At 39.9% G+C, this 288,358-nt stretch overlaps 5 protein-coding genes and 2 pseudogenes across 9 annotated transcripts; 4 read left to right on the top strand and 3 right to left on the bottom strand.

Annotated features, from left to right (window-relative positions):
* Window positions 1-3,769: 3,769 nt before the first annotated feature.
* CCN6 (cellular communication network factor 6) lies at window positions 3,770-15,736 on the top strand. The gene is made up of 5 exons (XM_036318297.1): window positions 3,770-3,820; window positions 6,182-6,476; window positions 10,034-10,276; window positions 14,058-14,251; window positions 15,455-15,736. The coding sequence occupies exons 1-5, from the start codon at window positions 3,773-3,775 to the stop codon at window positions 15,734-15,736; spliced, it is 1,062 nt and encodes a 353-aa protein (XP_036174190.1). The 5' UTR covers window positions 3,770-3,772.
* On the bottom strand, window positions 12,205-14,026 carry LOC118660113 (annotated as a pseudogene).
* Window positions 15,737-16,918: 1,182 nt separating the features above from the next.
* TUBE1 (tubulin epsilon 1) lies at window positions 16,919-35,261 on the bottom strand. Its single transcript, XM_036318265.1, has 12 exons — window positions 35,222-35,261; window positions 35,054-35,127; window positions 32,297-32,349; window positions 29,859-29,916; window positions 28,430-28,545; window positions 26,337-26,458; window positions 23,313-23,500; window positions 22,496-22,671; window positions 21,214-21,354; window positions 18,887-19,027; window positions 18,068-18,242; window positions 16,919-17,769 (listed from the first exon to the last, which is right to left on the bottom strand). Exons 1-12 carry the CDS (start codon window positions 35,244-35,246, stop codon window positions 17,611-17,613), a joined length of 1,428 nt encoding a protein of 475 aa, XP_036174158.1. The 5' UTR covers window positions 35,247-35,261; the 3' UTR covers window positions 16,919-17,610.
* Window positions 35,262-35,367: 106 nt separating this feature from the next.
* FAM229B (family with sequence similarity 229 member B) lies at window positions 35,368-45,016 on the top strand. Of its 3 annotated transcripts, none has more exons than XM_036318263.1 (4): window positions 35,368-35,523; window positions 39,650-39,749; window positions 41,868-42,006; window positions 43,614-45,016. In XM_036318263.1, exons 3-4 carry the CDS (start codon window positions 41,882-41,884, stop codon window positions 43,729-43,731), a joined length of 243 nt encoding a protein of 80 aa, XP_036174156.1. In that variant the 5' UTR covers window positions 35,368-35,523; window positions 39,650-39,749; window positions 41,868-41,881; the 3' UTR covers window positions 43,732-45,016. The 3 variants fall into 3 exon arrangements, with proteins under 3 accessions (XP_036174156.1, XP_036174155.1, XP_036174157.1); XM_036318262.1 differs by having other exon boundaries at window positions 35,371-35,523; window positions 39,650-39,806; XM_036318264.1 differs by lacking the exons at window positions 35,368-35,523; window positions 39,650-39,749 and adding an exon at window positions 40,895-41,094.
* An 8,897-nt stretch (window positions 45,017-53,913) lies between these two features.
* Window positions 53,914-189,203, bottom strand: LAMA4 (laminin subunit alpha 4). 3 transcript variants are annotated; one of them, XM_036317078.1, is made up of 39 exons: window positions 189,056-189,203; window positions 188,534-188,863; window positions 152,483-152,584; window positions 144,697-144,821; window positions 138,679-138,759; window positions 133,612-133,826; window positions 130,748-130,843; window positions 126,805-126,956; window positions 124,791-124,901; window positions 118,920-119,031; window positions 115,805-115,972; window positions 113,716-113,909; window positions 108,576-108,692; window positions 104,605-104,753; window positions 100,634-100,775; window positions 99,687-99,783; window positions 94,872-94,988; window positions 92,143-92,322; window positions 90,763-90,902; window positions 87,919-88,092; window positions 86,870-87,015; window positions 86,311-86,473; window positions 85,326-85,459; window positions 84,692-84,863; window positions 82,952-83,083; window positions 81,712-81,854; window positions 79,720-79,858; window positions 79,155-79,292; window positions 76,895-77,028; window positions 75,555-75,719; window positions 74,610-74,763; window positions 66,685-66,872; window positions 65,051-65,240; window positions 64,113-64,268; window positions 62,801-62,960; window positions 60,535-60,665; window positions 59,372-59,465; window positions 58,782-58,901; window positions 53,914-54,345 (listed from the first exon to the last, which is right to left on the bottom strand). In XM_036317078.1, the coding sequence occupies exons 1-39, from the start codon at window positions 189,098-189,100 to the stop codon at window positions 54,200-54,202; spliced, it is 5,652 nt and encodes a 1,883-aa protein (XP_036172971.1). In that variant the 5' UTR covers window positions 189,101-189,203; the 3' UTR covers window positions 53,914-54,199. The 3 variants fall into 3 exon arrangements, with proteins under 3 accessions (XP_036172971.1, XP_036172969.1, XP_036172970.1); XM_036317076.1 differs by lacking the exon at window positions 189,056-189,203 and having other exon boundaries at window positions 130,769-130,843; window positions 188,534-188,971; XM_036317077.1 differs by lacking the exons at window positions 152,483-152,584; window positions 189,056-189,203 and having other exon boundaries at window positions 188,534-188,971.
* Window positions 69,723-72,872, top strand: LOC118660112 (annotated as a pseudogene).
* A 74,919-nt stretch (window positions 189,204-264,122) lies between the features above and the next one.
* Window positions 264,123-264,818, top strand: RFPL4B (ret finger protein like 4B). Its single transcript, XM_036317332.1, has one exon. It carries the CDS (start codon window positions 264,123-264,125, stop codon window positions 264,816-264,818), a length of 696 nt encoding a protein of 231 aa, XP_036173225.1.
* The last annotated feature ends 23,540 nt before the right edge of the window (window positions 264,819-288,358 follow it).

Genomic DNA, 288,358 nt, shown 5'->3' with positions numbered 1-288,358 from the left:
CCTCAGTGCATTTCAGCACCAACAATGTCTGTCTCTTCTCAGGGCTAACAGTAACTCCGCCTCCACAATCAATCAGAGGAAAGGAAGGGAGAGGGGACAGGAAAGGAAAACTCATTGTGTGCTAAGTGCGCAGATAGAAGGTGTGGGTTCTGATCTCTGCCTGCTCCAAGTGCCTGCTCCAACCAGGAGAAGGGGATGTTCTAGCTGGGATGAAGTTCCTCACAGAGTGATTTTGGGAACCTACGGGAAGGGCAGTGGGACATGCTCTTTGCAGATGGAGCTAGTTACCATCAGAGGTGTGCATCTTGCCAGTGGGAAGAGGACTGGACCAGCAGTCTTCCCCAGCTCTTCAGCTGGTTTCATCTCTCTATTCTCTAAGTGATATTTCCTCACAGATGTCGTCTAAATTACCTCCTACCTGTCACGCTCTCTTGCAGTTTCTTGTTGTCTATGATTAGTCTTTATTCAATTTAATTTTGGATACTGGGTGTCCTTGTTTAGTGTCTTCTGGTCCCGTAGATGACATAGCTCCAGAGGGCAGAGATTACGTGTTTTATTGATCAAGTACAATCACTTAACTTCAAGTTTTTAATCTGTTAAATGAGGGAGGTAATACTGCTTTTGCCTACCTCACTGAGCTGTGAAATTAAAAAAAAAGTTACTACATATGAAACTTCCTTAATCATAAAACATGATGTAAATATTAGTTATGTACCGGGAGCCGGTCCATGCTTGCTGTTTCAAGGGACCTGGCATATATGGCATACTGTTCTTAATATGTTTGCTCACCTTCTTGGCACTATGTGTTTTAACCAAGGTCTCTGAGAAAGGTTGTTTCCCCAGGTAGGGATTTTCCCCTGAAGTTAGGGAGGGAATAAAACCTCTTAACTAGTGCCAGGTGGGTAATTAATCACTTTAACTACGAACAATCATGCTTAAGCTACATAATCTTTACTCCCTGGAATGGAGATAAGAAACGCCCTAACCTTTGAAATAGAGATTGATAGGATTGGAATCAACTGGTATAAATACAGATGTAAGAAGACAGAACCGAGAGAGACAGAACCTAGGCACAGAACCTACACAGAACGTTCTCTAGAGACAGAAGAACTTTGCTGGAGAGAACATGGCAAAAGATCCTGGACAGAAACTGGCTTCAGAACCTAGAGACAGAACCTAGTGAGAGAACATGGCAAAAGATCCTGGACTGAACCTGACTACAGAAATTGGGAAGAGAACCTGACTAGAACCTGGTGACTGAACCTGGCTGGAGAACATGGATACAGAACCTGGCTGGAGAGAGAACCTAGCGAGGGAACATGGCTACAGAACCTGGCTGGAGAACCTGGAGAACCTAGCAAGAGAACATGGACACAGAACCTGGCTGGAGATCCTAAGCACAACCTCTCTGGAGATCCAGACCAGAACTTGGCTGGAGATCCTGGCTGGAGATCCTGGCTAGGCTGCTGATCAACTGAACACTGTCTCCGTGTCCTTCCTTCTTCGTCGACTCCGTCTACACCTTTGGGGACCCCTGGACCTGCTGGGGTTGGACTCCAGCAGTTATGCTCAGTATCATGTCTGTTTAAGGGCATATCGCAAGCTGAATACTTGTGAAATGCGCTGCTGGACAGATTAGCATTCTGTTAAATGAGGTAACAGAGGGAAGTACTTAGAGGAGAATGTACATCGTGATAGCTCTTATTGTCAAGTCGAAGATGGCCGTCCTAACCTCTGCAAATATCACATTCGCTTAGTCCACCCATAGTAAGCGTGGAATGGTTTAATAAGAGCACGCCTGTGGCTGGAAATGTCTAAACACATGTGACAGCAAGCAACCCAGTGCCCATCAATTCTGTGCACTGGGGGTTGGGGGGAGGAGGGGGGAGGGGTTGGGTTGAGGTTTTACAAGTTAGTTCTCAACTAAGACGGTCTTTTTCTACCATGAAGCAAAGATGGTGAGTATGACACCTTCCTCTGCCCATGGTAGAGATACTGCAGAGAGAGGGAAGCTGTTTCCAGAACAATGGCTGCTGCTGCCAGAAATTCACAGAGAGCAATTGGGAGGAGTATGAGTCTCCTCAGTTCAAACAGTGCATAGCTGTGTGCAGCAGTACATTCGGAACAGTGAGGGCTGGGCAGGAGGGATGTAGCTGATGAACACACTCGTCTTGGGCTGAGACTCTTCTGCATTTGATGGACCAGCCAGGAAATGAGAAATGATCCATCCCCACAGACTGTGTGGTGCCTGAATCCCAGAGACTAGGAACCTAAAGATCAAATGGTGTTAAACTAGAAAGAAATAGATCAGATTGGACCAAAACAGACACATTTTGCTTCATGAGGCCATTCTTGGGCTTTGCCCTATTTATTGGAGAGGCACAATAAGGAGCTGGCACCATAAAACCACACTGCGTAGTCCTTGTTGTTTGGTATGCATAATTATGGCCTAATTAACTACTTAGGAAGATGCCTAGAGTTTGCATGTTTTGTGGCGTCCTTGGCTCTCCAAGGTCCCCAGATTCCTGGTTGTTGGCAGAGAGCCCAGTTTCCCCCTAGCCCCTCAGCACAGGCCCGAGTGGGGTTTACTTACTGTTTCTATACACCTGTGACTGCCTTGGGCAGAAACAAAGGTGAACAGTGAGTCCAGGAGAGGTCAGGTAACAGGAAAAGACAGTCTGGGTAAAGGTCAAAGGGAATAGAAATAGACCCCGGGACGGGGTGGGAAGGTGGTCTAAAAAACTCCATCCAAAGCAAACAAGGCTTCATCAAAGATGCACACCAAGATACAGGAACAAAGACCAAGGTCACCTAAATGGGATAAACAAAGGTCACCCAAGGCCAGACACAGGAGGGGATGAGGTGGCCACACATCCCAAGGGGATGACAATAGGAGAAGGGGTACAAATCTGTAATAAGTTTTGTTTTTGTTTTTAAAAAATCCTAATTTGTTGAAATAATGATTGCCACTAGCATAATTGTTTTATCTTAGCCCCAAAAGAGTGGGGTTAACTTTACTCTCTGTCCTGGGACTGTGGCCACAGAAGGGGGCTTCTCTGGGGCAGGGACTGTAGGTGCCCCCCCCCCCCCCCCCCCCCCCCACACACGGTGTTCCTGTTCCAGCTACATTTTTCCCAATCATAATCCACCTGGTGTGAGAAATGTGCTGTGATAGAGGTAGTCCAGGGCACTGTGGGGGCAATAGAGGTAGTGGGGAGGGGGATCAGAAGCTGGAGGAGCCAGGGAAGGCCTGGGGAGACCTGTTGCTGATGTGAGGGGAGAACCTTGAGCAGGCTGCGGGTGGAGTGTGGGCATAGACCAGGCAGCACCCAGGCTTGAGAGCCGGTGGAAAATAAGGCAGCACGGGGAGGGCCTGGGGCAGAGCGAACCCAGACCCCAGAGGCTGAGGGTGAGGAAGGTGGATGCATCTAACCTCACCATTTGGCCACAGGCCGACTCTGATCTTTAGGGACAGGTAGATAGATAGAACCTTTACTCAAAGAAAAGTCACCTCCTGGCACGGGGAGGAAAGTGCCCACTCACCCTCATGACACCCCCCACGATGCTGCAGAGGTAAATATGAGAAGAGTCGCGTGAAAGGAAACAGGGCATTAAAACAGATCCCTGAAAGTGAAAGCAGAGCCTGAGAGTATGAGCACGAAGTCTGTGGCCTGGGAGGTGGAGGCGAGCGAGTTCTGCAGAGACAGAGGGGAGCTTTGTGCGCTGGCCCCAGGGCACCGGCCTCCTATCTCTGGCTGTGCGTCCTGGGAACATGCAGGGACTCCTCCTGGCCACCTTTCTCCTGGCAGCCCTGTCACAGGTAAGGTCTCTCTCCTTCCTTCTTCCCTTCAGGAGACTGCAGCAGTTTTTATTTTTTCAGTTTAAAAATCTGGAAAGAAGAAGATGGGGGAGGAAGAGAGGGTGAATTCCTTGTGGAACTACCTCTTGAGAAATAGGGAGCCATTTTCCTCTCCAAATAAAGTGCTGTTTCAGTTTAGTAGCTTCAGCAAAGAAGGGGAAAACATTTGTCCCTTTCAGGTAATGGCATTTAATCCAACTTTCAATATGTTTGAACAGCTTCACGACTTTAGTAATGTATATATTTTTATTGGAGTATAGCACACAGCGTGCCTCGGGGAAGCCGCAGCCCTACCTGGCGGGGGAATGAAGGGCGCTTCTTCTTGTGGGCTCCAGGCTGGGGCTCAACTTTCCGTAGTCGTGTGCAAAATGAGCAGAGAACCACTGGAAAATATGATTTTGACCACCTCAGTGAAGCCTGTTCTGGTTTGAAAGGAGCACTTTGGAAGAAACATTTATATTTTGAAAACATTCTATAACGTTGTCTTTTCCCAACCCATGTGTTTCTCACTTGTCATGAAAGGGATTCAGTCCATGGAGACTTTGGAATTTTTCAAGCAACAGACCAAAGGGAAGTTTAATTTAATACGACCGATTCATTGCCTTGGCATTTTTTAATAAGAATATTAAAACAGGGTGAATTACTTGTGGATTTATTTACATGGTGAATGTTTTTGCTTGCATAGAAGACAGAGCTTTGGATATCTGGGGATTTAGCAAAATATCTTAGATTTGACAATCTTAGATTCTACATAGAAGTGAGATTTTACAGTATTTGCCTTTCTGTGTGTGCCTTATTTCCTTAGATGATGTCCTTCAGGTCCATCCATGATGTTGCAAATGGCAGGATTTCCTTCTCTTCTAAGGCTGAATTACATTGCATTTTATGCAGATAGCACGTCTTCTGTATCTACTCATAAATGAATGGACATTTAGGTTGTTTCCATATCTTGGCTATTGTGAATAATGCTACAGTGAACATGGGAGTACAGAGTACAGCTATCTCTTTGAGATCCTGGTTTTAATATTTTGGATAAATACCCAGAGTGAAATTGCTAGATCACATGGTAGTTCTATTTTTAATTGTTTGAGGATCCTCCATATTGTTTTCCATAATGGCTGTACCAATTTACATTCCCACCAACAGTGTACCAGGGTTTTCTTTTCTCCACATACTCACCAACACCTATTTTATTTATTTATTTATTTATTTACTTACTTACTTACTTACTTACTTACTTACTTACTTTAGTAGTAGTCATCCTAACAGGTGTGAGATGATATCTTGGTGTGATTTTGATTTGCATTTCCCTGATAATTAGTGATGTTGAGCACATTTTCATGTATTGATGGCCATTTGTATGTCTTCTTTGTAGAAATGTCTATTCAAGTGTTTTGCCCATTTTTAATTGGTTTATTATTTTTGCCATTGAGTTGTATGAATTCTTGATATATTTTGGATATTAACCCCTTATAAGATATATAGTTTGCAATATTTTTTCCATATGTAGATTGCCCGTTCTTTCATTTGTTGATCATTTCCTTTGCTGTATATAGCTTTTTAGTTTGATGTAATCCCACTTATTTATTTTTGCCTTTTCTTAAAAAAAAAAAGAACAATTCTTCTGGGTGGAGAAGATAGAGGACAAAAGGGGAAGCAAGCAGAACCTTTACAAGACTATCATAATCAACTAAGTGAAAAATAATGGTGGCTTGGATCACTATGGTAGCAATGGGGTGGGTATATTTTGAAGATATAACCAACATGATATACTGATGGGATTGGAAGTAAAATGTGAGAGAAAAGTCAAGAATGACCTGCCTCTAAGATATTTTGGAAAAAATGAAATCGGCATTTGCTCAAACAGGGATGTGTAGGTAAAGTAGATTGGAAGGGGAAATAGGGAGCTTGCTTAGGTCATGTTAAACTTGCTATACCTACCAAACATCTAAGTGGAGATCTGTTTAGTAGGTAGTGTGAGTCTGAGTTCAGAAGAGAAGTCTGGGTGGGAGGTATAAGATATAGCAAGAGAAGATAGGTCTTAACCACAGGGATAGCAATGTTTAGAAATGAAGAGGATGAGAAGAAACCAGCAAAGGAGACTGAGAAGAAGCCATCAGAGAGAAAGGAGAAGCAAGAAAGTGGGGTGTTGGGAGCTGAGTGAAGAAAGTTTAAGCTGAGAGTGATTGTGTCAAATACTGCTAGTTATTATTATAACTCGGCACACTGTCTCCTACCAGTTTGAGGGAAATCTATTTCTATTAAACCTCTGAAATTAGTTTGAGAAATCATTTCTAACATCACCTTTATTATCAAATGAAGTTCTGCTGCAGGGCACAGGGCACCGGGCCATTAGATGTGACTCCTGAAAGAAGGCCTGGAGAAGCATCAGAAGTTCAGCATCGTAAACAGGTCTGTCACTGGCCCTGTAGATGTCCTCAGAAGCCCAGTTGCCCTCCTGGAGTGAGCTTGGTGAGGGATGGCTGTGGATGCTGTAAAATCTGTGCCAAGCAACCAGGGGACATCTGCAATGAAGCTGCCCTCTGCGATCCACACAAAGGACTGTACTGTGACTACTCAGCAGACAGGCCTAGGTACGAGACCGGAGTGTGTGCATGTAAGTGTCTTCTGGACCTGCTGGGAGAGGTTGAGTCTAGACAGGATATTTTTCCTGCAACTGTTAATTTGGAATAATTAGCGTAGTTTGGCTAACTATAAGGCGGCTTTAATTTTCAGACACTAAGGGGACTGGCTTTGTCATATTAGACACCATGTGAAATGAACAGATGTTTACACACGTTCAGAAACCTGTTATTTTAATTGCGTTTAAAGTGATCTCACAGTTCTTCTCAAAATAATTGCTTTTAATGATTAAAATATAAGAAATTGAGTCTGATCTCTTAAAGTGCCACAAAATAACAGCTTTTGTTAATATTGTCAAAAGCAATCTGAATTCAGCCTTTTCTGTAACTGAAAAGTAATCTTGCTAAAAATGTAAGGATGTATATCTAGTATTCAGACACACTGCTTTAATCTTAGCCTTTCCAACTAACCCTCAAGTTACTGTACTTTTTACTGAAGAGAGAGAGACACTTTCACCCCAAATCACAACCTGAGCCTCAGCTTTATGGGTCTTGGCTCTGGAGTCTGAATGAGACCATCTACACCTACAACATCTTGACAATAATTCAGGATGCAGACTTACTTAGGATTAAGGAATCGGATTTCTAAGGGAAGAGAAAAACCCATGTTATCCGGGCGGTTCAGTCACCCTATAGAAAAGCCCAAGAGGGAAGCAAATGACTCCTGGAAGTTCGGTCATGAGCATGTAATAAGAGTACATCGTTGGAGTCGGGGTGAATGTACAGACCCATGCAGGTCTGAAAGCCTGATACCCCTGTCGGCACTGTCTTATATTGGTTAAGATGTAGGCTCTGGGTTCAAATTCTAGGCTCTGGGTGACCTTGATCATGTTGTTGAACCTCTTTGTGCTTCAGTTACATCCTATGTACCTCCTATATCATAGACTTGCTAGGAAGATCAAATGAAAATAATGGCCATAAAACCCCAAACACCTGGCCCAATATCTGGTACACAGTAGACTCTAAAAAAATGTTAGTTATTATTCATGGAAACTTGACAGAGAAACCATGACCTATCAGTGCTGGGCAACAAACAGTGACCAGCAACTAGGGACACAACAGGGGGTTATAAAAGATACAGGCCCTTCCCTCACAGAGTCAAAGTATATTGTGTCAGACAGATCTTTACACAAATAATTTCAGATACTGTGATGATATTTTAACACAGCCTAGACCCAAGGTTGAAGGCGGGGTGACCTATAACTGGGCTCACGAACTATGGCTTCGTGGCCAAATCATGGCCCTCCCCTGATTTTACACAGAATGTTTTGTTGGAACTCAGCCACACCTACTCAGCTACGTATAGTCTATGGCTGCTTTACAATGGCAGGATCCAGTAGTGGTGGCAGAGGCTGAATGGTCTGTAAAGACTAAGATAGTTACGATTTGGCCCTTTACAGAAAATTTGCTGGTCGACGGTATGGATAAATATTTTTTAAACTTTTTGGTCCAAGGGCCCCTTGATTCTTAGAAATTAATGAGGACCCAAAGAACTTTTGTTTGAGTTATCTCTATTGGTATTTAATAGATGAGAAATTTAAAACCATTTGCTAATTTGTTTTAAAATAACAAAGGCTTTGTAAATTCATAGGAATAATATATGTTATGAAAAAATTTATTTTCTAAAACAAAGGAAAATAGAGTGAGAAGAATGGGATTGGTTTACATTTTTGCAAATCTAGTGTATAGCTTAACAGAAGATAGCTAGATTCTCCCATCTGTTTCTACTTTCAATCTATTGCTATATGATGTTTTAGTTGAAATATATGAAGGGAATCCAGCTTCACACAGATATATATTGGAAAGGGAAGGAATATTTTAATAGACTTTTCAGATAATTGTTAATATTCTTTTTTGATATTATATTAACACTTGAGAAGTGGTAGTTTCTTAAAAATTAGCTGCATCATGGAGTCTAAAACCGTATCATTGAATCACATCAGTGTCAAACTCTGTGACATTAAAATACATTGGTTTATCCAAAACCTACGTGGAATGGGTCCTTTACTCATGCATAATTGGTTATTTGGAAAATAGTTTGGAACAATGGGTTATGTAGAAGTTCCAAATGATACACGTAATTATATAATATTTTTAAAAATCACATTAATTAATCCTAATTCTGTCAGAAAAGTCTATATATTGAGTAGCTATGAAGTTCTCAGATGTGGGTACAAATTTTTCAACATTCTAATTTTTTGCTTAAAAGCTTGAATTCTATCATTGGCAATAAATACTGTCAGTTGTTTTGTTTGAAGTTACAGCCTTATTTTGTTGGTTTCCAAGAAAATGTCAGCCAAATACCCAGTCTGAATAAGCATGGCTTACCTGTGAGTCATTCCTTCAGGTGAAATTCCCACTAAAACACACGGGGAGTTTGGCCTACCGCTCAAACAGCAGTATGGGCGCTTTTCCTAAGATAACTGTTGTGCTTCGGTGCAATACCTACAGAGATGCTCTGTGTACACTTTCCATTTTGTCCCAAGGAATATTAAAAATATTTATTTGATGGTTAAGATTTAATAAAATTTTTACTTTTTACTGTGTCACTAAGGGCATTCTTTTTTTTTTTTTTAAATATATTTTATTGATTTTTTACAGAGAGGAAGGGAGAGAGATAGAGAGTTAGAAACATCAATGAGAGAGAAACATCGATCAGCTGCCTCCTGCACATCTCCCACTGGGGATATGCCCGCAACCCAGGTACATGCCCTTGACCGGAATCGAACCTGGGACTCTTCAGTCCTCAGGCCGACGCTCTATCCACTGAGCCAAACCGGTTTCGGCACTAAGGGCATTCTTAAGTAAAACTAGCTTTTTTGCTATAGTACATGTATATACAAGTGCACAGCAAGGAAAAATACAGTGATTAACCTGTACAGTTTGATTCATGCTATTTTAGATTCCAACAGCAGTTTTAGCCACCATTGCTTTTGCACCATCAGTGCAAATATCAACACAGTGAAAACAGTTTCTGACCTGCAGATTCTCTGAAAGGACCTCAGGCACTGCCCAGGAGTCAGTGGCCACACTTGGAAAACTGCTGACCCAGGGCAGGGATCCTGCTCAGAGGAAGTGAAAGTTTCCTCTAGTTCTCTTAAGACAAAAATCAGTTACCATGCAGTACTGTAGTTAAACAGATTATAATTTTTTCAGCCATTCACATCTTAACTTACTAAGAATATATCCTAGCCTATTGTTGGACAACTGGGGAAACCTCAGTCTCACCAGCCCCCAGCCCATCTCTCAAATTTACAATCTTTATCTCACTGCTGTACTCAAAGTGATTTTTTATTAACCGCACTCTAGACCAGGGCCTGTGCTTGGGTCTGAGTTCTGGAAGTGATCATTGAGGTTGCTAGCCTACAGTGTACTGCTAATGTCTCATTTTTCACCTTCTCCAGATGTTCTGTGAAGGAGGTTCCAGATGGGGCCTAAGAAATCGAGAATGGCACTTTCTCTGTGGCTTATAGGGGAGGGCTAGGCTATCAGTGATGGCTTCTTTGGCGATTCTGCTTTTTTCTCTTTTCAGATCTTGTGGCTGTGGGATGCGAGTTCAACAGGGTACATTATCATAATGGCCAAGTGTTTCAGCCCAACCCCCTGTTTAGCTGCCTCTGTGTGAGTGGGGCCATTGGATGTACCCCTTTGTTCATACCAAAGCTGGCTGACAGTCACTGCTCTGGGGCTAAAGGTGGAAAGAAGTCTGATCAACCAAACTGTGGCCTGGGACCATTACAACAGCAGCTCTCAACAACCTACAAAACAATGCCAGGTGCTCATAAGTAGAACTGGTTTCATGTCTGCTTCTTGTGGTTTACTTCATGGTCCTCCTATGCACCATAGGTGCTCCATAGGCACTTCCTGACTGGTGGTCAGTGTGAGATTTAGTTTGAGTGTGCCGTCTTAGTCTGTTTCAGGAAGGTATACAGTGGGGCCTTGACTTACGAGTTTAATTCGTTCTGAGACCGAGCTCGTTAAGGAGCTCCTTAACTCAAATTACTCTGTCAACTCAATGCAAAAAATCGGCCAAGAGACAGCTGGTATCTCAAAAAACTCGTTAGTCGGGACACTTGTAAGTCAAGGCTCCACTGTAGTCTAAGTATCTGAAAAGAAAACTTGGTAATGTTTTCATTTTTTTTCCAGTAAAATATTTGTTTTTAAGAACCCTACTAGGTCAGGAAAATTCTTACTCTGCTTATTCCCACTCAACCTCTTCTCGGGAGGATTGGCCAAATGTAGTTCATATGTACCCTGGAAAAATTTTTATTTGTATTGTTATACTATGGGCAAGAAGTGTGAACTATCCAGAATCAAAAATTTTCAAAAGTGACTTTTCTATATAATAAAAGCAGAAATGGAAAGCTACTGCTTAAAAATATTTGAGGACATGCATTGAATTTATAAATATTATTTCTAGAAATAGAAAACTGCTGATATAAACTTACCCTAGGTATTCTTAAGTAGGCTGCCCAGGTACGTATATAGTAGGAACATGTAATGAGATTCTTTGTTTCTCATCTTGAACACCTGGCCATTTAGTCAGTATGCTCATAAACTTTGTATTCTGGTCTGCTCTGAGTTAGCATCTTTGTCAGTGCCAGGGTGTTTTGGGGACAGGAATTTAAAAAATGCCAGCATATGAAGCACAGACAGAGAAGGACTTAAAAAGTGCAAAGCTGATGCTTTATTATTCACATCTGTGTTTTCATCCAGAAATCAATGCCTTTTTCTTGAAATTCAGAGCTTAGGGAATGAAAGGAGCCAAGGAAACGCAGAATACTTATGCTGAAAACTCCCAAGTTCACTTGTATCATGTGAAATGACTTTTAGAAATTTAAAAGCTATATGAAAAGACCATCTTCAGGGATTCCAATTATGCCCATTAAACTTGAAAATAATTTAACAGGTTGTAGTGAATTTGCGTTTACCATGCATAGTTATTCAGCTAACAGCATGCCACTACTAATGCTCTAAAAATATAAGCCAAATTATTCTTTTTTCCAGGATGTACAAGAACAGTTGGTTTTCTGCATTGAATCTGCATTCATTTATCTGAGTGAATCAGTATAAGTCCTTAGAATCTCTTTGGTGAGAGAGAACACCTTAGAGAAGCAGTTTGCCACAAATGGAGACTTTTGGATGTAGTTCAAGTTGGTCTCATTTGTAGCGTGAGGGTGGGTTCACTGGGTACCCGGTTGGAGGTTTCAGATGGTCATTCTTAGTGATTGGTGCTTTGATGCAACAGCAAAACAAAACCAAACCCTGAGAAAATGTCTCTGGTAATTGAGTGTTGGACCTAGATATGTTTCAAAGGAAGTATATATTCAATCTAATATCTCTCCTTTGCTTCACTGTGAAACTATACTTATGGGCCCAAACAGGAGTTTGGCTTTTAAAATTAAGCACAGTGACAAATACTCACTTTAAGATATATTTGTGATAGTAATTTATATGCACAGTTAATTCCAAATGGTTAGAATCTAGCTTGCTTGGTCAGTACGAAGCATGCAATGACATAATGCCCCCATGCTTTTCTTACTGCTCTCCAACACTAAACTATGACTTTAAAAATCTCTTCTTGCTTTTTAATGAGTGTCAAGCAAATTCCTGAACTGCAGTTCTTTGCTTAACTTTAAGTGGGGTTATTAGAAATACAACTATCTAACCTACCTTTATTTATTGCAGATGCGTGCCAGGCTTTTAATCTGCTTCCTGCATTGAGGTCTTTAAACTGTTGTCTACCTTCCAGGTATCTGCATATTTCTGCTTCTTCTCCCTCAGTTCTATGTGCAATTGCAAGATCCTATTGTAATAACACTGAAAACAGTATCAAAGTATCATTTTATTCAAAGATAGCACATACTTCAGCGACTGATATTCCCTATCAAGAAGGCATTTTTGGGGGTCTTTTTCAAGTTTTAAATTGACATTTTGAAGTAATGTAGCCAGAATTTTGCAGTGTTCAACTGCAAACTCACATCACAACAACCTTATTCCCAAAACATCCATTTTAGGATGCATATGAACCTTCAGGAAATGCTTTGAGACAATAAGCCAACCTGTAGTTTGCTTAAAATTAACCGAGGGCCAGACTCATTCATGAACAGAACAAGAAGCTCCCAATGGATTTACAAGGAGATTGAAGAATATTATGCCCTCTTTATATTTTCTTTATGGTCTCATTATTTACCCTCTTCCCCTCCTTTTGTTTCTCCTAAGGAGCAGGCAGTGGAGGGAGGGTCCATCTATCTACCCACACACCCACCCATCCATCAATCCATTCATTCTCCATGTCTTCCTATATGTGATTTGAAATGGCTAGGCAATAGAGAGAATACTATGGGCCTGATACTACAGGGAATGAATGAATAAATAGCTTACACATAGCATATGGGTATTTAGATTATTTCAGTATAATGTATTTTCTAAAAGACTAAAGTGGAGGGGAAAAATTCACTGGTTTTACTGATAGTCTAAGTCTCAAATATAACTTTTGTGTTTTAGATTTTAACATAGGAAATTTAACATTAAAAACCACATCATTCTAATAGATATCTTAAAATCCCTAATCCTACTAATGTCTATTGGAAATATCAAGCATGAAGCCAGAACCAGGGAAAAGGCAAGATATCTATCAGAACATAAGCTTTAGTACTCAGAAGATGGGCAGGAAGAAAGAAGCAAATGGGTGTATCTATTGTGTTTTTCAAAGATAAAGAATTTTATTCCTCCCAAGAAATTGGACTATAAGACTTTTTTATTTTTTGTATGATTATTTTTAATGTCCAGAGTTTATAATACAAGGACCAGAGCTTCCTCTCAGACTCAAGTTTATAAATCTCAATTGGCTTGTGAGGCTAGTAGGGATACTTCTTTTTGTCTAATTTGGTTGCTGGGAAGACTTCATTCAAATCCTCAACTGTCAGCTGGTCAAATGGAATTATGTCCTTCATCTTTTCCAGCTCTTTCTCGAATTGCTCAATCCTGGTCTTTGAGAGAGACAAACTCAGCACAACTTTTCACATCTTCTTTTTCTTCAGCATCCACCAGGGCGCTGTACTTATCCTCTGGCACAGGAACCTTCAGGGCATTAAACTTGTCAACATCATCTACTAAGCCGGCCTTTGCTACGTTGGCCTTGTAGTAAGCCCAGTCGATTGCAGGTGGTTTCTCAGGGAGAGTAGCCGACCTGGAGGTGAGGGTCTCATTCCAGGATTTCAGGGTGTTAGCAATGGTTTTCTGGTTTCCCCAAAAGCTACCCAGTCAATGGTTTTTAGAGCAAGTTTTCGCCCAGCCGTCTTGAAATCCTTCACCAACCCCAGCGGCCCACAGTCCACAGAGCAAGTAATGGAAGTGTGGACTGTAAGACTTGATTCAAAAGTAATTTGGGGTGTGGGGAATGATGATTAGACCATAAACTTATGTTATTGAGTTATTTTATATAAAAATAAAGGTTCAGATCTATTAACTATTACTAGCTTAAAATGACTAAAATTATATAACTACATGAGTACATAAACATGCATACACATGCACTTTCTCCTTTATTTTAGCTTATAGGACTCTCCCACTTATTTGGAAAAGAAAATGTCTTATTCAAGCTACAAAGTGGACCCCTTGCTCCAGAACATGTGGGATGGGAATTTCTAACAGGGTAACCAATGAAAATAACAAGTGCCAACTGAGAACAGAGAAAAGACTGTGCTATATTCAGCCTTGTGACAGTAATATACTAAAGACAGTACAGGTAAAGTTTAATTAGACTTAACTTCATTATAATTTAATATTAAAAGAGTATGTGTGCATGTATGTGAGTTTTGAAGGGATGGATGGTGTTTGGTTCTCATAAAAATAAAATCATTTTAGTATGACTATTAAAAGTCAAACTGTCTCAGTGGAAAGCAGATATTACTCTAACTGCACTTTGTGGGGGAAATTTTATATCAAGCAAAGGTAACATTAATCTGTTAGAAACTCTTACAGCCTAATAGTGTGGGTCATGGTCAGCATGAACTACTGCGGTACCTCACCACATATGTTCTTTTTTTAAGAGTAGACTATTTTTAGATTCTAACTTCTTTTTGTAATATTAATTTTATCAAAGCAATGGATAAAAGATTTTGGTTGTTAATTATGAAAACAGGTATTATTGACATCAGAGAAGTTCTGTTCTTAGTTATATATTATCAACATGGAGGGGGAACCATACCATTTCCAAAATGCTCTGTGTTTAGATAGTAGACTTGCAAGATGATGATAAAATACTCTAAGATTGTTTGGTATAACTAGAGTTGGTCCTACTTCTAGAATTATACAGGATGACCATTTTTAGAAATGCACAACACCCTTCTCATCCCCAAGTTATTCCCATTAGAAATTAACAACTTGGCCAGGGCCCTGGTTAGGGCACATGCAGAAGGCAACCAAACAATGTTTCTCTCATATCGATATTTATCTTTCCCTCCCTCTTCCACCCTCTCTAAAAATCAATAGAAAAATATCCTCCAGTGAGGATAAAAAAAAAGTTAACTCAATTTTAAAGAGATTAAGGTATTTATTCACCTATTCATCCTCTGAAAACTGTCTGAGCTGTGTAAGGGAATTTGTTAATTTGTAGGTAAATAAACATTTAATAAGACATGGCTCTTGATAGTAAACAAAATAAATTTTCATTAATTCTGGAACTAGGTAAAAAAGATAGCAAAAATCATTGGGAAGTGGGTCCTATAACACGATGGAGCAAGAACAGGGAGACAGACTGACTTCTGTTGAGAGGGGTTTTAAATGCAGAAAAGAGAGTGCTGAAAGTTACTAAATAGCAACTATTAATGTCCTGGAAATAATTTGTATCTGTGTGTTTATGTTATAAAATGTTCTATGTAGAATCACTTCTCTAAACTATTATAATCAAATTTTAAAAATGACTTCTTAATGTTATGTATATTTTTAGATCCCCAAAGGAAAAACGTGCCAACCTACTTTCCAACTCTTCAAAGCTGAAAAATTTGTCCTCTCTGGATGTTCAAGCACCCAGAGTTATAAACCCACTTTCTGTGGACTATGCATGGATAAGAGATGCTGTGTGCCTAATAAGTCTAAGATGATTACCATTCAATTTGATTGCCCAAATGAAGGGTCATTTAAATGGAAGATGCTGTGGGTCACATCTTGTGTATGTCAGAGAAACTGCAGAGATTCGGGAGATATATTTTCTGAGCTCAAGATTCTCTAAAGCCAAACACATGGGGGAAATCTCAAGGTTAGTCAATCATGTCATTACATCAAAACGTTAGAATGGTTTTAAAAAGGTGGCAAAACGACCTTATTGGTTTAAAATAGTAAGAATGCCTATTCTCATTTGACTGTATTTAAGGCATTAGGAGCTTTTAAAAAGTTTCTCCTACAAAGATATGTAGAATTTGAAAGTCTTAAAATTGAACTTACTTTAAAATGTATCTTATCTGCACTAATAAAAGAGAAACATGCAAATTGGTGTTACTCCGCTATGCCCATCAGCCAATCAGGATGAATATGCAAATTAACCCAAAAAAGGATGGTGGTTAATTTGCATATGCAGGCACAGAGCGAAGACTGAAGGCTCCACCCGAGGGAAGACGGAAGATAGCTGAAGATGACTGAAGACTGAAGAGGCTTGGCTTCTCTGCTGTGGTCAGAACAAAGGCCTGGGTCCCGGGTGCCGGAGGAAAACTGGTGCCAGCAGCCAGGGGAAGGAAGGCCTATTGCATGAATCTCTTCGTGCAATGGGCCTCTAGTAATTATATAATACACAATACTTTGTTCCACCTACATTTTCCATATATAATGGAAAAACTACACAATTTATAAGAAAATATTTCATTCTATAAAATAATCTGGAATACTTTGTTGAAGATGTGTAAAACACATATTAAAAATTTAAAACTTTATCTGCACTTCAACAATGTAGCCTAGGTTCCACTCAGATGGTAAGCAAGGTGAGCAAGATTCTAGATTTTCTTAAATAGGAGTAAAGTTAAACTGTAAACAAATTTATAATTTCCACTGCACTGTCCTGAATATCAGTTTATTAAGATTTCTGGAAAGAGAAAAATGAAATTTCATTGTCTACTGTTGACAATACCAGTTTTTTATACCAAATACTATAAAAACCAAAATTTCCAAGATAAAGACCAAGAACAGTATCCTTACTTTGAAAATGAAAGGAATTTTAAAAATGTAACACTAGAGAAAGCACACAAAAAATTATTTCGACTTGAAAATAATTTATTCCTCAAGATTACTTTCTGAAATGATAAATCCACATATGGCTTTGAAATATAAATTGTAATTAAAGATAAATAAATGTTAAAGATTACAACTGGAAATGATAGTAACTGGAACACTTTCTCTAGGCTATGATAGCCATTTACTATAAAGTTTGAAAGAAGACAAGTTTTGTAATGTTTGTATAGTAACAAGCAAAACAATGATAACAAGCACTGTTAAAAAATATGGACATTTATTATTTCAAAATCATCTAGTTTGATAAAAAAGCATTATATTTAAAAAGAATTTAATACAAATACATGTTAAAATAAATGTAAATTGTGACTCTTTTGAGTGAAAACAAGGTAACCCAAAGAAGAAACCAAAACTCAATAGTTGTCATAAAATCTTTCCCTGAGGTTAGTGGCCGTTACACAGAAATATTTATATTGTGGCTTCAACTCCCTGTACTTATTTTTTAAAAATCAGAAAAATTTAAACAGAATGTGAATACATAAATTATAAATAAATATAAAAATATATCTGTACAAGATTTGTAACTAAGACATGATTCTTATTGTATAAATACCTAACTATGAATATAAATAAAGTAAAATACTAAAGAACTGCATTCTCTCAATTTTAGAAAAAGGGAATTTTCTGAAGACAATGTTTGAAGTTAAGGTACTAGGACTTACTAATTTCACACACTGGTATTATCAACGGTGATTAAACAGAACTACTTTTGCAGACAAAATACTCCCTAATATGAAAAACACAAACTGGGCTCTCTGAATCACAAAAGTTCTGAAAAAGCAAGGTAAGATTACAGGAAAAGGAAAAGCATTTTTGGGTTCTGTTTTACACAGCGACACTCAGTCTGGGTAAGTCTTCCATGGGCATGCTTTTTGTGGCATCCAGTTGGCTGTATTCCTGGATGAGAGCTGATAAAGACGACACCGCTTCTGTAAAACAGCTTTCCTCCATCCCTTCAATTTGCAGGTAGTGATGAAGATGAGCCTGTAATTTAAAAAAACCGAATAATGTTGACTATTTTCAGGAAATGTGATACAATCCTATAATGTAAACATTCTGTATTAAAATGATAGTTCACTCAGATTTACAAGAGAAATGAGAACTATAAACTCACGAGATTTCTCATTTAGATGGTCTGAGTTAGCCTCTGCCCTTCAGTTATAAGCAGTGCAATGAATATAGGAGACAGACTCACCCTGATTTGTAATGGTACAATTCTTAAGAATACATCACAAATAGCCAAAATAAACACACATAGTTACAAATGTGTGCTGATAATTACCTTTTTCTTGTAGAGCCTCATGAATCTCTCTCTCAGTTCCAGGAAGGTAGGCTTTACACATGTGTTATTTGCTAAAGCTAATAATGAATGGGAATGGCCCACAGGAGGTACTGAACACAGGCTGGTTTTCCAGCCTTCTTGATTCCAGGAGACAAACTGTAGAGAAGGTTTCAATCTGAGATACAAAGACTCAAGGTAAGAATTAAGGTACTAAAAATGTCTGTCATATTACAGCAGCTCACATTAGGTAAACATCACTGTTACTGATGGTACCATTAGTTTATAATGTAAGTTATCTATTTTTTACTATTAGCAGTATTGTGGTCCAGTCTGACAGTGAACTAAGAAACATTTAGTAGGAGGACATTAGATTAGTTGTGTGGCGATTCATAAAGCTAGAAACACATTCCTTAACAACAGAAATCTGGGGATGAAAATAAAGAAAAGTATTATAATTTTTTTTTTTTACTTTGTAACTCAACAGAGCAGTTTTCTGAAGAATAGACTGAGAATAAATAGTAAAACATTAACTTAGAAGCAGTGTAGTGGTAATAATAAGTACAGTAACAATAGTTAAATTTTTCGAACACTCTCAGGAAATAAAACCTATCATTTAGTACTTAAAAATAACAACTTTGCACTATTCTTCTTCTTCTTCTTCATTTGAGAAAAATAAGGCTCAGAGAGGCTAAGTAGTTTGCTCAAGGTCATACTTTACTTAAATGGCTAGAGTTCGAAGAGAGACTATCCTAATTAATATGCTACACTGTCACAGCAGTACACATAACAAATTATCTTGAAAAAAATACAAACTCAAACCTTTCAATATTTCTGCGAAGATCTGAAATCTGGACATTTCCTCTAACCATGAGGGCACAGGCGAGGTAGAGACTGTGTTTGGGGTCGGCCTGAATTAGCTGGTGATCTTTACTAAAAGCATCTGAAAACATTTGATCCAACCTAGAACAATAAGAGTCATTGTTTATACAAAATATTACATCTTCCTTCTATGTATAACTATAACATGAAAAGACAGTCATCTGTAGGTAAATAAACTTTACATGCAAATATATTCTAAATCTCTGCTATAATTTTCTCAAAGCAATCTTTTACGGAATATGAGAAGAGAGGAAATGACATAATATCTTTTTTTTTTTAAATAAAAAGTTTTTACAATATATTGGTGATTTCAGGTATCTACAAAATGTTAACTATATCATTAGTGAGCTCTATAAAATGCTGATTTCGGGAACTTGTGTCATTATTACTTATTTCAGTACTAGAGGTCTGGTGTACAAATTCGTTCAGGGGTGGGGTCCGGCTGGCTGGCCCCGATGGGGGCTGATCAGCTGCGGGAGGTTGGCCAGCCAGCCCCATCTCTGATTGGGGTCAGGGGCCGATCTGGGCCCCTATCAGGCTAGTTGGTCCCTGCAGTGTGCATCATAGCAACTGGTTGTTCTGGTCATTTTGCTTTTATATATATAGATGCTTATCTACTTGCATAGTACCAGAACTATCAAAACTAATTAAAAGCCTCAATACTAAGAGAAAATGACTTTGTCTCTTTAAAATTATCATAAATCAGGAATAATCATGAGGAAACTATCAAAGACAATAATAGGCTCCCCTATAAAACATGAAACTCTGTAGTAGTGTTCCTGAAGAGGGAGACTTTTAAGTGAATGAAGTCTTTTAAAAAAAAAAATTTTTTTTATTGAGAGAGGAAGGGAGAGGGAGATAGAGACATCAATGATGAGAGAATCATTGATCAGCTGCCTCCTGCACAACCCACACTAAGAATCGAGCCCACAATCCAGGCATGTGCCCTGACCAGGAATCAAACCGTGAACTCCTGGTTCATAGGTTGATGCTCAACCACTGAGCCACGCTGGCTGGGCGTGAATGAAGTCTTTTAACTTCATTCTTTAATCCTTTAGTTAAAGAGGGGAAGGTTAGGGTGACTGACAAAGTTTATATCTAACAATACAGACTTGTTGGTCCTCAACATGGTCCCACTTAATTCAATACAATTATGATAAGGTTCCTTTGATAGGCCTTGCCAGAGCTATGTGTGCTGATTCTGCAGAAAGCCTGGGAAAAGCAACTGGAATCACACTATGCTGCCTATTCATTCAACAGATATTTACTAAATACCAGGCAAGGCATGGTTCTAAGTGCAAGAAATCCAGTTGTGAACACCAAGAAAAAATTTCCTACTCTAATGGAGCCTACATCATATGCTGATATTCCTACAGCAAGAAGGATAGAGGACTCCCTTAGGAAATGGTGAAATTTGGGGGACTCATGAATCCTCCACTATTATATTCAAAATTTTGGTGTGTATGTGCTTTCTGGCATTTTTATGGAGTCAAGGAAACCCAGGAAAGGTTAAGAATTGCTGAACAACGGTGGTCAAACTCATTTCTTAATTTATCTTTTGTCACAAAATATAAAAACTAGTAAGCAGGTATTTATAATTATTGGATACTTTATTTACATAAGAAACATGAAATTTCAAAAAAACATACACACTCATGTACTTATTATTTTCATTTGATAAAAATGAACTGGGTACAGGACTAACATTTATTATTTAACTAGAGGCCCGATGCACCAAATTCATGCAAGAGTAGGCCTTCCTTCCCCTGGCTGCAGCATCGGCCTCTCTCTGGCACCCGGGACCCGGGCTTCCCTCACAGCGCTGGCTTTGTCTGGAAAGACGTCCGGTCTAATGAGCATATTATGCTTTTATTATTATAGATACACCCAACAGGGATATGATGAAGGTACTCAAACTCTCCGTTTTACAGAGGAGAAAAACTAAAATAAAAGTAGTGGCTCAGTTGCTAGTAGTATGTGAAAGAATTAGAATTCAAACTTAAGTATGTCAAACTTCAATGCTCTTAAATCTTGTATTTTATTATTTTTCATAAGCTTAAAAGTTTAGTTATTAGAATTAACTTCAAATAGTTTAATATTGACATTTTAAAAAGTAATAATTCCTAAATAAAGAAGCATTCATTAAATGGAAAAATGGCCGCCATCAACTAATTTTTATATATTTCTCACAAAGAAATAGTTAATATAAACATTTCTTTTAAAAGATAACTCAAGTTCTCAATTGGAATAAAGTTACTACAGCTTACCTTCGAGGTGGAATGTTAACATCTGCCAGTGTATACAGAGGTGTTAGGCTTGACACAAGATAATGCAGTTGAGGAAAAGGAACTAAATTCATGCTGATTTCATTAAGGTCCATATTAAGGGATCCTTCAAACCTCGCAGAGCTAAAACATTATATTAAAGCATGAGAAAAAAGTTTAATTTTAAAGTTATATATTTTAAGTGTAGCTTGATTTACTTAGCAGGAATGTTCTTAAATCCTCTCAATGCTCTGTTATTCAGTAGAGAACATATACTCTTTTCCCCCTATATTAGTGAAATTCAGTATCATGGATATGATGTATAAAGATAACTAAAATACAACACAACTTCTATAGCAACTCTTATTTCGGGCTTACCTGAGGTATAACTAACACACTATTACAGTTGCTCATTTCATATGTATATAAAAATATCTTACTTAAAACAGACTTTAGATTGAGTTAAACACATTAGTTAATAATTATTTACTTATTCTGTAATCTTTACTAAATTCCTCAGGTGTCTGCTTAATAAGTTTTATACTTTAGAATATAATAATGCTGAAGCAATCTTTTAGATTAAAGTCAAGGAAATATTTTGGATCAGCTAATGAGAAGATATAGATCAGCTGGTTTTAAAGATTAAAACATTCTATAGCCAAAAAAAAAAAGTTTACTTTTGTCTAAACAAGTGTTTCTCAAGTGTGTCTACCACAAAACCTTTTATTATTTTAACACCTGTTAATATTCCATGTAATATACCTAGGGAAATGCTCGTTTGGAGCCATAGAAATTAAAATTCTGGTTCTTCACTCAAAGATTTGAAATCACTAGAAAAAATAAAATCCTATATAATAAACATATAATATGCAAATGATTGTTATGCTGTGAAGCGTAACAACTGACCACGTAACGACCGGATCACAGATCAGCATGAGGGTGGGGCAGTGAGGTACAAGCGGGTGGGGAGAGCTACAGGAGGGGGCAGGGCAGCAAGCTATGAAGGGGGATGGGGGGGCAGAGGGAGCTACAGGAGAGCAGCAGCGAGCTACTGGCTACAAGTGGGCGGCGGAGAGCTACAGGAGGGGGCAGGACAGCAAGCTATGAGGGGGGTGGAGGAGAGAGGGGGTAGGGGGAGCTACTGGAGGGCGGCAGCGAGCTACTGGTGCACTAGTAAAAACATAAGAAGTTTTGACAACTTAGAATAACTAAAAAATGCTATTATAAACACAGCAAAGTTTTGAAGTTTTTAAACTGTCCTTAGGTATACCACCCATAGGATTACCTTGTTAGGTTGAGCAGCAAATTTGCCACAATGTTGTTCATCGCATCAAAGGGCTTTTCCTGCTGCTTTTTAAAAGCCCCAGCACTTGAAGTAACCAGACTCTTTGGCTTTACAGCTGTACCCAGCTTTCCAGAATTCACCACAAGGTCAATTTTGCTAATGATGTCAAATAAGGACTTTTAAGAGAAAAATATTGAGAGAGAAGTTATTAGGAAGAGTGGACATAGATAGCATTCTATCAGGAAAGAAAGAAGAGTAAGAAAACAAATTAAACTTTTCTCTTAGATGGGAAGGCTGAAAAGTAAAGAATGTTTCATCTAAGCATAACACAGGAATGATTATATGCGCAATCCTATCTAATAATAGACAAACATGGTAATTGACCGTACCTTCGCTATGCCTCCCATTGGCTAATCAGCATGATATGCAAATTAACCACCAACAAAGATGGTGGCTAATTTGCATACTGCAGGCAGGGTGGGACAGCGCCATCCCGCCTGTCCTGCCGCCATCTGGGCCTGCTATTTGCCACCCAGGGCGGCGGGCGTCCATGTGCGACCCAACCCGGGGCAGCAGGGCGGGAGAGCGTGGCTCCTCTGTCACCCCAGCTTCCTCATCACAGCTCCCGTGGGGGCCTAAGCCTTTAGTCGGACATCCCCCGAAGGCTCCCTGGCTGCCAGAAGGATGTCTGACAGGTGGACATCCCCAAGGGGTTCTGGACTGCAAATGGGCTGAGGGACCGCCCCCCCCCCCAAGTGCACAAATTTTTGTGCACCAGGCATCTAGTATATACATAAATTAAAATGTCATTTCTTACTTGGTTGTCAATGGGCAACACACAGTCTGCATGCTCATTAAGTTCCTTCATTGCCAAGATGCTATTGTAAGGTGAAGTTATGACATCATCCTCACCAGAAGGATAAATTGAAGTCACAAATCTGTATACTTCTGGGAATTCATCTTCAAGTACCTTTAAAAGAAATGTGCCAAGTCCAGATCCTGTGCCTGAGGATTAAATTTCAAAAAGATAACAAAGAGCATAAATGGTTCAGAATATAATGTAAGGAACTTGGAATTTTATGGTGTTTCTTTTTTGGTGGAAATATATATTAAGAACTTTTAAACTTATTCCTGTGATTATATAGTAACTCATCAAATTTCAGATAAGGAGATTAAGACAACATGGGTAGTGAGGCTTAAAGTTCTGAATTCAATGTCTGGCCCTTACTGTGAGGTTGGGAGGGCTTTCTATATTTCACTCTTTTTCACATTAAAGTTATACCTATATGATGTCAAAGAACTGATTGAAGGACAAAAAAAATTCAACTAAGACAGCATTCAATCCACATTTGATATTAGGCAACTTAAAACAAAAAGCAAAACTATCTTAACATCTTTGGTGGAGTACAGAATAGCTCAGTTGGTTAGAGCGTAGTCCCATCATGCCAAGGTTGCAGGTTCAATCCCTGGTCAGGGCACATACAAGAATCAGCCAACCAATGAATATATAAATAAGAGGAACAACAAACCGAAGTTTCTCTCTCTCTCTCTCTCTCTCTCTCTCTCTCTCTCTCTCTCTCTCTCTCTCTCTCCTTCTCTTTTGCTCTCTCCCTCTCTCTGAAACAAACAAACAAAAAAGGTGATGATGTTAAAAATACTAGATAGAAGTGAGGAAGGTTTTTTTGGTTAATCTTTAAGGAGAAGGACTTTCTAAGCATTATACAAAACCAAAGCTATTATAGAAAAGACAGTTTTGATCCCATGAGAAATAAAAACTTATATACATAGATAAAGAAAACCCATAAACTAATAAAAAGGCAAACTTAAGAAGTAATCTTCAACACATATGATGGAGGACTAAATTTCTTTAATAAAGAGGTCGCACACATCAACAACCAAAAAATTAAGAATAATGGGCTAAGTATATAAATATCTTAAAATAAATCAAATGGAAAAGAGATATGAAGATGCTCAACCTATCTTCTAAATAAAGAAATACAATTTAAAACAATATAATTTTGAACATATTAGATTTATGTCTCATAATACTTGGTGTTGATGATAGTATCGGGAAATAAACTTTTATAAATTGTTGCTAATTATATGGGTTGGTGCAATAATGTAAGAAGGTATTTAGTAAAGAATCAAAATTTTAAATGTACATATTCTTTGGTCTCTTTCTGGGAATATTGCCTACAGCTATAGTGACACAAGTGAACAGAGATGTATGTACCAGGTGTTCATTGGGGATTGTTTGTAATAACTAAACGCCATAAATAACTTAACATCCACTAAGGAGGACTGACTTTAAAAGTTATTACCTATTTACACAATTGGAATCTCTGAGACAGTTGATATTGAAAGACATGTGAGAAAAATATAAAGTAGAAAAATTATAGAATAATACATATTGCATGATCTTGTTTATGTAAAAATACACACACAAACTTTTAAGAGGCATAGAAAATATCTGGAAGAATGACACTGGCAAACTTAATTACCTGTAAAGAGAGACACTAGAGGTTGAATGTGGGATAGGAGACCATCATTTTTAACCTTCAGTATTATTTAAATTATTTTTGTTATTTTCAGTGAATTGTGAATTATAATCTTCTGAGATTTTGGAGGTACCATAATGAACTATAAATCAAACTGTGTTTTATTTTAATTACTTAAACTTGCATGTTAATTATACAATCACAAGGAAAATTTGTTTCTTAATTTAATGATGGTCTTCTATAGGCATGGATTCATAGCAATTATGATTTTAACTTAAAAATCGTAGGTATGTTTAACCTACTGAATAAATAGATATGTTTAACCTGCTGAATATAAAATCTTAATCTCAGATTGGAGAAAAAAACTCGGCAAATTTTTCTTTTAAAATTGGATAATCCTAGTATGAAATTAGCAGATTATGATCTGTTTCTATTTCCTAAATAGGGAAGCAAAATACTTCACTTGCAAGGGGGAAAAGAGCAATGCAAACCACTTATTGTAGGTCAAGGTAATTAATTACCACATGAGAAATGATTTAGAGGAGTTGGCTAAAATTATTTCTTTTATTTATTTCGTATTGAACAAAACAAAGGTGTGAAGGTGGTTAGAGAAAGGATGGATTCTGATGTATATATTTTATCCTCACCCAAGGATATGTTTGATTTTGGAGAGAGTGGAAGGAGAGGAAGAAAGGAAGGAGGGAGAAAGAGAAAGAGAAAGAGGAAGAGGAAGAGCAAGAGCAAGAGAAAGAAAGACATAGAGAGACAGAAAGAAACATCATTGATTGGTTGCCTCCCACATGTGCCCGGACAGGGGATCTAACCTGAAACTTAGGTATATGCCCTGACCAGGAATCAAATCCCCAACCTTTTAGTCTAGGGTGATGCTCCAACCAAGTGAGCCACCGGCTAGAGTGGATTCTGATATTCTTTTGCAAGCAAACCTGTGAACATGCCAGAAATACCTAGCTTTAGTTAGGATAAGGGACTGCACAAGCAAACTCTTAGGAGAAAGTGAGCATTCCCCCAAAGCTCATATATAATAACATGTAACTGGAAATGTAGTAAAAGAATCTAAAGGCAGAAGAAGAAAAAAATTTCAGATTCCATTCTATTGACTCTTTTTTTCCTATTGGCTCTTAAAAGGATTAATTTTTTAAATGGTAATACTTTGATAAATATTAAGATGAAAACCTGTTGCTATGTATATACATTCATAAACACACACTCTCTTAATTGTTCTCTCTTTATCAAGCATAGAACTGAAAACAAGACTTATGTTTGCAAATGACTTCCCAGTTTCATTTTCATATTGTTACAGGTAAAGGAATGAATAACTTTACCTCCTCCCATGGAATGTATTATAAAAAAACACTGCAAACAATCACAGTGCTCTGCTGACTTTCTGAGTTTCTCTAAAATCTGTTCCTGATAAAGACTGCCAAAAACTTTGTGCCCCACAGCCCTGGAAAAAAAAAAGATTAAAAAACATTCCTTACATTTACTATTTCAAGATTTTTATTTCTGATCTAAATGAAAATATTACAGAAAACTTGAAAAAGTATTTTTACCATATTAAGTAACTCCTATTCCTGTTTCATATCAATAAAATAATATGATATCTCAATGACAGTAGGTAGAAAATTTAGTAAATATATATTTATAAATCCTCAGATATCCTGATAAGAGAGCTCATTATCAATGGATATTAAACTATGGTGTTCCTCTCTTAACTTTTGCTTAAGATATAATTACAACAAAACAAGATTTTAAGTAAACTCCAATTGCAGAGAATTTTACATATTAAAAAGCAGAATATAGTCAACTGGAAAGACAACAAATTTAAAGCTATTTTGATTTAAAATATGAGAAAAAAATTGGTCACATCATGCTATTACTAGAAGAAATGGCACACAGTAAAAACTGATATTCATGAGGATCTGTAAACCTTTTTACCCGCCAAAATTTGCAAGTTCACTATTATGAACTAAAAAATAAGCATGATTTCCTGGCAACCGGGAGTCAGGTATAACTCAAAAGTTACAGAATAAGTTATTCAACAATTAGAGAAAAGCCAGTTAGGTAGTCAGGTGGATTCACTTAGTGACTGGTTCTCCCAAAATGACTCTCCCAGAACACAGATTCAAATTCATGCTTTAGTAAAATTATGCATCACTACACATTGTGAACCTGAGGGACTGACTGCACATATTTAAAATAATAAATATTAGATTTGCAAATAGAGAGGAGCTACTTAATTTATTAAAAATCTCAATGTAAATAATTAAATGATCATTGTTAGAGCTTTTTTCCCCTTAAGGGGAAGCAACCATTGTACTTTAACCCCTAGAGTGGCGGGGAGCGCGATCGCGCTCCTCCTGTCTTTCGCCAAAAGTGCAGGGAGCGCTATGGCACTCCTCCTGCAGTGTCACTATTAGATGCTAGTAGTTCACTCTTTATTGACAGATGGCACCTAAGTGCAGATTACTTGTGATGCCGAATGTTTGTAGTTCTAAAATTGACCACTGGCATTTATCTGCCTAATTTTTTACAGGTACTACGATTTTATGAAGTTTACTCAGATTTTGTAGCCCTAAAGCTTCGAAATGGCGTCCAGTTCTAAGTCTGCTTTTACTAGTGATGATGATATTGCTAAATATGTCAATTCTTGCTGTGAAGATGAGGATTTTGTGGAAGATATTGGAAAAGGGTGTCCCTCTATTTTTACATTATATGTTTTGTTCAAATTTTTTTTCTACTAGTATTTTATAATACAATCAGCAAACAATAGATGTCAAAGATGAAAACAAATGTAGTAAAGGTTTCCTTAAGTTTTTGAATATGTAACTTCATTTACTTGCGATTCATAATTTTTTTCCTAAACTGCTGTAAAATCAGCAAAAATGCCTTGGAAATTTTAGCATAGTTCCTAGGATATTGGTTGGCACTCAAAGGGTTAAGGGCCAAACAGAACCTCAGGCTGAACTTCAATACTGGGACACTATTCAAGGGTTAAGGGCCAAACAGAGCCTCAGGCTGAACTTGAATACTGGGACACTAATACTGGCTTGCATCTCTGTATCAATTCTATTGGAGAACTTGATAGAATCAAATACTATAGGTAAGAGAAGAGTTTATAATAACACTTAAAACTTTTGTCACTATTTAGTATTATGCAAGAACCAATTTACAACGAGAAATTTAGTAAATCAATTTTTCATGAATCATGTTTTTCTTTAAAAAGATGAGAAAGAATAATTTCCAAAAAGTATGAAATACCATTCTTTATCAAGGAAAAGATGATGGGGGAAAGGCCTAGAGTTAGGTATGGCACGTTCTATTTTGATTTCATGTCAGCAGGACCTATTAGAATGAAGAAAAGATTGCTCATTTTTTTCTGAAGACATTTCCATTTTAATGGTCAGCATATTCTCACCAATTATTCCCTGAGCCAGAGATATCAGTGATGAGCTGCTTGCTATCAAATACATCTCTCAAAGGTCCCTGTAGAATTTCATTGACGACACCTTCCTCCATGTCAATTAAGACAGCCTGAGAAGGAGAAATAAAATTGAATTAACATATTTTTCTTTAGTTAGTCACTCTGTAAGTGAAAATAACTTATGAGTAAAAGTTGCATTGTTCTTCTAATTTAAGCTTAATCAGATCTCTATTTGAATCTTTATGTAGACTCTGATATAAGAATTAAAAATAATTTCACTCTGCTTGAAAGGTGAAATCCAATAAAAGATGGATTCTAAACTCTTACCCTACTCCAAATTACCAAGTGGAGGGAAAAAAATTTGAATAATCCCCTCAACTGATGTTCTAACTATTGTTTTATTCATGTGCTTATGTAACTGTAAATTTTTTGAGAACAAGGTCTCAGAAATCTAGAAGGTAACCTTACCAGAGAAAATTTTCAATGTAAGGTGCATTAATGCATTTGTTTACTAGGAGCAACCATGCTGCTCGTTGTGAATTGCAGCCTGAAATTGTCAATTCAAGCCATAAATTTACTATTTAGTAAAAGCCAAAGCACTAGGTAGATGTCAAAGATGACAACAGGGTCCCTCCCCAAGTAACTCACAATCTAATTCATTACCACAAACTTTTCTGACATGGGAGATAACCTCTATTACTAAGAACACCAGAATAAAAAACTCATAAACTTAACTATGGAAAGAAACAGAGAAGACTAGAAAGAAATATAGCAAAATATATAGCCAAAGGAAATATAGCAGAGATAGGGTGGCAGTAGGATTATATACCCCCTATCCTTGCTGTCTCATGCTTTACTTCCCATATTTTCCACAGTGAGGAAAAAGAGGGAAAATGTTAAATAAATAAAGCAAAGCTGAAAAAAATATTATGAAATAACCTTAGAGTACACTATAAAGCTATTAACTTTTTGATTCAGTGTCATAGAGGGGTTTTTAAGTGCTTGTGATCATGTCATGTTAAGCACTTACTACATATGCCACTGTTCTAAGTGCTTATATGTACCACCCCATTAAATCCTCACAAACCTACTTTATACACCAGGAAACTGAGGACTGGGAAAGTTACCTAACTTGGCTATGATCACTGAGGTAGTAAGTGGTAGAGCTGAGATTCAAATCTGGATAGCCTGGGTGTAGAATACTGACTCTTAACCACCAAATTATATGCTCTACCATTTTATTGAGGGGAGACAGTCAAGTTTGATATTTATAGAGTACTGAGTCCAGTGGAGTTACAATTTGTGAATTCAATTATTTATGTAGTTAATTAACTATGCTATTGTAAACTGGCAATTAAAATAGTATTACACAGTATATTAGAAATACATGCGATATAAGAATCCAAGTGTATATATATCTTACCCGTGCTTTTAAAGAACAAATTTTCCCCTTGGAAATGCTGCCACCATCACCAACCATTCTGAAAGATAAAAAATAATAAAATAAAAAAATCTTAAGATCTTCCATGGTTATTAGTGCTATCAGGTAATAAAGTTAACTTCCATTTATATAATAAAGCTACTCATAGGCCAGGTGAGACAGACACAAAAGATAACAAAGGAGCCACCATTCCTAATCTACCTCCCATTACACTAAAAAAATGAGGTACTTATTTCCCTGGCTTTCTTTGTAGTTAGTGCTGGCCATGTAATCCAGTTCCGGCTAATGAGATAAAAAGGCCCAGATGCAGTTGGTGCCAATTCTTCTGCCTTCCTACCTTGAACAAGATTATGATGTGATTCATAGATTGGAGGCTGCCATTTCATAGTTATGAAGTAACAAACATAAGACAAAAAGTCAACACACTAAGGATAATGATACGATAGACAGTATCTTGGTGTTAAAGGCACTTCTCCAAACCTAGAACATACAAATTCCTGGTTTATTTTTATCTGAGATAACTGGATACCTTTATTGCTTAAGCCACCATTAATGAAGTTTCCTGTTGTAGCTAAACACTTAACGAATGTACTATTGACTATATACCACTGACTACCTAAGGGTGTTCCTAGAATTTCATGTTGAACATAGTTACCAAAGTAAATAATCTAGGACCAAACATAGTGTACGAGTCAATGTTGTTTACAAGAAGACACAATATATGAAAGGCAGCAGAATTAAGCATAAAATGCTGTAGGTCAAAGGTTGATAAACTAGGATCCTCTGAGCAGCTGTTTGTTTCTTAAATAAAGTTTTATTGGAACATAGCTACACCCTTTTGTTTATGAACTTTATATCTGCAAAACTTAAAATATTTACCATCTGACCCTTTACAGAAAAGGTCTGCCTCAAATTTACCTACCTGCTATAGGTAAATTTCTATCATGCTGTTAAAAAGGTATGATCATTTCCTTAAATAGATAAAGAAGCGTACACAAAGAAGTGATCTTGTTTTCAAAATATTTTTTGTACTAATTTATGGAATCAATTCTACATATGTTGATAGTACATGGAAACAGCAATATGCCAAGCCCCTTCTCCCCTTCATCCCAAACTCGATACAGGGGAAATAAAAATGCTCGCAGGTTAATTATGAAACAGTAGATGACAGTATAGTTATGTGAAGTCACCTTATTCAGAGGGACTAGCTCCCAGGCTGAGTCTCAAATATGTAACATTCAATGAAAGGACTGGCCACCAAGAATAGAGGGGGTGGGAGTTGGAATTTAGTAGAAGCATCTGAAAGGAAGTATTACAACAGCAAATTTGAGTCTCTTAATAGGATTTAGGGGAGAGGATGTTTTAGTTCACAAACAAGAGGGAATCTAGTCCATGATTAGGTATTTCCATATAATGAAGGTAAATGACACCGGCTATCAGGGCAATACACTGAACTACTCTTGGTCGCCATGGTCACTAAACAACCTTCTATTACTTAGCTTTTCAGGTAGATTTCCCACAGAAGAGAATGTGCTTCTGAAGGAAAATGAGTGACTAGTCTTCTTGAGTTATAGTTTCTACTGCCAATTAACTTTGACTTTGACTACATTGACTTTCCACTTTTAGTTTGGTGCATCTGTCTGTAGTATACAGCACTGGACCCAAGTCCACAAGGTTTCTGGGTTTGCAAGCCTGAGGGTCAGACTCTGGAATTCATCATGAAGGAGGTAATTGCCTCAAATACCCAAACAATTAATTCAAATTAGAACTGGTATTTTTACTGAACTAGATTAAAACCGGATATGAAGTATATCTTTTTCAGCTCAAGCCCACCACAGTTTGGCTTTAAGTGTTTTGAAAATGCATGAACTTAATAATTTAACATTAAAAGCTATGAATAAACCTTGAATGTCAAATTACTTTTTCAGATACAAGATGATATGAAGAAATATATCCTTTATTAAATAAACCAAAGAAATTTGACAATTGCCCTTTTCCCTCTCAGCACATTTTACTTGTAGAGCACATATTCCTGACCACAAATAACATTCCAGAAATGTAAACAATATACTTTTCTTTCAAAAGATAAGCCATTACTGGATGCATTAACAAGATACACAAAGAGCAATTTTTAGCAGTCCTTTAAGTGAAACTTGATTTAGAGGTCAAATTTAGAAAAGGTGTACTAAAGGTCCTTTTTGTTGCTTAAGATAGTCTTAAGAGAAAACCCATTGTCCTGCTCTGAAGAGTGACACAAGAATAGTAATGTTATGAGAATAATGAGAAATATGCTTTTAATAAGAAAAACAAACAAAAAAGCCAGACAAGTTCTTTACAGTTATCAGCTTTGAAGGACTCTCTTCCAATCTGTGCAGGAAGAGTAATCATTACTCTATGTGATATGCATCCTCTCATCTTACCTGGTATCCACGTTTCTAAAGAAGCTGCTTATTGCCTCATCATAAATTCCTTTCTAAAAAGAAAGAACATATTGACAGCATTTCATTAAGTTTTGCCTCTTTCCCAAAGGAAGTCCTTGCCATTTAATAACCCCACAATATGGTAACAGCTGGAGCCTGACTATGAGAAGAAAAAGCAAGTTATCACAGGATGCTTAGACCCAGTCTTCCAATCCATAGAAGACAAAATGTCCTGAGATCTAGGAGTTCAGTTCAGGGAAGGGTGGTGAAGTCCCCGAGAACCCTAGAATCAAGAGAGCTTTCTCTGAATTCCAGGTGATCATTTTAAAAGCCAACTGGTTAAATCAGGGAATAAATAATGGCACACATGTTACCTCTTTTACATTTTTTTTTTTTTTGGCACAGATCTCCCTCGAGGGCCCCAACCGCCTCCCAGGACACAGACCTACGTCAGAGGCTCAGTCCTACATAAGGGTCTAGACCATTATGCCAGGGTCCAGAAGTCCATCCCGGGGCCCAGAACTCGACCCCGGAATCCAGTCTTTTATCATAGTATAGACATCCACAGTAGTCCAGACAACAATTCCATGACCCAGAGGTCCAGCCCCTGACACAGAACTCCGCCCGGGACCCAGATCTCCCTCCGGTGCCGAGACTACTCTTCGGGACCCAGACCTACATTCAGGCATCAGACCTCCATCCGGGTCCCAGGCCTTTATGCCATGGCCCAGAAGGCAATCCCGGGGCGCAGACTTCAAACGCAGAATCCGGGCTTGTATCAGGGTGCCAGATCTCCATGCGAAGTCCAGAACACCAGTCCATAACTCAGAGTTCCAGCCCATGAGCCAGACCTCTCCCCAGGGCCCACACTTCCCTCTGGGGCCTGAACCGCCCTCTCAGGACCAACCTAAATCCAGGGCTCAGACCTACATTCGGGTCCCAAAACTTAATGCCAGGCACCGGAAGTTCACTTCGGGGCCCAGACCTCGAATCCAGTATCCAGGCCTTTATCGTAGTCCAGACATCAACAGTAGTTCAGACCACAATTCCATGATGCAGAACTCAGGCGAGATTCCAGACCTCCACCTGGGGCTGGAACCGCCCTTCTGGGACCAGGACCTACATCCAGGGCTCAAACCTACATCTGGGTCTCAGACCTTTATGACAGGGCCCAGAAGGCAATCCCGGGGCCCAGACCTCAAACCCAGAATCCAGGCTTGTATCAGGGAGTCAGATCTCCATCCATAATCCAGACCACCAGTCCATAACCCAGAAGTCCAGCCAATGAGCCAGACCTCCCCCCAGGGCCTAGATCTCCGTCTTGGGCCCGAACCGCCCTCCCAGGACCCAGCCCTACATCCAGGGCTCAGACCTAGATCCGGGTCCCAGACCTCAAACCCAGAATCCAGTCTCGTATCAGCGGGCCACATCTCCATCCTTAGTCCATACCACCAGTCCATAACCCAGAGTTCCAGCCCAAGAGCAGACCTCCCCGCAGGATCCAGACCTCCCTCCGGGGCCTGAACCGCCCTCCCAGGACCCAGACTTAAATCGAGGGCTCATACCTACATCCAGGTCCCAGATCTTCATGGCAGGGCCTAGAGGCCATCAAAGGGCGTAGACCTCAAACCCAGAATCCAGGCTTGTGTCGGGGGGCCAGATTTCCATTTGAAGTCCAGAACACCAGTACAAAACCCAGAGTTCCAGACCTCAAGCCAGACCTTCCCCTAGGACCCACCCACCCCGCCGAGGCCCCAACTGCCCTCCCAGTACCTGGACCTACATCCGGGGCTCAGACCTACATGCAGGTCCCAGACCCTCATGCCAGAGCCCAGAAAGCCATCCCAGGGCCCGTACCTCCAACCCAGTATCCAGTCCTTTACCCTATCCCCGACATCCACAGTAATGCAGACCACCACTCCATGACCCAGAGATCCAGCCCCTGACCCAGACCTCCACCGGGGCTCAGACAGTCCTCCATCCCCAGACCTCTCTCCCAGGACCCAGACCTACATCCGGGGCTCAGACCTATATCAGGGTCCCAGACCTTCATGCCAGGGCCCAGAAGGCATTCCCTGGGCCCAGACTTCAAACCCAAAATCCTGTATCAGTCGGCCAGATTTCCACCCGTAGTCCACACCCCCAGTCCATAACACAGAGGTCCAGCCCACGAGCCAGACCTTCCCCCTGGGCCCAGACCTCCCTCAGGGCCTCAACCACCCTCTCAAGACCTAGAGCTACATCTGGGGCTCAGACCTACATCTGAATCCTAGACCTTCACTCCAGTGCTCGAAAGTCTTCCCGGGTCCGGGACCCTGAACCCAGTATCCAGTCCTTTATCATAGTCCAGACATCCACAGTAGTCGAGACCACCATTCCATGACCCAGCTGTCCAGCCCCTGACCCAGACCTCCACCTGGGGCCCAGACCGCCCTCCAGTGCCCCGACCTTTCTCCCAGGACCCAGACCTACATCAGGGCATCAGACCTACATACTATCTGATTGGTCTTCACCAGAATCCTGATAAAAGATGAGACCCTGATTATTAGGGGAAGGTGTTCAGTTTCGTGTAGTCTATTAGGTGTCTAACGCCAATATACGTTTCCATGCCAATTAGTTCTGCAGTTTGTTCTTCACTGACAGGATCCCATATAACGCATATCGGTCAGATACAAGCCCAATAGAGTAAACCCTGCTTCTCTGTAGGAGGAGCCTCTTTGACAGGCGAGGGGGTTCCGGGGAGGGGGCGGCCGGTACCTGGTTGACCGAGGCGTGCTCCCTCAGCGCCAGGTCCCAAAAGCAGCAGCCGATCTGGTTTCCGCACTGGCCCACTGCGATCGGGGAGAGGAAGGAAGGAGGACAGACATTAGAGGGCCCCGCTGGGCTCCGCGCCGCCAGGGTCCTCACCCTCCCGGGGCAGCTCACCCTGAACGATCACCGACTGGGTCATCCCGCGGAGCGGCCGGTCCCGCGCCCTCAGGCACCCGCTCCCGCTTTCAAATTCCCCGCCCACCGAGGGGCAGGGCGGCCGTAAGTCACGCTGCCTCCGCCAGTCGCTGCCATGGCTGCCGTCGCGACCTTGTTGTCTAGGTTCGGGCTAAGACTTTCCGTCAGAAGGCCGGCAAGTACGCCCGCGTCTCACTGTTACCATAGCGACGGTACCTCCGGACTGCAGATCCTCGCTGCCCTGTCAACATCCGTTCGCGTTGGCAGCGCCCGAGACCCGGGTAACTGGCGGGTGATTAGGCTGGGGAGCGGGATTTTAAACCTTGTGCCCTAAAACTGTCAGCGGGCCCTGTGTAGAGGGTAGTCGTTCAGTCGTAGGGGGTGGCGTCAGATTCCGTTATTTAGCTTCCTCGGTGCTGCATTCGCGTCTCTGTCCAACAAGCCCTTTGTTCTGATAGAAAACGAAGAATGTGGGTGGGCACCAAGAAACCTCAGACCGACAGGCGTGGCAAGATGGAACAGAAGTTCATTCACTTCTTGGCTCTCTGGAGGGTTCAAAAGAAATTAAGACATAGATCCCCAGCTCCGAGAAACTTAGAATCTAATTGAAGATACACACGGAATGCTCAAGTTACTGTGACTTTTAAATACTGTGTAATGCTGACTATAAGTGCATTCAGTGGATGACGATGGAAATGGGTCGATAGAAGTCTGATGAAAGAGATGAAATGGAAACATTTGATGTATATGCAGTGTTGGGTTTATGGTCTAGGTAGAAGTGAAATATATGACAAAAATAATAGGGTGGCCCAGCCTATGTGCTGCAGTGGTTGAACTTCAACTGTTGGATTCCCGATTAGGGCTCATGCCCGGGCTGCAGGTTCCATCCCCATTAGTGTATGAGGCAGCGGAACAATGATTCTCTCTCATCTTTGATGTTTCAATCTCTCCCTTCTCTGAAATCAATAAAAATATATTTAAAAAATAATAGGATGGGAGAGGGGAAATGGAATATACTCTTGAAAGGTTCTGTTAGTATATATGAAGTGGTATAATGTTATTGAAGGCAGACTGAAAATTAAAATATATACTGTAAAACCTAAAGTAATCAAAACTAAACCAAAGCAAAGCAAAACACAAAGATTGCATAACAATAAACTAGTAATGAAGATAAGATAGATTCATAGAGTATACTCAGTTGTTTTAAAAGAACAGAATAAGAAGAAAAACCAAAGAACTGATGACATAAATAGAATACAAATGGCAAGAGAACAGTTTTAAATTCATTCATATTTATCACCTTAAATGTGAATAATCAAAACATTTGATTAATTAAAAGTCAGCGATCATCAAAATAGATAAAAACAGCAAAACTGAACTATATGTTCTGTATTTAAAAAGACACTTTGAATAGAAACCAAATAGGTTAAAAGTAAGTTTGGAAAAGATACATTATACTAACACTAATAAAAAAGTACCTATATATCTTTCAGACAAAACATATTCAGAGCAAAGAATATTACTAGGGATAAAGAAGGATATTTTATAATAAAAGTTTTAATTCATGAAGAGGACATAACACTACTAAATATTTAAAAACCTAATGGCAGAGCTTCAAAATATATAAAGCAAAAATTGGCAGAATAGAAAGGAGAAACAGATAAATTTAGTATTATAAAATAAATAAATTTCAAGATTTGTGGAATGAAGGTAAAGTAGTGCTAGGATGAAAATTTATAAAATTCAATGCTGATGTTAAGAAGGTAGGTCTCAAGTCAATGACCTAAGCTGCCATTTTAAGACATTAGAAAAAGAAAAACAAATTAAGCCCAAATTAAACAGAAAAAAGTAAATACTAAAGATTGGAGTGAAAATCAAATAGAAAACAGAAAATTAATAGAGAAAAATCAGTGAAACCTATGTATGTTTCCTGAGAGATTAAAATTCTTTTGGGGACTTCCTTGCTCATAAAGTCTAAAATCTTTAACTTGGATTTATATCTCAGCATGGTTTAACTTCTGCTTATCTCTCTGACCTATTTCTTAACTTTCTCGATTGTCTTTTCAGATTTCCTTTTGTCCGCTCTACTGGCAGATGACTTTTACATAGGCTATTTCCTTTGTTTTTCCCCTCCCTAAGGGTCTCAATGTCTTTTTTTTTTTTAATATATTTTATTGATTTTTTACAGAGAGGAAGGGAGAGAGATAGAGAGTTAGAAACATCGATGAGAGAGAATCATTGATCAGCTGCCTCCTGCACATCTCCTACTGGGGATATGCCCGCAACCCAGGTACATGCCCTTGACCGGAATCGAACCTGGGACCTCTCAGTCCGCAGGCTGACGCTCTATCCACTGAGCCAAACCGGTTTCGGCGGGTCTCAATGTCTTTTCTTCCCACCCATTTCCATCCAGTTGATGCCTATTTGTCTTTGAGATTTAGGTTTGAAGTCTTAGTCCAGCACATACCCTGCCCTAACCTGTAAACTCCACTAGGACAGGCACTGTGTTTGCTTTTATCAATATTTTATTTTCAACACTAAACACATGCCTGGCTGGTGGATTCTCAACAATTATCTGTTATATGAGTGAATGCTAATAATGGATCTATTTTCTTAGGATATGACCAGTTCAAACACCATTCCTTTTCTGAATCTCATGAATCAATATTCTGAGAATTGAAAGATCATTATTCTTGGTTTATGAGGAGAGTATTTAGAGATTTCACCATCTCCTCCCTCCCCTCCCTCCACCCCCCATCATTTAGACTTCACTTATTCATTTCTTTGTGAAGATCTGCTAGAAAGTCAAGTTCACTTTGTCTTCTAGAAAGTTTTATGATTAAGGCTACTGTTTGGTTTGTTTCATGATATCACTCATGCTAAAAGAAGAAACTTGGTATAACTTGTGCCAAATAAACTAGTAAAGGTAAATTAGAGGAATTAAAAACTATTCCACAGTAGAATATCCCACATAGAGACTTTACTTTGTAGTTTAAAGATATATTGGTCCCAAAAAAGTGAAATCATGCCTCAACAATCTAATTTCAAGAACTATGCAACGAGATGAGAGAATATGCTGATTTAATTTTTGTATCCCAGACATTGTCTTTACTATGTTAGACTTTTTTATTCCTCAAAAACAATTCTATACAAGGAATTAATACTATTTTACAGACAAACTTTTAGTGATTTGCTCAGTCTCAGAGTTAACATGGTCTTAACATTCAAACCTAATTCTGATGCCAAACCCATTATTTTTCCACTGCCGTCTTCACTAAAAAATGTAAACTATTACAAAATTTTCCCATCCTAATGATCAGATGTTTAGGTCCTAATGACCTAACAATGGCCAGCAATTATTTCAATTTGTCTATGACACAGTCAGTTAAATAGTTTCTCTAAGCTAAAATTGTGATCATTTACTCACTGATAGCACCCTAGTAAGAAAAAAAAGGTAGAGGTAAGATTTTTGTCTAACATCAACTTAATTATGTAAAATGCCAATTTCCTATAACATAATCACCTGAAAACAGAGCAGTAGGGACTTAACATAAAATGTAGGTATTGAAAAAGATTTTCATTAAATGCAAAATCGCTTGCTAACATTTTATAGTTCAGTCATCAGCCTATGAAAATTGAAAAAAAAGGTTGAAGAGCAAAGTTCCGTCTTAAGGTTTAAACTTAATTATTATATTCAGCAAGATTACTGTTGATATGGAAATTGGGAGAGGAGAGAAGTCCAGAAGATAAATTTCAGCTTGTTGTTGGAGCTATGAATTGAGACATTTTATTTTTTAGCAGGTAGAAAGCTATGTGAAAGAATCTCTGATGCGATAATTTGTGGGTGTCACTGGGACAGTTGATTATCATTCCTCTGAAAAGATGTCATGAACAGAGGAGAACTTCAGGGTCCAGGGAACAGAATAGAGAGGACAGTACAAGATGTATTCTTCCTTTCTCAACTGTCATTATTGCAATAATTTGGGAATTTCAAGGCTCTTTTAATGATACAGAAAAGTATTAGAGAGAGCTGTAAAGAATCATCCATGGTAAGCTAGAGAGAAATTTGTAAAGGTGTAGTTTGAGGCCATTGAAATGGGATGAGGGTATAGGTATATAGGATTTATAATTTGTGTTATTAGTTAAGGGGAAGTCTGGAAGATAAAGATAGGGAAGAAAATGGGATATAAAGTGACAAGAATATCATGAGATTTTGTGCAGATTGATTAGACTGTCTAAAATAGGTATATATATATTCACAGATTAAAATATTTTATATTATTAGAAAATAAACAAGTCAGTGACAATAAGAATAAACCTTCAAACAAGCTTTAGAGACACTAAATTTTTAGCTAAGTTTCAAGTTGTTGGTGGAGCTATGAAATGTGGTATTTTATTACTGAACAGGTAGGAAACGATGTAAAAGAATCTTCTGATGTCATAATTTCTGGGTGTCACTGGAACATTTGATCATCATTCCTTCGGCAATTCCAGGCTTCTATGGAAGGTCAGTAGAAGCAGTTGATTTATTCACCTCTACAGGAATCAGACTCGGCCTATTTTGGTAAGTCTATGTATCCTTGATCCAGTTAGCTAAAACTTAATATCTACATAAGATAGTTATACTAAACCATAGCTTTTACTAACGTGTCATTGAGCATAAACATTTTTTCCATAGTAATTGACACCCAGTACATAAAAACCATAATGTAATAATCAAATTCCTAGGCTTTATTGATTTAGTTTTTTTATTACCACAATAAACATTTACTTATTAGGTATAAGAAACAGTTGGAAGACATTTTTCATTTTTCCTGTCTTTTGCTGAAGACATGCACATTTGTACAAGATAGAGTTGTTAATTACCCACTGTGTGCCAGGCAGTGGTGACAAAGACAGACATGGAATGGGATAAGGTTACAATGATTAAACAAAAACACAAAATAGGGTACTGATTCGCAACAGAAGGTGATCTCCCCCTCACCCCTTCCTTCTCCACTAGAGGACGTTTGGCAACATCTGGATGTCACAAGTTTTGGGGACAGGTGCTATTGGCAGGCAGTGGGTGGAAGCCTTGGATGCTGCAAAACATCCTACAGTGTCCAGGATAGCCTCTTCCCTTCCCAACAAAGACTATCTGGCCCCAAAGTCCATAGTGTCACAGTTGAGAGATCCTGAATTAGAGTGATAACTTCCAAAGCAGAGGTAAAGAGGGCTATGAAAACTTATATTATGGAAGGCTGTTATGGAAGGCTCCTCTGAGGAAGTGAAATGTAAATTAAGACAATGAATGAGTTGACTCTAACAAATAAAGGGTGGGAGCAGTGGCTTGGGAAAAAGTCCCAGGCAGAGGTAACCGTAGGCAGTAAGGAGCTTATTTTAGATAGCTCTCTCTGTGTATATATGTGTGTTTGTGTGTTTTACATATATATTACACTAGTGGCCCGGTGCACGAAATTTGTGGACTGGAGGGGGGGGCAGCCTGGCTTGTGCCCTGTCACAGTGCAGGAGCCCCGCAATCCATCGCCCCAGAGGTAGGCCCTGCCCACCCATCCGGGGCTCCTCGATGGATTGCCCCAAAGAGGTAGGCTGGAGCCGGGGGGGGGGGGAGTCGTGCCTCCGCACCACGTGGAGCACGGAACCCCCAGGCCTCGCTACACAGAGGCCTCCACCAGGCCCCACCTCCAGGCCGCGCGGAGGCCTCCGGACCCCCAGCGGAGCTGCTCACCTCTGATGGGCCCCAGACCTCCTGGTGATGGATTGTGACAGCGTGATGCAAGTCCCTGATGCTGCAAGTCCCCGCCCACCCGTGCCTGCTGTGCACACAGCCTCCTGCTGACCGGTTGTTATGCGTGAGAATGTCCCGACCACTTGCATATTACCCTTTTATTAGTACGGATTATATATGCATATATATTTAATAATGCTCAGAGCATCTGCTTAATAATAATAGTTAACATTTATTGAGCACTAACTATGTGTTAGGTACCACACTACATGCATTATCTTATTTAATCCTTACTACTACCCTGGAAGTAGATTCTATTATTATTCTCAATTTATCTTTGGGAAGCATACTTGATTAAGTACTAGTACTCTGCCTAAGATCACATAGTCAATCCAACTCTCCCCAGACACTTTCTTAACTAATGCACTGTAAATGTAGAGGCAGGAAACTTGGGAATGAATGATAACTAGGAACAGAAGAGTTGGCTGAAGATCCTATGGTGATATGAAACTCAGCTGTCCTTCAAAGGAAGACAAGGGCTTAGACAGGCAGAGAGATAGTGGGAGATAGGAGTAGGGGCTCAAGCTTGTTGATCACAATAACCATAAATGCAAACGGAATAGTTTTTCACACAGCAGAAATGGACTTCAGTTATGTTAATTGTAGGACACAGTTTACTTTTATTGCCTAGTGGCTCGTCTGCATTTGTTGCAAGACTTAATATTTTATGTAAGGAATTGTTGTATTATATAGTTCTTATACACTTTTATAGATATTTTAAAATGTCATTTTCAGAATACTGGAATATGCCTATAGCAAAATAGTAACATTAAAAATTCCAAACAACTATTGGAAGACAATTCACCCCCCATCCATTATTATATCTTTCTAATCTAGGTTTTCAGTGAATTATGCCTTTTCGGATTGGGACCCAGCCACGGACGTTTCCAGTGGAAGGAGGAGATTCTACTATTGGGCTGGAACCTGGACTGAGCTCCGGTGCTGCTTATAACGGGAAAGAGATATCACCAGCCAGGTAAAGTCTTCTTATCCTGACAACTGAGGAAATGTGTAATGGCTCTCATCAGTACAAGCTTCAGCTGATGTTCAGTATTAGAAGAAAAAAGCCCAGGAACATTGCTGTTATTAAATTAGTATTAACAGAGCTTAGGTTTTCTTAGCATAGAGTCTGTATCTTATACCTCTGTAAGTCTAATGACAGGCCAATTCTTCCACCTCCTGTTCTTCTTTCTTCTTCTTCTCTCCTCCTCCTCTTCCTTATTCTTTTTCTTTTATAAACTTTTAGATTGTTTTTGTTGATAGTTTCAAGAACAGATAACTTTCAATTAAACAAGGAAACCGTTAGTGCTGTTATGTGCAGGGCACTGTTCTTGGCATAAGGCTAAAAATATGAAGACTCAGACCTCATATTCACTGGCACTATGACTTTGGCAGAGGGTGATATAGGGTATGAAGATTGTATAAAACAAAATCATTTTTGCAAAATTGAAGAAAACTATAATAGAATTTGCTCCACTTTTCTGCTTTTAACATAGCAAACCATCAAATACTACATTGTTAGATTTCTCATGGCTTGAAAATCTCTAGAACACACATTTAAGCTTAATAAGGTTGGTACTTTAAAAATCAGAGTTATTCAAGGATGGGATAGGCTACTTTGGGAAGTACTGAGCACTTATCTTTAGAAATGTTTAACGTTGGTTAATTACTGGGAATGTTGGAAAGGAAATTCAAGCACTAGATGTATCTTTATACTAGAGTAGTGGCCCGGTGCACAAAATTCATGCACATTAAAAGGGAATTAATTAGAGGAAATATTTTAATACTGCTGTTTGCCCTTTCTCTATAATAGAAGTGTCAGAGATGAAAGAAAATTAGTAAAATGTATATGAAAATAATACATAAATTTATTGCCTGTGGGGATGCAGTGTCAAGTCCTGCTGGAGCCGTGAGACCCAGAGTCAAGTCTTGGGTGTGGGCATCCGGCTCCCTCCTCCCTCCTGTCAGAGTCTGGGCCAGCGCCTGTGGGGACTCAGTGTCAAGGCCACCTCCAGCATCTGTGGGGATGCAGTGTCAAGCCCCCACTCTCCCGCGCACGCCTGCCACGCATGCAGCCTCCCAGTGATCAGTTGTTACAACGTGAGGGTGTCATAACCACAGGCTTTTTATAATATAGGATGTCCTCTAAGGGCTCTTTTAAATCTGTGATTCTATTAACATTTGAATAGTATATAGAATAATATGTTCAGTTTTATATTTTTCCACAAATATTCTAATTTTTAAGTAGACTCAACTGAAGTGACTTTACGGTACATATACATATGAATTGTCTTGGTCTTATCACTTGGGTTTAACAGCTATGCACCCCTGCCTTTTTTATCATTTAGCAATCATGACATATCTTTAAAAATGAACACTTGGAGGGTCATCTTCGTATTTATGAATTTCTTGTGATTAAATGTATGGCAATCCCTATAACTCCTTTGTAACATTTGTTATAATTACTTTGTGACATTCAAAGACGTCAAAAATATTTAAAACAGTTGAACATGCACTCAAACTGGTGCTCTGAAAAGTTTCCTTTGTGGTGTCTAACTGCATGTCATCTGCCCTTTTACTCAGGCAACTCCGAAGATGCCATGGAAGTCATTGCCTGACAATCACTGATGTTCCCATCAATGTCTATGCAACAATGCGAAAGCTACCTGCACAAAGCAGCAAGGAAATGCATCCTAAATAACATCACTGAGTCTTTTGTGGAGGCTGCCTAGGTCCAGGGTCATGTAGCAGTAGGGTCTTATGATCTGATAAACAAATAAAAGTTGTGGCACCTTTGGATGATGACAAAAGTTGAAATATTTATTTTTAGTAGGAAAAGACAGAAATGTAGTCTGTAAAACATGTGTAGTAATAAGCCATCAGTTATTTTTGATAGATAAGGCAAAATAATATTTCACAATTAGAAAGTACCTTAGAGATTATCTTGCTTAGAGTGGATCCTTAATAATAATTCAGGATGTTTATTTAGTCAGGACGGACCCATTCTAAATGCTTACTGTGTTATAGGCCTGTTTCCTTTGTTTATATTTGAGTTGCTATTTAGCTGAATCTTTTCACTTGCATACCCTAAGCCAGTTTCTGACTTGATATATTTTGATAATGCTCTGCCCAGGAATAATTATATGAGGTGATAAATGGAACTCAGTGGATTGTGTAATTTGGAAGAATACCCAAAATCAAAGAAAGTTAGTTCTTAGTCATGGTTAATCTGCAAAGCATATAAAATGCTTGCATATAGGGGCTCAGGTTATTGATTAAATTTATTATAATAATGTGAAGGCTATGGTTCTAACCCAATTTTTTCTTTTTTCTGGAAAAATGATAGGCTATCATCACACTGTACCTCAAGTCCCAGCCAGTCACCTTGAAATTGTCTACAGTTGGTATTGAGAAACTTCAGACGGATGTTTTTATTTGATTTGACTTGAGGATCAGTTTTGAGGTCTAGGCCAGCTCTCCATGTTTTCTTTTTCTTCTTGCAATAGTCCCAAGAAATTCAGCCTGATTTCCTTTCCTCTGGATGTTTGCCACCATCCATCCCATAAAATTGTCTTCTACAAAAGACTGGCTTTAGCATCAGGTAGTTTCTCTAGTTTCTTGTCTACCGTGCTGCTCCTGAAGATATACACATAAGCCTTTTAAAATGAAAGGTTTGCTGGTTTATAATTGCATGGATGTAGATGCATGTGTACTAGAGGAGGTAAAAAAGAAAAACTGCCAGGGATTTATAAATGGAGAAATTCTGAGAGTTTTATATATTCGATGTATAAAGTAGAAATGTTCACACAGTGCTGGGAGGTATTTGAATTCCAATCAGCCAGAAAGGAAAAACCTTGCTAAATATTTTGGGAATTGAATAGAGAGACGTCAGAAAAGTCACGCCTTAGAAGGAGGTCTAAATGCATACACACTTTAACAAAGCTTAAGAATGAAATTTGAGAGACTCAAGGTGATCCCTAAGTAACTTAATTACCTGCCAAATAAAAATTTATTACTCCTTAAAGGAAGAGAACAAAATTCAGAAAAGAAGTTGCCCAAGGCTAGGGAAAGTATAACAGGACAGGAGAAAGGAGTGATAAAAAAATTCTCAGAGGTCACAAAAGGCTAGGAATAATTTATATTTAATCCATAGTGGAAAAATCTCTTAATACAGGAACATTGTATGGAGTTCTCAGCAAGATATTATTTCAGTGGGGGGTGGCTGTGGGGTTGGGGGATAGGAATAGCTTTAGATTGAAGGCAGCTTTGGACCTGTGCTAACAAACCTTAAGAACAAAACTTGAAAGGATCAAACTATTTCCAAGTAACCAAATTGCATTCAAGGAGGGGAAAAACACACCCTCGAGATGTAAAGAACTATAATAAAATCCAGTACAAAAAAAGGAAAATTCACAATGATGAACATCCAATAAAAAATTACCATTTATGGAAAAAAGAAGGACTATACAATCTTATGTCCAGAGAATCAGTCAATAGAAACAGATTCAGAATGACAGATGATAGCATTAATAGACAAGCTACCACAAATATTCCAATAGTAGATAAAAACATAATTATGATGAAGAGAGGGGTGGAAGGTTCCAAATTGAACTTATTGAGATAAAAAAAAATATAATATCTGAAATGAAAATGAAAACTGGATGGGATTAAAAACAGATTAGATACTGGAGAAGAAAAGATGAATGAACGTGAAGACATAGTTATACAAATTATCCAAAACAAAATACAAAAAAAAGGCCTGAAAAGGAAAGTATAAATTTTGTATTTCAATATGAAGTAGTTTAACATATACAGGGTGTGGCAAAAGTAGGTTTATAGTTGTGAGTATGAGAAACAGTTTGTTCTTGTATATTATTTATTAATTATTGTATTATTTTCCATATGAACAACTGTAAACCTGCTGTTGTCCCACCCAGTAAGTAAGTGGCTTCCAAAAAGGAGGAGGGAGGAAGGTAAAAAATATTTGAAGAAATAATGGCTAATTTTTTTTCATATTTGATGAAAACTATAAACTCACATATCCACGTAGGTTAACCACCCTAAGGAGAAGACACACGGAGAAAATAAAATAAACAAAAACATGTAAATAAATGATGTGAACACCAATGATAAAGAGAAAAATCTTAAAAACCAGATATAGTCAAAGGCATGTACCTTGGTTGTGGGCACATCTCCAGTAGGGGGTGTGCGGGAGGTGGCTGATCAATGCTTCTCTCTCATTGATGTTTCTGACTCTCTATCCCTCTCCCTTCCTCCCTGTAAGAAATCAATAAAATGTATTTAAAAGAAAAACAAAAACAAACCAGATATAGAAAAATGACACATTCATTCAGAGGAAGAAAAATAAGAATAAGAGCACTCTTTTTATCAGAAAACGTGCAAGCAAAAGGGCAACAGAAAGACATCTTTAAAAGTATCAAATATTGTGAAGACAAGACACTTCAGTAAAAAAAAATGCTGGAGTAACTATAATAATAAATAAAAAAGATTTTAGACCAAGGTATACTACCAAGGATGGAGATATTTCATAATGATAAAGGGGTCATAACAATCTTAAATATGCAGAGTTCAAGGTACATGAATAAAAAACAATGAAATTGAAAAGAGAGCTAACTCCATATTTACAGTTGGAGATTTTAACATCTTTCAACAACTAGAAGAAAAATGACAGTACAATAGAATACTGTACATTCTATTCCAAAACACATGGAACATTTACCAAGAATATATCATATGTAGGGAACAATACAAGTCTCAATGAATTGAAAAGCAGGCAAAGTATGCAGAGTATGCAAAGTATGTTTCATAACAAATGAGAAATCAATAACAGAAAAATATCTAGAGAATCTCTCAATGTTGGGATGCCAAATGAGACACTTCCAAATAACCCATGAATAAAAGAAGAAATGACAGAAGAAATTAGACAATATTTTGAAATGAGTGAAAATGCAAATACAACCTATCAAAATGCATGGGGTGCAATTTAGTAGTGCTGAGAAAGCAAACAGTTTCATTAGAAAAGATTAAACATCTCAAGTCGATGATGTAAGCTTTTACTTTAAAAAAGCAGGAATGGTGAACAAACTAAACCCCAAATAAGCAGAAAGAAAGAATGAGGACCAGAAATCAATGAAATAAGACAGATAAATGGCAGAGAAAATCAATGAAACCAAAAGCTGATAATTCACAAAGATCAATAAAATTACAAACCTCTAGGCAGAATTATCAGGAAAAAAAGACACAAATTACTGACATCAGAAATGAGAGTGGGGGCCCTGCTACAGATTATATAGACACTAAAAGGATAAATAAATTTTTTTACAAGATTGAATTATTTAATCTTCTAAAGCTTCTGCCTTGAGTAATTGCTTTCCCACATTCCTTATGTTTCTAGATACCTTTCTTACTATAAGGGACTATTATAAACAGGTCTTAGGGTAACCCAGTGGCATCATCTATAATAATACAAGCATAATATGCTAATTACACCGAACAGCTGAATGACCTTCCAGACATTATTCCGACATCCTTCCGGATTAAGCTGCGGTGGCGGGGGCCAAGGAAGAGGCAGTTAGGGGCGATCAGGAAGGCAGGCAGAGTGGTTAGGGACAATCAGGCAAGCAGGTGAGTGGTTAGGGATGATCAGGCAGGCAGGCAGAGTGGTTAGGGGTGATCAGGCAGGCAGGTAAATGGTTAGGGGTGATGAGGCAAGCATGCAGAGTGGTTTGGGGTGATCAGGCAGGCAGGCAGGTGAGCGGTTAGGAGCTAGCACTTTTGGATTGTGAGAGGGATGTCCGACTGCCAGTTTAGGCCCATTCCCACAGAGATCCCTGTGGGATCTGTCCTAAACCAGCACTCAGACATCCCTGAGGGGTCTCGGATTGAGAGAGGATGCAGGCCAGGCTGAGGGGACCCCCCACCCCTGTGCATAAATTTTCTGCACCAGGCCTCTAGTCTATATATATAAAAGCTCAGTGACTCAATGGCAGAATGACCAGAATGACCAGTCGACCAGTTGCTGTGATGTGCACTTACAACCAGGGGGCAGATACTCAGTGCGCACCCACAGTGAGAGCAGCTGCTCAGAGGGCGGGTCCACAGTCACTTGGCTGACTGGGATGAGCAGCGCTCCCATAGCGGGCCAATCCCCATAGGCCACGCCCCAACTAGTGCATGAATCCGTGCATCAGGCTTCTAGTTTTATAATCTTCCTCCAGATTGACATCGGCTCATTAATCAGCTGTCTTAGGACATGATCATTTGAAAACATGTTCTGTTGAAGTGGCTGATTTAGCTAACTGTAAACTTGCTATGTCTGGCTGGGCTGGTGAGGGACTTGATGCTGAGCAGTCACCATCACTACACTTTAGTCATTTCTTGAGGGAATCAACTGTTGCTTCTGACTGGTAGTGCCATGCTACATTCCTCTGGTGCGTGTGCCTCTCTGACCCATGCTTTGGCAGATCATATCTGGCTTTCATCTCTCAACCTCAGATAGCCTCTGCCCACCAATCCCTGTTCCCTAATAGTGTCGTCTGGGAATGAAGTTTATAAACTTAAGTGGCTTTATCCATGGTAGCCAAACTTCTTTCTTACCTTTTGGGTTCTCAGGACTTCACAGGTTACCAAAGACTTGAGGGAGTGCTTCTGTATTGATGATGGGTTGCACCATTTCCCCCCTCCCCTTCTCCCCACAACCTCAGGAAAATCAGAAATCTCTGGGGCTTGGGGAAACCCAACTGGATAAGTGAATTTTAGTTTTTATTTTCTTCAGACTCCAAGGCACTTTACAAGTGATTGCCTTGGGAGGTGAGGTGAAGGGGTAATTTTAATGAAAACTCTGCTTTCCTGAAATTCACTCAACAAATATTTATTGAGCATATACTTCAATGTCAGGAACCATTCTAGGCTCTTACAACACATCAGTGCATAACATAAAAATTTGTGGAGCTTACATTCTGGAAAGTTTCTCCTGTTGCATTTCTAGTCTCTTTATATAGACCAGGGGTCCTCAAACTTTTTAAACCGTTGGAGGGCCAGACTATAGTTAAAAAAAAAACTATGAACCAATTCCTATGCACACTGCACATATCTTATTTTGAAGTAAAAAAACAAAACGGGAACAAATACAGTATTTGTATTTGCATGTGGCCTGCGGGCTGTAGTTTGAGGACCCCTGATATAGACTGTGTGTGTGTGTGTGCGTGTGTGTGTGTGTGTTGGCATTATGATGTTACATTGCTGGTTGTACTGATATGGCTTCTCTGAGTCAATCCTAATGGAGAAGGGATTGGTTCTAAACCTCAGTTTGGAGAACTTATTTATTGTTTTACTAGGGGTCTGATGCACGAAATTCATGCATGGGGGTAGGTCCCTCAGCCCGACCTGCACCCTCTCCAATCCAGGAGTTTCTGTCTATCTTTGCAGTCATATGAACAAATTGTCTGAGACCCCAACCCAGTTTGGTTTGGTGCTCACAGAATAATAGAGGTCTTTTTTCTTTCTTTGCTCCATTGGTGGAGATTTCCTAGAAGTTGCCGGGTATCTTAATTTTTCCTCGACACTCTGACTTTACTTATGTCTCTCACCTTTGCTTTCCCTCCATCCCCCACCTGCAACAGTAACTTGCTCCAGGCTCACTTTGCTCTAGTGCAGTGATGGCGAACCTTTTGAGCTCGGCGTGTCAGCATTTTGAAAAACCCTAACTTAATTCTGGTGCCGTGTCACATATAGAAATTTTTTGATATTTGCAACCATAGTAAAACAAAGACTTATATTTTTGATATTTATTTTATATATTTAAATGCCATTTAACAAAGAAACCCAAAAAATGAGTTCGTGTGTCATCTCTGACACGCGTGTCATAGGTTCGCCATCACTGCTCTAGTGTCTAGGACAGCCGTTCTCAACCTGTGGGTCGTGACCCCTTTGGCAATCAAACGACCCTTTCACAGGGGTCGCCTAAGACCATCCTGCATATCAGATATTTAAATTACCATTCATAACAGTAGCAACATTACAGTTATGAAGTAGCAACGAAAATAATTTTATGGTTGGGTCACAACATGAGAAACTGTATTTAAAGGGCCAGAAGGTTGAGAACCACTGGTCTAAGATATCTGGCAATGTGTCTGCCACCAGAACTACAATTCCCAGCATTCCCTGTGTTCTCCACACACTGGGCTTCCAGCTTCCAGTCCTGGAGCTGACACCAGAACTACAATTCCCAGAATTCCTGGTGCTTCCGGCCCTCTTGGTGTTTGCTTCAGGTCCAGGGGCTGTAGAAACAAAAAGGACTGGGAACTTCAGCCTCCCCCAGGCTGGGCTGACAGTACCGGATCCTCCAGTGGTGTCCCCGGGACCTCGGCTGCTCGGTGCTGGTGCACGTAGGCCTGGAGTGTCCGAGGGGGTGGGAACGCCCTCTGCGTTGCCATGGAGATGCGGTGGGTGTCCCGCCCCACCCCCGACTGCTCTGCGCCTGCGCATGTGCTCACTGCCCACAGGCCCACCATCTTTGATGGGCTAATTTGCATACTCACTCCTGATTGGATGTGGGCATTGCTGAGGGATGGTCAATTTACATATTTGTCTATTATTAGTATAGATGGTCCCAGCTCTAGGCTGTAGTGACCAATTTATGGAAACAGGAAGGATTACTTGACACCCTATATTACCATGTTACATATAAGGATATGGGGGCCCAGAGAACAAATATATCCCACTATCTTCTGAAATATGTCCCCCTTCCTCACCCCTACAAACTCTGGGCTGAGAACTGAGGTGGCTTGTAGTAGATAAAGGGCAGGCTGCTATATTCTCCTAGGTCTACAGAATGGAAAAAACGCTACGTGTTTTTAAGTGTGTGTCAATACATGCATGTAGTAAGCACCTGAAACCATACTTTGTTTCAGTTTGGCTTTAGCTTTTACTGCTAAGTGCTTTATTCTTTGCATGTTTCCCAATTCAAAAATTCAAGATAAAATATTCAATTTTTGAAATTCCTCTTTTCCTACCACCAGATAATAGGGTGTTGCTTCATTGGGTATCTATAGGATGGTTCCCTCATCCAATCAGCTGTGGCCATGAGAGGAAAAGGTGGGACCCAGCCCAAATGGGGCTACTTCTTCATACTGGGGCTATGGGATGCCTCTTCCATTTTGAAGGGACTCTGAACTGACAGGGACCATGAAAACAAGTGGTCAAAATTACTAGGAGCACCCAACCTATATTTCTCAATATGAAGTTTTGATATCCTATGTTTAAAAGGAAAAAATCCTAGCTTTTTCTTCATAGAAAGAAGTTGGAGAAGATTGAGTCCCAGCTCAGAACTAAATCAAGCTCTTATAAATGGTAAACTCAAGGTTTCAGAAGGTCATTGTGTGGTTGGTAAGAGGTATATGGGTCAGGAGATTCTCATTTGCTAAGCATAAAAACATGAAATACTAACTATGCAAATTCCTTCATAAATTTTGTAGAAGGTAGAAAAAATTTTGTGGTTTTAGTCTGTATATATGTGAGTCTGTGCGCATGCCTGTAGGACCTGCGGGAGGTGCAGCTTGACTAGTTTATTTTGTGCTACTGCTGAGGATGAGGGGTAGAGTGGCCCTCCAGGATGCCTCAGGAAACTTGGAAAAGAAAACGGTCGGTGGTTTTAGAGCCACTCCCTCCTGATTGCATCTAATGAGGGAATATTGTGAGGATTCAGTGTGTTTTAAGCACTGGTGCAATCTATACCAGTTAAGGCCCTAGAATCTTGGATTCAGAGTTTTCAGCCCAAAAGTTATATATGGCCCTCAGAAGGTTTTGTTTGGTCAGCCTGGTATTTTCCTGTTGTGGTCGCTGTTGCTTTTAATTACCCACTGAAAAATCAGGCCATTTCAACCTCTACCCCCACCCAACCCCATTTCACATTTCAAGCTACTTTGGGAAATTCTGGCCCTTCAAGACTTGTGTTCTTTCATGGTGCCAGTCAGCTGAGTTGAGCACGGCTGTGCTTCTAGACCAGCCATGGCAAGTGCCTATTGATTTGTTCAGTCAGATTCCACCAGCTTTGCTCCAATGGTACTTCTCTGGCTGTATAGGCATTTAGGTTTGTGACTCCAGATTTACAGATGAGCTGAGAGTAGGCCTAAAGCACAAAGTCCTCTGGAGACGGCAAGCAAGGGATAATCATGCTGCTCCTCATTCAAATTTTGGCTCTTCAGTCTAGCTGAATGACAGCTGAAAAGTTACCTCACTGTTCTAAGTTTCAGATTCTCATCTGCAAATGCTCCCTTATAGGGTTAGTGGGGTGATGAAATGAAATTAACTTTAGTTTATTATGGAGCCTGGCACTTAATAAGTCCTCTATGAATTGATATTAGCTATTTTTATTGATATCTTCAACATTAGTATTAATGTACCTGAGACAGAAGGGTAGCAGGGAATTTAAGTATACATATATAACATTTCAAGGTAAGAGTTTATTTTATTCCTTTAGCAATTCTTCAAAATATTTTATACCCCCTTGCCCCAGTTATTCCCCACCCCATATCTTTAATCCTGTTGATATGAGGGCCTATTTTTATTTTCAAGTTTGATTACCTTTTCATGTATAATTCTTTTATTTCATTTTCTGTATTTTAATATTCCACCCATTATTCAAGCCTATTTTTTCAGACTTTATTAATATATATACCTAAAATATTATAAAATTTTAGAGATAAGACTAGTTGTGTTACATATATGTGAGGGTAAAAACCTTTTAGTAAAATGACTTTTATAATTTTAAATTGAATTCATTATTTTGTCCTACTGTCTCTACTGTCACCCCCCCTCCCCCCAGTATTCCTATAGAACACCGTAATAATAAGCAAAAAAAGTAGTTTGTTTAATTCCTTTTTTCTTATCTAGAAAAATTAAAGTATAATTTAATGTTTCTAATAATTTGTTAGAAATTTACTTTATTAAAGCTTAATAACTGCTATAAACCTAAAACATCCTATACTAATAAAAGACAAACATGCAAATTGACCATACTTTTGCTATGCCTTAAGCCACGCCCACCAGCCAATCAGAGCGACTATATGCAAATTAACCCAACCAAGATGGTGGCTGGAAGCCATGGAGCTGGAGTGAGCAGGAGGCTTGCTTGCTCCAGTGATGGAGGAAGCCAAGGTTCCCTGCCTGCCGTGGCCCGGCTTTGAGCTCCACTGAAAGCAACAAAGTTTCAATTATAGAAGGTAAACAAACCCCAGATACCAGCTTTCAGCCAGCCGTGGCCACGGAGCTGGAGTGAGCAGGAGTGGGTTGCCCCTGGTGATGGAGGAAGCCAAGCTTTCCGCAGGCCTCCACTAAAGGCAACAAAGTTTCAATTATAGAAGGTAAATAAATCCCAGAATAAAAAAAAAAAGAAAAAAAGGAAAAAAGGAGAGGCTGGGAGCTTACATCTCCAGGGTGCTTGACCAGCCTGAAAACGGCCCTCCGCCCCTCATCCAGACTGGCCAGGCACCCCAGTAGGGACCCCCCACACTAAAGGCGACGTGGCCAGCCTGAAAACAGCCATCAGCCCCTCACCCAGGCTGGCCAAACCTCCATGGGGTAGGGTCCCTGCTGGGGTGGACATCCTCTGAGGGGTCCCACACTGCAAGAGGGCATAGGCCGGGCTGAGGGACCCCCCGAGTGCACAAATTTTTGTGCACGGCCTCTAGTTCTTGTTATATTGATAGACAAATCAGAAGTGCTAAAAGCAAATCTGTCATCTGTTTTTAGATGTTATGTAAATCAGTAAATCTTCCTAGGATAACGAAAAGCATACCAAAAATATTTTGGTGTAGATTGAACATTATCTTCCTCAAAAGAAAGATGAATCTGAGAATCTAGCCACACTTTAAAAATGTGTCCCTTCTATTTTATTAGAAACAGGAACAATAATTTCACCAGCAGGAAGTAATACAATACAAGTAAGTTTAACACTTCTTTGATTGCAGACATTTTAGATCCAAAGTAAGAATCCAAATGAGAAATAATAAACATCCAGTCCCTGATGATCCCTTTAAGTCATGGCTGAAAGCTCCCACAGGAGGAAGGGCTGCTGGTCCTCCGGCTGGCTTGGAGTCCCTCTCAGTGCTCTGAAGAACTTCGTACTTGGGCATCTTTGCTCTGCTGTGTTAGGCTGCTGGACAGGAGTTGATGCTCACGGCGCCGCTGACCAGGGCTGCTTTACTGAAGCTCACTGGGCGCCCATCAATCACAAAGTGACGGATGCAGCCTGTGAAGGGTCTGCTGGGGGCCAAGTGTGGTGTCAGTAGAGACTCTGAAGAAAGAAAGCAATGAAAGGTGGCAATTGAGGCATTCCAAGCCCAGATAGTATTTCACGGTAAAAATTGTTCACATCAGGATGATTTACATGTCAAAAATGAGATACAGTTACTTACTAATATTCTTAGGGACATAATCTGCTTTTGAAGTAATATGAACATGTGGTAACTACAAAATTTTTCCATGTTTTTCACAATAAATTTCTAAGTATGTTTCAGCCGTCTTCCAAAACAGAAATTTGCCAGTTACATGCAAAGCCTCAGCAGTGAATTTTCAGGATCTACCTGTACTTTTTGGAGTTAATTTTACCCGAGCCCCACTTATTTTGTGTGTTTTGCTGAGAAGGGGGAAGAAATTTTAGTTTCCATACTATTTTTGGACTTGGTTAATGTTTCTATTTAATTGGTATCATTATTGTTCACCCTTAAGCCTCCACACTTTTGCCAAGCTCATAAAACATAATGAGAAAATAATGAATTCGAATAAACCAAGTTTTAATTTTTCTGAGCTCAGGGTTTAAGAACTATAAATAGGATAGTGATAACCAGCCTAGTCTTTGTGTGGGCAAAGGTGCCCTGCGGTATGCCAGGAGAACTTTCTTATCTTAATTAGAGATCTAGAAGAAGCCTTATGCTTATTAATTGCACAGACACAATTAAATGTGTTGGGATGATAGAAGCAATATAATTTAAGGCAATTTAAAGAGCTTAGAAATATTATAAAATTAAAATCCATTAAGCCAAAGCTTATTATTATGTACAAAAAGCTATGTGAGCAGGAGCAGATAAAAGATGAAAAATACTTAGAAATAAGTCAGGAAGGAATATAAAACAACACAGCAAATTAAATATCAAGCTGCTAGAATAAGTTTTCTATGCAATGTAGATTAAGGATACACAGAAGCTTTGTACTAAAAATAAATAATGGAAATAGCATTTCATATCTAGCATGATAATTATAAAGTTTTAGATTTGGAAGGGGCCTGAAAGATCAATTCCCCCTTTCTCTAGATTAGTATGACTATATATATATTCTTTATGCCTGCTCAGTGTACATCATCAGAATAAAAATGAGCAAACATGAAAGACTGTAAGTCTTCTGCCCATTTTGGAGACTAGTTTTAGAACACGGATTTTGATTCTGTCCAAGCTTACCACTTTTTAGCTCATGGGGGATGTCATCTAGAGGAAATAATTCATACAGAAATTTATGGTATGCATAATTCACGACACGACTTACTATAGGTAATGACAATAATAAAGTGCTCCAGAACCCTAAGGTAATTGATTAATAAAATCAACACATGATTTTAAGAGTGCACATTCCTCAGGCTGAAAGCCTGGCTATATACAGGATAATTCAGGATTTTCACTAAAGGAATGTAAGGTCAGATCTGTGTGTGTGTGTGTGTGTGTGTGTGTGTGTGTGTGCACTTGTGGACTACAGTAACAAAATTTTTTTACTTCTAACGTTGACTTTTAAATTATCATACAGTAAAGTTGACTTATTTTGGTGTGTACTTCATTGAATTTTAATGAATTAACGTTTTATTAATAGAAATAATGTCACCAGGGTTCCACATGGTATAGAAGAACTGGTTGGGATTCTAAGAGAATTAATTTCATATGGGGGTTTTAGTTTATGCCTAATTTCCTCTAGTTATTCTGTTTCATGCCCCAGTTTCTGATGTGATCTTGGTGGAATTAATCTTGAACAGCTTAAAATGATGTAATGAATGACATCAGCTTAAACTATAATTTTTGTTTGTTCTTACAAACAAAATTGCTTTTGTGTTAGGTTTGCTGGCATGATCCCTAGAAGGAATTAAAAGCTTTGGGCTGGTGGTTAGGCACCCCCTCGCATGCTAGTTCCTGTGTGCTGGCTCATTATCTGAAATTTGCTCTTTTCCATGGCCAAATAGCTCAGTTGGTTAGAGCATTGTCCCGATATGCCAAGGTTGCAGGTTTGATCCCTGGTCAGGGCACATATACGAATCAACCAATGAATGCATAAACAAGTGGAACAACAAATTGATGGCTCTCTTTCTGTGTTTCTCTCTCAAAAATCAATAAAAATTAAATATAATTCACTATTCATTATGTCTCAGGCAGGCTGAATTTGTCTTCAGATGCATCTTGCCCACCCAGTCTGTGGAGCTTACCAACTGCTGTAGTGAGATATGATGGTGATATGTGATGCTGAGATCAGAATCTAAAACTAACAAAAATAAAAGAGACAAATATTTGTTTGTGTGAAATAGTGAGTACTTTGGGTGCAAAGTAAAGAACAAATATAACTTATATGAGGGAGGGCCATCCTTGTTTTGTCCGTTTCCCAGAACCTAGCATGGGGTTTTATAGACTCTCAATAAATGTTTGTTGTGTGTTGAATGAAGTCATGTTCCCTGGCAGCAAGGAATATACTATTTATTTCAACAACATTCTGTGGTAAATCCTGTAACAGCGGTATGCATAGCATGTTCTAGGGAGAAAGGGGGCATGTCTATACAAGTAGAATCTGAGCTGAGTCCTAAAGGTCAGAAAGGAGTTACATTGGGGGAGGAATGGAAGAAGTTATTTCTTGAAAAGGTACTAGGGAAGGAAAAGAAGAAAAACATTTTCCAGAAACTGAGTCCCTGTGCACCTGGGCAAAGGCCTGGAGCAAACAGAGCATCATTGCACATTCAGGGAACTGCAAGTCCTGGAAGGCCTGGGAAGACCCCAGAGGCAGGGTTAAGGAGGGGCCAGATGATCAAGGGCCTTGTGTGCTATGCTCAACTTGATCCTGTAGGCCCTTGGGGAATTTAAAATATTTCAAATGATATTGTAATATTTAGAAATAAAGCAATGTGAAGAAATATAAGAAATGATGTGACACATCCACTTGGTAAGTGCTGTGATGGCCTTTGCCAAGATTCCCTTTCAGAATGGAAGGCAAGAGCAGGAGGAGAAGACTCGGGAATGGCAATAGGAAGGGCTAGGGACAATGAAGGAGAGGACGGGTTGCTTTATGGGTGTCCCAAGTATTTCATCAGCAAGTTACTGCCATTGTCAATGTTGGTGTTTGAAAATTTTACATTTTACAAAGCAGAGGAGAGTTTAGTAATAATGTTGGGAATACCCAAAGTCAGATGCACAATTTTATCTGTGCTTTCTCACTCTATTACTTAAAACATTATCTGCCTTTGTATGGGCCAGTCTAAAATAATTTAGTTAGGAGGCTGGGGAAACTCATGTTGTTTTTCCTTAACGTCCCAACCAAATTCCAGATATAAAAGTTTTGTTATCTTTTTTTCTTATATCCTTCTCTCCAGCTGTATAGTATTTGGTTTTCCCAAGTTATTGAAATGTGTGAAAACAAAAACATTTAATGAAAGGTCATGGTCCCTCCATGCTGTCTCATGGGTTACCAGTCAGAGAAAGACAAGTATCACATGCTCTCACTCATATGTGGAATCTAATGAACAAAATAAACTGATGAACAAACTGGATCCAGAGACTTAGAAGCATGGAACAGACTGATTAATCTCAGAAGGAAAGGTGGGGAACTTGAGGAGTGGGGAGAGATAAACCAAAGAATTTATATGCATATATGTGTAACCCATGGACACAGACAATAGTGTGGCAAAGGTGGGGGGGCAGGTTTGTGGTGGAGGGGTCAATGGGGGGAAAAAAAGGAACATCTGTAATACTTTAAACAGAATATTAAAACAGATAAAACTAAAAAAAAAAAAAAAAAGAACACTAAACCAGCTGGAAAAAAATAGGTCATGGTGCCTGCTTCTGAGGTTTAAAACAAATGTGGGCTGTTCATATGTGTCCTCCTCTCACCATCCTGGATTACACACCATTCTTGGAAGATGACAGCAGCGATGTTACTGATGATGTTTACAGAATTGCAACTGGGAACCTTCTTTAGGACATGCCACTACATAAGAACAACAGAACTCCAGGTCTGCAACTTTTTGTGAAAATTGAGCCTAATCCTGGACAAGGAGAACACTGTATTCTCTTCTTTCCTACTAAGTAATGGAAGCAATTATCAGTGAACTTTTAGTCCAAGGTTCTCAGATCCTAGAGCAGTATTAGAAAACGAGTTTTCTTTGTGCTAGGGATAGTGTTTCACTGTGTGTCTGTGAGGAGGCTTTGTAAAGGGAAAAGAAAAGGATAAACAGATATGGCAGAGGGAGAGTAATATCTACTGGTTAGAGTGTTGGAGTATAGTTTTTTCGGTGTTACTTCGTTTAATCCTTGTATGAGGAGTCACAGGTGTCAGTATACTTTTTCCCATGAAAGGACATTGTATATACAATCCTTAGAGTTATTAGATGAATTGTGAAAACACTTGGCTCAATTCTCAATACTATAACGGTAATGATGAGAACTTACTGTTTTTCGGATTTGGAACTTGTCATTTTTAAACAATTCTTACCTGGAACACCTCCAACAAACACAGGCTCCCTGTGATCAACTGGTGTTGGATTCAGGGGTCCAACCACATGGTTCACTTCAGAGTCTACATCCAACTGAACCACATTTGAATCTCTAATAACTGAAATACAAGGCAAAGTCTGGTCAAAGATGGCACTGAAGTGATTCATTTTCACATAAACTTATTTATCACAGCAACAGGTTTTATTCAGAATAAACCCCACACTTACTTTTATATCATTGAAAACATCAATGTCTAACCAAGCAATCATTGTGACATTTTCCTTTGCTTCTCTTTTCATATAGATATTTAAGAATACTTAAGATACTGCCACAAATTTTTCCCATAAGTTATGCATTATTTAAATAACTCCATAGGACTATTTTGGCCGCATTCATATTTTCAAATAACATGTGGATTCAATATAAATTTTAGTACAATAACATTTGACTCTCTTCTCAGCTACTTCTAGACTCTCATTGATCATCTATCCCATCATATGGGTTATAGTCTAAGTTCTGCCAGCAGCATCCCGCAGGTGGGTGTGTGGACTCACTTTATAAGGAAACCCAGGACACAGCTCTCCTCACCTGTAATTCTGTGCCATCTGCCATCACAGAGACTCTGCTTAGGAGTTACTGAGGTGGAAAAGTCTCTGATGCCATTGTTGACTTTCACTATGACCTGCAAAAGGCCAGGTACATTATATATCTTAATTAATTTCTCTTCATCATGATAAAACGAAATTTCTTAACTCACAGGGAAGCATTGGTTAACAAACATCTATACATGCTTTGCAATTTGAACACAAGGGGTCACTCTGCAATAGGCTATGAAGTAGTTTAAACTGAATGCTCTGAGAAGAGAGAAGAAAATAAGGGCAGGAGAGACGAGGAAGAGAAGGAATAGGATAACAGAATGAAGTCCTTTACTTTTTAAAGGTGTTCGACAGAGCACCTGTGGCATTGGGGAAGAGCATGGCCTGTGGAGCCAAACTGCCGGGCTCATATCCCCGTGCTCCCACTTGCTCCTCCAGCTTTCTCATTTGTAAAGCAAGGAAGATAATAATGCCAACCTCACAGAACTACTGGGGATTAAATGAGTTAGTCCACATGGAGCATTTAGAATAGTGCTTCGCACACAGGAAGCGCCATAGGAGGATTCATTTTATTATTATTACATGGTTTAATAGAAGGTATCAGAACTCAAAATCAGTTATGTCATGTTAGGGACACCAATAAGATATGTTGCTTTTTCTTATATTTGAATGATCTCATGGAAGTTCTTTAGTACTATTTTAGAATGAAAGTTGTATTTATAACAATTTTTAAAATTTCTAGCTTTGAACATAATATATGTATGTATATACATCTAGTATACATAGATTCTAGATAGTAGTTTTAATGGTTGTTGGTTTTGATAGTTGGGTATGTTTGCTGCTTCCATTTGTTGTAAAAAGAAAGGTCCAATTATTTTGTTAAAACCCTTTAATTATGTGGTTATTGTTGATGTTTTTTTAAAAACCTATGTCACATTTTCATGGCTCTTTGTTCTAATCAAATCAATTCCCAGTATATACCTAAATTTGAATCTCAATATTGCCTGTATCTAAATTTCACGTTATAGCTTCCCTGTTTTTTTCCCCTCCCAGTTAGGAAAGATTGATGAAATCCTTCTGTAAAATATATCTTCTTTAGATCTAGAAGCCAAGGTCACAGGAGACAGCCCGTTAACACAATTTTCAACACACTACCTGACCGTTTTTCATGTGAACATTTAGGTACTCCCCGTTGACACTGTGGCCGTGAACAAGGGTTCCGGAACTGCTTCTGGGACGGACTTCAAAGGCAATCTCAAACTTCAATCCAATGTTGAAAGATTCATCTGTGGAGAGAAATACTAGTAGGCCTCAAGAACAGCAACCTAAATTTTGTAAATATGGTGTCGCTTTGTAAAAATATATTTTTGTATGTATATTTGAAAGTATGATGCCTTTTTTAGTAGAAAAGTAGAAAGTGGATTTTTTTTTTTTTTAAAATGTCAAACACACTGTGGAAAGCTCTGTGGGGAACTGAGATAGTAGCACATCACTCTTGTGGAGTATGGGGCGGGGACAGCATGTTGAAAATACTCTATGGCTGTGGGAGCTCAGGGGAGGAGGGCCATTTAATATGTCCCAAGTGAGAAAGGAGGAAGGTACACGAGGTCCAGAGGCTGGAGTGTCTGGAGAGCACTGTGGAGGCCCTTGTGGCTGGATTGTCCTCTTAAGGCAACGGTTCTCAACCTGTGAGTCGCGAACAATGAAAATACATCCTGCATATCAGATATTTACATTATGATTCATAACAGTAGCAAAATTACAGTTATAAAGTAGCAACGAAAATAATTTTATGGTTGGGGGTCACCACAACATGAGGAACTGTATGAAAGGGTCGCGGCATCAGGAAGGTTGAGAACCACTGTGGGGGAGGAGGAGGCATGGTGGAAGGGCTCTAGTGTGCAACTATGGAAGTCAGACTTTACTTTGAATTCATTGAACGATAAAGCTGCCTTGATGAGATCTGTCTTATAAAACAATTTTTAAACAAATAAAGATAGCTTCCACCAGTGCTGCTGAGCATTTTATAGGAAAGAAGAAGTGAGATCAGCAAATGCAGGTAGGAGTTGCTATTGCAGTGATGAAAGAAAATGAATTCTTCTTGAGAATAGCCTTTTTCACTCCAAGAGACCCATTGCAAACTGGGGCATCTTCGTAATGTTCGCTCAATGTGTCTCCTTATAAATCACTTTTTAGTTTTTCCTGCTATTAATAGTTAATGTTTATGGGGAACATAAATTGTGCTAGTTACTATGCATTTTAAGCTGTCCATGTTTCTGAGTTCTTATCACTGAAAAATAATGAAGGGCTGAGAAATGTGAGTGTAGGTGCTTTAGTAGGGAAAAAGGAAAAGAAAGTAATATCATGAGCTAGACAAAGAGAGGAAATATTCCCTCTAGTTACTCTATTGGACATTGTGGTGGTTTAAGAAGGTCTACTTGGCTGCATTGGAATGTCTTTATTCAGGAGGAGCACAAAGTACCTAAGGGCCTTGAGAGCAGGGAATATGTGGAACATTTTATACCTTTTTCCTATCCTCTTTCCCAACACATACGCTGGTGCTCACACCTAATGGTTGTGCTAAGGAATGTTTGTTGGAATGTACTGGATGGTGATTGTGTGTAGTCAGTAAGCTTCTATTTATTTTTAGAACTTTTATGTTCCTTCACCTGGCAGAGGGACAGTCAGATTGGAAGCATACAATAAAAACTGTTGAATGAGAGAGAATGTAATAGCCAAGGAGAATACAAATCCTATATAATAAAAGCCTAATATGCAAATCGACTGGTGGAATGACTGGTTGCTATGACGTGCACTGACCACCAGGGGCAGATGCTCAATGCAGGAGCTGCCCCCAGCCTGCAGGCCCCAGGCCAGCCAAGACAGGTGCCAGTGGGGGTCCCCTGATTGCCCTGCTGGTTGCCCTACAGATCTCTGATCACTGGCCAGGCCTAGGGACCCTACCCATGCAAAAATTTCATGCACCGGGCCTCTAGTTCAGAAATAAAATTTCTGAAGGTTAGCACTGTCTGCCGCTGTTATAGCACAAGGGGAGGAAGTGGAACTTCCTTTAGTAGGGACAATGGGTCATGCTATGAGGGAGGAGAGGAAGACCTAGAGAGCCAGGTGGTCAAGAGCTGACATGGATCAGACCACAGAGCAGCATGGACAATTCCAAAGGAGCCAAGATGGTCTGCATCCAGAGGTTTAGAAACTGTGGAGACGCTCTGGTCAGGGAAAGCAATCAGGGATGGGCCTGGGTTTCTGGTTTGGAAGTGGTCCTTGTGGAAAGAGGCCATTTTCTAGGGCTGAGTGAGTTTGGCATTCTGAAGTTCTAACTAATGGGCCCCAATATCCCTGTTATCCAGTCCTAAGAAAGAAGTTTTTCATGATTCATGTTTTTAGCATAAGTCATTGTTACCCAGAACTGCATATCCTCCTTCTGTTGAAAAGTATGTTCCTGTTTCCATTGGACCTTCAAAACAAGGAGTCACGCTAAATGTCTGAGAAGCAGAGGTGATGGAGGCCCCATTGAGCTGGAGATTGCTGAGACAGCCACTGAAACTGTAGACTGAGTTTATCTAAGGGAAGAAGACATTTCTTAAAATCCATTTTTTCAACACTCACAGATGCACCAAAGGGAATAAAAGTGAAGGAATTTGAGTCTCAAGAGAAACTAAGTAATTCCTGATTTATCTTAGTTATCTGAATGATAAATAGTTTTCCAGGTAGTTGCTTTTTAACTAGTTCTTTCAAGCTGGAATTTTCCTTGATGTTAGCCTACTGTAATTAAGTATGAAAGTGTTTACGTATACCCTGACCAAATAAATTGTAGTTGTGATTTTCAAAGTAAATATTAGAAATATCCTAGTTTGTTTTTCTTCAAGAATGATAGCTGTGTCTAAGAGATCATCTAACACTGATCAGGGCTAGCAACGTTCTTGTTAAATTTACTATGGCTAAATAAACATCAGAAAGCTCAAATTTCTGGCTCCATTGGCTCTCTTTGTGGTTGAATATTTATCATACCACAGGACATGATAACTGCTTTTGAAATCTTTTAAAGAGGTGGTCATAAAATGGGACTACTTGCCTTTTTGTGTTATCCTATATGTAATGAATTTTAGAAATGTATTAACTGTGTTAAAATCAAATCTATATTTATATATGAAAATTTAGTCCTTTAATGCAGTCCCTTTATTATAAAATTGTTTTTTAAAAGTATAATATTTTAAACTTTTAAATTATAAAAATAACATGTTTCTTACTATGCCCTCACTTCTCTCAGGGTAACCATATTTCCTTGCACATTTACAAATTGTGTGTGTGTGTGTGTGTGTGTGTGTGTGTGTGTTAAGAAACAAAAACGGGATCATGGTTTACATAATTGCCTGAAAGGTTTTTTTCACTCAATAATACATAATCAAATGACTTCCTTTTTTTTTTTTTTTTTTAACCTAAAGGTATGGGTACTTGCTGGATAAGTAAGAATCTTCCGAAAACATAAATTTTCATGAGAATTTATACCTCTGAAACTTTTTTCATCTCACCTTTACCTAGAATTAAAAGATCACTTCTGACTTTGTAATGCCAGAGGGTGTACAACATTCACTCATATCCAGTCAAACTACCGTTTCACTCTGGCCAGTTTCCTAATCATAGAAGGAGGGCTGGAGTAAATAATCTTCCAGCTCTAAAGGTCAACGACTCTCCCTAGTCACAACCTGGCTTACCTGGACATTTTTCACAGCTCTCCCAGGAGCGACACCTCCCAAATACATGGGACCTTTGATTTTCCAGGCAGCTCTCGTAGGAGGGAGACTCTCTTCTAAGACTCGAAGACCATCAATTACCAGTCGGCCACTGCTCTTTTCCCGAATAAATATCACCTGGATGGAGAGAAGGTAAATAGCACATCTCCAGTACATCCCTGGATGAGGGGAAAGACCATGTTGCCTCCCCTCCCAACTTTACTATTTCAATACTGTGGGAAATCTGCAGAAATCCTTTGGAAAAAGGGTCCTTCTCCGAAGGTCAGGAGTCTGTCTCTTGCTTTGAGGCTTGATTCAAAGTTACAGGCTTAACTTCTGAATGTAGCATATATTTGGCAGAGTTCTCTATAAAGCTCCTCCAGCTGGCCAGCCTACTTGCTGTCTCCTCAATCTTTTATAACTTGCTTTAAGGCAGCTTACATTGCTTACTCTTCCATTATATACACACTGACTTGCTTCAGTACTCAGGTAGTTCTCCCTGTTATGTCCTATCTCCCTAACAGATACACTCCTCACTTTGCATCGTCCACAGCTTAGTCCAGGAAAGACATTTAGTAATCGTTGTTGAAAATCTAGAATATTAAGGCAGTAGGAAAAACACAAGTGAAAAATCCTTAGACACCAAACTTCAGTTTATGTTGGCCATTGATTCTTTGGTTAAAATAATTGCATTAAAATTGATTGGTCAAAAAATTATACTCAGACTGTATCTCTTTTAAAAGAGTGTGCTTCAGGATTTTTATAAGAAATTAATACAAGTTTTTGAAATTGAACTCTGAGCGTATGGAAAGAAGTTTAAAATAGAAGCTTCTAGAGAAACCAATACTGGGGCATTAGTGCCAGTCCATTTGCCAGTGGTGAATATTTGCTGAGAATAATATTCTCTGCCTTCAACTTACATCATGCCACAATCCATCATTGTATTTCTCTTGGCTCCTAATCTTCAGTTTCTTGTGGCCAACATTAAACATGAAAACCAAGCGGCCGTGGGCTAAGAATAGAGTCATGAAGTCATTTTCTTCCTGATCTGAGACATAGAAAATCATCCCATGGGAGGAGCGAGTTTTCAGACGAATGGAAAACTGAGATCTGGCGAATGAAAAGAAAAAGGTTGCCACGTGTGAAATGAGACCGAGGGTGACCTCTAACTTCCCAAAGTAGTACCCAGTAAGGGAGAAGAAGTAAGTAGCCATTCTCTGTACTCCCAAGCAGCGCTTCTTCTAATGATTCTTTAGCATTATTAATGAAGTATGGATAAGCACTGCTAGTGCAAAAAATGTAAATCCTTCTCCATTTCCTTATACAACACGAATACATTCCACATTTAAGGAAGTGTTGTTTCAACTAAAGATCATGTCATATCTTGCTTTAAAAATGTGGTTGCAATTAGTTTAGCAAAAATCTATGTTAAGGAAGCTTATTCATGTGGACAAAATACTAGTGATTGATTAATATGTATATGGGCATATAAACAATATGATTTGTATACTATCTAAAATACAGATGCAATTTTTCCACAGTAAAAATTAATCAATGAATATCACATATTAAGCACGGCCACCAAAGTGTGTAGAAATTAAAACTTTCTATAACTTTAGCTCCAGGCCATAGATAAATTACTTTTACTAGGCTAACTTCCACATTCTTCCTGAAAAATGCAAAATACTGATTTCGCCTATTAGGCAAATAGCAAATTAGAAGTTATTAGACATTTCTTATTGAATGTACTGCCTGTCTAAGCAAAAGAGCTATATAAGACCTATATAAGAATATTTGGGTGCTAACATTTTATTTTTTAAAATATTTTTGTTGATTTCAGAGAGGAAGGAAGAGGGAGAGAGAGATAGAAACTTCAATGATGAGAGAGAATCATTGATTGGCTGCCTCCTGCATGTTCCTTACTGGGGATTGAGCCTGAAACCTGGGCATTCGCCCTGACCGGGAATGGAACCGTGACCTCTTGGTTGATAGGTCGATACTCAACCACTGAGTCACACTGGCCTGGTTCGGATGCTAACATTTAAAAAGGAATCTTTAATAATACTAAATAGCCTGAAGATTTGTGAAATACCAAAAAGAAATGAGGAGCTTCAGTGATAGCTTGAGGGCCAATAGAGATGATCATCTTTTTCTTATTATCTTCCCTTTTGGTGCCACGTGAATCATATTTTTTGACATCAAAATAAATACTAAATAGTGCATGATTTATACTTTCCAATAAATTACATTCTTTGTGACTTTCTTCCCCAAAGTAAGGTGCATAAAACAGCATTATCCTAGGAATTTGCTGTGTCTTATCAAAAAGAAAAGACAATCAAAGGGAGAAAGATGGGGCAAATTTCAAGGACTCATCTAACCTTGATATCACCTCCCCCCGGCCCCACCCACAACAAATTGCTTTCAGATTGTAAGTGGGAATGCTTCTGAACTGCTGGAAGGTTGATAAGGAAAGACACTGGAAATACACATATGCAAATAAAGATGAAGGCTGGTCAGGGTATTACGTTTCTGGAGGGATAGTATGTTACTTTACTTTTCACCAAAATCTCCTTTCAAGTGTTCAAACTCTTGGCGGCTGTTGGCGGTTCCTCCGTACTGATAGGCGTGCTCTATTGCTCTTGGGCTGTTGGAGAGGTGGCAGTGAGAGTCTCTTGGAGGATTCTTCTCTAGGAATTTCAGGCCAATAGGATCTCTTGAAGGTGCGTCTTTATTTTTCTCTCCCTATAAGAATAGGAAATAAATGATACTAAGGGATAAAAGTGACATACCAATAGCAAAAATTCATTTGTTATTTCCTTATCCAACAACAACAACAATAATAAAACAAAGTGTGTACTATTGTGCATTTCCCATTAATGATATGGTTACTCATGCTTACCACTATAAGCAAGTGACAGCAGGAGATGAAGCAGTAACAGCAACAAGCAACAATACAGTATGTTAACAAATCCAAAATTCTAGTCCATGATAGTAAAGCAGAATTAAACTGAAGCTATAAGGATAATGTTCTATCATTTATTTTTTATTATTTTTAAAAATATGTTTTTATTGATTTCAGAGAGGAAGGGAGATAGAGAGATAGAAACATCAATGATGAGAGAGAATCATCAATCGGCTGCTGGGACGGACTTCAAAGGCAATCTCAAACTTCAATCCAATGTTGAAAGATTCATCTGTGGAGAGAAATACTAGTAGGCCTCAAGAACAGCAACCTAAATTTTGTAACTATGGTGTCGCTTTGTAAAAATATATTTTTGTATGTATATTTGAAAGTATGATGTCTTTTTTAGTAGAAAAGTAGAAAGTGGATTTTTTTTTTTTTTTTTTTTAATGTCAAACACACTGTGGAAAGCTCTGTGGGGAACTGAGATAGTAGCACATCACTCTTGTGGAGTATGGGGCGGGGACAGCATGTTGAAAATACTCTATGGCTGTGGGAGCTCAGGGGAGGAGGGCCATTTAATATGTCCCAAGTGAGAAAGGAGGAAGGTACACGAGGTCCAGAGGCTGGAGTGTCTGGAGAGCACTGTGGAGGCCCTTGTGGCTGGATTGTCCTCCTAAGGGGAGGAGGAGGCCTGGTGGAAGGGCTCTAGTGTGCAAATATGGAAGTCAGATTTTACTTTGAATTCACTGAACGATAAAGCTGCCTTGATGAGATCTGTCTTATAAAACAATTTTTAAACAAATAAAGATAGCTTCCACCAGTGCTGCTGAGCATTTTATAGGAAAGAAGAAGTGAGATGAGCAAATGCAGGCAGGAGCTGCTATTGCAGCGATGAAAGAAAATGAATTCTTCTTGAGAATAGCCTTGTTCACTCCAAGAGACCCATTGCAAACTGGGGCATCTTCGTAATGTTCACTCAATGTGTCTCCTTATAAATCACTTTTTAATTTTTCCTGCTATTAATAGTTAATGTTTATGGGGAACATAAATTGTGCTAGTTGCTATGCATTTTAAACTGTCCATGTTTCTGAGTTCTTATCACTGAAATTTAATGAAGGGCTGAGAAATGTGAGTGTAGGTGCTTTAGTAGGGAAAAAGGAAAAGAAAGTAATATCATGAGCTAGACAACTTTTTTTAGGGATCATGCAGGAGGCAGCCGATTGATTGATCCCTAAAAAAAGTTAGCAATAAAATAACCCTAGAGTATCAATCAATAAAATCCACATATTATATGCAACAATATCACTTTAACACACACATATTATTATTTACACATGCTGTGCAAAACGTTAAAATACCTAGCAACAGCTTCAAAATACTTTTTGGTAATAAGCTATGTAGTAAATGTTTATGGGACAGGAGATAGAACAATTTAAAAAATTACCTGTGCTTTGAAATTGCACTGCTGATTTTAAAATTTAGAGTTGTGAAATTATAGTTATTTAGTCTTACTTTTTGAAGCAAAAGTAAATGCAAATAAATTTGATCATTCAGGCATTGATTCATTCATTCAAGCAAGTGTTTATTGATTACCTAATAGAAGTGAAGGAGAAAGAAATCAATGTTTCTGTAAGCCTTCCATGGGCAGTGGTGTGTGGTGGGGAATAGAAAAGTGAGAAATGGTGCCTGGATTTTAAGAAACTGAAAATCTATTTGAAGAATGGATATATAAATAGCAAATTGGAAGACAGGTTGTTACCAGATAGAAAGAACCTTAGATGAGTTGCTGGAGCTTGGGGTTTTATTTTTTAGGTGGTGAGGAGCCCCATAGGTTTTAAAAGCGGGGAGTGGTGTGATTTGACCCACTTAGGAAGAAAGCTTGCAACAAAGGAAGGGAAGAGAGGAGAGGAAATGTTTGTAGTAGAGAGAACTGGAGAACACAGCAAATCAGGATGAGATCCAGGATTAGATAGGGGGAAAAAATCCTGGTTCCAGATTATTGAATGAACTCACACCTTTAGTTTTCACCCCTCCCTAGTTCCCATTGAAATATCAAAAGAACTATACACATTAAAATATATCCATCATAATTCTGAAATCTAGGAGGGTTTCTAAGAACAAAGCAGTGTAAAAATTTCCAGGAGATATTTCCAGGAGATAGCATAAGATTCATAGTTTGATATTTCAGTCTGGTTCTGGCCCTGGAGAATCTAAGGGTGGTAGTTAGATTAGAGAAAGTGGGGTGGTGCTTGGAGACTCAACCTCCTAAAGAAAAACCCACCTGGTTCCACCGTCCCCTCTTCCCTTCCTCACATAGTAGTCAGGACTCAGAACCTGGTTCTCGGGTACAGAAGCAGGTTTTTCTCTTGGGGGAGGAAATATGTGCAGTTACCAATGTTCTTTTGGCCCAGGCCCTCATCATCCCAGTCATGAGTGGGCAGAATGGGATGGAGTGGGCTTCCTGGAAACTTTCCCTCTAACATATCTTTGAAAACTTCCCCAAACTCCATGCTGTATTCCAACCTCAGTGGAGCAGCATGCCTTACCTTATAATGGGATATATGATCACGTTTGCCTCATCGAAGGGCATATGAAATGTCTCATCGAAGGTGGGGGTGAGAGGTTGGTGGGGGACTGGGAGTTTTCTCCAATTCTGGATATTCCTGATTCTCTCCATTTCTACGGAGATGATCTCACTCTTTCTCAGTCAGTGCATCCACTTAACTATGGGAGGAGCGACAGTGACTTGGATCACAGGGGCTCAGCAAAGTAGGAGGTTACTGGACCAGGACAGTCTCAATTCACCAGCCCTGCCTTTCTCTGCTTCAATGTGGGAATATATGGACGAGGATCTGTTTCTTGTCTGCTGAGAAAATTAGTGAACTCTGATATCTTTATATATGGCAACTAAATACCATAAACCCTCTGTGGATATATGCTCTGAATATTAATTGTAATAAAAAGAGAAGTTATAATTTAATCAATTACTTCATTACCATATAATAGAGACTCAGCTTATTATTTAAAATGGCTATGTGTGTGGGGATTCTCCCTGAACCCCATTAGACTCTGACTTTATCAATGTAATTTATTTTTCTGAGGGTCTATTAGTTGCAATCCAATTGGTGGCACCAATTTCAATTTAGCAAGATTATTTTGTTTCAGACAATAGCCAAACTAGTTAAGGCACTTAAGAAAAAGAGGGCAATGTGTAGTATCTTAAGAACACAATCCAAGGGAAGATAGTAGAGTGGGTCCTACCAGGGGCAAGAATCAGGAATTAGAAAGCTAGGAAGAATCAAGACACTCCTTTTCTGGATGTTTCTGGAATTTCAGGTTTTTTTCTCAGAGTGTCTGTTATCATTCTTCTTTCTCTGCAGGGCAGCTTTCTGCCTTTTTCTCTTCTTTATCTGAGCATGATTAACACAGAACCCTTAGGTTTGCATGTTTTCTAGTCAATGACCAGCCCAGAGGCGTCTCTTTGGGTTCTGAGTTTCCAAGAAGAGAACATGATGGCTCAGCTGAGTTGACATGATGTACCCTGGTCCAATCATCTATATCAAGGTAGATGAAGTCACAAACCTAAAATACTGGGACCCCCAGTAGGGAGGGAATCAGTTTTCAGAGAAGGGAGTAGTTGGCCAGATATCTAGACTGTTTATTACAATGTAGAGAATGTTTATTATCACATTAAACACCAAATGAGGAGATACTTTCCCAATTAAATTTGAAAACATAAATATCACAAAAAAATTTCAGGCTGGAACATAGTGGTAAGATAAGTACTCTTATATACTCATGAGGAAATATAAAATAACTTTTACCTTTCTGGAAAGTAATTTGTTTTGATCCAATAATTCTGCCTCTAGGAATATATCCTAACAAGTTATTCAGTAATATGATTAAAGATTAATGTACTATGATCTTCATCTATAAAAGAGAAGAAACTGGAAACAACTGAGAGTCTATGCATGTTTAAATTAATTATAATAAATGCATAAAATGGAATATTAGTAAGTTATTGTGAAAATAAATTGTTATGAGGCCTAATTGCTATGATTCAGCCTTGATGAAAACTTAAACCTGAGGCCACAAGTTTTTCTTGGTAGCTATTTAAGGAGCTTTTGATAAAAAGGCAAATACAAGGGAAGATTAGCAAACACTGACATTCTAATTATTAAAAAAATATAAGTGAAATCTATAGTGATTTTGTGTCTTATTACAAAACTGAGTTTCTAAGACTTTTTACCATAAAGACTAAGAGGCTATTATAATATTGAAAAGTTTGTGTTAATAGTTCCAATAGCAACTATTGATTGTAACCTTGAGACGATGAATGTTTGTTTAGGAAATTACATTTGATAGACAGCTTCATCCAGAAAACTGTATTCATTTAAAGGGATAAACTGTGTTTGCTTTAGAAGGTTGATCTTCCTCATCAGCCTATGACATTAACCTGTTGTCTACGATCACCTGACAGTGTTCAAGTCCCTGCTAAAAAATTCTCAGGATAAATCTTTTAGTATCAGTATATAAAGGTGACAGTAAGATTTCATCAGAATTTAATAATCTCCTCTGAAAAAATCCTTCAAAGTATCCCCTAGCAAAATCCTTCATAAAAATAAATGAAATAAATGAAATTATTTCTCTGCTTGAATCACTTTATAAAGTCTTCCATGTGAAATTCAGATAGGGATCCCAAAAAACATCCAAGATTTGATTATACTAGTACATGAACAAAATTATTAACATTGATAAAGAAATCATGTGTGAACAAAGGGAAGTTTCATGGGGATTCTAAAAAGTGTTCTATTGTAAGCTGAACTATATGGTCAGTGAAAAACCAAGCTATAATGGGCAGTGAAAAACCATCCGAAGTGAGAAGCTGGCGGGGGTGGGGGGTGGTGGGGGCGGGGGGGTGGGGGGGGATGCTTCCCTCTTCTGATGGTTCAAAAGCCAGCCTTGGAAAGAAATCACTTCTTCCCCTGCAAAGATGCTCAACCTCACTGGCATTCAAGAACATGTAAACCACAATCAGATGCCAACTTTGTCCATTAAATTGACTAAATTATAAAAATGTGACCATATCCAGTGTTAGCAATTGTGAGGAACAACAGATTTTTTCAAATGTCATTTGTGAGACTCTAAGTCAGTACTGCAAATGCACATTCCCTTATTCTAAGCAATTCCACTTTTAGGAACAATCCTGAGACTTTATAGAAATGTAACAGCTCACGGTTACCGAATGTTTACTCCATGCCACTGTGTTAAGAGCATTTCATGCGTCAACTCATTTAATCCTCATAGCAGCTCTATGCTGCAGATTGCTAAATATTTATTGAACACCTATTATGTGCATTGCTCTAGGCTCTTAGGATAAATCAATGAACAAAACAAAGGGGCTTGTATTCTAGCTGAGGAGACAGACAATAAAGGAGCTGCCGCCAGGTCTGCCCATCTGCAATGGATGATCGTGTGGAACTGCTCGGGCTTCTGATCAAGAGGAACCAGCAGGCGTTCAGCACCGAACCCAATAACCTGAAGGCCCGCAACTCCTTTCGCTACAAAGAGTTCGTTCACCGCAAGATGGTGGGCGTGGAGCCGGCGCCCACGGCAAAGGGGTGGTGGTCATCATGAAGCGGAGATCCGGCCAGCGAAAGCCGGCCACCTCCTACCTGCAGACCATCTTCAACAAGAACGCGCGGGCCACCCTGAGCGGCATCCGGCACATGATCCGCAAGAACAGGTACCGCCAGGATCTGCGCAGCCAGAAGCCTGTGATGGTGAAGAGGCAGCGGGCCGCCCCACCAAGAGCTCCTGAGCACCCCTCCCCCTAAAGCAATAAAGGTATCAGCCAGCTCTCCTAAAAACAAACAAACAAACAAAAAACCCCATAATAAATAAAGTATGTAATCAATTAAAATGTGGCAAATGCTATGGGAAAAAGAACTAGAAAAAGGAAGCCAGTAGTACTGTGGAAGGCAGGAGGAAGGCTGTGGTGTGAAGTACGCCTCACTGAGCACGTGAGAGTTGAGTGATTCAGAGGAGCGGTCTGTGCAGACACTGGGGAAAGAGTGGTCTAGGCAGAAGGAAAGCTGCAGTCAAGACCATAAGGCTGGAGTGTCCATAGTCCATTCTAGGAATAGCCAGGAGATCAGTGTGGGGAGAAGAGCTAGCGAGGAAAAGGGGCCTGGGTAATAATAGAAGGCCTCCCATGACGATGTAGGAACGTGGGCTTTTGTTCTGAGTACAGCTGGGGTCCACTTTGAGCAGAGGAGTGACATAATATGCCTTATGTAAGGTGTTCCAAAAAATGTATACACACTTCGAATGATTATAAAAGTCAGTGTTTATTGACATACAGTTCATTTTCAGGCTTTAAAAGAATCCGCAGAAATGAATACTTTTGTCAACGCCTATTTTCAAACGGATGACTGTTCTGGTCCAGGCACTACTGATAACTCAAAGCAATGGAATTGCGAACATTAAGAATCATTTTGTTTGGTATTTGTGCACCCTCAATCCGTCAACTGTTGCCGGTTTTGTGCCGTAAATGTTATCGTTTATGTATCCCCATAAAAAAGTCTAGTGGATTAATTTTCTTTGTTCAAAGCTTAGTCTGGCTTCACCCATTATTTCAAATCAGTTAAACCTGAAAAGGAGTGAAAATTCAGTGAGTTATCACCTTATAAATACAGGGTATCCCAAAAAGTGTATACACACTTTGAATAATTATAAAGGCAGTGCTTGTACTACAACTGTGTTTTCAAATTCCCAGTAGCATTTTAGGACGAATTTCAATTGTTCAAAGCTTAATCTGGCTGAAAAGAAAGAAACATCAATTGAGCTATCAGCTGTGAAAGTGTGTACACATGTTTTGGGGATATGCTGTGTTTATAAGGATCTGGCCCTTGTGTTGAGAAGAAACTCTTGGGAAACCATACAGAAGCAGGGAGGCCTGGTAAGAGGCTATTGCCACAATACAGATGTGAGATGACGGTGGCTTGGACCAGGTGGGAACATTGGAACCTGAGCTTATTGTTAAAATCGGACCAGGAAGGTGTGGGCAGTGGGTGGGAAAGGTTAGACTAAAAGAATGAGAAAGAAGGGTAGCCAGAGGATGCAATGGAAGAACTCAAGGTTCAATGATGGAGCAACTCTGGTTGATGCCACAGATCAATTATCCATGTGAGTGGTGAAGGAACGAGGGGGAAACAAGGTAAGGTCAGAAACTTTAACAATTTCCGTGATTGTGACAAAAGCCTGCCATTGTTACACAAAAGCAAATAAATAGTACTAATAATATGATATATACATATCAATTGTTAAGCATGGAGCAGTTTTAACCATGCTAGTGAAAAGTAGTTGGAAGTATGAGTAAAAGCTGATTCAAACTGTTTCTTTAGGAACAAGAATTGGTGCTACAAAGCCAGTGAGTTGGAATATCTGCTACTACAAGAACCTTATCTTTGTATAGTTGCAAATTAGAGTAAATTCTACAAAACATCAGTGTCTGAAGTTGCATGCGTGGAACACTAGGGCGTTCGGGCACTTGGCACAGCATTAACTTTTACCTTTCTATTCTGACTTGTTTTAGGCTTTGAGGAATTTTTTCCTTTTTTGTGAAGGAGCAACAATGGCGAATTTTCAATGGGACACTCGTAAAGGGAAGTGTGGACCTTTTCAGAATACCGCTGGAAATCTTCGACCTCCACATCTCTGTCCAACCTGTGTTTGTAACAAAGGGGAGAAAAACCTTAAAAATGTTGTTCAGAATTACATAATGAAAACTACGGAAGTCAGAGAAATGAGCAATTAAAACAATTTTTGGGTGTGTGATGATCTTTATCCATCAACCACTATTTTAATCAGAATATTTAAAATGATCATTTAACCAATTAATTAATAACTTCATGCCTGGTACCAACACATTCTGACAGATGAACGTCATTCCCCTCACCGCACTCCGGATGACTGCGGCCGCTTCTGTATTGCTCAATCTGTGTTAAATTCCTCCCTTGCTAGTTCTTGTACTCAGGGAGCCCTCACTGTCTTTGTTAAGGACCTACATTAATGGCTTTGTTTAAAGTCAGGCAGTAAATTAAGAAGACTTTCTTAAACCTGTAACAAGGATTTGGGTATGTTGCTCAATACTCTATCATTAATAAGGTGTATAGAAATAATCACATCTAATATTTACAGCTTGCTGTATGCCAGGTGCTTTATGCCCATTATCTCATTTAATCCTCATAACAAGCATCCCAGGCAGGCACTACTATCTGAATTTGTAGGTGAATAAAAAAAGGCTTACTTTGCCAAAGTCAAATAGAAATTAAAGGGCTAGAAAAGCTAATTACAAACCTAAGTATGTCAGTTGCTCAAGCCTACAAGCTTCTAATGACTACCCTAATGCCTCTGATAAATTTCATAGTTCTGTTTAAATAATGCAAATATTTTCATTATTGACTTGATCTTCTTTATTAACCATATGGGATTATAAAAAAATAAAAATATTATACCTGGTAAAGTAGGCATTACTTATACAGCCGGTAAAATTAGCATACTGGGGACTGATGGGCGAGCCACCGAAGTAAAACTTCTTTTCATCTACTTGTGTGTGTTCCGCTTTCCCTTTGGTAGGATTCTTACTCCCAAGTCTGCTTTTATCTACTATCAGTTCATATCTGCAAGAGAAAAAGCATCTTTACAGCGCACACAGCTAGCATTCTACCTTGAGTGCCACTTTGGGTTGCAGGTGTTCTCGGGAATTGCAATGGGACATCTGCTTAATAAAAGGACAATAGTTTTCCAGACTCTTTATGAGGCCTAGGATGAAATGACTGAATGTTTCCATACACAGAAAAGGCCCTCCAAACCAGGATTAGAATTTAAACTCATAAAAGAAGTTAAGATGACTAATCATCAGCATTGTTTTGTTGTTGTTTGCTTGTTTTTCTTTTTGGTGGGAAAAAAAATCAGTATCAACCTTCCTCCTGGTGATCATTTACATATGCTTGTGGGAGATTATTTTCATTTTAAAGCCCATGGAATGGTTTTGGTCCTAATTAGACATGGAGTCCTGAAAAGACCTATTAATGTTTTCCTTTGATGGAGGGCTCCATGGAAGTGGACATGGAATAGGCGCAGTCTACAACAGAGGTTCATGTCTTATCTCAGAAAGCTTCTTATTGTATCACATATTTTAAAGATAAAATTAGAGATTTTAAAATTGGGCCATAAGTATTCCATTCTCTACCGCCAGATGTACAACTAAATGAAACCAACATTTGCTGAGCTCCTTTATGCATAACACTGCCCTCCACTGAATCAGGCACTTTCCTCAAGGAGATTATAGTCTATGGTTTTTTGTTTGTTTGTTTGTTTTATTTTTGTTGAGAGCATTTCAGATGTCTCCCATTTTCCTCCTTTGCCCACCTCCACGCAGCTCCCACCCTACCCCAGGCATTTACTGCACTATTGTCTGTGTCTGGGGCTATGCATGTCTGTATATAAATTCTTTGGTTAATCTCTTCCCACCCACCCTATCTTCCTTCTGAGATCTGTCAGTCTGTTCCATGCTTCCATGTTCTCGGCCTATTTTTACTGTGTGTGTGTGTGTGTGTGTGTGTGTGTGTGTGTGTGTGTGTTATATTTTTGTTAAGTAATTTCATAGTGACTTATTTTGCATGTCTTGAAAATTAAGAGCAATTTTTTTAAAGGAGGCAAGTAGCTCCTTCCATCATTTTTCTAAACACTAGAAAAGTAATAGAATAGCCAATTATTCATAGTGGTCATTTGGCAGAATCATGCCTGACAAATAAGGCCATCATATGGAAAGAATAAATCTTGAGGACCGTACCTTGTAGGTGAGACAGAGGTAATGATGAAGTGTGACAGCCCGTCATTGTACTGCTTATCTGCTGATTGCACCTTGATTCCCTTTACGTTCATGGTCACAGTGCCATTATCCAATGAAATGGAGAACATGTCTGACTGAAATGCAAGCACAGGTTTTTAAGTAGGGAGCCAGGTATCCAAAAGAACATGTTTTTAACATTTACTTAATGTTATTGCTTGAAGGAACATCCAGTATGAAGGAAGTTTGCTTGTAAAATACTTTCTATGAATAACAATAAAAACAAAATACTTGATTGCTTGTATTGGTGTTGCCTATAAAATTAGACATGTTTCAATGGAAAAATAAGTCTCCTATATACATTTAGAACTATAACCTCTGGTGATTTTGTCATGTTGAGAGTTGCCTACTCCATCATGTCTCCCTTTAATCCCTTTTGAAAGGGCAATATTTGAATCCCTTTGGGATTGTGGTTAGATTACCAGACAAAAGTTAATTTGCTAGGTTGGCCTCTTAAACATTTCACTTTTCATCTATAGATGCAGAAGAGAAATTTTAAATAAAAGCAGGTTAACATCTCTTTTTCTGAATTTGCTTATCATTTGTCTTAAAATATTGGCAAAATGATAATCTTGCTTCTCTTCCCTTATATGGGCACCAAACTCTACAGTTAGCCTAGCACATACTACTTTTTTGGGGACCAAAATGCTATTTAATTAACCATGGTAATCTGAGGCAGGTTATGTAACAGAGGTTCTACAAAGGGCTTTGGGTAAATTCTCACAGATGCTACTGGTTTAAATTCAATTCAATATAAATGTGATAGATACAAAGTAATAAGTATGAAAAGTGAAAGCTGCTATTATGGCCTGGTCCATCAGTGTAGCTCTTGGTCCTTTTCAGAGATAAATCAGTTGAATCTTAGCATCATTAAACCTGTACAGATCTTATTTGATTCTTCTTTTTAAGTATATATTTTTATTGATTTTAGAGAGAGGAAGGAAGAGTAATGGAGAGATAGAAACATTGATGAGAGAGAGAAACATCAACAACTATCTGCTGCCTCCTGCATGCCCCCTACTGGGGATCGGGCCCAAAACCTGGACATGTACCCTGACCAGGAATCTAACCATGACTTTCTGGTTCATGGGTCAACGCTCAACCACTGAGCCACACCAGCCAGGCTTTTTTATTCTTCAAATAAGATGTCTTTAAGCTGAGCTCAAGTGTTCTGCTGCAAATGCATGAAGAGAAAAGTATGTTCTTTTTACTATTTTATAAGTTGAATCACACATATGTTTATTCTTAACATACAGTGGTTCTTAACATTTTTTGTGCTGTGGACTCCTTTGGCAATTTGGTGATACATATGGACCCATTCATAAAATAATGTTTTAATATGCATACAACAAGATGTATAGGAACACAAAGGAAAACCAATTACATTGAAACACAGTTTCAAAATATTAAAACAATAAATCTGATATAGTAATATATGTACTTCTTTATTAAGGCATTAAATAATAAAATCTAGTAGCAGATCTAATAAGTACTATAATTTAGAAGTAGCAATGAGCAAAATTAATATTTTGAGATATCTGTGACAGCTTAAACATGAAATGAAAAATACTTGTCATTTCTATTAATGAAAAAGTTACAGGTACTGCTAATACTATTGTGATTTGTTGCCCACATTTACAATGGGAGAAAATGCTAAATTTTAGTTAGATAAATAAAGATGTAATTTTCCCCCACCCAAATCTACAGACTTCCTAAATTCTTCTCATTAACCCTTGAGGAGTGAGTTTATGAATCCCAGATTAAGAACCCCTGATGTACAATATATATAATCTATATATAAAAGAGCAATATGCAAATTGACCGAGTGGTAGAAAGACCAGAATGACTGCTCGACCAGTTCCTATGAGGTGCACTGACCACCTCTTGGTCCCTTCCCTTGGCCATCAGGCTCCAATCGTCAGATGGCGAACAGGGAACTGGGGGTGGGTGATTGTGGGGGGCGGGGCTGGCTGTGGTAGCCAGGGAAGATGGCCCTGATCACAGGCCAGGTCTAGGGACTGTATCCGTGCACAAATTTTGTGCAGTGGGCCTCTAGTATTTTATAAAGTGTCTGAAATGGGGAATTCTATGTGAGTACACGTAAGTCAAAATTGAAAATCACCGTTAACATGCTTAATAATATTTTTAATAGACAAAACAATTATCACAAAGAAATTTCCTCAGGAAAAAACTAAATACATACCCCTGAAGCATAATAGAATAGTAATCCATTTGGCTGTAATGTTTGGAAATTAAAGCCTCCTTCAAAGCCATCAAAGAAAGATATTTTCTGGGTTGAAGCAATGTAACTCTGTCCATTGAAATATGCTCGGCGAGATATCTGTGTGCCCAAACAGTAAATTTAGTGTTTGTAATAATTATCAAAGCTTAAGTGAATTTCTCACACAACAAAGGTCTAGTTTCTATATTAATAGTGTTTAAAAAAACACAAAGAACCCCTTCTGGTTTATAATGGAATTCAGGCATATTAACCTTCCCCCTGTGGGCCTCTAACAGGTGGGGTTTCTACATCTTCCCTCCCTCTACCCTGAGTAGTAACAGTGCTCTCACAGCCTCTCTGGGCGTTGGAAGCCATACTGATAGAAAACTGAGCCAACTGGACAAGTCATAGAGGCACCCCACGAGCCTTCCTGGCTTAATGATTCCTAGAATTACAAGGAAGCTGAAAAGAGTTGTGCAGCTTTTGAGAGTGATACGTGCTGTTTTTGTTTATTATTATTAAAAACTTTTGATTGATTGGTACTTACAAGAGAGTCTTCTGGGCATCCATAACCAACTCCCAGGGTTTCTGTCTGTTCTAATAAATTGAAGTCTTTCTTTTGGAACTGGAAACCCTTCATGCATCCCCTGAAGTTGATATCTAGGGGGAGGTGTGCTCTTAGAGTCCTGGGGAAGAAAATTAGTCTTCACTAATATAGCCCTGATGATGATGCCACCCTACATATATAGGTAATGCAATTTAATAGTATTTAAAATCATTTATAACTAACATTTAAAGGTAAAAAATGGTCAATTCTTGCCCAGCCGGTGTGTCTTAGTGGTTGAGTGTTGACTTATGAACCAGGAGGTCACAGTTTGATTCTCCTTCAGGACACATGCCTGGTTTGTGGGCTCGATCCCCAGTGCAGGAGGCAGCTGATCAACGATTCTCTCTCATCATTGATGTTTCTATCTCTCTCTCCCTCTCCCTTCTTCTCTAAAATCAATAAAAATATATTTGAAAAAAAAGGTCAATTCTTGGCAATTTCACATGTAAGCTATAAAAGTAAACGAAGAAACATTCATTTCTTATGTCATAACTGGTTAAGTTAGGAAGAAAACCCAGTCTTCAGCCTTCCACTAATCCACATGGGTCATAAACTTATCTTCTTGGCTTTATTTGCAACACACTGTAATCAACTAAGGCCAGTGTCAATGTTAGGCCTTGGGGTCATTAGCAGAGTAAGAAATCCTTTATCTTTAACATCAGGGCTGGCATTTTTCTCAGTGCTGTAGTCCTACTACCTATAACATGCCCAGTGTAGAAGAGTGCCCCACAACATGCTATCAGATAGTGAGTGGATATGAAGTTAGTTTTGCCTTCAGTGTATTTTAGATGAACACTAGCCAAACTGAGGGGTAATAGTTCTCTATATTGTGCTCTGACAAGACCACCCTGGGAGGGTCATACTGATGGACAGATTGAGGTACAAATAGTGAACATAGTGATAACCATGGTGGTTAAAGGTCCAATGTGCCATGGTTGGAGGACTGAAGACGCTATTTATTTAGAAAAGGAAGCTTGGGGAGCCTTTGAAAAATATGAAGCATGGTGATATGGAAGGGGAATGGAACTAGCTGTGATTCAAAATAAGGAAAAGCTTTATAAAAATTGAAGTCATTAAAATTGATTTTTTAAAAAATTCAGAGGTAACTATAGATTTATTCAAAGAGAAATTTGAAAGAAGGGTTTTGTTTTGTTTTTAATATTATATTGTGGCCTTACCTCAGAGCATTCAGAATATCTGGAGAGTGGTCATGGACAATGGTGTTTATAAAAGCTCTCCAGGTTATTTGAATGAGAACCAGGGTTGAGAACCATTGGACTAAAATATGTCTATCAGTCTTAAAGGTCTCTGATGCTATGAATTGATCACAATAAGAGACAGTGACTTTTTTAATATATTAGAATAGCTTCATTATACATAATTTACAAACCCTTAGATAAGCTTAAAAATTTTTAAATTGATTTCAGAGAGGAAGGGAGAGGAAGAGAGATAGAAACATCAATGATGAGAGAGAATCATTCATCGACTGCCTCCTGTACACCCCCTACTGGGGGTCAAGCCTGCAACCCAAACATGTGTCCTTGACTGGAATTGAACCCAGGACCCTTTAGTCTGCAGCCCAATGCTCTAATCCACTGAGCTAAACCAGCTAGGGCAAGCTTAAAATTTTTACCCTCAGATGTTATTTGAGAATTCAAATAAGTTTAAATTAAGACTAAAACAAGAGCATCGGGACATAATTAAAGAAACCTATAGGTCTCATCTAGTAGATATTAAATGAAGGGGGTAATGGGAACTGGCTGCAGGGGGTCCAAAGGTGCATAAACGTGTGAGCATGTGCCTGTGCACGTGCAGAAGTAGCAAGGGGTGGGGGGTGGGGACTTAAATCTTTACTAGATCTATTCCTGGGTGTTGCATACTCAGCCCAATACATTGTTAGGAACAAATAACCACTTAACAAAGAAAACTTACCTGGATTGTAAGATTTCCGGGGGAGCCCCTCCAATGTATATGTCTGTGAAAGGTATTTTCATCTTTTCATTGTCCATGCTCTTGACATGTCGTCTGTTAACTACCAAAATCATTTTCTTATCATTGTGGTAAATGATTGAAATCTGGAAGAAATAATATGTAGTAAATCTTGGTCACTCCTTAACAATCAACTTGTGGAAGATGACAGAATATTTTAATTATTCTGGTTAAAACAATTGAACTTCCATGTTCTTAAGCTTGCTCACAAAATGGGGAATATATTTTCCTTTCTTACTCACAGACTTGAAAGCTCTTACTTATAAATGCAGAAGTTCACAATTCCTGGAGGATTTCCATGTGGAGAAGGAGCTAGCCCAGGAAAATTCTGTCATGAGACCAATTTACTTATGTAACCCCTTTGAGGAGATTTAGGAAACAGGTACTTTCTGGACCCTAGACTGCATGTTACCAGGTGTTATTTTTGGGGAACATAGTAAGAAGCCTTAATAAATCTGTAAAAATGCTACACAGAGAAATAGTTAAAATAATCTTTTTTTTATAAACCATCCTCATGAAAGCTATGGAATTTTAACTGAAAAGATAAATATAGCCTCTTATTCTCTGTATTTTGGTTCAGCTTCAAAGATATTGTGCCTTTTTTACATTCTATTAAATTGTAGATTTAAAGTCACTTTTAATAAAAATAGATGAAGCATTTATCAGTCTGCTGAACATCTATTTCAAGACTAAAGAGCATTCTCTGTGGGTTCTCTTTATGTGGAATCTGTGTTAGTATTTCCTAAGTTCTGGATAAGTGATTTGAAAGGTGATCCTCTATTTACTTATATATATATTCTTTTTATATTTATTGGGGCTCAAAGGATAAGTAAACAAATGGCTGTATATTAGACCTGGCATTTTCTATTGAAGGATTCTATAGGAGTGTCACTGTAATCACGAGTTGAGTATAATTGGAGCCTTTGGGTTAATGAAGCAACTAAAATGAACCTTTCAGTGACTCTTAGTAAGGTCATTATGACCAAAAAAGCCACTTTTTAAAGCAAATGTTATCCTGGAGGTAAGTAGATGAGAACCCTTCAGCCAGTCTTTAAATGTGAATGTTTTTAGTTTAATTACTTTTCTACCTATCGAGGTTGACAATTGGATTAGACCAGTAGATATAAGTTCAAACAAAACCAAATCAAACAGGTAAAACTACCCAAATTGCAAAGATTTGTACCTCATGGTATTTTGCATCATTAATTTGAGCTTTCTTCAAAGTGTCTTCAAGATGCACAGGGCCATTGCTAAATCCAAAGTCATAGAACACATGCAAATAACCATTGCGCATTTCCAGGCTAAAAAACATACTCTGCAGAGAGAAGGATGTATAAGATGTGAGCATCCGCTCTTACAAAAGCGCAGATTTAGCTGAATTTGAGAAATATAACACTGTATTCTTTATTACTGAAGTTGTTTGAAGAGTAAGGCTGTCTCATGAAGTTCTTAAAAATTACAAGTACATCCACTTCGTCAGTTATGTTTCATATTAGCATTCCAAAATGTTAATATTTATATACAATTTAAAGCAACTATCTTCTGTTTTTTTTTTAATTTACCCTATGAATTAATGAAATTTTATGTTTAGCTTATGACCTTTAAAAAATTTAAAAAACAGAGTATTATAGGCCATATGTATTCAACTGCCTTTTCTGTAGGCAAATTTGAAAACTATAAGAAGCCAATACATGTGATTGCATTTCATTTTAGAGGAACATTGGTGATACTGAAAATTAATTCCAAGGTATGTAAAAAAAACCTTAAATAATTATCAACAAATATGGATATTAAAAAAGAAGTCAATTTCTTTATTATTTTGAAGCACTGGATTTATGGTTTTTAAAAAATGTGTTTGGAAATTTTTCTATTGTTAAGTGAACTTGTTGAACACAATGAATGTTTACTTCCTATAAAAACTCTCATGTTTGCACTATTAAAATACTTCTGGAAAGACATTTCTAAATTTCTAAAAAAATTTGTTTTAAAATCTTTCCAATGAAGATTTCCAATGGTCTTAAGCCCCTTTGTTAAAGTGTACAAAATGACATATTTTCTGATCAGCTTGTAAGACTGACATCAAGAAAGCTGGAAATGTACCAGACAAATTTCAAAGACAATTTTTACCAACTGGTGAATGAGATTATAAAATGGTATCATGATATAGTAAACAAAGCCAATAATACACTTCTTACAGTTTTATTTTTATGAGGTATCTTGTCCAATAAAGATAGGTGAAGAAACAACATTATATTGAAATAAACTGGACTTAGGACAAGACTTTTGAATCATTCTATTACAGAGAGTTTAATGAGACTGTCAAAAATACTTAAGCATATTTAATTACATTGTTTTAACACTGATATTAACAATAATTTTTGTATCATTAACAAATAAAAATAATTTTATTTGATTTTGTCTTTATTTTAAAATAACATTTATTTTTATTCAATACTATCTTTATATAAATTGTCTTTTATTCCCAGTTTATGTATTATATCCATATATGGCATATGCAAATCACTAATAAAGAAATGTTTATATGTATATATACACATACATATATAGTAGACATGCAAAGTCTTTTTTTTACTGATTAGGGCATATGATTTAAAAAGTTAGTGTTAAATTTCCATAGACATACAGCTTTTCCTAATTTTTGGCACTGATTTTCTTCAAAATTCCTTCAGTATATTAAAGAGGATATATTTAATATATACTCAAAACTGCAGTGCAGAGAAATGCCTCTTAGGGCTGCTTTACTTATTGCTGCCATCACTTCACTGAAGGAAATAATCCATGTTTGATTTCTAAACTAAAACTTCAGTTTGATGGCATGACACAACCTTGGAAGGTCCCTAGAAATATGCATAGCAGAAAGTAAAGGAAAAAAAGAAAATGTAGCACTTTTGTTTTTACTCACTCCATTGACCATCAGGAGCACAAGTCCATTGTCAGCTGGTGTTCGAACTTCTATGTCAAAACGAGTCACCTGACCAAATTTGCCTCTCCTGGTGATATCCCTCACCACAGCATAACTAGAGCCATCAAAGAAATAGCTGGCAGCCCGACTCTGAGTAAAGGCCAGTTTATCTCTGAAATAAAAACGCAAGGACCATATAAACATTACAATGACACGCTTCTCAAGTGAGGCCCTTTTAACCCATCTCATGACATCTTCCTTGGGCCTTCCAGCATTTAAATGAAGTCGTGATGTCTGCGTGGGTGACATAAAGAGGCATTTATTGGTAAGTTAAATGAATTGTTTTTAACAGATTTCTTCTCTAACCTTTGTGCTAAGACAACAGAAATCTCTAGTTAAATCTCAGTCTCTGGAATCCAAAATCAAAGCTACAAACAAGTTATCTTTTTATAATTGTGCATATTCATCTATGGCAGAGAAAACCTAAAAAGTGTTTTTCAGGCATGACTATTAATTGGTTTCCAAACTGGTTTCCCCCAAGAAAAGATTGGGAACCTGAATATTGACTCACATGTGTCTCCCTGCTGCTCTTTCATGGCTAGCAAAGTCTTCAGCACTCCTAACACTTCCTTACCTGGCACAGGGCACTGACTTGGAGGTATCCATATTGTATATGTGCTTAAAGTTGTACAAGCTGATCACATCATTATTCAAAGTGGCCAATTCCAGGCAGCCAAGGAAGCCAGGCAGGTTTAAACTGGCAGGAAGCTGTGCAACAGACAAAGCAAAGTCAATTGTCCCAGGATCACCTTTCACCTGGGCCACACGGAACAGGCAATGAAACAAACAGCAAGCCCAGGAGATCTGTCCATTGGTATAGATGTCTTTCCAGCCCTGGGTTTGCATCTACTCTATGCCAAATCATTTAGATCCATCATGATTTTTTCATTGTACATATCTTAGCAGAGAGGGTGGGATTTATTGAGCATATACTATGTGCAGTTACACATTGGACAGTGAATTCATGACCCAAGTCGATCCTTACACCAGTTCTGTGAAGTAATTATTTCTGTTCTCATATAAAGGGGAAGTAATTCTGTGGCTCAATAATGTGCCTATAACTAGTAAATAACAGTTCTGGAATTGAATCCTAGATCAACTGTTTTCTTGGTCCTTTCCTTTATTAGCCTTTCATTAGGTCTCACACTACCCCCTAGATCTCTTCCCCCCTTTATATTTTATTTTATGCTTATATTAGTTGAGATAACTAAATTTTTGAACCTATCATCTGTGAGCCTGAAGGCTAGATACAAACTCAGAAAGTACAGCTACTTCTGCAGTAGGTAGGGAATACTATTAATTACTTACTCATGTGTCAGGATGAAATGAACTGATAGGCCAGTGTTAGCTAAAGCTTGAATGCATCTGACACTGTGAAAATGTGGGTAGCAGAGACCAGATTTATAGATCCTGGCTCAGAAATCTATTACCCACTGAGTAAGCTCTTTCTTAAAATATCAAGATTTCTATCCCATGCCCAAATCATTGTAGGTCTTATAGACTTTTGAAAACAATCACTGTAGATTCACAATAAGTCAAAATATAGCTGGAGAGCTTACCTTGAAGTTTGAAGGCACACCACCAACATAAAACACAGTGTCCTCGGGGTCCAGATCCAACAAGGAGTCATCCCCTGCAAACTCCCCCTTTTTAATAAACTTCTCCTCTGCAGTGCTACTGAGACTTGGAACTGTTAAAAACACCTTTCCATGTTTTCCTACCCTGTTGAGATGAACAATTGTTACTCTTTATTAGGCTGATAATTTATAGAAAATACATATTTTTTAATGTCAAAATGTTAATGTTTCCTTGTCACAGAACTGGTAATTTGGTTTTTGTCACTCTCATAAGAAGTTATAGAATGCAGCAATCAATGGGAAGGGCAAAAAGAAGACATTCCATCTCAGAATTAATTCATGGATAGACCAGATAAAAAAATCTAATAATCAGATTGCTTTTAAAAAATGATGTCTATTTTTCTAACCTTTTGTTTTTCAATAAGGTATTTGGAAAGAAGTCTAGGAAGACTGTGAGTGGTCTGTGTGTGTGTGTGTGTGTGTGTGTGTGTGTGTGTGTTATAAAATGTGCACACAGTCCTGTCTCATGCATTCACTTTACCTTTCAATCTTGACGATGCTGAAGTAAGCAGGCCATGAACTGACAGGCTTGGAGTCTAGGGGAATCTCTACATCCTTAGTTCCCAAATTATAGACATACACCAGGTTATCGTTTTTGATTGCAAGACCCATATACTCTTTTTTGGCCTGAAATGTCAATAAGTCACTTAAATAAAATACAAGTGAGTGAACATCATCTTTTGTTTTCATTTCTTTAAAGGACAATAAGCAATTCCAATACTTGGCTGTATCCAGGCATGTCTGTTCTGATTTATAACCAAAGTTCCTGATAGATTGCACAGCATCTCTTCCTCTCCATCCTCCCTGTGGCTGCATAAGTCTGCTGTTCCCCCCACTACCCACATCCCAGCCTTGTCCAAGTGCATCTGGACAAGGAGGCAAGCAACTGTAGGCTTATGGACATTTGATGGCTGCCGAGAGTGTGCTAATCTTGTTTAGTTAAGCAGGGATATAATGCAGCCTGCCAATACCAATTGCTACGCATCTTCAAACATAATAGGCCTCTGTATTCTGAAAGTCTTTGAAATGATCCTTTTAGAGTCCTCAGAGATAGCAGTGTGAGGCTGATATAAAGCAAGCCCAGAGGTATCCCACACAAAAGGAATTACTTGCCTTTAAATCACTACTTTAGTCTTGGCACTAAAATGATCTATACTTTTTGAGTTTTCGGAATGGGAATTTTGTTGTTGGGATAGGGTAGCTTTGTTGTAAGGCAAAGGAAAAGCACCAATTTTTTCTTTTAAGAGTATTCTCTCTTTTTAAGAAGTACAAATTGGTAGTTACAAACTATTCACAAGGGTGTAAAGTTAAGCATAGGGAATATAGTCAATAATATTGTGCTAACTATATATGGTGTCAGGTGGGTACTAGGAATATTGGAGGAAACACTTTGTAAAGTATATGATTATCTAACCACTGTGCTGTACACCTGAAACTAATACAAAATAATATTGAATGTAAATTGTCATTGAAAAATGAGAAAAAAAACCGCAACAAATGAAAAATATAAATAAAACCTCATGCTCTTACGTTTTTGCTTCCGAGATATAGGATAAACTGATCTGCAATCCCAGCCAATTCTGGCTGCTTCACAGGAGGTTTCACGTACAGGCTCAGAGATGTGAAGGTCCTTAAGTCATCTATCCTGGCTTTAGGGTGCACTTCGACTGCAGACTGGCCATCAAACATCATGGAGACTTGGATCTGGAGTTACAAAATCATTCCATTAAAAGTACGCTGCAGAAATGGGCACAGTTCTCAGTGGGTCTCCCTCATTCCTGATGGGGTCCCTGAGCTCTCTTCTCCTCCATGATTCATTTGCTTATGTCCTCACCTCCTCGAACAAAGGATTTAAGGCATATTGTAATATAATAGTTTAAGTTTAAAACACGGTGACGAAGTAAGTCTAAGAACGAGGTTCCATAGGAATTCCACACTGAACTACATACTTGGTTGAGGTGAACTAAGCAGCTTGAAGGGATACTTATACAATTCACAAGACCTGTAAGATTAACAACAATGACTTCATCAGGAGAAGTATAACTAACTAACACTGGGTCCTAGTACAGTTAAGAATTTTTCCCCAGGATCTTTAAAAGAGGAGCATGGGGCGAGGCTGTAAGCAGCACCCTTGACTGCATATGGACAGTTGAGAGGGGCCTAGAGCCAGCTTTGGAGTCTGAAACAGGGTCTTGAAAACTGGCTCTGCCACTTACTAGCCATGTAACTCAAACAATCACTTAACCTTCAGTTTCCTCATCTGTAAAATGAGGACAATAAGTTTGTTGTGAGAATGAGATAAGGCAATAACTATAAAATGCATTCCAGTGCCTGGCTCTATCATTACAATAATCCTAAGAATGAATTCATGAATATGTGTCTTCTAATGATTCGCAGAAAGGCATCACAACAAAGCACAATTCAGTCAATGCATTTCTAAGAGGCCCAGGATGATATGCTAAATGGATTTGAGGTGATTTTCAGAGTATTCAGAAGAAGATAAGACTGTGTATATCCATGCCATTTATGCAAATATTTCTCAATGATTGGATGTATTTACATCAATTAATTAATATCGATTTGGTTAATACTGAAGGTGAGTGAGTTCAAGATTATCTTACCAGGTGCCTACAGTACAGCTGTCCTATGTTGCCAGCTGGTTAAACATTCATGCGTGTTAGTAAACTATCACACTGTGTGGGATTAACATAAAAATTGAGAGCCAGAGAAGGATGTCTTATCTACACAGAAAGACCTCACTTTAAGGAGCCTCATGGGTTCCAAAGTCATTGCCAAGACTCTCTTTAGAAAATGGTTTTAGGTTTTTAAGGCCCCCAAATTCTACTCCATATGAATAAAACTACCAAAAGGACTCAAAGAAAACTTAGCCTTGGAAATGCCATTTCTTGATGATAAACCTTTTTTGAAATGTTCTTCAAGGTATCTAAAAACATAATTTGTGGTGTGAAATCAATTACCATATATCATTTAAAACGTGGGTATATTTAACAATCACTATCTCCCTCTGGTACAAAATAATTGAATTCTAACTCTTTTTTTCTGTAAGTAATTCAGGCCAATAGTCTGTTCAGGCCAATTCTCAATTGAGAAAATAACATAATATAATTTGGCTGTAAAAAATGTTGCTGGTCTATAAATCAATAAAGAAGAAATTAAAAAGAATTTCAGAGGAAAGGTAGGGGAGGGTGGGTGGGCAGGAAGAGATCAACCAAAGAACTTATATGCATACTAGAGGCCTGGTGCACAAAATTCGTGCATGGTAGGGTCCATAGGCCTGGCTGGCAATCAGGGCCGATCTGCGGGGTGACTGGTGGGGCTATTGGGGGCCCCTGCTGGTACCTGCCTTGGCTGGCCTGGCACCGCCAGCTTGCTGGTCCTGCCTCCCCCCCAACCCCCCCACTGCTGGGTCTGGGCCTGCAGGCTGGGGCAGGTCCTGCATTGAGCATCTTCCCCCTGATGGTCAGTGCGCATCATAGCGACTGGTTGTCCCACCGGTTGTTCTGCCTTTCAGTCAATTTGCATGTTAGGCTTTTATTATATAGGATATGAATAACCCATGGCCCCAGACAATAGGGTGGTGAGGTCTGGGGCAGGGGTCAGGGGTTGGAGGGTGGGGGAAGGGGCAGGCTAGAAGAGGTCAGTGTCAGTGTGTGTGTGGGGGGAATAAAGGGACATATGTAATACTTTCAATAATAAAGATTAAAAAAAAAAGAAGGCTAAGAACAAGCCCTGTTTCACCACACCAAAATGTTAATTGTTGTGTCAGGCTATATTCCTACCAACACTAGTGCTAGTTATACCAGTTGCAGTGTTGCTTCTGTATAAGCATCTCAGTATAGGGCCTTTTTTGAGATTATTCAGTTTAGCTGATATGTGATTCCTCAGTTAAGCCTGTGGAAGGGTCAGTAAAAGCTCTGTGTACAACACAATCCTCTGTGTTGTACCAGAAAATTCTCTGAAGAGATAGATGGGCAAGATTATTCCATATAGCAATTGCACTAAAACAACTGTTAAAATGAATAATAATAATAATAATTGTGTCTTTTTTTGCGGTTGGCTTCACTTGATTTCTTTTGTTGTATAAACCATGTTGACTAGGTTAAGTGAGTGGTCTTAAGTCGTGGCTATGCCTTAGAATCCCTGGGGAGCTTTAAGAAAATACAGGTGCTGAACCCTTTCTCTCGAGAGCCTGATGCGTTGCTTTGAGCATGGGACCAGGAAAGGTTTAGTTTTCAAAGCTCTTCATGTGATTCTGATGAACAGAGGGAGCTGAGAACTATGGACCTGGGAGCTGCTCTTCATATTCTCATTGTCTCCCAGTGATCAATAATAATGAGTCTTTTCATGGCTTACCTTGCTGGCAACACTTCTGGTCTGAGCAATGAGCTCTCGGATCCTCTGGATGCTGGCGGAAACGTTGCTTGCAGGCTGCTTCTGCTCAACTGTGCGAAGCTGATCCAGGAGCTGAGGGACAACCTCTGTCAAATTTCTTACTGTAGTTAATAAAAATTAATCACTTGTGTAAATATCTCATTATTGACCTCATTCCAGGAATGAGGTGAAGAAACAAACACATGATTACTTCTGGCAGAACTATAAGAAATTATTTTTAATCCTGCAAAATTAATAGTTAAGCCCAAGGCATAATTAATTCCTCTTTTGTGACATTTACAGCACATATTGATTTATAAATGTATGCAGAACAAGCTAACTTATAAAGCACATGTCTGAAGGGCAGCATCCACAATAAATATGCAGATGTTTTTTCATCACACACCACACACAGGTTGTTCGCATTTATAATACTACTGATATAACAGCTTTAAAAATTCTGGGCAAAAGAAGGTTGTTTCCCAAGATGCTCATTCACAGGTCACACTGCTGCTGCGGCAGTCCCAGCAGAGGCGGAGGCAGACGGAGGAGACAAGGGAGAACTAAGAGAAGTGATTGAGCATTGACCCACGCACCAAGAGGTTGCTGGTTCGATTCCTGGTCAGGACTTGCCCAGGTTGTGGGCTCAGTTGTCGTTGGGGGCCATATAGGAGGCAACCGATAGATGTTTCTCTCTCATTGATATTTCTATATCTCTCTCCTTTCCTATCTCTCTAAAACTCACTAAATACATTTTTAGAAAATATGAGACTGGAAAAAACTTCTCAATAATATGTGATTTTAACATCTATATGTAACTAAGTAAATGAGGTGGGCATCTAAGTATCTCCTTTTCATTGCTATAAATTTGTGCTCAAGTTAGCCAACAAACTGTCTTCTTAGTGAGAAGCTTCTGTTATATTTGGCCATATTCAGTACTTGTTGGTAATAGCCTGATTTTTTGGGATAAGGATAAAGTAATGCTCTTTAGTAAAATCAATGCTGCTTAGTAAATGTTTTTCCTAAAAGCAAGATTGTGAAGATTATTTACTCTAACATGTGATTGACCTTCTTCCTGAAAGAATCAGGCTTACATTAACAAAAACAAATGCTACCATATTTTACATAGAAGATAGTCACGACTCTTAGCCAATCTATTTAGTGTTTATGTGAAGTATATATATTTCATATGTACACACACATATTGATAGACGAACTAAGCAAAAGTTTTTCTCCTTTTGGAAGCTAACTTCTACAGTATTCCAATCTGAAACCCAAAGGAAGAAAACTTCTTAAAGTATGTGTAGAGTTCAATGGCCAGTTCCTCAACTGGATGCAAACTGAGAAATTTCTAAGGGATACCTGCATCTCTGGCAGAGTCCACTGCAGTGTTGTAAGCAAAAGAGTCAAACTTTTGAAGGCTCTGTGACCAGCTGGCGAGGTTGTCAGCCATCGGGGCGGTGGCCTGCTGGACTCCCATCGTCGTCCTGTTTGCCTCCTCGGTGACCAGCTTGGACTGACTCAGGCGCTGCTGAGCGTCACCTTCACACAGAACACAAGGACACTCACTTTGCAGAGAAGCAGGGCATTTGGTGGGAACATTAACATCCATTTATTCACTGGGTGACACAGACCTTATTAAATGTTGAGCTTTTAAGCCAAACGAAGATATTTAAACATATGTTCATTATGATGTAAGTTAGGTGCACAAGACTACTGTAAGCAGTATTAATAAGTGAGCTTGGAAGACTCTAGAGCAGTGATGGCGAACCTATGACACGCGTGTCAGAGGTGACACGCAAACTCATTTTTTTGGTTGATTTTTCTTTGTTAAATGGCATTTAAATATATAAAATAAATATCAAAAATATAAGTCTTTGTTTTACTATGGTTGCAAATATCAAAAAATTTCTATATGTGACACGGCACCAGAGTTAAGTTAGGGTTTTTCAAAATGCTGACACGTCGAGCTCAAAAGGTTCGCCATCACTGCTCTAGAGTCTCATTAAAATCACGTAGTGTATTTAGAACACTTTCTATTGAGAGGTAAATGAAAAAGTAATTAGTATTTGTTCAGGTTAGAGACCTGGTGAGAAAGCCACAGAAAATTCATATGAGAGATAACTCATAATATGTTTGTGTCTTAAATTGATAGTAAATATCACTTTCTTCTATGTGGAACAATTTTTGCCATAAAAATGATGCTCTAATACAGAAGTAAATTGGTAAGGAAAGATATTTTTGAATAAGAAAAGCAAATTTAAAATATATTTTGAAATTCAACTTCATTAAAAATCTACATATATAAAGTAATATGTTTACAGGAAAATGCTCTTTTTCCTAGGTATGAGATTATAAAATATTTTTCTTCCCTTGTTCTTTCTTTTCTTCTCTATTTTCTAAAATGCTCATGTATTATTTCTGCAACAAAAACAATTAAAAATGACTCAGGACAGGTTGTAGCTTCAGTTTTTTAAAAGTGAAGAAACATTTAATTCAACTGTATATGCTCTGAACTCTGGTGGAAGTAGCATTGAATCCTGGGTTTGCTTCTTTTGGAACTGTGCCTTTTGGAGCAAGTTCCATAACCTTGACAAGCCTCGGGGTTCACAGCAGCCTAAAGGTTAGTTAGGGTGAAACTTTCCCACATGAGATAATGTGGGTAAAACACAGCCTAGAGCAGTGATGGCGAACCTATGACACGCGAACTCATTTTTTTGGTTGATTTTTCTTTGTTAAATGGCATTTAAATATATAAAATAAATATCAAAAATATAAATTTTTGTTTTACTATGGTTGCAAATATCAAAAAATTTCTATATGTGACACAGCACCAGAGTTAAGTTGGGGTATTTCAAAATGCTGACACGCCGAGCTCAAAAGTTATGCCATCACTGGCCTAGAGCCTAGCATATGATAGCCCTGATGGTAATGACCACAGGGACTGCCCGTGGATGTCACTCTCCGGCAGGGCTTGGGTGTGCTGGAGCACTGTCGCTGGATGTGATTGTGTAGTAAAGCATCCACTCCCTGTGGTCCTGTTTTAGCTCTCACTGCTGGGGAAGGCACATCTGCTTTCAATCATGTCTTTCTAAAATACCACTGTAGTCTCAGATTAGGCAAGATGAGGGCCCTTGTTTCTCTATTTTGCTCACTGGTCTCCCTGCTTCACTATAAAAATGATGTGGCATGTAACAGAGGGCAGCTGTTTACAGTTGGGGCCAGAGAAACCCAATAACCATATTTGGATGTTCATAACAAAGTAGGTTACTGAACAGTGCGTAAAAGCAGTATGATTTGAGGAAAACAACACACACACACACACACACACCCACACACACACAAAATTGGAGGAAAATTCTCTCAAATTTAATGGTCACCCTTAGATGGTGTAGTTTTCAAGAATTTTCTTTTTGTGTGTGTGTGTGTAATGAACATAGTTTCTTTTGTCATCAGAAAACAATATCCTATATAATAAAAGGCCAGCCACCATAAGCGTAATGACCAGAATGACCAGAGACCAGAACCACCACAGCCCCTCGCTGGGCTGGATCCGCTCCCAAGCAAGCCGTTAGGGGTGATCAGATAGGCAGGCAGAGTGGTTAGGGGCAATCAGGTAGGCAGACGTCTTCTCACAGTGCTGGCCCCGCCCCCTGGCACAGAAAGAGGGAGTCCTAGGCTACCAGCGGCGACTCTGTGGCAGGTGTGGCTGGCCAGCGATCGCCTCGAAGAGGGAGGCCCAGGCCAGTCAAGCCATTGCACCTCATGCCTGTTGCCTGCAGAGGAACAGGCACATATGGCAAGCAGTGGCAGTGGCGGGGGTGGGGCCAGCTGTCTGCAGCTGGGGGAAAGAAAGCCCTGATAGATGCTGATCTCAGGCCAGGGCTAGGGACCCTACTCAAGGGGTCCTGGATTGTGAGAGGGTGCAGGCTGGGCTGAGGGACTCTCCTGAGTGCATGAATTTTCATGCACCGGGCCCCTAGTTTATTTATAAAGAGGTTGATAAGCAAGGAATCACCTACATCTTCCTCAAAGGTTTATCTAATACCAGTGAACAAATAGATGAGGCTTAAGTTCTATTGGATCCTTACCTCTTTCTGTGGCTTGTAGTTGCTTAATGGCATCATTTAATCTGCTTTTAAGGTTACTCTTTCTTGCTACGGCTCCCCCCACACGCCTGCTGGTGTCAGCCACAGCCTCATCATTGCCTGAGGAGAAAAAGCCGAAAAAAGTACCAGTGGGGCCAGAATGCCAGAAGAAAAAACTTCATTTCAACAAGAGAAATTCTGATTGTACCATGGAGTCATCTGCAGCATTGTGAATATGACATGAGAGTGATTTATTGCTGGAGTCCATTCATTGTCTTCACTAGCTGAGTTTAGACAGAGACCCCCAAAAGCTAGTAACCTTTGAAGTCCTAGCAAAGGTCAGAACTGTGCACCACCCAGTTAATCTAGGAACTACCCAGTTAATTTAGGTAATAATAGTTGAAGCATCCCCACCTTAGTTCCCTTAATTCCTTAGATACTTATGTAGATCCTTGTTGATTATTGTTGATCAGATACTCTGCCTATTCCTGGAAATCATCTATTGATGAGCTAATCAGATACTTTGTCTATTCCTGGAAATTGTCTGCTGATCTGTGTGTCATTGTAACATCCTTACCCTAAGGGCAACTCCAGATCAATAAAAGATTGGAGAGGCCTGAGCACAGTGGAAGTCCTTCCCCTTAAGATGGACTTGTTCGCCTGGTCCCCCAGTATTCCAAATTATCTCTTGTCTTTTCATATTCATTTGTGTGCGGCTCTGCTTCCAGTTCCTGAACCCTGACCCACGCGGGACGTGGGAAGGAAACACCCAACAATTTATGGTGATGGCTGGTTATGTAAGAGTAATTCTTTTTTCTGAATTGCTTTAATAAAATTTTAATTGATACACAACATGCATGTTGAAAAGAGCAAACATTATAAATGCACATCTTGATGAATTTTCTTAAACCAAACATAAAATATAACCAGAGTCCAGGTCAAGAAAATAGAATATTATTTTAGCACCCTTACAATTTCCTGGGAATTCTGCGGTTACCCAAAGATGACCACTATTCTGATTCTCTGTCTGTTAGTTGTGTTTGTTTCTAAATTTTATTAAAAGGAAATAATACAGTACTGTATTTTAAAAATATTTCTTGTATCTCTGTTTTAATTTCTATAGAGTTGTAAGTCTTGATACCTACAGTTTGTCTTCCATCTTTGTTTTTATTCTTCAAAATTGTGCTGGCTATTCTTGCCCCCTACCCCATTTCCATATAAATTCTAGAATTATTCTGCATACAGTGCTAATATTAAATCTATAGATAAATTTTTCAGAATTGACATTTTTACAAATTTGAATCTTCCTCTTAATTTACACACTTTTAATTATTCTTCTTTAGATCTAAATTCTCATTTGATCTCCATTGAGAAATTCTTTAATTTCTTTCAGGAGAAATAGTAGTTTTACATGTAGAGATCTTAGCATTTTTCATCAGATTTATTGCTGGGTATTGTATTGCAAATGGTGTTATTTTTAAAAGTTAATTTCTCATTGGTATACACAGAACTAAACTGGATCTTATCCATTGAATTGGTAATGTGGGGCTTCCTTGTCTTGCTTTCAATGTTGGTGGGAAAGCTTTCAATATTTCAATTTTAATTTGATGAATATAATTTTATTATTCTTTATTGAATTATGGAAGCTTAAGTCTATGCCTAGTTTGCTATGAGTTTTTTTAAAAATATGAATGGGTATGGCATTTTGTTAAATAATTTTCCTGCATGTAGTGAGATGATCATATCAATCTTCTATATTCTGTAAGTGTGGTGAGTTACTATTGATGTTTTAAATGTTAAACTATCCTTGAAATCTGCAATAAACTTAACTTGGTCTCGTTATGAGAGAATTTGGCTTATAAATTTTCCTGTTTGATAATATCCTTGTCAGATTTTGGTATTTTGTTTGCTTCATAGAGGAAGTTAGAGAGTATTTCCACTTCTTCTATTTTCTAGAAGAATTTATATATGAGTGGTGTCATTTTTTCTTTAAAGGTTTGGAAGAACCCATTGATTCCTTGAGATTTCTTTTGTGGGGAGGGTTTAATTACTGATTAAATTTATCATACAGCCTGCCAGATTTTCTATTTGTTCTTGTTTCAGTTTTAAGAGTCTTTTTCTTAAAAAACTACTATTGAAAGTGTGCTTGTAGCATAGTCTTAAACTGTGTTATCTGGGACCTAATCCAAAAAAGTCAGGATATAATAACTTGTCATCCGAACTGTGAAGAATCAACTTCCCCAAAATGTGTTCATGCTTTGTTTACTTTTCAAACCACCAAAGAAATAATGCTTCTTGATAAACAGAAAAATACCGTTTTCACGTCCCATTATATACTTCTCTTTATTTCTAATGGGCTTGTAGATATATGCTCTCCCATGGTGCACTTACTCCTTTTTATTGAATAATCTGGTATGCTTGGCTTACGGTTCAGCTATTTTTATCCCCACATGTGTATAATGGGTATACAATGGGTGGTGCTTAGTTGACTCTGTCACCAAGTACAATGTAACCAAAGTACAAGCATTGCTTTCTTATTTCCTCTGGGTAGTGCCTGAGAATTTCCCAGAATTCAAGGAGGGAACTAAACATTTTGTATTGTATTGAACTCTCTCTCCCTCTTTTAACTTTGCTTTTTGAATATTGTGGTATAAAAAATCTTTTTATCTCTTTCTTTTGGGTCCTTTGACTGCAAAAACCACTAGCTGATATACTGAGAAATAATATATTTAGTTCTGTATTTGGAACTCGTAAAAATAGGAGAAAGAAAATCTATTTTGAGCTGGATGTTTATAAGAAGAAATGTTTCATGAAGAGTATGTTCTATTTGGAACTTATTGTCTTACATAAACATTTTTTATTTTACAAATGAATTCAATAGATTTCTTTAAATAGCTGCTTCCTGAGTTTATTAACTATTTGACAATGACGAAAAGGAAGAAAATGAAGATGATTGATCATTGAAAGTCATTTGGATCTAAATTAACAGTAATCTGAAATTACAATGTAACTCAGTAGATGAATATGGCTCAGCTTGGAAATTTAAATGTATATCACAAACGTGTGTATTGTTTAAAGGGAGGCAAGTTCTTAACCACACAGTCTTAACTTTCCTTCAGTGTCTCTTTTACAAATAAATAAATGAAGGGATTTAACTAGCAAGATCATGAAATAGGTGACAAAATCTACAATATATTCAAAGAGACCAATGTAGAGAGACTTATCTGTATATAAAACATTGAATTTTAAAGAGATAGCATTCCTAAAATAGAAAAATTGCTTTCATGAGGTTCAATAACTCAATAATGACAGGAATGAGACAATACCTTGCAAATTATCAAGGAAAATAAAATATTTAAGTCATTGAATCATGAAGACCTGCATATTCTGGTCTTCACAAAACATGAAACAAAAGTAATACATAGACATGGCAACATTTACTTAAAATATTTTACTATTCATCGAATTCCTTACTGTTACTAATGTAACTTTTCTAAAGAGTATGGTCAAGACTGGCATAAAATAATAGCTGTTTAGTGGTAATTAAATAGTTAAATATTCTGCATATGAAAAACAATGCACTTATTTTCCATGTACTTCTTTGTAAAAAAAAAAAAAGGCACAGTAATACTCGAGATTAATTGCTTTGATAAAATTACATAAAGTGTTCAGTTTCAAGCTTGGCCTTTTGTTTTTAGGTGGTAATTAGAAGTTAGCTAGATAATGGATTTCCAACCTCATTAGTCAATGCTCGACTATCCTTAGAAATGAGTTCATTACGTCAGTGATGAATAATGTTTAGCGAAATTCTTATTCAATTCAATTATTTTTAAGATTCAGAATTGATTAAAACGATTCACTTTAATTTTTTCCTCCCTCTCCCACTTTTGGGAGGTATTGCTTCAGCAGATGCAAACACCAGCCTTTGAAAATGCTTCTTTCCCTATGGCCATTAGGCTTGTCCTAAATACAATAACTTTGAAAAACACAAGCTACAAGAAAGCAGAAATAACCAGATGGCTTTGTGGTACCCTATCCTCCTGACCCTCACAGTGGTGACCCAAATGGGTCATCATGGGTAAAATTTTACGGAAACTTCTGAATTGTCCAAGAAAGAATAAACGATGTGCAATATAGTTTTAGTGTTAAGTGTCTTTCGGCATAATCTCGATAAAAATTGATGTTTGTATTAATTAGTCCATTTGATTATCAAGAATTCCCACCACATGTTTTACTATATAAAAGTGGTGTGTGTGTGTGTGTGTGTGTGTGTGTGTGTGTGTGTGTGTGTTTCTGTTTTGCTTTTTTGTTAATCCTCACCCAAGGATATTTTCCCCATTGATTTTTTACAGAGAGTGGAAGGGAGGGGGAAAAGAGAGAGAGGGAGAGAGAGAGAGAGAGAGAGAGAGAGAGAGATAGAGAGAGGGACTGATCTGAGAGACACATCTACCAGTTGTCTCCCACATGCTCCCTGTCTGGGGCCAGCAGAGGAACGTGAGACTCTGGTAGTCTTTAGTGCACAGACCAATGCTCTAACCACTGGACCATGGTGGCTAGGGCAAAAGGTATGTGTGTGTGTGTGTGTGTGTGTGTGTGTGTGTGTGTGTGTGTGTTTTAATCCACAATTTATTTCAAAATATCTAATCTTTGCTTTGTTACACCTTGACTCTGAGCAGAAACTATTAATGTATTATTCAGTTGAAATATCACTTATTCTTTAATCCTAGAATTTTAAAATCTGTCTACCTGCAGAAATATTATATGAAAGGAGGGAAGCAGCTGTAAACCCGAAGGAGGTGGGAAAGTGAAGATACTTACTGGAATCTGCCCTTGTTTGCAGTTGTCTGGCTTGATTGAGGAGGTTCTCGCTTTCATCTTTATGGTAAATGATTTGAGTGTCAATCCCACTCACAGCCTACAAAGGAATTGAGTGGAGAAAGTAAGAATGATGGTAGAAGAGCTATTTGTGATTTAAATGATGCAGTTTATCTGCTAAACACCAAACAAAATCCATGCAGCTTTATTTTCATAGGTCATCTTTCAAGGTCAAAGGTGAACATGAGACAACAATGTCCTCGCATTTTCAAGATAAAGGATTTTTGAGAAAAATTCAGTAAACTAAGAATAGCACCTGGCCAAGGCCTCATCAAAATGCTTGTCCTGTAGAAACCATGAACAAATAATTTTTGATTTGAAAAAAGTCAAAAGATGAAAGGGATTAAAAAGTAAAAACTAATAGGTATAAAAATAGTCGTGGAGATGTAAAAAAGCAAAGGGAATATAGTCAATAATATTGTAATAACCATGTATGGGGCCAGGTGGGTACTAGATTTATAGGGTTGATCACTTCATAAGGTACATATATATAAATGTCTAACACTATGTTGTACACCAAAACTAATATAATAGTGTATGTCAACTGCAATTGGGAAATACTAAATTGGGGGGAAAAAAGAAAAAATATGAATGTCTGCATAAAGCATATTCTCCCTCATCAGGAACTAGTCTTAAATATGTTTTATTCAGGAATTGTGGCTTCAAACAACTGTCCAAAAAACTGGCATTTGCTGTCTGGAGTAGGGCACATCTTGAAGAAATTGCACTATTGAAACATTCGTAACATAAATAAAATGGTCTTTTCTTAGTTCTGCTCTTCCTGCCACTTGTGTTACATTGGAGGACCAAGAGATGACATTAGAAAACAGAAAAGTCATATCTGGGAAAAGGCAACATATAAATGAACTTTAAAATAAGAGAATACTCACATCGTAAATTTGGTCAGTGATGTTCAAAGCCAACTCTGCCGTATCGTTGGCTTCACTAACGTAATTGGCGATGTTTTCATAGACATTGGAAGCGTCCAAAGCCTTCTGAACCAGCCCGTTTGTATCTGAACTGTGTAAATTCCTGTTAATGAACAAACTTGTCATTATTGTTCCATCTCATCTCTTTGGGAAACTGGGCCATTTGTAGGGCTTGATTGGAATGCTTCCAGGACCACAGGCACTTCCCGTTATTCAGTTACCTGGTTTGACAAGGTTTTCCTAAACTCATTTCCTAGAGGCTCATCTCCTTTGCATTCCCCTGCCTTTGGTGACCACAAAACCATCCTATTGTGGCTCCATGGCAGCTACCTGCCTGGCAGCAGCCACAGGAAAAGGAAATGATGAGTTAAAAACAGCCCTCTATCCCTCTTCAAGCAAGAGTTTATGCTTGGCGGTCAGGCAGAGGAATGAACCCTGTCATTCCCATCTACTCCTTACCTATGGCTATTCCCTTTCCATAAAAGAAACCAAGGCTCTCGGAGAGGTGCACAGCCTCAGCCTGGTGTTAGGCATTAGCTGGGTTCACTATTCATTCAAACTTACTTTCCTTTTTTCTTTTCTTTTCTTTTTAAATATAGTTTATTGATTTTTTACAGAGAGGAAGGGAGAGAGATAGAGAGGTAGAAACATCAATGAGAGAGAAACATTGATCAGCTGCCTCCTGCACACTCCCTACTGGGGATGTACCCTCAACCAAGGTACATGCCCTTGACCGGAATCGAACCTGGGACCCTTCAGTCCGCAGGCCAACGCTCTATCCACTGCGCCAAACTGGTTAGGGCTCTTTCCTTTTTTCTTGCATGGCCCTATTTCCCTCACATAACAGACCATATTTTTCCTTGAGAAGGGAAATAACATGCATGGGGCATCTATGGACAGATACTGGGCTAGCCCTGTTCTATAGATTATGTTTTTTTAAATATATATTATGTTTTTAATACTTAGCACATCCATGACCCTAGATATTATTATTCCCTTTTCATAGAAGCAAGTGAGGCTCTGAGAGAGGGTTTGTCTCATTCCTGAGGCCTGGATGCCTCCCTTAAGCACACATCTCCACTCATGCCTCCTCCTCCCCCGCCCTATATACCATGTTCTCTGCCTTTGCCCCTTTCTGGCCTCTGTAAGGTTCATCTAACATTTATTGAGTACCCATCATGCACTGAACAATCCCATAGGTGCTGATAACAGCATATGCCTCAGAGGATTGATGTGAGCTACACAGGGACAAAATGTGTAAAATGATTGGCATCATGCCTGGCGCCCAGTAAACATCAGGACTTATTTTTATACCTAAGGTATTTCCTGAATTGGAATTCCAAGCTAGTCAATAATTCATTTTATTGACACGTACTTCTTCCTCTATAACATAAATGCCCCCCCCCCTCCCCGCTTTCTGCAGCTTATGCTCAGTTATTTGTCTCAATTTTAAATCCACCAGTTCCACCTTTTTCTCTCAGTTCCAAACACTGGTGAGTAGTACCCCTTAACCAGCGGTTCTCTACCTGTGGGTCACGCCCCTTTGGCGGTCGAACGACCCTTTCACAGGGGTCGCCTAAGACCATCCTGCATATCAGATATTTACATTACGATTCATAACAGTAGCAACATTACAGTTTTGAAGTAGCAACGAAAATAATTTTATGGTTGGGTCACAACATGAGGAACTGTATTTAAAGGGCCAGAAGGTTGAGAACCACTGCCTTAATTCATCAGTAACTTCCAGAAGATTCTCTGTCACCCAGTATATGAGATTGCAGATGTCATGTGGCTCATCTCTTCAAATGCCCTGACCTGGTGAACTCAGTCAATTGTTCCTCAGTCTTCTGCATCCAGCGTCAGGTCTTGCATGCTCTCTAAGGCCAGAGTGACTTCCTCTGCATTTCTTTGGCTACATCCTTCTCTTTTGTTCAAGTCATTTTCCTGGCTCCTCCACACCAGGGCTGACTTAGTAGGGAGGACAATGATAACATTTGTTTTTATATGAAGGCACCCATGCCATATAATTTTTAACCTTTTATGGAGGAAGGGGCCCACAGAGGCAAAAGAATCCAGGGCCCATGAAAGTCGGAATGCAGCCCGGCTCTGCAGAGGTAATTCTGATCTTGCCATTTCATCCTCCCCAGAACCCCTTGTTCTTAGAAATAGCTCAGAAAGTAAAACCTGAGTAAGTTTTTTTTAAAAGGATAAAAGGAACATAATTCTATAAATATTTATTAATATTTTAAAATGTTGCTGGCTAGAGTGGTAAGAAGATGTACCTAAGAGCTTGAAACAAAGCCTTTGTTACTTGTTTTCATTACAAGGCACAAAACAGGTACCACATCAAAACAAAACGTGTTTTTGAAATGGGAGCTTCTTGATGAATTATGTTTATCTTTTTTGAGGCATAACATGCAAATCATTGGGTACCCAGACAGATGTTGAGGTATATTCACATTTTGAAGGAAATATGTCTATAAATTTGGATGGTTCCCTGCATATATTTAATCAGAAATATCCTAAACACAAAAGGGTTTCAGGGTGATTGATGTTCCCCATCATGTTTCATGCAAAGCATGTGGTAACTTAGAATCACGCTGGGACACTGCTTGCTGCGGCAGCGTTTAGGGAAGGGTGTGCTGGGTTCCCAGTCAGGAGGATGGCCATTACAATGACCAAAGAATCTGAAGAGTGCACAGGGATGGGCCTCAAAATAACATTCTACTGATGCAGCACATTATCCAAAGCATCTTTTAGCCACGTTCCATTTTATTGGCTTTATCAAAGGCATATTTCCTGGGAGCATGACACAGCTGGATATAACACACCAAGGCTTGACAAGACCTGTCTTCCCCCCCTCCCACATACACCCCCTTTCTTCCCCACTTCTCTCTCTCTCCCTCTCTCTCAATTCTCAGGAGATCTGTAGGATATTGAAATTTTTGGCAGTCAGGAATAAAAAGGTGATTTAAGTTTTAAACAGAAGTTACTATCGGTTCTTATGTTGTTCATGACCTTGACTGATTCTTATTTCTAATGGCCGAATTTGCAGTCCTTTCTCTGTAATTATCTCATTATTTGTCTATTATTTCAAGGCCACGAATTTAATTCCAATCTTTCAGTACATTTCAATGAACATGAATTGAGTGCCCAAAGGGTGCATGACTCTCTTCTAAATGCTACGAGGAAAAAATGACCATTGATTTTTCTCTTAACAGGTGTTGAAATCAAATAGATCCAGTGGGGCAGTGTAGAGTAATGAGAGTATTTACCAGAAGTCAGTTTATTATCAACTTCCAACCAGCTTTACTTAAGAAACATGAGTATGGAAAGCTAATACTGCCAACGAAGTAAACAGGCAATTATGGTAGATTTAGACCTTGTAAAGGGATCTGATTTATTTGATATTTTGCAAGTTATGCCTCTAAGAAAAATGCATTAATAGCCCTAGCCAGTTTGGCTCAGTGGATAGAGCATCGGCTTGCAGACTGAAGGGTCCAGGGTTCGATTCTGGTCAAGGGCACATGCCTAGGTTGTGGGCTCGATCCCCAGTGTGGGCATGTAGGAGGCAGCAATCAATGATTCTCTCTCATCATTGATGTTTCTCTCCCGCCCTCTCCCTTCCTCTCTGATACCAATAAAAATATATTTAAAAATGCATAAATAATTATGAAACAGAAATTCCCTCACACCAAACACAGGTCTGTGATCTGGCAGATTTTTTTAGTTTGAAAACTGTCTCCCCGAAGTGATTACAATAAACAGCGACTGGTTCTCAGATTGCCCATCAATAAACAAATAAAAAAGCAAACCCGACCCTCAAACCAACCTGCTAACACTGAACCCCAATAACTCTGGCACATGGAATTGAATAAAAATAAGTTAACCAGCCCATGTAGATATTTGCATTTCTCAAACCAGGATATTACCTGTTTAGTTCATCGGCCTCTTGTTGAAGATTTTGTGCATGGTCAACAGCTTCTTGGACTAAACCATAACTGAGGTTACTTAAGTTGGATAGCTTTCCCTGTAGTTCATTTTTGGCTCCATCTATTTCAGCATAAATCCCTGATGCATTCTAAAGAAAATATTTTTAAAAAATGAGTTGAATTTAGAAAAACTTAAAACATTTTCCCCAGGAAGTATTAAAAGATAATCTCCATTCTTCATCATTATGAAGTTCAATAAATTTCAGGCCAGGTCTACATGATAAATACAAGTAAATATTTATCTGTTTCTCTTGCGTAGTCAACTCCTTCTTCTCTGCTGATTGCTTCCCTAGCATTCAGACATGCTCTGCCATCTCTGATCTGAAAGCAAACAAAACTAAACTAACCAAAGCTAGCTTCTGTGATGCTGCTCTCTCCTGGTTGGATTCCTATTTCTCTGGCCAGGAAAGAAACCTTAAAAGCTGGTGTTCCTCAGGGTTTGACTCAGCCCTTTTCTTACCGAGAACTCTAACTCCTCTCTGTGAGCCCAGTCTTTTAGTCTTCAAATTCATTCATTCCTGAAGGAATGCTGATCTTTCTGTTAAGCAAATCTGATTATGTTATTTCCCTTCTCAAAATCAGCCATTGCTTTGCAGGTGCAAATCCAATTCCTTAGCATGTCTTCATCAATTGACTCCTCCTCTCACCGAATTTCATTTCTCACCACTCCTCACCCTACTACACCTATGGTCCACACTTGAGTAACTGATTGTTGTTTCAATGCTCCATAATTTTTCTGACCACTGTGTCCTTGCGCATACTATTTTATCTGTCTGGGGAATACTGTTCCCTTCTTTTCTGTCTCATCCACCTGGAAAAATTCTACTCATCCTTCCAAATTCAGCTCAAATGATCACTTCCCTGATGAAGCCATCCATCCCTGACTTCTGCAGGGTGAGTTCAGTATGGCCACATATTTTTTTAAGCCACGTATTTCATTACTGTAATCTTTTCACTTGAATATTACACTCACCAGGTTACACAATCCTGGGAGATAGAAACTATGTTTATTTTTGTATTCCCAGAGTATAGTACACTTCCTGACATATAGGGTTTATTTTTATGAAGACGGTATTAAACCTCTAGCCATTTGGTTGCTCATATGGGGAACGATACATTGAAGAAAATATTTTTAATTGTATAAGCAGAAAATATGCCATGGAAATTCCACCTTTATTCATTAATTCATTCAACAAACATTCATTGTGTGCCTACTATGTGTCCGGCACTCTTTTAGGAGATAGAATAGATATTTGTGGACACATTCTCTGCCTTCAAAGAATTTACAATCGGTGGGAAGATACAGATGATAAAGAAAGGGATCAAATAATTGATCAAGTTAATTTCAGGGAGTAACAGTACTTTGAAAAAAATACAACAGGTCAGATGGGCTAGAGAGTGATTGAAAGTAAGAGGCCCACTTAGATTGAATGGTCACAAGGACACTAGCCATTTGAAAACTTCAGGACAGAGGTGCAAAGGTCCTGAGGTAGGAAAAAATATGGTAGTGGGTAAGAAAATTAGAGAGGAGTTAGAGTGTAACTGAGTGTTGTGAGGGAGGGGAATTGTGGGGCATGACGTGACTTAGGGACTCATGGGCCATGGTAAAATAAGCTTGTTTCTTACTTTAAGTGTCACAAGGGTTTTATGTGGGAGAAATAATGGGATCTGATTATGTTTTTAAAGGATTGTTCTGCAACTGCATAGAGAATAAGTCTTGAGGGTCAAGAGTAGAGCCAAATGGATCAGTAGGAGGCTCTGTGGCAGGTCACACTGGAGATGAGGGGACTTAGACTAAAGAGGAGTAGCAGAGAAGAGGGTAAGCATTCAATCTGGAGACAGGGCCAACAGGTCTTGCTGAAATGGGAGTGAGAAGAAGGGAGAAATCAAGAATGAGTCCAGAATTTTGAACTGATCTATTGGGTTGTGCCATGTATTGAGGTAGGGGAGACTAGGGAAAAAGCAGATTTTATTCAGAATACTTAGATTTGAGATGCCTATTACATATCAAAGTGGTAGATGAAATTGTAATTTTGCTACAAACCATGCTGAGTTCATACTTGAAAATGTCAAGTAAACTTTCAGAGGTAAGAATTTGGACCTCAGGGAAGGCATCAGAGTCAGAGGTATACATTGTGGAATAATACATATAATTAGATTTTAAAGTCATGGGATTCAATGGGAGTAAATGGAGAGAGAATATAAATAGAAAAGAGGCCCCATGACTGAGTGCTGAGCCATTCATTATCCCGAGCAGGGATCAACCTGGCCCCATGCCAGGTATGGCCTGAGGCTGTTTTTTGTATAGCTCCGGGCTAAGAATATTTTTTTACATTTTTAAGGGGTTGTAAAAATGTAACAACAACAACAAAAAACACAAGAAGAGAATAAGGGAGAGCAGTTGCATATAGCCTGCAGAGCCTCAAATATTTGTTTCTGAGAGGGTGTGCAGCAGTGAAGCCAGCAAAGGAGGCTGGGAAGAAATGGCCAATGAGAGGGAGGAGAGCCAGGTAAGTGGGGTATCGGAGGAGCCAGGACAGGGTCTTTAAATAAGGAAGGAAGGTTAGCAGTGCAAGGCTGAGAATGCTGAGGAGAGAGATGCAGCCATGGTTTTGGCTATGTTGAGGTTGCTGGTGACTTGGACAAGCACATCCTTGGCGGAGGGGCAGGGACTCCCATTTGGAGTGGGTTGAGTACAGTACACAGCATGGAGCTGGGGGGTGGGGTGGAAACAGTAACTTTAAATGGCTCAAGATATTTTGCTGTGATGCTGAGAATACTAGTAGTATTGAGGTGGAAATTAGAGGGGATGTAAGCCAGGTCTTTTTTTCTTTTTAATTTTTGGAAGACAAGGGCTATTAAAGCAGGTCTGTATGTTGGCAGTAATAATCAGTGAAGAGTAAGAACTGGGTGAATCAGAAGAGAGATTGCATGCTTTCGGGAGCCATACCCTACTGCCCTGTCTTCAAGGTGAGGAAAGATAGAATAAAGAAAGCAGGTGGAGGAATGAGGCTGTATCCGGAGAAGGGACACTTTAATATTTATTTCAGGAAGGAAGGTAGACATCTGCATACAGATACAGGTGAGCTGGTAGTTTTAGGGAGGAAATATGAGGTGGGTTCTCTTTGTTCTTAATTTTTTAGTGAAGCATGAAGCAAATTCACCAGCCAGACTGATAGAAGAGGAGGTGGGTTTCCCACCAGTCATGTTGGCTGTACTGGATGTTGGGTGTACTTGGGTTTATTGGGGTTTTAGGGTTAGAATTCTCAGGTGAGTACAGTAGTGGCATAGTATGGCAGTTAAGGGTGTTTGCAAAGAATGAGTATATTGATAATTTTAGCTGCTTAAGGAGGGAAGAGAGGATAGGAGAAGAGGATAAATGAAGTAGAGGAGGTCTCCACGTGGCTAGAGAATTGTTGGAGTGGAAATTCTAGAGTAAGATAAGAGATGGTACTTAGGGTGGGAGGTGCTTGAAACTGGGTTTGGGAGAAGGTATTGTTGTTGGTGACCAGAGTATGACCATAAGAGAGATGACAGAGGTGGACTGGAGAAAAAGCTTGTTGAACACGAGTTCAAGGGAGTAGGGATGGAGAGGAAGACAGGGAGCTTGGTGCTGAAAGACTGAGATGGTGATCACACGTGGCACTATTGAGCACTTGAACTATGGCTAACATAATTAAGAAATTAAAGTTTTAATTTAATTTAATTTTAAATCATTTAAATTTAAGTAGCCATATATGGCTAGTGGCCACCATTCAATAAAAGAAACTGAAAGATTTAGTCACCTGATCTTAGTTTTCTAACGCCAGCTAAATTGATAGATTTGAATTGGATTTAATTATTCTGTGGCACTGAGCTGCTGTTCTAATCTGCTATCAGTACAAACCTGAACAGGTCACATGTGTCCTTACCTTTATTATTTCATCAAGTTCTACAAGGGTCAGACGAGGCGTTACCAGAGACTCTGAAGATGTCCTCAGGGAGGCATTCACCCCATCCATGTGTCCTCTCACTTTGTTGTGTTGTTTCTGTAGGAAGGAAGAGTAAAGGACAGAAGAAGAGAAGGCGGCTTTAGAGAAAGCATCAGAGAGTGGTCAATGTCCACTCGTTGTCCTTGCCCCAGACAGATCCGGGTTCCAATCTCAGCCCCACCGCCTAATTGCTGTGCGACTTTGGGGACTTCTACCCTTTGAATGCTTAGTTTCCTCACCATGACACAGATATAACAAAGGAGGCACCTTGGGAGCGATGAAGCTTGTAGATTAATACTTAAAACATCATCATCTCAGAGCTAACACTCACTTCTCCATAAATGTAAAGTGGAACTATGAAGACAGGATTGAATGTAGGCTCTATATTTGCAATAATTGGAAAATGAATTAATTCAGAAAAGTATCATGTGCTAACTTGGGGCACAAATAGCTCATTTGGGTAGGAATAAAGCATATACAGAATAATCTTGATGTCCTTTGTAAAATTTAAAATGGCTCTATTATTAAAGCACAAAATTGTGATTTTGCTTTCTCCCATTCTGAGCTCATTATGTTAGATGCTCAGAATTTTTGAGGAGGGAACCTGCCTAAGTTGCTGATATATATATATATATATATATATATATATATATATATATATATGGTGTATTTTATTGATTTTTTACAGAGAAGAAGGGAGAGGGATAGAGAGTTAGAAACATCGATGAGAGAGAAACATTGGTCAGCTGCCTCCTGCACACCCCCAACTGGGGATGTGCCCGCAACCAAGGTACATGCCCTTGACCGGAATCGAACCTGGGACCCTTCAGTCCGCAGGCCGGTGCTCTATCCACTGAGCCAAACCGGTTAGGCCCTAACTGCTAGGGCACTGATACATTTTTTGATGAATGTTATAATTTCCACCTTCACTGTTGGACAGGGATGTTGTGATTCTGAAGAAATATTATGGAGCTTCAAGTGAATTCAGAGTTTGAAAGCAAACAAGAATGAAACTTTAAGAGAGAAAAGTAAAAAATTAATTTACAATCAGAAAAAAATGAGTTAAAGTTACTTTGAAAATGGTAATTTAAGTTAGGGTTGAAATATATAAGCTATGGTACAATCTAGGATATCCTAGAAATAATTACAGAAGCTCAGATATAGTAGGACATTCATTAAAACTTAAGTTCATCTTAATGTCTTCCTTACTTCCTGAGGTCTTTCCTGATTTAGTGGAAAGAGAGATGGAGTCCATCTTCTCCAAATATGTTGCTACAGGGGAAGATAAAGGTCTAGGGACAGAAAATAATCTCATTTGAACATCCACTTAATGCAAGGACATTAAAAATACCAATTTCCCCTCAATATCCATCAAGCTTAATACAGTGTGACTATCGGGGGTTAATTATTCTTATCTCCATAAGGATCAGTATTTATACAGCTCTGCACAAAAGCAATATTTTAAAGTATATAAGAAAGGGAGATGGAAAACGGTTGGCATTAGCTCTATCAGAGCAGTTTTCTTTTGACAGAGTCTGAGCTAAAACCCCATCTGGAAGCCCTGAGTCTGGGTCACCTGAAGGGAACACTGCTAACACCCCAAGGTCACAGCCAAACTTCAAAGCCGAGTGTTCACAGCACTGCATAGCAAGTTCATTTGCAGTAGTTGGAAAACGATATGCTTCAAGTTAAAGGGTTTCCCCCACTTATCATATATACCATTAGACAGAATGAATAAAATTAGCTTTGAAACAAATAAAGGTATTCCTACAGAAAGAGGGTCAACTTGAACAAAAGAAAGTTTTCAAAATAATTATGAAAATGACATAATTAGCACTATTCTGCATGCTAAGTATCCATTGCACATATACAAAAAAAAAAGTTTCCTGATCCTAAAATAAACTATAGAAACAGTCCTGGGAAGGCAGAGCTTTGGCTTATAAGACTCTCTAAACAGTGCTTTTTAAAGAGCATTTAACCTACTTTTGAAATATAAAATTTTATGTTTATCTGAAAAATATTTTTATCATGCTGCTACCCTTTGGTGTTGGGAGTAGGATAGTGAGGTAAATATGTAATTATTAGATCTGTGGCTGCTGTTAGCAGACATTGAAATGATTTTTTTTGGTTTTGTATAAAGACTGGATTTTGGGGTTATAATAATTAATAAAATTAAAATGCTTTGGTTGAGTGGGGGAGACAGATCCGCTAACAGATGGTCACAATACAGAAGGAAATAAGCATAAGGCACACCATGGGATTGCTGGAGAGGAGCTCCCGCTCATCTGGAAGGTGGAAGGATGGGGTAGCTTCCTGGAGGAGGTAAAACTGGAGGATCACCCAGGTATCAAGGAGAAGAAGTCTGGTTCCAGGCACAAGGGATTATTGTAGCGTGAGACTGTCTGAACTGAACATGTGAAGCAGGGAAGAGGCAAGAGGTATGGCTGAGGAGGCTGGCACGGGCCCATCAGAGAGGCATCTGTATGCCACGTGAAACAGCATAGACTTTCTTATAGGACAGTGTCTTTCACTTGTTTTTGACCATAACCCACAGTAAAAAATGTATTTTATGTCGCAATCCAGTAAACATATATAACTAAAGTAGAAATGTGAAACTATTCCTTAGTCTAGATTATGTACTTGGATATTTTCTATTTTATTTATTACCCCCCCTTTAAAAAATGCTGGTTATAGCATTAAAAACTTATTTTGATTTGCAAAGTTAGTGATTTTTAACCAGTGTGCTGAGGCAGGCACACTGGTGTGCCACAAGAAATTTTGAAAAATACAATATCTGACTTTCAGTCAGGGTCACTATTTTTCTTTTAGATTGTCAAAAAAAAAAAAAAAAAGAAAAAAAAAAGACAACAGCCAACATAACAATAGCTATATGGTGTGAATGAATCAAAATTATACCTATTTTTTTGTCAGATCGGCAAAATATATTTTTTGGTGTCCCTCAGAATTTTAGTAATTATTTTATGTGTGCCATGAGATGTACAAGGTTGAAAATCGCTGCACTAAATGGTTCACAAGCTGTAGTGTCAAAGGCACTCTCGTGAGGAGCAAATGAAGGTTTTTAGAAAGAGCAAAAGGTAATGGTCAGAGATTTAGGTGGAACACTCTAGCAAGATGTGGAAGATGGGTTGGAAGGGAGCAAAAATGGAGGAGAGACAAGAGGAAGCTATTTTGGTTGAGAAATGAAGACCCAAACTAGAGAAGTTATAGAGAAATGGAAAATAGAAAGAGCTAAAAATATTCCAATGGTAAAATTGGCAGGAACCTGTGGTTGACTAGATGTGGGAGGTGAAAAAGAGGAGAAATTCAAGAATAAGGATGAAGCCCAGAAATTCTCTTGAAATCTACTTGAGGAAATTATTATTTTGTGCTATACTTATAAAATTTTGTTGTGTAAGATAATCGTGCATTTACTTAACAAAGAATGCTATCTTGACCATCATCATTCTGAAAACTAGAGGGCTGGTGCAAGGATTCGTGCACAGGTGGGGTCCCTCAGCCTGACCTGCAGGGATTGGGCTGAAATTGGCTCTCTGGTTTATTAAATAACCATGCAACATCCCCTGAGGGGTCCTGGATTTTGAGAGGGCAGTTCTCAGGTGACACACCCCAGAATCGGGCTCCCTCCTCTCTGGTTCTGGGTGCGTCACCTGAGAATTGCAGCTGCCAGGTCACGGCAGTTCAGCAGCTCCTGCATTGAGCGTCTGCCCCCTGGTGGTCAGTGCGTGTCATTGATACCATTGGACGTCAAAGGGTCAGATGGTCACTTAGGCTTTTATATATATATATAGACTAGAGGCCCGTTGCAGGAAGATTCCTGCAAGAATAGGGCTTCCTGTGGCTGGAGCGAAGCAGAGAAGGGAGCAGAACCTGCTGAGGCAGGCTTCGTTCCCGCTCCGCCTCGCGCTGGTTTGTTTCCCCTCCCGCTCCGCCACCCGGCCTGCTTCCTTCCTGCCTTCCGCCTCCGCCGCCTTGGCTCCATTCCTGTCTTCACCGCCTCTACTTTGCTCCCTTCTGTAGTGCTTCGCTTCCACGTTGTGTTCATTCTTCGCTCCCAGCTAGTATATGCAAATTAACCACCATCTTGGTTGGGCTAATTTGCATATAGTCGCTCTGATTGGCTGGTGGGTGTAGCAAAGGTATGGTCAATTAGCGTATTTGTCTTTTATTAGTATAGATTATTGGCTGAGGTATTGCTGCTATTAGAAACTGGTGGTGATAAGTATAACTTACTTTTATTTAGGACATTTTATAGGGACTTACTGGGAGATAGTGATGACTGAAAATCAGGGTAGAGAGCCTAATTTAAGCCGATTTTGCCAACCATAAAAATAAACATAATTGAATCAATGAGTTTGCTCATAGCTGTTTCCTATTTTTCACTCTAATATTTATAAGCATGTCCAAAGATACACATGTCTTCTTATCAGATGATTGCCCTTGATGGTGGTGGCTGTGACTGCATGCATTGCCTGAAGCACACATGTGACCACAGCAATTCTGAGCCCTGAATTTGTGGGCATGCACAAATTCTGGCCCCATAGGGACAACTGCCTTTGCAAGCTATGGACACATCTGGGATTTTCCTCATCTCTTTGTATTTGCATGACCTTGGCCTGAATTAGACACCCTATGTCAGCAGCTTCTGAGTAGCCTGGCTATGAGATTTACTTACCACACCTTTCCAGAATTTACACATATCCTTACATGAAAATAATGTTGAGCTGATTTGGTGTTCTAGTGCTCTCCATATAAGAAACAGTTAGGCATAGAAATAGGGCCATACTTCTCACTTGCAAGAGCAGCACATTCAGACATGTGGACCCAAGCACCAAGAACGAATGCATTCTTATCAATGCAAAAGGCAAAAAATTCTAACGGCCTCCATTTGGTTGTAGGTGTACACATTTACATCAGCAAATTACAGTGGCAAAAATATTCTAAAAATATGAATATTTAAATGTATCAGTATTTTTAAAAATTGTATACCAACTATACATTTGGCATACATTTGTGTTGTTCATGCCTGAAATATATTTCCAGTTAGAGTCGTCCACTGTACCTCGTGGTCCCGCTGCCTGGCTGCTGTGGCTCTATTCATGTCTTCTGCATCCCTGACATAGTTAAGGGCCTGGTGAAGTGATTCTTGAAGGTCTGACAACTTAGCATTGTAGTCTTCCAGCTGTTCCAGGACCACAGGAAACAGAGAGCGGGTATCATTGTACAGCCGCTGCCAACTCTCAGCCTGGCTCAACACTGGAAGAAAAATGACATGGAAACTCAGTCTGGGCTTCTCTTGCCTCTTCCCATTCTGTCCAGCATTTAGCAGAGATAAAAACTTGTCAGGCCATGCCTTCAAAAGCAATAAAGATGGATGGTGTTGATCACAAAATAAGTCCATGCTTCATATTGAAGTAAAAATAATACTATTTTGTAGGATTTGAGAGCCCCTGGATGGCAGTCAGCCAAAAGGAGGGTTTGATTAGCTTTCCTATTGAGATTACATTTTATGTGGAAACCATGCAATTATACTATGTTGATTATTACCCAGATTATTTCTAATTTTACCATATAAAATGGATTTGGATATATTATAGTCTTATTATTAAAATAACGAAAATTATCTTGTGTGTTACTGACAAATGATGTTTACAACCATTCATTTTCTCTGTTCTCTCCAGTTAGCTCCTTTAGGTCAAATCTAAATCATTATTTTGGGTGGGAAGAAGATTAAATGGTAATGGTATATGTGTCTTAGCTTTCTGATCAAAGTTGCATGCATTGACTATGTGTCTTCATTCCATGTTTCCTTCAGGGAATATCAATTTGACTTGTTCAATTTTTTTGTATTTTCTTTCATCACCATGAACAGAAGACAAAAGTTCATGGCTGAGTAAAGAAAGTGGTTGAAAATGCCTTCACTAGTCCCATTTCTCCCAATCTTATTAAATTCCAAAAAAGGCAAAGAACATAGAAGTATCTGACTGTGACATTAGACTTCAGCCTTTCTGACTGCTGGCTTCATCCTGACTCAGACGTGGGGCCTGAGATTCTACTTTGGTTTTACTGTTTCTATGACTTTATATGTCTGCCATGGTACTATGCCTTATATTGAGAATATTCCTCTTTTAGAGTGTTCACATTCATTGTTAGCAGAAATTGATAGTGACAATTGCAAGAAAATGATCTAGGGCAGGTAGGTGTTCCTAATCCTTTTTGTGCTGAAGGGCCCTTTGTAATCTAGTAAAACCTTCAGACCCCTTCTTAAAATGTTTATTAAAATGCATAAAGTAAAATACATACAATTACAAGGGAGACCAATATACTAAAAAACAATTTGGTAATATATGTGCTTCTTTAGTAATGCATTAAGTAACAAGATTTAGAGATGGGACTAATAACCAGTGTAATTTTGAATTATTGATGAGCTTAATGTTTCAAGATACCAGCAATAGCCATAATATGATATGCAAACCTGTTGCTTCTTTTGTTGATTGTGTAGATTAAAATGGACATGAATGCTTTGCAACTCTTCCTATCAAGAGTGGAGCCCAAGTGGCCAACCCATGAAATCATGGTAAATAAATGGTTATTGTTTTAAATGAATATGTTTGGGTGGATTGATAGACAGTAACTGATAACTGATACAGGGACTAACACAGAGGTTCACTAGTACTATTCTGATTTGATGTCTACATGCATCATTAAAGGAAATGTTAAATTCCCATTGAGGTTAAAAGTCACTGAAAGTCATTCATGGACCTCAGAACATGAATGTTGCTGAGCTTGTACTTTACTGGCTTCTCAACTGTAGTTCTGAGAATTGGTTTCCATTAGCCCTCCTTTCCATTTCTCATGTTTTCATCAACTACTAAGTCCCTGTTTTTCTCCTCAGGAGTAAAATTTCTATAGATTCCTTATGGAACCTCAGCTGTTTCTCAAAAGCTTAAGGTTGGGCCTGCATCTAAAAATCGTGGTCATATAGTCAAGTTGTGCTGAATGATTCCCTGAGGACACACACAAGTTCCAAATAGCTGTGAATATTGGGAATTGGCTGTTTTGACCAAATACTGCCCTGTGTCTCTATATCCTCTCCTGGACCCACAAAGAAAGCAGGCATGTGCTGGGCTCCAGGAGCTGAATGGACCTACATTCATGGGCTTCGTCCGCCTCTTCATCCACGAGCTCCCGTTGAGTGAAGAATGGTTGACGGCTTCTAATCTCTTCCAGCATCTTTTGGGCTAACACCAGCTTCTCAGAGATTTCCTCAGAGCTAAGATCTTGCTGCTCCCCGTAGTACAGCATCTTGTTGTTGATCTCTGAAAGGAAGGATATGATGAGAGAAGGCAGTGGGGAGAGATGACTGGGCCTTTTACAGCGATGCCATTGAAAACACGGGGGAGGACGGGCATACTGATGTTCACACTGCAAATACTGATGCCAGCATCTGAGTTCAATGTTGATTCCAGGGAGAAGTGAAACCTGAGGAAATCACTCCTCTTTGCTTCCTATTTGGGGTCTTCAGAATGGGAATGGGATTAACACAATGCCTGCCCTGATTTCATGGAAACCTGTGTCTGGTTTTTGAATCACATTTACATAGTGGTTCAAAAACATTAATATTTAAGGCACACAAGTCTGCAGTCTTTGATCAACCTTTTATATAAAATACATAACTTGGAGAAAATATTCTGAGGTATCTCCTGTCATATGTAGGATACATTGGCGATATTAATCATACTTTAGACAAGGATTTCTCAAGGCTTTAAGTAAAAATTAGAGTATACTGTAGTTGTTCAAGTGAGTCTTTCAGATGGTTCTACAGAATAGATATACCAAAAAGGTTTGTGAATTTCTTCTCATATGAATTTTTTTTTTGCAATTGCTATCTGCCTTCTGTATATGACTGTTGGTATTTTGACTCTGGGTCATTTTCACCCCCTGTCCAGAAGTAGGACGGAGAATTTTAGAACTGGAGGACTGCTGAGGTTCAGAGGGATTAAATGAGTTGCCAAAATATTAGCAGGGCTGAATAGTTCTTTGACTCCCTGTTTCTACTACAGATGATCAGATGAAAATTATATAATTGCCAACTTGTGCTATAGGAGCTCCAGGAGGAAGCATTCTATCTTCCTGGCATAAATGAAACTGTGTGTCTGTGGTCTACTGTGATATGTGGTTTGGCAGACAAACACTGTTGTCACAAGTTATACCAAATAAGGGCTTGTATTTTCTATGGCTAATAGCTTGAAGGTCGCCAGTAGTTATTTTAGAGATGGCTGGGAATAGGAATGACACACTAGTGGTGTTGTGCAGCATTCCTGAATTGTGAAGAAAGGGAGATAAATGAGGAAAGACGTTTTAATACTAGAAATACTACTCAGAAAATTATAGGGACACCAAGATATGCTAAAAAAACTTATGAAGGGATTTAAACATTCACTTTTCAAGAAAGTCTAAAACACTAACTCCTGAAATAAACTAAACATTGCCCCCCCCCACCCCTTACAACTAGTATTTGCAAGGCTAATTCTTTGGTGTTTTGATAAAAATATTATACATACAATTCTGATCTGTTTTATTTTAGCCACTTTTGGAAGAGATTAGAAAAAGGAAATGTAGACAATAGCATTTTTGCCACTGGTCTTTGGAGACTGTTCATACATTATTATAAAATGGTAAAAACTGATGGAAATTAGTTTCCCATTTACATTCTTTTGTAATTTTTTTTCATTTTTTCTTATGCTTAAAGCAGTGATTTTCAACCTGTGTGCCACGGCACACGGGTGTGCACAAGAATTTTTAAAACATGCAATACCCATCTAGTCAGGGATACGGACCTCTTTGTCCTTAGACTGTCAAATAAAAAGATGGCAATAGCTGTCTGGTGAGAATGAATCAAAATTATACCTTTTTTTGTCAGATTGGCAAAAATATATATTTTTTGGTGTGCCACGGAATTTTAGTAGTCAGTTTATGTGTGCCATTAGATGAAAAAGGTTAAAAATCGCTGGGTGAAAGGGTTTAGAAACTCTCTAAATAAGAGGGCTTAGAAACTTTCCTAATGAAATGCTATAGAATAAAACTTTGAGTTACAGAAGTAAAAGTAACTTATTTTCTCTGAATGGCTTACAGGATGAACGCTGGCTTTATTTGCTACCTAGAGGGACATTTATTCCTTAATTAGATGAGGTCAGCTAATCTAGGCTTAATCTCACTTTTAGAACAAATCAATACTAACTCTAAAATGTTAGAGAAAAAGAGTATTTTATTGGGAGATGCAAAAGCATGCAATAATTAGGATTGGAGTGGGAAGTGTTTCAAATGTATGCCATTTGTTTTATTGTGCATTATAGGCACCAAAGGAAATATAGCAAATGATTAATTTTGGCTCAGTATATCCATTTTCTTGGAATATGCCCCCTATACCTCAGTATAAAGATATGAATCTCCCACTGTGGGTCCCTTTACTGCCATTGTGCCCTGGGGTGCAGTTGGTCTTGTCATCCAGCTCTGAATATATAGGATAATAAAAACTATGGGAACACACACACACTGCTTCCTAGCAGACTGTAACCCAAGGAATTTTTCTTTATTTTAGAACAAAGTTGCCTGTTTTCTGTTGGTAAATGAAGGCTGATTTTCAATGCACCATCAAAATAGGCTTTAAAATGCAACCTGTATTTACCAGAGGCCAGAGCACAAGTAAGTGAACCTTCAAGGGGAAAGGTCAAATTACCACAAGCTTTTGGGCCAAGAAATCTCACACATACACCCTTCCCTGGTTTTTTGTCTGGATTGGGGACCAGAGCATGTTGCCTGCCTGATTCTTGGGAAAGCGTGTCAGAGACAGCTCAGGGCCATTTGGGTTAGTAGACAGTTTACTGCCCCTTTAAAAGCAGTGTTTTTGCTGCCAGTCATTAAGAAAAACGTGAATCCTGTTCAACTGCTGCATTTTAGAGACACCATGGCATGTGATTTCCTCTGCCGAAAAGATATTTTGGCATTCCCCTTCTGTAAAAGGCCTGGAAAGTAGGTGACTCTGCACATTTATTCTTGAAAACTTACAGATTGTAAGGAAGGATGAGTGCTCAGAAATCCCAGGTAACAAACTTGAAATGCAGACCTCACATAAGTGCAAACCTATAGCACTCTAACAGTTCTTGGCATGATCGTGAGCACTAACGGTAGCTATTAGTTTTTATTGTTGTTAATATCACGAATGATGCCTTGACATGGAGCTGAACCAGGAGAGGATATATTTACCTTGGATTGTATCCCTCATGTCGTGGGCTTGCTCTACGAGCTGAGTTGCGTGGTTAATGGTATCCATACTTTCCTTCTCAGCCAGTTGGCTCTTTCTTGAAGCTTGACTTTCCTATAAATAATCCGTGTAAACACCAGATTAAATTTAGGAGAAGGAGATGTTGTATATGTATATGTATTTGTGGGGGTGGGTGGGAATAATGTATTTCAAAACCGGAAATTTCCTTGACATGGGAAAGTTCTATAACATATAAAATGGTCCCAGAAACCATGCATGAAGGCTGCTGTGATGACCAGCTTTAGGATTACAAAATGCTACAGAATGCTGCAAAATCAGATGGCATTCCTCTGCCATCAGTCACAGCTCAACCCAAACCAGCTGGCTTTCATAGCTAATTTGCCCTTTGAATTTTTACTGTATCTCAAGATGACAGACCAGGAAATTTCCCAAGTGTGCTGAGCAGTTTGACATTGTACACTCAAGAGCTTTAAGCTTCAAAGGGAAAATTGTCAAGAAAGCAGGCAGATCTTGAAATGCTCCACGCATCCCGTGGCTCCTGGGTGGTCCAATCACTGGTGAAACTGAATCACCGCAGAGATTCAAAGGCTTAGGCTCACTGGGCTAAATGCTGTTTTCAGTGCTGCACTCCAGATTCCCATCAACAGCAATGGCACTTGAGCACAAATAACTGTTCAGGCAGATTGGCTCAGAGCGAATGGCGCTCTTCTCCGGGAAGCTGACTCCATTTCTCAACTCGGGAGCTTCTGTTTCGGAGTTCCCACGAAGCATTTGTTAAAATGAAATCCCAACCCAAATGTGGCTTCTGAAGAAAGGATGTGTGGGGGTGCATGTGTATGTGCATGTTTCTCTGTGTGTGCAAGGACAGAAGCTGATCTAAGACATGGTTCAAGGCCAGGACACTTGTCTGCGTGCAAGGCATGGGGGCCGGGTACTTCCTTTTGGCATTAGAAAGACTGACTCATGGGTCCTATTTAAGAGGAGGAGAACTTCAGTCTGACACTCGGTTGGATGCCCACTTGCTACATCTGGTGTGGTGTGGGTTTGTTTTGGCTCAGCTCTGTCACAAAGGGCTACAGCGCCTGAATGGACTGCAGGGTGACCCGCCACACAGACCACTGGTAACCATTGCACAGTTGCCCCGGACAGAAAAGTGGCCATTTCAGACTTCTCTCCTCTCACCTGGTTTTAGCCAGTGGATTATGCCATGATTATACCTGGAATGTTTTTATACTTCCAGGCCTAACCCAAGCAAGTGGCCCTTGGTCAGGGAAGACAATGCAGAAATCATATCATAGCTCTGGCTGGTGTGCTAAGTGGTTAGAGTGTTGGCCTGTGCACCAAATGGTACCTGGGTTGCAGGTTTGGTGTGCATGCAAGAGGCAACCAATGGATGTGTCTCTCACATCAATGTTTCTCTCTATCTCCCTCCCTTCTACTCTCTAAAAATCCTCTGGTGAAGATTAACAAAACAAAAAAGAAAGAAAGAAAGCATATCATAGCAGGCATAAACTCTAGAGGCTTTTTTTTCAGGCAAGTCTGAAATTGCCTCCACACAAAGCGCCCTGTGCAGCAGTAATGCAGCCATCAGTCCCTTCCCTAAATAGCGATCTCTCTGAAGGACACTATATTCTGAGCCAATGCATTCCTTCATCCTTCCTATCTTCCTCTTGGCTTATTCTAAGGCTTTCCAGTGACACAAAATTTGTGGTCATTTTAAAATTAAATGATGCAAGGCATAAGATTAATATTATTCTTGATGTCACCTCTCTCCACTTTTTAAATATATGAATACAATAGTTTAAAACTTTAAAACATTTAACAAGTTGACTTTTGATCTAGTTTAAATTGAATTATATTTGAACAGCACAACATCATATTTTTGGCTTTGATTTCAACCTTCAAGGGAAAACGCTATTGTTATTAATGTGTTCATTTCACTTATTATGGAAACTTTGAATTGAAGCAATGGAAGACAGCTGGAGGATGTCCTCTCTCTAAGAAAACCTTTTCTTCCTGACAAACACCAGAGGGCGCTTATTTATGTTTAGCAAAAGACTCCTTGGCAGAGGAACCACCATTACTTAAAAATAAATAAATAAATAAATAAAATATTTTAAGAAATAAATAAATAAATTGCAAAATTACTGGCTATAATATATAGTAGTGCCTATGTGAATGTTATATTTTTTTCTGTGACTTTGCTTATGGAAGAAAACTAATGATATAGACACATGATAAAACAGGTGCACCTTGCTCTAAGAAAAGCTGAGATTAAAAAATTATCTCACAACCATAAATCAGTTAATGATTTAACCTGCAAATGAAGTAAGTGTATAAAGAGTAATGTACCTAGAATACTAATTTAAAAAAATCAATCAGATTGAGGGTGATAATCAGATCTGCCTAGGGTAATCATATATTTTATTGTTTAAATGGGGACACTTTTGAGAGTGAGAGGAGGATTTTTTTAACAATCACTCTGGGAAATAAGCATAAACAGGAACAGACAGCCTCGAACAAAACAACAGCAGGAATATCGGCATGCCTTTCGGAATCTGTAGTGACATCTGCTTCTGTGGGTCTGCCTACCTCCTATACATTAAGACTTCCAAATGCCTGTCCAGCCTTATGCCGTCCCTGAGCAGCAGACTCGGATCTCTAATTGCCCTCTGGGCATCCATAGATACTTCATCCTTAATATGTCCAGGGTAATCCATTCCGTACTTTTAGTCTTAGTCATCCATTTCTCCAAGCCAGAGCTTTCCTCCTTGTTTATCCTCATATTTAATTGATCACTGAATTTGTTTTGATTCCACTTGTCTTTCTGGCCCCCTTCCAATTCCCCACTTCCACAGTCTCAGATGATCCCTATTCACTGTAATGCTTTTCAAATGAAGACAATGTAGCAATCAACCACTCTTAATTTTGGCTCAGTATATCCATTTTCTCCTGGGGCCGTCTCCTAATTTGTGTCCCTATCTTCAGATCTTTACTCACCAATCTATCACCCTTATTGAGGAGGAATGCTTCTGAAATTCCAAGTCTGATCAGCCCATTGTTTTAAGTAAACGCTTCAGTGTCTTCCAAAGTCCACAGGGTGAAATTCATAGGTTCTTAGCTTGGTGGACAAGGTTCTTCATGATCTGGCCTCTGAGAACTTCTTTAGCATTATCTCCAGCTCATTGATTTACAGTTAATCTTCCAGAAGGCCAAGGCCAATATCCTTCTAGTCCCAGGAATACAGTGTGCTTTACATCTTTCTGCTTTGTGGTAAATTTCCTTTGCTTGGAAGTATTTGATAAACTCCTAGTCATTCTTCAATGCACAGGCCTATGCTCATCTTCTCTGAGAAGTCTCCCTACGGTGCCCCTGCTGAAACAGTTATTTCTTCCTTAGAATTATCTCTTTAGGCTGTATCATGTGTCGATTATCAAATGTTGTTACATAAATATTTTTACATGCCTGTTTTCCCTACTAGACCATTAGCTCTTTGAGAACAGGGGTCTTATTGTATTCATTTCAGTATCTATAGCACCTAGTGCAATTAACATTATATACCAGGTGTTAAGTAATGCTTTTGGAAGTGAAACATATTTTTATTTTTTGTCCTGCCCTTTTTTCAGGATCAGAAATGAGGCTCGGGTGCTTTTGATGTGTGGACATGACCTATTTTCCTTCCATTCCTAAAGATCTCTTTTCATCAAATGCATGGGTATCCCTTAGGAGGTCCCCAGAAGTGGGGGTGGGAAAGGGATATAGCATTTCCCCAAAGGGGGCTAGAGGACTTGGATGTGAATGTTGGGGCAAAACCAATAACTTCAGGTTAATGTAAATTCTGAGATTTGGGTCACATGAGGTTCATGTGACAGGTAATTTGCATACAGAGGTATTTTCAAGTTCAAAGGGCAACATTAGTGTGACTTTTATAACTGTGGGAACCTACCGTGAAATCTTTTGCTCTGAAGCCAAACATTACTTTCTTGACAGAAATCTTTCTAAGACAGTTTTTCTTAAATCCTTCTTAGAATAAACTATGGATTTTTCTAGACTAAGGGCTTAAGGATGCTTGAGAAGTCCTTATGACAAATGCCGAGCAATTGATTTTGAAATGTTTAGCAGGTTCTTGTACCATCAGGACTGTTGTAGTCAGAAGGACATTAGTTTCAATGAGAATAAACGGAAACCGCTGGGTGAATGTTCCAGTAGCTTTTTCATCAACCTCCTGCTTTGGTGGTGTTCTTATTGTCTTGGAGCCTTCTCTACTGGGCTGTTATTTTCAAACTTGCATTATTTTTCTCTATAAAAGCCTGCATTTGAAGTATATCCAAAGTAGAAAAGCTACACAACAAAATGGTCTGTAACTCTGTCTGAGCTGTGGGAGGAACGAATCTTGGTGAAAACACATCCTCAAGAATTGAGACACTTTTGGCAAGTTCCAACCATGATACAAGAATGAAATCACAATGAGCTTTTCGCAAAGATTTCTTTCTGGGTACTTCCTTTGAAACTTAAGAGATCTCACTGCTTTTCAAATGCTGGTAGTTGGATTAATATGTGGCATTATATGGGAAACAAGGACAATTTTCATGTGCATTTCAAAGTGGTTGAATCTTCCAAGGGTCCAAGTAATTAACATTTTTAGAAGCTTAATCTCTTAACACTTTAAGAGCTCCAAGGTCAAAAGAGATTATCAAAGTTATTTTAACCTTTATTTTTGTAGAAAGTGAGAATTGTTTTTTGAAAAGCACTTCCACAGTTTATTTCAAATACCACTGTAGGAAAGCAGAAATTCCAGAGTGCTCTGGACAGCACTGGGGGAGCATAACAAGGAAAAAAATGTGTTAAACATTTTAAATGTTGAATATGGCGCCTTGTGGCTTAGTTGTATTTTTTTTATTACTACAGAGGCAGGATATTTTTCCATTAGGCTGCTGGGGAGTGTATTTAATAGTCTCTCACACTGACTCTGCTCAAATTTCAATGCTTTTGTGGTTAATTTCTGAGAGCTTTTATGTCATATTTCCCTTAATATTGTTCTTAGTCTCATTGACTTTTTCATTTATTTAGTTGTCTTTACTGGGTATTTGAAATTTTATCTTGTCATATCTATTATATCTTTTTATTGTAATTCCTCATGCTGTATTTAAATGTATTGTCATTTTCTTTCAATTTCAAATAAATATTTAGTTCTGTTTTCTTGTGAATTTGAGATTTAAATTCAAGTCTTTAATCTGTCTGGGATTTTATTTTAGTACTAGAGGCCCGAAGCACTTAATTAGTGCAAGAGTAGGCCTTCCTTCCCCCGGATGCCAGCAGCCCTGGCTTTGTCCAGAAGGTCGTCGAGAAGGATGTCCAGTCTAATTAGCATATTACGCTTTTATTATTATAGATATGGTGTAAGGTGAGGGTTGAAAGTGATTTTTTCCCTGCCAAAGTGCAAAATTACTTTCTCAGCATCATTGCTCTTCTTTCTGTTTATTATTTAATGCATCCTTTAGCAGACATTTAAATTTTATATTCTACATAGTAAAGCTTATTTCTGGATGCTCTATAGCTCTTAGTCATAAAATGCTAACGCAAACAGCTGAACAACTATTCTAATTGAAATATATCAACCATATTAACCAACAGCAAATATTAAAATAGTTCCTCATAAAACACAGTTTTTCAAGGAAACCAGTCAAAATGGGAAGAAACAGTAGAGACCGAGTCTACTCTTGATTTATTTTAAGGTACTTGAGTCACTACATATTTTCTGAGCTGTGTTGAGCCTCAGTTGTTTGTGACTTGCTAGGCTCACACCAGCTAAGTCCTTTCTCTGAAGGTAGTTCCAGAAACTGAATACATACCCTTTCAGCTAATTCGTCCAGGTCAGACAGAAGGCTTTTCATTGTATTCTCAGCATTGTTGATTTGTATCTTTCTTAGGATATACTGGTTTTCTCTTTCTGACAATTTTGTCTGTGGAAAAAAATGTTTTGAAAATAATCAGTAGACGTGCACACCAGGTTTGTAAAAATAAACACAAAACTCTTCCCATGTTAAAGGACTTAGAGCAGAATGTGAGTCTCTGTTCCCCAAATGGTGGTGGGTCTGCAGGCTGGTGTAGAGGTTGGGGACTGCATGAGGGTTCTCAGGGCCCTAAGGAATAAAATTCTTCCAGTCTGCTCACCAGGCAGACCCTGGGCTGTGCTGTGCTGGCCGTGGGGAAAGGGTACCTTTTCCTAGTTTGTACAAATGCACAATATAGACTGGTGGTGGCCTTGGGTGTCTAACCTTTAAAATGCCAATTTTGGAAGGCTTTGGAAGAAATGATCAACTCACACAAATTAAAGTAAATGGAGCTTAGTCCAAATGTGGTTTTACTCCGATTACTTTGGAGTAGGCTCACCGAGCTTGGCACTGCCTTTCTGTCAGCTGTAATTATATCTATCTTGAAGTTGTGTTGTTGGGGAAAGCGGATTCAAGTGGCATCAAGAGGCCTGAATCTGGGTGACTCCCCTGAGAATTACTGCCCTCATGTGTCCAAACAGATGAGTTTGGACAAGAAGGATTTCTAGGTTTGGAACAGAATGCTCACTAAGATTCCATCCAGCTCTACAATTTTGTCATTTTTTTGTTTTGTTTTGCATTTTGCATAATATGGACAGTTGCTGTGCATGTCATCTGCGCCTCCACAAAGTAATGAACACTTACTATGCTAGGTACATATCAATTCACTGAATTCTTTCAACAATCCATGAGATGGTTCAATAATTTTCCTCAATTCCAGATGAGAAAACTGAAGAATAAAGAGGTTAAATAACTTACCCAAGGTTACCTAGCTAGTGTCAGGACCAGCATTTGAATGCAAACAATCTAAATTCAAAGTCTATGCTGTTAACTATTATACTAAATTGACTAACATAGTTAAAAAAAAATTATGCTGGTATTAATTCTATTGTCCTTTCAGCTAATTATCATTGTTTTTCTTTTTTATATATATTTTATTGATTTTTTACAGAGAGGAAGGGAGAGAGATAGAGAGTTAGAAACATCGATGAGGGAGAAACATCGATCAGCCGACTCCTGCACACCTCCTACTGGGGATGTGCCCGCAACCCAGGTACATGCCCTTGACCGGAATCGAACCCGGGACCTTTCAGTTCGCAGGCCGACGCTCTATCCACTGAGCCAAACCGGTTTCGGCTAATTATCATTGTTTTCAAAAATATGTTGGTTGTGATAGAAGCCCATGATTTAGAGGGGGGAAATAAAACCACTTCTTAAAGCTTAGATATACAAGCACAGTTCATCTATTTCCTGCCTTTAACTCGTTTATTAGAGATTAACCACAGGATCTATGAGGAGAAACAGAGCATGTGAGTCTGTTGTGTGTCTGAGTGTGGGTGTGAGTGTGGGAAAATGAGGGGGAATATGACAGTGAGAAGGTAAGGTAAGGGTAGGAGATAGAGATAGAGATAAAAATTGAGATAGAGAAACAGAGACACACAGAGAGAAACGTTTCTAGAGAAACTTCTCAAAAACATTGCACATTGAGGGTAAGGTAACAATAAGTCTGTGGTAATCACTTGAATGACCAATGTACAGCTTCACCAAGGAAATAAGTGTTTCGCATCCCTCGATAGTTTTGTACATAGATACCAGTTTTTTAGTCATTTCATTTTCAGTATTAACCTCTTTTATAGATGGCAGCTCTTGGTTGAGCTGAAGATAATGCTTATAATTAACTTGTCATAATTTCCTAGGGCTAACCTTCTGTAATGTTGCCATGAGACTCAGCTACCAAAACTGATAGGGGTTACTAGGAGTGACTCAGTGAAACCAGAATGAAAATGCGCAGAAGGCAAACATTTCTGCATACTTTGAGGAGGTAGATGGTGGAGTTCATTTCATTCACGTGTCTATGGGCGGCGGCACCGGAGGACACGCTCAACACACCGGATTTGCTTTCTTCAATGGAGAGCGCGGCTAAGCGTAGGTCATCAGTTAGATCCCAGATGCACTTATCACAGCCTAGAAGTAGAATGGGCAGGTCATTTCTTCAAAATGAAAAGCCAGCTGGGAAGCATGCTGCCTTCAGGAGATCACTATATGAACTTCCTTAGCTAATTCTATTTCCATTTTTGTTTCATGAGGTGCTGTTCTGGGCCACAGAACTAGTCCTCATACTCAAAGTCGGTAGAGTCCAAGATGAGCCCAACTACATCGAGCACTATCCCCACTTAACACATAACAAAAAGAAACAACACATGCAGCAGGGAAAGTAGGTTAACATGAACACTGAGTGCGGCACTGAGACAGAAAGAAAGCATGAAAGGGACAGCCCTCTGGGATGACTCTCTTATGTCAGGCTTTGGGCTTTTGCTTGGTGTCCACTGGTGAAGGCGGCTATTTGATAGGCACTCCCCCTTTCCTGTCATCTTTTCCCGTCTCAATTCAGGTTCTAGCACTTCTTACTCCTTGGCCTCACCCCGAGGGTGACTACCTGAGCACCTCCCCTTGGCCTGACCTCCTGTCTGGTGCAGTAGTTGCAGTTTCTCATTGCTTCTCACGTTTCACATTTGAGTTCTTCTGACCACGGTCATCACCCACCAGGATCCCGGTGCCCTCCTGGGGCCACTCACAAGTACACCCTTGGAAACTTTCCTGTTCTCTATCTCTCTCTCAGATTGCACTTTCTTCTGGAGACCTGGTAAATGGAGACTGACGTGTTAATAGTTGTTAGTATGTTAATTAAGTTTAACATGGTCTTACTCATATTGACTCTCAGAGGAACATCAGGCTGGAGGGGGAAATGCTTAGGGCCAGGGAGGTATCATGATGTCCTTAAAGTGACCTTGCTTAGGGGACCACCCAGGTTATCAGTGTGTAAACTTCACCCTGCTTGTGCCTCGCATTCTGTGCCATCTTCTAAAATGTGATTCATCGGTAATATTAATCTCTTGTGTCCGGAGGACTCAGAAGTCAAGATATTTTTGTTTGGGGGAGGGAATACCTAATGTTAAAAAATATATAGTCTTTAAATCACTCTACTTAAAGATGAATATTAGTTACTTTTTAAAATTAAATGTATTGGGGGTGATATTGGTTTATAGGGTCATATAGGTTTTAGGTGTACGTTTCTGTGATGCATGATCTGTGTGTAGCATTGTGTGTCCACCACCAAAGTCAAGTAATCTTTTGTCACCGTATATGTGGCCCCCTTTACACTTTACTACACCCTCTCCCTTCCCCTTTAGTAAACCACCATGTTGTTGTCTGTGCCTATGAGTGTCAGTTTTATATCCCACATGAGTGAAATCATATGGTTCTTAGCTGTTTATGACTGACTTATTTTGCTTAGCATAATATTCTCAAGACCCATCCATGTTGCCACAAATGGCAATATTTCATCTTTTCTTATGGCTGAGTAGTATTCCATTGTATTCCGTGTCTTCTTTATCCAATCCTCTATCCCTCTATTGAAGGACACTTTGGTTGTCTCTATGTCTTGGTCACTGTGAATAATGCTGCAATGAGTATAGGGTGCATATATCTTTGGGAATAAATGTTTTTTTGAGTGGGTTTTTATTTTGGGGGGTAGATATCTAGAAGAGATTTCTGGGTCATGTGGTAACTCTATTTTTAATTTTTGAGGAACTGCCACACTGTTTCCTGTTGTGGCTGTAACAGTTTACATTCCTGCCAGCAATGAATGAGAATTCCTTTTACTCTGCAACCTCCCCAACACTTGTTACTGTATCACCTGCCTTGTTGATAACAGCCATTCTAACAGGTGTAAGGTGGTATCTCATTATACTTTCGATTTGCATTTCCCTAATAGTTAGTGGAGTTGCAGGTGTTTTTCATACATCTGTTGGCTGTTTGCATGTCTTCTTGGGAAAGGTGTCTTTCTGGCCCTCTGCCCATTTTTTTAATTGGATTGTTTGCTTGTTTGATGTTGAGTTGTATGAGTTCTTTATATATTTTGGTTATTAACCCCTTGTCGGAGCTGCTGTTTGCAAATATCATTTCCCATTCGGTTGGTTATCTTTTTATTTTGTTGTAGTTTTCTTTTGCTGTGCAGAAGCTTTTTAGTTTGATAGAGTCCCATTCATTTATTTTTGCCTCTAATTCTCTTGATTTTGGGGTTAAATTCGTAAAATGTTCTTTATGACCAAGGTCCATAAGTTTAGTACCTATGTTTTCTTCTATGTACTTTATTGTTCCAAGCCTTTGATCCATTTTTATTTAATTTTTATACAAGGGAACAAGCTATAATCTAGTTTCATTCTTTTGCAGGTGGCTTTCCAATTCTCCCAGCACCACTTATTGAGGATAATGGTTCTTTCTTTTCTCCATTGTGCGTTTTTGGCCTCTTTGTCAAAATTTATTTGCCCATGTACCTGTGGTTTTATTTCTGGGCTTTCAATTCTATTCCATTGGTCTGTGTGTCTGTTCTTCTGCCAGTACCATGCTGTTTTGAGTATCTTAGCTCTGCAGTATAATTTAAAGTCAGGTAGTAAGATACCTCTCTAACTTTTTTCTTTGGCTGTTCAGGGTATTTTGTGATTTCATACAACTCTGATGACTTTTTGTTCTATTTATTTAAAAAATGACATTGGGATTTGGGTGGTGATTGCATTAAATCTGTATATTGCTTTGGGTAATACAGCCATTTTAACTATGTTGCTTCTTCCATTCCATGAAGAAGAACACGGAATATCTTTCCATTTCATTGTGCCTTATGCAATCCCTTTTAATAATGCTTTGTAGTTTTCAGTATATAGGTCCTTCACCTCCTTTGTTAAGTTTACTCCTAGGTATGTTATTCCTTTGGTTGCAATTGCAAAAGGTGTTTTCTTTTCATTTCTTTATCTGAAGTTTCATTGTTAGTATATAGGAAAGCAATGGCTTTTTGTACATTGATTTTGTATCCTGTAGCTTCACTGTATTCACTTACTGTTTCTAATAGTTTTGTTTTTTTTGGTGGAATTTTTAGATTTTTCTATATACAGAATCATGTCATCTGCAAAAGACACTTTCATTTCTTCCTTCCTAATTTGGATGTCTTTTATTTATTTCTCTTGCCTGATTGCTCTGGCTAGGACTTCCAAAACTATGTTAAATAAGAGTGGTGAGAGTGGGCATCCTGTCTTGTTCCTGATTTTCACCATTCATATGATATCGGCTGGGGGTTTATCATAGATGGTGCTTGAAAAGTCATTAAGACTAGTTCTGGAAATTTGTTTTGAATGTTTCAGCAGGTCCTTGCACCATCAGAATTGATCACTATTTGATTGATAAGAATGACGGAAACATCCAGGAAAGAAAGATTGCAGGTCTTTTTCATAAGGCCTGAATATTTTATTTCTGGTGCCACTTTAGATTTGGAGTGATCTGGGAAAAACCACTGAAATCTCTTGGTATCTCAGTTTTCTCAGAGTTGTAAAGCATTGTCTGTATATATCATATTATCTAGTGACCTGTAGAGAAAAGGGAGAAAAGGAGCTAAAATAAACCCAGTCTTTGGGAATTATGTTTCTGAATTTGCCTTTATCCACTAGGTAAGATGCTAAACTTAAAGACTTGATAAGTTTTGTAGAGGTGTTTAAATGTAAATCACCTATTTGCAAATTAGAATCAAGTGGACAACTGAATCATTTTTTGTTTAGGGTACATTTGTTTGAGGCACAGACAGGGTTAAAGCCAGGGGTGAAACTCAGGTAGTTTCTAGAGAGGGGTATTGCATAACTTTCCTTAATCCTCCACCTGCAGCACATTAGAGAAAGTGGGGTTAGTCAATCATGTACTGTTATTTTTACTTATGGTTGGGCAGTCCGTGCCTGTAGGGGGTTCAAAACTTTTTTCCAAGCATTTTCCGGTTACACTGTCACATGGGCCTCCTCCACAATTGCACACTGTGGGAAACAAAAACAAGAGATTAGGATTCATTTCTTAGTGCTTAAAGTATGGCAATGTTCTCATGGTTTCTAGAAATACTGGCTATCAGTATATAATCATTCAATGGGCATTAATTATATTCTCTGATACCGAGATTGTGCCCCTCACCCAATTAAGCCTCAGACTAGTGAAATTTTCAAAGGAGACCCTTGGGCAAAAACAAGTTTAAATATTCTAGGACTCCTCTCACAATTTTTTTTTTTTTGGGGGGGGAGGGGGGATCCTGACATGACTATTACAGCTGCTTCAGTCCAGAAAAATCCTGGTAAATTTCACAAGATACAAGATAATCATGGAGCCCATTATTCAACTGGACTCCGAAAGCCAGCCTTTCATTGCAGCCTGATTCTCCAGTTTAATCCAGCTTCGGGGTTGATCATTGCCAGGTGTGAAGGAGGAGTAGTCCAGCGAGGAGAGAGTGAGGAGGCCCAAGAGCAAATCTTGGCTTCCACAGTGCTTGACCCTTGGCAAAGCTGACTCCAAACCTCCCAGTGATAGTTCTCAGTGGGATGGCGAGGAATAATGTCGTGGAAAAAATTAGGAACATATTTACATAAGTTCAGAAATCCTGAGGACCCTCTATTCATCTACTGAGGATTTTCAAGATAGTCATTTGGAAAAAAGCAAAAACAAAAGCCCCAATTCAGAGTTTCAGAGTAGAAATTAATTTGTGATATTTAAAAAGGAATTCCTGAGCTATCAACAATAAGCTGAAGCAGAATTGTGAATTTTCTCCATCTCTTAACTGTCTTTAGAGAAAAATCATAAAAAATTTAGCTGTAAGGGGAAATGCATTTATTACATTTCAGCTGTTTAATGTTCCACAAAATGTAGATTTATTAAGCCATTCAGCAAGATCATGCTTTATTGCTTTTCGCATTAGCTTCTTTTCTAAGAGTGATCTGCTTCTATGTAGTTTAAACATAAGTTTAGTAAATGTTTTGAGAATCAGAATATTCATCAATGTCTAAGGCTTTGATTTTGTCAGCAGTTTTTTAAAATTCTTGCCCCAGAATATATATATATATGTATTTGTGCACTCGGGGGGCGGGTGGGGGGAGTCCCTCAGCCCGGCCTGTGCCCATTTGCAGTCCAGGACCCCTTGGGGGATGTCCACCTCTCGACTTAGGCCCACTCCCCAGGGGATCAGGCCTAAGCTTGCAGTCAGACATCTTTCTGGCAGCCAGGGAACCCTTGGGGGATGTCTGACTAAAGGCTTAGGCCCCCAAGGGAGCTGTGATGAGGAAGCTGGGGTGACAGAGGAGCCACGCTGTCCCGCCCTGCTGCCCCGCCCTGCTGCCCTGGGTCAGGTCGCACATGGGACACCCGAACGTTGGCCAGGCGGGCTGGCGGATCACTGCTGCCCCACCCGGCTGCCCTGGGTCAGGTTGCACATGGGATGCTCGCCGCCCTGGGTCACAGATAGCAGGCCCGGATGGCGGCAGGGCAGGTGGGATGGCTCTGTCCTGCCCCACTGCCCCGGGTGGCAAATAGCAGGCCCGGATGGCAATGGGGCAGGCAGGATGGTGCTGTCCTGCCCTGTCTGCAGTATGCAAATTAGCCGCTATCTTTGTTGGAGGCTAATTTGCATATCGTGCTGATTAGCCAATGGGAGGCATAGTGAAGGTATGGTCAATTACCATGTTTGTTTAATATTAGATAGGATATGAAAGAGGAAGAGAGAGAGAAACATCAATTGGTTGCTTCCTGTACATGTCCCAACCAGGGAATGAACCCACAACATTGGTATATGACCTGACAAGGAATTGAACGCAAACACTTCTGGTGTGGGACGATGCTCTAATCAACTGAGCCACCCAGCCAGAGATGCCAGCGCTCTTTCAGATGCCTGCTTTTCTTCTTTAGTCTGTCTAGACACAGAACACTCTTCCCTGTGTCCTTTTCGGTGTTATGCCTTTGTGCACTTTGCTTTCTTGTAGACATGTTTACTTTTATTGTGATTTCTGAAGATCACATGTGTTTTCTTCTCAATATTAACCTTTACACTTAGAATCTTTTTAAGTGGGACTTTGTTTTAGTGAGGGGATTTCCAATAGGAGCATGCCACAAGAGTACAATACCTCTTCCTCACCCATTCTTCCCCTCAAAGTCACAAACAAATAAGAAATATTCAGTCTCAGCCTTATTCCTAGAGGAAGGCAATTGAACTTTACCTATTAAGAGCTTTATTCTATGTGGCAAATGGATTATAGAAATTATCAATGAAATGTATACATTTCAGTCTAACTGAAGTCAATTCTTATACTCTACCTGAGATAGTTGCTCTGACAATTTGAGCAAATTGGGTGATGAGTAAACTCTACCATTGATTTGCTCACTTATTGCACTGAAATGTCAGTTTTACCAAACATAATTGAAAAATGGGACTTAGCTTCCAGAATAAGAAAAGTGATGTGAACCATGCAGGTTTTCATTCAGAATTCTGGCCAATCATAGGCTGTCCATGGAAGTCTGCTTTTCTTCTTTGATCAAAATGGGAAGGGTATAAGCTGGCAAGGCAAGAGCTCATTTGTGTCAGTGTCTCTTGGTTTATGAGCTAGGTTACATTAGTAGCCTTGATAATATCCACCAGGGGTGAGTATGGGATGCACATTCCTGAGAATGTGCATTGCTCTGGAAAAGTGACAAGGGGGCACTTAAGACATTTTCCCAAGATAGATACATCTAAATCCGGGTGGCCGTCTAAGGATTTACAGTACTGTACCTGCACAGTTCTTGGCTATCCTGGCATCCCCATAGTAGCCTGGGGCACAGCGTTCACACTTGAATCCAGTGGTATTACGTAAGCAATTCCTACACTGGCCAGTGATCTCATCACAATCTTCAAAAATCAGGTTAGGATCAGAATTCCCACTGCAGTCACATTTCTTACAGGTATTTCCAACAAGCAAGGGGTTTCCATAGTAACCAGGAGCACATCTGAAGGGGAATCACATGTTAAAAATTTAACAGCCATAGTTTTTCTTCCTTTTAATCTTCTTTCCCACCTAGAATAAAAGCGTAGCTAATGTTTGTGGTTTGCTTTTCCAGAATTCATTCACATCTCCCATCTTCCTAATAGAACTAGACTTTGTTTTTAAGGAACCACCCCGCCCCAGTGTGTTACAGCCCATTCAGCATGGCCAGCCCTCCAGATGTAGGAGTGTCTGGGTATGACCAATGTGTAGGAGTTTTTGGTCATTCCAACAACTGGCGTGCACAGCTGGCATATGATGGGTGGTGCTAGATACGCTAAATGAGACCCACTACTAGTGCACAGCTAAGAATGATCTTGGCCAAAGAGTTAATAATACCTTTGTTAAGAAACACTGATATAAATCACTGTCCACCTTGCTGTAGTGAATTGTTCAGATTAACCTAAATCTGAGCCACTCAATGCCTGGCACTAGCCTGTCCAAAATGGATTGGCTCAGAGGTGATTCAATTGGAGTGTAGCCCAGGGCTCTTGTTTGAGGGTTATAGGGAGGCATTCTTTTAATCTGTGGGAGAATGAACAGTCAGGTGCTGCTCTTAGTTCTGAAGCCATCTTGTGACCGAGGAAAGGCAATGTGGAGACAAGGCAGAGGGCAGAGCTGAGGGTATCACAGAGAAACAGAGCTGGAGCCTAAGTAGCCATTATTCTGGACATTTTAGATCTCTGGGTCTACAGAGGCCAGGCACCTAACCACTGCATTTGTTGTGGGGGCACAGCTGGTGCCTTTGGTCATGCTGGCTGGGCCCCTCATGAGACAGCCTAGCCTCGTTGGAGAGTGGTGACTGAAATCCATCCAACCTTTGCTGGCCTGGCCAAACTGTGCACTCTAGGTGGGGCTGCCTCTGCTCAGAGGAACAAATGCTTTTCTCTATTTTTCAAAGGCCCTGCTGTGAGTGGTGGGACTGCAGGTCCCATCTAAGGTTCAGCTGCTACTTGGCTCCTGTCAACTGTTGCCAAATTGTAGCCGTGAGGGAATGCAGGACCTGTATTGCTAAATTTTCCTATTTTTAAACAAAGAAGTTAAAATTTGGATTTTATGTTGGCTGCGGACTGCAGGCTGGAATGGGGAGACCAGGGTGGGGTGTGGAGAGCCTGGGCTAGGGCATTGGCCTTGGGAATGGAAAGGAAGGGAGGACTTTCCAAGGAAATAAGTAAGGCTTCGTCTGTAGTAATACGATACTACATTTTAAAAGCTTCCATTTAAAGGAATAAAATTATGACTCAGAACATTTGAAAAATTGAGAAATGAAAAATAAAAATCATACCTGCAATCCCAAGGCCCTAATGAAATAATTGTTCAACATTTTGCATATGATCTTCCAGCCTTTATTCCCACATCTCAGTTTTTTTGGTGTAGTTGTAATGATAGTGTATGTTCAGTCTTTACACCCTTGACTTGCCTTGTGTCTCATAGCTTCACCTGGGTGAGTTTACTTAGTTACCACAGACAGCTGGGAGGTAGGCCACACAGGCTGGCATTCTGAGGTTGAGAGGCTACTTGGTTTTCCAGCCTCACATGGCTAGGAAGTCAGTGCAAGACCCAGACCTTCTGACCCTCATGTTCTTTCCTTCACTCCACCCTGGACCACACTGCTGCTACTATAAATGAATGAGTGAATTCATCCAACAGAGGGACAATTCATGTCTATTTTATGCAACGCACAGAAAGACAGGAAGAGGAAAAATACACAGCCCATTCTGAAAGAACAGGAAACAAATGAAACACAATCATACATAATATCTAAATTCTAGAAATTGAGGTCTATATAAAGATAAGAATGAATTAAAGTGTCACACAATCTACAAAGAGATATCCCCAAGAGAAAATGTTTAATGAATTTTGGTACTCATATTCATTCATGTCTTTGCACCTCTAATTTACTGGGCCTCTGGTCCCCAAGACAGCATAAATCATTCCTCTACGGAATACAGGGCTGGATTGAATTTCTAACCTTTGCTGCAGTTCACTAAACAGAATATTAGATTCATTGAAATGGAACTCAGATCTACCCCCTTAATGTGCAGCTGGGAATCCTGAGGTCCAGGAGTGAAGGGACTTGCCCAAACTCGCATAAGTCAGATGCCAGTTACTAGTACTTTCATTTCTCTGTTTAGTTTCACTGTATTTGATCTTCATGGGTTATCCCCTGGTATTCCATAAGAGAAAAAAACACATTCTCTATTCCGTAAGTCAGAATCTCCATCACAGTGGAAACCTATTTTCAGTTACTTTGAGTTTCAAGAACATCTTTTGGTGATAGGTTTGGCGGCAACTCTGAAGTCACAGTCCAACCTTCAACACTACAGATTTTTATAGGCTCCTCTCAGGATGGTCATGAGGCTGAGAGATGAGGATGTAAAGCTATGAGACACAGGAGACAATCAATGAAGGACACTATTTATTTCAAAGCCATAATTTCTGTTAAGGAAACTGAGAGTCGGGGAAATGAGCCACCATGTCCCAGACACACATTATGCCAGTGGTGGAAACTGGACAATGACCACAGTGACTCCTACTGTCACCAGTTAGTTTTTATTGCGCCTGTATTAAGTACCTGGTGTCATACTAAAAACTTGGCAGCATCACCTCACAACAGTCTCATAAAGTGGGTATTTTCATTTTCTCCATTCTGGAGATGTGGAAATAACTTAGAGGTCAAAAATAACTTGCCCAGGAGGATCACAAAGGGCTAGAGTTGAGATTCAAACTCAGCCAGGCTCTCTACTTCCATTTTCCAAACTAGTGCTCTCTCCTCCATTCTATCAATCCAGGTCCATCATAAGCACCCCATCTGATCCAGCCTTACGGGGTAATGGCAGGTCCTAGGAGCCTCTGCTGTGGGCCACGGGATTTATCGTCCACAATCCCACACCTCAGGTGGACATGCTATTCTGTGCCAGGACCCCCACTGCTGCAGACAGAACCTTTAGCTGCACCCTGTGCGATTTTGCAGAAATGAGCTTTTAGGGCTGAGATTACTTCACTTCTGGGAGGCCTTGCATTAGGTTAGCAGGGATCTATTTAAGGCCATTAGTTCCCCTCACAGGAGCCATGGAACACCCATTATCTGGGAATACAGCTCAATCCTTATCAGACTAAATTGAGTTTAACCTCAAACACTGGTGAGAAAAAAACTCCATCCCTGGATGATTAACAATCCTCTCAGACCCTCACTGAGGAAAAAAAAAAAAAAAGAATAAATCAAGTGCCTCATATTCCTGGGTCCCTCAGTAAGGAAATAATAGAATGAGTGTGTTGCCAACATTAATCAACCAAAGGTAATCTGATCATCTCTGAAAGCTGAAACTCACATGGCCCTCAGCTTTTACTTTCCCTCTTCCTTTATAGCAAAAAAAGGGAAAAATCTGCCCTAGCCAGTTTGGCTCAGTGGATAGAGCGTCGGCCTGTGGATCAAAGGGTCCTGGTTTCGATTCTGGTCAAGGGCACATACTTTGGTTACAGGCTCCTCTCTGGGCCCGGCTTTGGTCAGGGCTCGTGCAGGAGGCAACCAATTGATGTGTGTTGTGTGTTTCTCTCACATCGATATTTCTCTCTGTCTTTCCCTCTCTTTTCCATTCTCCCTAAAAATCAATGAAAAAATATCCTCGGGTGAGGATTTTTTTAAAAAGGGAAAAATCCCATGACCCTTTAGAGAAAGAATTATCCACATTTTGCATATTTAATAATCATAATAACAATGACCTCCAAGTATAGATATTTCCTCTGTACCATAGACATTGTGGCTTTTTAAAAAGAGTTGCAGAACTACATTTTGAAAGATGGAGGGTGTTTTCTTTGGAAGAGAGTTGGCTTATCATTTAAGGTTTATGTTTTGACCCCAAGGCTAAGTCACAGCCAGGATGCTTGGGAGTGTGATGTGAGGAGGTGAGTACACTGCAGATGTTGGACTAGATGTTGGACTGGTCCCTCCTGCCCTTCCCTCTCTGTCTTTATGACAGCACCTAACATTTTGCTGCCTAAACACAATGATGAGGCCATTGTTAATGCATTTCTGTTGAAAATTACAAGGCCTCTGTGTGAGATTTTTTTTTTTGGTGAAACCATTTTATCATAGAAATCTGTGATCAGTTGACAGGTGGGGAGACTGGGAAATGTCTTGCCAAGAAATCATTGAGTGGAAAGCCTCGCATCTTTAGTCCTCAAGGCCTTTCTTGATTGAGCAGAGATCAGAGCAACTCAAAAAAAAGGAAGTTAGGTGTAGGTACCAAACGGGGATTCAGAAAATGCAAACTCTCATGAATTTTTTTTTCCCCAGGGGAGAAAATGGTATAAAGACTGAGTTAAATAATAGATTCGTGCTTTTTTCAGTGTATTTCAATGGATTGCTTTCATAGAGGATTTAATTTTGACTTTCAATTTTATTTCAGTGCATTGCAATGTATTTTAAACTTATTGCTCTAATAGAGGATATGATTTATTTTTTTATTTAACAAGGCAGCCTCACTCTCCATTAATTATATTACTGGTTCTCAATGATAGAGAGAGAGAGGGGGGAGTGTTATCAAAACCATCCAGAGAATCTTTTTAAAAGACACATACTCATTTTTTTTCTTTCCATGTCCATTTATCCTGATGTGGCTCTGGCCTGGGCCCCTAGAGAGCATATTGTTATATCTGTGTCTGGGGCATGGGGTTATGAAATGCTATCTCCTACTCCTTCCTCTCAATCATCCACTTCAGCATCTATTGAAGGGGAGTAAGGCAGAGATGATGAATACAAGCAACAGAAAGCTTCCTTTGACCCACACATAAAATGGTACATTTTATTAGCTTACCTTTCACAGTTAGGTCCGGCGTAGTTTTCTTTACAAATACACCGAACAGCCCCATTTTTTCTATAGCAGGATTCTGCAAAACTAGAATTGTAAGGGGATATTAGAAGTCAACTCCATAAATCACTGAAGAGACCTTCTTCAAATGGGTATGGTCATTTGCTTTATTTAAAGTAAATCCTCTTCCTTTTGGAAAAGTTTAGAACAAGAAGGCTCAGACAGAAAATGCCACTCCATTTGTGAAGCCATTTTCCAGGTTCACCTTACTTATTTTTCCATAGAGGCACTTCATTATGTTTACTTGAAGCAGTGGGCATTTCAGAAAACCATATATTATATATAAAGTCTAAAACACATATTTCAAAGGCAGATAAAATAAGCAAATTTTGCCTGCAATTTTAGCTTTATGTGAGAATTTTCTCTTATTCCCATCACTTTCTGTGTATGAATTTGAAAGTTCCCCTTTTTTATTCCCTAGATCTCTTCCACTCTTCACAATTATGAGCCAATTCTAAACTATCCTATATAATAAAAGGCTAATATGCAAATTGTCCCCTCAGGAGTTTGACCAACCAGGAGTTCAACTCCTCGCTATGATGTGCAATGAACACCAGGGGGTGGCACAGAATGAAGGAAAGTCCCACAGGCAGCCAGCAGCTGGGGGTGGGGGTGGGGGGTGGTGGTGAGGTGGTGGGAGAGGGTGGGGGAAGGAAGTCCCTGATTGGCCCTGATCACTGTCCAGGCCTAGGGACCCTACCCGAATTTTGTGTACCGGGCCTCTAGTACTCTCTAATCTTCACAGAACCTTAATTTCTTTTATGTGCATCTTGAAGAATGGAAATAAAGGATGGAGGGACTGGCTTAGTTGATCAAAGTCACAAAGCAATCACTCAAGCAATAGGACCCACGGTAAAAGGATTCTAGTTCATTGAACCCCTCTCTTAATTCTTCATCTTCATTTTTTATAAGATAATAAAATTTAGGTCAGAAAAGTAATAAGAATATTAGTTCAGCAGAATAAATAACCAAATTAATTATTAAGGCAGGGGAAGTGAAATATTACTCTGCACATGTTTGGATAATTCTACACTGACACATGAATCCACCCATATGAGGTGGGTATAAAAAGTTTTACAGACTCTTAAATTAGTTTTGGCCTAGGTACTGTACAATCGATGGAGTGTGATCTGCTGTTCTCACATTACTGCATGTGTAAGCAATTTTACCCTAATGGGCTTTCAGAAGAAAGAAAATGGATGTGTTTGCTTTGTTTAAAGATATTTATAAAATCAAGTAAGAAAACAATATGTGCTTCTCAGTGAAAGGAAATACCCACAATTTACTTCCTTTAACAGTTTGATTAAAAACATTCCATGAAATTACATTTCTTTGGCCTTTACTCTCATTTTGCTTGTTCTTATTCCTTAGCTGTCTTAAAGAAACACTGTCAGTGAAGAGTCCAGGACATTCATGTTTCTTTGAAGATGTTTCTCCCGGCAGCCTGCATACTGCTTGAAGAGCTGAAACATCTGCCAGTGTCTGGAGTCATCTGCCTTGAGCTAATGTCCTGCTGCTTCAAACAGATGACATTTTCTTTAATTGGAGCCATTACCATAGCTAATAGTAGACATGGTGGATGTCTGGCCAACCCCAAAATAAATAAATGAATTCTGTGCAAATGGTCCTTGGGAATAGCTGCGTGACCGTTGATCTCTGTGGTGGGAGACTCAGAGGCAATGCCAGCCGCTGAGGGTTCCTTTTTTGTTTTTCATCAGCATTAAATGTTTGTGTTTTATTCAGAGGAAAGTCTGTCTTGGCTGGGAAAATGAAAACACTGTGCCTTTCTCAGCCCGCACTAGCAGCCATGGCGCCCTTTCTAAGAGGAAAGGAGCCTTTTGCTCTTGGAAAACCCTCAAGGGAACTTAAAGAAAAATAGACTCAGCACTGTGTGTTGCTAAACTCCCTCAGACTTTATTTCCTTGCTTTCTGATGTGGCTATTGTAACTAGAAATCCAAATCGTGGGTCAAATAGCAGATCTCTGAGAGTGTGATTTAGATTCCACACTTGTGCCTTTCTGAACTCAAATCGAAGTCCTGGCAGTTTCATTTTTATAGAAAATAGAAATATGAATTTTAAAACAACTGAAAGAGGCGATGGTGTATTTGATTTTTGATAATGTATTTGATTAGTGTTTGAAATCAGTTAACTGAGTCAATAATAAGGTCAGATCAAAGGCTGGAACTTCATAGCGTCCAAGCAAATTTGTCCTGTTTTATGATCACTGACTACCTCCTCAACCCCATTTTTGTCCCAGAGCCCTCCCCCCACCCCCCACAAGGGATTTGGGAAGTAGAACTATTGCCACTACAAAGAGAGCAGGTCTCTCACACCCTTCCCAATCCCTCAACATTCCCACATATGGTCTTTACTTATTGGGGGTGTATTTTTGCGTTTATATTCATGTTGAGCAGGTTTTTAACCTCAGATCTGTATTATGGAGGCTTCAGTTTTCATGTCTGTGAATATGCTCCTAACTGCAGAGCACATTTCCTAAGACCTTCACTCTTTGGAACTGGGATCCACTCTCACACACAGAGGTCCTTGATGCCTATGGGAACTTTTTCTCTTTCAAGGCAAGAAGGTTATTACCCAATTGGCAAGTTTCTGCTTCAATTATTTAAGAGTTAACAGCCCGGCCAGAGTGGCTCAGTGATTGAGCGTTGACCTATGAACCAGGAGGTCATGGTTTGATTCCTGGTCGGGGCACATGCCGGGTTGTGGGCTCAATCCCCAGTAGGGGGCATGAGAGAAGCAGTTGATCAATGATTCTCTCATCATTGATGTTTCTATCTCTCTCTCCCTCTCTCTTCCTCTCTGAAATTAGTAAAAAATATATTTAAAAAAATAAATGATAAATAAAAGAATTAATGGCCTTCATAATAGCTGAAATAACTGCAACTGAAATACTGGATAATCTGGCCTAAAAGGGAAAAAAGTTGCTTTAGGAGCTTCATAATACTGCAGTATTTTGACTTATCTTAGTAAAGGCATGACTTTTTGATTGTTTTATTCACTACTGTGACCAGCAACTGGTGATTGGCACATAAGCACTCAATAAATGTTTCTTGATTGCATGTAGACAAAATTTCTCAGTCAATAGAAATGAGTTCCAAAAGTCTTTTATCTCAAGACATTAATGTCAGGTAATTTAGATTAAAAAGTCTTGTTATAGGAAAGGAATAAAAAATGCATAAGCTAGACAATACAATTAGCATTTGGGATTGCCTTTTTAATTCTCCTGTTAGTTTCTAAAAGCTTATAAACCTGTTTAGGACAGTTAGTGCTTTATAACATATTTGTTTACATGGGCAAATGAGTGACACCTGTTATTAGGAGGTTGGAGGTAAATATATTTATCAAAATAACTATATCACATAAGAGAGTGACATGCTAAACATGTCATTAGATATGGTTGAGACTAATGTTTAAGAGCAGAATATTAATGAACAGTAAAACAATATACCTAGATGAGGCGACATAAATCAGGATACACTTGAGTGGAAATAGCAGAACATTTAATGTTGGAGTTTTCTACTCTCACTCTCAGTACCATTCATTTTGTGCAGGTTATTAATACCATCGGACATGAAAGATTACAAAGGAAGGGCTGAGGCAGTTTAATGATTTCTAAAGAAAGATGGGGCTATAAAACATCTGACTTCTTCCCAGACTGTCAGACCTTCAGAGGATTTGAACAAATCACAAGCTATTAGGGGAAATGTTAATCAATATTGGTATCCAATTAAGGACAAAACATTAGGGAGACATTTGGTTGTTATCTCCTCTTTTTTTCTCTTTTTAAGTGTGTGTGTGTGTGTGTGTGTGTGTGTATGTGTGTGTATGTGTGGCAGTTATTGAGGCCTTTTAAGTTATTTTATATGTATTGTTTAACTTAATTTTTATAACAGCTGTCAACTAATTATTATATCCAAAACTTTAGAACAGTTCCTGACATAGAGTAAGTAGAATATAAGTGTTAAGAAAATATATAAAGCATGTGTTTACTAAAGCCAACATCCAACATACTCCTTTCCATGTGTAAGGCACCAACCCAAATGGTTCACACATATTATCATAGTCTAACTCTCTGAGGCAGATTCTGAGAGCAACTTTGATTTACTAAAAAAATCTGAGATCCAGAGTGGCTAAAGCAGTGATGGCGAACCTTTTGAGCTCGGCGTGTCAGCATTTTGAAAAACCCTAACTTAACTCTGGTGCCATGTCATATATAGAAATTTTTTGATATTTGCAACCATAGTAAAACAAAGACTTATATTTTTGATATTTATTTTATATATTTAAATGCCATTTAACAAAGAAAAATCAACCAAAAAAATGAGTTCAGAGGTGACACGCGTGTCATAGGTTCGCCATCACTGGGCTAAAGGAATCAATAAATGGAACTAAGATCTGAATCTAGTCTCTTTGATCCCAATCCCATGGAAAATGAGACCTTGTCTGAGATCATACAGCTATTATGTGCCAGAGCACAGATATTGACCTAGTTTCATTACTCTACCTGAAGTAATATATATAATTGGATTTTGTACAGGGTTCCTAGTACAGTGTTCCTAAAATCCTTGGAATTTCAAGACTGTCTTTTGTCCTTCATAATGAGTTCCTTTCAACCATATCAGAGTTTATGATGATGAAGTGATTCTGGTGATCTCCTACATAGCTTCTGGATAGAGGCTAGTCTGCCAGAGGAACCAACTACACAATTAGAGGATTGGAACTTTCAACCTCATCCCTCCCCCAACCTCAGGGGAGGGGAGAGGTGCTGAAGATTGAGTTTAATCACCAGTCATTTAATCAATCATGACTATGTAATGGAACTTCAATAAAGCTCTTCAACAGCAAGGGTTGGGAGCTTCTGGGCTGGTGAGCACACTGATTTGCTGAAAAGATGCTGCCCCTGGAGAGTAAGCACACAGAAGCTTGGTCCTTCTTATTTCCTCATCCATACCCTGCCCTATGCATATTTTTCATTGGCCTGTCCCTGAGTTATTTTCTTTATAATAAAACTCATTTTTCTGAGTTCTGTGAGTCATTCTAGAGAATTACCAAACCTAAGTGGGGTTGAGGGATCCCTACATTTGTAGCTAGATGGAAAAAATGTGAAAAGCCTGGGGACCCCATTTCAGCTGCTTCTGAAGTGGAATGAACCCTTAAACTCTGGGATCTGCACTAACTCTGGGTAATTAGTGTGAGAACTGATTGATTGTAGGACACCAAGTTGGTATCAGAGAATTAAAGAATTGGTTGATATTTGGAGAACCAAATACCAGTACACCATTTTAATTCTACAGTCTATCATTTTTAAGCCAATAAAATGGCTAGCCATGACTCGACTATTGAATTTACTAGTATGCATATTAGCTACCTGGAAAGAAATTCACTATTTCCATTAAGATGTATATCTATGCTCTTTAACTTCTCACTCAGGCCAAAACACAACCAGAGGTGAAATTAGTTTTGGATATCTTCTATGAGGTGATTAGCCTAAAGCATGCATTCTGTTTGTGTTCTAATTCTGATCAAAAATCCTTCTTGGCTACAATTTATAGGGAAATATCTGCTCTATCAGAGTTTAAAGAAAATATTGGATTATAATGAATCTATTGGCATTATCAGTTGTGATCTCTCTAGGTCAAGGGTAAGCCAAGAATAGCTGAGATTACCCTTGCTTATAAAACTTGGGAGACTTCATTAACTTTATGGTGCACCCCAATATTTTGGGAATGAAGTCATCACATACTAGTATACTGCAAGCACTTAAGCTTCCCTGAAAGTATATTTAGGCTAGATATCTTTCCTGTATCTTTTTCAATCTCATCTCAGCATGAGGTACTCAGTTTTGACAATGGGAAAACCTTAGAACTCTGGATAGAATTAAAAAAAATGGGGGTGGGGTGGGGAGAGATAAGCAGTAGAAGGGATCATCTTCCTTTAGGACTTACTTGGCCAAGTATGGTAGTGGACAGGGACATGGCTGACAGAACCGGGGCGGTCCCCTGATGGAATCTCCAATATAACCATCTAAGCATTTCTCACAGTGCTCTCCTGTTGTGTTCCGTTGGCAGTGCTATAAGACAAAAGATAGAAAAATTGACAAGGACACAAAAGAAATTTTACAGACAGCGAATCTGGGAACCAAGTGATACTTCCAGTAAAGAGGATGTCAGGCTTGACAGAGATGGTGTGCGTCAGTACTCATTATCACAAAGGATACACGTTGCCCCCAGTCAGTGCTAGAAAGTGTGCACAATGATGCAGGATTTAGACCTGGACTTCTGTGTGAGCACTAGCAGCCTGGGAGTCTCTTTATAGTTGTGTGTTTTTCAATTCAGAATGCTAATCAGAATGTCAAATTCTGGATGTTGTAGAAGCATCAGCTTACTGACTTGGAATGAATATGAAATGGAAAAAAAAAAAAAATCTTCCTTGTGCTCACCCATGACACAGGGAACAATTTAAGGATTTATGGCAAGCATGTCAAACTCGTGGCCCGCGGGCCGCGTGTGGCCCACAATGAATATTTTTGTGGTCCAGCCAATATAACGATATGTAAGAAACATTTTAATAAAAATTTTGTAACTTAATTTTTACAACATCCTGTTATGCATAATCATTAATAATGAACTACAACATTCACTAATGACTGATTACTATACTCGTGTTGTATTCATTTCCCTTATGTGCCTTATGCGCAGGCGCACCATTTATCTCCACTAGTACTAGCAGCAGATATTTTAGCAGCTGGTTGCCACATCATTAGCCTTTTAATGACTTATTTGGTCTGCACAACAGGAAATATTTTGCTTCTGGAGAACAAGAAAACTAGGTTTATTTGTGTTATGCTTATTAATTTGTGCAGTTATTCAGTGTCTAGTAAGTTAATGTTCAAGAAAAAATATTAATTTTTATTAAAATGTTCTATTATGTTATGTTAACGATTACTCATTTATTTCAGCCCTTTGTATTCCACATGTCTCTATCAAAATAAACCTACGTTTCTATGAAAATTGAAGCTTTTGGTTTCTTTGCGGCCCACATAAACTTAAACTTTGTTTATTTGGCCCACGTTAGACTTTGAGTTTGACATGCTTGATTTATGGGCTTGGAAGAACAAAATGTGTCATTCTGAAGTATAAATGTAATGGAAATTAGATAAAGAATATTCTGTTAATGGACTGGTATCTTGTATGGTGACATACAAGAAATAGTAAGCTGGTTTATTTGTATGATTTATCCATTTGTTGTGAGGGTAATTAGAAAGAAGCACAAAACAGGCTGATTTTTCTGCCTAGATGCCTATTCATCATTTGAGATCTTTATCTGGTCTCCAAACTTCCAGGAATTCCTCCCTGATGCTCCTATCTTGCCACTGCACACATTATACTGTTATCATCTGCTCCCAGCTTGTGTCTTTAACCAGTGCACTGCCATCAACTTGAATGGAATAGGTACTCAAAGCTCTTTGTCCAGCTGATGGGTTGATTTCTGACTAGTACTCTGTAAGTGATGCTAGTTCACTGGTGGTTTTCTCCAACTGGACTAGCCTGGATTGCACAAGGCAATGCCATTAGCATCCTATTTAATAAAAGGTTAATATGCAAATGGTTGTCATGCCCTCACATGACCAACCAATCAGCAGGAGGCTGGGTGCGCAGCAGGCACATGCGGGGACAGGGCAGGGCTGCGTGTGTGGCAAGGCGTGTGTGGGTGGGGGGGCTGCATGAGTGACTGGCCACCAGGAGATGCATGGAGCACCTCTTGGTCCCCCCCCTCCCCGGCTCCTGCGGGTAGTGGCGGCCACTTGTGCCCACCTCCCATGAGTGCCAGCAGCTCACTACGGCCTCCTGCAGGTGCCTGTGGCTCCCGCCAGCTCCTGTGGAAGCAGCGGGCAGCCTACTGTGTGCGATTTCATGCTCTGGGCCATTAGTTAAGATATGTTTATCTTTACATTCACCAAAGTGTTTAAAGATTCAATAGGGTTAGAATCAGAATGCCGTTGAAGAGACACCCTCCTGTTTGAGCAATTCTCTTAGTAAGACCTATGCACAGAGCTTCAATAGAATTAGTTTTTTTTCCAAACGGTGCTCTGTGAGGAAGCCTGGGGAAGACAAAATGGAGCAATATTAGGCTGAACTCTGAGGTCTTTAATCTTTATATGCTATGTTGAAGTTCAAAATAAAATAATGGTGAGGCCCTGCTATAAACATTTTACATAGATTAATTTGATTTTCACAATAATTCTAAGGAAAGTTACATTTCCTCCCCCCTTTTACATATGAAGAGATGACAGCACAGAGAAGTTAAGGACATTGCCCAATGTCAGGCAGATGGCTAGGCTATTCATTCCCACAATATACTGCTTCTCCAGTGTGTTGGAGAAAAGGCTTCTTTCCAGAAGAGTCACAAAATCATTGCATCAGAAGTTGTCAGACTATTTTATGAATAGTTTGAGCTTCAAAGAAAGTACAGCACACTAATTAAAAAAGAAGAAGAGGGATACTATTGTGGCAACAAGCTATCCTAGTTGAACACCCTTTGCATACTTAATTGGTCATCTTTGGCTCCTGATTAGAATTATGTTAGAATGGAATTTAGGGGAGAGTTCAGAGTGCCCGATAGATCAGTGAAAATTCTGAAAAATAAAGTCTGATGTGCAGACAACAGGATGTTAACATAGTTCCCTCACTGTGTCTTGTGCTAAGTCAGTTGTCAGGAAAAAAAAAATGAAAAAGAATTGGCATAGGGCGAATTAGTCAATCGATGTCTGGAGCAAATAAAGGAAATTAACACTCACCCAAAGCCAGCTAAAAACTAGTGGCAATCTCTCATCCCATGGAAAACCAATGAGCCTTGTCCAACCACCAGGAATCTAAGCCATAAGCAATCTGGCAGGGCTACTTGTAGACTGGGGTCAAATTTGTCTGAGTCCTTGTTGGACAGATAATGCCCATCTGTGCAGGCCATTCTTTGTGCCTGGAATGCCTATTAAGTTGCAAAAAATGAGCTAATTCCCAATTCTGTCCCCTTATGGCTCAACAGATGCTTTGGATTCCTTGTCAGGGATCTAATTCTGCCAGAGCAGCCACAGGAGCAATAACCAAATCTCTCCAGCCTCTAAATGCGCAGAGTGCAAACACTGACTTTCCTCATCTGTCTCCTTTTAAAGGGTTTATAATGAAATTTCCTAAAGGGCACTGATGCGCAGTCTGGGAGATGGGCAGAGAGAATGCTGGAAGGGACTGGCTCTTCCATTTTTTAGCTGGTTGATTTTGAACAAGTCACTTGCCCTTTCTGGGTCTCTATTCTCAGGCTCTAGACGAGAAGGCCTATAAGATTTCCTCTAGCTCTGAAAATTGTTTAATCAGATATTGCAAATATCCCTTTACCTTCAATGCTCTGCCACTTAAAAAATCAGAAAACAAAAATGACAGCAATCAGTTGTTAGAAGGGAAGAGTTATTTTTAAATAAACCTGACCTCACTCAAAAATGTAAAAAGCATTCTGAGTCTTTAAGAAAGCTATTATGTAGACAACCAATTACACATTGGTAATAGGAAGGATATTTGGATAAGAGCTGTGTCTCTTTCAATTGGAAGTGATGTCTCTTACTGATTTGACCACACTACCAGAATAATGTAGGAAGAAAGCCTGAAGGATCAGATTAGCCTTGGTGTGGTTTGTCACATGCTTTGTGCAAGACTATAGTCTATCTAGATCTGTGTTTTTTGAAGTATGCCCAGGGAGGTGAAGACTATTTTCATAATAATACCTATATTTTATTTTCTTTGACACTCTAGTTTTCTCATGTGTGTACGGTGGAGTCCCCCTGAGGCTACAAGACAAGAGATATCACCGCAGATTGATGCAGAAGCAGATATGAGATCTAGCTGCCTCCCATTAAACCGGACATTAAATATACTTTCAATATGTAAATTTACATGCAATGGATTTATTATTGTTGTTTTAAAATAAATTAATAGAAAAATATTATTTAAAATTTTCAGTTTTAAATGTCAGATGCTGAAAATATAGATATAGCCCACATAAAGAAAAGTCATTTGACAAGCTGAATAATTCTTACGAGTGTAAAGGGCTCATGAAACAAAAAAGTTGGAGATATGCTGCTCTGTCTGAATCAGTGATTCTGAAACTTTACTGTGCACATGAATGCCCTGGGCATCTTGTGAAAATGCAGGTTCTAATTAAGAAAGTCTGGACTATGGCCTGGGTGTCTGCATTTCTAACAAGCTTCCAAGTATCGTCAGTGTTTCTGGCCTAGACTGTACTTTGAGAAGCAAGTGTCTGGCTAGTTCTTCAACATTGAACTTGAGCTGAGTCTCTCTAGCATAACAGACATTACCTTTTCCTGAAATAGTAACTCAAGTGTCCCATAAATTATAAAATCAAATGTTTGTGCAATTAAGTTAGTTATTTTATCAATCCATTCATTCACTTAACAAACCTAGATTAAGCTGATATCCTGATAGATAATGAGCTGTGACTGTTACTAAAATGAAAAAACGTTGGTTCCTTCCTTTCATCAGCTCACAGACTTGTGAAGGAAACAGAGATAAACAAGGAATAATATAGTGTTTGTGCTCTGAGGTATGCATTCAGTACATTCCTGCTGTGGGACAAAGAGGAAGGAAAGATTCTAGCTTTTCCTGAGAAAGTTGGAGAAGCTTAGTAGAGGTGGTGACATTTGAATTAGGCCTTGAGGGCTGAGCAAGAACAGGAGAGAGGCAGAGAACTTGGAAGTACAAATTGGGACAGAGTACAAGAGCACAGAGTGAGTTTAGAGGGTAGGGAGAAGCTCAGTGGGGCTGGAATAGAAAACCCTGAAGAATTTTAAAAAGGTGAATGCCTTGGTTGGGTGGTGTTTTTGAAAGGTGTCTCCGTTGCTAGTGAGGAAAACACATCAGGGAAAGAAGAGTCTGGAGCAGGCATTCCTACCACCAGCCATCTCTCTGCCCCATAATTCCTTCCTCAGGCCTCCTTCTGGAGTTTTCCGGGGGAACTGCCATATACACTAGAGTTGCCTGGCTTTTGGGGCCCTGCCTACAAGACTCAGCTGAGAACTCTTCCCAATGTGTTCCAGTTCTGGTAAGATGCAAGGTGGCCTTTTTGAAAGACACCAATACATGTTGGACTGCATTAGTTAAGCCACTTTTCTGCATTTGATAACTTAACATTCCTCTTGTGAAAGAATTTCTAAACTTTTTTGATATGTCCAAAAATGGTAATATAACTTTATCTACTTTATATTTTATTGCCAAAGGTGGTAGTTCCTTAAAAGCAGCCTGTAAAATATAAGGTCACATTGAAAGAATTAGAAACAGTTGAGAGAGGACAAGGAAGAGGCATTATAAGCCTTTAAAATAAAATAAAATAAAATAAAATAAAATAAAATAAAATAAAATAAAATAAAATAAAATAAGGCCTTTTATTTTTAGTTTCTTATGGAAGATGAAAGGCATGGGGTAGGCACTGGAAACTCTGGTGCTTCCAGTGAGCTGCAAGAAAGTGTTCATGTGGAGCTGTTGCTTTGCAGGCTCCCTGAGAACTGAGAAGGAGGTGGGGCTACAGAGCAGGAGCTAAGCCACTGGCTCTGGTCGACCAGATGGCCAGAATTACAAATAAATATGAGTTTGATTCCTATGTGGTACCATAGACAATATATTTGCCAACTAAATGGCAACATATTCTTTCTATATTACAAGCCTCTTCTGCTCCCTCACTTGTGCTTAATTAAACACAAATTACATTTTTTTGTCTTTCAAAATTAAACTTATAAGAATATACTTCTGTTTTAGCTCTGGGGGATGAGATAGTGCTTGATTTTTCCTTTGGATCTCATGTACAGTATGTATGTGTAGTTGTTGTTTTGTTTGTGTTTTTTAACATATATTACTTTAACTGGGGAGAAAAATATTTCCCTCCAGGTAGGGTGGGGTGGAGGAATCACCATTAGGATGAATAGGATGGCTATTCTTTATCTCTTTTTCCCATAGTTCTGTCTTGAAAAAAGTAAATGTAGGAAGATGGGCAACTCCCTTGAGTGTGCATAAAAGTGTTTTACACCATAGCCCATCCCCAATTTTATTAGAACCTCTTATGGCCCAGGTGCTGTGGAGGAATCACAGGATGGCTGTCCCTTCAGAAGCTCATGGCTAGTCAGGGGAAACCCATGAGAGCTCCTATTTTGACAAGTGTCACTGTCAGCAAGAGCGGCTTTGTTGTAGCTCTCCACAGGCACTGGCAGGAGGAACTTATTTCCCTTTAAGCTGTTTGTCTTCCCTCTTATTGACTGCCTGACTAACAATAGCTGATGGACTTTCAAGTCCCTATTGACTTATATTTTAATAAACCAGGTAACAAAGAGCCTTTATTTAGTCAAACTATCAGAGCTGTACATTATTAGTTCAAGTGCATCCATGGGATTTTCTTTTCAAATGTCACTGGGATTAAAATAACAGGAAACCGGAGATGGAAGCATTAGAAAGGGGTAGATGTTGGCAGCTGCATGTGCCTACACTGCTACAGAGGACATCCTGGATGTAATGGTTATTTAAGAAGAGGGGAGAAGGGAATACAGAAATGGCAGGAGTAAGCAAAAATACAGACAACAACTGTTATTGTTTGCCACTTAATTCTCTCTGTCCCTAGAACAATGGCAACTCCTAGGTTTAAAATAAATGAAAACATTCTAACTTGCATTTTAATGTAAATCATGAGTAAAATAACACCTTCATGTACACACCTTGGAGACCACTTATAATCAAAATGACCTGCTTACAAGAACAATTATGTTAATTTTAAGGTAAATACTTAATTAAATGTTCTTATATTTTATGCAAAAATACTCTTGCAGTTCTGGAAAGCCTCTTTTGCCTCATAGGAAACTAAAGAACCTAATTTTCCTTCATATGCAATATAGCTTATGAAGAAAAAAAATATGATCTTAGGTAACAGTAAAATATGATTTTAAAGAAAAATGCCTGCTATGACTCCTACATAAACTATTTCTGGTAAATTTTTCAATTCCCATTTTCACTAAGTTGCCAGTCCATTTTGTGGAAATGGAAAAATATGTAGCAAGTAGTTTTTTGCTAGAAGGCTTCTAAGTCTTCTTCATAAGTCTCTACTATATTTCACTGAGGAACAGTCTATTGGAGAATTCATTTCAGTTAAGAAAAAAAAAGTCTTCTGTGGGTTCGATCACAGATTACAAAGACCACAAGGCCAAAGCTTTCATTTTTATTAGCAATTTGGTTCGAACCTATTTTTTTTTTTTTAATTTTGACCTGTAGACCTGACTACCTTATAAGTTGTAAAATAGTCTGTGAAACAACTGTTTTACTCTCCCAGTTTATGTGGAGCGAAGCCAAACACATGGCAAACTATATTATTACAGAGGCATTTGGATGGGTGGTTTCCTCCTATGTGTGCTCTTTTCAATCGCTTGTTGGCCCACAGCAGGAAGCCAGCTGCAGAGGGTGGTGAGGCACTTACCCCGAGGGGCACGTGCACATTCAGACACAGGCCTCGGTGGCCACTTGCAGTCATAAGCAGCTTATATGGGGTGTTTTACAGGAAAAGGTAAAGGGTAAGAAAAAGAGCTTGATTAGCAGTTTGTTCCTAGATAGCTCCAATGTCCAGGAAAAATATTTTATTCCCACCCAAGATGCAAAGGGCCAATGAAACCTGTGAGAAGTGCCCCCAACCTACCACACAGAGTCCAGAGCCGTTCAGGCATTCGTTGGAATTCCCGTTACAGTCACAGGGCAAGCATTCTCCCGACTGGGCAAGAAAGAACCCAGCGCCACATGTCTGAAACAGACACAACAAAAGTATTTCCATTATTGAAACGATCAATTTTGGTCGTTATTTTCTGAGAAGAATAAGAGGATATGATTATGAAACTATCTATTTCTTTACAAAAAATAATAAAGATTTATACTAGCATTCAGGGATAGGTGATGTATATTCAATTTTCTTTGTTACACATTTTTCCTCTTTTCTTTCACTTTGCTGGAAATTAGGAATAATTTTAATAGTGTCCCATAATTGTAAGGAAGAATAAGAAAACTTCAGGTAACAGTAAAAGAGAAGAAATGTTTTCTTTCAAAACAAAACAAAACAGGAAACAAAGCCATGGCTATTTGGATGAGGAATCGCATCATGCTCCCTATAAAAATGCATGGATTCAGAGATTATTGGCTATGGTATAACAAGTTAGAGCTGTGTCTTTTATAGCTTGGGCTTTTGAAAATTTTTATCTTTTCAGATCCTAAAATTTTAAAGGACAGATCCTATGTGGGCAGTGTTGCTATATTTCATTTATCCTCACAACTCTGTGAGGAACACATTATTTTCCTTCATTTTAGTAATTAGATAACTAGACCCAGAGGTGGGTTGTGGCAATGTTAAACCACCTTCCAATGCACAGAGAATTTTCACCAGTGGTCCAGCTAAGAAACGTGGTGAGATTGTTCCTGGTTCATGCAATTGGTTTATAGATACGTATTTTGTGTTTCTGTCTCAATGATGTATGGTAGAAATGGCCTTATAGACCAGGAAGTCTACTCCCTGCCCACCAGACAGATGTACATCTAAAGAATTTCAGGCAGATAAGAATCTAGGTTGTTATCACAAACTTACAAAGTAGGAGATTTCACATCACCACCTCACCCCCACCACCCCCAACTGACCCATTGCAGTGTGTGCTGTCTAGGCTACCAGGAAATTTTTCATTATATTTGGCGGAAATTCCTCTGACTGCTATGCAAACCCATTTCCTCTTACTTTTTTTTTTCTCTGTAAAGAAGGAAAATATTACTAGACACCATTTACAGTATAAAAACACCACTAGTTTGGATCCTAAAATTAAAATATAATATATTCCATTAAAATATTATATATATTATAATATATAATGGAGAAATTTTAATAGAGGATAATGACATTAGCCCATGAAGAAAAGGCAAAGAAGTACCATTTTACTAAGTGAGAGAAAGTAAGGCTGAGAGAGAACAAATTTATAATGTATCATTGAGAGTTTGTGGATGATAGTAAGCTTTTATCTCAGTTTCCACTAGAGAACCAAAGAGAGGAAAAGGTGCTAAAATTGCACTGGAAGCATTTAATTTAGACCCTCTAATTTCATGTTTTTGACTTTTGTTTCAAAATGTAAAAATACTGGTTTTCATTGTTACCCAGTATATACAGGGTGTCCTCCCCAAAATATACACACTTTGAATAATTATTAATTCCAGTGGGATAAATCTGAAAAGAAACATTAATTAAGTTATCAAAAATGTATGTGAGTACATTTTTGGGGACACGCTATATACTTACATATATAATTTTTCTGATATATATATATATCACGTCTTCATTTTATTTAAAAATATATCTTGGTCATGAGACATAAAGTTGATTTGATGATGTTAACTGTTTTTCTTCTTTCAGTTTGACATGAAGAGCATTTTAATTATAAGATAAATGGATAAAAGAAGTGAGGAGATTCCTATTAGTCATCTTAGTAGCTGCCAAAAGAGTGGCTTTTGAGCTCCCTGACCATGTTACAGACATCTGGGGAGCTTCTGAGTCAGTAATTCTGATGGTAAAGCCAAAGAATCTGTATTTTTTAATAAGATCAATTCTGTATTAAAATATTATTTGAATTAATTCTTCTCCCCAAGCTTTATTGTGACATGATTGACATGTAACATTCTATAAATTTAAGGTGCACAATGTGTTGATTTGATACGTGTACATACTGCAAAATGATTACCATCACAGCATTAGCTACCATCTCTATCAAGTCACGTAATCACCATTTCTTATTTTTTTTTGAGAACATTTAAGATGTATTCTCTTTGCAACTTTCAAGTATTATTAACTATCATCACAGTGCTGAACATTAAATAACCAAAACTTGTTAACCTTATAACTGGAAGTTTGTACACTTTGACCAGCTTCTCTCCATGTCCTTCATTCCTGACCCCAGCCTTTATAAGCGCCATTCTGATCTCTGTTCTATGAGTTCCAATGAGCGGGGCAGAGACTGGAGGTGTATTTGCAGCAGAAAAGCACACCGATGGTGGCAAGGAGCCTGGGAGTGATGCCTGGAAACAGTACATGAGATCTACTTGTACCATCAACTACCGTAAGGACCATCAACTCAAGTTTCAGTAAAGTTGTTTTAAACTGATATTACTTCCAGTTTTTTAGGCATTCCTATAGCACTTTCTTCTGAAGAAGACAAAAGAAAATTCAAGCTTTCCCTGAATAAATGCATCATTTTGAATATGACAGTGGCTAATCCCTTATATCCCCAAGGCTCTGGCTAAATCAAGACCCATTTTCTAAAAATAAAATTGTCACAACATAGAAAAAACAAACAAAAAGAAACCCCAAAAAGTGGTGAATTTTGTATTTTAGAATAACTTTAGTTCACAGAAAATTATAAGGGACCTGTTCTGGGTTTTTTGTTTGTTTGTTTTTATTGTCCCTAGGGGGCATTCTGGAAGAATGTGGGGCACTTCTGGCTTGCTGTAGGAAGGGCATGCTGGGCATGGTGCAGTGTATGAGAGTCCCACACAATAAAGCGTTATCTTTCATTCTATGAGATTTGGGAATGTCCAACACAATATTCCTGTAGGTTAAAAGCCTGTTCCTCTGAACCCACAAGCTAACTTCATTTTTCATGTTAAACACAAAATGTTTTTGCAAGCTTTTAATATGCAGTGCATTTTCCAAGTACACAACTACCATGTAAATCAAGGGAAAATTGTTTGGTTCTGCATCATATCTCAATACATAAGTGCTAGAGCATGACTACAGAAGGCAGAGCCCAGGGAATCGTCAGGAATACAACAGCTACAAATGCATGTGGATGCAGGTGTGTTGAACCAATGATTCCAATGCACCAGTGATTTTAGTGTGAGTGATGTAAGTTTCCCAACATGGGAACTAACTTGATGACATTCTGAATAAAACAAATGTCCCTCAAGGATTCCAGTGTGTGACCAGATTTGGAAGGACTGCTTCCAAGTATCACTCACAGTGCCTGGTACATGTTAATTGCTCAATGAATGCTTGTGATTTGAATGGTTTGGATCAGGACAGGAAATCTGAGACATATGTGTTGTTGGAAACCAATGGTTTTTACTGCTAATCCACCCACTGCTTGCTGTTTGTGCTAGATTTGGTGTTCAATCTTTCTCAACACAGTCCAGACAGCCAATTCATAGACTGGATGTATGCAAGATGAAATCTTTATGTTATGCCAAGTTTAGGAGGAAACTTCACTCTGAGAATCCGTGGTTATCCGTTATTCACTCCCCAGACCCAGGCCTTGTGTGAAGGATGACTTGGCTTCAGTCTCTTCTACTGTAGGCGATGGGAAGGAAAGGGAGGCAGGGATAAGTTTGTGTGAAGCAGTCATTTGGCCTCCTGCCGAGAGGGTGAGGTTGAGGATGGAAACCTGGCCAACTCCTTTCCTGCTAGGTTTTGTACACCTGAAAGGATTATATTTTCTAATTCATCTATTCAGAGGGGAGGCACCATTTTTAAATTCACATAAAGGCACCACACAGGCTAATGGAAACCCTGGTCATAAGGAGCTTCTGATGCCATTACTAGAGCCCATATTCTTGGATGCCTTGGTCCTTGTGAGGGAGAAAGAAACTTTTCTCTAAACATCTAGGTTCTTTTGGTTGGTCTAATAATCAAGCAGATATGAGACAGATTAACAAGAGAAAATAACCAAACTTAATTGCACTATTACATATGGGAGCCCCACATACACAAGAGAGCCAGAGACCCCAAATGAGAGGTTCAGAGACAGAAAGGGAAAATGGAGTGATAATGATATTCTCAGCTAAGGGATGCAGTAAGAGCCTTGGGGCTTAAAAGGGAAGGATGGTCATGTGCAGTAATTGGACATTTGCCCTGCCCTATAGATAGGTCATAAAAGGTTCTTTCTGGTGATAACTCTTTTTAGGGGCAAAGTTCTTAATTTAAATTCTTTAAGGGAAGGGTAAAATTTTGGCATGAGATTGCAGTATCTTGATTATCTTCAGCTCAAAAGAATTTACATGTCAAAGTATCACATTTTGGGAAGGCCTGTTCTGAACCCCTCTAACCTTGTGCTGTAGAACTTTAGAGTATTCCCTGGAGTGGTAAATTATTAAGTGGTTCTGTTAGCAGTGGCAGGAAAGGCACCAAGTGTCAGACCCATAGGTTCAGACTGGACCTGGGTTCGGCAACCTCAGTACTTGAGTTCTGGCTAGGAAAGAATTCAGAGCCAAGACTCAAAACTATAAGAGGACATTTCCATTTATTTGGAAAATCTCAGAGATGGAAGAAGTAATTCACAGAAGAAATGGGCTTCAGAAAAAGTTATAGAGGCAAAGGAAGGGCCCTAGGAGCTTGGGACTGAGGAAGGTAAAGGTATTGTCTGGTGGGGGAGAGGAGCGGGGATAGGGGGAGGGGAAAGGGAAAGTTGCAGGCTTGTTTCTGGAAAGTGTCCTTCCTCTTAAGCAGTGGTTCTCAACCTTGGCTGTACATTAGAATTACCTGGGAATCTTTTTAAAATCCTGATTTCTGCGCCTCATTCCAGAGGATGAGCCAAGGTTGAGAACCACTGATCATAAGGTTTTAAGGGTGGAGATTTTAGGGGAGGTCCCAGGGAAGATCTCATTATAATATTCAGCAGCTTTCCAGGTGTGTCCTTTCAGGGTCTAGGTCTCCACTGATTGATTGGTCAGTTCCAGGGCAGGGGATCATTATATTCAATGCAGCTGATGCTAACATCCGCCTTGGGGTGGCTGGTTTTATTGCTTTTCTGGGCCTGGAGCTGAAATACAACTGAGGCCTAGATGTTATCTCTAGGAAGGAAATGTCAGGGGATCCAAACCACATGACCAATATGCCAGAGGAATAAGGACACGCTGGGGGCAAGGTTCCCCCTTTCAATTGTCCTTCACTAGGCACCCAGGGCTGGTGACCTTCTGTACCTGGCCATCATCCTTGCTCTGCTCACCTACCACAGTTCAAGAAAGTTTGAGTATTCTCAAGGAAGAGCTGTTTATTTTATATAAAAAAGTTATTATATTTTCCCCCCAGAAAGTTCTGTTAATTTTTACTGAATCTCTTATTGAAATTCTATAGGAACAGGTACAAATGACCTTTGTCATAGTATTTAAAAGGCAGATCTTTTCAAGAATAAAAGAAAACACTTTTTTTGTTTTTGTTTTAGTTTTGCTCCTGGTTAACAATCTCTTTGCTAAGTAATTTCAAGACCTGTATTTTTTAGAGGCCTGCAAACAATGAATAGTTTTAGTGTCTATCTGCTTTGTTTTGGAATAGTCTCCAGAATTTACTAAACAAAGAAAATGTTTACATATATTCATGTATGTGAGCAAGAGAAAAAGTCTTACAATCAGTTTTTAGATGCCACAGTCTAAAGCTGGCTGAAATGGATAAAAAATGTAAAATCTCCCCTTTAAGCCCCAGAAAAAAAATCTTAAAAAAAGATACATACTTGAAACATATAAAGTTATTAATATACAAAAACCATTGCATAGGAATATTTACTTTTAAAAAATTATTTCAGCCAAATTGTCATTTGACCAACAAATTACTTTCCACTAAGTCATTTCATAGACCTTTTACAGTTCTCCATTATTGAGCCACTTTATTATTACATCTGATCTTCTGCTCTGACACTAAGATTGGATTAATCCATAATATTTACTTCTGCTTTTGAAGAATAAGAATGAAAATTGCCATTTACTTACTTGGTTATGATTAGTGTAATGTCTGGCATGGAGTAAAAATCAATGTCTGTGTAGCTGACTAGTTTTACATTCATAGATTAGAATTAGATGAAACTTTAGGAGTAAATTTCTGTGATATGTCCTTGTGCCACTTATATTTAAAGAAACTGGGAATAACAATATATGCTGATATCAATGTAGATGGCATTATTTCCAGAGGTCCAATATGCAATCGTGATGTTAATTATTTCATAAGATATGATTATGATGATGTAAGATTGTTTATTTTTAACAAAGAGAATAACATTTATATAGCTGACTGATAATTTTTGTCCTCATTTGAAGAAGTTTCCTTGGGAACACTAGACTTAAGTCAGTAATACTGTCATTGTATTAAACATTTTTGTATTTTCTCAAAATTCTTAAATTGTGCTCTTTTGAGGTATAGTTCAGTATGTATCCTTTAGGTGTAACAAACTTGTAAAGTCAGTTGTAGTAATTAAAAAAAGTGAGTACCAAACTAAGTAATACCAATTTAGATGGAAAACGTTCACAAAAATCTCTTTGTGTTTTCCAAATATTGTCACAGAGGAGCTAACTAACTGGCCACAAGCCACTACTTTTGCATAGACACTAAATTTCTGAGAGCTTCCAAATTTTTGTTAAAAAGCCTGATTGATTAAATAAAATGCTCTAGTAAATTCTCTAGAACTCTAAGGTCCCCAATCACTCATTAAAACAAACTAGCTAATAACTGACAAAGGCAAAAATTGACAGGATTTAGGAGGTCTGAAGTGGTGATCTGAGGGTGTGAGACACATTTTGAGATCTCCAAGTAGGTACTTATGTCCCAGAGAATCACACCCTAATCTTCAGCTTCAACAAACAGCAATGAATTGATTAAAATAAAATTTCATTATAAAGAGCATATTTATAGTCCTAGTGCCTATTCTAATAGGATCTGACCTATAATTGGAACAGATATTTGCATTGTGTCTTCAACCAAGGATCTACAAATATTTTACAAATGTTGACTCATCTCACTTTCTGAATTAGACTTCTAGAATTTTTATTCATAACCTTTTGCTTAATTCACTGAGGCTCAATGGGAAAGCATTAAAAAATAAAACCTCTCCGAATTCATTCAAATGTGTCAAAGTTATTGCTACCTTCAAATTAGCATTTTTCAAATTTAACAGCACACATTCAATGATCTTTCATTTTTGAGCTTAGATTTTTGTGTGTATATGATGAATCCATTTTCTCTTGTTTCCAGGAAACAATGATTTTAGCTCTAGTTTTAGTGAAATCCATTTTTTGCTTTATTAAATGAGTCAGCATAAAATTTAGTCACCTTATTATTAAATATTATGTGCAGTTGGGAGCTAAAACTTTATGCCTTTATTCAGAGTCCATGGGCCCTGCACACTGCTGATGTCCATATGCTTAAACGCTGGGCAGATTTAAGAATCAGGTAGTATTCGGGAATCCTCTAGTAAGGTCCAATAGTTCAATTTAATTTACTACAAATATAAATTCATCCTTTGCTGGAGAGGAGTTACTTCTAAGGACATATGCATTACATGGGTAGGCATCTCACAGGCCATTTATTCTGTGACTATAAAAATAAAAGATAAAGTGTCTGGGATGGAAAGCAGTTCTGAATTAAGCTATTGATAACTTAGGTTCTAAATTTTTTCACGTAGGGCTTAACAAGCCCTGATTGTTCATATACAAAGCTGTTCTCAAAGTGCCAACATAAGTTAAATGTATTATGCAACATGCTCCAGTTAGCAAGAAGTTGGCTTCTTGACTGAATTTACTTGAATATGGAGAGAATTACCCATGTATCCTCCCTTGGGCCTCTTTAAGCTCTTGTTTGCGCAATAGAAATTCCCCACATTTCAATAGGCGAAGTTAAATTTTAGATTTTGACAGTGATTTCACCATAGCTTGATTAGGAAAGTGGTTTCAGCATTCCTCAGAGGTTTATCCAGTTCAAAGGTTTTTCTTCTTAAGATTGGCATAGTAAACTAGGGCATCAGCTACACAGGACCGATGGGGCTAGTTTCTCCTCGTTGGTTCTTGGAGCTTCCTTTGTGCTTATCGCTTGGGATTCCTGTCAGCCACGTGTTTGGCCAGCTCGCAGGACACTCCAGCTCTCAATTTAATCACCAAATGAAATAGAGGCAGTGACTCAGGTCCTGAGGAATCCTGAGGAGTACAGAGCTGTTAAGCCAGGTCCCTTAACTTTGAAAAGTGGAGAGATATTTATCGCGGCATTTATGTTGTATTTATGTGAAAGCTCCTCAGCACTTTTCATGGGCCTCATGCACATCCTCTCAGGCATGAAAACCAGTGCTCCTCTCAAAGATCTCAAATAACTGCTCTCAAACCCTGCGTTGGATCAAATGCTTATTTGGACGATAGCTACCAACAGAGGCAGCCTGTGATGAAGTACTTAGCAGGCTTGCTAATAAATAGCTCTCTTTAGTTGTATAACTAAAAGGGTCGAACAAGAAAGTTTAGAACTTGAGAGGCCCCCAAACCATATAGACTTTTGTTGTAAAATGTTGGATTTGGGATGATTATGTTCAGGAATTCTGATGAAAATATTTAAAACTTTCTCCTTGAAGAGTTACTTAAAACACTTAAATTGCGTGTTTATAGTAGCGATTGCCACTTATATAACATAATGGGGCTTTGGTGGTGCCCTTTTTCCTAAAAAAAATAAAAAAATCTGTTAACGTCTGGCTTTCTGCTTTGGGTCCTCCTCACACTGCCTCATGTCACTGGCTTGTTCTTTTCACCCCTCGCTTTCCAAACTGTGGTTACACAACACAGCCTCTGCCAGACTTTTTTTTTATATCTGAAAACTGACTCAGTTTTATTTAATTTACTAGTGCAAATGCCCTGGACACATTTCCAAGAAAGGAAGAGATGCGGACCGCAAGGGCTAGCTGTCATAACGGGTAGAGAGAAATGATTTCAGGGCTACAGACATTTAATCGATTATGATATGACTCCTATGACTCCTTAACCACTTAGAGCAGGAATCAATGTTGTGAGATGACAGACATCTCTGGCATCTTTGTTTGGGTTTCTATGAATAATAACAGCAAGTATTTATTGACAGGCACCAGGCACTGTGCTAAGAGCTTTTTATAGACATTCCAATTCGATCATGACCATTTAATGGGGGAAGGAAGGGAGGACTGTTCCTTTGTTGTCCCTTTTGATGTTCTCCAAGATAATCTCCTTGTTCTTTTTTTCTCTTTACACATTTTGTGTACACCCTTTGTAACGTCAACCTCTCCACAGTTTCATCCTCCATCTATACTCTCGGGGCTCCCAAATCTCTCTACAAATCTCTGATCTTGCTCTTTTATGCCACACTCTTGTTTCCAGTGCCTGTTAGACAAGCCTGTCTCCAGTTCTATAGGCAACTGGAATTGCCTGCTTCCCACACCGACCTTATTGTATTCTCTCCCCACTCCATTTTCTCCTTCTGTTATAGCTCAGTTAGTGATAAAGATTATAGAACACAAAAGGAAAAAGTAATCAGTTAATACTTTTAAATTACATTAATGTATTTTGCACTAATGTAGTTTTGGGAAATGCTTCCAAAAGAGTGAACCCTGCAAGGATCAGAGAATAGTTTGCACATAGAATGACAAAATTTAAGTACGCAAGTTCTGTGTCTTCCTTTTCACAGTCATGGTGTTATTATTGTTTATTTCAAATCTGTGGTTTTCAAATGGTTGGGTATTTAGTTAGAAATAACCTTACACAATTCTAAACTGTTATAAATTTACTCTCTAAATTCATACCCCTACCTGTGTTGGGGTGGTCTGTAGGACTAGAAGTTCACTGAGCTAATTTCTGTCTAGAATACAATGTTTATTAAAGGTTACATAATCAGGATGTGCTAATGTGAAGCTTCCATATTTGTTATATTACTAATACTCAATGGTAACCACAGTGACTGCTTAGAACTTAGACAACAAAAGATTTTTCAGGGAGGAGAATTTTGTCACTGACATTGTTTAGAATTGCTGGCACGTGGTGGTAATAAAAAGCAGGCTGAGGCTTAGTAAGTTTTATTATTGTTTTTAAATTCTCTATATACAATGTGTTCCTTATTGTCTGCACCTAGGTTAGACTGTTGTCAGTTAACACTCTACCTCTGAGATATTTACCAAGACAATTCTCCTTATCCCAATACCATGGTTTAATTCAGGATAATGATGTATCACTTCTGATTATTATAATTGCTTCCACTCTACTCTCTTGATTACCAGACTTTCTTCCTTCCAGTCTAATCTTTATTACCAAAATTTAAAAAAATTAACATCTGTCATACTACTTTTCTGCTTCAAACCTCCCATTGGCTCTTCATTCATTGATTACATGAGTACATAAAATTCCTTTGCATGACATACAAGTTTCCTCTTTTATAATGCAACCCCAACCTGTCTTTTTAGGGTCAACCTCTACTCCCTCTGCCCTAATTAAACCATCTACCTTCTCCCCCCTGCCCCTATCCAAATATACCATTATCTTTCCCACCTTCACTTTGCACACACTTTCATAAAGACTTACAGTGTTTTTCTCCCCTCCAACACTTATGAATCCTTTCCTTGGTCTCAGACTCATTTGCACATCCTCTATGCTCACATGGCACTTTGCACACCCTTTATTAGAGCACATGGGACATGCTATTACAATTTTTAATTCACACTTGCGCGTCTCTGAAATCACTGTGAACAACTTGGGAACAGGGAGAGTGTTTTATTCATCTTTGTATCGTCATCACTTATCAGAGTGATTAGCAAATAGCAAGCAGATACTGAAAATATTCAAACCATGTAAAAACTTTGGCAATTTGGCAAATATCACAAGTGAAGATCTCTAATAATGAATGAATCTTTTAAATATAATATTGAGAATAAAAGCCAGCTGCAAAATAGAAACAATACAATACTGTATTTACATTGCATTCAAAAACATGTAAAATAATACTATTCCACACATTTTTGTAGGGATACACATATGTAAAGAAAAATTATAAAGAAACAAATAGAAATCTAAGAAATCAGGCCATTTAAGGGTAAAAGAGGGGAATGAAATTAAAAGAAGGGTATATGGGCTTCCATTATATTGGCAATATTTTATTCCTTAAGTTACATGGAGGGGATAAAATGCTTATGAAAGAAGGAAAGAAAAAAACGAAGGGAGAAAATAGAAAAGGAAAACAAAAGATCCCACTTAGGTTGGCTGGATATTGGCTTCCCATGTCTAGACCCAGTGAGGTCTCTAAAACACCATCTCTAGGAAGTGACTAATGTGGTCTTAACAATAGATTCAAATGCTTGTGCATAATTTCCCTAACTTCCTTGTTATTCGCTTATGTATCATTACCATCACACACAGTTAAAAAAAATAAGCAAGGGAACATTCCTTTCTTAATTTGTTCTTCCTTTGTTTTTCATCTTTCAGCAAGCAGCGGTCTCACCCCCTGTGGAAGCCTTCCACATGTCTGCATCTGATGCATTGAGCAGGTATCAGGCTACCTGTGCAGCCTGGAGGACTCTGGGGCACTTATTCTGGTTGAGGCTTACTAATTGAAAGCAGGGGTAAAAGATTCTCAGAGTAGTGCACACTACTCCAATTTTTCCAATGTCTGAGAAGCAAAAATGTTAGAATCCAAATAAGAAGGTTTACAGGCTAGATTTCTGTTGTAAGAGGGGGTTGGGGGTCCAAACTCAGAGAGCCCTGTCTCCTCAGGGATTGAGACAGGTAATGATGGGAGCCCCAAGCATCCCTGGTTAGATTGGCAGAACATGGCAGAGTGACCCACAAGCTCCGGTTAAAGGTTGCCTTCTCCAGCCCTTCTGCAGCTGCAAAGGGGGAACAGGGAAAGATTGTGCAATGATTCAAACCAAATGAGGCTGAACTGTGGAATTTAAGATTTTTGTTCTCATAATTTGCTAAATATTTCGCCATTATTCCCTTACTTGAAAGTAAAATAATTTGTGAACTGAAACAGCTGGTTGCAACAGACGCTTTTGGAAAAAGTTCCCTCACCAGAAAGGAAATGAAAAAAGCCATGGATTTGTCATTGACCTAGTCAATTAGTTAGTCATGGGCCAGCAGGAAGAGAATTCACTATAGAGGGCTCAAATGAAGATAGAGAACAAATGGATGGTTTGCAGAAGTGTGGACAGGTTAAAGCAGCAAGGAACGGAGAGGCTCCTGGGGCCCAAGAAGCAAAGACATTTGTTACACTGATTCAGGGAGAGGCTAGAGCTGGGGAGTAGAGGCCACCAGAGGAGCTGCAGTCTTGAGGGGGTTATAGCTTTTGCCCAAGAGCCAGAGCTGAGGCAGAGAGGGAATAGGGAAGAACTGTCCACCTCTCTCTTCTCCGTGCTGGCTCAACACAGGAGCCTGAGTGCTGCAGTCCATAGAGATTGGCCTCTGGAGACAGAGCAAGGCAGGCAGAACTAGAATCTATGGGGAATGAATGGGGTAGGTGCAGAGTAACCAACACACACCCTCATTCCCGGGGGTGTGGCAGGAGTACTCAAGTAACAGTAGGAGATACAGCTGCCAGCTCTTTATCTGGGGACTATTCAAATGGCCCAGTAGATGTGTGAAATGACATCTGATTGACTTTCTCAGACAGTCCTAGGCTAAGGGCTCTTTCAAATAAGTTGTTTTCACCAAATCTCTGATGGTTCATTAAAAATGTTAATATACCAATTAGGATGGTTTTAAACTTTGAAACAGAAGCAAAATCAGTGTTTGTTGGAAACTGGTTAAAGGTGATACCAGACATTCCTGTGGCTTTGTGGATTGAACTAGAACTGGGCCAAAAGTTTAAGATTATTCACATCCTGCTGCTTTTTAATCACACCTCCCCCGTGGCTCCACTCCTCGCTGTCTTTGTTGGTGGAGAGCAGTGCAGCTCTTTCCTGGTTTTTGCCTCCTTAGAGAACCCTGTTCTTCAGCCTTCCTCAGGCATAAGGCTGACACAGGCAAAACCATAGCCACATCCATTAGCTCCTCCAACATCCTGATCTGAACTTTACATTTCATTTAAATTCAATCAACTCTTGGGTGATAACTGTTCTTTGTTGAAGTGAAAAGGTATTTTTAGCTGTAATTAGTCCAAACATTAATTTGGTGGTGACAACAGAATTTTAAGTGGTTTCAATAGGGGCCATTGTCAAGACAAAACATGAATATATACCATATATGTATAAAATAAGCTTTTTAAAGACATGATTTTGGAATAGCTTGTAAGGGACTGAAAAGAGCTAACAAATAGAATTCTATCCATCTTAGGACTGAAATTGCAGGATCTAAAGATGGATTGCACTTCACATATTTGGACTCTTTTTATCATAATTTATAATAATTTTTAAAAAGGTGACATACTTCCCCTGTTCAGTTGACAGAACATATTTTCAGGGAATCTAAATAGATAACGGTTTGTATCCAAAGGAGGGATCATTTTCAAATAATCAATTTTGGTAGGTCTCTCAATATAAGGTGATAAATTACTTGTTAAATCAAGGAAATTAAGAACATTTCATAGACAGGGGGAAAATTGCCTTTTAAACCTATTCTTTTTCTTATTCTAACAGCTTACAACCCCCCCCCACCTCAATAACACATACCTGTATGTAATTTTTTTAAAAAAATTTGCACCCCAAATTGTCAGAATATGATGAAAACCTACTCTTGGGCATTTTAAGAAATGCACACATGTGTATCTATGTTCAAGTCCCCATTTGCTAACTATGCATCTGGCAGCCACTCAATAAATATTTGTGGAGTAAATGAATCAATCTCTCCTCCAAGTCTGCTTGCCTTTAGGACACCTGCAGCGTCTAGACCTCACTGATTTATCTCCCATGTGCACTTATGGGATGCACTACAATCTACAATCTGCAGTGGCCATAATTCCCTGGACTTTCATCCCGTGGAGACAGCTGGAGCAGTGGGAAATGAGGTCATCTGGATGCCTGTTCCAGCTTTACCACTGGTGCCCTGCCCAGACCATTTAACTCTGGGTCTCCATTTCCCTTTTGGAAAAATAGTAGTGATCACTATATTACCTCCTAGAGTAGTTGTGAGGGTCAACTAATGTGCATTTATTTATTTATTTTAAAATATATTCTTATTGATTTCAGAGAGGAAGGGAGAGGGGGAGGCAGAAGCATCAATGATGAGAGAGAATCATTGATTGGTTGCCCTCTGGGCATATGCCTTTGACCAGAATCGAACTGGAGACTCTTCAGTCTGCAGACCAACGCTCTATCCACTGAGCCAAACTGGCTATGGCTCAACTAATGTGCATTTAAAGTCCAATAAAAGGGCATGGAAGAGCTTCAGTAGCTGTTAGTTTCTTCCCTTCCTTTTGGATGTGTCTGTGCCAGAGTTACTCGTTTTAACTGCAACACTTTCTTTCTTTGTGGCGCACAGCTTCACTATGACCCCTGAGATTACTGGCTAATTGTCTTTCTTCCTCAGAAGACTCACACCAAAAGAACAGAAACAAAATTTGTCTGATTTTTCACTATATCCTCAGTGCCTTGCATAGCAGGTGCTTAATGAATATGTATTGAATGTATCTTGGCATCACAGAATCACAGCATTCTAGAGCTGGCCAGGATCTTAATGGTTACCTCATCTAACCTCTCATTTTAAATATTGGAAAAGTGAGACCGAGAGAAGTAAGAGACTTACCAAAAGTCATCTGCATAGAGCAGGTTAATGCCACCCTTAGGGCTCCTTCCACTATACCACACGTTTTGATGATGGTGAAGAACATAATATTGAGAATTGTAGGGTTGTGCTGTAGCTCATACATGTTCTGGGCTGCAAACAGGCACACTGTCTGCTTCTGTCTTTCCCATCACACCTGGGATAAAGATAAACTCTGCTCATGGTTATCAGATTTATCAAGAATCTAATTAAAACTTTCATTAGTACCATCACCATCATCAAAAGGTCTTACTACACCTTTGGTGGTGTGCAGATCTGCTCTATGCACTGCCTTATCCCCCCAGCATGGGGGTAAGGAAATGGTAGTGGGGTGGGATGAAGAGTGGAGGTGGATTAAGGGAGAGGGAACACTTTTAAGCCTTGCTCAGGTTTCCTCTGTGTGTCTCATTCAAGATAGGCAACATTGCCCCTCAGCCCTCAGTAATTGGTTTGGCATATGGCCATTATTTTTAATTTAAATATAATAATTTATAGCTGGTGTTTCAATTTTTTAACAGTTTCTATGTAGGGCAGATAGAAATGGACTGCAAAGCAAGGAATGTAGATTACTCATTAGAAAAGGTGACCCTTGTTAGGAGCTGGTTGTATGACATGCAGCTGTGTTCCTGACACCTCCTTTGTTCTGCGAGGGATCTGACAATGAGTCTTGGGAAAGGATGCTCCTTTGTGTAATATTCATCAGCATGTGTGCAGGTGTTTCCCTTATGAATCAGAAGCAGATGTCTGGTTAGGCAGAATCTATGACAGCTTGATATATGTCTGATCCCACCTAACGAGAAAACTAAGACCCATAAATGATACTAATAAAATACCATCACTACAATTTTGACTAAGCCATGAAACTAACACTTTCACCCTTCAACACTGAGGGAGGCTAGATCCTACAGAGGGTTGTTGATGAGTTCAAAACAGGATTGTGTGTTGACCCTCCATGCTTCCATGGATGTATTTTATGAGACAAATTTTGAGGCAAATAACAATGAGACTCTACTCCAAGTGTTTTTATTTGTAAAATGCAAGCAGTAGAATTCATTAACAATATTTTGCATCCTTACTATGTGTTAAACACCTAAAAGCCTCAGAAGAATGAATCTTCAGACCAAGATCAGCATATTTGAATGGTAGTCTGTTCAGGGGCTCTGTTGACAGGGCCAATTTCAAATAGTTCATAAATATATCAAACAGCACTGCTTACAGAAAGCAAAGTAATTGAGTTACTATCCTGAACATTTAGCTCCTTAATTTGGGGAACTAATTTTAAAAAAAGCTTCTCCAAGAATTGGTAAGTCTATACTAACAAAATTTTAACTACAATATCATGAACTATTCATAAGCTACTTTATTCTTTTAAGAAAATGAATGATATTCAAGATTGGCACAGAATTTCTATTCTTTCCTTGTTATTTGGAATTATTACCTGTGATTTTTCTCCCTAACTTCCTTCCCCTAAGATTTCATTTTGTGATTCTGATAAAATACTACCTAATTTGCATATTTATTTCATTCAGTTTTACATTTATGAATGGCATAAATAATCTGCACATTTCTTTTTAGTAAAAATTCTGGAGGATAGTTTCAGAATCATTTCACAATCTGATATTATCTGTTTGTAGCTTTAAAATTTCCCTCCAAATACTGTTGTGATTCAGATAGTTATTCTGCTATAGAGTGTTTATAAAAGTGAAGCTAAAGTACACACACTAAAGTGAAAAGAAAATTAGTGCAAAAGAGATGGCAATACCTCAAGTGCTACAAGTCTATTCTATTCACTGCCTTTTTAATGACAATAAAATACTACACATTTATGAAAGGAAATGGATGGGGAAGGCTGAGACTGTTTGATTTAAAGTCATTCTGTTATCTGTCATTCGAGGGGGGAAAGTTGTGCTGATTTTAAAACAATACTCTAGTTACAGATGTTTCCAGACCCCTTCCCCGATCCAAGGAAACAAAATACCATTCAGCAACAAGCCCAGATTTAGAGATGGGGCTTGTTCCAATATAAACATTTCTTAGTTAGACCTTCTCCATGAAAGTGCAGTCAATTTTTCCATATACAGTGGGAAAGACAACACTTTTAGCTTAAAAGGCATTCTCGCCTGCAGAGCCGAGCTCCTGGACTGGATAGCTTAGGACACCATGGTTCTCTGTTGAGGTCAAGCCAAATACTGATTTGCTCATCAGGATTATATGGCAGAATTATATCTTGAGTGTATGCATGCTACAAAGAGAATACTTGGCACTATTTTGGCTTCCAGTATTTGGTTTGGTCACACATTCATTCTATCTCTCTGTTTCATGTACCACTGTTTACCTGAGGCTTGGTTTAGGGTGTGGCACAAAGCAGGCATTCAACAAATAACTGAGGAATGCATAAATTATTTGTTAGAGCACCTATGATACTGAAGGCACTTGGCCAGACAATTTGGGCAATCAGAATATGAATAATGGACACTGTTAGCCTCCAGGAGCTTAGTGGGAGCAATATATATATATATATATATATATATATATATATATATATATATATATATATATATATATATATATATTTATATATCGAGATAGAAAGTTCTAAGGATCATAATATGAGAGGCACAGAGAAATGCGGAGAGAGTGAGCAAGGACAAGTTACTTTTAACATGAGGGGGTGTTGGTGAAGAATGGTTGTGTGGAGGAGGTAGCATGTGTGCAGGATTTTCTGGAAGGAGGAAAGCTGAAGCTGAATGTCTGAAAAGCACAGGGAATTTTTTAGTCACTCCTAAGGTATGTTCTTTCTGTTATTGAATTGCATCCTTCAGTCTTGGTAATTTCTGTCAATAAAGGCATCAGATGGCCTTCCTTTGTGGGATCTTCTTTGGGAAGATTAGTTTAATATCAGCAATTAAACTTGTGTGACATTTTCAGCAACCTTCTGGCTTACAGTATACTCATGAGAAGATACTGCTCTCTTTCTGTACTTTATAGAAAATGCTGAAGGCATGCCCCAACCCCTGAAATAACTGCTAGGTATGCCTAGAAGCCTCCTTTGTTCTTTGTGGTCACCAGCACTTATGAGTGATTGTCACATAGCTTACAAGTTAGGAATTTTGGAATCGATAATAACTTCCAAGTTATAATTTATGCATAGGGATAATGCCATCCAACTATAAAAAGACAGTATTTTTATTCTATCCTCTTTTATTCTGCTATCTAATATATGTTGTCCAAAGCGAGAAGGTCAAAAGAATGGTGGTGGAAATACTTAGTTTTGTGGCTCTCTGAGTAGCTACAAGATTGATATAATTGACTTAGCACCTACAAGAATTAAAGCAAGAACCTGGTGCTTGGTTTTCAATATTCTACTGTCAATAGCCCAGTTACTGAACAACTAAAATAGAGCAAAAAGATGTCCTTATTTAAAACTTTCACTACTATTTTGTTTTGTTTTTTCCCCTTTTTTGGAAATTTGTAGATTTCTTGGGCAATTTGAACTAAGCTCATAAGAAATTCATACTGACTCATGACTTCGAAGAGAAAGCACATTTTCTAGATGAACATGAGCTTATGTTAGTAGATTAAAAAAAGAGAGGCTGTAATAAAAGGAAAATCAAAACAGTTTAGATAATCTGAGATGAAGATATAATGTCTTAAAACTTAAAAAAGGATCCAACACTTTTTTTTAAAGTTTTCAAAATAACTGGATGGAAGAGCAAGGCAGAAAATATGCTCTAAAAAAAATATCAACAAAATGCTTATTTCCAGTGAACATTTTGGTATATTGCAGGTCCAAAAACACAGGTCATGGGAACAATGTACTTCATTTGCCAAAATAATCACAAATACTCTTTGAGAGTAGAAAGAGTCCAGCCCTTTCATAAAACCCAGAGATTTTAAAGCACCTTACAAAGAGTATTCTTCTTCCCTGATAGAGATTATTACTCTGATTTATTAAGCTATTTATATCATCTTATAGACAGTACTAGAGGCCCAGTGCACGAAATTTGTGAATGGGAGGGGGCAGTCCTCTCAGCCCGGCCTGCACCCTCTCACAATCCAGGACCACTGGCTACTAACCACTTGCTTGTCTGCCTGCCTGATCGCCCCTAGCCATTCTGCCTGCCTGCCTGATCACCCCTAACCCCTTTGCCTGCCTGCCTTATTGCTCCTAACCACTTGCCTGCCTGCCTGATTACCCCTAACCGCCTCTGCCTCAGCTCCCAATTCTGCGGTTTCATCCAGAATGGCATCCGGGAGGTTTGGCTGTCTGGTCTAATTAGCATATTATGCTTTTATCATTATAGATTACTCTCACCATACTGAGGATCCTCCTCACATCAGAGACTAGGTTAGAGATCAAGGGATGAGGGTGCCTGCTATTTTGAAAATAAACCATTGAAGGGGCAGCAGGTTAGAGGTGTCCTGCCTTTCAAAGACCTTCCTATTTTGCTGGCCATATGGGGTCTGCCCTAACCCCCTAAAATCCTCCTTATTTCCTCTCCTCTATTAGACTCAGGATACATCTAAGCAGATGTTATTCATGGGACAGTCCCTGTATTTTACCAACTATAGTTTTGCTAGGAATTGGGAGATTTTCTTTGAGAAGCAGGTATTATATTATGTATTTCCTTGTGTTAGAAGAGTCAGGGGACTTGGGCTTCAAAATCAGCAGTGAAAAAGCTCCACAAATAAAATGGAGCTGTTGTAAAGTTGGTTGGGAAGGTTTCATTGGGATTTGACTGCCAGAGTAGGCCACTTTGGTGCCATCACATATTTCATCTTCCTCCTTAATTTTTCAGGTTGCAATTTCTTTGCTACATGATAGAAAAGTTTCTTGAAGTCATAGGGAAACCTGAAAGGTGACTGTGTGTAGAGGGATTAACAGACATGATGTGATTGGGAAATGTTTAAAATTATTTCTTCATATTGTTTTAAAACAAAAACATCATTGTTCATTCTTGAAATAGTGTTTTTTTTTTCTTTCTTCCTTTTAAGATCCAGGATGTGGTGTTTATTTTTACATGACCGACAGAAAACTCTAGCCGGAAATTCTGAAGTCTTATTGCACTTGAAAGCTTTCTAAGTATACGTGCCGAGAGCATAGTTTAAGGGGTCAATAGCCATATGGAACCAAAGCAAAAATCCTTGAAATAAAAGGCATGAATGATGTGATCATGACTTAATTTCAAAATTGGGATAAACATAATGACTAAAAGGCCAAGAAAACTTGGAATATTTTAGTAGTAAAATTAGGACTCAGGCATACTTGGTGACATACTATGAAACAAGAAGGTGAACATGGGTATGCCCTTGTTTGATTCAGGTGTTCCTCATCCCTATTACTTATTCTGCATCCATGCTCTGATGCAGAAAGGCGAGACTGCTGCTCTAAGAGCCAGGAAATGTGGTTCTGGTTCAAGTTCTAAAAACCCGGAGTTAGTGCCTAAACTTCTGGCTCTGGTTTTCTGCTCTTTCAACAGCATCAGTGGCACAATGATTTCTGGGCTCTTCCCATACTAACACTCAAAAAATCTGTAAAACTTCCTTCTGCCTCAGTAAGGTACATGCTATGAGACTTCAGGCAAATGATTTAATAGCTCCAAGTTTCCATAAATTAGATGAATAACCACCTGGTTTGTAAGATGGTTGAAATCAAGGTGGAAATATGTAGACATTTAACTTGTAATGGGAGCTTTATAAGTAGTAACATTCTTTTTCTTTTATTTTAAAGGATTTGCATTTTTAAAATATATATATTTTTATTGATTTCAGAGAGGAAGAGAGAGGGAGAGAGAGGTAGAAACATCAATGATCAGAGAGAATCATTGATTGGCTGCCTCCTGCAAGCCCTCCACTGAGGATCAAGCCAGCAACCCAGGAATGTGCCCTTACTGGGAATTGAACTCTGACCTCCTGGTTCCTAGGTTGATGCTCAACCATTGAGCCATACTGGCAAGGCTCACATTATTTTTCAACCGAGTTAGTAGTTATTGCAAATTCCAATACTTGGCAGTTTGGAATAACATTGGTGCAACATCAATAGCTAATTTTTAAATGCTAAATGCTTCAAGCTATAGGTTGAGACATAAAGGAAGCTTTCCTAATCAATCAAAAGATCAGTTCTCCCTTGGTGTTCTGCACGTACGTCATAAAGCAAATAAAACAAGCTACAGCTTGCCTCATGACACTGAAAAGCTTAGGGTGTTACTTTTTTATTCAAATGAAAAAGTAAAGATAAAATACAGTTTTTAATGTATTTTAAAATACATTTTCCCTCTTTTAATAGACATAGTGGAAGTACTCATAGTGGAAGCATTTTGGCTTTTGGAGGTAAAGGACCATAGAGAGGTGTAATCCTGTGTTGAGGGAGGAAGAGAGAAAGATTAGGAACAATCTTTTTAAGCTCAGGGTGCGGGGAATAAACTGTGGTTTAGCTCAGCCGTGGGCAAACTATGGGCCCGTTTGAAATGAATAAAACTAAAAAAAAAAAAAAAAGACCGTACCCTTTTATGTAATGATGTTTACTTTGAATTTATATTAGTTCACACAAACACTCCATCCATGCTTTTGTTCCGGCCCTCCGGTCCAGTTTAAGAACCCATTGTGACCCTTGAGTCAAAAAGTTTGCCCACCCCTGGTTTAGCTTCTAGGATAAGATGATGATCATGGTGATGGATTAATTGGTTTAGAAAAATAGGAACCAAGTAAATATCCGACTACTCCTTATGAGGTCCAACATATACCAGTTGTCTTGTCTACTCGCTACCACCCTATCCTTTTTCTAAAATTCCTTTGTTGTTTTGATCAGCACTCCCAGGTAATAACTGACAAAAATGGAATTTCCTAATTTCCTAGGAAAGGGCCAAAAATATCCTCAGACAAGGAACAGGAAGCATAAAAATATCTCTCAGGAGAGCACCAATTGTTTAGAGATTGTTAGCTCCTGTTTGGAGCTGCTACAGAGGAGCTCAGAGCAGCAGCAGCTCCAGTTATCAGCACCATGTCCTGGCCCTGAGGCAGTGTCTGTACTGTTGGGAAAGTGCCTTGGAGGTACTGATTTGAATAAGATTTTGGGTAACATTTTGGATATTTCATGATTGGGAGCTCCCAGCATAATGGTTTTCAAAAATATTAGAACACAGAAATCTTCTACCCCACACCCTAGTGAAATCTCATATGGAATTTATCTCTAAAAGAAATTTTGAAAGATGCTCTTATAGAAGAAAGCAGAGCCCTAACTTCTTGGTGATCAGCCTCCCTCACCCCAAGTTATACCTGAGGCATTTCAATAAAACCTTAGCTTGGAAGCCACTGATTTAGTAGGTCTTATATTAAAATTTCTCTGAAGAGATTCCCCATGATGTAATACACTTCTACAAACACCTGGACTTCATCATCTTTGCTCTCCGAATATATGGCAAAGATTTATTCATTTTGATATAAATCTTTGACTCCAGTATCTGTGTTTTCCTTTCCAGACCACGGCCCACCACCCAAATCAAGGCCCTTCTCTCTCTCCTGGACAACTACCAATACATAGCATAGGCTACCCTCATGCGAGGCTCTCTGCTGCCTGTTGCCCAAGCCATCCAACAGCCTGTTTCCAGATTCATGTTGATGAAGCACAATTCTCACTGAATTTCTTTTCTGCTCTGGAATCTTCAATGGCTCCCTCTTGCCCAGTCCCAGTAACTGGGAGTTTATGCCTTTCTAGAAGAAAGCCTTTGTCTTTTGTCTTTACTAATCCAGTCTGCTCAGCTTAAATATTCTTCAATCTAAAGATTCAACTCAAATGACATCTCTCCCCTGAAGTCACCTGTGACCTTCCCATCTGCAACCTTCCCAGCGGTTCTCAACCTGTGGGTCGAGACCCCTTTGGGGGTCAAAAGACCCTTTCACAGGGGTCGCCTAAGACCATCAGAAAACACATATATAATTACATATTGTTTTTGATTAATCACTCTGCTTTAATTATGTTCAATTTGTAACAATGAAAATACATCCTGCATATCAGATATTTACATTACGATTCATAACAGTAGCAAAATTACAGTTATGAAGTGCCAACGAAAATAATTTTATGGTTGGGGGTCACCACAACATGAGGAACTGTATTAAAGGGTCGCAGCGTTAGGAAGGTTGAGAACCACTGTTCTAGACCCTCTAAATGTTGTGTTTTTTTTATATCAATTGAGTTGTATTACACTGTTAGTGCACTTGTTTTATCTCTCTGATCACGTTTATTCATTTTTGTAGAATACATGGCACTTACTTTTAAAAAGGCAGTGGGTACCTTTTTTTAAAAAAACAAGAGAATATATTTATGCTGATCAATCAAGTGTCCCTGGACACCTAAGGAATACAAAGTGACAATACAGGACCCAGCACACTATTTTCCATATTTTAAAATATCTAGTTAGAATTCATTGTGACCTACTGTTTAAAAAATGTACAACTAAAATTAAATGCTAAATTTTGTTTTTACTTTTGACCGAAGTAAATATAGAATCAGAACACTGAACATCTAATTTTACAAGAAGCTCTCTTTTGCAGTTATACATTACTTTGCCTCATTTAAAAAATGAATTATTGCTTAACATACTTCACTTGGTAGGCATGGACTCAGTTTTGCTCCCCACTCCCCTCCCCAGTTCCTACGTGTCTATTTGGAGACAGGGCCTAAAAGGAGAGAATAAAGGTTAAGTGAGATCATAGGATGAGGCCTTATTCTGATAGAACTGGTGTCAGTGTAGAGGTCCTCTTTCCCTCTCTGTATGTGCATAGAAGAAAGGCTCTGTGAGGCCTCAGAGTGAAGATCACTATCTGCAAGTCAGGAGGAGAGCAATCACCAGAAACCAACCCTGAGGGCACCTTGATCTTAAATTTCTAGCCTCCAGAACTGTGAGAATACAAATTCCTGTTGTTAAAGCTTCCTAGTCTGTGGTATGTTATTATGGCAACCCTGGTAAGCTAACACACTACACAAAATATTTCAAAACATGAGGCTAGAGGAATAGAAGAAATAGTAGAGATTCTTGGGCATGAAAATTTGGGGGAACCACTACTGTAATAAATACAGCCCCCCGCCCCCAGATTAACAATGACCTTCATGAGTGACTGCTGCTACCACAGCTAGTCTCCTAGTCCAGAGGGCAGAGTCTACCTGTGTCCCATCTCATGGAATCGTCTGTGCCTCGCACATGCCTCTTAGCTCTTAATCATTATGTGTTGAATCAATAGCTCACTTATTTCAGACCTATTGTTTTATACAGTGCTTGAAAATTTATAAGGAGTTAACAGACTGTTTCTTTAGATCTGATAAATCCTTGCTGTTGCTAAACTCCCTTTCTTTTTATATTGTCTTTTATAGAAAAAAAAAGTTAAAAATAAACTGTTTACTAAACCTTCACTCAGTTTCCCTATGATTGACATTCTCTGTCTAATCATTTCCCCTGAGGTTCTGCTTTTATTACATTTCAAATTCTTTCCTTATCCTTCTATCAAGTTCTTTTTAGTAGTAAGTCCCTATAGTAAACTCAGGATTCCACTGAAATGACTAATGCTTAGCACTGATTTAAATGTTCTTTACAGATTCCTCAACTACTAAGACCATTCTGGCATTCCTGGATGATACGGGGGACTCTTGTTAGCTGAGATAGTCTAAAGCACTCTGAGGTTTAAAAAAAAGAAAAAAAGAGATGCTAGATGCAGCGGTTCTCAACCTGTGGGTCGTGACCCCTTTGGGGGTCAAAAGACCCTTTCACAGGGGTCGCCTAAGACCATCGGAAAACACATATATAATTACATATTGTTTTTGTGATTAACCACTATGCTTTAATTATGTTCAATTTGTAACAATGAAATCGGGGGTCACCACACCATGAGGAACTGTATTAAAGGGTCACGGCATTAGGAAGGTTGAGAACCACGGTGCTAGAGGGTTATTACAGGACAAAGTTTAAGAGCTTGGAGCCAGATTTCCTAAACTATGACCTTGGGTAAGTTATTCAACTGATATATGACTCCATTTCTTTATCTGTAAAATGGTGCTAATAGTAGTGTCTTCCTTATTATATTATGAGAAATAAATGAATTAATAATACACTTATTAATAATACATTTAAAGTAGTTAGGACAATGCCTAGCAAGTGCTAATCAAAGGCGTAGGAATGAAAGCTACAAGGATCTTTGAAATCAGCCAGTTAGCCGCCCTGAATGGGTTCAAGGATAGCTGGTGTCCTTTAAGGCTGTTATGAAATAGCAAGGGGCCCTCCCGGGGCTGAGGCAGCATCAAGGAGACCTGGAATCTGCCAGGAGAATGTCAAGGCCTCCTCTGATGCAGGAGGAGGCACAGACCTCCACTTCAGAGCGCTTTCTTATAGGTCTTAATCTGTCCAGAAAAGTTCCAGCTTGAGGTCTAGCCTGGGCAATTTTCTCGGTGAGGAACTATCTCTGCCATATTTGTTAACGTTATTTTTCTAGTCTAGGACCATAGACCATACTCCTCACACCCTAAAGATACATTAAACTGAATTAGAAAGCCTCCCTTGTTAGCAAGAAAAACATTACAAGCTCACTATTTTCTGAAGAGTCTGAGCAACACCCTATTTCCAAGCAAATTCCACAAATATATTCTTCCCTGCCTCCTCTCCCCTCAAGGACACAGGGTCTCCAGAGGCTGTATTTCTAGACTACGGGTGCTGGGAAGTAGGCAGGAGTAGGAAACCTCCCCTTCATTTCATGTTTTCCTTAAAACCCCTTCTGAATACCTACTATGTGCAGGCCAGTAAGTGACATAACCTTTTCAGCTTCTTCAGATGTCTTAAAGCAGCAGTTTGCATTGAAGCTTTTTAAATTTTTATTCTAAAGTGTAACTTTTCAGACCAGAGGCTAGTACCTGTGAGCCCCTCACTAGTCTCACACAGCCTTGATTTGGTTTTATATTTTAGGCCTCCCTATAATTGCAGTGTATCCAAAAAGCTTTTCTTGGTTACCAATTTCTCCTGAATCTATTAAAATTCAAGCCCCGCTGCATTTTAGAGGCTAACACTTCTCATTCTTTAATGTGCATATGAACAACCTGGGGATCTGGTGAAAATGCAGGTCCTGATTCCTGAGAGGAGGCTGAGTCTGCACCTCTCACACATGCCCTGTGGTGCTGATCCTGCTGTCCTTGGGCCAGGCCACCCTTCGAGTCACTATGATTTAGACTCCCCTTCCCCACCGCCAGGAACAATCAGGGCATTCACATTCCAGGGCAGGTTCCCTCACTTCCTGACAATTCTGACACCCAGAAAAGTCCTTGAAAATATCTGCTTCTGAATGCTGCATTCTGACCAATCGAGAGCAGATTATCGAGTTAGATTTCCTCTTTGTCTTATCATTGACAGCTATCCGTGAATGCTATAATGCAGTGATTTTAATGGATGTATATGATGAACCAATAATCCATCCCCAGCCTTCCCTTCCTTCAGCACTGCATGAAATACATCCTCCTCTCTGGGCCTTCTGTCACATGCTGCTTAACTGTTAGGAGATACACTGACTTGAGTCTCCTCTCAGGAGTTCTCCATGCGCCTTACCTCTTCCATTGCCATGCTTCCTGTTTCTCTGTGGGGAGCTTTATGTTTAGAGTCATCCTGAATGGTCTGGGTAGAGCAGGTGACAGCACCTAGGAACCCAGGTGTGGGAGACTACTGACAAACTTCACTGGACACACTTAGGTGTTTGCCGCTACTGCTGGCTGGGTAGCCTCTTGCTGTGGTATCTTGGGAAGGCTCATGTCTGTGGCTGGGGCAGTGCTCTGGCCTGAAACCTTCCTCAGCCCTGCACCTGGGGTTGTGAGGAAGCCAGAAAAAGGATTCCATAAAAACAGCCCCACCCCACCCGCCCCTCCAGATCAGCCTGCTTCCCTCAGGCTCTGGACTCTGAACTAGGGGTTCTAACTAGGACAACAGCTATGACTCTTGAGTGATTTTGTTCCTTAAGCCAGCCTCCCTTTAATTAGTATAAGTTTTGATCTATTTATTAGACAATTCTAGAACTCTGTTGCTAGGAGCAATAATCTTTTTGTTTTGTTCTTTTTAATCTGTAGAAACTGAGGCCCTGAGAAGTGAAGGGACCTGCTGAGGTGCCTTTAACGGGTGAAGGTGATCTGGTTGTTAGTGGCGTGGCCAAGAGCCAGCATCATTAGTTCCGGACTCACAGTGCAGTGCCTTTCCCACTGCACCCCATCCTGTGAGACTCTCCTACTGATAAATCAACTTAAGGATAAATAGAAACAATAAAAAGTAAAGTGAGTGATAGCATATTAGAATAAACAATTTTTCTCATATATACATACATATATACATATATATACTTTAACAGCTGATAGCTCAATTTTGAAAATGAAATATATTTTAATAAACACTGCCTTTATAATTATTCAAAATGTGTGTACACATTTCACATTTTGGGGGAATATATATATCTATATAAATATAGATAAATATAGATATATATATATATACATACATATATATATATATATATTCAGTTAATCATCTCCAGTTCTAAAGCTAAGGATGAGAACACAAGGCTAGAAGTCAGACAACACTGATCCTGGCACTGCTGCTAAAGAGCTTTGTGTCCTTGGTGAGGAACCCCAACCCCTTCCTGATACTCAGGTTCCTCACCTACAGAATGAGGGGCTGAATCTCAGAACGTCCTTTCTAGGGATAACATTCTATGATTCCTTTGATTTCATGGTCCAATAGGGTTATGCATCCAGCGATAACCACCCACTGGCTCTGCGTGCAAACAGGTCCCCTTTATGCTGACTCTGTCCTGCAGCAGAGGCTTCAGGGTGTGCCTCTTATGAATGGGATTTCAGGGTGTCTACTGACATTGATCATGACAGACAACAATTCCAAGGGAACAAAAAGGAATGAGGCAATAATCATGCACCACAGAGAGACACTGGTCCGTCTCCAGGCATTCAGACGCGTTCAATCTTCAAATAACAGGCATTTAGCACCTCACCTGTGACCTGAGAATTGACAGAATCACCGATTACAGAACCACTCTGATGCTCCCAGGACTCAAGTCACATCAGCAGGAAGGGAGGCTATGCTTAGGGCACTCAGCTTGTCAAATTCTATCTCTGTTGGGCAAGGGGAATCACACACATTGCGGCTGTGAAGCTTGAAGGGCACCATGGAGCCACTCTGCTGTGCAAGAAGAGGCCAGGCCTGATTTTAAGCTCAAGACTCGACTATGTGCTCTGGCTCTTATTGTCATTCTAGGTGGTTCTACAGCCCTAGCATCCGACAATATGGGGCTCACTGGACATTTCTCTTGCCTTCTGCTGGTGTCTATAGTAAGCATTCCTTTGGGCTGACATTTGGCTTTACGGTGCTGCTTAATTCAGTATGCTGTGCTGCAATTCACTTTGTAACTAGACAACAGTATTGCATGTAACAGTCGAGTTTGAGGTGAGTTTTAGTCAGAGCATCTTTGATCTCTGGACTCCCTGATTTCCGTTAAAGTAATCATGCCACTCCATCTAAAGGAGGATATCATTTCAAAGTAAATAGTAATACACAAAATCTGCACTATGCTCAAGGGCCTTTTTAACTGTGGCGTATGTACAGCATGGATTACTGGGCTAGGCTGCAAGAGAACTGTGCTAATGCAACTGTTATTGCTATGGGGTTTCTCCAACTCATCAGTTCCCATGCAGTCATAAATGGAGATGTTTCACTCCGTTTAAGTAAACACTAGCTCACTAGCTTCCACCAGAATATATCACACAAACTAAGAAAGTCCTGGAAGTGAAAAGACGGTCCTATTGCACATGACTCAAAGTACATCTGACCACTCCCCCCTCCTTTTGTTTCTTTATGTCTTTTTTCTTTATGCAGAGGATTTGGGTTTGTAGATGAACATTTTCCCACTACCATTCAGCCTTGGAATGCTGTTTCCCTCAAGTTTCTCATGAAAAAGACTTGATTCAGAGCCGAACTGCTGGCAGCTGAATTTCATTAAAACTTTGATGGGAAACTTAAGTTGGAATTACAAACATCTGTGGTTAAACTTCCCTTTAGTAAAGCATTTCCCAGAATTTAACTTTACCACACTAGGAGCAAAAAGAGAAACAGTTGAAAAAAAAAAAAAAGAAGACTGCTCTTTGGCAAATGCGGGAGTAGGTATATAAATATTCTTGTATGTGGTCACTGCATCTTGATGAACTAGCAGATTTACTTGTTTTAGAAAACAAATAAGTAATTGCAAATGCTAAGTTTTGGAACTTACAGCATGTATTGGTGATCTGATTTTCATGTTTTCTAATTAATCAAATGTCTCAAAATCATGTGTGGCCATCATTATCATTATACTTATATAATTACTTTGAACAAGGAAAATCCATAAAGGGGAGGAGTGTTTTTGGCATTATATACGTCAAGAAACTGGCACAAGTCAGGTTTGAGAACTCAATTGAGAAAGAGGAAAAAAGGTTACAGTCCTTGTCATATCAAAGATACTATTTTTTGCTTACTTGTTTGTTCTTAGATTTTTGGGGATTTAGAAAAACTCATTCATTTATCTTAACTGCTCAGGTAATCCTAAAGCTATGGTCAAAAAACCATTAGGGATACAATAATTATAAAAACTAAACTAACAGTCTCTTTCTTCTCAAATGTTGGATAATCAGCAAATTTGTAAGCAAAAATGGGAAGTAATCAAAGTTACAGAATAAGAAAATTTAGATAAAAATAGACTGATACTACAAATCTTAACTTACAGATAGATCAAAACAAAGTAGAAGAAAGGGGTGAGGTGAGAGGAACAGGAGAGAGAACTAAGGGCGGACTTTGAATTAGGCAGGTTACGTAGATTTTATTTCACAACAATCTTGCAAGGCAAATGTGCTTCTGCTCAGTTTACAATCAAACAAACAGAGTCTCTGAAAGATGAACAAATTTGCCCAAAGTCAAACAGCTAAAAAGTAGTGGAGCTGGGTTCACAGTACATTTGTCTGGCTAGATGCCCACATTGTGCCTTTGATGAAAGGTGAACTTAAGATGTTTTAATTCAGAGACTGCAAATAAACTGCCCTCAGGCTGAATTGGGCCATCAGATGTACTTTCCACAGAGCATTTTTAAGAATTGAATCAACAGTTTCACTTAAGAATCCACATTCTGTCTTCTCTTGAGAAAACAGAAGACCTGGCAACACAGAGAGGTGGCTGCCCCTCTGGCAGAGGACCCCCTTCTCCTGTTGCTTTGGCTCCATCACTCACAGGATGTGTTCCTTTCACTGCCCACTTATTTTTTTTTTAATGTTTAAAATTTTTTTTGTTAATCTTCACTCAAGGATATTTTTCCATTGTTTTTTTAGGGAGAATGGAAGAGGGGAAGACAGAGAAAAACATTGATGTGAGAGAAACAAATCAATTGGTTGCCTCCTACACAAGCCCTGACCAGGGCCTGGGCTGGGAAGCAGCCTGCAACCAAGGTACATGCCCTTGGTTGGAATCGAACCTGGACCCTTTGGTCCTCAGGCTGACGCTCTATCCACTGAGCAAAACTGGCTAGGACTGCCCACTTATATTTTGCTTGGACTCTACGAGACTTTGAGCTTTTTAACTTTCTCTGTACCATATGATCAGCATTTCCACTTCTGGGTATATACCCAAAAGAACTGAAAGCAGGGACTCAAACAAATATATGTGTACACTAATGTTCACAGCAGCACTATTCACAGTAGCCAAAAGGTAGAAACAACCCAGATGTCCACTGACAGGTACATAGATAAACAAAATTTGATCTATACAGACAATTAAATATTATTCAGCCTTATAAGAAGTGAAATTTGGACACATGCTAAAACATGAATGAGCCCTTGAAGACACTATATTAGGTGAAGTAAAGCTCACGAAGACTAAATATTGGCACTAAAGGACAAATATTACAGATTCCACTTATATGAGGTACCTAGATTAGTCAAATTCATGACACAGAGAATAGAATAATGGTTGTCAGGGCCTGAGGGAAGGGGTTAATGAAAAGTTGGAATGCTGTTAATAAGTATTGAGTTTCAGTTTGGGAAGATGAAAAAAGTTTTGAAGATGCATGGTGGTGATGGTTGCATAACAATGTGAATGGACCTAATGCCACTTAAAATGGTTAAAATGCTAAATTTTATGCTATGTAAACTTTATGACAACTAAAAACCTTCTTTTGGTTAAAGCAGAGAACTCTGGAATTATAGCAAAAGCTAGTCTTTATATTCCAGAAATTTTGTAAAAGTTCTATAAGGTAGACCATGTATGTATTGCTGTAGATGTTTTTTTGTTTGTTTGTTTTTAATTCTCTACCTATTAATCTAAATCCTGAGCTTCTAATGTAGACTGTAGCATCATGTAGAGGAAACATATGCTAGAACATGCTTATAAAACCAAAACAAGATACAAGAAAATTCTATAGTTTTAAAAAAAGAAAGAAATCTATCAGGAAAACTCAGTGATATGCTGGGAAAAGAGAATAGAATTTGGAATCCCAAGTCTCTTGCAGGCTAGTCCAATAATCCATGCTGTAGACCATCTCCATCAATTTGCTCATCTGTATAATGGGTATAATTTTCACTATTGAGTACTAAATAAGATAATGCATGTAGGTTCATAGGACCTTGTAGAAGTCTGTAAGTGTTAATTATTTCCTTTTCTATTTGAGTAGTAGTTTAAAAAGCAGTTAATTGACAGGGAAGAGAAGTTATTGCAATTCTTTGGTAATCCTAAAATTTTATGCTCCCTATGCTACTCATCTAGCAAGTGCTACGTAAATGATCTTTGAATGGCATTTTATATATCTTCATTTTAAGAAATTCTCAAAATGTTGGCTAAAATTATGCCTGCAGAGAGTTCTACTTACCTAACTACCTTTTTCTAGATACTCCTGCATAATCAAAATTACCTTATAAACTCCTTTATAGCTGTGTTACTTACCAGGTAGGCTGCCAGGGCAAGTGTTTTATGCCTCAGTTTCCAGGTTTGCAAAATGAGAAAATAACTATATTAGTCCCATTAAGTTGCCATAAGGGTTAAAGGAAATAACTCATAGAAAGTGCTTAGACCAGTGTCTGGCACGTGGTAAATACTCAATGGGTATTAGCTATAAGCCATGCTGTTATTATTACTACTGCTGTGACTATATTCCGGTCCTTCTAAAATAATGTTTTTAGGAATCTTCTTTGATGTTTGGTGAGTAGGTGATTGTACCCTACTGGTCTATCTTAAGAGTAATACTTTTTCTACATTGCTATCATGGCATTAGGTTGTAGCCACTCTTACAGAACGTTGATTCATTCTTCCTTATACAGTGACTATGTATGTATTTTTCTTTCTTAGAATTCTTACTCCTTGAAGGTAGGGATGTGACTGCCTTCTTTCTGTCCCTTCAGGCACCTACTTTTTTGCTCTGTATGCGGTAAGGGTTCAAATCTGCTCATTGGATGAGTATTAAGTGAGTGAAATAATGATTGAATATGGGGGTTTCAAATGACCTAATTGCTCTGCTGAACAGCAGTACAGAATGATGGCCCAGGCCAGTGACTGGAGGTGCTAGTATGATTCTGCATGTCCTTTTTCAAAGTAAGGGACCAAGAGAAGGAAAAGGAAAACAGATAGTGAAAGAGATCTAAACTGTCTTTCAATAAACATTCTGCAATCCTTTAGTGGCCTGGCGCCCACTTACATGCTGGAGAATGGGAACCACCTATCAATAGTGGAAAGAGGCCAGAGGAAAAGTCCCTCAGAACCAGTTTAGTTCATGTGCTTGTTTTTAGTAGGTAGGTTTGTCTAGTGTGGGGAAAATCAGGGGCCAATAGATTTTCTTGGAGGGAAGCCAACAATAATAGCAACACCCAGTCAGTTGCCAGGAAATGAATTCCGGTTTTCCCCTCTCAGGAAAGTTTGCTCATATTGTCAGTTATGTCCCTTATTTTCTCAATTATCTGCCAAAGGCAGTAACAGCCCCATGGCCTCCCCCCGCCTCCCACCTTGCTCTTCCAGCAGAGTCCCCACCCTCTCCTTCTGAGTCTCTGTGTGGCTTCTTTCCAGCTATGCAGTCTGGACCTCTAGCCTAGTGTTCTCGACCTTGCTTAACTCCTGTTTCTTTTTGATAAATCAGAATGTTACTTCTTCCAAGGACACTCTGACATTCTGTCCTTGGGAACTGTTCCCATCTCCACCGCTCCAGTTGCACATCTATATGGTCAAGAAGACTTAGTTTTGCTTGCTATACCTAAGTCTTGCTATTACAAAATAAAGACTTTCTTAAATGTGAAATAACAGAATACTTTTAAAAATCGCCTAGTTTCCCCTTTGCCCACCCCTGCCTCCTAAGAATCACTGATCTCACCATAAACTCATCAATAATGGACTCAATGAACCGCTTGTAAAAAAGCAGAAGGCGAGAACATCCTCCCAATGAGCACAGAGTCACCCTTACCCTTGGGTGCTCTTTGTAAAAAAATTCTTTGCCTCCCAGGGAGAGCTGGGGCTTGTTTTGGAAGGAAAGGGAGGACCTTTCTCCTTGGACAGTCAGTGCTCTCCAACATTTTATCCAATGCTTGTTTCATGCATTTGTTCCCCTAACTCTCACTGTGCACCACACTGTGCTGGAGTCCATGTCACAGGCGGAGGACCAGGGGTGGAGAGGACACAAGCCCTGCTATTGAGGAACTTGGGAGCTTTAGGAAGGCCTTCAGCCAAGTGCCTCCCACTGCTGCATGTTGGCTTTAGTACTTTTCTTCCTTCCCTTGAAGGATAATTGAGGAATAACCATTCATATAAATCCAATTGAAATAAGTGAATTTATTTTTAGAATATCCTTCCAGTCACATTTCCAACCTCTCAGGAACAACATATTAGATGTGTCCATGTTCTCATTCTCTCTCTGTAGATATAAATACAGTCTCCTGAACCAATTCAGTAGGGTGGTTGTACCGTGTTGTTAAATCTCCGGAATGTATTTGGCTTAAAGTCTCCATACTGGCTATAAAGAGCATGGGAAACCTGACGGTGGGGGCATTGGGATCCTGGGGGACTGCATGCAGGCTAACTGGAGGCATTATGTGAAACTATGCAGTGGGAATGTAATGATTCCAGTCCCACCCTTTCTACATCATATATTTTGACCTTCCTGGAATGACTAATCATTTCTGTCTGTTTCCCTAAACCAAAGGCTCTGGTATCCTGAACCTATGAGACCAACAGTATTACAAATTTAACTCACTATAGAGTGTTCTTTCTGGCTGGAAGAATATAGACAGAGATATAGCAATATTAAACAAAACAGCACTGTAAAAAAAATTCTAAGAACTATTCCCAGATAAGTGTTTCTTTTTATCCAATCATCCGTGTATTTTATAATAATAACAACAACACTTAGGATATATAAAGCATTTATACTATATCAGGCACTGCGTTAAGCACTCTATATATTTTATCTGGTTTCATCACGATAACTGAATGTGAAGTAGAAATCAATAACTCCTTTAAGCCTCAGTTTCTTTATCTGCAACTTATGCATCTGTAATTCGCCCAAGGTAAAGAACAGATAAGTTGAAATTTGAACTTGGGATCATTAGACCACAAAGCCTACAAGTAAACACTTTAGTGTGCCACCTTCCTATTATTTTACTGGACAAATGGGTATATAAAAAATTGTTCAGGGTCTTAACAATAAACTTAAGGTTCCCTAAAAATCCAATAATTATTTTGTTATTTTTTGTGGGGAAAAAAGCTACAAAAAGTATGCCTCTCTCTTTAGAATTAGCAGACAAAAATACAGGATGCCCATATAAATCTGAATTTCAAATACCCAATGAATAATTTTTAAGTTTAATTACTTCCCATGCAATATTTGAGACATAACCAAAAATCTATTTGTTGTTTATCTGATATTCAAATTTAATTGAGCAGCTTGTATTTTTTTCTGGCAACTCTATTCTTAAGTTAAGCATTTCAGGGACTTTCCATGCCCAAACAACAGGTGGAGACAATGCCTCTGGGGGTGAAATCCAAGCCTGTAGAGAAGGGATGCCTTCCTAGGACTTCCCAGGAGTCTCTGCTGGGCCCCCTGTCTGAGTGCTAAGGTGACCAGAAGCCCTGCCCCCTTTCTCCCCGAGGTTGCAGTTTGCATCACAATAGGACATCGGTATGCTCTACGCCTACCCACCCTCCCCACTTTCTTGGGCATGGGTAGGGCTCACTCCTGGAGAAGGGTCATCTTCATGCACCCTATTTTATCAGCAATAGTTAACACTACAGTTACACTAACAATTAGTAGACTTAATAGCAATAATCCAGACTTCCACTCTGTTAGGAATGGTGTCAATCCACATAACAGCTTCGGTTCTATAGTTGCTACAAGTATAGCTATAGGGTGTGTGTGTGTGTGTGTGTGTGTGTGTGTGTGTGTGTGTGTGTGTGGTGTTGGGTCGATTGCTCCTTCCTTTCCCATGAACTTAGATGACTTCATTTTCCACCTACTGAGCATCTCCCACACCCTGGACATGCTCTCGGCCGTCTCGCCTCAGGGGCTCCTAAACCACTTAATATGGGTTCATTTTCCTTTACCCAGTTTCTACCCTTTGCTAATGTCTTCAACATAAAAGCTATTGTAATTTAGCACAATAAACAGCAGCTCTGAGTAAACATATCATCCATAGCATATCTTTATCTGCTGGCAGTTCCCTAACCGCTGCTTTAGTGCCCATCACCCTCACCCACCCCTTCACTCTCCAGGGAGGATCTTCTGTTTAGTTCTTGACAAAAGGATTGGTCCTGCCCTTTTGTTCCCACTGTCCTAACCCAACAGAGCAGCAGGAAGCCAGTGCAGGGCACAGGCATCAAGTGCTGTGGCCCGACAGACACGACTCTCCTGGGCACCAAGGGCTGAAAGTCGCAGAGGTGCAGGCAGATTGACTCAGAGGAGGCGCTTTGGCCAGTTTGAACCGTGGCACGTTCCAAAGCCTCAACTCTCAGCTCACAACGCCCCAATCCAACGTACACAGTAAACTCTTCATTTCAAAAGTTTCTGAACTGACCTCATCCAGGTGAAACTGAAGGGGGATGGGGGAGGGGAAAGGAAAGGGGGAGGAGAGGGACAGGAGCGTGGCACGCACAGCCCGCGGGCAGGTGCCCAGGGGGTGACAATGGCAGGGACACTGTACCTCTGCAGCAGGCGGCAGCCTTCCGGGATGGCTGGTCTCAGGCAGGTCCTGTCTGCCAACCGCTGAGCTCCCTTCAAAGTCAAAGGGAAAAGCGTTGTCGTCCCTGGACGCCGCGCGGGAGCAGGCAGCGCCCCAGAGGAGCCACAGACGCAGGACCGAACGCCAGGCTGAGCTCAGAGCCATCCGGCCGCTGGCATCCAGCAAGGCTTTCGGGCTCGGCAGACGTTTGTCCTCGCTGGGACCCTCCGTGGTGCAGAGGTGCCTCCTCACTTCACCTTCCCTGCGCTCGCAGAATCCAGATGTGGGAACCCAAGGCAGCCCAAGCAGCAACTTAGTAAAAAAAAGAAGGAAAAAGGAGAGTGAGAGAGTAAGGGAGTAAGGGAGTCTCTCTCTCTCTCTCTCTCTCTCTCTCTCTCTCTCTCTCTCTCTCTCTCTCTCTCTCTCTCCTCTTCCTCCCTCCCTCTTTCTCCCCTCCCTCCCTCCTTCTCTTTCCTCTCTTTCCCCACGGTTTGCCTCTCTCACTTTCTCTCTTTCTCTCTCTTCCCAGAGGTTCTGGCTGAAGAACATACAGATGGATGGAACTCAAAGCTGAGCATCAAAAGGCAGACTGAACTGGGCGAGCCCGGCCAGCCTGGCCACCTCCTGTCCCTGCGGGGCTGGACTGAGGGCTGCGGGCCTGGCTGCCTTCCCACGCCCAGCCTCACCACTCCCTCTTTACCTTTAACTCCGGGGCCCTCCCACTCCAAGCCGCCTTTCACACACCCGGTTCGGCTCTCCTCCCTCTCAGTCCCGAGCCCCTCCAAGGAACCCAGATGAATATTTAGCTTTTGCCATTGCTTGCTCACATCTCTTAGTTATTTAGCCAAGGTGACTGGCTGTTTCATCTGTATTTAGATAGATCTTGTATGTATCCCTCTCGGCCCCTAGTTTGCAGGAAAGTGGGTGAAAAGGGGATCCTGGGGGCAGGAGCCAGAGGTAGATGATTTCAGATGGCAGAGGGGAAGGGCACCCACTTCCTCCAGCACGGTTTCTCCTTTTTCAGGGATGGGCCACTGCACCCTTTGTGCTAATATCATCCCTAGGGACTGACTGGCTACCCCTCTTCCTCCTGACAGTCCTCGCCCAGAGGCTTGGGAGAAGAATATCTTTCACTGCGGCCCTGGAAAATGACTTCATTACTCAAATGCATGAACTTTTATTTACAAAGAACATCTTGTTTTCATCCTAAAGAGGTGCTTTGTAAGGGACCCAGAACAAGGCTTGCAGTGTGTGAGCCTGTCCAATATACTGCCCACAGCCCCGACCTCTTCCTCTGGGCCTGTAATCTCATGCCTACCACATCTGTCTGTAACCTTTCCAAGACTTTGGGGGAGACATTGGGCTCTAGTTTGGCTGGGGTACCCCTAGGGCTGGATCACTGGCCAGGATAGCTGATATGTATCTCTAGTCACATTGTCCTCATGATAGAGCTTTAAACATTCCCACAAGACCAAAACATAACTTACAAGGATTAGATGAGACAGCCATGAAACGATGCCCAGGTAAGTTTCTAGGTGTTTGAAATCACCCACAATTATGCAATAGAGCATTTTCACAAAACCTAATCATTAGCTCTGTTTTATAGAACAACAGTCATTTTATCTACGGATAAAGGAAACAACAATTTTGTAATAACTGTATGTCTGATACTTTGCATAGGTTACTTGCGAACCTCACAGCATTCCTGCAAAATAGGAAAGTTCTGAGAGGCTAGGACACTTGCCCAGGTCACACAGTTGGGCAAAAGCTGAGCTGAGGTTTGAACCTGGGCTTCACTGATTCCAAACTACCTTTCACATCTATACTGCTTGAAACTCAGAAAATAAAGGCCATGAATTCTGAGGAAGGAGAGATGGCACTCCCATTTTTGAATACCTTCTATGTGGCCCTAAATTTGCATAAATTATCTCATTTCATTTCATCTTCACTATAATCACATGAGATAGGTATTGTTATACACATTTGGTAAGTGGTAAAAGTACTACCAGAATCCAGTAAATCTGATGCTATAGTCACTGGTTGTAAAGAAGAAAATGGTGTGATACAAAAGAGCCAAAACTGGAACAAGCCAAAAGTTTTCATATATTCCAAAACATTTGTAATGTTTTCATTTTAAGATATAAAAATAGTATTGCAATGGACCAGTAAGCCAAAGTATGACCATTTTCTTCCATATAAACTGATTAACCCACTTGATTAAGTGAAAGAACTTAAAAATATGTTTTGGTTATAAGAAACATCCAAACCTGTAGAAAATTTTTGTGAGTTTATTTGAGCCAAATTGATGACAATTTCTGGGAAGCAAAAATCTCAATGGGTTGAGAAAATACTCGGAAGAATGGCAGTTTTGCAGCTTATTTTGTTCACAATAATCAAAGGAAGAGACTTGAGGGTTACATGAAATCCATTGGTGGTTGATGAAGGGGCCCAGAGAAAGCAAGGACGGGAAATCTCTGGGATTGGATAAAGAGTAAAATGGAGAGTCACATACTACTTTTACGGTGGTGGGTACAGGCTAGTTAATAACATTCGTATCACATAGGATTGGCATTTGGAAATAAGATAACAATGAGGGGTTCTGTGGTCTCTGCTCTGGTACAGGGTGTGTCCTGAGAATGTCTGGGGGAGATTACTCTGACATTTCAAAGGTATGCTTGTCTTAGATGCAAAAAGACAATACACAGGCTCACCTAGGTAAGATCGACCTTTGTCAAGGAAGCTACAGGCCTAGGATGTGGCTACCTGCCTTGACAGCTTTCAGTTAGGAATTTTCATTTCAGACCATCCTATGTGGTTATTTTCAGTTTCTGAGTTAGTAGGGCTCACCATGCTGGCCTCCCCTAAGCTTGTCAGCTTTTGCATGTCACCTCTTTTTCATTCACAGTTGGGTCTTTGCAAAACTTATTGGGAGACAAGATGGCTAGAGTCTGAAGAGGGAAAATAATTCTCAATTATCCTGCCCTACTGTCCCTTTAAAACAGCGGTTCTCAACCTGTGAGTCGCAACCCCTTGGGGGGTAGAACGACCCTTTCACAGGGGTTGCCTAAGACCATCAGAAAACACATATATAATTACATATTGTTTTTGTGATTAATCATTATGCTTTAATTATGTTCAATTTGTAACAATGAAAAATACATCCTGCATATCAGATATTTACATTACAATTCATAACAGTATTACAGTTATGAAGTAGCAACAAAAATAATTTTATGGTTGGGGGTCACCACAACATGAGGAACTGTATTAAAGGGTCGTGGCATTAGGAAGGTTGAGAACCACTGTTTTAAAAGCACTGTAAGTAATAATGATGATGATAAATGCTTACATCATATTCTGACGTCAGAGATAGACCTCTTCAGTGTACAACTGCTTCCATTTGTTTTCTGAAGGACTAGGTCCTGTTCTTCATTAACCGTCAATAAATCATACACTTTTTTTTTTTTTTTAATTTGACACAGGGCCTCCTCTCCCTGCTCACGAGGTGGTGCTTGGATTATGTGAGAGGCTTGGACCTATGGACTTTTTATTTATTTTTATTAAATATATGCTTCTAACTCTTCCTTCTCAGATTCTATCATTATTCTTGAGGAAACACAGCATAATCACAGGAGCATGGGTTTTGTATGAAATAATACATTTTAGATTGGCTTAAAGATGTTCTGAGACCTTGACACATAACTTAGTTTCCCCGAATGTCACTTTCCTCATCTGTAAAATGGGGATACTGATACCTCTTCCACTGAGTTAATTATGAATAGTAAATGAAATAATATAAAGTGTTAACATAGGTTGGCATATAGTCAGTGCTCAATATATACTCTTTAACTATACTGTATTTTTAAAGTCTTAAAAAAGAACAGAATAACTATTTTTAAAAAGAAAAAAATAGCCATGTTTATTTATTCTGTGACTTGGGTAACCTCCCATTTGCTGAAAATAGCCTTTTGCATTTCTGGCTGCTACGTGGGCCTTCCCTGTGTTAACCATGAATGAGGCAGTCACGGACCATAGAGTAATAGGGCGGGCAGGTCAGGAGAGAGCACGGCTGACTATTTTACAGCAAAGAGCTGCCCCCAGACCATCAAAGGCCTGAGTGTGGGAGGATTTCATTCTTGCTAAAACTACAACTGGGGAGTGTCTCCAGCGTGGCTGCTTTCTTATCATAACCCTCTCTCTTTCCTGAGATCGAGGCCAGGCGGTCACCAAGTGCTTTCATGTCCATTATCTCCTTTGAGACTCCTACCTACTCCAGGACCCAAGGAGTCTGCTCCGTCATCCCCAATGCATCGTAGAGAGCACCTATGCTCAGAGAGCCTAAGAGGTTAAATGACAAGGACACTAAGGCAGTTTATGCAAAATGAGGGCCCCACATCTTCTGACACCCAGACCAATGCTTTTCCTGCTAGACCAAGCTATTTTTAGTTTTGGCAGCAGCAGATCTGGTGGTTCGAAGGCTTTATCAAAAGAAGGTTCTGGAATTCCCTTCTGAGTTTCCCGGTACAGTTATCAGTAGATAAATATCAAGTTGGCCCATTTCCTTCAGCACTTGGTTGTTGGGCCTGTCCACAGCACCCAGGAATCTAGTGAGGGTGTTGCTAATGCATCCCGTGTGCCCTTCTATAAATAAAAAAGTCATGTCAGTTGCTATTTTGGGTATGTAGGTGCTAATCTTGGACATAATTAGACAGAGGATTGTTGTGTGTTAGTGACAACAATAGATTGGTCAGAGGAGCAAGCAGGAGCGATTCCCTACCATGAGATCTCTAGCTGATAATCAAGTGGCAGGAAAGAAGTAGAAGACAGCGTCTCCTTTTCCGCTCACACTCCTCTCCTCTCTGGCTGAGCTTCTTCTCTCTGAAGGACTCTGGTAGAAGCTCAGGTTCTCTGCGGGGGAGCAGCAGCAAGGGTGCAGGGTGAGGATGGGGACCGCCTGAAGGTTGCTCTTCTGCCATTATTTCCTCAGGCTTTTGTTCAGGATGTGGATAGTATGTAGCTATCCATGTTCCCTCTCCTGACTGTGACACTGTCACAGCCTCCTTTGGTTTTTAGCATGTTCTCCTTGCATCCTTTCCATCCATCCCTCCATCCATGTATTCATTTGTTTAATCAGTTCTTATTGAACTCAATATTGCAGGTTAGATGCTGGGGGTAAATGATGAAAATCACGATGGTAACTCTCGAGGAGGTAAGAGTCTGGTGGGACAGATTGTAAATAGACCCTGCAAAGAATGCAGAGTAATTAACAGGAGTTCAAAGGGGGAGTCCAGACATGCTGCTAATAAAATGCACAGAACAAGCCCGTTACCTGGACTCGGTTAGGGGGAGTCAGGACAAGTTTCAGGAAAAGGGGGGCAAAGGCGGGCGGTCCAGGAAGGAACTGCTTATACAGGGGGACCTGGCGCCACAGGAGGGGTGAGGAAGCCATGTAGTTCCCAAATATTTCCTGAGCCCCCTGTTCACAGTGCATAGTCAACGTCTTCAGGGCCGGGTGACCAACCTGTGTGAGAGGAAAGGGCTTCCCAGCCTCCTCCCGGTCTCAGCGCTGCCTTGCAGCCCAGGCCTCTATGCAACCAAGAGATCCTCCCAAGATGCAAATCTGAATACTGGGGAGCTCTTCGCAGTCATATTCACAGCCTGAACAAAAGCCTGTTAAACCTAATGGGAGGAGAAACAATTTGTTTAAAATTAAAAAATAAATTTATAACTTTATTGTAGTAAGAACAGTTAACACAAGATACGCCTTCTTGACTGGTTTTGAAGTGTGTGGCATTATTATCTACAGGCACGATGTGTATGTACAGCAAAGAACAACTGTGAGGAGGTGTCCTCCTCACCTAGTACCCTTGCTGTTGCTAGTCCATACTCTGAGCTTCAGCCAGAGCCTTTCACAGAGGAGAAGCTTGGCCTGAGGGGAGCAGAGTGAGCAGAAAAGGAGACACTTCTTCCACCTTACCATCCTGCCACTTGAGTGTCAGTTAGAGACCATATGGGGGTGGGGGTGGAGAGAGTTGCTCCTGCTGACTTCTCTGATCAATCTCATCATAAAATTGTTGTTCCTTTTGTTTTTTTAAGTGAAGAAATTTAAGCCCAGGAATGACATGATCATATTTGTATTTAAAGAATTTAAAATGTACTAGATATTATAATTAGAGGAAAGTCAGAAATTCCAGATATTAAAAAAGGGGGAATAATGGTTACCCCACTGTGGGGTATTGACTTTCAGCCCTGAAAATGTTTGGGTGTAAATACCTTCAGACTTCTGTTACATCAATATACATGTGTGCCACCTATTTTTATATATTTTGTATATATAAAATACATTTTATATATGTTTATTTGGTATATTTCATCCATTGTTTTCTTAGAAAAATTAATCAAATGTATATACCATTTTAAACTTCCCCTCTAGGTCACTGTAACTCCATTGTGTTACTGTGAATAGCTCCCAGGATTCAGGTTTGCATGTTGAGAGGACCATCTGTGTGGATGGGGCCTGGACTAGAAGGCCCTGCTGTGAGACCAATACGAGGTAGGAAGCCCTTTCTTCTCACACTGGCTCTGTAAGCCCCAAGCTCAGGGACCGTACCTGTGAAAGGGAGGGGGCTCTGTGGCAAATGGAGCAACATAGACATAAGCATCTGAGTGGGGAAACACATGCATATTCAGGCAAGGGCAAGGGTAGGCTGGCCGAAGCCTTGCACAGAGTTCATTTGGGTGAATAATGGGGGATAGTATGGAACAGGTAGGTAAGGTGCCGATTACTCTATAGTTTACTACTAGAAGAGGGAGAGGAGCACAGGGGAGTTAAGAAGGATTAATTGGACAACCATGTGGAGGGCACACTGAAGTGGAGAGACTGGAGCCTGGGGGACCAGCTGGAGATGGTTACAATAACAGTCTAGGCCTCAGGTGACAAACACAGAATATGAACTGTCACTATGTCCCCCGAACATGACTCCCCATCCCTGGCACAATACAGATGCAACACAGACACCTCAATTTGTAAAACTGATATTTAATTTGACGCTGAAGTGAATTTTAGTTTCAATAGGGGCATCCCCTCCTGTTGCAGGGGAAGGATAGGCCTGGAAAGAAAGCAACATTTGTTCCTTGTGTTTCTCAGCCAACACATACTGTCACACATTTACCAACCACAGCACGTTGGGGTCCTCTGCCAGCAGCACATGTTGCCCAACAGTAAGTCTGATGAGACAACTTCTATCCATTACACATTTTATCCCTCAGTAAAGTTCATGCATTACTGGCCCTGGGTCTACTCTGACTACTTCTAAATAACCCCCTAGTCATTCCCTCTCTTCCTCTGTCTCTCAGTCTTGTTTTCTTTTCTTCTTTATTTTGCCCTCATTTGTTTTCTCAAAAGTCTCACACTAACTTTAATTATATTTATTTCAAGCTAAGTGCATACATATTTTTTTATTTAATAAAAAGGTATTTTTTCCTATTAAACCAGCTCCTAAGGCCTCTTTTTATTTTATTACATTTGAAAATATATTTTTATTTATTTCAGAGAGGAAGAGAAATGGAGAAAGAGATAGAAACATCAGTGATGAGAGAGAATAATTCATAGGCTGCCTCCTGCACACCCCACACTGGGAAGTGAGGCTACAACTCAGGCATGTGCCCTGATCGAGAATTGACCCCTGACCTTCTGGTTCATAGGTCAATGTGCAACCTCTGAGCCACCCTGGCTGGACAGGTCTCTTTTCTTTTAAATTATTAAATAGGAATATGTGTGTATATACATATGTAAAAAGAAACAATTATGGTATTTGGGATTGTAATCCATGTAGTTTCTTAATAATAAATTAACCCATAAACATAGGTTCTCACCTTTAAATAAAGTCAGATTTCTCTATGGGAATTTCTAGATGAATTCACACCCTGACATCACTGGGACCTAGAGATGCTGATGAAGACTAGTGGATTTAAAGAGAGCTCTTGGTAACTACTCCTATTTTCCATGGAGCATTCACACCTCCTCCACACAGCACCTGTGCTGGGGTCTCATTGCTGCAATTGTTATTACTAGTAATTTTCATATTATTGCTGTTGTTATATGACTAATATTTTCTGGAGAAGAAGACAGAGAGGTAAGTTAATAATTATAGAAAGTTAATAGAATTCTGTTATCTTTAGCGTAATCCAGTAAGTATTTTTCACTTTTCTTTCAATCATTTTAATATTCAGAGCTATGACAAGATTGCAGATGCTTTATTACCAATGTAATATTTAATAGCTGTTAACATTTCCCATGGAGGCTGCTACCCAGGCTATCACATGGTTATGGTCTCATTGTCAACGTAAGACAACATCAAGTCCTTTATTAAAGGTTCCATATTAACCATTAGCGCCAGCTAGGTAATCCATGGCCCCAACTACTCTGTCCTTAATTACTTGGCTCTTTCAGTCCAAAGTGATTTTAGTATGAATTATGTCCTTAACTTATTCAGTTCTCTATTTCAATTTCGTTTATAGACTCAGGCATAGTAAAACTTGGTAGGATTAGTACCTAGAAGTGAGTCTAGGCAACTAGACCATGATTTAAGGGACAATGCCCTGTTTGGTATTCTTAGGGACTCAAATTCAGACTCTATAGTTACTAAAGTTTTTTAGTACTCTGGCTTTTTACATTGGTCTTCATGTTTTCAACCTTTTGAATATATAGATGCCGTCACCTACACTTCCCCAAGTAATTCTCCTGACAACTCTGTGGAATGAGTGGCATCATCCAAGTAGAAGCTGAGAGAGAGGGCAGCATTCGTAAGTAGTAGACCATGGCCCGAAGGCTGATCTTCAAGTTCTCGGCCAGGCATTGATTTATTTCCATTACACCTGGCTTGCAAAGTCAGCAGTCTGTGACATTTTTACTTGTACAACCCAAATTAAGACATAGCTGAGTCACAGGATATCAAAAGAGCAGCATTCAAGATTGCTATCAGATTTTGAGAAATAATTCACTTATTATTATTCTTAATTTATTATTTATGAGAAAATAAAAATAGTGATGGCAAAAAGAGGAGCATGTTTGGAAGGAGACATTTAATTCATTAAACAACTGAATAAAAACAAGGGCTTCTTTTCTCGCTTCTTTATTAACTAGGATACCTGAGCATAGACAATTTAAGAACTGGATTTACCATGGCCCAAGCTTGTATTCTAAGAGAAGAGATCTCCAGGGTGAAACTGATTCTGTGCCAAAGACCTTGAAATAAGGATTTCTTCCAGCTGGCTACTGAAGATGGGCCCTATGACATTTCTGTGCTTAATACAGATGTATAACTTTTGGGAAAGGTTTAGTGTGATTTTTAACCTACTATTATGATGAGTGATGACCATCAGCTCCATGGAGGGCCTGGGAAAGAGCACAAGGAAGAGAAAATGACACCTGGTGTTCTTATCCCAGGGCTGCCCCTCACTAGTCACAACCTAGAGGTAGTCTCTTAAGCTCTCTGGCTTTCACACTTTCCTTTTATAAAATGAAACGTGAGACAAGATGAGCCTAGGGTCCCATTCAGCTTCAAGGCTCTCATGTTCTAGGAAAGGAAGAATCCCCAGACACTCTGACTGTGATGGCCATGGCCAAGAACAGATGGATGGCTCAGAGAGCAACACCCAGAGGATTATTCCATGGCCTTCCCTGCTGGGGTAATTAAGCACAGGGTCTGGTAATTTGTGCCTGAAGCTACATTTTAGGTGCCTTAGGAAAATCTGTGGATTTGTCATGTAACAAATCAAATGCAACAAAGGGAAGAGAAATTGAGTTATTATTTTAAACCCTGCCAGATACAGAACCATGGTCCAGAAAGAAAAAAAAATGCCACTAGAGACCGCAAAAGGAAAAGAATTTGGAAATATGTCCCCTGTCCTTGATTCAACTCTTTATTATACAGCCCTTCACTGGCCCTCCCTAGAACAATAGGCCATCAAAACATGTAGTGCTGGAGATGGAAAAAGACCAGGCAAACGCCACGGGACAGTGCAACAGGAAATTGTGACTCTACTGGCAGAAAAGGGTAGTCACTCCCAACCCTTGGGTCACCTGAAGGGCCATTCAAAACATATTCTATTGAGTTATAATGTTCAAAAGTTAAATTTCATTCATTTCCTTGAGCCCCTATTTTTTCTTAGCTGTGAATTATTTTATCCTTGCTCTTTGAGAATGATGATTAATGTATAAATACAATTGGTAAAAAGCAAAAGGGCAAACTATGACAAAATACATGTGACGTTCGTAAGCCCAATGCCAAGTATAGACACAAGCCTGACTGAACTGAGTAGAACAAGGAACATCTGTTTGTGTGCAGGGTGCTGAAGAATATGGGGGAACAGTATTATGAAATTTGAGCTGTGGATTACTTATTTACTCAGATTTTATGTAATCTATTACATAGACTAAGTAGAACTCAGTCTTCATGAAAAATGTTATTATTTAACCCAAAAAAACAGTAATGAATTTGAGACCATGTGGTAGCTTTGAGTAGCACATATGGCCAAAGCAAGACACAGGCAAACTCAACCGTCCTGATCTACATGTGATGCAGACATGTGGATAAACTAAAAAAGGAAAAGAAATTTAAAAATAAGCAAAAGGCCAGAAGCATTAAAACACAAAGCAATCTCAGAGAGATCAGAAGAACATTGTCTGTGCCTTCCGTCTCCCTAGCTCCATCTCCTTTTAATAACTTAAACGGCTGTTGCTGATCCCTTCTTGGACAATACCATATGCTCTGGTCTCCCGACCCCACCCCCATCCTGGCAATTCAACACTGCATCATGGCTGGACATCATGGTAGGACATCAGTCTTGGAGAAGTCAGTTCGAGTTGGGCAGAAGGCACAATATCAGCAGGTTCCCTGGCAGATTTAAGCTTGATTAACCACTGCTTTAATGAAGGTCTGATACTGTAGCTAAACCTGTCCAAGTAGCAGGTCAGGATTCATCCCGACAATTCTGGGAACCTGCAGACATTTTGATTCACTGATGTTATTTCCTGCTTTATTAAGCTAGTATGTACTGCCTTTACAATTGGAGCAACACCTCCCTCTACTTACCTAATCATAACATTAGGTAAAGAAGCATAGCTATGATTCTTTGAATGAAAGTGGACAGACAATAGTGTGGTGAAGGCCTGGGGTGTGTGTGTGAGTGTGGGGTGGAGGGGGTTGGTAGGGAAAAAAGGGGACATCTGTAATACTTTCAAAAATAAATATAAATTAAAAAAAGAAGTGGAGCAACCAAGTGGCCTGCCACTCATTTGAGTCAATCAGTCTAAAGCCAAACTATCAATCATTAGTGCAACAGTCAGTCTCTCATTTTGCTGCCATTTTCCTAAGCTCAGAATTTTTCTCATTAGCTGACAAATTCCAGCCCCTTGTTCTGCTTATTTATTTATTGTTGTGAAACATTTTTTGCCTCTTCAGGACTCATCACCATCTCCCCTCACCAGCTTGCCTTTTTGGCACCTACTTCTCCTTTCTTCTACTCCAGCTCACAGGGTACCTGGCATTAACATGGAATGCCATAGTATAGAGCAGACTCTATATCACAAGTCCTTCCTTATCAGGGTCCTCAGAAATGCCCAGCAATCTATGTGTTCATCTGGTTTGAATCCTTTTTGCATATTTTTAGAAGCTGTTGTACTGGACTGACACTATCACTCACAAACCATGTGTTCTTTGGCAAATCTTTTTGTCAAGTGAGTGGCTGGATTCCCTGGCTCTAAAACTGAGTACATGTTCTGAACCTTCTCCACCTTCCTCAAATGCCAGTCTGTCACCCCTACTCTCACTCTCATGGATGACACAGGCTCCTACTTTATTGAAACAAACAATTGAGTTTCCTAGTTTTTCCGCCTTCATGCAACTTTACCATCATTCACTATTGTCTTTTAGAAAAGAGCAGCTCTTGAACCTTGCTTAGGCTAACGCATTGTACTGCACTCTTCTTCCATTTGCTTTAGAGATTTTATATATTTTATTGACATAATTAAATTAGCAATAAATGAATGCATATAAAAATTTAAGAATACAGAAGTAATTAGAATAAAAGCAGATGTGCTTCTCTTCCTCCATTTCTAATCAATCTTACTCCTCAAAGATAACTACTTTAATTTGTTGAATATTCTTCCAGAATTTTTATATACATACATATACATGTACATATACATATACATATACATATACATATACATATACATATACATAACAAATATATAAATACATAAAACAAACATGAATTTTTCACATTATAAATGTTATTCTGTAACATGTTTTTAAAACTCAACAGCTATTCTATTCAAAAGCTATTTATTGAGCACCTACCTACTGTGGGTCAAGCTCTATGGTTGGGCGTGGGTATACAATGGTGAGACAACAGACATGGTTCTTGCCCCAGTAGAGCTTACAGTGCAGTGGGAAAATATTTTGAGTTTTAATCCATTTCAGTATATACATATTTTGCTTATTGTTTCTAAGAGCTATATGGCATTCTGTGGAAGAGGTCTTCCACAATTCATTTAAGTGTTCCTTTGTTGAAGGACACTTAGGTTCTTTATATTTTTCCATTATCTATAATAATAAAGGTATGATATGCTAATTAGACCAGATGTCCTTTTGGACGTCATTGCTTCCAGACAAAGCTGCAGCGGGTGGGGGCCGGGGCCAAGGCCTTGCAAGAATTTTGTGCATCAGGCCTCTAGTAACTAATATTATAATGGATATTCTCGTATACCTGCGCAAGTTTTTTTGTGGGGCAGAATAGTATTAATGAAATTGCTGGGTTGAAGGATATACACATTTAAAATTTTGATGGATAGTGTTACATTGCTCTCTAAAAACACTATATCAATTTTTCTTCTAACAATAGGAAACAGACTCTTGACCTCAGTCCTCCAGCCTCTTTGACTCTTTATCAACTATCTCCCATTTTACTTGCATCTGTAAGCACTTCCTTTGTCTACAAAATGGCTAGGCCATCTTACATCTTAAAAATGTAAATATTCCTTCTATTTTTCTATTTCTTAAGTTATTAGTCTATCTGCTTCATTCCCTTCATCACTATGTACAAAGTCAGTGCTCATGGTCGTCACTTCCTCTGCACTCTTGCAATTCTTGAGCCTTTGCATAAGTTTTAGGTTTTCACTATAATGTCTTAATGCTTTCTGAAAGGCCCCAAGTCACCTCAAATAACTACATTCAATGAGCTCATCTCAGGTCTACACCTCTGGGCAGCTCTTTTATTTCCTTGTGAAGACTGTCTCCTCTTCTGGCTCCAAAGGAACATAAAAAAGAGGTAGGTCAGATGGCGAACTTTTATAATAAAAACCCTGGTCAACAAACAATTAAAATAACCTGAAAACCCTTTTTGTGAGGACAGATATATGCACATATTAAAATATCTCCATCCAAAAAAAGGTTAACGGACACACAAGAACAAAACTGACATTTAAGGTAGTAGGTTCACAGCTATTCCCAATCTGCACTCTCCAGAAGGCTGGTTTGATGAGCCCAGAAGCTGACTCCATGTCCTCTATTGTGTATCAGAAGCCCAGCAACATCCATTCTGGGTGCGCCTGTCACCCTGACACCCAGGCCACTTCAATGTGTTCCACTCCACTGTGTAGCATGCTGGAGATAAAGAATGGCATGAGCAAGAACAAGTCTAATTAGCACATGCCTTGTAATGTCCACGCCCCCGTCCCCCCACCCGCCAGCCCCGCCAAGGATTGACTGTGCTTTCCTCATTTGTGATCCAATCCAATCCAAGTTTTTAAAAGCATCTTATTTTCGGGATATATTTCTAGATTCATTTTCAGCGTCAGCACGTTATGCAAAGATCTAAGCAACAGATACTTTGCACAGTCCAAGGCAGAGAGCATTACATATCTTTTTACCTCTCTCTACAGCTTATGAGAGATGGCAGCCAGAGCAGTACTCTAGACCTCTGGAGAGAAATGCTCCTGCTAAAATAAAAAGGGAGAGGGCAGTAGGATAGAGAGAATTGTGAAGTCTTGGCCACACTGTGCTGCTCCATCCCTTGGAGAGGCTGCAACAACAAGGCCCTACCACTTACAGAGACAGCCTTGGCCCAGCAGCTGCTCGTCTTGTACAGCACATTTGACTTCCATGATTTGGGACTAAAGTTATATCTTTTCCCTCTCCACCCAGATGAAATCATTTCCTTTCACCATCCTGCAGCTTAGATCTTGTGGAAGAGAGGAGTTAGGGTTATAAAAGAGAAAGGGAGGGAAGGACAGGGAAAAACAGCCAGCTTATACACATGCCAGGAGTTCATTCGAGAGCTTGAAAGAAAGCTCACACTTGCAGAAAGACATGGAACTTAAAGACTTGAACTGGCCACATTGCTGAGTAAACTTTCCCATCTTTGCTGAGCCAGACTTTGGCAAGGTACCTATGCCATTCCCTGAAAGGAATCCTATTAATAAGCTATGTTTTGCTTTTCAGAGATTATTAGGGCTTTATTATATTAAAATCTTGTTAGGAGTTAACAGACAATATTTAGTCATATTAAATCATGGGGTGGAGAAAATACTCCCTAATCCTCATAAACTTGCAAAAATGGAAAATAGCAAGCTTTGCTTTTCCCCACAGCATACACAATTTGAAAAATAGCATGAAGACTGCATCCAAACCCTCTCTCTGCCCTAAAAATGGCATAGCAATCTAACGAATGAGTATATGCACTAGCATATGTTGTCAGCTATCTTAATAGAAGAATGTTTCCATAATATAATGTTATTTCTTCAAATCACATTCAATATTTTTGGTTGTCAGAGTACAGCAAGGGGTAAAAAAACAAGACACTTTTAGGGCAGAGGAGGAAGATTCAAGAACTGTTGAGGGTGAGGGAAGGGAGGGAAGAAGGGAGGGGAAAGGTAGTTTGATATTTGCTGCTCCTCTGACTGTCTTACTTAATTTTTGAGATGGGTGGGGAAGAGAGAAAATGTAGTCGTTTGGGGAAGGCCAATGTCTCAAGGTTGGCAGTGTTATTTTTATTTATTTTCATATTGAATGCTCCATTAATCAAAGGGCCAAAATTGGGTGAACATGGACTAATATCAGGAGACAAAGACCCTCCTACTCTCAGAATGTCCCCAGGAAGTACTAGGGCTGGCCTCTCAGAGAGTTCACTTTCAAAAAGCACAGTCAAGAATGGAATAAATACTGGCTTAAAATATGTGATAAGGACATGGTAGAATCTCAGTATTATATTCAAGCTCTGGCCTCTCCCAACACACACACACACACACACACACACACACACACACACACACACTCTCTCTCTCTCTCTCTCTCTCTCTCTCTCTCTCTCTCTCTCTCTCACACACACACATACATACATACCCTTCCATGGTTCAGTTCTGGTTAAGAGAGAGTTTTGTTTTTCATTTTGTTACATAATGTGGCAAAGATGAGTAGCTTGAGAGGCTGGCCAGTGAGGCCTTTTTGATGTCCCCTTCCATCAGAGTTCTGAGCCCTCAAAGGATTTGCAAATTATGGGAAAAAAGATAATTGGTTGAGAATATAAATTCTTAACCATTCTTACTTCATGTTCAAGGATTAATATTCATTTCACCTCACCTTTACCCACGTCAACATGGTTTAGATTGTAAATCAATCCAGGGCAGCAGCAGTGACCAGATGCCCTAGATTTTCTAAGATAGCCCTGATTTCAGATGTCCTGCTCTGTGAACCTCTGAAATACCCTCAAGGTCATTACAATATCTGCACCATTGCTATGCTGTCTACATGACCTCATGTCCAGAAAGGTGCTCCATGAAAACTTTGTTGTGTGGACCAAAAGGGGCCACCTACTGCACCTGGAAAGCTCAGGGGAGGCCTGCATGGTGGGCCTTACAAACTCAGAGACCTAAAGTAACCACAGGATGGTCTGAAATGAAAACTTTCTAGCTGAAAGTGAGTCAAGGCAAGTAGTGACGTCCTAGGCTGGAATTTCTCTTGACAAAGGTCAATCTTTGCTGTAACTGAGCCTTTCTACTGCCTTTTTGCATCTATGATAACATACCTTTGGAATGTCAGGGTAGTTTCCTTTTTCCAGACCCCTCAAGGCACAATCAGTGCACCGGAGCAGAGACCACAAAACCTCTTATTGTTATTGGTTTTTGTGTTAATTGTTAACTGTCCTATACCCACCAATGTAAGAGAAGCATTCATCTCTTCATTTTCCTTCTTTTCAGTCTCAGAGATTCAGCCCTTCTCCCCATCCTTTGCTTTCTCCTGCCTCTCTAATCTATCAACAATGGCTTCCCTGTAACCCTCCTTACACCTCCTCCTTTGATTATAATATATAAAATAAGGTGCAAAACTCCCATTCATTCTCTGGAGCATTTTTTCAGTACCTTGAGATTTTGTTTTCCAGCAATTGTCATCAGTTTGGCTCAAATAATCCATAAAAATTCTTATAGGTTTGGACGTTTCTTATGTCCACAATGGTGATGGGATTGGCAAGTCCTAATCTGTAGCTGGTCAGTGGTCACATCCAGGTCAGGGTCTCCTGCTGCAGAATTGTTCCCATAAGTGGAAAACATGGTTTTATTTTTCCCAGAGATCCAGAGGAAGGAGAAAAGTCCCTTCTTAGCATCTGAAAAAATTTTTTTTTTAAATTGTAAGCCTGGTCAATTTTGCTTGATAAAGTGAAATTTACCTCAGTGTTGGCAGCGACTGTCAGAACATCTTATTTTCAGGAAATGATCTGTAGCTCATAAATTTTGCCAAAACATGAATAAAGTTAAAATATCCTGAAGTGAACTTAAACTCATATTGGAACAATGAAGCTCCCCAGTGAGATGGGACTTGCCTGTAAAAAAAAAAAATTATACTTTGAAAATGAAATTTTATTTTATTTTCCTCTTTAGTTTTCTTGATACATTTTTTTAGCAATTCATTGGAAGAATTTATCTCCTTTTGGTTCCCATCCAGTGTTGTGGTAATTTTAGCCATTTAAAGCGATTTGATTTGAATCTTATGTTTTAAGCCCCACTATGCCCTCTGAATATACACTCACTGCTGGGAGGGCAGCTTCTCTGAGTCTGCAGGCAGCGGAATGACATCTGCTGGGGATGCTCAGCCGCACAGCCAACATGTATTTGAAAAGTGAAGTGTTGGTGTCATTTAGGGGCAGAGATGAACACTTGGATTAAGAGAGAGTACTTAGTTCCCATAAAAGTTAGGGTTTGAAATAAGTGCCTGAAGCAAATCTCTTGACCCTGACATTGAGGCCAACCATCCCAGGGCAGGGTAAGAAGCTTAAAAAATACTGTTAATAGAGTTTAATGAAGTGAGGACTATTTCCAATGGAATCTTCAAAAACCCTTCAAGCTGCACTTAGTATTTCCTGTTTGTTTTAGAACAGCAACTTAACCCATTCACAGCCATTGATTCTTATGTATTGATCTTTCCTTATTAGAGAAGTAATATAATTACGGCATTTGAATATTCAATGTTAATCTTTATTCCTTTCCCTTCCTGCTCCAGCCATACCAAAGGTCTTAAAAATTTTCTGAACAAGACATGTCATTTTATTATGAGCTTTTAAGCATGCTCTTTTCTTTTAGAAAAACCCTATCCTTTCCTCTGCTTCTCTTTGCCTGGCTAATTCCTACCTACCCTTCAACCCTCAAGCTACAGCTACTGACTCTGTGTAACTGGGTGGAGTGCCAGTCCCGTGAGCTCTCTGAACCTCTGAACTAATTCACCACTGGTCACATCTTTACTTGTCTGCCAGGACCTTCCACCACTGACTGACCAGAAGCTATTCTCTCCAGTGTCTGGTTCATATGAAGTACTTAATATTTGTTTGATGAGTAAATAAATGAAAAATAGAGGAATGGACAAATAACTAACTCACTTTGTAATTTGTGGCAATATAGTATCTTTCAGATATTGTGTATCACTTGGAGTACTTGCTAAAAAACACACATCTCAGGTTCTAACTGCAGAAATTTTGCATAAAATGTAATGACATATGCGACAAGCTACAAATACTTCGTTACCACCAGAACTTAAAACGGGAGACAGAAAATGGAGGTTGATGAGGCTCGAGGGACCGGCAGGGAATAAGATCTAGAGGAGCCTGACAATGAGATGGGGCTTCATCTGCAGTATAGGCTGGGTGGAGCCGGCAAAGTATGATTAGATTTCTGGTGTCCATGTAGTAATTAGATTCCACACTGGTTCTCAACATTGGGTGCATATTAACAAGTAAGTAATGATGCCTGGGTCTACCCGGAGAGATCTGGATTTAATTGGTCTGAGGTATGGTCTGGGCTTTCAGATGGTTTTAAAGCTTCCAAGGTGATTCTACATAAAATCAATACTGAGAGCTACCAAAATGCAAGAGAAAATGTGTCCATATAATTTGGAAATCAATGGACTCTTTTGCAACATCTCTTAAATTGGAATTGTGTATTACGGAAGAGCAAATTAAAAACCACAATGAAATATCACCATACCCCAGCCAGGAGGGCTAAAATAAAAACTAGCAGTAAACCTAAACACTGGAGAGCACACAGAGCAACTGGGTCTCTCCTGCCTAGATGACAGGAATGTATGGCAGTTTCTTATAAACCACGCACCCACCAGGCAACCTAGCATTTGTGCCCCTGGGCACTTAACACAGAGAAATGGGAATGGAAACTGACAAAATCCCATAGACATGAGTGCTCACAGCAGCTTCAATTATAATAGCCCCACATTGGAAACAAACCAAGTGTCCTTTAATGGGAAAATGGTTAAATAGATATTGGTATGTGCATTCTATGGAATGGTACTCAGCAATAAAAAAGAATAAACTCTTGACACAAGCAACAATTTGGATGGATCTCAAGGGCATTATGCTTAGTAAAAAAAGCCAATCTTTTCAGGTCACATACTATCTGATTCTATTTATATAATATTATTGAAATTAAGAAACAATAAAAATGGAGAACAGATTACTAGTTGCCAGAGGACACGAATGAAGTGGGTATGATTACAAAGAAGTAGTCTGAAGGATTTTCTTTGTGATGATTACACACATCTGTACCTATTATTAACTTGTATAGAACTACACACACACACACACACGCACACACACACACTCAAATGAGTGGCAGGTAAAAGTGGTGAAAACTGAATATGATATTGTACTACAACCATATCAGATGGCACTGTGGAAGCTGTGTAAAGGGCTCATGGAATTCCATGTACTATTTTTGCAACTTCCGGTTGGTCTACTATTATTTCAAATTTTTAAAAATTATAGTTTATATTATTATTCATTAGTTGTATTATTTAAAATTTCATGCATTTATATGTTTACTCCTTAGCTAGATTGGAGATTTAAGTATAATAACAGTGTCTCATAATTGTCCTAATGCAGTTAAACTCAATTCACTCCAATAAATATTTCAGGGCCTTCTAGATGCAACATTAATGAGGGTTAATCTTCTCACCCTTAATATTATATTGTCCATCCAACCTAGCACAGTGACATATACACAGTAAGATCTCAAAAAATGCTATCATTTGGCTAGCCTTATAAAGTTTTTATGGTGATGTGTGATAGGTTCCTTATTTATGTAAATGCTGCATTTTATTTACTGTGTTTTCTTCCTCTGAAGGCTACCAAATGACATTCATGGTGTGTGTGTGTGTGTGTGTGTGTGTGTGTGTGTGTGTGTGTGTGTTTTAAATAATCACCAAGCTTAAATTTGTGGGGAGGAGGGCAATTTTCTTAATGCTTTCTACTTGGTTCAACATTCTCAGACAGCAATTACAAGCTAAATATCATTTCAGTAAATGAGAAATTCTTGTTTTCATGTCCTGATTGGCTTTATGACACAAGAAGGTTAATTGGAGGCTTCTGTAGCTTATCTGAGTAATGATGAGCAGCTGCATAGATTGTACTCCCCTGCACCCCCCACATCATTTTGACCCAACAGCACCCATTAAACTGCACTGCAGTCCCTGGTTGCAGTTATTTCTGGGGGAGCATCATAAGAAGCCAGAGGGAAACAAAAAGCCTGAGAGAAAATGCCCAAATTGGCAGTGGTGTCCCTCCTTCCCCCCAACAATTGAAGCTGTAGGATTTGAATCCTGGAGTTCCAATGTACTGTATGTACTTAACTGGATCTTTATCCCACGTAAGTGGTGCCACCCATGGCAAAACTGTGCTTGCCTAATACAGAGACACTAAATGGCAGAATTTTATATCCCCAACATAAGAATAACATTGCTGATTTCAGTAGCAAAGAGAAAAATGCTTTGAAGAGCTTATAAAGAGCTTTACTTGTCATATCATCTCTTTAATAACAACAGCTAATATGATTGAACACTTATTATGGGCATTGCGCTAAGCATTGTACTAAGTGTTTCACATGTATCATCTCAGTTAATCCATTCCATAACGATAGGATAGGGTTGTTATGCTTATGCTAGAGATATTGGCTAGAGCACTTACAAAGCTTGACTAGGGTCACAAAGCTAATAAGCATTCAAGCCTGGACTCTATCCAGGCCCATCCTTCCCCAGAGACTCCACTCATCCGAATAGGTAGGTTTACAGAGAATGCTGTATAGGGAACTCGAGAGGTGGTTGCCTGGTAGAGTAGTTATTAGGCACCAGATGTTTTTCTAGTTTAGTTACCAATTGGCCAGGTCACCAAGTGGAAACCAGTCCTCTCTCTGGTTATCTACATGCATATTTGAGATGGCCTGCTTTTTACTGTGTGGTGTTGTGATGCTGCAGTGTTTGCTAAGAAGATGAAGTTTTCAGGGAAACGCAACTTGCTTAATAGTAAAGGAAGACTGTGCTGGTGATGCTTTAGATGGAAGATGGGTGTGTGACTTTGGTGGCCCTCTTGCTGGCTTCTCCTTATCCAAGGCTCCTCTTCCCCAGTTTTTCATCCCACTGTCTGTTTTTAAAATGGTCCCTTTTACCTCTCTTATGTTTTCAGCAAGAAGTAGAAAAATAGGTTAAGAGGGACATTTGGAGTCAGACAGACATGAGTTCAAGTCCCAGTAGAGGCACTTGCTGACTCTTAGATCCGCATTTGGTCAAATAAATTTCTCTAAGCATCAGTTTCCTCATCTGTAAAATGTGAGTAACAACAACGACACAACCTTTTGGGTTATTGTGAGAGCTAAATGAGATGATTCCTGTAAAGCCCTAGTCCCGGCAATTGAAAGTGCTCAGATGTTAGTCACAGATAATTGTCAACAGAACACTTCAACTCCACTCATTTCTAATCCATTTTACCTGCTCTTCCCATAACTTGGAATTCTGTTTTTCTTCACTACACTCTGAGCTTCCTTAAGCTCAACATATTCTATTTGGCAACCATGAAGACCATGTGTGTGTAGTTCTATGCAATTTCAAACTTATATTGCTCTGTATTCTAGTTGCCAAGCACTGTAACAACCACCACTTTCTTAATTTTTCCTTCTCAATATATTATTTAGCACCTGTGTAAACCTATGCAGCTGTGTTCAGCCACGTATAAATATCCGTTCATGTGCTTCTGTTACATTTATTTATATGATTCTGTGTACAGTCAGTTGTGCTATTAAATTATAAACTCCCCAGGGCCAAGGGCCAGGCTTTCTTCTGCAACTGGTCTGAATGTCTTTCCAAGAAAAGCTTTTGGGAAGACTGAAATTTCAACATATAGTACTGTTTTAATAAGATGTTAATGACAAGTTTCCAAACCTTATGTTCTTATCTAAAGCATATTTCTTTTAAAAAGTCAGCAATAGCCAGTATTCTATAGAAATGTCAACCTGGGGACCTTTAGTTGGTGACTTCTCACATTAAAAAAGTAAAAGAACAAGTCTACAATTGAGGGGAAAAATCCATAATAAAGAAAAAGAAAAAAAGGTTTAGTATTTGTGACCTTCAAGAAAACTTTAGACCATATTTCCTTTGGCCCATGAAGTGATTGATATAGTGGATTAAGAAAATATCATCATGCATGATAGTCATCATAATAATAGCTACACTTTAGAGCACTGAGTAGATGCTAGGTGCCTTGCGAGGAGCTTGGTTTGTCTTGTCTCATTCAGTCTTCCCATTACAACACTCCCATGAGCAGGTGCCATGTTCCTCCTCATTTCACTTACAAGGAAACTAAGGTTAAGAAAGGTTTACCCATTGTTCAGGATGCAGCTGAAAAGTAGTGGAGCCAGGCCATGTTAATCGCTGACCTATGCTGCTTCTTCAACAGAGAAAAAGTTTTCAGATGAGCTATAAAGATAATTGCAATGTTCCTCTTTTCTTCTTCCACAAGACCACCCCCTTCTTGACTGCCCTCCTTTCCCCAAAGGAAAGGAAACTCAATCAGTATATTCACGATTAAGCTTGCTTAGTGTAGATAAATAATGACAACTGCAAGGGTTATGGATGGTTTGCAAGGAAAACTAAGGGGAAAAAAATAAAAAAGAAGTTTCTCCCAGGTTGTTTGCTTCCATATGCTCCTATTCTCCAACAGCCTGGCTCTCCATTCACTGCTAGCTGGTGACATCCTCATGGGAGTCTTGTCCTGTCACAGGGGAGCCATGAGGGAACATGCCTCACTGCCTTTCAAGAGGAAAGACAGGAAATACCTTTTGCTTTCTCTCTCCTTTATCCTTCTCCCTTTTTCCTCCTCCTCAGCTCTGTTCTTGTGGAATAAGTAACAGCTAACTTCACTCAGGCGTTCTGTAACTTGAGCCCTCCCAGAAACTGTCTGAGAATGCTGGCTCTAAACACAGGCACCACACGCAGCTGCTTGGGGCCGGCTCCCTGGCAGCCTCACAACTCCTCCTGGTTCTCAGGCCCCAGCAATTCCAGAGCTAGCCTCTGGCCTGCACGTACAGCATGCTTTAACGGTACAAACATCCAGGCGGCCTCTCCCAACCCCAAGCATTCTGTGAGTCTCTGCGCCTTGAGCTGTAGGGGATCTAAGAACCTCACAGTGGAGTCAGGGCTATGTTGTGGTTGGTTTTTAGAATTCTTACAGTTGTCCTGTTTTACAAGAGTACAGAGAGTTTCCAAGCATAGCAATGTGCTGTATTCTATAATGTGACCATGGAGGGCAGTGGAGGGATATATGAAGATGCTAATAATGTTTAAACTTCAGGCTCCTCAAATGCCTGGCTCCTAACAGGGGTTCTGCTGCATGTATAATTCATAATTGTGTTCTGTGTTCTAGTTTCTTACAAAGGTCTCCCAAATTGTACAATCTTCAGGCCACTTAAAAATCTGGAGCTAGCCCAGGTTTGTGGCTTTTTGAACACTAGTTCTACACCAGGTTTGACTTAAGAAATTCAAACCCTTGAAGGTTAAATATGAAAAAGTGCAGATAACATGAACAGCTACATTTCTTGAGACTTTACATGTATTGGGCACTGTTTTAAGCATCTTTCTTATATTAACTCCTTCAATCCTTACATCAGTGCTAGGCAGCAAGGTCCATTGTCAGCCCATTTTTAGGATGGAGATACTGATGTTACATAATGCCCCAGGGGTCCAACTAGTAAGTGACAAAGATTGGATTTGAGCGTAGGTGCTCCGGAATTCAGAGACTGTGCTGTTGGCCGCTGTACTATGCTAGTTGGTGTGAAGTGAGAGTTCCTATCTTCATGCCGGTTCTTTTGATGTCTTTGTTATCTTCAGTAAGTCCATACATTTCTTTTTCCTTTGTCTACTCATCAAAAGATTCTATCGCTCCGCTTTCCAGAGATGAAAATGGATTTACACATGTTTAATGTAGGAGAGTAATCAAAGAACATGCAAAATGTCCTCTGACAAAATCCAGAGAGGGCAAGTGATTTGTCACTTGGCAACAGAACTTCGGTCGTGACTCAAGACTCTGTCACTCTTCACTGTGAAGGCTCTTCTGCAGAATATATTTACACTGTAATAGGTACAAAGTAGAGTATAATATGTATGGTATAGTATAGTAGTATACTAAGTACAGAGTATAGAGTAGAATTTATGTATGCATTCAAAGTTGGATTTAAACCAGTGTTTTTATTTTAATTAAAATTTTTTAAAATGTTTAATTGTAAATAAATGCATCTGTTCACATGAAAAGAAATACCAGGTTGTAATCCAAAAGGAAATAGTTAACTTCTTGTGACTAACATTGTTTTTTAAAGAGTGACTCAATAAATAAACCATTATATTTCAGTTCAGTGTTATTTATGTTTTTAATACATTCCTCTATGAAATGTAGCATAAATAAAGTTGAAGTTGTTTTGATGAATCTAAAACATTTACTCCCACGTGAGGAATGAAATGTAGATTTTTCTTTTGAGGTTTAGAGGTTTCTCACAGTATTATAGTGGTTAACTGGAGTCCTATCCATACTCAAGGTTCTTACATATCTGAAACTACAGGAAACACAATATATTATTTATTGTTCTTGAACCACTTGGGCTTTATAGATTGACTGAGTTAAGAAAACATATCATGGGTAAAAAGCACAAAGTTTTGTAATTGTGTGTGTGTGTGTGTTTTAAATAATCCCAGAATTTTTAACTCTTGCTCTGATTATGTATAACAATAGTTCCCCCAAACACCATTTTAAAGAAATGACCTTCTTTATTATTTCTTCTCGCATTCTCCATGTGTAAATTGTGAAGGGTCACAAGATTTTCTGTCAGCTCTGCCCTCACTTGACCCACACTAAAAACTTCCATTTTCTTCACATTTCACAATAGTTCCTCACTAGGCCTGTGGGCTATAAAGGTAACTGGCCCAGTCCTATTTCAGTAACCTTCAGTCTTGCCTTTGGGCCTTCAGTCTTGCTATCCTAATAAGGAGAGGAAGAAAGAGACAATACCTCTCATGCAATGTAACTTCTCTTCAAAATACCACACTACGTTTTCGCTTTTCCTCCCCTTCACATTGTTGGAAGGTGAGTTGACATGTCACCTCAACATTCTTGCCTCTTTCAGTCCTTAGACACCTCCCCCTCATTTGTGGCTGTGGCACTGACAGAGTTGACCACTCCATTTTCTGAGCTCTCTACACTTTTTCCTTTCTAGACACCACCCCCATTTGACTTTTTTTTTTTTTTTTTTTAGCTCTTGGAACACTTTTCCCCATGTTTGTCATCTTCACTGATTCAACTGGCTCAGTGGTTGAATTTGAGGGGGGAAAAAGTGTATTATAATTCTAAAAATTAAAAATAAATCCCTAGTCTCATACTAGTATAAATAACTGATTGAATAAACAAAAAATAAATAAAGAAGAAGCAAATCTTTCTTGGAGAAGAATTCCTAAAAATAGATATAGATAACTACTTCCCTCTCCAGGAAATCAGCTTAATTGTCCTCACCTTCAGTGTAGGCTAGCCCTAGTCAAATTGTCATTAGAAGAGAGATGGTCCCTGCAGAGTGGAGAAACTTAGCAGATGGCACTTTAACCACATTAACAAGGTGGACATCACCGGCAATAAGTGATTTTGACATTATGCCCCCATATGGTGCACTGAGCGGGGCATGTCACTTCTGGGGTATTCTTTCTCTGAATTATGAGAAAACATCAGACAAACTGAAATTGAGGGGTGTTCTGAAACATATCTGACCAGTATTCCTCAAAGCGTCAAGGTCATAAAAATTTGAGAGACTAAGAAACTTTCACAGATTAGAGGAGACTGAGCAGATGTAACGACTAAACACAACGTGGTCCCCAGGACTGGATCCTGGAGCAGAAAAAGGACATTGCTGGAAAGACTGGGGAAATCGGAATGAAGTTAGTGGTTTGACTAATGGCAATGTGCCAATGTTAATTTCTGAGTTTTGACAAGCATTCAGGGATGTGTAAAGTGTTAAGATTAGGGGAAGCTGGGTGCAAGGCATATGGGAATCTGTACTATTTTAACAACTTTCCTATAAATCAAATATGATTCCAAAATAAAAGCTAAAAGAGAGGTGAACAAAAGCATGGCTTCCCACTGTCTGTGTAGTGCTTATCAACTTATCTTGAAAAACGCATCTGGAGGTTTATCAGTCTACATGCCTGGGAGATTCTGATGCAATGGCACTATTGTTGAGTCAGGGAAGCTGCCTAATTGTGGCGCAGGAGTGTCTCCTACACTCCAAGTGTTACAAAATCACTTGTTATCAAACAGAGTGCCTATGACATTTCCCTATACAGGCTTCTAAGTCTTTATAATAAACAATTGCTCAGGGACCATAGCCAGTAGCCTAAGGAATATAATTGTTAGGTTAAGTAGCTTTTCACACAAATTGCATGAAACCTGTGCTTTTCATTTATAAATACAGAATATTGTAAGTTTGCCACTTGACAAGCATGAGCCCCAAAGCTTATGAAATATTTATGGATGAGGGAATTCTTTCCACATCTTCATCTTGCATTCCATTTGCTTTGAAGTGAAAATTTATACGTGATACAGTTCAAGCAGGATTTTCATATGGTTGTCCTGTACGTGCAAGCTTCTTGTGAAACTGAAGCACTCTAAAGTTATTTTAATAAACAGACCAAACCCAAACCAAGTTAGTCACATGTGGCAGAAAAATTAAAAAAAAGAAAAATGTACTGCTAAAAAAATATTGGAAAAAGATAGAAATCAGAGAGATTGTGTAAATTAAATCCTAAGTGTATGTACCTGTCTCTGTGAGGATATGTGTGATGACATTTCTCATTGAGGTCCATGAATATGTAGAGATTCATGAAGAGGTGTTAGGGGTTCCCCGGATTCTCTGAAATTGAAAAAAAAAATGTATGTACATTTTCCTGGGAATTCTCAATGAAGACAGTTAGCCAAAAAGAATGAAGGAGCACAGACCATGGGTAATCTTTTGAGAAGCAATAGCATACTTTTATATTAACCACATTACACTTTCCAATCACAGAACTAAAACATTTATGCATTGTGACATGATATCATAACAAGACCTATTGAAAATGTAGAGCTCAATTTTTCCAAAGAGAGTTGAGAAAAGTCTTAGAATGCAAACAACATTCCCAGAAAGGATGACCAAAATAAAAATAGTTTTTAAATCATTAATGTTTACAAAGCCAGGCACAGTTCTAGGATTTTGGAATATACCTATTATTAGTCTATAAAACAGACAAACATTTGTCTCTCACAGAGTTTTCTTTTAAGTAGAGAAGATGGAAAAGAATGAATAAGCAAATTAAATCGGGTGTTAGAGGGTGATATAAATGCTATGAAAAATAGAAAAAAATAGAGCAGGGTTGAAACAGCCAATTAGGAGTGGGGAACAATTGTATATTAAATAAGGTGAGAGGGTAGCCTTAGTGAAGAGGTGAGATTTGATCAGAGATTTGAAGGAGATGGGGGAATTAGCCATGTGGCTCCTAAGACAGAGCATTCTAAGCAGAGGAAAGAGAATAAAGGTCATGTTTGGGGAACAGCAAGGAGACTTCTGGAAGGAATTGAGTAAGTGTTGAGTGGGGAGAAGGATAAGTGTAGGAGAAAAAGAGAGAGGGGTGATGAGGCAGTGGGTGCATTGTAGGCATGATAAGGACTTGGGTTTTCTCTCTGTATGAAATGGGAGTTATCACTGATATTCTATTTTGTTTTATTTTTTACAGATTTTTAAGTATACGCCTTAATGTACTTTTGTCAGAAATTGACAAATCAAGTCAACACAAAATGTGGAAGTCTAGAGGAAATTTGCTAAACCAAATTAACATATTAACCGGCTCAAAAAGTAGAGAATGCATTTGCTTTCCAAGCATGCAGGAAACAGTTACAAATATTGTCCAGATATTAGACTACACATAAAATCTTAATACAGTTAAGAAAGAAATAAGAAACCATCAGAACATATTATCTCACAACAGTACAACAAAAGCTGACATTTACAAGGATAAAGTCATTTTTAAAAATATTTTTCATTTAGAAATTTAAAATAACTCTTTCAAACAAGGATTTAACCAGGATATCTTGGTTGAACAAGGAGATCAAACCAAATCACAAACTAGGCAACAATTAATGACAAGAAACCTATGTGACATAGTCAGTATGCTAACCAGAAGCAATAAATTGAATAAGGATCTCTTATGTTGAAGTTATGGCATTGACTGGGAAGTAGTAGACCCTGAAAATTGGGATAGGAACATGCAGGTGGATCTAATGTAGCTGAAGGAATTAAGCATCTAAATTCTGCTTATTTTGCCAGTAGAAGCAGCTTTTCCTCTCTGACTCAGGAAGCTGGTCTCAGCCTGGAGAGCCTGCAGTGTCCTCCCTTGAGGCAGTTGTGCTGCAGGGGAATGCTGAGGACTGTAGGGCTTTACACAGTTTATGTTTCAAATTAATTGCTCTGCCTGCTGTATTGCAAAATACACTAGACAGCAAAGTGGATACCAGGAGACTATTTAGGAGGCTATTATAGTAATTCAGATGTGAGAGAATAGTGACTATTTAGTCCCATGTTTCTTCTCACTTAGCTGTCAGGTCTGTTTTGTAGCAGTGGGGTTGATGAGTAGTGGTCAGAGTCTTGATATATTTTGAAGGTAAAGTGAGCACGAGCTACTGACTGGTTGTATGGGGCATGTGGGGAAAGAGAAGAGCCAGGAATGACTTCAATGTTTTTGGGTTTAGCAAATAGAAGGATGGAGCTGCCCCCACCACCAAAGGAGATCGAGGAGGCTGCAGGTGGAGCAGGTTGAAGGTCAGAAGTTCAATTTTGGATGTTAGATTTGAGAGATTAGACATCCTAATGAAGATAGAGAGGAGGCAGTTGGCTAAATGAGCCTAGCATTTGTGAGAGAGGTTTGCATGGGAGAGCTACACTTGGGAGTCATCAACATATAAATGAGAGCATCCTGGGACTTAATGAGACCACTAAGGAAGTGAGGGTAGATGGAGAAGGGAAGAGTTCAAGGACTGAGCTTGGGACTCTCCAATTCTAAGTCTTCAGGGAAAATAGAAGAACCAATCAGGGAAACTGGGAAGGAGTGACCAGTGAGGGAGAAAGACAACTGGAAGTGTTACATCCTGGAAACCACATGAAGAGCGAGCAATCAACCCTGTCATATGCTGAGTTGACAGATAAGTAGGACTGACCATTGCATTTGGTAACTTGGAAACTACTGATGACTTTGTCAAAAATTCTCATTGGAGAGGTGACGGCAAAAGTTTGATTGAGTAGATCCAAGATACAATGAGGAAAGGAAGTAGAGACAGACAGAAAATGTGCTGCACAGGAGAGCAAAGAGAGGGAGTTGGTAGGATAAGTGGGGTCAAAACAAGCAATTTTTTTCTATTTAAGATGGGACAAATGATAGCATGTTTGCATCCTGATAGAAATGAGTCAACGGTTAATGAAAAATTAATGGTTGAGGAGATAGAGAAAAGAATTGGTGGACTGACATCCTTGGTTAGGCAGGAAGGTTGGGATCCAGCAAACAGAGAGAAGGGCTGATGCTTAGGAGAATGGCAATTTCATCTGTGGAGGCGGCGAGAAACAAAGAATATAGGTAGATATTTTGGTAGAAACCTGTGGAGATATTCTTCTAATTGCTTCTGTTTTCTTAGTATTAAGGTCAGCAGCTAAAAGCAAGGATAGTCCAAAATTCTATGAAGATATACATATATCAATGAAACTTGTTGAAATTACTTTTGAGCTCCTTCTATTAAGCATTGTTTATTTGCCAGAGTGTCACTCGAATGGAATCAATGGAGGCAGGGGTTCAGTTTGAGAAGTGCCATAATAATGTGCACAAAGAGCAGCTACCATGTGCAGCTCATGTCCAGCTGTTTGATGTATGACTCACACTGATATTCTTCCAGAGCTCGGCATACATGGAGGGAAATTTCAGGGCTTCATTCCCTTGGCGAATGTTCTAAAAGGGGGGTAACCCATGGCAACTGCACAAACTGCTCCCAAATAACTCACCAGTGAATTTAGGAGTGGAAATCCAGGAGAAATAGTATAAACTCATCTTGACTCCAGAGGTCCAGCTCCACCCAAAGTTTAAATGTCTTTCCTCTTCTGCATCCTGTGAGTTTCCTGAAGCAAATAGTCATGCTTAGTCCCATGTTTCTTCTCATTTAGCTGTCAGGTCTGCTTAGTGGTGCAAAGCCACTCGGTTCTCACTGCCTTTGAAATCTGATGTTTTTTTCCCCTGGTGTCCCCTGAGATGCCTTGGAGCAGCTTGCCTTCCTGCCAGCCTTAACTAGGGAAGCAGTGCTGGGCAGGGGGCTGGCTTCCTGACACAGTGGCAGCACGTTCAAACAGAGAAGCATGTTAGGAGATTGACTTTTCATTTAATCATTCATTTGTATATTTGGAGCTTTGGAATTTATGAGAAATCCCATTCATTTAGAGAAAAGAGGAGACTATTAAGAAATAGTAAAAAAGCACAAAATGATAGCACTGTATTTTTATCACTATTATGAATAGTTAACCTACAGAGAAAATCTATTTTGTTAGCATATTATAAGCATGTTCATGTGTGTGTATATGTGGGGGGCTAGGGGGAGAGGTTAGCATGTGCATGTGAGTCTGTGCATGAAAATCTGGGTTGATCCATGACCTTTCACCCACTCCTGTATAATAGGCAATTCTTCATTTTCTGAAGTCACGAACATGGCATCTCAACTCTCTAACAGTCCAGTAGGAGGTATTAACCAACACTTCAGTCTCCCTTCAGGGTTAAGTCTCTTCTCACCCCCTCCCCACTGGAGACCTGTTGTTGATGTCAGGCTTCTGCTCTCTCTCCTCACTCTCCTTCTACTTTGGCTGGCTGAGCACTCCAGGGTGGAAGGGAGAGGGTGGAGGAAGTAGGGGCAGCAGTGTGGGCTACAACACTAGCTCCCAAGAGCCAATTGTTAAATATCCGAAAAATAATCAGCTGGCTGTTAAACTGTTAGTAGTTTAAGATCAGTTATGGTAGGCATATCTACATGACAGACATTGGCAAATACTATATAAATCATAATTTCCCCCCTCTGGATAGCTGTTTTACTAACACACTACTGGGTTAGGGAATGAATGGCCTTTGGTGGCTTTGTGCTCTCTAGACTTTGTCAGGCAGTTCACCTCTCCTGCCCTGACCTGGAGATCCTATCATCAGGTCCCTCTGCCATGATGGGCAGTGCATGTTGTCCTGTGGCAGGACACTCAGAATCTTTATTGAACTTCTGGTTTTAGATGATTACCCCACAGCCCTCCTGTGCTTTGGACGGATCCTTTCTGTATCACCTTAGGACAGCATTCTGATCATGTCAGCTTTCTATTGATGCTTAAAAAAAATTACCAGAAACTTAGTGGCTTAAAATAGCACACATTTATTATCTCAGTGGGGTCCTCTGTTCAGGGTCTCACAAAGTTGTGGTCAACGTGTCCGATGGGCTCGGGATCCTCTTTCAAGCTAATGTGAATGTTGGCAGAATTCAGTTCTGAGTGGTTATAGAATGGTGATCCCTGTTACTTGCTGGCCATCAGCCAGGGGCTATTCTCAGCTCCAAGAAGCTACTTACAGTTCTTTGTCATGTGTCCCTACCATAGGCCCTTTGACAGCAAGGCAGCAAAGAGAGAAGCACAATCTCTCTCTCCAGTTTACAAAGAAGGAGTCATATAATGACAGGAGTCACTATCCCACCTGCCGGGGTCCAACCCCAGCGGGTCCAGGGGTCCCCAAAGGTGTGGACGGAGTCGGCGAAGAAGAAGAACACGGAGACAGTGTTCAGTTGATCAGCAGCCTAGCCAGGATCTCCAGCCAGGATCTCCAGCCAAGTTCTGGTCTGGATCTCCAGAGAAGTTCTGCTTAGGATCTCCTGCCAGGGTCTGTGTCCATGTTCTCTTGCTAGGCTCTCCAGGTTCTCCAGCCAGGTTCTGTAGCCATGTTCCCTCGCTAGGTTCTCCAGCCAGGTTCTGTCCAGGTTCTCCAGCCAGGTTCAGTCACCAGGTTCTAATCAGGTTCTCTTGCCAATTTCTGTAGTCAGGTTCAATCCAGGATCTTTTGCCATGTTCTCTCGCTACATTCTGTCTCTAGGTTCTGAGGCCAGTTTCTGTCCAGGATCTTTTGCCATGTTCTCTCCAGCGAAGTTCTTCTGTCTCTAGAGAACGTTCTGTGGAGGTTCTGTGCCTCCTGGTTCTGTCTTCTTAGTTCTGTGTCTTGCTGTCTTATTACATCTGTATTTATACCAGTTGATTCAATCCTATCAATCTCTATTACAAAGGTTAGGGCGTTTCTTATCTCCATTCCAGGGAGTAAAGATTATGTAGCTTAAGCGTGATTGTTTATAGTTAAAGTGATTAACTACCCTCCTGGCACTTAGTTAAGGAGTTTTATCCCCTCCCTGACTTCAGGGAAAAATCCCTACTTGGGGAAACAACCTTTCTCAGAGAGAAGACCTTGGTTAAAACACATAGTGCCAAGAAGGTTAGCAAACATATTAAGAACAGTATGCCATATATGCCAGGTCCCTTGAAACAACAAGCATGGACCGGCTCCCGGCACCCACCATCTTTACCTAATCAAGGTAGTGACATACTTCACCATATGCTTTCAGCTAAAAGCAAGACACAGGTTCTCCCCACATTCTGAGAGGGATTGTACAGGGTTGTGACTCATTGGCGGTCACCTTAGATTGTATCAACCACACTGCCATAGGTTCTACACCTGATCCTGAGTTTTACAGACTTTTCACCTGTTATCAGAGAGGAGCACAATTTCTTCCCAACCTAGACTCAGCTTTTACTGTGTCTTACTGCCAAAGCAGCCTGCTGGCTTCTCTTCCCCTCAGGATTTCCTGGACAGAAGTTAGAGACATGTTTTTTGGGTCCCACTGCAGGGACCATGTGTGAGTCCCCCTGATGATCACTTTGAAGCCCATTGTCTTTGGACTTCAAGCAAAGGAAGTTGAAACTGACATTGCATCCCTACCCTTTGGGTGGAAAAAACAACAACAAAAAATGGTGGTCTATCATAAATTTCTCCAAAGAATTCTCCTCAAACCTTCTTTTCTCTTCATATTCTGACTTCTTTGTATAAATTTAATCTTGTTGATGGATTCAAGAGTCTGGTAGAAACTTCAACTTCCAAAATAGGAAACTAATAGATTACAGTGTAAACAAAGAATGGCAGCATGTATATATTATTTATAAATGTGTATGGATATTAGAAGAAATAGTTAAAAGAATGAGACATTGTGGATATTGGAAAGCAGGAATAGGTATAGGCAAGGGTGAGGCAATCTGCTGCTATTTTTCTTTATAATATTTGTAGCTCTTTGTTTTTAAAGACTATCTACCTGTAAGATTTGGATTTTAAACAAAATAAGCTCAGAGTCACTACTTTCATTTGGTCTTTGTCCTTGTGTATACTCTTGGAGGACTGAACACAGGAATTTTTACTCTTTAGTTTACTCATCTGCTAAGTGAGCACAACAATGCTTTAAAAATTAAGAAATAAAAACTCTGGTAAAATGAGTTTTAAAATTTCTCAAGAGACCCTCTTGAGAAATAGGCTTAAAAATTTTGTGATGAGCCAATTTGCCATCATCAAACCTACAAAATGTTGAATCAAATAATTTTGTCTAAGCTATTTCTCTCCCAAAGTTTTGGTCCACTTGAGATGATTTGGTCTCAGCTAAAAATGTATTTACTGAACACAAACTACGTTGATGCCTTGTATTTAAAATGGCTTAAAGTTGAATTGTTGATTGCATGTTTGGCATTCCTGGAAGCCAGTGCTCACGTTAGTGGAATACAGTCTGTCTAAAATATTCACTAATCTTCCTCATTAGACTAATCTTCTGCATTCATATTCTACACATATTAATATGTGGACACATGGGAACATATAAATTTTGCAAGATAGAAAATCAAAGCAAATGCCGAAGTGCTGAAAGCAGCATTCATAGCTGGAAGCAACTGGTAAGTGTAGCATGAAACAACCTGTGTCAGTGATCCTGAGGATTAGGCTGAAGTCACAGCAGGGATGGTCCCTGTAATCAGCAGCTAGGATTGTCAATGTTCAGGCTTGAGAGGCCTGGAGCTCAAGGAACTTTCTTCTGAGCTGTACTTTTCAACATTTGAAAAGCAAATTAGAAAGCAGAGGCTGCTCTTCCTATTAAACTTAATTATTTATCTACTAGAGGCCTGGTGCACAAAAATTTGTGCACTGCAGGGGGGTCCTTCAGCTCAGCCTGTGCCCTCTCGCAGTCTGGGAACCCTCGGTGGATAACCATCTGCTGGCTTAGGCCCACTCCCTGGGCCTATTAAGCTGGCAGTCAGACATTCCTCTGGCAGCCTGGGAGCCCTCGGGGATGTCCACTTGCCAGCGGGGAGCAGGCCTAAGCTGCAGTCAGACATCCTTAGTGCCGCTGAGGAGGTGGGAGAGGCTCCCACCACCACCACTGTACTGGCAGCCATCAGCCTGGCTTGTGGCTGAGCAGAGCTCCCCTTGTGGGAGTGCACTGACCACCAGGGGGCAGCTCCTGCATTGAGCATCTGCCCCCTGGTGGTCAGTGTGTGTCATAGTGACCAGTCATTCCTAGTCGTTCTGCTGTTAGGGTCAATTTGCAATTACCCTTTTACTATATAGGATAGAGGCCTGGTGCATGTGTGGGGGCTGGCTGGTTTGTCCTGAAGGGTGTCCCGGATCAGGGTGGGGGTCCTGCTGGGGTGCCTGGCCAGAATGGGTGAGGGGATGAGGGCCGTTTTCAGGCTGGCCACAGCCCCTTCAGGGTGGGGGTCTCCCCTGGGGTGCCTGGTCAGCCTGGGTGAAGGGCTGATGGCTGTTTGCAGGCTGGCCACAGCCCCCAGCCAGCCAAGCTCCCAGTGGAGGCTGGCTGGAAGCAGGTATCTGGGATTTATTTATCTTCTATAATTGAAACTTTGTTGTCTTGAGCAGAGGCCACAGCTGGCCAGGGCAGGCGGGAAGCTTGGCTTCCTCCATCGCCGGGGCAACCAAGCCTCCTGCTTGCTCTAGCTCTGTGGCCTCCAGCCACCATCTTGGTTGGGTTAATTTGCATATAGTTGCTCTGATTGGCTGGTGGGCGTGGCTTAGGGCATAGCAGAGGTGCGGTCAATTTGCATGTTTCTCTTTTATTAGATTAGATTATAAACTGACCCAGACCATTTTGGAAATGCACATCTCTGAAGTTACTTTTGGTGGATAATAGGACATTCCAGAAGTTTGGTGAAGGCTCCTATCTCACCACTCTGATGAGAGTTGATGATAAAAGAAATTCTCAAAGAAAATTCCAAGTCACATGCAGACATTTGCTACTGTTTGATACTCAGTAGGGCCAGGCCAGCTTATTCTACTTTTATAGCTGAGGAAGTCCTGTTACCAGGAAACCACCAGTTGGGCTTGGGCTGTCTGTTGCTGTGTCCAATAATAAAGTCAGGGTTGAATCATATAAGGCATTTATTGAGAAGGCTAGCCAACCAAGAAGACAGGATGCTTACAAGCATTCGAATCCTGTCTTACAGCAAGGTGCAGGGGACAGGATTATAAGGGAAGGGGCGAGGTGCAGCCTTGGAGTTTCACAGATGTCAGCTATTGTCCTTTAGTTATCAGGCGATGAGATGATATTGATGAGATGATATTTTGACTCCTGGTGGGTTAGTCTGAATGTGCTTATCAGTTCTGCTTGCTGGAGTCACAACTGAGTCACCTCCCTAATTGCTTTGCACAGGCCTTGAAAAAGATACTTAAGAAACACTTAACCCCCTATTCACATTAGTATATGTGTTCTAAGATTTAAAATAATATGATTATTTTTCAGATTAATGTTGGTGCTTTATCTGTCAGGTTATAAATCCCCCTATCAGTCCTAGCTCTGTGTCTTTAGGTGAATCGACTACATGTGACATAGGAGGTTTAGTGGAGGCAGACACAATGATTTCCTGGATGCAGGATTCTGTTATCCTGAGAGTTGACATCAAGCAAACAGAAGTCTTTGTGACCTTTTAGCTGCATATAGGACAAGGGGCACAGGCCAGAGAGGTCATGTTAAATTCTTATTCTAGAGTAGGAAGTTTCTTGAAACTATTTAATTTGAGCTCTTCCATATATAATTTAATAATGGGCAGCCCATTTCTAATATGCTTTATACTAATTTCCCAGCCTCTGGGGTGAACAGAGTAAAAGAAACCTGAAGACTTGTGCTGGCCTCTGGAGTGTGGGCCTCCCAACTAACTACTAACTAGCTAGCTTACTAACCATCCCTGCAGTGTGAATTTCTGCTTAGCACAACAGAGGACACCTAAGGCTTTACTCAACACATCCTGTTTATGCTGAATTATTTTAAAGAAAAACAAAGACACCATAACAATGCCTGTTAGTTGGCTTATTTATGTTGCAATTTCTCCTAAATATCAGTGCCCCTGGAGCAGGCAAGCACATATTTGAAAACAAAACACTTGAAGAATAATATTGCATTAATCTCTCACACTGGAGCTTGATGTTTTAGCTGTGGACCGGGGTGGAGTGGGTGGGGGGGTGGGGAGATGGGGGGGTGGGGGGGTTGGGGGCGAGGGGGAGACGTAAATTTTGTTGTTTCACTTCATTCTTCTTCCATTTCTGAGATAAATTTGGCAAATGGACTGTAGGCTCCTGGTCATCACTGAGCTGCCTCCAAACCATTGGAAGCTCTTCATCTTTTCTCAGTGGCATTAGCAGAAAATTGATGTCTTATATGTCGCATTAGTTCAAACATAATGCCACCTCTCAAGTAAGAGGCATATTCTTTTTCATGGCTTTGTACTCGCAGGTTAGCTCTGAAGAAAGAAATCTGTCTCCTATTTTCTGCATTTAAAAAATCTCTTTCAATAAGATAATTGATTTCTTGGTTCTTTGAATTAAACAGGACTAAGCTATTTATACAAAGAAAATTGAATTTTCATTGTTCTAAGATATAAGAAAGATAGCAACTTTGACTGTTTCTGCTATAATTTAAAATGTTATAAATCTATGAGTTATTCTTTGGTTCAAAATATCTCATCTGGGTAGCACCAGCCCTCTGCTGAGCCTTTGTCTCCTTTCTCCTGGTGCCAAAGATTCTTAGTTCCTGCAGGCAGGAACGTAAGCACTCCGGTTGCCTTAGGACATTTATTTTTTCATTCATCCATTAAATATTTACTGATCACCACTTGTCGAGGGGAAGAGAATACATATAAAAATAAGGGAAATGCATCATTTAACCACAGTGAGATCCTTAATGATGGCTCTTTAACAGTAATGCTTGAATATTTCTCTGGAGCTCCTTCCCCTACAAAATTGATTATCTGTAAATGGCATACTAATTCCACTTCAAAAAGCCATGGGTTAAGCTACAAACATAGGGGTTGAATTAACCTTAGCCCCCCTCTCTCCCTTTTTTTTTCTCCTTTTTAAAAAAATCTAGACGGGACTGACAGCTCAATTAAGCGAAGCAAGCAAGAATTTCCCAGCTGGTGCCAACCTGAAATAAGTTACATCAAGAAAGGGAAAGCAGAATTCCTCTCTGGAAAGCACTGATGATTGGCCCTGCACAACATGGACCAGTGCAATGACAGGGATGGACAAGGCATCGAGTACTTGGCCAAACCACCATATCTCTCCTCCGTGCTTTTTGAAAACATGGATAGAAAATATTTCTGGCTCACAGAGAAATTATATTGAGCAAGAAAGTACAGCCCCTGCACAGAGCTCCGTACAGAGCAAGTGCTCATAAATACTTGCTTGCTGAAGTAATATTTGACTTATATTGCCTCAAAACCACCTTCATCTGACCTGGTAGTATTTATGAACCAGATTCTGGACACCGCAGTGCACTGGCTTTCTCAGAGTAGTGTCTCCACACAGGCAAACCTTCTAATCCTCAGTAAAATAAAAAATTGCATAAATATTCAGTAACTTGATTTAAGTATGTAAACGCTCAGTGTCCTCCCTACCTCTAAACATGTCTGCAAATGATCCTGGTTTGTTTCTCGGAGATGAACCAAATGCTGTAGCTAGTGGTAGAACATTCTCTCTCCCTTTGCTTGGATAGATCTGGCCTAACTGCAAAATAAATGTTTAGTTAAGATGATCTCCAACTTGGCCTTTCTGGAGGTGTCCATGGCTATAGGTTGGAATGTCTTGATGTTGATGGAACAGTGTTCCCCAGGAAAGTTCGTCCTCATTTATTAGCTGCTCAAAGTGTTAATGCCCTTTCATGCTTTCTCAGTGTTCAACAAGTCAACATCTATGGGGGTGTGGTAGGCAGTAGCACATGAGCAGAGCAGGGATAATGGGCCAGGTTCAGCAGGTCACCAGGGAAGAAAGCCCTGGGTGCCTAGCAATGGGCAAAACTGGGGAAAAAGGACCTTGTTCCCAGGGTAACCTTTCATCCCCCAGCAGATTGCTGTTTTTGCAGTTCTTACTGCCTCCTGACCTTCCCTCCCCTGGCATGTTGTCAGTCATTTTGAGTTAGGCCTCCTTAGAGGAAGAATGAACAAGGGGGTGGAGAATAGCTCTTAGGCATTAAGCCACCAGGACAATGAGGTTCTGATCTGCATTTAATACATCTAGGCCTCAGTTATGTTTTAGCTCTAGGCCCAGAAAAGCAGCAAAACCAGACACGGGACCACAGGCTGACATCAGAACCAGCTACATTGACTAATGACCCCCTGCCCTGGCGCTAACCAGTTAGTGGAGATCATGAGCCTGAAAGGACACACTCAGAAAGCTGATGAATATTCTATTGAGATCCTCCCCTAGGATCTCCCCTAAAATCCCTCCCTTTAAAAGCCCTCAGATGGAGGACACAGCATAGCTTTCTGTACAGAGCACACCTATGCCTTTCCACACGCACTTCCCCCAGGTATACTTTCCTTGTTTCTCTCTTTGTCCTAAGCTCCAAGAGCCCATCTTTGCCTCTATAACATGTTCCCTGAGCCCATTTCTTCTGAAGTTCACTTCTACCTCTGTGACTTTCTAAATAAACTTTCTCTTATCCTTGGAGTCTTGGCTCTGAATTCTTTCTTAGCCAGAACTCAAGTACTGAGATTGCTGAATCAAGGTCTGGTCTGACTCCACTGGTCTAATACCTGGTCCTATTTCACCGTCAACATGGGGTAATAGATACAATGGATAATGGGGAGCGGATTTTACTTTTTCTCTTAAACCAACACAACACAGTAATGTGCTTGTAACTGATGAGTAAATTAGCTTAACATTCAGTACTATGGCTAGTTGTATCAGTTTGTAGTATTCACTGGGAAAAACCGATGGCTGTGCTTACAAAATATGGCTGTTTCCTCTAATTTTTCTGAAGTCAGGTAGTTCAAAGCTTTCAAGTTATGGACAGGTAAATAGATTTATCAAGAACCAATGAAAGGAGCGTGGTGTTGGTATTTCAATTCATGTCTTTTTTGATAATGGGCAAACATCTTCCCTGTTCTGAGAAGTAATTTCTTGAATTTGTAGCAGTACAACATCAAGTCTAAGTGGGATTTTCCCTATTGTCCCAGAATCATCAGTAAAACCCAAAGCTGAGAATGCACCCAAGATTTTAAAGTTTAAGAAATGCACATACTGGGACCTGCTATCTTCTTACAGAGCTCACTGAGAAGGACTATCCCAGCAGACATGGCAATACCACCCCACCATTCCTCACCCCTAATATAAGAAAACTGACAAGAAAAGTCTTTTGAGGGAGTGAAGTGCTCATTTCTGCTTCTAATCTTCTGTGTGTGTGTGTGTGTGTGTGTATGAGCACATGCTCACAGATGTGCATGCACATGCACTTGCATGTTGGGGAAGAGTCCATTGGTTGGAGAGGTCACCAGGTTTCTCATTCTCTGCATTGACATGTACCCTTTTTCAAGAGATACTGAGGTGGCTCCTATATGTATGTGTTGCAGGTCTAGGAACTGGCCAAGGAAGTTAGCGTTTGGAGGCAATGGTCTCTAGAGGAATACTACAGTGAGGGACAAAAGAATGTGACACAACAATGCCATCCAGGGCCAGCCAGAGATGAGGCCCCATTTTGCAAGGCACTGCTAGGGTCTAGAGTTGTGACTTAGAGTGACTGTGTTGGTGAGAGGAAAGCATGTGGAACCACAGCCATGCAGGGCATGGTGACTAAGGGGGGGCAGGGTATGCAACCTCACTCTGTCCTGCCCCAACTCTAGATGCCATATTACAGGGATGAGGAGGAAGGGGCAAGGCATCTGCAAAAGACCATGCCCCTGGCTGGGAAAAGGGAGAAGAAAGTGAATTGGATATAACATTAAATCTTAAATAAAGCGACTGAAGTGGAGTAGGGCTAAGATGTTGTTGTTGGGGGAGGGGGTCTTATTCTATCTTATTGGGTACAGTTATTGGAAGAAAAGAAAATGGTTTCATATTCATAGCCTAATGAGTCCAGACTCTTCAGTATTCTCCTAAAATAGTCCACTGTTTTTTTCTTGCTGTCTGGTGTCCTCATTAAATATTGTCTCTCTCATAATCCAATACTGTTCAGAACATATTGAATATTTGTATCTCAGCTTTACAAAACTTTGAGATTTGAGTCAGATCCTACCTCTTCTCAGAAGTCTTATGTAACAATCCCAGGCCCATTTTCTACCCTACCTTTTCCCCAATTTCCCGCCATCATTTTGGCATTTTCTGGAATCCAATCTTGTTTTTCTTTCTAATTGACAACACCCTAGTTCAGGACCTCCTGAAATCTTATCTCTGAAGTTGCCACATACTGCCTAAGGAGACCTGGCTGAGCACCTGATGCATTTGGCCTTGCACTCTGAAACAGGGCAGCAGGAGCCTGGAGAAATATGTTTTTCTAAATTGCACAAAACTCTGTTAGCTCACCAGGTGTGCACCTACGAGGTCATGAATGCTCAAAGGGAGTATCATTTTCTCAGTTGCATCAAAGAGACCCTGCATTTTGCAACCATTCCTCTCCCCAACCTAGTTTCTTCTAATTTCAATTATCCTGTTCATGGCCAATAGATCAACTTTTTTTTTTAACTCGAGAAAACCTTTTTTTGGTACATAGAAGTCACCATAAAGGGCACCGCCAGATATTGTTGTCAAAGGGCCAAGAAGAGACTCAGCCTGGGTGTGCAGTGAAATGAAAAGCTTCCTAGCACCATCATTCTCAAACTTTAATGTGTACACCAATCAATAGCAAATCTCATTAAAATGCACATTCTGATTCAGAAGGTCTGGGCGGGACATGAGATTCTGCATTTCTAACAAGTGCTTAGGGGATGCTGGCGATGCTAGTCTGAGGATCATACTTTAAATAGTGAGCAAGTCTTGTAAGTAGATGGACAGAGACTCAAATTCAGGTCTGCCTGATTCAAGACCTCTTTTTAACCACTAGAGAGTATTCCTTCTAGAAGGGATGGACAGATTAGGATGGACTTAAGGAAGGAATTCCATTCAGAAAGTAATAATTTCAGGCTTGGTGATGAATTGGCTTTGATCTCCTCAGTCAGGTTGATGAGGAGGTCACTTGTTAGTAGAAATGGAGCCTGGGGGAGTGAGAATGAAAGGCTTATGGAGAATTTGGAGGGTTTGGAGCAGCTATGGTGGGCCATGTGCTAAGGAATCAGCAAGAGGAACAACATGGCTATCTGCAGAAGGGAGGGGCCAAGTCAAGTTGGGTAGATTCTAATGTGGCTTCTGAACTCCACCTTAGAATCATCTATGCATCTTTTACAACTTTTAATGCTCAGGGAATAAGCAAAACCAATTAAATATCAATCTGTTGGGTTGGGATATAGGTGTCAATATATTTTAAAGCTACCCAGATAATTCTAAAGTACAGATAATTTTGCCAACCACTACTGTACATTATTTGCTTCTAACGTTTAAAGGGCAAAGTCTTTAATTATTTATAAAGAGTCTAAAAATCATTAAATAATGGTTTTGGGGCTTGGAATAGTTCAGGGTTTGGCAAAACTTTTTTTGCATAGAGCCAGGTAGTAAATAAAATATTTTAGGCTATGTAGGTTAAGAGACAAAATTGAGGATGTCATATAGGCATTTATATAACAAAAGAGAAAATAAATATGTATAATATTTCTATTAATGAAATTTAAATATTTATAGATACTGAACTTTGAATTTCATATGATTTCTATGTTGCAAAGTAGTATTAAAAATGTGAAAATTATTCTTAGCTTGGGTCATACAAAAATAGGCAGGGAGCTGGATTTGGCCCCAGAGTTGAAGGAGTAAAATTTGCTGACTCCTGATGTGATTAATGACATACCTTGTAGAAGCCAATGAATCCATAAAAAAGTGTGCATTTAAATAAAATACATTGGTATTCAAAAGAGTGCCCTACAGCCTTCCCCAGTCTCTTTAAAATCAATGGGAGGGGAGGAAACCAAGATGGCGGCATAGGTAAACACCGGAAATTGCTGCCTCCCACAACAAATTCAAAAATACAACTAAAAGACAAAACAGACATCATCCAGAACCACAGGAAGGCTGGCTGAGTGGAAATTCTACAACTGGAAGGAAAGAGAAAAGCACACTGAGACTCAGAGGAGGTGTGGAAGTAAAGTGCAGAAGTACGGAGGTGCAGGCGGAAAGGGCTGGCAACTGAGGACGTGGTTGTCTTTTTCAATTGGGAGGGAGACACAAGCTCCCGACTGCTCTGAACTCCAGTTCTGGGTGAGTCTCTGGGGACATACGGGGAGAAACTGGACTGTCTGGCATCGGTTGCAACTCGAGGGTGGCTTCCTCTCAGAGGTGCTTGCAGCGATTACAGAGACACTGAGACCTGGGGCCTTTTAGAGTAGGGCTGAGGATCAGCCATAGCTGTTTGCTCCGCCCTGTTGATTCCCTGAGACCCCGCCCCACCCAAGCTATGCACAGAGGCTTTTGCATATGAATGGCCTGTCCCTTTGCAATCTAAAATTACCTAACAAACTGCAGCTGGGTCAGAGAGACCCAGAACTTCCAAAAGAAGGCCCAAGGCCCCATAGCAGCTTGCATTGCTTCACAGTTGGGCCTCATCTGGGCACCTCCAAACCCCAAACAAAAAAGAGGAGTCTGCAGATCTCCCCATAGGTACTGCTGGGTAGCCTCAGGCACAGGCTAAATTAACACTTCCTTAGAGATCCAAGAGCCAGTGTACCCAGTGGTCAGAGTGGGACCATCCAAATTACAACTCCTCAGATCCATAAGGGACACACTCAGGGGGAAGACTCAGTGAGCACCAAAACCACACTGAAGAAAGTCGTGCCTCTAAGGGTGTCTCCAGCACAGAAGTTCTCTCACTGTAGACACAGCTGATTCTAACAGCCAATTGGCCTGGAGATAAATTCCTCCCAGTGATACCTACAACAATCAAGGCTTAACTACAACAAGGTTGTGCACAAAGCCCACAAAGGAGTGCACCAAGAGTGTCCACCTCAGGTAATTGCAGAGGCTGAGCCACTGGGCCCTAGAGGACACCTAGCACAAAAAGTCACTCTACCAACACAGGGAAGCATAAAAAATGCGGAGACAAAGAAACAGGTCACAAATGACAGAAATGGAGGAAAGCAAACTACTGGATATAGAGGTCAAAACCACACTTATAAGGTTTTTCAAGAATTTTCTAGAAACTGCTGATAAATTTAGTGAGACCCTCAATAAATCTAGTGAGACCCTCAAGGTTATGAAAAAGGATCAACTAGAAATTAAGCATACACTGACTGAAATAAAGAATATTATACAGAGTTCCAACAGCAGACAAGAGGATCGCAAGAATCAAGTCAAAGATTTGAAATACGAAGAAGCAAAAAACACCCAACTGGAAAAACAAAAAGAAAAAAGAATCCAAAAATATGAAGATAGTGTAAGGAGCCTCTGGGACAACTTCAAGCGTACCAAGATCCGAATTATGGGGGTGCCAGAAGAAGAGAGAGAGCAAGATATTGAAGACCTATTTGAAGAAATCATGACAGAAAACTTCCCCTACCTGGTGAAAGAAATAGACTTACAAGTCCAGGAAGCACAGAGAACCCCAAACAAAAGGAATCCAAAGAGGACCACACCAAGACATATCAGAATTAAAATGTCAAGAGCAAAAGACAAAGAGAGGATCTTAAAAGCAGCAAGAGAAAAACAGTTAGTTACCTACAAGGAAGTACCCATACGACTGTCAACTGATTTCTCAACAGAAACTATGCAGGCCAGAAGGGAGTGGCAAGAAATATTCAAAGTGATGAATAGCAAGAAACTACAACCAAGATTACTTTACCCAGCAAAGCTATCATTCAGAATTGAAGGTCAGATAAAGAGCTTCACAAATAAGGAAAAGCTAAAGGGGTTCATCACCACCAAACCAGTATTATATGAAATGCTGAAAGGTATCATTTAAGAAGAGGAAGAAGAAGAAAAGGTAAAGATACAAATTATGAACAACAAATACACATCTATCAACAAGTGAATCTAAAACTCAAAGGAATAAAAAATCTAATGAACAGAATAAACTGGTGAATATAACAGAATCAGGGGCATAGAAAGGGAGTGGACTGACTATTCTCAGGGGGAAAGGGGTGTAGGGGTGTGGGAAGAGACGGGAAAAAAATTGTATACCTATGGATGAGGACAGTGGGGGGCAGGGTAAGGGCAGAGGGTGGGGTGGGAACCAAGTGGAGGGAGGCTATGGGGGGAAAAAAGAGGAACAACTGTAATAATCTAAACAATAAAGATTTAATAATAATAATAATAAAAGAGTGTTCTACTTGATTGGCAGAAACTGTCATTTGAAAAATCATTGTACTTTCTAAGGACAAGGTACAAATCAAATGATAACATTTTGAGACAAAGCCTACTTTTACACATATTTTTCATAATAATTTGAAAATAGCTGGCTTAAAATATGGACAAACTACACAGTCTATTGCCTTGAGTAGTAGCTCTGCCAGTGTGGTTTGTAAATGATTCAAAATACTTTAATTTAAAAATTAAAGATTATAAATAAGATTTTGATTTAATTGTAAAACATCTTGGTGTTTAACCAGACCCAATTTGTTAGAGCCCTGGTTGCAGAGCACAGCCCTCTTGTTTTTCTGTTTTGTGTGTTTGGATACAGACATTATAGGCCAAGAAATTGCAATTTTATGGAAATGCTGTCTGTGTCACCAGGTGAATAGTCTGAAATACATTAGAAAGGTCATAGAAATCACTCTACTGTCTTGAGGCATTTTATAACTAGACCATCCTGATTTATTGTATTAATAACTTCAGATAAAGTTTCTCATTAGCAAAAAGCATGGGAAAAAAACGTAAGAAATGGAGCCTTAGGACCTGACTAACTATTGTGTTTATAATTTATTTACAAAGGCATAGTTTTTTTTCCCCTTCTTCTTGTGTGTGAAAATGTTCTATTGCTAGCAGAAGTTCCCAGAAAATAAAAAGCTCCTCCCTTTGGAGTTTGTCTACCTTGAGAGTTTGCCAGGCGTTGAAGAGTGCCCTCTGCTGTTAATTATATTTATTACAGGAAAATTTGGTTTATATTGTGTTGTACCCTGACTTGAACCTACTCAGGTTTTTAATGTTTCTGTTATGATTGTGCATGTCACATAACATAGAAAACATAAATTCTACGACGCCAGCTGGTATGGTTAATAATCTGTCAATTCTGCCCTTTTTGAACTATACCACAGCATGGGAACATCTGGCAGTTTCCAATTTCCATGTCAGAGTGGGGTTTTGACCTCTATTTCACTTTCAAATGAGTCTCTTTGGCAGAATAACTCTGCTTTCATGATTAACTTCACCATTGACACCCTTTACAGTGCATTTAAGGCTTTAAAGCTAATGCTTTAGAAGTTAATTGTGCAGTTGTCAGAGGAAACTACACTCTCCCCTGCTCCTTTAATCGCCTTTGTTATTTTCTCCTATCCATTAACTGTGGATGCTCCTGGGATCCTACTTCTCAGGACTTTAATTAAAAAAAAAAACCCACCTACATTTATTGCATCTGAGGGCTCATCTATTCTCACAATCCTAGTTTCATGTCTACACTTTTTTTAAAATATGTTTTTTTATTGATTTCAGAGAGGAAAGGAAAGGGAGAGAGAGATAGAAACATCAATGATGAGAGAGAATCATTGATTGGCTGCCTCCTGCATGTTCCCTAGCTGACGCTCTACTGAGCCAAAGCAGCTAGGGCTCTACTCTTAAGCTGTGTCATCTCCTGAGCACTGGAGGGGGAGCAAAGAACAGCACTTCATTGGGTGCCTACAACCTGAGCACAGTGGAATGTATGCATATATTAATATAGTAAATATAACATAATATAATATAATATAATATAATATAATATAATATAATATATATACTATAGGAAAAACTATACTACATGAAAAGTACATCTATAATAATAAAAGCGTATTATGCTATCTGGACTGAACGACCTTCCCGACGAAGCCGTGGTGGCAGGGGCCGAGCCCCTTGCACGAATTTCATGCATCAGGCCTCTAGTATTATGTAAAATGTATAATATATATAAAATGTATCCCTTTGCCTCTCTTTGTTCACTGGCATGAGACTATCTTCACTCCCTAGAACTGTTCTTGGGAAGTAGTTTTTCAGCATCTGTGATTCTGAATTTATTCCTGTGCCTTCTATCCCCACAATCATCATAAATATCTCATCACCTCACATGTGGATGGTGGTTTTAGCATTTTAACTCTTCTTTCTTGCTTCCAGCATCTTTTCCTTCTATCTGCTCTGCATGATCTTGTCACCCCACTCTTCCTAAAAAGCACTTCTTTAATCATTTCCTTTCTCTTTGAAAATACCTGCAATGATTCTACATCACTTAAATATTCAGTTTTAAACATTTCACACTGATATTCTAGGTCCTTCAAATTTGGGCTTTACCTCTCCAGTCTGATATCCTGCTCCTAATGAGGCTATTTCTACAGGCCAGCCCTTCAGTACCTCCCCTTTTTTCCATACCAGTCCTTACATTCCTGCCTTCATTCAAAATACAACTCTCATTTGAAATACTAATATTTCCATTATATCTTATAAAGGCTTCCAGAAGTATCCTTTGAGCAATACCAATGATCTATACTACAAAAGTGATTAAAAATTTACTATAAGGAAAATATATAATAGTCAGCCAACATTGATATGACCCTTTCTCAGCTACCTGTTTGGTATCTATTATTAGTTCCAGGCATTATCGTATTTTATGATATTTAATTTGATACTAGTATGTATTCTCTTGGGAACTTTTCGTTGTTTCTTTAATATACCTGTGTCACTCACAAAACTATATGTCTCTGAGGTTAAGAATTAGTCTGGTATTTCACACTGAGGGACCACACTGGGCCTAGTCAGTTACTTAAATGCTCTGATATTCATTTCTTCTGTGAAATGATACCTTTCTACTTATCTCATTTTGACACTTAAAGCTAAAATGAAATAATGTGGATAAATGGTTCAAACTCATTTGTTACCACTACTGATGATGCATAACTTCCTTTTCCCTAGATATCACCTAATACAGGGGTCATGGAACTTCTTTTGGAAGATAGAACTAATCACCAAAGAGGGTCACAGCCACACCATGAGAAAAGGACACCATCTCTCTAAAGGCATGCGATCTGCCAGAGTAAAAGACTGAGGTCAGTATGACCTGAGGTCAGTATTCCTCCCACCCATACACTTTGCTAGTGTTTACTCCATTCACATAGAGCCTCTTGAAATATCAGGCTGTACTTACTGTTTGTACTCTCTAACAATCTGGGGTCCAAACTCACAAGTTTACAGAAATTGCTCTCTAAACGCAATCAAAGACATTCTAATTGTTTGATCAAATTGTTTGTTCTTCTTCAGTCCTCATCCTTCTAGACCTCTCTGGAGTATTAGATGCCATTAAGTAAAGTTATGAAATAAGATTTTATGTTTCAGTGACAGAGACTTCCCTGAAAAAGACAGATTTGACTACATTATAATGAAGGATGTCTCCACAGGGTTTGTTCAATGATAGTAAATGCCATAAAGGTGAACCCTTCCCAATTCTCAATTTCTCTAAAATCATTTACTATGGTTCCAGGAAGAAATCTGTTCTAAGTCCAGGATTTTGCTCTTAGAACCTCTTTTGTTTGTGTGCTCATAACTAAGAAAAAGGTTATCCTTCTAAAAACAAAAACAAAACAAAAACCCAAAACAATCTGATCCATAGCAATTTGCTCACCATATTGTAGTACATTTTTATTTATCTTCTTTCAGCACGTTGTGAAGTTGGTAAGGATAAATTGTGTTTTATTTAATTTGTATCTTGTGGACTTCACGCATAGTCAGGGCCAAGCAAATGCTTTATTGAATAATGAATCAATAAATGAATGCAGAAAACAAGATAAGCAGAAATACCTGATACATGAGACACAAAGACAGACATTTGCCTTGGGTGAATATCACTCAAGGCTGTGGCAGGCTGGGACATTGAAGTTTTTAGTATTCACTAGTTACCTTTGAGGACTCATGGCAAGTCAAAATTTGTAATCAATTTGAATTTCACTGGCTGTGACAAAGGCAGGATTGTGGGAACAAATCTCTTAGTAAGAGTGAGCCTAATTGGCCACCTGTCAATGTCATTGAAAGTTGGTGTGCAAGCATCTCTTAGCTTCTCACTGAGGAAAGAGAAAGGAAATAATTACTTGTAATTAACTGTATTACAGATTTCGGAAATTTTAGAAGGCTTCCAGAAGTGTCCCTTGAGCAATACCACAAAAGTGCTTAAAAATTACTATAAGGTAAATATAAAATTGGATCGTGATGGGATTAGGTAGAGTTAGGAGACAAATACCTGGACAAGTTGCTCAAAGAGAGTGAGCAGACCCCCTCCACCTGAGCAGCAGGCAGTGTGTGTTGTGGCCTCATTAGAAGCCCCTGACACTTTAGGTCACCCCATTTATTTGGGTTTGTTCAGCTGTATCACATGCCCTGAGGCCGTAGTCCAATGCGCCAACTGCAGTCCTTCCCCGCTGCCTGAAAGGGTGTGGGTGAAACTTGGTCCAAAAAGAGGATTGAAAAGGGCTAAATCCCAAAGGTGCACATGTCTGGCAGCAAAAGGGCCTCTGTGGGGTTCCGAGTAGATTGTGAAACAGCACTGTTCACAGTCGTCCGACCCCTGCCTCTCTCTAGTTTTTTTCACACCTTGTACAGCAACATGATGTGTGAGAATTTCTTTCTCTTTAGTTTTCCTCCTCAAGAAAGAATAAAACTTTGCCCTGACTGGTTTGGCTCAGTGGATAGAGCATTGGCCTGCGGAATCAGGGGTCCTGGGTTCGATTCCGGTCAAGGTCATGTACTGTGGCTGTGGGCACATCCCTAGTGAGGGATGTGCAGGAGGCAGCTGATCCATGTTTCTCTCTCATGGATGTTTCTATCTCTGTATCCCTCTCCCTTCCTCTCTGTAAAAAAATCAATAAAAAATATCCTATATAATAAAAGAGAAACATGGTAATTGGCATACGACCGCTACCCTTCCCATTGACTAATCAGGGCAATATGCAAATTAACTGCCAGCCAAGAGGCGGCCGGCAGCCAGGCAGCTTGAAACTAACATGAGGCTTGCTTGCTTCAGTGACGGAGGACTCCAACGTTCCCCGCCTGCCTTGCTGGCCTCTGAGCCTGCAGTTTGAAACATTGTAACAAATATAGAAGCTAAACAAAACCCCAGAAACCTGCTTTCAGCGAGCCGGGAATCTCAGAGCTGGAGTTATACATTGTTTCAATTATAGAACCGAAACAAACCAGATACCTGCTTTCAGGAGAGGAGGCCTAAGAGCTGGAGCCTCAGAGATAAAGCTGGCCCAGAATAAAAAAAAGAAAAAAAGGAGTGGTTGGGAGCTTCTGTCACCTGCCAGGCTGAAAACAGTCCTCAGCCCCTCACCCAGACTGGCCAGGCACCCCAGTGGGGACCCCCACCCTGATCCAGGACACACTTCAGGGCAAACCAGCTGGCCCCAACCCGTGCACCAGGCCTCTATCCTATATAGTAAAAGGGTAATATGCCTCCCAGCACTGGGATCAGTGGAGCCGAGAGGCCTCCCGGCACCGAGATCAGCATGACAGGGGGCAGTGCCCAAATCCTCTGATCAGCCCTGCTCTGTGTGTGACAGGGGGCGGTGCCCCAACTCCCCTATCGGCCCTACTCTGTGAGTGACAGAGGGGAGCTCCCCAACCCCCTGATCGACCCTGCTTTGTGCATGACAGGGTACGGAGCCCCAACCCCCCTGATGGGCCCTGCTCTGTGCGTGACTGGGGGTGGCGCCGCAACCTCCCCATCGACCCTGCCTTAAGTGTGACGGGGGCAGCGCCCCAACCCCCTGATTGGCCCTGCTCTGTGCGTGACAGGGGGTGGCGCCGCAACCTCCCCATTGACCCTGCCTTGAGTGTGACAGGGGGCGGTGCCCCAACCCCCCAATCCGCCCTACCCTGAGCATGACTGAGGGTGGCATCGCAACCTCCCAATCCGCCCTGCTTTGTGTATGACAGGGGGCAGTGCCCCAACTCCCCAATCAGCCGTGCTCTGAGCCCAACCAGGGGCTGCACCTAGGGATTGGGCCTGCCCTCTGACACCGGGGAGCGGGCCTAAGCCAGCAGGTCGTTATCTCCCGAGGGGTCCCAGACTGCGAGAGGGCACAGGCTGGGCTGAAGGACCCCCCTTTCCCCCCCGAGTGCACAAATTTTTGTTCACAGGGCCTCTAGTATATATATTAAAAAAAGGAATAAAACTTTGCATTTCTCCCTTTATTACCTGGCTTCCTGTATATAGATGAGAGCCGTATCCCCTTTCTACATTTTCAGAGTAGCCACTGACCGGCTGAGGCATATGAAGATTTTCTAAGGGTACACACCTGCTCATGGGGGAAACTGAATTCACCTTTATTTTTAATTTTTGGCTAACTTATCCTGAGTTAGCTTGTACACGCTGGCCTAGTAACTTAATGAGCTTTTGACATGGTGAGGGATTTGAGTTTCTTCAACACTATTATAAATACCTAAATTGTACTGGGATATGGCCGAAGCAGCCTCTCTCATTTATAATGCCTTTCTTGTTCAAAGTTGCTTCTCACTGGACAGGGACGTTCAAGGAAATAACTGGAAATCAGGACATGTTGGATGGAAGAGAAGCAGGGGGTACAACTGTCTGGTTTGCCCGCCTTTTTCAACCATCTGTGTGCAGATGCCTCCGTTCAACCAGCTGAAGTGCCCATTAAGCTAATCGAGAACTGAAGCTGAGTGTTCCAAAGAGCCAAAGCACAAGGCAAGGCTGGGCAGGACCTGCTCTTATTAATTCACCACGAACACTTATTTGTTATCTAAAGGCTGGGAATACTAATAGGAGTGAAATTAATTTTTTGCCCTTGAGGCACTCATGATGCATTGAGGAAGACAGATAAAAATCAACAATGGTGCCAGGTGCTAGGAGAGAGGTGAGCTGTGAGCATTCCTCAGGCATGAGGTGGGCTGGGAGTACCTCACGCCAGATGCAGAGACTGAGAGAGGAGAGGCAGGCAAGTGCAGGGAGCACCCCCCACCACCTGGTGGTTAAAAGGCAAATAAAACATCTTTAACTTAAACCTTAGCATTTGGAGATATTGCAGACTTGATGTCTTTGCATCTCAAATGTAAAGAATATGATCTCAGAGGTGAAGCTTTCCCTGCTGATTCACAGGAAGCCAGCTCTGACAGCTTTTGATCAGGGAAATAAGATCTGTTTGTTTTCTCTGCAATCACAGAGAATTGAAGCAAAGTCTTTTCATAACAACTGTGCCAGTAATAGTTGTTCTTTTAAATATTCCCTGGATTTCAGGTTCTCTGTTAGGTACTCTGCATATACATTTTTAGAAAAACCTTGTAAAATAGTATTCTTCTATCTATTTTGCAGAAAAATAATAGACATCTAAAGAGGTTAACTTAATAGTTTAGTCACTCAGTAAGTTTTGGAATAAGGGTGTTAGTCTGATATTCTGCCTCTTTATACATCCCTGCTTTCAGTTACATTAAACCTGCAAGCTACAATCTCTTTGTCTAAGTTGTCAGCAAATACTTCCTGAGTGATGTCTCTAGGTGGCTTCTAACATGCTTTTAAATGCTTATTTTCAAGTTTTTCAGATTAAGAGTCATTAAACAATTTCAAAGAAAGGAAACACCACCACCAAAAAAAGGAGTTGAGTTCTAACTTCAGGGATGGGAGGGTATAAGAGCAGGATTCAATTCTTATCCTGATTCTGCCTACAAAATGCTTTAACCCCCTTGGACTGCAGTTTCTTTCTCTGAAAATGAAAAGAGGTCACTTAAATAATCTCAAACCTGTCTTCCACTTAGAAGATTCTTTTATCTCAGGTAAGGACAAATGACATTTCTGTCAATGATATGAACCAACAGAGGGCGTTGTTACATTAGAGTGACTGTGGAAGCTGGACACATTCTTGACTGTGACAGTCAGGAGAGAAATTCCTTCCAAGGACCACACTTCAGAAGTTGTTCAGGATTCAGAGTCATACCCATTGGTTTTCTTTGCAGGATGGGTAGAGGTTAGCATGTATTTTCTGGTTTCTGATGTTTTGCTGTAAGGGTCTGATTTAAAAGTCCTTTTCCTTACACATCAGGAGCAGTGTTTGTAGGTCAAGCTTCCAATCTGTGAAATACTTGAAATCTCTAGGAAATATTCTAGACGTAGGCTTTAACTTCGGGCTGACTAGTCTTGAATGGGGGCATTAGAAAATAAGTGACAGGGAGACAGGACCGCACCAACAACTGGCACACGGGCCTCATTTCATTTCTGGCCTGAGTAGCATAGTGGAGAATCTTAATGATTTTTGTCAGTTGTGTTACTACTTCATCACTAAATCGTTTCACTGCTTCTGCACAAAACGGAGTCCTGAGTCTATCTGCCTCCTCTGCTCCGGAGCTCAGAAGAGTCAACACTCAGGATGGAAAGCCATGCCCGCTGGCAGATCAAGGACTGCCAGCGGTCCGGTCCATCTCCTGTCTCAGCTGCATCCTCACGAGTTCCTGCCAATGCTTTCACTTGTTCCCACACCCTCACTAGGACCCTTCAGACCCCCTCTGAGTGCCCTTTTCCTCGGTCTCAGCGGTGACCTTGCTGTTCCTATACCAGGGACAGTAAGGTCCCAGGGCAGCCCCTCATCCCCACTAGCTGGGTATCTACATGCTTCCCTCTGTCCACACCCTCACTGATTCCCACCATCTGCCTTCCTGTCTCAGAGGAAACTTGCATCTTTCTCAAGTTCAAGTCCTCTAGGCCACTGACCTAAGTCACAACCTACAAGCCTCTCAGAACTGTCTGGTTTCTCAATCCTAAAGTCACTGTCCCAACCCTTCCCTCTCTCTGATCTCTCCCTTTCCATAGGTTCCTAAATAAGTAAACTGGCTTCAAGGCCATTTCTCTCTGTCGCCACCATCAAGTCTCTCACCTTTGAGAACTTAAAATTTTGAAAGGAATGGGACCCTTCACTCTGCTTTCTTAACTCACAGGTATCTGGCTTTTGCCCCACTGTTCCTTAACTGCTCTTGCTAAAGTCGCCAAAATTGCCCTCATTATCAAGATGCAATTGAACTTTTTAGTCCTTATCTATCTGGGTCTGTGTGTTGCACTTGGTAGAGTTGGTAACCAGGTTGGGATGGAGAGAACCAGGATATAGTGTTGGAGCAGTGGTTCTCAACCTTCTGGCCCTTTACATACAGTTCCTCATGTTGTGACCCAACCATAAAATGATTGTTGTTGCTACTTCATAACTGTAATGTTGCTACTGTTATGAATCGTAATGTAAATATCTGATATGCAGGATGGTCTTAGGCGACCCCTGTGAAAGGGTCATTTGACCGCCAAAGGGGTCGCGACTCACAGGTTGAGAACCGCTGTATTAGAGAAACCAAAGTGTTTGCTGCAGGCAAGATTAAGTGGTAATTAAGAGCGAGGGTTTTTGAGTTAGATTGTCAGTCTCTTACTATTTGTGCTTCCATAGATTCTTAACCCTTCTATGCCCCAGTTCCCTTATCTTTTAAATAGGAATAATATTTCTCATTGTTATGAGGATTAAATCAGATAACATATGTAAAGCATTTAGTATGGATTTTTCATCTCAAAAAGAACATTTAATTGTTGTACGCTAACTTAATTATATAAAGAAGCATTCCAAAATGAAATGCTAAGTTTCCAATTTGCAATAGCAGCTCACCAATATCCCATTTCCAACTGTAAATGCCCTAGGAACGATAGGTGCTCCCTGACTTAACAATGTTTGACTTACAATTTTTTTTTTTTTAAATATATTTTATTGATTTTTTACAGAGAGGAAGGGAGAGAGATAGAGAGTCAGAAACATCGATGAGAGAGAAACATCGACCAGCTGCCCCCTGCACATCCCCCACTGGGGATATGCCCGCAACCCAGGTACATGCCCCCGACCGGAATCGAACCCGGGACCTTTCAGTCCGCAGGCCGACGCTCTATCCACTGAGCCAAACCGGTCTCGGCGACTTACAATTTTTTGACTTCATGTAAAAGTGATATGCATCCAGTAGAAACCATACTTCAGATGTTGAATTTTGATCTTTTCTTATGCTAGCAATATGCAGTATGATCCTCTCTTGTGATTCTGAGCAGTGGCAGCCTAGCCATAGATCCCATTCTAGCCATGCGATCATGAGGGTAAACAACCGATACTGTATGGACTGTGTTGCCAGCATTGTTTGCACACTGTGTTCTGTGTTTTAGCATCCCATCATGTCTACAAAATGCCCATCTGTAACTCTTGCTTCTGGTGAGAAGAGGAAAACAATTATTCTTGAAATGAAACTCAAGATAATTGCCCAATTGTAGGCTAGTATAAGAGTGAACACATTTAAGGTAGACTAGGCTAAGCTATAATATTCAGTAGATTGGATATATTAAGTGCATTTTCAACTTAGGATATTTTCAACTTATGATGGTTTTATCAGGACATAACTCCATTGTAAGTTGAGAAGCATTTGTATTTGCAAACTGAAAAAAGGTGCTTTTCTGAATTTGTCAGTGACAGAGTTAATTTAAATTTTAGTTATAGAGGAACATTTAGCAGAGTTTTAGGGTGTCTGAAACTTAATAACTGGGTTAAATGGATATCTAGTTATGTTTATCTAACAGATATTTTTTAAAGGTGCTAAAACTAAAAAGAAGATTCAAAAATGCACAAAATTTCAAAAGCACTTGAATTTTTGGAATCACAACATTTTTTAAACTCATCTTTATAATTAAAGCAAGCCATTATTAGATTAAAAATAGGTAAGTTCAAACTTTATTTCTGACTAGAGGCTTGTTGCACAAAACTCATGCACTTGAGGGGGGGGGGTTCCTCAGCTTGGCCTGAGCCCTCTCTCAGTGTGGGATCCCTTGGGGGATGTCTGACTGCTGGTTTAGGGGAGCAGGCCTAAGTCGGCAGTCGGACATCCTTAGCGCTGCCGTGTTGGCGGGAGAGGCTCCAGCCACTGCTGCTGTGCTCACCAGTCATGAGCCCAGCTTCTGGCTGAGTGGCACTCCCCCTGTGGGACCACACTGACCATCAGGGGGCAGCTTCTGCATTGAGCATCTTCCCCCTGGTGGTCAGTGTGTGTCATAGAGACCAGTCATTCTGCTGTTCAGTCAATTTGCATATCAGCCTTTTATTATATAGGATAAATTAATATAGTTAGTAGGGATTTATTGGCTTCTATATACAAATATAATAATATATATTTTAACTAATTTAGGTTGATTTCATATTTATTTGTGGAGCCCATCATAAATTAGTGCAAATCACTGCTCACTTGCTCTTAAAATTTAGATACATGGGTAAAATTTTACAGTTGTAATTGTATATTTCTTTTATTTTTATTTGGCTATTCTAGGAAATTTAAAACCTATGTCAATATTTCAGATTCCTGATGAACATTTTCCCCCCAAATCCCAACTTAACTAGTTTTAATCAGAAGTTTATAGACTCTCCTAAATGTGCATTAATCTGTTGGAATGTAAGATATTGTTTGATGACTTTTTATTCACTGAAGAGTGAGTACTTTGTTTCTCTAAATTCTTTGGTCTGAATATCAGATCAATAGGACAAGACAAAGCAATCCATGTTTTAGGTACTGTGCACAGGCTTGCCAGGTGACCAGGACTGTCCTGGGGTTAGCCCTGTAAATCCCTTGTCCTGAGAAATTCCTTAGGCCCAGGCAGCCAGGACAATTGGCCAACTGAGGCTTGGCTAAATCCACCATGTAGCCTGATCAAAAATTTTTCCTTGTTTCAAATGTAAAACAAAACCAAAACCAATAGACAAACAAACAAAAAACAAACGAAACAAAAACAAAACCCTAGGCTTTCAACTCATGTGTCCTTAATTAGAAACGGTTCCAGACATTGGCTTCATGTTTTAAGAAGCTCAGCCAGATTTATTTATATGCATTATTTCATGTTTCTTTTTCCTGCAACTTGATGCTGAATGTTAAAAAGGTAAACATTTTCAGATCAAAATGGATTAAGTTGGGTCTAGTCTTGACCATCAGATGTCTGGATAGATTCCATGTCTATATCAAGAGCACTTTCATCTTTACCATTCACTCAGGACTTAGAAATTGGACTGCTCATCAACAACTGAGAGCATCTTTGCATCTGGTAATAGAGGACCATAGGAATGTGAGAGTAGATACATCTCTGGCTTTTTATAGTAAAACTAGAGGCCCGGTGCACGAAATTCATGCACTGGGGTGGGGTGGGAAGGGTCCCTCAGCCAAGCCTGCCCCCTCTCACAGTCCAGGAGCCCTCAGGGAATGTCCTACTAATGGCTTAGGCCCGCGGGGAACATGCCTAAGCCGCAGTCTGGCCTCCCTCTGTGCGACGTGACAAGGCTGATCAGGGGAAGGCGTCACCCCTATCACCAAGCTGTTGCTGCCACTGCTGGCTGCTGCAGCTGCCAAGGTGTTTTCATCAACACAGACTCCAGTCCCTTCACCACGAAAAAATGATAACTTTCTTTAGGCATTTTCAAGACGTCTCTTTCATAGGATATGACATTTCTTTCTTTCTTTTTTTTTCATCCTCACCTGAGGATATTTTTCCATTGATTTTTAGAGATTTATCCCGAAAAAATGATAACTTTCTTTAGGCATTTTCAAGACGTCTCTTTCATAGGATATGACATTTCTTTCTTTTTTTTTTCATCCTCACCTGAGGATATTTTTCCATTGATTTTTAGAGATTGTGGAAGAGAGAGGGAAAGACAGGGAGAAACATCAATGTGAGAGGGACACTTCAATTTGTTGCCTCCTGCATAAGCCCTGACCTGGGCCCTGATCAAAATCAAACCCAGACCCTGTGGTTGGCAGGCTGAGGCTCTATCCACTAATCCTAACCGGCTAGGGCAGGATATGACATTTCTTAGCCCCTCCAGCAGCGGACCTTTGTTTTTTCCTCCAGGAGTGAGGTGGAAAAGCCCTAGATCACCTTCTTGGATTCTTTTTTTTTTTTTTTTAATATATCTTTATTGATTTCAGAGAGAAGGGAGAGGGAAAGAGAGAAACATCAATGATGAGAGAAAATCATTGATTGGCTGCCTCTTGCACGTCCCCTAATGGGGATCAAACCCACAACTCAGGCATGTGCCCTTGACCAGAATCAAACCTGGGACCAGTCTGACACTCTATCCATGGAGCCAAACCAGCTAGGGCACCTTCTTGGATTCTTATTATTCAAGTTACCAAGAACACTGTGAGTGGTGTACCAGGAGCTTAGCCAGTGAGTGGTCAGAAAAGGTATTTCCTCTGCAGCTCATACACAGAGGCCCCCTGTGTGTGTCCACTGGGGGGTGGGGGGGGGCATACTCTGAGCCACGCTGGTCGTGACTGTTAAGGCTTGGAGCCAGTCGTGACTGTTAGGCATCCTGGACAAATTTGCATATTACCTCTTTATATATATAGATACTCATATTTTAGTTTATTTCACCTATGGATTACTGACCCACTGAGAGATGCATTTTTTACTCCCCCTGGAGGAGGAGGCTGAAAACTGCATCAGTTTCTAGGACATCCCATGTCAAGGAGACAAACACAATAAAAACTGGCAGCAAGTGGCAGGGCCATTTAGTGACTCCCCCTGGCCATCTCTGCTTCATGGTGCAATTTAAGGTAGATGAATGGCTCACTCTGGGCTCCAGGCCAACTAGCTGGTCCTGGAGAAAATCATTCTCACACCCACGCTTGCTGCACACACATCCTACAACTCTTTCCTGCCCTGCAGCCCCCCAAATAAAACCCTTACAGTCAAGGAAGCAGCAGGTTCTTTCATTGCTGTCTCTGGGCTACCAGAATCAAAGAGCGAAATGGATGTTTCCTCTGAGAGCTGGCACTGAGCAGAAGGAAGGAAACGACTACTCCAATTCAAGCGTGTATTAATCTCTGGAGAAGCGGGGACTGGGGACGGGCAAAATTGGCTGAGGATTCAGTGGGAAAGTCATAAATTTTGTCTCTTATCCCAGCAATGAAGATCCGTCCTTTGCAGTGTTGCCTACTCCTCTTTCTCTTTTAAAAAGAATTTGGATAATGAACAATCACTTTCTAAATTCTCAAGTTCAAAAACCTCTCAGTAACGGAAGAAAAGAGGGTTTTTGAGTGAATGTGGATGAATGATTTGAAAACATGCTCAGAAATTTCAAGATTCACACACATCTCATGAATATACTGTTCTAACCTAATCTAAAGAATCTGGTACTAAAACAAATCAACAATACTTCTCTTTGATATTTTAAATATTTAAAAAGATCAACTCATATTTTTTATTTCTTTTTAAGAATTGTCTGTCCTTCAAAGATACAATGCGCAGTAAACACTGTTGTGGTCTACTTTTTAAAAACGATGACCCTGTTTGACCTGAACCTAATCATGAGGCCACAACCCAGAAGGAGGAACATTCTACCAGTCAACTGGCATGGACTTATCAGAATGTCAGTGTCCTGAAAAACTTTAAAAAACAGGCGGTGGTGGTAGTGGGCTGTTGTAAAATAAAAGAGGTTTAAGAGACATGCCAAGCAAATAGAATGTAGAGCCTTAGAGCTTGATTCTTTATTTTAATCCTCACCTGAGGATATGTTTATTGATTTTAGAGAGAGAGAGAGAGAGAGAGAGAGAGAGAGAGAGAGAGAGAGGGAGAGAAAGAGAAAAATATTGATGTGAGAGAGAAACATTGATAACTTAGTCCTGTATGCACCCTGACTAGGGATTGAACCCACAACCTATGACCAGGAATTGAGCTTGTAACCATTTTGGTGCATAGGACGATGCCCCAATCAACTGAACCACCCAGCCAGGCTACACCTTAATTCATGATTGTGATGATGATATTGTGATTATGAAGGAGAGTTTCTTTGTTCTTAAGAGCCACATGCTAAAGTATGTGACAAAAGTAGAGACAAAATGCCTTGATGTCTCCAACTTATTATTATTTTTTTAATCAGCAGGAGGAGAGAGAGAGAGAGAGAGAGAGAGAGAGAGAGAGAGAGAGAGAGAGAAGGCAAATGTTAAACAAACAAACACTCTCGAGCCTGGCTGGTGTGTCTCAATGGTTGAGTGTCTACCTGAGAATCAGGAGGTCAAGGTTTGATTCCTGGTCTGGACACATGCCCTGGTTGTGGGCTTGATCCCCACTAGGGGGCCTGCAGGAGGCACCCAATCAATGATTCTTTCTCATCATTGATGTTTCTCTCTCTCTCTCCCTTTCTCTCTGAAATCAATAAAAATATATTTTATAAAACAAACACACTCTAGCCTAAATTGAGGCACTCACATTAGAAAAATTCCCTATTGCTTGTGGTTCAAGGCCAGACAAGCCTACAAGTTCCCCATTTGGACTCAGAGTATAAATCTGGCTATTCTGATATATTCTAAAGATCTGCCTTTAGTCTGGCTTCCACTCAAGTTTTAGCTTACAGGAAGAAGAGCTTTACTGTCTGTAAAGTATCTCAGAGCAGAAGAACTTCTTACAGATGTCCCTCACAGTATTCCAAATTTGTTTCTTTCAATTAATTTTGCAATCAGTTTCTACACCCACTTTATTTTATTTTGCATTTAATTTGCAAATAAAATGGCATTTGCATTTTCTTGAGTAACTTTGTCCTTTCAATTACCTCTCATTTCCATTTCTAGAATCACAATTATGATATGATATGTGCCACCATAATGACATTATAAAAAGTCATGAACCATGATAATAGGGAAATGATTCATAAAGAAATCCTCTCACTCTATTCACAGTAAGGCCTTGATTCATAAATTTGAAAGAAAAATTCCATGACTATCTAAAGTAGTGGAGAATCTTTGTGTTTTAATAGGTCAAATAGCCCAGGGTACTAGGCCTGTTCACATGTGGTAGTTTTTGAACATGGTTTTAAAGCAAGCCTCTGAGGCTGCTTACTTTAAAAATATCAAAAGCAGTTGGATATAAATTCACTTTTAAAAAAAAGGATGCTCAGTCACAAATCTAATCATTCTACTCTTTTGTTGGGTCATCGTTTTTGAGTATCTTTATGGATTCATAAAGACTGATTTCAGCAGCTTATTGGCAAGAGAAATAACATTAAAGTTTTCCCCTGATTCTTTGATACCTTTTAAAAGCCCTCTCTACCCATCACTCAACTTTTTGTGACTTGTACTTGAAGTATCATTTTTTTTTCAAAAAGTGTCTGTAACTTAACTAATTTCAATAGAAGCTTTAATACATTGCTTGGTACTGTGCTGTGCATGTAGTGGGGAGATAGAGGAGTATAATGCGGCCTCTTGGTTTCTAAGGAGACTGTGAGCCATCAGGAAACAGAAGACACACACATTATTCTTATGTTACAAAGAGTATGGTATATTACATAAAGGAGTTATAAACAAAGTGTTGTACTAGCTTCCTTACTCATTTGAGCATACCCTCTCTCATGTTTCAAATGTTCTCGCCCCCCCCCTCCCCCTCCCCCTCCCACACACACACATCAAGAGTAGTGCAACTACACATTAAAGTTATGGTTAGTAGGGTTACCTGTTTAGAGTGTGAATTTCTTTAGCCAATTCCATGACACTTTATGTAATACCTTCAGTATCTATCAAACCTTGTGGTATATAGTAGAGCCTTAAAAATTATTGTTGCATAAGATGAATGATGGATGGGTTGATAATGATCAAAAAAGCCTGGATGTCTGTTATTTCTTTCATGATCAGATTGATACAAGCTTCAGGGTTTGGAGGCCTTTGATTTCAATATGTTACTGATTTTGCTTCGTGAACCCAGGGATAAGGCCTTCCCATTGCACATGAAATTCATGAGACTGTAATCTTTTGTAACACTGGCAGCATAATCACCTGTATATTCATCATTCTAAGTGTAGTTATTCTTTAATCATTGTTGAGAAGACATTTATTGAGTAGCTTCTGTGTGTCAAGCATTATGCTAACTGCAGGATCAGGTACATAATTTGCAGGCTCAAGTTCAAGGTAAAAATGTGAAGAGCCCTTGTTAAAAAATTAAGAATTTTAAGAAGAGCACGTGTGGAGTCTTTCCAAACTTTCTATGAAACTGCAGAGATCACATCCTGGCTAGAGGCTCAGGATGTAAAGGTCAGCAGAAACTGTTCTTGCCTTCATGGAATTCATAGTCTATTACAGTGGTTCTCAACCTTCCTAATGCCGCGACCCTTTAATACAGTTCTTCATGTTGTGGTGACCCCCAATTTCATTGTTACAAATTGAGCATAATTAAAGCATAATGATTAATCACAAAAACAATATGTAATTATATATGTATTTTCCAATGGCCTTAGGCGACCCCTGTGAAAGGGTCATTCAACCCCCAAAGGGGTCGCGACCCACAGGTTGAGAACCACTGTTCTACTAGAAGAAACAGATTATGAATAAATAATCATATTACATAAGTTTATTATTTGGCAGTAATAAAAACACAATATTAATAACAATCATATGCTAATTGCGCCACAGGAAAAGAATAAGATTCTTTGAGGCAGTTTATCAAAGGAATGAGACTTAGGCTGGGGCTCAGGGAAAGCACTGTTTAAAGAATGAGGAGAAATAAAGCAGGGATGAAAGGAAAGAGGGGCCTCTCAGGCCAAAAGCACATTTCATCAGTACATGCTCAGACACTGGGAGGGCCTTAGCAACTCACTGATGTGAATGTAGGACCATGCATGAGAATATAGGGGAAGGGTGGTAGGTACTCAGACCAAAGAGGTAGACAATGTCTAGACACTGTGCAATACATGGCCTGGGTAAGGATTGTGGTCTTTATCTTGGGGACAATGGGGATACATTGGAGAGTTTTAACCAAGGGTCAAAGAATGGTGGGTTCTCAGTAACAGAAAGACTGGAAGAGGGACAGATAGATGCAGGGCTACCTTGCAGTTAGGACCAGAGAAAGGGGTGTCTTAGCCTGGGACAACGGTAGAGTGTTAGAGGATGTGACTGGCTGTGATAGGTGAGCAAACTGGGTAAGCACATGTAGAGGGGAGGGGACAGCAGGAGGCTTGGAGGGTTTCAGACTTAAGTTGTATGAGCATCATTCTAGCAGATGTTTAAAATTAGGGTCCAAATGACATTTTGCTTGGCCTTGCCCTTCCTAAAAACGATTCAGAAATATGATGAAATAAATAGATATTTAGAGCATGAGAAAGGATGAAAAACTTCCCTCATCTACAAACCCATCTTACTTCAGGGGAGAGGAATTGGAGATTTTGTTCAGTCCCTTGAGGAGTGAGAGCAGTGGGTGGTCACCGGGAGAGGTCTGAAGCCTCCTAGAGCTCTACAGGAGCTGGTTTGTTCTGAAATGTTGGATCAGTCCAGAGGGAAACAAATGGGTGGAACAGCCAAAGCACAGAATTTTTGCCATATTCTCCTCTCCTTAAGGGGCAACTTTGCCTTTGCAACTGTTAGCTTTCCTTAAAAGGGGAGTTTAAATTGTTTCTGGAATATCTGTAGAGATCTGAAATTTCAAAAACAGAACTTCTTGCAAAAGTTCTTTAAGTAAAACTGGCCGCCAAAATGCAAAACAAATCAAAACAAAACAACTCATTCCTTTTATATAACAAATTTAAAATATTGTAATGGAGCCTTGTCAATGTTTGGGCTGAGGAACAAGAGGGTAAGAACCAATATGAATGAAATTGCTCAGCAGGAGTGACACCTCCCTCCTCTAACAGTTCCTTTCCTCCCCACCAGGCTGTGGTGACTATTTCTTTTCCAGCACTTCCCAGGGACTGAATTCTTACCTACCTACTCAAGGAATCATCCCACGTTGTTATTCTGCCCAGAGTAATTGCTGCAAGGCCATGCCTATCATGTCAGGAAAAAGCGTTTTGGAACTGTGTCATTTCAGGCTCTCTGCTAATGCACAGTGCCTCTCAGTAGCCAGCTGGCGCCTTCAAATCTGGCCTTACCCAGGGGTCACTAGTATTAGGTACAAGTTGTGTGTCAACTATGCAGTAGTCAGATTATAATTACCTCTTAGGTTGAAATCCAGTATTCAGTTAGGAGTACTAGTGACTTGGTGAATTAAATTCATAATGGAATTGTATTTGAATTTCAAAATCTCTTCCCCCACTGACCTAACAGAATTGCTAACAAACTCGGCTAAATGTGTGAGACAGTTCAGCGATGTGGATGTGTATTATCGCCTTTCCTTTGGCCTCACTATTACAGAGAAATGACCAGAAATTAGGTCCCAAATGAAAATAGCAGAGGACGGAACAAATGTAGACTGTTGATATTTGAACAATTGATGCCTGATAATGCTAGAAGAGCAAATAAAACAGACGTGTATTATTATTTTCTTCTCCACATACATAATTCAGTCATCCTAATTAGAGTTGTATATTTTTGGATTTATTTCTTAAAAACCTGAATACCTTATTATCTGTTCTCTTTGATGCCAAGAAAAGTGATTATAAATTGATTTCTCCTCAGTGAAACAATTTCTTATCTAATTTTACCCTAACATTCCTAAAATCCTCATCCTGTGGGTCTCAATGAATCTAACAGCATAAGTGTGCACATATCATCTTCATTTTTAAATAATATTTATAAAACCTCCCACAAGCTAAAGGCAAGTGGTGTTCATTGGTTGGGTTTCTACTTGCCATCAAGATTAAGATCATAATGAAGACTGGGGCTGCAGTTCTGAAAAAGACCCGGTAGATGGCAATATGCAACACAAATTCCGGAGCATCTCAGCCCTTGCAGGGGCGACTGACTGGGAAGACATTGAATCTCTGGACATGAATGTTGTTTTTTTCCAGCCCTGTCAGAGGAAGAACTTGGTTTTGCTGAATCAGTACAGTAAACTGCAGTGATTTGAACTACTATGACCCCAAAGAATGCTAAGCTTCTCTAATTTAAGTCTGAAAAAATCTGTACTTCAAAACTCTTCTTCAATGCATGGCGTAATCTTTCAGTTATATGATGTGCTGACCTCCCTGTGCTTCATAGTTTATTAATCCCTAGAAAAAGATTATGTCGGGTAACACGAAGAAAAGCCATTTCAATAAGCACATGCTGAAAATACCAGGACTTTGTGGTTTGACTTTTCAATATCATGGGTCGACTAATTTGAGCATCAGTGTGTATTCACAAGGCCATGTTTAATTAGTCAACTATGTTTTTTGATTACTTTAAAACATGTTTATATTTTTGCATTGACATCTCCTCTAAACTGAGCCATCATTTTCCAATAGCCTTAAAAGGTATGCAATGCACCCAGCGGGCATCTTCAGACCATGTCAAAGCATCACCACCCAACCACCTCCACAAGCAACACACTCAGGGGTGAACTCAGCAGGCACCAGAGCCCCGCTGAAGTAAGTCCTGCTCTGTGTGGGAGACCTCTGCACAGCTGGTCCTCTACGTTGGTCAGAGGACCACAGCCAGTCCTTGCAGCTGATTGCCTGAGGGTAAATCCCTCCCATGGATGAGACACCAGCAATCAAGGCTCAACTGCAAGAAGAGGGTGTACACAGCCCACATGGGGTGTGTACCTTGAGGGGCCACCTTGGGCGATTGGGGAGGTTGTGTCATGAGTCCTAGAGAACACCTACTACATTAGACCACTCCACCTGGAAAATGTGGCAGTTATACCTGGTACATAGAAATAAACACAGGGAAGCTGCCAAAAGGAGGAGATGAAGAAACATATTCCAAATGAAAGAACAGAACAAAACTCCATAAAATTGTTAACGTAAAAAAAAACCATTGAAACCTGAAAAGAATTTTTGTGAGTTTATTTGAGCCAAACTGTCGACATATGCCGGGAAGTAGAACCTCAACGAATTGAGATAATGCTCCGGAGAATGGCAGGGTTACATTTGCATTTATACATTGCAATCAAAGGCGGGATGTAGGTGGGTTACATGAAATTCATTGGTGATAGATTAAGGAGGGGGATAAAGCAAAGCAGGGGAAACCCTTGGGATTGGATAAAAAGTAAAATGATGGACACATACTTAGGTAGGTGCAGGATCAATTAACATGTTAATGAAGGAATTTGTAGTAACTGTCCTGGCGCCCAGCACATTTGGTTGTGCCCCAGGGGCTCCAGAAAAAGGAAAGTTACAAGTTACCCAGACATTTCAAGGGTATGTTATCATAGATGCAAAAAGACAGATAGGCTCAGTTAAGGTAAAGGTTGACCTTGTCAGTGAAGATACTGGCCTAGGATGCAACTGCCCATCATAACTGCTTTTAAAGTTTAATTTCAGACCATCCTTTGTGGTTACTTTAGGTCTCTGAGTTTGCAAGACTGCCATGCAGGCCTCTCCTGAGCTTGTCAGGTCAGCATGTGGCCCCTTTGGTCCACAAAATAAACACTCAACAAAATGGAGAGAAGCAATCTACTAGATGCAGAGCTCAAAACACTGGTTATAAGGATGCTCAGTGAACATCGTGGCCTGTGCGAGATGCAACTGATCAATGTGTCCCTCTCACGTGGATGTTTTTCCTCTGGCGAGAATTAATGAAAAAACAAAAACCAAAAAACAATCGAATGACAATAAATAAATATTTATCAACAATTGAATCTAAAAAATCAAAATAAATGGACAAGCAGAACAGAAACAGACTCATAGACACAGGGAATGTTTTGAGGGTGGTTGAGGGAAAATGGGTGAAAAGGGTGAAGGGATTAAGAAGTACAAATTGGTTGTCACAGAATAGTCATTGGGATGTAAAGTACAGCATAGGGAATATAGTCAGTAATATTCTAATAACTATGTATGGTGGCAGATAGGTATTTATTGGGATGATCACTGCAAGTTATGTAAGGTCTAATCACTGGGGTGTGCACCTGAAACTGTAATAATGTATGTCAACTGTAATAAAAAAATAATTATAAATAAATAAATAATTAAAAAGTTGATCAAGAAAAAAAAATAAATGAAAGGTATGCAGGATAAATTAACTTTTTTATTTCAGAAGAGACAGGCATCTGGATAGTTTTGCTAAAGATTCAAAAGCTTAGTAAGCAAAGAAATAATTTCTAATATACTGCTCATTATTAAACAGTAACAAAGGAGACCTTGGTCAACACTATAGCAGGCATTTGTAAAAAGAGTGTTTCCCTAGAATAAGAGTTCTTAGAGGAAAGGAGAGATGTTATATGTAAGTGTGTGCAGCACTTCATTACTCTGAGATTTCATAATTTAAGTAGACACGCCCACATTCACACTTTCCCAACTTCCTTCCTGTCTGGATTTGTGTCCTTAGATTGGAGGCTTTGCTCTGACCTCTGTTTTGCAGTGTGTGTGGCCTGCCTGGCCTTTCGCACTTGGACAAATATACTACATCATATTTATTTTTCCGGACTTCTTTGTCCATTTAGATTTCAGAACTCTGTCCAATTCCACAATCTCCTGGACTCCCAGCTTCGACTTTTCCTGGCCGGATTCACGCTGCTGGCACCTAAGGCCCAGTAAGGTTGAACTGCCAGGCACCCTCAGAGGTGCCCCCAATGGACTATTGATTGTAGGGGATCTCTTTCCCCAATGTCTTAGACACTATCTCTTTTGGGGATTGCTTTTCTGCCAGGGGCCATTTCGATATTTATAACATCATTCTTTGGCCATACAAAATTATCAACTTAAAACTTAGTTTGTTAGCCATAATGGGCTTGGATCAGTGGTTAGAGCATCAGCCCTCGGCCTGAAGGGTCCCAGGTTCCATTCCGGTGAAAGGCATGTACCTCAGTTGCAGGCTTTACCCTCGTCCCCTGGGATGCATGCAGGAAGCAACCAATAGATGTGTCTCTCTCACATTGATGTTTCCCTGTCCCTGCCTCTCCTTCTTTCTTCCACTCTGTCTAAAAAAAAAAAAAAAAAAAAAAAAAAATCAATGGGGAAAATATCCTGGGGTGAGGATTAACAACAACCAAAAAAATTAGCTTGCTATATTTGGTCAGACATTTAATTAGCTCACCTCTAATGCCTTGACAGGGTCAGACCAAATGATTTCACTGGCCTCCAGGCCAGACTTTGCCCACTTCCACTCTAAATGCTGTTTCTAAGGGCTCTGTCCTAGTCCCTCTGTTCTCACTCTGCACAGCTTGCACAGGTAATCCCAATCACTCTGCTCTCTCCCAGTAAATGTACATGCTAATCCCTTCTGCATCCATGTCTGTAGCCCAGATCCTTCTCCTGAGTTTTAGAACTATGCATACCTCACATAATACTTATATGTCTCGCTAGCTCCTATAGTAGAAGCATAGGATACAGGGATATAGTAGCACATTATTTGTGGTAGGATTAGATGTATCACTAAGTAAATTCCTTATGAACTATCAATTCATGATACTTGTTGGACACTTCCTGTGGATAGTCATGGATAATTAGAATTATTTTAGGTGGGAGGAGGGCTTGGATAGAAAAGTAAAGCTATACCAGTTTCCTCCATTTCTTTCACATAGGATAGATTAGCTGATATCGATTTCAGAGATCTTTGGTGCTATTTTAAGAAATGAGCATTAAAGTGTATAAGGGTTCTAAAAAGAGGATATCTAAAAACAACCCAAAATATATTGTCCTTTGTATCTATATCAAGATGTGGCTAAGAAGATATATGTGGACCCTGGCTGGCATGGCTCAGTGGTTGGAGCATCTGCCAGAGAAACGAAAGGTCTTGGGTTCCATTCCTGATCAAGGGCAGGTACCTGGGTTGCAGGTCAGGGCAAGTGCTGGTGCAGGAGGCAACCAATGGATGTGTCTCTCAGGTGGATGTTTTGATGTTTCTCTCTCTCCTTCTATTGCCCCCCCCCCATCCCTCCCTCATTCCTTCCTTTCCACTTTTTCTAAAAATAAATGGTAAAAATATCCTTGGGTGAGGATTAACAACAAAAAAACCACACACTGTTTGCTTACTTCATGACATTGTTTACCTTCTCATAGATTTCTCTTACTTCCCTTAATTATGCTGTAACATACAAGGCATTGACTGTATCACTCTATTTTTCTTGGATTCCCCTCAGTATTTAACAGAGAATCTCAAAGATAACAGACATTCAATAGACATTTGTGTACAAGGCTTGGTGTGTTGCTGGCTCATCTGAAGGTGGACAGTTATTTTGATTAGTTTGTTTGGACTTACCCCATGGCCACAGTCAGCATGTTAAGATGATGTGCTGTGTGTACATGATAGTTAGTTGAAAGATTCGACTGCACCAGGCATCCTCTGCTGAGTTCACAGGACTGTGCTGACTTTGCTAAATTAGTCATTACATTTCCTGTTTTGCAATGATGCCATGCTAAGGAACTCACTAATGGAATTGTAAAAAAAAAAATAAAAAACAAGACCTAATGTGCAGCTGACAAGTACTGGCCAGGACATTTAGAAGTATAGAAGATCTAATGAGTCATACCTGTCTCTTGAGTTAGGTGAGAAACTATCAGTGAAATGCAAAATATGGTAGAAAATGTAGATTGGATCCAGGTTTTTAATCCCCAAATGAAGTTTTATGAGTTACTATGACTCTCGAGACAGCATGGATCCATAGTTCCAGAAACAGAAAGAATTAGATTAGCACCTATTTTAATTAGACTTCAATTGGATTGGATTTGTGGAAGAAAAATCACTAAGGTACACTGATTTCAATAGGATAGAAGTTTATTACTGTCTCATGTGAAAGATGAGCAGAGGTAGACAATCCAGAGAGAATTAGTAACACACCAAGGACTTACAGCTCGGTGGTAGTCGAGTCTTCAATGCATCATCTGAGAGGTTAAGCTGATAACAGCATTTACTTCATAGGCCTACAAGGAATCAGTGTGAGAAAACATGTAAAGTACGTAGAAAAATGCCTACCACATAGTAAGTGCTTAGTAGGGGTGATATACTAACGTGAGGGAGCCACAGGTGAATCATGTGCTCCAATTGAAAAATGTATAACATGGTGACAATTTACCTGGAGGAAAGATGAAGGGTATAATGAGGGTCTGATCTGAGGGAAAAAGGGTGGGCCCACTTGAGTGACTAAGCAGTACTACCTTATGTGAGAGTGAGTAGCCTATGGTCATTGAAACTTACATAAAGCCTCAGTTTGGAGCTTGTTATTTTTACAGATAATTTATGTAGGTACAGAATTCTGTTGCCTGTCATTATGTAGACAGGAACACACATTGTAAATAAAATATGTAAACATTATTTTCTGCCAAAATATTTGACCAAAAATATAAACCAATTCAGAAGAAAAATAAGAGCTCCATAATAGGACCAGAGAGAGAATTATATATTACATGCAACTCTAGAGTCTAACCATCCTTAACATTTAAAAAAAAATATGTTTTTATTGATTTCAGAGAGGAAGGGAGATAGAAAGAAAGAAGGAAGAAAGAAAGAAAGAAAGAAAGAAAGAAAGAAAGAAAGAAAGAAAGAAAGAAAGAAAGAAAGAAAGAAAGATGATGAGAGAGAATCATTGATCGGCTGCGTCCTGCAGGTCCCACACTGGAGATCTAGTATGAAAGCCTGTCATGTGCCCCGGCTAGGAATCTAGCTGTGACCTCCTGGTTAATACGTCAAGGCTCAACCCCTGAGTACACCCCCCAAGCATCCCTAACTTTTTTTTAGTAGAGTCTGTCTTTTAACATAAGTGTAGAAGTGGAACTTTCTACATATTCCAAGTGCCAAAAATATGATGTTTCTGGAGCTCCACAGGAGAGAGTGGGAGTGCCATTACCAGGCTTTGATGGCATTCTAATTCAGAGAGGCAAACAGGGAGAGGGTCCACTTTATGTACAGCCAGGTGGCAGAGAGGATGGGAGGGTGAGGATTGCAGAGAAGTGGAGGCTGCAAAATCATCTCACTACAGCTGCTGCCTTCTGAAAAGTACAAATAGTGTTTTGAGCAAACATCATTTGTTTGTAAATATATCAGATTCCTGATAGGGCAGACATGCAACCCTCCCTCACCAGTAGCCAAATCTTATCTCCCTAGCTTGTGTGAAAGGCCATTTCATATAGAGAGGAAGAGAGAGGGAGAAACATCAATAATGAGAGAGAATCATTGATAGGCTGCCTCCTGCATGCTCCACACTGGGGATTAAGCCTGTAACCCAGGCAGGTGCCTTGATTGAGAATCGAACCATGATCTGCTGGTTCATAGGAGGACACTCAACCACTGAGCCATGCCAGACGGGCTGAAAGTCTATTTCATTTTTAATCAGGAACCTATGGAATTAAACTTTGTGATTTAATCTTAGCTCATAGAAGCATTCATAATTAACATTTATTCAAAAAATTATAAAATCTTTATGCACATTGTTTTATGTTGTAATGCAGTATTAAGATATTACAGGGTAGGGGTTGGGGAGCTGGGTGAAAAAGTCAAAGGATTGAGAATGTCAAATTGGCAGTTACAAAATACACTGAGTGGCCAGATTATTATGACCACCCCATTAGTACTTCATTGATACTTCAAAAAATACTGAATATTGAAAACTTCCTAAGCAAGTACTCTCAAGGTTTTATTATTATTACTAGAAGCCTGGTGCACAAAAATTTGTGCACTGGCAGGGGGGTGTCCCTCAGCCCAACCTGTGCCCTCTTACAGTCTGGGACCCCTCGGGAGATAACCACCCTTGATCCTGAGGTGCCTTCCCCATCTCCCCTGGTCCTAGATGGCAGGCTCAGATCCTGCTACCACCTGCCCCGTACACCCCTGGCTGCACACGGCAGGCCCGGTGCCCCCCCCTCCCCCCGCTAAGGCTGGCCCCAGGCAAAGGCAGCACAGCGGGATCTGCCTGCAGTATGCAAATTAGCCGCCATCTTTGTTGGTTAGCCAATGGGAGGTGTAGCAAAGATACGGTCAATTACCATGTTTGTCTATTATTAGACAGGATTATTTGCATAACTAATTCACTTCATTGTACTGATGGGGTGGACATAATAATCTGGCCAGTCAGTATAATCCCGAGGATGTGCAGTACAGCATAGTCAATAATATTGCCATAACTATATATGATTTCACATGGGTACTAGAGTTATAGGAGGATCACTTCATAAGTTATATAATGTCTAACCATTATGCTGTACATCTGAAACTAATATAATATTGACTATAAATTATGATTGAAAATTTTAAAAAATCATGACAGATATTGGTTGCAAATTTGATAAGATTAAGATGGAGTTTACTTGATTAGGTGTAGTTGAGCCAATCATTTGGGATCACCACCCTCATTTTGAGTGGATACTGTGTGTCTTAAGTACTATAAAAGCCAGAGCATCTGAGCTCAAATCTACTTCAGAGTGAAACAAAGTCCAAGAGAGGCAGAGGTGAGAGCTCAGACCTTCCTTGAAAGTCCCTACATCCAGGTAACTTCTAACTGAAATATTTCTGCTGTCCCATTCCTCTCTTTGGCTACAACTTAACATTTAAATACCTTTATCTTTGGATTTCAGGAAAGAATCCATATTAATCTGTGTCAGAGACCTTTATTCAATTTCTATTCTGTCATTATTTAAATTTTTACATATTAACTGTAGGTCATTTTTTCATATGTACATATAGTTGTCTGTATTTTCAACTACATATATGGTCTTAAACTTGTTCCCTTTTATTTTCTAACATTATTTCTTTAAGAATTTTCTGGGTTTTCACTTGAATATACCTACCACATTCAGTAGCTAGCTGTATTATTATGAACTGAATCCCTTCATTATTGTATACAATAATAAAGTTACATCAATTTGGATCATTTGGGATCATAGATAACACTACAAAGGACAAGTTTTATACATGTAGCATTTCTTTCTTTTTGCAAAGTGTTATGCTTAGATAACCTTCAAAGGTGGGGTAGGCAAGCACTTTTAGATTACAAGCACCATTTTCAATTTGCCTTTAAAAAGTCAGCTTAGAGAAACCAAGATGGAGGCATAGGTAATTGCTGCCTCGCACAACCACTTCAAAAATACAACTAAAAGACAAAACGGACATCATTGAGAACCACAGGAAGGCTGGCTGAGTAGAAACTCTACAACTAGAAGGAAAGAGAAAAGCACACTGAGACTCAGAGGAGGTGCAGAAGTAAAGTGCAGAGGTACTGAGGCGCAGGCAGAATGGGCTGGCAACTGAGGACGCGGTTGTCTTTTTCAATTGGGAGGGAGACACAAGCGCCTCACGGCTCTGAACTCCAGTTCCAGGCGAGTCTCTGGGGACCCAGACTCATACAGGGAGAAACTGGACTGTCTGGCAGTGGGTGGAACTTGAGGGCGGCTTTCTCTCAGTGGTGTTTGCAGCGATTACCAGGAGACTGAGACCCGGGGCCTCTTAGAGCAGGGCTGAGGATCAGCCATAGCTGTTTGCTCCGCCCTGTTGATTCCCTGAGACCCTGCCCCACCCAAGCTGTGTGCAGAGGCTTCTGCATATGAATAGCCAGGCCCTTTGAAATCTAAAATTACCTAACAAACTGCAGCTGGGTCAGAGAGACCCAGAACATCCAAAAGAAGGCCCAAGGCCCCACAGCAGCTCGAATTGCTTCACAGCTGAGCCTCATCTGGGCACCTTCAAACCTCAAACAAAGAAGAGAATTCATTTGAGCCAATCATTTGGGATCAAGGAAGATCTCTCCCTGGCTCCTGCTGGGTAGCCTCAGGCAGAGGCTAAATTAGCACCTCCTTAGAGATCCAAGAGCCAGTGTACCCAGTGGTCAGAGTGGAACCATCCAGATTACAACTCCTCAGATCCATAAGGGACACATTCAGGGGGCAGACTCAGTGAGCACCAAAGCTCCACTGAAGCAAATCTTGCCCCTAAGGGTGTCTCCAGCACAGAAGTTCTCCCACTGTAGACACAGCTGATTCTCACAGCCAATTGGCCTGGAGGTGAATTCCTCCCAGTGATACCTACAACAATCAAGGCTTAACAACAATACTGTGCACATAGCCCACAAAGAGTTGTAATCCGGTATGATCTCACTCTGACCACTGGGTACACTGGCTCTTGGATCTCCAAGGAGGTGCAAGGTCAGCCACTGTCTGGGGCCGCCCAGCAGGAGCTACAGAGACATCTGCAGATTCCTCCTCTTTGTTTGGGGTTTGGAAGTGCCCAGATGAAGCCCAGCTGTGAAGCAAGTCAGGCTGCTGCTGCCAGGCCTTGGGCCTTCTTTTGGAAGCTCTGGGGCTCTCTGACCCAGCTGCAGTTTGACAGGTTTTAGGCGGAGAAAGGACAGGCCATTTATATGCAAAAGATAATGCGCACAGCTTGAGTGGGGTTGTAAATTGGGTGGGCGGGGTCTCTGGGAATCACCAGGGCAGAGCAAACAGCAATGGCTGCCGGTCAGTTCTGCACTAGAGAGGTCCCTGGATCTCTGTGTCCCATGCAGGAACAATGATCACTGTGAGCACCTCTGAGAAAAAGCCACCCTCGTGTTCCTGTCCTGATGCCAGACAGTCCAGTTTCTCTCCATATGTGTCTGGGTCCCCCAGCATCTCGCCCAGGACTGGAGTTCAGAGAAAGCAGGAGCTTGTATCTCTCTCCTGATTAAAAGAGCAGCACATCCAGGTGCCAGCACTTTCCGTGCCTCCGCACCTCTCACCAGTCTCAATGCACTTTCTTCACCTCTCTAGTTGTGGAACTTCCACTCAGCCAGCTTTCCCATGGTTCTAGGTGGTCATTGTTCTGCCTTTTAGTTGTAATTTTGATGTGGTTGTGAGAGGCAGCAAGTATAGGTGTTTACCTATGCCACCATCTTGGTTCTCCAGCTTTATTTTTATGATTGTATCTAAGTGTGGAAATAATTTTTTTTGAAGGCAGATAACCTACAAAGGAATACAGTCTAGGGTCAGGGACTGCTCTCCTAGATCTCATTTAAGATCCAGTTGTACTCCCCTCCTGAAGATACACTGTCCTGAAGATACATTGTCCTGAAGATACACAAGGTACACTGTCCTAACTAAAAAGACAATATCTGCTGTCCTATATTTCTCTCTATTTTGACCACCTCAAGTTTGGAGAGTTTTCATAGTTTTACCCCCCCCCCCCCCCCCCAAAGATTGTACCCTGACTATGATTCTCCAATGACTTAGTGTCACTTTCATGTATAAACTATAGAAAGCTTCATATTATTTACTAGAGGCCCAGTGCACGAAATTCATGCACTCTGGGAAAGGGGGGTGTCCTTCAGCCTGGCCTGTGCTCTCTCACAGTCTGGGAGGCCTTTTGGGGAGCAGGCCTAAGCCAACAGTTGGACATCTTTAGCACTGCCACAGATACAGAAGAGGCTCCCACCACCGCCACTGAGCACACTAGCTGTGAGCCCAGCTCAGGGCTTCTGGCTGAGCGGCGCTCCCCCTGTGGGAACACATTGATCACCAGCAGGCAGCTCCTGCTTTGAGCGTCTGCCCCCTGGTGGTCAGTGCGCATCATAGCGACCGGTTGTTCTACCAATTTGCATATTAGCCTTTTATTATATAGGACTAGAGGCCCGGTGCATGAAATTCATGCACAGGGATGGTGTCCCTCAGCCTGGCCTGCACCCTCTCCAATCTGGGACCCCTTGGGGGATGTCCGACTAAATTGGCAGTCAGACATCCCTCTCACAATCTGGGACTGCTGGCTCCTAACCGCTTGCCTGCCTGCCTGCCTGATCCCCCCTAACTGCCTCTGCCTGCCTGTCTGATTGCCCCCAACTGCCTCCCCTGCTGGCCTGATTGCCCTTAACCATCTCTGCCTCACCCCCACCACTGTGGCTTTGTCTGGAAGGAAGTCAGACGTCCAGAAGATGTCCGGTTGATCCAGTCTAATTAGCATATTACCCTTTTTTAGTATAGGTTTTTTTGTTTTGCATTTAGGCACATCCTGATTGTTGAAGAGCAGATACTCTACTGACGCTCCTGATCACTCCTGGAAGCTAATAAAGGGCCATTTCAGCTCAGTTTACTGTTAAGGCGTGACCGTGAGAAACCATGGCAAGTCTGCAAGAGGATATAATCTGTCCAGTTTGTCTCAGATCTTTCTCCAATCCCATTTCTCTCTCCTGTATGCATATATTCTGCTATAATTGCATCCAAAAATGGATGCTGAAAAGGGAGGATCTGAAATTGAGCTGCCCCTTATGTCGAGAAGTAATCTCAGAATTTCCTTTGGTGGAATGGCAAGTCAGAATCTTCACTATTTGCATCCAACAGCATGGGTTTCTACTGGAGCGAAGTCTGCCCAGGCGAGATGTGTTCCGGAGGTTCCAGGAGCGTATGACTCTGGATGCAGCCACCGCCAACTCTAGCATAGTCCTCTCTGATGACCTGAGACAAGTCCACTGTGGGAAGATCTACCACAACCCAATGGAAGATACCCAGAGGTTTGCCTACATGGCCTGCGTTCTAGGCACCCCATGCTTCTCATCTGGTCGCCATTATTGGGAGGTGGAAGTGGAAGAGGGGAGGGGGTGGGCTGTTGGAGTCTGCAAGGAATCAGTGGACAGAAGGAGGAAGAGTGGCTTTTCCTCTGAGCAAGGCTTCTGGGTCATCAGCATGAAGGCAGGAACAATCCACTTCAGCTCCATTCCAGAAACCACCATTTCTGCAAGCCCCGGACTTAGCCGGGTAGGGATTTTTCTAGATGTTGAGATGGAAGAAGTCAAGTTTTTTGATGTTAGAAATGATGCCCTCATCTATAAGTGCAGTAATTTCTTTTTGGAACCTTTGCGCCCATTTTTCTGTCCTAAGTTGCCTGGAGAAGAAGACAACAGTGGCTTCCTGTGCATCTGCTTGTGAGAAATTAACAATGTTCTTTCAGACACAGAATTCTTGGACGAAACCCATTACCTTTCCAAACCTGCCTCGGTTGGCATAACTGATCAAAACTGTGGTTAGGTGGGGAAGAGGAACTAAAAAAGGCCAAGGAGATACCAGAAAAGAAAGATAAGAGCTGGGCTGAGCTCCACCCGAGGGCAGAGTCAGAGCAACTCAGTCTTACCTACCAGGGCCAGAAAGGGAGTACGTCAGGGACACAAAAATTTACACTGACCCCCAAATCTCTATTTGGGAGGGAGGTTAGTCCCCATCCCATCATCACACTCCCAGAATCTAATTGATCTGAGTGACTACATTGAACCAGTGGGTTTTCAGTTCTGGCTTCTCATTATAAGCACGTGAAGGAATTTAAAAAAATTCCCACACCCATAACCACACCCTGAATCAATCAAATTAGAATCTCTGGGGATGGGTCACAGACAGTGGTACTTTTCCAACTTTTTAGGTGATTTCAAGACACAGCCAGGATTAAGGGTCACTGGACTAGAATGTTGATTTCAAAACTTGGTTGTGCATCAGAATCCCTGGGTGAATTTGCATTTGTAATGAGTTCCCAAGTGATGCTGGTGGGGACTAAAGGACACGGTGTATTTTAATTTTATTTATGTACTAAACTAAATTAATTAAATGTTAATAAATTAATTAAAAATGAATTTTTACATCATTTTAATTTAATTTACATATCTGCATTAAAACAAACAACCCCTGGAACAATTGAAAAAAAGGGAGGGGAGAATGAGGGAGGAGGGGTGGTCTTAGCTGAGATTAGTTCCCTGTGTTAACCAGGGACATTTTGTCTACTACTCTTTCCCACTTCCCCACATTGATCACAAGATTTCCATCATCAATTCTGATCCTATCCCAAACTGTATGTTGAAGCGATTGTGCACTATGGTGACCCAAGTCCATGTTCTTCTTAATATTTGGTTCTAGAATTTTCTGTAAGTAAAAGACCAGATTTTTTTTCTTAGCAGGCAACAAAGAAAAATGGTGAAAATGTTTGCTTCTTAAAAGTCACTGCCTTTGAACAGCCCCTTTGTCTCACAGTTTGCAGAAGGCTGATGACCCCAGGGTATTCACCCGCATGTTCTGTGTCCTAAGTGCTCTGCTTCTGCTCTGGCCTTTGCTGGGAGGTTTAAGTGGGAGAGAAGAATGGACTCTGGGACTCTGCTGAGCCTTCATCACAGAGTCCTTTAAGGACACCTCTTCCTGTCCACAGGCCAGAATTGCTGCCAGCCCTTCCCTCCACTATGTGGGAATTTTCCTAGATGCTGACTTGAGGAAAATTAAGTTGTGTGTGTGTGTTTTATAGAAATTCTGTTTTGTTTTTAAAATACAGTGGGGCCTTGACTTACAAGTTTAATTCGTTCCATGACGGAGCTCATAACTCAAATTACTCGTATGTCAAATCAATTTTCACCATCACAATGAATTGAAATGCCATTAATCCGTTCCGGACACCCAAAAAGCACCGCAATTGTTTTGTTAAATGTTTTTAAATAAGAAAAATGTACTTAAAAATAACAAATATTGTATAAAAACACAATACTGAACAATAGAATGTAGTGCAATAAACTTGTTTTATTAAGTTTAATGTACAGCATTTACCTTGGAGATCAAACGACTTAAAGATGCTGATGGAGTGGGGGAGAACGGCTGAACTGAATAACTGAATAACTGAATCTTATTTGCTGATTTTTGCCCTTTTCGCCACGCTTTCATCACTTTCATCTACAGGAGTCATCGATAAAAACCTGTCCAATGAGATCTGTTTCATCCTCCCTTTCAGAATATTTCTGAAATGAGTTAGGCAAGTGTCATTAAATAGCTCCATCGCACGCCCAGTTGCAATTTTTTCTGGGTGTTTCTTTTGAATAAAGTCTGAAAGTTTCTCCCACATTCCCAACATTTCCTTTGTATCACTTATAGAGATAACCTCCTCCTCCTCCTCCTCCTCCTCCTCCTCGTCCTCCTCCTCCTCCTCCTCCTCCTCCTCCTCCTCCTCCTCCTCCTCCCCCTCTCCTCCCCCTCTCCCTCCTCCTCCTCCTCCTCCTCCTCCTCCTCCCCCTCCTCCCCCTCCCCCTCTCCCCCTCCCCCTCCGTGTCATCTATTTCTTGCAAAACCTCCGTGTGCTGCTGCGTCTGTAGCTCCTTTAGCTCCTGCGCTGTCAGTTCCGCGGAGTGCTCCTCGATGAGCTCGTTGACGTCACCTTCCTTTATATCTGCGCTCGCTGCCTCACCATGTCTGACAACAGAGTGAATGTCGGTCCTCTTTTTAAAATTTTCAAACCAGCCCCGACTAGCTTTAAACCAGGGGTCCTCAAACTTTTTAAACAGGGGGCCAGTTCACTGCCCCTCAGACCGTTGGAGGGCCGGACTATAGTTTAAAAAAAAACTATGAACAAATTCCTATGCACACTGCACATATCTTATTTTGAAGTAAAAAAACGAAACGGGAACAAATACAATATTTGTATTTGCATGTGGCCGCGGGCCGTAGTTTGAGGACCTCTGCTTTAAAATAGCTCGCCCGATGCCTCGTCCATTGAAGTGCCTGGGCTCTGCTGCAGCAAATCAGCATGAATAGCTCATGCCTTCTCACAGATTATAGCCTTCGTCACGGTATCTCCTGCGAGCTGCTTCTCCGTTAACCACACCATTAGCAGCTTCTCCATATTTTCATGGATAGATGTCCGCCGTTTAGAAATTATTTTAACGCCCTTGGCTGGAGGTGTAGCCTGTATCGACTCCTTCTGCTTCAGTATGGTGCAGATCGTAGAAGTGCTACGCTCGTACTGCTTCGCCAAGTCGATCACATGCACACCTTGGTCATGTTTTTCGATAATTTCTTTCTTTAATTCAATGCACATCATCCGCTTCTTCTTCTCAGCACTGTCCTTCACACTTACTTTCTTCAGATCCATGGTTGAAAAAATGAAGTTTTGCAAAATAACTGCAAGCACAAATGCGAGCACAACACTGATGCTTCAACTAAGAGCTAACGGCTTAAAGTGAATGAGTGAGACACGTGATGCTGGGCTGATGTTGTGGCGTTCACTGTGACATTTGCTGTGCCAACTAGCGGTGGGGTATCTGAAGCTGGCTCGTAACCCGAATTTTAGCTAGCAACTCAAAGCAAAAAATCGGCCGAGAGATGGCTCGTATCTCGAAAAACTCATTAGTCGGGACACTCCTAAGTCAAGGCCCCACTGTATGTTTTTTATTAATTTTAGACAGAGTGGGAAACATTGTTTGGATGACTCCTGCATGCCACCTACTGGGGGTCAAGCCTGAAACCTGAGCATGTACCCTGACTGGGAATTGAATCAGCTATCTTTTGCTGCAACGGATGACACTCAACCAACTGAGTAAGCCACACTGGCCAGGGCAAAAATGATGTTTTTTTGCTGTCATTGATGGTTCCCTCATTACACATAGTTAGTTCAGCCAGGAGAAGGCAACATCGAAACCCCATTGAGCATCTGACCTTCTCTCTCTAAAGTACTCTAAACATAATGCTATATGTCTAGTGGGTTTTCCATTTTTAAGATGACTGACAAGATATGTGTGATGCATCCTACAACCAAATCCCAGATATTAGATATTGAGGTTTTGTAAAAATCTCATAACCATCCTAGCTGACCTTGATCCCAGATCACAATCACAGCCTGTAGCCATTGCTTTTGCCTTGACCACCTTGATGCCCATCCAAAAAGACAGCTTCCTTTCCTGCCCAGGAAATTCAGAAAACTCAATCTGCAGAAAACTCAAATTCTGACTTTTTATGTAGGATAACTTAGGTCTGATTGCCTTTACTTTCTTGAGAGAGACAAACTTCTTCAGTCAGTTCTGGTTTCAAAAAGTACTGCTCTATTCACCAGTATTAGAAGGATTTAAATTATATTTTTGTTTGCTTTCTTAATTTTTTTCCTTAGTCATGAATTGAGGTAGATTGCTTTGATCAGGGTGTTTTGTATGGACTGAAAGGGTGTTTCCCTGGAGAGCAAGTGGGAGTGGCTGTCAGTGAGATAATGGGAGGGGCCGGAGGGAGTGCACCTGGGCTTAGGCTGATTAACTGAAAGTTCCTTCTCAGTTCCCTGTGAAAAACCAAACAATAGACACTGAAAATGAAAAGATTAACAGCTATTCTTTATTTTTCCACCCCCCCCCCAAAAAAAAACCACTAAACTTAGAAAACAAGTACTAGAAGGACATGTTTAAAATGTAAAATAGACCACACTATACAATGCTCTGGTGTAGTATTCATGAATAAAACACAAATAAGGTTTCAAATAATTGAAACATTGAACATTTAGTGCCAGGTTCTACACTCATGTGTACATGAATTATTTCATTAATGCTCACAAAAGCCATATGGGGTGTGTATTCTAATACCCTCATTTTAAGACTCAGAAAACAAAAGGAAAAGGATTGATAAGGCTTAAAAGAATTAAAGGCAAAAGGTTAAATAAGTTGCTAAATTATCACGCCCCCTTTCTCCATAAGTGGCTTATAGCAAAAAAATATAAAAATAGACATTGGATTTAAGCAGTGGGGTTCAGGGACACCTAGTCTTAATTGACAGATGTGGGCACTGCAGGGGCATTTCCTTCCTCTAGTCCTTGGCCAGCATCTCTAACTGACATGGCACACCCTCCTTCTCAGTCCTGACACGGAGTTCCAAGGGCCCACTGACATTTAATTAAATGTAGCACTAAGGTTGTAAGCGTTTTGCTACTGGATGCTGAAGCATCAGGATCAAGAAAAGGCTGCTTGCTGCTACCTAACATTATGCAAATAGAGGCTAAAGAAGTAAACGATAAGCAGCCCTGCCCTGAATGCTGCTTGCACCAGCTTGAGCACTGATTGTGTGCAGCTCTTTCCAAGTACGAGTTCCATAACGTGACGCTGGTAGCTTCCAAATGGCCATGGTGGAGGTATTTATACTGGAAAACTGGCAAGATGTTACAATTAAGGCATTATTTTTCTTCTCTTTTCCTCTTCATCCCCCTCCCCCCACCCCTCCTCTCACCCTCCCCCTCCACCTCCCCCTCTCCCTTCCCCTTCCCCTCCTCCTCTTCCTCCTCCTCCCCCTTCTCCTCCTCCTCCTCCTCCTCTTCTTCCTCCTGCTTCTGCTTCTGACCTGGATGTTCAACACAGCATCACACTACTAATCTAGGAGCTAGTGACAAAGCTAACTATTGAAAAGAAGAGATAAAACCATATTCCCTAGAGAGTATGGGATCTCACACTTTGAAAACTTTAGAGGCAAGAAACCAAGATGGCGGCATAGGTTAACGCCGGAGATCGCTGCCTCAAACAACCACTTCAGAGATATAACTAAAGGACAGAACGGACATCACCCAGAACCACGGGAAGGCTGGCTGAGTGGAAATTCTACAACTAGGAGGAAAGAGAATATCATACCCAGACTCAGAGGAGGCGCAGTGCTGAAGTGAAATACTCAGGTGCGGAGTGCGCACGTGGAGCGGGCTGGCGGCGAAGGGCGCGGTTGTTGTTTTCAATCGGGAGGGAGTTTCAGACTCTGAGCTCCAGATCCAGGCGAGTCTCTGGGGACCGAGACTCAAACGGGAGAAACGGGACTGTCTGGCTTCGGTCGGAACTCGAAGGCAGCTTTCTCTCCGAGGTTTGCAGCCATTGCTGGGGCTCTGAGAGGCAGAGCCCCTGGGAAGGAACTGAGAGTCGCCATAACTGCTTGTTCCGCCCGCCCTGTAGATCCCCGGGGACCCGCCCCGCCCAAGCCCTGCGCAGCGCCATTTGCCGGATAGCCTCAGGCAAACGCTAGATTAGCACCGCCCTAGAGATCCAGCACAGAAGCCCTCCCACTACAGACACAGCCGACTCTCATAGCCAGTTAGCCTGGAGGTCAAATCACCCCGGTATTGCCGACATCAATCAAGGCTTAAAGGCAACAAGACTGCGGACAAAGACCACTAGGGGGTGCACCAAGAAAACATAAAAAATGCGGAGACAAAGAAACAGGACAAAACTGTCAATGGAGGATATTGAGTTCAGAACCACACTTTTAAGGTCTCTTAAGAACTGTCTAGAAGCTGCCGATAAACTTAGTAAGGCCCTCGAAAAGACTGGTGAGACCGCCGATAAATGTAGTGAGATCCTCAAGAAATCTAATGAGACCCTCGATGTTGTGATAAAGAACCAACTAGAAATTAAGCATACACTGACTGAAATAAAGAATATTATACAGACACCCAACAGCAGACCAGAGGAGCGCAAGAATCAAGTCAAAGATTCGAAATGCGAAGAAGCAAAAAACACCCAACTGGAAAAGCAAAATGAAAAAAGAATCCGAAAATATGAAGATAGTGTAAGGAGCCTCTGGGACAGCTTCAAGCGCACCAACATCAGAATTATAGGGGTGCCAGAGGATGAGAGAGAGCAAGATATTGAAAACCTATTTAAAGAAATAATGACAGAAAACTTCCCCCACCTGGTGAAAGAAATAGACTTACAACTCCAGGAAGGGCAGAGAACCCCAAACAAAAGGAATCCAAAGAGGACCACACCAAGACACATCGTAATTAAAATGCCAAGAGCAAAAGACAAAGAGAGAATCTTAAAAGCAGCAAGAGAAAGAAACCCAGTTACCTACAAGGGAATACCCATACGACTGTCAGCTGATTTCTCAACAGAAACTTTGCAGGCCAGAAGGGAATGGCAAGAAATATTCAAAGTGATGAATACCAAAAACCTACAACCAAGATTACTTTATGAAGCAAAGCTATCATTCAGAACGGAAGGTTAGATAAAGAGCTTCACAGATAAGGAAAAGCTAAAGGAGTTCATCACCACCAAACCAGTATTATATGAAATGCTGAAAGGTATCCTTTAAGAAGAGGAAGAAGAAAAAAAAAAGGTAAAGATACAAATTATGAACAACAAATATGCATCTATCAACAAGTGAATCTAAGAATCAAGTGAATAAATAATCTGGTGATCATAATAGAATCAGGGACATAGAAAGGGAATGGACTGACTATTCCTGGGGGGGAAAGGGGTGTGGGAGATGCGGGAAGAGACTGGACAAAAATCGTGCACCTATGGAAGAGGACAGTGGGTGGGGAGTGAGGGCGGAGGGTGGGGCGGGAGCTGGGAGGAGGGGAGTTATGGGGGGGGAAAAAGAGGAACAAATGTAATAATCTGAACAATAAAGATTTAATAAAAAAAAAAAAAGAAAAAAAGAAAACTTTAGAGGCAAAAATACTCTCAAAATTAATAAGATTAAAAAAAATCCAGATCAGGCCACTGACCCAGCCCTTGGAAATAGACCACGCCTCCTTTGGTACTGATTCTATTTGCAAAAAGTAAAGCTTTGAACTGATAGTATCTATGATGACTTCCATCAGGTAGAGAAAACTGATCAGTATGGAGGGAGAAAAAAAGTCAGCAGTTAGTGGGAGCAGAGATGGGAGGCAGTTATCCTGGTTTCAGACAGTAATCCTGTGGCTTTGAGTTCCAGGCTCTAAAAGGCCCAGGGCCCAGTTGCATCCAGGCTTCCTTGCCCTGGTTCTGCCAAGAGACACTATCATGTTCTTCCTCTAAACTCCACTCTTTGCCTAAGCCAGTTAATTTTGGGGTTTCTTTCATCTTGACCAAACCCACATTATCTAATAAAATATTTATTTATTCTTACGGGATCCATGAAGGAAAAATCTACGGCTTCCTCCCTGTCCCCACTCTCTCTTTTCAGAAACATTAATGCTTTGCAGGAGGGACCTTACTTTTCCTGGATCTATAGAGCTCTTGTAACACCTTCAGGGCAAACTGCTTATTTCCCAAGTTTCTGGGCACTCTGTACCAAAATGTTGTATAGAGAGTTATTGACTTGTGGTTATAAATGTGATCAATGAAGTTGGGGAACAACACTTTGGTGTTAAAAAAGGGATAACCAGCTATACCAACGGCAGAGGAAATTCATGTCATGCACCTCCAGGTATCAATTCAGTCATTAATTAATGAATAAGCAGGCAACCAAAAGTCACCAGATATTTTTGAGGAGGGTTAATATATTGGAAAAGAAGAACCATGATAATCAAACAAAAAATCGGCCCTTGAAAGAGTAGATGCAATTCAGAAAATACAAATAACAAAAAATTAGCACTCTCTTTTAAAATAAACATTTAAATGTAAAATTTCAACCACACATGTAAGATAGCAGTTAATGAACCTATAAGCCAAGTTTAATAATTATAAAGATGTGGCCTCAAGATTATTTTGAAGAAATCCCAGACTCCATCAGTATATATATATGTATATGTATGTGTATATATATATATATATTTGTAAAATATAAGAACCCTAAGAGTAAATATAATACCATTTTCAAACCTGAAAATATTCCTTAATGATATTAAGTTTTCAATATTCACATTTCCTCAATTGTCTTACAAATTATTTTTTTTCAGTTTCTATGTTTGAGTTGAGATCCAAATAAGGTCCAAGCATTGCTATTGGCTAATACAGCTCTAAAATCCCTCCTCTCCCCCACCTCTTTCCCTTGAGATTCTTTTGTTGAGGAAATCTCAGTCAGGATTTTGCTATCATTAAATTACATAATTACATCATATATATAGTTCAAATATACTAAATACAGTTACATACAGATCCTATATAATAAAAGGCTAATATGCAAATTGTCCCCTCAGGAGTTTGACCATTTGCTATGATGTGTGCTGACCATCAGGGGGCAGTGTGGAAGGAAAAAAGGCCCTGGCCAGCAGCCGGAAGGCCCCGATCGGCCCTGATTGCCGGTCAGGCCTGAGGACCCTATCCATGCATGAACTTCATGCACCGGGCCTCTAGTTATTAATTAAAGGACTGCAGTGTCTCAGGTGGATATCAGTTTGGTGTCTATTGCAGCAGTGGGGTGGGGAAGAAATTCCCTTCACAGAGACTTTCTTTGGCCCTCAAGCTGTAGTAGTGTCTGAAAGTTGAGTGTTTTACCTTCTAGTCTCAACCATAGAGGTAAGAGAAAAAGTGGTTTCAAATTACTTTTGAGTACTAATCCCTGTGTCAACAGAAACAAAATCTATAATGTACCTTGGAGTTAATTTAAATGCATCATATCTATATGAATAAAGCATATAAAAGAAACTAATTGAAAGCTAAATCATGTTCATAGATAAGACAATTTAATATTTTAAGTATTCAAGGCAATTGAATTAAAATCCCAGCAAAACTGGTTTGAGTGTTCATCTCCACAAGTTGACCCCCAAATTTACAGGGTGGGGCCAAAGTAGGTTTAAAGTTGTTTATATGGAAAATAACATAATAATCAATAAATAATAATACAAGAATAAACTCTGTTTTGCATGTACTCACAACTGTAAACCTACATTTGCCCCACCCTGTATATAGATGAATAAAGGTAAGTAGCAAGGCTAATTTAGAAAATGAGAAGCAGTAAGGAGGCAGAAATCTTACCTAATATTAAGACATTACTCAAAGCATAGAAATTATAACAAACACCTTCATGAGTATACTTGGTATTTGATCTTTGGAAAATAGATAGATTATTTAATAAATAGTGTTAGGAAAATTGGATAGACCATAGAATAGGTACAATATAGGATAGGTAAAAAATTAAATTGGATCAATGGATAGATTAAAAAATTAAATGTGAAAGGTAAAACAGTAAAACTAATAAAAGAAATTACAAGAAGGTTTCTTTGTTATTTAAGATGTAGATTTTAAAATAAATCTTTCAAAACATAAACTACAAAGGGATAAAATAACCTATATCAGTACACAAAAATTAGTTGTTACCTGGCCACTCCCAGCTGCAACAGAGTCTGAGAAGATGGAAGAAGACCTATAGAAAAAAATTAGCGTCCACAAAGAATTGATTTCTTAAATAACAGAATGAATTTCTATAAATAAGCAAGAAAGAGGAACAACAGAAAAATGGCAAGGAATTTGGTTGTGATATCCTAATAATTAAAAATACATAGACAGATGATGTTTAACCTCATAATAATCAACAAAATACAAATTAAAACTCTGATATACTATATACTGAAGAGCAAAAAATTAGAAAGTTGGATATCAAATGTTGGTGAGGGGATAGAAAACTTCATGCAGTGCTGGTGCGGTGGACTGGTATATTCACTTTAAAGAGAATAAAGCAATACTTAGTGGAATTAGGTAAGTAATTGTTGATAATTAAGTAATTATTGGATAAACACTAGGGACATTTTTGCAAGGCTGAAACAAGAGGTATTTATAAAGATGTTTACCACAGCATTATTTATGGTAGAAAAGAACAGGAAATAATGAGGTTAAATGTAGACTACAATCTCAAAGAATGAACTAAATAGTTATTTAGCCATATGGGTAAACATAATTTTTATAGTCCAATACTAAATGTAAATTTAACATACACAAACAGTAATGTCCATATTCTAAAGACACTTTCACACATACATATGCAAATAAAAATATTGAAGGTGTACTAAAAGTACAAATATTAAATATTTTAGATTGGGAACCTATGGAGAAAGAGATACATTGGATTATACAGGATGGAGATAAAACTCAATAAAATAAAATAAAGAACAAATGAAGATAATATGTCATGAGTTGATGGCATGATCAATTCCATTCTGTTCATTGACATCTCTACAATAAACAAATTTACAGACAAGCCAGTTTCTCTTGAGAAGTAGGAAGATTTGACATCCTAAGATCTGGCCCTATGGGAGCCAGGAGGTGGACAAATGTGAAGCAATTCCCCATAGCTTACCTCCCCCAACTGCATTTCAATAGTCAGCCTAAGCCATTTATGTTGTCTGCTGGCCTCTGCAAGCATCTGCATTAAAGCCTCTGCTCCACAGAATTTTGTTCCAGATGGGGGCCTCAGGAGTAAGGGACCCATGGGCATGGCCCATTTTAATATGTTTTACAGGGTAAGTTAGTTTCTTCTAAAAGCCGCTGTTGTTCTGATGAGTTGCCTGGACTGAGAATCCCAAAGACAAAGCCGCTTAGAAGATTTTGCAGACCCTGAAATCAATATTTGCCCTAAGCAGGATTCCCTTGGAAGATTCAGATAGACTGAGAGAAAAGATTTTAATGAAGTCCATGAAGAGACTTTTATAAGAGTTTAATATCCTCTTCCTTCATTAATAATTCAGTGAAAAGGCCCAAGAAGAGCACAGCTGAGGTGAATGTCTTTCCACCTTTGACTTCCCTACTCTTTGGGAATGGTCAGATTCTCAGACCCTGATTAAAATTTTCCATTTACCCTGCTGAAAACGTGCCAATGAATTCTGATTCCTGTAGGCTTTTGTCAGAAAAGAGCAGCTTTTCAATCATGACCGTCCATGATTAAAATGTTGAAGACATTTTATTTTATAATAGCCAATTACTTGAGCCCAGCTTTAAAATTTAAGACCCTTTGGTATGAAGTAGTAGAATTAGCTCAAGCAGCTTAATGTAAAAAAAGATATTCTTTATAGAGAAAAAAGTTTATCTGTAAACTATGCATGAAATAACAAATTTAACTTCTGCAGTCATAACTGATATGTAATAGAAAAAAATTTAAGCAGGCTGTAATAAAATGTCCTACTTCGGACAAAGTGAAAGTCAAAGGAAACCCAGGACCGCTATACTCATTGGTCAACTGTACAGAATAAATATTACATCCCAGGGTGCTCACAGGGCAGTAATGGTGAGAACAGTGAGACTAACGGGTTTAATTTGATTGAATTGCTTTTCTGTTAACTGAGAGCCAAGGGATATTTTGCCAGAGTGTCTTAATAAAATTTCCTATACTGTACTTGATAATGTAGGAAGAAATTAGCCAGAAATGTATTTGGCTATGTATAGATTTGGCCACATTATGCATTTCTACCAGGTTAGAGGACTCAGTTTTTGTTTTTGAACCTACTTCACTACTACCAGGAGATCAACATGCATTGCAGTGAAAACCCACCATTATAACCATCCTGATAAATACCAATTAGTTCACATACATAGCTGACTTACTGACTATGAACGTACCCTCCTGTGTTACTAAAGTCACTTACACAGATTCTAATATTAGGTAGTTTACTGCCAGGGATGGTATGAACGATATAAAATCCAGATTTCATAACTTTATACTATCTCTCTCCAAAATGAGTCAAGTCTCCTCTGAGGGTAGCTACTGCTAAATTTGTGGGCAGGAAATGCAAGGTAGGTCTGGAATATCTTAGTTGTTGGGGAACAATGATAGTTTCAGAGATTTCTGGGGTAGTATTGAGAGGAGAAGTGAGGGCAGCCTTATAAAAGTGAATAGTGATGACAAACAAAAGTCAATTGCTACCATCAAGTGAAACAGGTTGAGTTCTTACAGGAGCCTTGGTCTCATAATATTATTTTAAAAAGAAAAACAGGTGCTCACAGGCTATGGAAAGACAATTGTATTAAGCACATGAATTTCCAGTTGAAGAAAAGGTATTACAATCCTGTGCCTCAATGATAGACTGTATATAAGACAGTAGTCCTATAAAATTATAATGGAGTGAAAAATTTCCTATGGCCTAGTGATGCTGTAGCTGTCCTAACATTCTAGTACAATGCATCACTCCCATGTTTGTGGTGATGCTGGTGTAAACAAACCTACTGCTCTGCCAGTCATATATAAGTATAGCACATATAATATGTATAGTCCATAATACTTACTGATAATAAATGACCATCTTACCGGTTTGTGTATTTACTACACTATACTTTTTATTGTTGCTTTAGAATGTACTCTTTCTACTTATTAAAAAAGTTTGCTGTAAAACAGTAGCTGTGTTTTGCATGTAGCGGCCTCATAGATTTGGTGCTTACCCCGAGTCTTGTTTGCATCATTCTCTCTTGTGCTGGATTTAGCTCATGCTGTTTTGTTCATCATGGCTCCTAAACATTCACACAATGACAAAATCCCCTAGCAACACATTCTTCAGAAGTCTCTCCCCACCATTCAGTGGCACATGACTATATACTGAATGAATAATAATTGTGAGCATTACATTAAAATTGCTGAGACAAAAAAGTCCATTTGTATTTCCTTAATAATGAATATCAATAATCTCAGTTTCCTGGCTTTGGAGTTTGCCCTTTCCCAGCTCTCCTTATGAAAGGTTGTGTGGAGCAATAGGCACACTGACCTTCTGACATTAATGCCGACTCCTGGTGGCCATGTAGTGAATTAATTGCAAGACACATGAAACAAACTCATGAAACAACCATCCTGCTCTGATGAACAGTAGCAGAGAAACAGGCTACTCATAAAAGAGCTGAGCTCTGGTGGCCAAAGGGCTGTTGTACTGTCATAACTATCCTATTTGGTTACTAACTGGAAATTCATCCCTAATCCTTCATCTTTTCCTCAAGGACCTTGCCATAACTGAGTTTTGCGTGTGTGTGTGTGTGTGTGTGTGTGTGTGTGTGTGTGTGTAGGTAGCACAGACTAAGTTTAACTCATTAACCAATTTATGTAACAATTAGTTATTGAGCACTTATATTGCTGGTCAGTAAGGACAAAATTGAATGCATAGTCCATACCTTGAGGAGCTTCCAGTCTAATAGCTAAATAACAGGCAGTGATTGTGAAACATCTACTCAAGTACAGAGTGTTTTTCAATCTGGTTTAAATTCTTATAGTTATGATGCAAGTAGTATTACTATCACCAATATACTAATGAGGAAATGGTATATCTCATATAGTTTAGATAACTAGGCCAGAACCACTCAGGCAGTATAGAAGCTTTGGTCCTCAGTCCACCATTGACTATTACTTCAGGGACCCTTGCTTTCCTCAGAGTCAAATGTCTATCTGTCTCTCTTTTTTTCCAGTCAGACATCTGAACTACCCAGTCCCAAGAGCACTCCATAGCCTACATCACTGCCACCGAAGCCTGGGTCAAACCCCAACCTCTAAAATATCCCAGTGGGAACATGGAGCAGAAACCAAGAGGTTAGATGTCTATCTTGCCTTTCAGAAAACTCCAGAAACTTTAGTGATAGATAACAGGGTTCATAACCAAATCCTGGGTGAAAGTTTAGGAAAATGTGTAGAATTGAGGTGATTAATGACATAAATAACTTGAAAATGAACAGGGGCCAAATTGAAAATGAACAATAGCCAACTCTGGATGTGAAAAAGACTCCTGGATGTAAAAGCCTAAGGTCAAGGTTAAATTTCTCACATTTGAAAATGTTATGAACTTTTAAAAGTGTATTTGATTTTATACATTCACAACCTAAAATGGCTTTCCAACCCTTATTTGCATATAATTCAATTTGCAGCCGAGAGTAAGTGACACAAAATAAAAACAACAATAACAACAACAACAACATCCTACCTAATAATAGACAAACATGGTAATTGACTGTACCTTCACTATACCTCCCATTGGCTAATCAGCACGATATGCAAATTAACTGCCAACAAAGATGGTGGCTAATTTGTATACTGCAGGCAGGGCGAGACAGCACGAGCTGCCAGTGTGCTACCATCCAGGGCAGGCCGGCCCCAGAAGCTGCTTGATATGATAGTAACTCTATCAGTAAGCACTCTGAAAGTCAGTGGCATAAATGCACCAATTAAAAGACAGATTATGAGGGTGAATCAAAAGCAAAACCCACTTTAAATATAAAGACACATATAGATTAAAAGTAAATGAATTAAGCTGCAGTCTGTTTTGCTCAGTGGATAGAGCATTAGCTTGTGGACTGAAGGGTCCCAGGTTTGATTCCAGTCAAGGGCATGTACCTTGATCCCCAGTCCCTATCAGAGCATGTGCAGGAGGCAACCAATCAATGTGTCTCTCCCTTCCCCTTCACTCTCTCTAAAATTCAATGGAAAAATATCCTTGGGTAAAGATCAACAAAAACAAAGTAAATGGATTAAGTAACATTAAAGAGATTATAAGAAAAATATATTCCAAATTTTGTTAGTTATATAATGGTTATGTTTAAATTATTAACACCTAAGAAATTGGGTGAAGGGTACATATAATATGCTGTAGTATTTTATAGTTTTTTTTTACATGTATGAGATTATTTCAAATTAAAATATTAAAAAACTAAAAATTAATAAAATATTAATTGAAATGTATCTGCATTACATGAAAAATACCTTAATTGCTTCTAGCATAATTTATTAAATTGTGCTAAAATTTACAAGGGTTCAATTAAAAAATATCTTAATTCTAAATGATATAATAGAAAATATATAATAGTGCAGTTATAAGCACTTATCTGAAAATAAAAATTTAAAGAAGTGAATTTAAAGAAGGTTTTAGCCAAAGAAAATATATGCACAACCCATAGACACAGACAACAGTATGGTGATGGCCAGAGAGAAGTGGGGGGCAAGAGCTGGGTAGAGGGGGCAAAAGGGGGGAAATAGGGACATTACATATAATAATAATAATAAAAGGCTAATATGCACATTGACTGAACTCCCCACAGGGGGAGTGCCACTCAGCCAGAAGCCGGGCTCATGACTGGCAAGCACATGGGTGGTAAGGAGTGAGGGGTCTCGGACCTAGAGAGCCCTGGACTGTGAGAGGGATGTCTGACTGCCAGCTTAGGGATTGAGCCTAAGTTGACAGGTGGACATCCCCCAAGGGTGTCCCAGACTGTGAGAGCGCTTACACCAGGCTGAGGGACCCCCCCACACACATACACAAGAACTGGGCCTCTAGTCTTCTATCTATATAAAACCCTAATATGCAAATAGACTGACCAGAGGAATGACCAGCATAATGACCAGTCACTATGACATGCACTGATCACCAGGGAGCAGACGCTCAATGTAGGAGCTGCCCTTAGGCTCCAGCTCACAGGCTCCCTAATCACCCCGCCAGTTGCCCCACAGAGGGAGGTGACCATCCACAGTGGTGGGGGGTACGGCTGGTGAGTGGGCGGCGCCAGGCCTGTCAAGGCGGGTTTGAATGGGGGCCTCCGATTGCCCTGCTGGTCACTCCATAGACCAGCCTTGATAGCTGGCCAGGCCTAGGGACCCTACCCGTGTATGAATTTCATGAATTAGGCCTCTAAATTGTAATAATGCTCTGCTAAGAATACAGACACTTTTCATGGGGCAGAGATTTTTATTTTTTTAATGTTTAAATTGAGCCTAATACACATGCAGAAAAATGTGTAAATTGTAAGTGTAAAGCCTGATAAGTTTTTTCAAAATAAATTCATCTGCATAAACTAACACCCAGAAAAGAAATAATTAAGAATTCCACATAAATGAAATAAGTATTTACTCTTGTATCTGGCTTCCTTCACCTGGAATTATGTTTGAGAATTATTTGTACTGTTGTGATTAGTTGTGGATCCTTCTGAATAGTATCACTGAAGAGTATAACTAAATAGTATTATTCCATTATGTGAATATACCACAATTTATTTTTTATTCTTTTTTTAAAATATATTTTTAATTGATTTTTTACAGAGAGGAAGGGAGAGGGATAGAGAGTTAGAAACATCAATGAGAGAGAAACATCGATCAGCTGCCTCCTGCACACTCCCTACTGGGGATGTGCCCACAACCAAGGTACATGCCCTTGACTGGAATCGAACCTGGGACCCTTGAGTCCGCAGGCCAACTCTCTATCCACTAAGCCAAACCGGTTAGGGCTTTCATTCTATTTTTGATGGGCATTTGGGTAATTCCCAGTTTGGGGTTATTATAAAAGTGCTGCTATGTTCATGATTTTTGTCTCTTTTGGTGAACATATGCACACACATCCTTTGTGTATATAGGATTATAAGAGAGGCATATGTTCAGCAATAATAAATATTGCCAGATAATTTTCCAACGTGTTTGTATCAATTAACACTCCCACGATCAGTGTATGAGACTTTTGATTGCGCTACATTCTTGCCAACATTAGATATTTTCCTTCTTTGAGGATATATAATGGTATTACATTTGCTTTTAATTTGTATAATCATGATGCCTAATCAAGTTGTATACCTTAAGTGCTTATTTAAGTAATTTTCCCCTTTTCCAATTGAGTTCTTTTTCTTATTGGTTTGTAGAACTTTATATATTTTGGATACAGGTCCTTTATTAGATGCATATATCATAAGTACCTTCCACTTTATAGAGTGAAATATAAGTTCAAGGAGAGAAGAAGTGTAAAATTTCTGACTATTAAAGTGGACATATTCATGTATTTTTTTAAAAAGTATATTTTTATTGATTTCAGAGAGGAAGAGAGAGATAGAAACATCAATAGTGAGAGAGAATCATTGATTGGCTGCCTTCTGCAGGCCCTTCACTGGGGATCAAGCCCTTCACTGGGCATGTGCCCCTGACAGCAATCAAACCTGGGCCCTTCAGTCCACAGTCCGACGCTCTATCCACTGAGCCAAATAAGCCAGGGCTGTTCATGCATTTTTTAAATGAGTGATGATAGATGTAAATTCTCCATAGTGTTACAGTCCATTGGATACAGTTGAGAGTAATCTAACAGTTTTATTTTATTTAAAATATCAATACTGGCAATATGCCAAGAATTAGATTACTTTAATCATTGAAATTTATTATGGGAAATATTAGACAATTATGTATTTTTAGTTTAAGGTGTCAATATTTATGACATACCAGGGATTATATTACTTGTAACAATTTACACTTATTATGAAAGACAATAAATGACAATTAATATTTAATCCTATCTAATAAAAGAGAAACATGGTAATTAGCGTACAACTGCTACCCTTCCCATTGGCTAATCAGGGCGATATGGAAATTAACGTCCAGCCAAGATGGTGGCTGGCAGCCAGGCAGCTTGAAACTAACAGGAGGCTTGCTTGCTTCAGTGACGGAGGACTCCAACATTCCCCGCCTGCCTTGCCGGCCTCTGAGCCTGCAGTTTGAAACATTGTAACAAATATAGACGCTAAACAAAACCCCAGAAACCTGCTTTCAGTGAGCCGCGATCTCAGAGCTGGAGTTATACATTGTTTCGATTATAGAACCCAATCAAACCCCATACCGGCTTTCAGCAGCAGAGGCCTCAGAGCTGGAGCCAAAGCTAAAGCTGGCCCAGAAAAAAAAAAAGAAAAGAAAAAAAGGAGCAGTTGGGAGCTTCAGCCCTCAGCCCCTCACCCAGACTGGCCAGGCACCCCAGTGGGGACCCTCACCCTGAAGGGTGTGTGACCAGCTGCAAACAGCCATCATGCCCTCACCCAGGCTGGCCAGGCACCCCAGTGGGGACCCCCACCATGATCCAGGACACCCTTCAGGGCAAACCAGCCAGCCCCACCCATGTACCAGGCCTCTATCCTATATAGTAAAAGGGTAATAATGCCTCCCAGCACCGGGATCAGCAGAGCTGAGAGGCCTCCCGGCACCGGGATCAGCATGACGGGGGCAGCGCCCAAACCCCCTGATCGCCCTGTGGCTCTGTGTGTGACAGGGGGTGGGGCCACAACCTCCCTATCAGCCCTGCTCTTACCTGATATGGGGGAGCTCCCCAATCCTCTGAATGCCCTGCGGCTCTGTGTGTGACAGGGTGCAGCACCCCAACCCCCTGATCGGCCCTGCTCTGTGGGTGATAGAGAACGGTGCCCCAACCCCCCCTCCCCCCATGGGCCCTGCTCTGTGTGTGATGGGATAGAGCCATAACCTCCCCATCGGCCCTGCCCTGAGTGTGACAGTCGCAGTGCCCCAACTCCCCTATCGGCCCTACTCTGTGAGTGACAGGAGGGAGCTCCTTAACCCCCTGATGGGCCCTGCTCTGTGCATGACAGGGGGGAGCTCCCCAACCCCCTGATTGACCCTGCTCTGTGCGTGACAGGGTATGGAGCCCCAACCCCCCTGATGGGCCCTGCTCTGTGTGTGACAGGGGGCAGCGCCCCAACCCCCCTGATGGGCCCTGCTCTGTGCGTGACAGGGGGTGGTGCCACAACCTCCCCATTAACCCTGCCTTGAGTGTGACAGGGGGCGGTGCCCCAACACCCCAATCGGCCCTACCCTGAGCGTGACTGAGGGTGGCATTGCAACCTCCCAATCTGCCCTGCTCTGTGCATGACAGGGGGCAGTGCCCCAACTCCCCAATCGGCCCTGCTCTGAGGCCGACCAGGGGCTGCACCTAGGGATTGGGCCTGCCCTCTGCCACCCGGGAGCAGGCCTAAGCCAGCAAGGCATTATCTCCCGAGGGGTCCCAGACTGCAAGAGGGCACAGGCCGGGCTGAGGGACCCCCTCTTCCCCCACAAGTGCACAAATTTTTGTGCACCGGGCCTCTAGTATCTATAATAATAAAAGGGTAACATGCTAATTAGACTGGAGTCTTCCAAACTTCATTCTGGACGTCCTTCCTGATGAAGCTGGGGCCAGAGGGAACCCAGCCTGGGTCCTGGGTGCCTGCTGGTGGCTGGAGGAGGTAAGCCCAGGTGCCAGGTGCCAGAGGGAAGCCAGTGCCAGCAGCCAGGGGAAGGAAGGCCTACTCTTTCACAAATTTTCATTCATCAGGTCTCTAGTTAATTAACAATATTAAATGCCAAGGTACATAACTTTTTAAAATTTTAAGAGTGTAAAATGGTTTGAAGACCACTGACATACATGCCAGGACCCGAGAATCTCATGGGCATCTCTGAGTCCTTGCCTGTCTTTTGGTCACCCTAGGGTCCACTTACCAGCACACAGTCCTTTTCTAATATCCTCAAGGTCATTGTGAAGGGGCATGAGGGTCAATTTTTCTGCTCAGGCTGTGTTGACTTGACAGCCCCTTCCCACTGGTCAAGCCACTTAAACTTTGGTATTGCCTGGGTTGTTAAACAATCACAGACTTGTTATTGTCTCCCTTCGGCAGTACAACTTAATATCCTTGTCAATTTCTTGTCAACTTAAACTTGGAGGGTTGCATAATCTAATGATGCTAGAAAGTATATTCAGCTAAGCCTTTTGAATCTGTATCTGTATCCTGCAAAGTTTCCATTTTTTGATACTAAGCTTATGGGCTCTGCCATTCACAGATCATAGAAGGGAGACCAGAGGCTGGGGTGGGGAGAATGGAGTGCCCTGGAATGTTGCTACTCAGAGTCCTAGTTAAATGAAATTCACAAAATTTCATTTTTATCCTTCTCACAGTAATATCATCACATAGTTTTTAAATCAAAGAATTACTAAAAAGTTCATGTTTAAGACTTTCCTCACCATCTTTTCCCAGCCTTAGCCCTACCTCTACAGGTCTATACTTTTAACTCTCAGTTATTTCTCCTGGGATTTACCTCTGTGGGAGATTTCTTGAAATGATCTTTTAAATCTTCTATTGCATTCTGAATTATGGTTAGCATATTTTCATTTCTAAGAGCTGTTCTAACCATTTAAAGTGCTTAGAACTGTGCCTGACCCATAGCAAGAGCCTCCATAAGCATTTGCCTCTCTCATTATCTCTCTGAGGTTATTAATTATAAGATTAACTAGAAGCCCATTGCAGGAAGATTCCTGCAAGAATAGGGCTTCCTCGGGCCTATTCCTGCAAGAATAGGGCTTCCTGAGACCTGAGCGAAGCAGAGAAGGGAGCGAAGTCCACCGAGGCAGGCTTCGCTCCCTTCTCCGCAGCCTCGCTCCCTCCCTTTTCTGCTTCACCCTTGGCTCCCTCCCATTTCTGCCACCTCAGCTCTCTCCCTTCTCTGCTGCTTCACTTCCTCCCTTCTCCGCCGCCTAGCTCCCTTCCTTCTCCATTGCCTCGCTTCCTCCCTTCTTTGCTGCCTCACTCCCTCCCTTCCCCACCACCTCAGTTTCCTCCCATCTCTGTGGCCTCGGCTCCCTCCCTTCCCTGCCACCTTGGCTCCCTCCCTTCCCCTGCCACCTCAGCTCCCTCCCGTGTCCTCTGCTTTGCTGCCCTCCCGTGTCCGCCACCTCGCTCCCTCCCTTCTCCGCCACTTAGCTCCCTCTGTGTTCGCTGCCTCAGCTCCGCTCCCATCTCTGCTACCACTGATCCATTCCCTTCTTCGCTGCTTGGCTCCCTTCTGCAGTGCTTGGCTTCCTTCTGCACTGTCTTCAGTCTTCCCTGGGTGCCTGTGTATGCAAATTAACCTCCATCTTTGTTGGGTTAATTTGCATACTCTTCTGATTGGCTGCTGGGTGTAGTGAGGGTACGGTCAATTAGCATCTTTGTCTTTTATTAGTGTAGATTGTTTTTATGGTTTCATGTTTTTTTCTTCCTCTAAGTTCTTTTTGTTTAATTTGGTGTTCATCTTAGACATTTCAAGATTTCCTCAAATGTCTGGCAATCCTTAGCTGCCTGTTTATAATTAAGAGTGAATCACTTAAAAGTGTATTGGAAGTTGTGTACATGTACATCAAGCTGCTTGACTCATAGAGTTTAGGATATGTAGATATTGAATTTTTCTTTTTCATGGAGGATGCCAAAAATCACTATGTAGATTTCTGCTATTTCAAGAAATTCAGTTTCTTTAGAGAATTCTGGTCACAATATCAGGTCTTAGAGTCCAACAGTTCAACATGTACACTTTAATTCATTCTTATACCTTGGCACAGTCTGCATTCTTCAGTATGGGTTCTTTCTCCTTAGGTTTCCTCAAAGAATAAATCTTTCATTTCCTTTTCAGAAATTAGTGAAATGGTAGTTACTTGTTCTGCTTGATTGGGGAGGAGAGCTGGGAAGTCAACCACTCTCCATCTAAACTGTCAATAAATTTACCTGTGTTCAATTTCACACTAACACTTACCTGGTATCTCTAGTCCCTGCACCCCTCATGGGTGCTGGGGGAGGTGTTGGCATATTTCCTGTCAATATTCTCTTTCTTAAGTGCTTAGTTAAAAATTTCTCAACTCTGCTAAGTCAGTTAGTTACTGACTCCATTTTGTATCCTCAAAAATTTTATCAAATCTTCCCTTGAAATTGTCTTGCCTCTCATTCTCTTTGCTTTTGAGATTATATCCTTTTATCCCCCTTAACTATCACATTATTGGGGTTCAAGGAGAAAGAGGAGCCTACGGTTAATCTGCTATGCTTAATTGAAACTCAAATAAAATTTTTGTTGTTGTTGTTAATCATTACCTGAGGATATTTTTTCCATTGACTTTTAGAGGGAGTGGAAAGGAGGGCAAAGGGAGAGAGAGGGGGAAACATTGGTAAGAAAGACACATTGATTGGTTGTCTTCTGCACACACCCAACCATGACCCTTAGTTGTCCAGGCTAATGCTCTAACCACTATGAAACCTCAACCAGGGCTCAAATAAATTTTTTTATTGGAGGCTTTATCCAACTTTTCTGGTGGTAGGTACATAGGAAGTGCCAAGAAATCAGATATTGCTTATAACCCTGGACTTCCAGAATATACCCATTCCAATTACTGGGAGCCAGTGTTTTGTCTTTTAGTTCACCACTTAGGGTGAGACAGAGTTTGTAGCAGCTCATCAGATTGTATCATTAGCTGAACTTCGGAGGCCTCAGTTTATTGGAGGCCATGGAGAGTTGTATTTCTTTAACAAAACTACATCAACTATCCTTTTGTTTCCTGTCAACTTTCAGGTAAGTCACCATGTGTCTTTGTGACTCATTTTTATGAATGCTGAAAGAAGTAGCCAACATCCTATGGCAAGGAAAAAAACATTTTCCTAAGGCTCAAGCCTTGATGATTACTTGATTTGAATCAAAGAGGGGACAGGCGGTAGCTTAATTAACTGCTTCATCACCTTGAATAAGCATATATATATATTAATGAAAGTTACCTATTGAACTCTTGGAATCCAGTGCTGGACCTACAAAAAGATACCAACTCCCACCCGAATTCGATTCAGTCATATCAAAATTTTAGTTCCTACCCTTGTAGGAACCAGACTCTTTGGTTGTAACTGACCGTAATCAAATTCAGAATCACTTCCCAGAATCCATGGAAAAATTGAACGACTAAGCTTTAGAGAAGCAGTTGGTTCTCACAAGACCAGTCATACGAATTCCACTCAGATATAATGTCTCTCGTCTCTGATGTTTGACTGTTACCATTACCCTTTTTCATTTGCTCCACGAAATGTTAAATAGAGCCACCAGTGGTTCAACAGTTTTCCTATTATATCTTCTACCAACACAAAAGAGTGACCTACTTTCTCAGTTTCAGTCCAAAAACATTCTTGGGAAGGGCTTTACTTGGCCCAGCTTAAATGAGGTATCCAAACCTGGGGCAATCAACTGGGCCATGGGATGAGGTCAGGCAAGAATGTCCCTCCCTAGGGAGCCATTTGGATGGGATGGCTATGGTGACAGTAGCACACCCTTGGAAATGTAAGACAGTGCTGGTAAAATAATATCTTAGATGTTCCCAACAAACTAACCTTGAGTTGTGGAGCAAAATTTGTCTTAGTTCAAAATATGTGTAATACTTTCTCCTTATATACATTAACTTAAAATGTAGCTATCAGACGCAAAGCTAACCCATTTTCCAGTGTCATTTCAAGCCTTTAACTCTCTTTCACTCTGAAATAACCAGCTTATAA

The sequence above is a fragment of the Myotis myotis genome, unplaced genomic scaffold (genome assembly GCF_014108235.1).
Source record: "Myotis myotis isolate mMyoMyo1 unplaced genomic scaffold, mMyoMyo1.p scaffold_m19_p_7, whole genome shotgun sequence".
Taxonomy (NCBI): Eukaryota; Metazoa; Chordata; class Mammalia; order Chiroptera; family Vespertilionidae; genus Myotis; species Myotis myotis.
Note: the sequence above shows the minus strand (reverse complement) of the source record. Positions and strands in the feature narration are given on the sequence as shown.

What these genes read in the sequence shown, in the direction of transcription:
- CCN6 (XM_036318297.1), top strand. Translation starts at nt 3,773, where the DNA reads ATGCAGGGACTCCTCCTGGCCACCTTTCTCCTGGCAGCCCTGTCACAG. An exon ending in AACCTACAAAACAATGCCAG is followed by an intron (nt 10,277 to 14,057) that starts GTGCTCATAAGT and finishes CCTTTATTTTAG; the next exon opens with CTTATAGGACTCTCCCACTT. An exon ending in ATATACTAAAGACAGTACAG is followed by an intron (nt 14,252 to 15,454) that starts GTAAAGTTTAAT and finishes GTATATTTTTAG; the next exon opens with ATCCCCAAAGGAAAAACGTG.
- TUBE1 (XM_036318265.1), bottom strand. Translation starts at nt 35,246, where the DNA reads ATGACCCAGTCGGTGATCGTTCAGG. An exon ending in CCAGTCGGTGATCGTTCAGG is followed by an intron (nt 35,128 to 35,221) that starts GTGAGCTGCCCC and finishes CCCCGATCGCAG; the next exon opens with TGGGCCAGTGCGGAAACCAG. An exon ending in TTTAGAAACGTGGATACCAG is followed by an intron (nt 29,917 to 32,296) that starts GTAAGATGAGAG and finishes TTTATCTTTCAG; the next exon opens with AATGGTTGGTGATGGTGGCA.
- FAM229B (XM_036318263.1), top strand. Translation starts at nt 41,882, where the DNA reads ATGCCTTTTCGGATTGGGACCCAGCCACGGACGTTTCCAGTGGAAGGA. An exon ending in AAAGAGATATCACCAGCCAG is followed by an intron (nt 42,007 to 43,613) that starts GTAAAGTCTTCT and finishes CCTTTTACTCAG; the next exon opens with GCAACTCCGAAGATGCCATG.
- LAMA4 (XM_036317078.1), bottom strand. Translation starts at nt 189,100, where the DNA reads ATGTTCTTCAGCCAGAACCTCTGGGAAGAGAGAGAAAGAGAGAAA. An exon ending in CCACTACCATACTTGGCCAA is followed by an intron (nt 138,760 to 144,696) that starts GTAAGTCCTAAA and finishes TTACAATTCTAG; the next exon opens with TTTTGCAGAATCCTGCTATA. An exon ending in GATGCCCAGAAGACTCTCTT is followed by an intron (nt 79,293 to 79,719) that starts GTAAGTACCAAT and finishes TTGGGCACACAG; the next exon opens with ATATCTCGCCGAGCATATTT.
- RFPL4B (XM_036317332.1), top strand. Translation starts at nt 264,123, where the DNA reads ATGCTGAAAAGGGAGGATCTGAAATTGAGCTGCCCCTTATGTCGAGAA.